At 35.0% G+C, this 208969-nt stretch overlaps 6 protein-coding genes, 1 long non-coding RNA gene and 3 other non-coding genes across 11 annotated transcripts; 5 read left to right on the forward strand and 5 right to left on the reverse strand.

Annotated features, from left to right (window-relative positions):
• Nucleotides 1-12034: 12034 nt before the first annotated feature.
• Nucleotides 12035-12106, forward strand: Trnam-cau. Its single transcript has one exon. It is a non-coding gene; the product is annotated as a tRNA-Met (tRNA).
• Nucleotides 12107-25306: 13200 nt separating this feature from the next.
• LOC124365885 (serine/threonine-protein phosphatase 6 regulatory ankyrin repeat subunit A-like) lies at nucleotides 25307-31578 on the reverse strand. Its single transcript, XM_046821992.1, has 2 exons — nucleotides 31359-31578; nucleotides 25307-27234 (listed from the first exon to the last, which is right to left on the reverse strand). Exon 2 carries the CDS (start codon nucleotides 27010-27012, stop codon nucleotides 25321-25323), a length of 1692 nt encoding a protein of 563 aa, XP_046677948.1. The 5' UTR covers nucleotides 27013-27234; nucleotides 31359-31578; the 3' UTR covers nucleotides 25307-25320.
• Nucleotides 31579-37525: 5947 nt separating this feature from the next.
• Nucleotides 37526-37627, forward strand: LOC124367036. The gene has a single exon (XR_006922856.1). It is a non-coding gene; the product is annotated as a U6atac minor spliceosomal RNA (small nuclear RNA).
• Nucleotides 37628-42176: 4549 nt separating this feature from the next.
• On the forward strand, nucleotides 42177-66427 carry LOC124365886 (estradiol 17-beta-dehydrogenase 8-like). Of its 2 annotated transcripts, XM_046821993.1 has the most exons (6): nucleotides 42177-42303; nucleotides 43621-43737; nucleotides 46117-46307; nucleotides 48887-49065; nucleotides 60547-60677; nucleotides 65644-66427. In XM_046821993.1, the coding sequence occupies exons 1-6, from the start codon at nucleotides 42258-42260 to the stop codon at nucleotides 65727-65729; spliced, it is 750 nt and encodes a 249-aa protein (XP_046677949.1). In that variant the 5' UTR covers nucleotides 42177-42257; the 3' UTR covers nucleotides 65730-66427. The 2 variants fall into 2 exon arrangements, with proteins under 2 accessions (XP_046677949.1, XP_046677950.1); XM_046821994.1 differs by lacking the exons at nucleotides 42177-42303; nucleotides 43621-43737 and adding an exon at nucleotides 43817-43889.
• On the reverse strand, nucleotides 66424-67912 carry LOC124365887. Its single transcript, XR_006922752.1, has 2 exons — nucleotides 67799-67912; nucleotides 66424-66588 (listed from the first exon to the last, which is right to left on the reverse strand). It is a non-coding gene; the product is annotated as an uncharacterized LOC124365887 (long non-coding RNA).
• A 536-nt stretch (nucleotides 67913-68448) lies between these two features.
• LOC124366730 lies at nucleotides 68449-74246 on the reverse strand. The gene is made up of 5 exons (XM_046823331.1): nucleotides 74236-74246; nucleotides 71293-71374; nucleotides 69957-70150; nucleotides 69476-69570; nucleotides 68449-68459 (listed from the first exon to the last, which is right to left on the reverse strand). Exons 1-5 carry the CDS (start codon nucleotides 74244-74246, stop codon nucleotides 68449-68451), a joined length of 393 nt encoding a protein of 130 aa, XP_046679287.1.
• A 653-nt stretch (nucleotides 74247-74899) lies between these two features.
• LOC124366731 lies at nucleotides 74900-78658 on the reverse strand. The gene is made up of 4 exons (XM_046823332.1): nucleotides 78623-78658; nucleotides 76476-76666; nucleotides 76261-76368; nucleotides 74900-75125 (listed from the first exon to the last, which is right to left on the reverse strand). Exons 1-4 carry the CDS (start codon nucleotides 78656-78658, stop codon nucleotides 74915-74917), a joined length of 546 nt encoding a protein of 181 aa, XP_046679288.1. The 3' UTR covers nucleotides 74900-74914.
• Nucleotides 78659-92712: 14054 nt separating this feature from the next.
• Nucleotides 92713-92815, forward strand: LOC124367035. The gene has a single exon (XR_006922855.1). It is a non-coding gene; the product is annotated as a U6atac minor spliceosomal RNA (small nuclear RNA).
• A 3365-nt stretch (nucleotides 92816-96180) lies between these two features.
• On the forward strand, nucleotides 96181-129433 carry LOC124365888 (V-type proton ATPase subunit G). The gene is made up of 4 exons (XM_046821995.1): nucleotides 96181-96339; nucleotides 105614-105714; nucleotides 125260-125358; nucleotides 129082-129433. Exons 1-4 carry the CDS (start codon nucleotides 96258-96260, stop codon nucleotides 129157-129159), a joined length of 360 nt encoding a protein of 119 aa, XP_046677951.1. The 5' UTR covers nucleotides 96181-96257; the 3' UTR covers nucleotides 129160-129433.
• Nucleotides 129434-148039: 18606 nt separating this feature from the next.
• LOC124365889 lies at nucleotides 148040-208437 on the reverse strand. Its single transcript, XM_046821997.1, has 17 exons — nucleotides 208244-208437; nucleotides 196136-196283; nucleotides 195720-195843; nucleotides 190546-190662; nucleotides 181773-181904; nucleotides 179815-180036; nucleotides 176439-176658; nucleotides 175512-175719; nucleotides 173754-173958; nucleotides 172468-172639; nucleotides 168498-168601; nucleotides 167753-167914; nucleotides 161633-161731; nucleotides 159696-159845; nucleotides 155367-155527; nucleotides 151168-151277; nucleotides 148040-148605 (listed from the first exon to the last, which is right to left on the reverse strand). Exons 1-17 carry the CDS (start codon nucleotides 208296-208298, stop codon nucleotides 148532-148534), a joined length of 2463 nt encoding a protein of 820 aa, XP_046677953.1. The 5' UTR covers nucleotides 208299-208437; the 3' UTR covers nucleotides 148040-148531.
• Between the last annotated feature and the right edge of the window lie 532 nt (nucleotides 208438-208969).

Below are 208969 nucleotides of genomic sequence, written 5' to 3' on the forward strand. Positions count from 1 at the left end.
TGGAGCACAAGGGTAATTCGATACCCTTGCGGGAGATGACTGTTGAAATTGGTGGGGTTCGTTCCCTAAGAGTCAAAGGTTCTTGCCAGCCTATACATAAGGGTGTACCACCCCCTGCCTGCTTTGACTGGAGAGGATGGTTCAGAGCTGGATTCTCCTTCTTCTTAGAGGACATTACTTGAGATTAGTGCCCTAAACTTTACTCATGAATCTTGACAGGATGCGGTCCGCACATCCAACCTTACCCGTCTAAAACATCCTGTCACTCCGGAAGCAACGCAAAGGTTTTATAAGATTAATTGCAATGTTCTAAGCTTGATGTCAACAAATAACAAAGAAGAGAAGAAATTTTGAAACATTGTATATAAAATCCTTAAAATACATATAGTTGTAGTATGTTTGAAATTGTTATGGTTACTGTGTCTTCGATTTACGTTAGTATGTTCACCAAATCAGCCTTGGTACATGTCACAGTGAACACTGTAGTATAAAACCATAAATATATTATCACTCCGTTGTCTTAGTAAGTTTCTGTGGTGTACGGCATAAAATGAAAAAGAGAAGTTTCAATTTTAAGATTGTTAAATTATTCACTATTGTACTTTATTCGTATTCATATGTATAAAACTTTCTAAGATTGAAGAATTGAACACATTACAGTAGTACATGTAAATCTATTTCTGTAAAAAGATTAGGTGATTCTAAACCCGACAAATGAAATCAAATAAGAGAAGCTAATGGACCAGTAGAAACAACAACAAACAGAGAAGAAGAAGAATATCGAGTGTTGTGACATGTGGCAAGACAGCTAATAGACCTGCCACTGCCATACGGATATCGTCGGACCACCCACGCTACTATATACGTACGAGCGCATGTTTTATAAATGGAAAATATTGAAGAATAATATTTTGAATACATTTACAATTTTACATGTACATCCATTGCACACAATTACACATTATTCTTAAAATATCAATATGTGGAAATACCAGGTTTGTGTGACAAATACGATAAATTAGGAAGTGGTTTATCAATGACAACATTATTTTGCTGATCTCACAATAAGGGCTACAATCAAATTTAAGATAATAAAACTTTAAATATTGTCAAAACTTACTTTTTATAAAATATTTTAATTTTGGAAAGTAAATTTATTAATTGAAAGTGAATATAACGTAGTGGACGACAATGATTCATTGAAAAGCTAGCATTATAATGTGGGGATTGAAAAGTAATTCTAATTATGTTCGAAACCTTGAAAATTTCAATTTAAACTGTTAATATACGAAAGTTAGCTATACATTCGTTATTATATTATGATGTCTTTATTATAACATGTTCAAAATAGCTGACCTCAAAAGGAGAATTTACACATAGAGAACATACGTAAACTTTTTATTACATAATTTAAGTAAGGATGTTTTGATAACTTTGGTGATATTTATGCTTATTTAGTATATAATTTCTTTTTATACGAGTTTCACACAAGCAGGAGTGCTCCAATAGTTTAGAATGGGTCAAAAGTGTAGAAATTGTTTGTTTGGAGTGCTAAGTGTAAAATATAGAACATCCTGTGCTTTTATAGTGAAAACTATGGAGAAGAGGTGAATTCCAAAACGGCCTAAATCATTTTTGTCGATTTTCTGTTTTTAAGGTTACTGGTCGTATAAAGACGGTTTGCATGTTTGACTCTCACATTTATTCCAAAAGCTCCTCAGACATATCTAAAAATCTGTATTAAAATCAATGTTTTTTCCAAAGCTGCCTAAGTCAGTTCTGTTTTTTCCAAACCCGCCTAAGTCAGTCCATCACTCATCAGCTGGGCTCTGCTACATCACCTACTCTTGATCACAAAACAGATGTTGAGTTTCTTATTTTCTCATTTGAGGTTATGTTTGTCTCATGTTTATGACATTTATGGTGATTGTCTTGATTTAGTGGAAAACCGTTTATTGCTAGAATGAATTTTAATGAACTTGATGGGTTTCCATGTTCTGTCATTGACATTAGTAGTGTGCGAAGTAGGAAAAGATGTAGAAATGAGAGTGAGTGGGTAAAAAACCGTAAAATGTTTGCCAGAAACAGTGCCGAAGCCCATGTCCCTCCTTTGGTTGAATGCAAGCACAAAGAAGGTGGTAATAACTCTTGTAAGGCTGCTGTATTGACTCCGGATGACGTACGTGAGTTTCATGATAAAATATATAGACACAAAACAGCTTCAGAACAAAATGCCTTTGTTTTCAAGTATATTCTCAATTAACAACCTAAAGAGCATAGGCCCAGAAACAAGAATAATCCTAGAAGCCGTACTGTTACCAAGTACTTTATACGACAAACAAATGGTCGTATTGTGAATGTGTATAATCAAACATTTTTGTCTGTTACATGGTTATCTCGCAAAAGAATAAACAATTTAGCAAACACTTACAGTTGACTGGGGAATGGCCAACTGAAAGGCGTGGTGGGGCTCGATTAACAAAAAAAACATACTGAGATATCAGAATCAATATTAGAATTCATAAAATCTTTGAAGTGTTATGAAAGCCACTATGGAAGGGGGAAAAGTCTTCGTGGCTATCTCAATCGTGAACTTTCAGTCAAAAAGTTGTGGCGAATGTGGAAAGAAAAACAAAATGTATCAAACAAACCAGTTGCTTCATTTTCAAAGTTTTTTTTTAATTTTGTCAAACAAAATTCAATCTTAGTTTTGGAAGTCCGAAGACAGAAGTTTGTTCTTTTTGTGATCAAACTAAAAATCAAATCAAGGCTTCATGTGACCTGTCTGAGAAAGCTCGTTTGATGACTGAGTATAGACTTTATAAGCTCAGATCCAAAAAATATTTCGAAATAATGAAGAGAGAAGATGTTAATGTAGTTAGTGTCTTTTGATATGCAACAGAACCAGCCTCTACCGAAACTAAGGGTAGGTGAAGTATTTTATGCCAGACAACTATGGGTGTACAACTTGACTTTCGTTTTGATGGAGAAAAACCAAACCACTTCCAACGTATCCGTGTATACTTGGACTGAAGTTCAGTCAGAGCGGTCGAGGCTCTAATAAATTAACACCGGCCTTAAATCATTTCTTGACAAACCTTGAGCAAAATTTTGAAAATTCCCCAGAAAAATCTCTAACACTAAGGCTATTTTCAGATGTCTGCACAGACCAAAACAAAAATACTACTGTTATGGCCTTCTTGCTCAACTATGTTCAAAAATCTAAAGCTTTTGGGAATGTAGAATACTACTTCCCAATCAGATGACATAGCAATATGTCCCCTGACCGAGTGTTCGGTCGATTTGAACAGCTATTGAGGAAAAAAGGATACCGTAACAGAACCCAAGGAATACCACACAGTATTTTCCACTGGTGCTACAGTCCATGTTTTGGGCACTGATTGGGAAATATGCGACTTTATGGGTGCTTCAAAAGAAGTGACAGTAAAAAAAATACCCTTTAAAATTCGTGATCAATGTGTTTTTTTGTACTCGTCTGAAAAGAAGACTCATATTGGCATAAAAAATACGTTTACTGGCTCTTCATCTACTGTCAAAGTGACTAAATCAGCTACATCAATGGATGAGTCATACAACAATGTCCTTTCTATGCCTGAACTCAACCATGTAAGCAAAAAGAAACGTCAAGACATTGAGAAACTTTTGAAGTTTGTAAAACTTAGTGGAAGGGCCAAGGCGTTTTACACAAAAGCACTATCAGACAACATGGAGGGAGATGAACAAAACAATGTAGTTGTATATGACCCAGAAGAGCCGTTCACATGAACTTTAACAACATTTTCCTGATTGTAGTTTTCGAATGGTTTCTCATAGTACTTTTCAGTTATAGGATATGGCTATGTTTTTTCTTGGTGTCAAATTAGCAATAGAAACTTGTGTTTATACAATTAGTATCACATATCTGTAAATAAAAAGGTGTATTAAAAATTATTAAATATAATTTCACACCTTCGAAATCCATGTATGTAGATATAGCATTTTCCAAAATTGCCTAAGTCATGGATATTCTATTTTAAATATTGAATATTAATATATTCTACTAGGTTCAAGATCTAAATATTTCATAAAAGCACATTAAACTGTTATGTGATACATACACATATGTTTCTTTCTTTATATGGAAAAACAAACACATGACATTAAAAAAAAATTGATTCCTGAAATATTAGCTTTTTTTACCAAGGCCGTTTTGGAATCCACCTCTTCGATTATTGAAACAGTAAATGATAGATACACTTATGTGTAATTCTGTATCCTGGCCATAGCTCAGTTATAGGGCCCAAAATCGGAAGCTATGGCTACGAAATGATAACCTAATCGTGGTCTCAATACGGCAACAGTTTGCTATATATTGGTTATTGGCTGAGCTTTAGCGAAGCCTATCACTCGTGGAGTTGGAAACATTTAATTTCTATCCGTACGATATCTTGAATCGAACTGAATCTGGTTTAAAAATGAGCGTGAATCTTCATTTCTACACGAAGAACACTGAGTTCGGTAATGGTGACCATTTATTTAAGCAATCATTGTCCTGTTTATATTATCTTTTGTAACTTGTTTGTATATAATGTGGCTCATTTTCAATTTTTGCTTGTTTTTTATATGTATCTATCATTTATTTGCCCCGGTAATGCTGTAATGTTACCATTTATTTTGAGATTTATTATTGTTATGATTTACCATTCTCTAGTTTGTAATTTTTGCTAATGTAATAACCTCACAATTTTAGTTATGTAAACCTTTCTATAATTTATTAACTACCAGTTGTCATTCAAAGAAATTCTAATCTTGTCTTATTCTAGCACTTAAGTTTGTTGTATGTATTCCACAATGTGTTTTTGTTATGTATATTGAATTGCCGTTGAGAGACTAAATAACTAAATGGTGGGTGTTACACTTTTGAATTTGGCTGAGCGTTTGCAAATATTTTTACATTGGTATTATGGGTAACCACGATGGCATCGAAAATATAGCAGAATAAATACATTCGAGAACAAACTAAGTACGTGATTATATGTGAACTGAGTTTGTGAATTTTTGTTCTTAAAGTCTTAACAGAGTGGAAAGTCAATGTCAAAAGTATGTTACAAAATTTGATGTCAGAGTACTCACAGAAATTTGTATTGTCTGAAAATTGCTATGAAACTTAATGAACAATAATTTGAATGTATCAATCATGTGGGAAGATATCTCGAGATGGATTTCAAACTCAAACTCAAATATCTTTATTGCCATAAAAACATATAAATGCATAGCAAACGTCTTGAACATATTTGATATACAATGGTATTGTGCAAACTTAGCAACTAAAATGTCTTATCTTTTATAAAATCGTCAACACAATAATACTCTTTGTTTATTAAAACTTCCTTTAAAATATTTTTAAACTCATCTAGGCTTGCTTCCGATTTTAGGTTTGAAGGAAGTTTATTATAGAAGATGGTGTGGTTATATATGGGATGCTTTTGGAAAAAGGCTGTTCTGTGAGAAGGAATGGCTAGGCAGCCATTGTTTCTAAGGGTTCTGAGAGTTGAAGGCCTAGAAAAGAGGTGTAGATTTCTTTTTGCAAAGACTAGTGACTCGAGTATGTAGATTGAGGGGAATGTCAAAAGTTTATTTTCCTTAAATACTCCTCTACAGCTTTGCCTTCTTGGTAAGCCGAAAACGAGTCTTATGGCCTCTTTCAGCAGGATGAAAATTCTTTTAGTTTTTTGTACTCTCTGACCCCCATATTCAGACAACGTAAGCCATGTGGGGTAAGAAGCATCCATAATAAACCAGGATTAGGATGTTTCTGCTGCCAATGAACGCGAGCCTACGAAGAAGAAAGATGCATTTGGAAAGTTTTTGGACTACTTTATCTATATGGCTTGAAAAGTTCAGGGAGCTGTCAATTTTAAGACCCAAGAAGTCAACCTCATTGCAGGAAAATATTTCCATATCACCAATAAAAATGTCATTCATAGACTTTGAATTTCGCACGAATATTCCTTTCTATATAGACAAAAATATAATATTCATTTCTACGTCCAATTTCATACGATGGCGCATGTCCATTGATGGAATTGGGCTGAGCGTAATTTTTGTGTCAATTTCTTTTCTTTATGATTGTTTCTCTATCTGCCCGTAGGACAACTCGAAAATATCATAGTTTGGCTACTCCTACCATTTTAACAATTGGCTGAGTGTTTGCGAATTTGTTAACATTGGCCTTATAGGTAAATATGATGGCAACGATAAAATAACAGGATAAATAAATTTGCAAACAAACTCGATTGACTAATAAGAGATTCAAACATGTGACATGTAGCCTAACTATCTCAACACAGACGACATAATCTCTTTCAATCTTATTCAAACATAGGTATGAAACCGGTTGGACGCTCAAAGGCGTCGAAACAGGCAACTCAAGCATTATGCACTAAATGGCATGTTTAGTTTATTTTAACCGAGATTGTAATTATGCCTTAGGTTAGTTTTTTGCCTGAAGAAGAGATCAGATTGCAGATCTCGAAACGTAGTGTTACTAATTTCCTAAAGCCTATCACTGAATATAATATGTTACATAAGTACTTTCCAGTATTTTCGAAACACAGTCAGTTGTTTATAGTAATAGACTTGCACATGGATGACCAGCCTGTGGTGTGGGACTCTCACAAAAGACGTGAACTAACCACTAAACACCTCCTCTTCTAAGAAACTATTCAACACATAAAAATAAAATAAATAAGATATTATTTGTTGAACTGAAAAATAATCATGCCTCTTGCAAAACAATTAAAATACACATAATGTTATTATTGTGTTTTCCACAAAAAAGGAAAGCGAATAATAAATAAAGACCACATCACTCTAGAATTGTAACTTTTGATACGTACAATGGTTATAAACGGATTTATTTAATTTAGAGTATGTACTTGTTTGGTTTCAGACTAGTTTCTATTCGGTTTAAAATTAAAATAATTCATTTAAGTTAACCAGTAATTTTTAACGGGCGAGCTAGAACCATGAAATATTTATGAACTGAAGGAGCAGCGTACAGTTCCTTTACCTGCGCGCGTGACCTTGAATAGCTATGTTTACACTTGTGCGATTCTGCGTGCGTTTGAGGCATGCTGCACAGCGCATGCGCTAGCGCACGTGACGCATGCGGAGAAGAGTGCTTGTTTTCCGGGAAAACAGTCTTCTTTCTGAATCGCGTGCTGCAAAGCAAGCAGTTCCATAATTTTGGATATTCGTGCGTCAAACCGTGCTGCATATATTTATTATTACAGTTGTTATTTGTTAGTTTTGTTTATATATTACAGTGATGTCTTCAGATAAACAAACTGTTTATTTTATAGAAGACTACAGACACTATAGTGTATTGTGGGACATAAAGGACAAGTGTTATACCAATAAAAACAAACGCAATGACGCTTACCGTGCACTAGGTGAGAAGTACAAAATGAGTGAAAAAGGTGTTAAATCCAAAATTAAAAACCTTCGTTCATATTTTTCAAAAGAACAACAGAAAATGTCGCAAAGAAAAAGTGGTGCCAGTGCTGATGACGTATATCAAAGTTCCTGGTTTGCCTACAAGCATTTGTTATTTCTCGGAGACTCAATCACTCCAAGAACGACGAAGGACTCCTTAGAGGATACGATCACCGAAGAAGTTGAAATTGGGGAAGACAATTGTTGAATTGTAATACTCAGCAACAGTATTTTCCGGACGTTGTATTTGGACATGTTTGCCATCCAAGGCCCCAATGCAATGTGGATAATTCCAAACTTCATTAAAATCATGGGAAACTAATTTCCATTCGACCTCGCAGGGAGCTGTAAAAGAAGATCTAAGTTAAATTTTCGAACGCTTCATAAAGGTGTAAACAAAAACTATGTATGTTTTTTTCTTTCAGGATGAAGACCAACCACCAGAAAAAGAAACATCTGAAACTCAAGATACAGCATTGTCTTCTTGTCGACAGCAAAAATTTCTCCTAACACCACAGACCTGCAGAGGAATTAAAAGAAAAATAGATGATGATGGGAAAAAAGAAGAGGCTGTCTAAGTAGCAGCTAAATCGTTATCTGAAAAGGATTACTGTTCTATATTTGGGGAGATGATAGCAACCCAGCTAAGGAAGTTGACTCCGCGTAACCAGGCAATTGCCAGAAATAGAATACAACAAAATTTGATTTTCGATTTTGAAATGCAGGAAATGAATAATTCTTTACAAAATAACACAGTAGCTCCTCAATATTACAGCCCCTCTGGCCCCTCTTCTGATTCTTCTTATGTTACCCACTACGAACCTACCATTAGTTCCCAACTACAAATTTCCACAGAGAAATCCCAGCATCCAAGTAATGTGCTTGGGGAAGTACAGCAGTTTTTGTGTTTTAACCTTGATAATACTAAGAAATAAGTGTTACAGTAGGGTAATAATGTATCTATGTAAATAAAACACTTACCTTTACAAAATCTTGAAGTGCTTCAATTATTGCCTTTAAGACCCCTGGCATCATCGACGAAATCAATGGCTTAGATACTTTGAACAGGTACATCAAAGATGCAAATGAGTCACCTGTTGCTAAATATCTCAGACATATCGCTAGTCTGATCTCAGGAGGAACAGCTTCTCTGAAGGTAGTATTTTTCTTCTCTATTTTTGCTCTGACTAATTCTAAAAGGTTATAAAAGTTTTCTCTACTCATCCTGGTAAAATTTTTGAATAGAAAACTTTCATTCAGTTCCAAATCGTTCAAAATACCATTATTCCTCCTTTTCAAATAATCACATATCCACATAGACCTAACTTTTTTTTTACGTTTACGCACTTTTGACAATAATAAACACGCTACACTAATACCAGCTAACACAGCGTCACTGTCCATTTTAACACTAAATAATTATTAAAGACACTGCGTCAAGCATAAACTAACGCTAAAATGTAAACAGCAATGAAGCATGCGTCAAAAGAATGCTTGGAAAGCCTCCTTTCTCGAAATCGTAATGATAAACCCATCGATAATGTCTGATGAGCTAACGTCGAAATTCAAGGTAGAATAATTCTCGAAATCGTGAGTAATGTTTATAAATTTATGACAGACCATCAAACGGTTAATATTCCGTTGCCGAAGGCTCGTCAAAGAACTGCTCCAGCAACTGGTGTTTCAAAGCTAGTTGTGACTCAAACAATCGGCGAGCATAAAAATTGAAGGTTAGTAATCAGTGCAAGACAAGTTTTACTACACAAAAAAGCCGATCACGAAGAACAGTTACTTATTTAGATGACGCGATAAGTGTGTAGTGAGATGACTGGTGTAGAGTATTATATACCATCGTCTTATATATCCGTACGTATCCAACCAAACTTGGTCTGATAGGTCATATAGATTGTATTATGGTATTTGATGGTAAACAGATTGCCATGTATGGTATTATTTGAAATCTTTTATCATGAAGTATCAGAATTTGATATGCATAGTTCTCTTTTTTATACGAAGATCTGTGAGCTAACTTTTAAACGCCTTTTCTTGTCTGGCCTGCATCTTGTTTTTGTTTCTGTGGGATTTTGGGCTGTAGGTAATTCATAAGAGAGTGTTTAATAAAATACAAAGCAGTTTTCTGTAGACTTTCAAAATAAATCGTAGCCATTTTCCAATATTATAATCGTCCAATTAAAAAACTCCTTATATTGCATAACCCGGCATGGTAGAGTATTATTCACGAGCACAAAAATTAAAATAATCACCTTACCAACTGCAAAAGAAATCATCAGTAACAATAAACATAAACATTACCCACGGCTAGTAATTCACAGTGCGGCAAGTCCATCACGCGCCTGCATTTAATCAACTACAACCAGCAGTGCATGGTCAAACGGCACGTCTAGTTTTCTTCCAACATGTTAAGCAAAACTTAAATATTTTCCCGAGCCGTTATTTGACTGGTACAAACATAAAAATTGGTGGTACAAAATGGTACAGAATTGGTACAAAATATGGAGTAGTTTATTTTAATTTAAGACGAAGTTTTTTTTCAAAACGTAGACCTGTGACCGACTTTTAAATGGTTAATAACTTTTTTTCAGTGATTGGTACAAAATTTGATTTTTTGTGGTACAAAAAGGTACAAAAAATGTACAAAATTATGATACAGCTTTTAAAATGACTCGTGATGGTTGGCTTACAGCTCTTTACAGCTTTAGTTTGGAACCCAACGCTACTTTCCTCTTACAAGAAAAGGTGGAGATCCAACATTAAACTTAAACAACTTAAAACTAGTCGAAAATTGTAATATTTTGCTGTTAAGCTCAGAAAAAATATAATCAAATACCATTATACACTAAATAAATATTCGAAAGTCGAATAACTCTAAAATAAATGTCAACGTTTTATAGAATAAGGTGTAGAAAATGTATTTTTCCGCATTATGGATTACTCTCATTGCAAACAGAGGTCTTTTGCCGGAAAACTCGTGTTATGCCTCAATTTGCCGTACGGCAAAGGCAGGTGGACGGGTCTTAATTGTTTCACGGCATCAGGCTAAACGAAATTCTAATTTTTAGTCATTAAAAAAAATTCAATGATATCCTTAATGAACCGTGCTGATAACCTAAAATTGGAATAAGGTCAACGTTTGCATCTTCATTAATTCCGTGTTCTAGGAAATGTCCAAGTGCCTTTAAAGTAGTTATCGATAAGGATTTTACGTTATAACACTAATCTTAAATAAGAATTTCAAACTATATCATAACTATATGATGGCTTAAGCTTATATTTGTAATTTTTATATTATAAACCTGGTAAAAATTATGTATGTTTTTAAAATGCTGAATATATTATAACAATTGTTTTGATGCTTTCTATGGTTATTTTTAAATGACTCGTGATGGTCGGCTTACAGCTCTATACAGCTTTAGCTTAGAACCCAACGCTACTTTCCTCTTACGAGAATAGGAGGAGATCCAACATTATTTATTCATTACACTTTTTGTCACTGTATACAATGGTTTTTCAAATAAGCCGGTCTAATAAGATAATGTGATGTACACGGTGTTAATTTGAACTATGTTGAATTTGAGTATCTCACAAACGGTTAAACTTGGTTTAAATGGTAGTTTCGCTTACTTTTTAAAGACAATTAAATGTGGATTTAGAACTACGGTAATGTATTTAAAAATGACACATTTTAACATGATTATGAACCTATGTTAAGTGGACTATTAGTATCATGACCAGGTTCAGTAGTTAACCCTTATGTAATTAATAATGGGTCACAGAAGTTATAGCGCTTCGTAATATTCGCTCTTCTCAACAACGTAACCAGGAAAGAATTGGAGGGGAGCAGACAACTGATATTTTCCTGTAGCGGACAAAGAGTAAGGACCCATTTTTTCCTTAAAACGTTCTTGACCCGTTTCATTGTTGAGAACGATCTTTCAGCAGCAGTACATGCCAGTAATACTGAATTATTTAAATAATAATAATCGTTTACTAAAAAAAATTGAAAATATTGGGGGGGGGTCCGGACCTCTTGGACCCCCTCGCTGGCTACGTCCTTGCCTCTCCTGTATACTTAAAATTCTGACTAGAATCATGCGTGATAAAAGAGTTGACAGAGCTGTAAGAGGGTGTTTATCAAACCTTAGAACTTACTAATGGAGCATTTCTGACAAAAAGTACTTCCTAGTTAATTAATGTTAATTCCTTTTCAAATGAAATAACAGCGGTCTTTAAAACTGTAATCTTATCATTAATAGTAGCTCGTTTTGTTAATAGTTTTAGACGAAATGTGTTAAATTTAAAGGAAGTAGTCTATTTATTACACGTATCAAACTCACTTACAATGTAAGTCTAGTCACTCAATGTGAAATTACACTCTATTTACGAATGAAAACTATTGACACTATAGGCTACTATAAAATATCCCGTCATGTAAAGAATATGCATTACGTCTACTACCATTAGCAGTTAGACAGGTGCTATTGGTGTCTTTGGCTGTCTAGCGCTCCCTCTCTACAGAAGCAGATTGGCGCAGCGGAAGCGTGCTGGGCCCATAACCCAGAGGTCCGTGGATCGAAACCACGATCTGCTATTATCTTTTTGCTCAGTTCGTGATTGATATAGTGAATGGAAGTTTTGAATTAAGATTGAAATTTTTTATATACAGTACAGTATTATTTTGGAAAATTTTATTGTGCGTAAATTTTCTGTTAACCTGCGCTGAATTAATAATGTAGGAATACATTTTTCTATTTTTTTTTCAGTTCATTATAATTCATAACCTTCAATTCGAGCTTTTTTCTACTTCTAAAAAGACATCTGAGAGGGGTTTTATACCAGTCTTTAAATTAATAGTAAAAGTTAGATAGTAACTTTGTTTATATCTAATACTAAATATTTGCTAAAATTGTACAGTTATAAGTTCATTAACAATGACATTATTTACATGTTTGTTTCTATATACTGAAAAGTATTTTTAATATTTTAATAATCTTAGAACATTAAGAGCTGGTATATTAGTTCAAAAGAACTTTCATCTAGCACTGTTCTCGTCGACTGCTTCAAAGGAGTCTTCGGAGTCAAATTATGATCATCTTATATTGTAGGACATTTCCAAAGGTAGATGATTATTTACCTAATCACAGAAATCTAAAAACAGCGTGAAAACTAATTGTTACTATTTAGAGAATTTACATACCATAAATGTATAAACATTCGAAAATAGTTGTTAAATCAATTCAATATGTGGTTGTGCTGTCACAAAACAATGTTTACACAGAACAGTTAATTACATTTGACAGGTTCTTTTAATTAGTATTTTGCAATTTTAGATACCAAAATGGGGCGTTTTGCTACTTTAAAGACAAGTGGGGCGTAGCCCAGAGATGTTTTCGAAATAGGAATAGGCCCATACTCATACCAGGGACTGTAATAAAATTCTTTGTAACATTTCAGTACAATCAATTGAATAGTTAACGCACGACAGCAAAACAAACAAACAAAGACAGTTTCGAATTTATAATATTAATATAATTAGAATGTTAATACTCTGGATACCGAGCGGCTTAGTAGGTAATGGCGAGTGACATAGAACAGTTTTGTATGTTGGTATATAATCTGAGTCTAGCTCAGAATTCGGTTCTTGTACCAAAGTAAATACATTTTGGAACAACTGATCATATTCTGAAGCTATAGACCAGAATTGTTGGGCATGATCTGGAGGTCTGGCTCAGAGGCGTTTACCATAATCTGAAATCTAGACCAGAATCGTTGAATATGAATTGAAGGTATAGATCTGAACCTTTGACCACAATCTGGAGGACTAGCTCAAAGGCGTTTACCATAATCTGAAATCTAGACCAGAATCGTTGAACATGAATTGAAGGTATAGATCTGAACCTTTGACCACAATCTGGAGGACTAGCTCAAAGGCGTTTACCATAATCTGAAATCTAGACCAGAATCGTTGAACATGAATTGAAGGTATAGATCTGAACCTTTGACCACAATCTGTAGGACTAGCTCAGAGGCGTATACCATAATCTGAAGTCTAGACCAGAATCGTTGAACATGAATTGAAGGTATAGATCTGAACCTTTGACCACAATCTGGAGGACTAGCTCAGCGGCGTTTACCATAATCTGAAGTCTAGACCAGAATCGTTGAACATGAATTGAAGGTATAGATCTGAACCTTTACCACAATCTGGAGGTCTAGCTCAGAGGCGTTTACCATAATCCGAGGTCTAGACTAGAATCGTTGAACATGAATTGAAGGTATAGATCTGAACCTTTGACCACAATCTGGAGGACTAGCTCAGCGGCGTTTACCATAATCTGAAGTCTAGACCAGAATCGTTGAACATGAATTGAAGGTATAGATCTGAACCTTTACCACAATCTGGAGGTCTAGCTCAGAGGCGTTTACCATAATCTGAAATCTAGACCAGAATCGTTGAACATGAATTGAAGGTATAGATCTGAACCTTTGACCACAATCTGGAGGACTAGCTCAAAGGCGTTTACCATAATCTGAAGTCTAGACCAGAATCGTTGAACATGAATTGAAGGTATAGATCTGAACCTTTGACCACAATCTGGAGGACTAGCTCAGCGGCGTTTACCATAATCTGAAGTCTAGACCAGAATCGTTGAACATGAATTGAAGGTATAGATCTGAACCTTTGACCACAATCTGGAGGACTAGCTCAGCGGCGTTTACCATAATCTGAAGTCTAGACCAGAATCGTTGAACATGAATTGAAGGTATAGATCTGAACCTTTGACCACAATCTGGAGGACTAGCTCAGCGGCGTTTACCATAATCTGAAGTCTAGACCAGAATCGTTGAACATGAATTGAAGGTATAGATCTGAACCTTTGACCACAATCTGGAGGACTAGCTCAGCGGCGTTTACCATAATCTGAAGTCTAGACCAGAATCGTTGAACATGAATTGAAGGTATAGATCTGAACCTTTGACCACAATCTGGAGGTCTAGCTCAGAGGCGTTTACCATAATCTGAGGTCTAGACTACAATCGTTGAACATGAATTGAAGGTATAGATCTGAACCTTTAACCACAATCTGGAGGACTAGCTCAGAGTCGTTTACCATAATCTGAGCTCTAGACCAGAACCATTGAACATGAATTTAATGTCTTTCTCAAAGTTGTCCATCATAATTTGAAGATCTAGACCAACACGTTGACTATTATATAAAGCTCGCAGATTTTTGTGAATTTGGACCCAACTTCTTAGTTGTTAGGAAAACCACTTGGTATGACGTTAAGTAGGTGGTCTAGAACTGACATTAATGATAACCGTACGTATGCTACAATAAACATGTCAGCTGACACGGGACAAAGTAACATACGTCATCCGTTTTGGAATTGAAATTAAGCGCTGTGCAATCTTAGGATTTTTTAATGAAGGGAAAACAAGAAGACGTACTGCTACTAATCCATGTTATCTTCCGATATGGCAAATTTGTTATCAATTTTAGTTATCAGTTGCATTAAACTTGACCAAATTCTTAAAAGATCAACTGGCATTGGAACTTTGGAAACCCATGGGACAAAAACTCTTGGTAGTCGGATGTATATGAATTACACAAATCATAAATCTATAGTGTAAAGAGCTTTCGATTTATATCAAATATGTGTGTAAAATAATAGTTTTACATACAGAACATTATCGTTCTTTTCATAGTATAGACAATTACGGTGTTAGTTTTATTGCCGTCGTTTTCAAATGAAGGGGTTTGAAACCCATTTTCTTGAAAACAACAATCAAACGAGAGCATCCACGTACGTTGAGCTCTATAATGTTATTTTTATTATGTTTTAAACAGTTTAAATAAAACCAGAGGTATGTTTAATTCCAAACGTGAAAAACGATCACTTATAGAAGAGCGGCCTGCACGCAAAGCGAGCCACTAGCGCCGTGAGATGTGGGCCACTGATATAGAATACCAAGTGGTGAAGGGTGGATGATGTGATTTGGTTGTTTGCTCGTGCTGGACCACCCCCAGCAAGCTCCGGTCCCCGTTAGCGCCTCACCACCCTCACCACCCCCGCCACCACCACACTGTTGACTCTCCGGATCCAGTTTCACCACACGTCATTGTACCGCCTTAATTAATACAAAACTATACTTCCTCCCTTCCTCTCACTCCCCCTCCCTTCCCTCTCTCTCTTATCCCTCTATCCACATGCTCACTTCGAGGTGGTCCCGACACGCGTAGCAAGAAAACCCACTGAGCACTACGTAAAAAATGGCAAAGAATAAAATACAAGTATTTCACATTGATAAGATTACAAACCGGTTTAATTTCAACCTTTAAGTTCAAAGTCATTAATATCCATCCTGAAGAAAAAAATATGATAAACGTTTTTTTACTTCCATGAGAATTTGTAGGTATTCAAAGACAACCAAGGCATCTTTTTTCATCGAACAACGTCTGAAAATAAGGGTTTTTTGAAGATAGTACGATCCATGATTACGTTTTACGGATTTAGTTAATGAAACATCATCTTTTAATAAGTTTTGGAGTGTATAGTTTCCGTTAGTAATATTGCAAAACTTATTTTTAAAATCATAATCCATTTTTAAATTTTATTTTCCAATTTTATAATTCGTAGGAATCCACCTAAATCTTACAAAGTGCCCAAATTGCCACATTAAATTTCTATGACACTTTGAGATATGTCTTTTACTTTTCAGTAAGTTTTTCTAACACGGATTCTGAAATAAAAAATATAACTCAACCAAAACTTAGATTACATTAGATTACAAATTAGATTACATTTGGTTTTAAACGCGATATAACTGCGCCTTCTGCATTAGAACACTATGACAATACATATATGTTATCATATTTCGTACAATACTTGAAGGAGTTTAAAAATGTTGCTTTATTCAATAATATTTTGTAAATTTTTCATAAAGACTGAAATTACAAATTACAACTCCAGTACACTGTATAACTTACACTTTGTTTATACATTTGAAGACTAAAATAATATGATTCAACTTTTATGCAGGCCTACCGGATAAATATTATTTACTGTGTTCTACTAGACAACGTTGTGATAATTATTAATATGATATTTAATTTTTAGATTATTCCTTTATTATTTAGTAAGAATACGACAAAATTGTGGGTTTTCATCCAAAGTATTCTTGACGTCTGAAACTGCGAACAGTAGTTACAGCTTTGTTGCAATATTCACCAGTAATTAACAAAATATTTCACTAAAAGATATTTTCCAATTTAGAAACCCTATAAATCAAAACCGTATCTTTATTCCGCTTATCTCCATAATGTTGCGATAAAATGACACCAAATGATTTCACAGAGGTGTTATCAATCGATAAAGGAGTGTCAACAACTTGTATTGAAACAAGGTGGGGATACATTGGCAATATCGCCAAGGCCTGGCGATATTGCCAATGTGAATGATATTGCCAACATTGTGTGTGAACCGCATCCAATGTTTTGTCAACTGTAGTACGAGACAATCAATGCAAGCACGGTGTTGCCAGCTGTAACGGAAGAATAACCAGCGATGGGACAATCGATTGAAATTCATAATGTCATAATGACCACATTGGTCTTATGTGATCGCTGAACCTTACCACTTATCTATACTTCTGATATATCTCAATGAATATTTTACCTTCACGATGTAAATATGCACACGTACTTCCATTACGACACAGAACGTGAGTCAGAAATAATACTGAAATAAAAACATACAGAATAATCGAACACGTCGAAGAACAGGATGGATGTAAACAACCGGAAAGAAGCGAGACGTCGCATCGCCTCATTCTGAGAATCAGCTGATGTGACAATGTGGCAACACCGCAAGGTGAGGGGGGAGTGGGGTGCGGTAACTTCCCATACGGTCAGGTTTGCAATGATATGTCTCGTACATTAGTATCTGCAGTCATTGTTGCGAGAGTAGCACACATACACGTTCATCAGGCCCGTTTTACCGAATAGACACGGTAGGAACGCTAAGGGCGCTAGGTAATTGGCATTTGGGGGGGGGGGGCGCAAAAAAATGGAAAAAATTGCCGTGGTTGTATAGGCATAATTTACTGTACCACTACCGAAAGCCGACATCTGACCCAAATCACAGCCGCGCCCGGCGCTTCGCGCTGTACCTGACGTGGTACCCTCTGGTTTGCATATACTACCTTATAATAATACGAGTATATTAATTATATTGATATGGTGGTTTAAAAAAAAAAATAAAGTCGTGTGTTATTGAGCATCTCAAATGTATCGTTATGAGTTCCTCAAAGCCAAGTGGTTCCGAGTTTCGTAAACGAGCGGCCGAAAAAACAGCGAAAATAGCAAAATGTTTTGAAAAAGATCCCATAAATACCCGGATTTTTCAACGTTGTGCCAAAACCACAGACAGGCCTACAAAATCCGCCTTCGTGTAATCCAGTTAACAATGACCCTCTAGGAATTCTCATTCATCCATCAACGCTGGCCGCACTAGATTCAACAACTGCATCTGTTTACATTTGTTTGCATTTTGATTGCATTTGGAAGTTGTAGAGTTTAGGACCAAAATACAAATTGATTTCTTAAAAGGTTCGGAATCGGGGTCTGGACTAGGTCATTTCTCTCCCATCTGTTTAAATCATGGTTTAAATGTGGAAAAAGATCATTATTTTGAAAAAACAAACATAGTCAAATGAAAAATGGAAAGGGAGGTCAAGGTTAGGATCCCACTAGGTCAGAAAAGCCCTCCACAACTTTCCCTCTGGTTTCATACCCCATCCTCAACGGTCTCTTTTGAAGATTAAATACATTACAGTCGCCAAATATTAACCCGTACCTCACCTTTGACTAAAATCAATCTAAGTAACCCCACTTTAAGAACTCCTTCTGAAGCAAATGTAGAAAGGCACCTCAGGACAAATGTAGCTGAATTCAGCTGCTTCGATAATGTGTTTACATGGGTATTCATGATTTTTATTATTTTATGTATAGTTCAATATCAAAAAAACCCGTATATGTAAATTTGCTAAGCCACTCAAATATATTTTACAACGTTATATGGCACAATGTTGATTTTTCCATTTTTTATTCCTCTACTAATATAACTTTTGAAATATTGAGTTTGTTCTCTATATTTTATGGATATACCGCTCTTTACTCCTTTAGCAGTTATGAATAAAATCAAGCCTATCTACAGAGATCTACAGGCTTATCCTCGACTCAACGGTGTAGCGGACTCACCTCCCCCCCCCCCCCCCCAGAGAAGTTTCTGAGTGCGCCATTGCTCCAAATCCATATCTTTTAAGTTTGTCAAGAAGTATGTGATGATCTAAAACATCAAATATTCTGCCGAGGTCACACAAAAGGTCTTAAACCGTTATTTCATATAAATTCTGTAGTAATAAAAAGAGGGGAAAGATCAGGTTAAAGCACAATTACCACCAATCACCAGAAAGCTTATTCAGGGATCATTAAAATATTCTATAGCAATAAAGTTTACATGTAACATAAACAAAATTTAATCATAACATTAACGAAATAGATAAGATTAAATCAGAAGTCAAGACAAAACCTAAACCTTAATGTGTCGACCAAAATGTATAGGTATTCGAGTTGGAAAGTTTACTACAATAAAGATACAGTAATGAGAATTATGCTAAAGTTTAGGTTGTTCATTTCTGTGTTTCTACATATAAAACTATTAATAATAACTTAGAGTTTTTCATCATAATAACAAAAATTCCGGGCTTTTGGTGCTTTACAACCAAATTAAAACTTTGACAATTCAAAACTTGTGATCCGATAAAGACGATATATATAGCCCTCCGCAACTTTCCCTCTGGTTTCATTCCCCATCTCTTTTGAAGATTGATACACATATATATCTATATGATACTTTTGAAGATACATACACACACACACACAACACACACACACACACACACACACACACACACACACACACACACACACACACACACACACACACACACACACACACACACACACACACACACACACACACACATATATATAAGTTGTATATGTATATACATAAGTTGTATAAAAATGAAGTAGTTATTAAATTACCATTTTAACTTTTATTCTTGATCGGGACAGGATGATCACAAAAATCGGGGTTGGGCACGTTATGGAACTAAGTAATTTTTTAAACTACTATTTAAAACGTTTAATTTTTAACAGATAAAATTGAGCAGGTTTTTGTTAATTTACCATGGCCGGCGATGACGGCTCGTTTTTAACGCGCAAATCGCCCAAAAAACTGCCCAAGGGCGGTGTGACAACAACGAATGACAACAAACTAACACGGAACAGAAATGCTCAGACCTCGGCAACTCAACTCACTCACTACTGTGACAACTGATCACGTCGGGACTAAGATACTCTGTACCGGGTACTCGACTGTCCCGAGAGCAGCCTACGAGTTACCACAAACCGAAAGTTCCCGGTACAGGTTAATGTTTTTGCTTTTGTTTGCTTTAGCATGTATGCATATAAACTATTTATGTAAGTTGTTTTTATCAAGTCTCTTGTATTTTCATGATACCTATATCAATGTAAAATGGTGTATACCGTATGTAAATAAATAAATAAATAAATGTTTCCGGTATTTTTACTCGTTTAACGCCGTTCCTGGTACAAAGTACCCGGACTTGTTTAGCAGTATCAGTATGTATTTATTGTATGATTCTAAATCAGTACGAGTACATTTTGCACTCAGTTACTGAAAGTACTTCCACAAGAAATAGCTAGAAGTAACCTCACTTTTGTAGTTGCTGCGTGGCGGTAAAAGTATTTAGCGTTGAATCTATGTACTTTGCTTATGATTTAATTCAAAGTTCCAAATGAAATATTATTTTTAATCGAGTATAAACTACTAAGCGATCGATCATTTTGAAATAAAATGCTCTTGTTGGGGGGAGGGGACAGGTCCCCTTTGTCCCCCCGTCGGTGCGCCCCTGCAAATGATAAACAATATTTTATATTATTTTTATTGAAATCACAAGAACTATTTAATGTTTGATTTTGTTTTGTGATGTAAATGTAACTAGCAGCTACCCGCAGCATCACAAGCAATTTTCAAAATCGAAGGCTATAGATTCTTTTAGTGAAAGTATTTATCATGTAATATGATGGAACCCTATAATTTTTTTAAACATAAGTAGACATATCATGTACGTATTATTTCAGTATCCAAGGTTGAGAGATTCAGAACATAAATACAATTTTGACTAGTTACTATATATTAGGTTTTTTAGTTGAATAAAAAATATACAAATAAGTCTCGAAAACCTAATTCAGTCGAAAGGTCTCAACCTCCGTCTGTTAGATTAATTTTCTATCTAAGATATTTCAAGTGCCTTAGTTAAGTTTGTTTTTTTTGCCCCGATCAAGAAAATATATGCCAACATAATTGAATATTCAGCTTGATCCAACAACACAGCAGGTTATTGAGCTTAACATTATTTTGGTTGCAGCCGTAATAGTGATTTGTTTCATCGGACATAGTTTTTTTATTTGACTAAACAGTTAAATTTTAGAAAACTACATTAGTGCGATGTGTCTAATAATTGAACGATTATTAGACACTACTAACCTAACCTAACCTAACCTAACCTAATCGACATAATACTCGTAGCAGTTGGTTATTTCGAGATTAATTCCATATGGACCCAGAAGAAAAAATCTCCATGTTCGGTTATTAGTACCGCCTTCATCAAGTTTTATCAATGGACACAGAGAGCGCCAGCTGCTGGGCAAACTCATTGATAAAGCGCTCCACCCCCCCCCCCCCCCCCCACCAACCCACCAAGCCCATCGAGTTTATAAACCTGTCCGCTTATCAGTGAACCAGTTAATTGTCTCTGGCCCATTGATGCTTTCGAATTGAGAAACTTTTTACTACCGTGACAAAGTGATTTATTTATTTTGTTTAACTTTCAACAGACTTCACTACTTAATTATATATGATTTTTTCCCAATATAACGATCAAATGGACTAGTAAACGGCTTCTGTTAGTGGTGAGATCGTTATTGTTACTGTTATTATTGATCTATTCTTGTCGCAAAGAAGAATTTTGAAATGCCAAAGTACTAACTGCATTTATCGGTGATAGATCACAGACCTTTCAGCTTTGGAGTGTTGCAGTTTATGCCCTTGTTTGTTTCTAAAGGAGATATTAAACTTAAATTGTAATGACTTTCACAATCGAACGATCTAGCTCCGGTAAACCGTGTCTGGTTATTGGAAGCTATAAGTATAGAGAATCACACGTATTGGCTAGTGGTGATGTCGCATATGGAGGTGTCTCGGAAGTACGTGCAAGGCGTCGGTAAAAACAAACACTGATCAACCATTCCAAGGAAAAGTAATACTATATGTAAAATTAAAAAAATACATATACTTTCAGTTTTAATGTTATTAGTAAGAGAAAAATCTGAGATGGCCGAATCAATAACTATTTTTATAATTGTTGTTGTTTTTACATAATTTATGCACTGTTAATTAACATGTTCCTGTTAGCCTCCCCAGATTTTAAGGTGTAGGTGGTTTTGAAAAAAATATAAGGAGAGAAAACCTCGATAGTGGTTTGCTAACATTTGCAGGGGAGTTTTGATCAGAAACTTGGAAGTTTGGCTTGTTGTAAAGTTTCTCCACAAGTCCCGTCCGTAACAGAAACGGTAAAAAAGTTTGTTTATTTGAGTAATACGAGATTAGATTAAACACTTTAGCATTAGGTATTTGTCATAAGCAAGTTTTATTTCGACTTTCAAATTATCAGTTTAAATGGGAAAGAACCTTTATTTTATGGTTTAATTAAAGAAATTCGACTTTTTAATGGCATATATACTTTATTACATTATACATTATTACTTTATATTTCATGAAGATAGCATTACCCTTCCTTAATACTATGGCAATATTTATAACTTCATGTCGCTTCTAAAACAAGTTTTACGACTGTAATAACTTAAAGAATATTTTCAAAGTTTCCACATTGAAGACAGTATTGTTCATATTTCAACGTATAAAAGTCTTTTAAATTGCAATGCTGTAATAAACAATATTACACATTCTTATTTTCATACTTAAGATTTAAGCTGTGACCTTTATTTTTGTACTGAATAAATTAAGTACAATATTAGTTACTACGCCATTCAATAAATTAATTTCAGGAGAATAGGGCATATCTCAAAACTTTTTTTACTGAAAAAAAAAAAACAAAACTAGAAATTCATTTGAAACGAACAGGATGAAAGTACAACATAATATCCATACTTTGTAGATAATTGAGAAAAATCTGTTGATAAATGTCTATATGGCAATTTCATTAACTAACAAAATTAACTCTTCTGTAAAGTAGCAAAAATTGAGACACGCCTTTTTTGTACTGAACGAGGCGAATTATTTACCTGCTTAATAAAAAAACTATGAACATGTATCTCCCTACTTGTTCTGTATTTAGCCGTAATTTTGTATACTTGTTAATAACTGACTAATGTCATATATAATTTTTTTAATTCGGAATTATAAACCTTCCAAAGAGGAATAATAATAAATTATAACATGAGATTTATTATGTATTTTAAAATGTTCGGCGGTTACTCAAATTTATTTTTTATATTTTACCAACTGTTTCCCGCAGCTTCGCAGGCTTTTCGTAAGCTTTGCCCGTGTATGAGCACTTCTGGTTCAGGTGAATTATATTTCCAACACCGATGTAGAGTTTACCTTTTTGCCACGATAAATAAAATCTGTCAAAAATACAGTTGGAAATATTACAAAAATTGCAAAATAGATGACATCTTATCTAAAAACATTTTATAACAAATGTAAAACAGCTGATATCTCTATCAAAAGACAAAATGTATGCTGCTTCTGGCTTGTGCAAGCGTACCTTTCATGTGGTCGTGCTCGCTTGTGCCTTGACGGATTCCGGACTAGTACCGGAATTGCAATAAAATTCTTCAAATAGTAGATATCTAGTAAATGTTTTAAAAGTATACAGTTTTTTTTATTTCACTTTAACAATTTTCAACAGACGTTACTTTGTTAATATTAAAGAAAATAACAATTATTTTTATACTTTCCTCTTATGTATTCAAACCTATGTGCCAAATTTGGTTTATTTAGCTTAACTAATTTTATAGGTAATAATTCGTTTAAATAATACAAAATGGTGGATAGCGGCAAGAATTGAGATATCAATGTACAATCTTCACCAGTCTTATTAAATTAATTTTTTGGATATTTGGAAAGTAACAAAACTTTCTCCCCATTTTCAAAGGGAGTAAAAGAGGAGTCTATAAAATTTCAAATTGCAACCCCTATATTGTGACGTATCATATTAAAGGTCTTTTCAATAAAAATCGTACAATCATGTACGCCGTTTCTAGCAACATTTATGGGCAAATGATGCAAAACAAAAACAATCTGTATGTACAATGCCAATATCTTGCGCATATCACCACAATGCGTGCGTGATATCTTTTAGTAAGACTTTGAGAGGCCCAGCTTATTTCTTTACGTAGTATCTAATGTTCCTTGTGTGCATAGTTTTGGTAAGAGGTGTCTTTTTTTCTATATGGCATTACAATTTAAGGGATTATTGGCCCATCAATTTTGCTATGATCGTCGTAGAAATGTTTTGTTCATGCAATTGTGTTTCATTGAATAGACCTTTAAAATGACATGTCACAAGATAGGGGTCGCAGTTTGAAATTTTAAAGTTATCCCCTTCTACCCTCCTTTGAATAGGGGGTTTTTGCGACCCTAGAAAAACCATAAAAGTAATTTACGTCTGGTGAAGGTTGTACATTGATATCTCAATCCGTTTGGAGTATACCCAGGCCTATCAGGACTTAATTTACACCTTTAGATGGAAGGGGTTGTTTGGCCATAACTTTTGCTAGAATCGTCTTAGAGATGTTTTTTTCAAGTCATTGTGTTTTTTTTTAATTTACCTATCAAATAACATGTCACAAGATAGGGATTGCAAAGAGAAAATTTCAAGTAACCCCCCTCTACCCTCCTTGAAAAAGCGGGGAGAATAATGTTATCCTTCAAAAAGTTAATACAAGTATTTTATAAGTATGGTGAAGGTTTTACATCGATATCGCAATCCGTTTGGAATATATCCAGGCGTATCAGGACTTTATATAGATCCCCCCTCTCTCACTCTCTCTCTCTCTCTCTCTCTCTCTCTCTCTCTCTCTCTCTCTCTCTCTCTCTCTCTCTCTCTCTCTCTCTCTCTCTCTCTCTCTCTCTCTCTCTCTCTCTCTCTCTCTCTCTCTCTCTCCCTCTCTCTCTCTCCCTCTCTCCCTCTCTCTCCCTCTCTCTCTCTCCCTCTCTCTCTCCCTCTCTCTCCTCTCTCTCTCTCCCTCTCTCTTCCTCTCCCTCTCTCTCCCTCTCTCTCTCTCCCTCTCTCCCTCTCTCTCCCTCTCTCTCTCTCCCTCTCTCTCTCCCTCTCTCTCTCTCCTTCTCTCTCCCTCTCTCTCCCTCTCTCTCTCTCCCTCTCTCTCTCTCTCTCTCTCTCTATATATATATATATATATATATATATATATATATATATATATATATATATATATATACAAAGGTTTCTTATAATAAAGACAAAAATACTGAATACTGTTTAAGTATTTGAAAGCAAAACAAACAATCCGCATTTGTAAAATTATCAGGATAACCATAAACTATAATTTATTGTTTAATTATAAGTGGTAGCACACGAGACTCACACGTTGGCTTTGATCACTAGCATTAACTGTTTATAACACGTTTTAAGCAGTTATCGTCAGTGTGTGACAATATCTTCCTTAGGATCTCATTTGGTAGGTATACATAATTTACACTCTCACTTTCATGTAACAGGACTGTCAATCTATCTACAGCAGAGTCCAATAGGTGTTTTCTCCTCTTGTCTCTTGTGAATTTTGCTTGTAACAGAGAAGCGTAGATTGGGAATTTCGATTCCAAATCAGAAGAAAATATTGCTCGCTCCAATTCCTCGTTTGACACATATGTTGGATCAGAATCTAAATAACCATTACAAAGCACATCATGAAGTGTGTGGCTGCCGAACCTAGCATTCTTTGCTTTACCCAACTCCACGCAACATTCTGATTGCCAGGAATGAAACGTTTCTGATGTGATGTCCACTTGTTTGTCAAATGGGAGATTCGCACATTTTAGTTTAACAGTGTGCTTTTTTAATTGCATTACGCACTCCGAATATTCTCTAGATAAGGACGCTCCCCAATCAGAAACATCTCTTTGAAAAACATAGCTCCAATCTAGGATCATCTGGCACATAAAAATCCTTGACTCAGTCCACAATGGTGAAAAATCACTGATGAGCATCCAAGGTGTTATGTCAAAATAACCTCTATCGTTGCTGTCAGCTCCCTTTTTTAAAAGAAGTTTCATAGCTCGAATATTATTGTCGAATAAAATTTCTTTCTCAGCACCAGTATTTATGAACAACTCTGCTATTATTTGTAAGGGTGTTCGACCACGGTTATTTATTACATTCACTTTGGCTCCTGCGGTGATAAGGTGCTCAACTAACGCATAGGAGTTACGGTGGCAAGTAACATGGAGGCAGTTCTTAGCATTGGATCGTAAGGCTCCACAGTTACTGCTGTTTCTTTCTCTTTCCTTCCGTTCGTGACCGGCTAGATTGGTAACTGCGATGTGTAAGGCGGTCTCTCCGTACACGTTCCTGACATTTACATCAGCTGCCGAGTCTATCAGGCGCTTGAGTATTACAGCACACCCACAACGGCAGGAGAGCATCAAGGGTGTGTTACCCTTGTGGTTCTGTGCGTCCAGTTCCGCTCGCTCACCCAGCAACAGTTCAGTAGCTTCGACAAAACCTGTTTTTGCTGCAATATGCAAAGGTGTCTCGTACATGTAGTCATTTCTGAGGTTCACGTCTGCCCCCGCTTCTGTGAGGTGCTGGAATGTTCCCGTGTAGTTATAAAAGCAGGAAGTGTGCAGGAGCGAGTCACCCTTCAAGTCCTGAACATTGATATCACTCTGTTTGCTCAACAACAGCGAAATTATTTCATCAAGGCGTCGTTTTCGTGCTGCACTCAGAGCTGAATTTTGTATTATTTTGATTCGTTCTGCAACAAACAAAGGGGTCTGATATAGGGCATTTCTGTAATTCACATCAGCTCCTTTCTGGATGAGGAGCTTAACCATGATATCATCACACCTTGCTACTGCAGAGCAAAGTGGAGTATTACCCCAATCATCTATGACGTTCACGCAAGCTCCTTTTTCCAACAACAAATCCACTTCTAAATACATCTTTCTCTTTACTGCCAAGTGAAGAGGGGTGCACCCATTTTGACGTTTAAATTCACGATCAGAGTCGACTTGGGGGAGTCGCTTTTCCACATTGTCCATTGATTGTTTCGCTGAAGCACCAGAAAGTTGTGTTGCCATCGCATTGATTTCGGGGAGGATTTTCTAGCAAATATAAAATGTGTTATTGTAATTCTGTATTATTTTGTTGAGTAAATATGTAAGAAGAATATTATAGCATTATGAGCAGGGCTCATTATAGTATGTCTCTAATCCAAACTGTAAAGGCACTATACAAAGCCTTTGTGTTTTGACGTTCTATGTCCCGAATGGCGCATCCAATACTGTCCTCATTGGGTAAATCTGAAACCAACAAATATAAATAAATACATTGTCATCTGTTTTTATATAAAAATGGTAAATAACGTAGCAAATGTCTGGGATACTCCTGTAAGATAAAACTTGAAATTTCGTCATAGACCCTGAAAATCAGCCACCAAACACACAAAAAATACTGTATAGTTGAAAGAGGGTTCCCATAAAACCAGTATCGTGGGAGTTGGCACCACTGGCAACAAGCTTGCACTCCAAGAGGGAGAAATTTGTAATTAAAACTTTCATTTATACCTAATTTTAATATAGTTAGAATATACTAGGATATCAAGTTAAACCTTGAAAATTTGTGTAGAAAAGATCATGACTTGTGCTTGTTAACAGTATTGTTAAAAAGAAAAAGGTGCTGTATATCAAACCAAATATAAATAATAAAATTAAATCATTTTAATACACTTGAAATTGAACAGTGAAAAAGTTATCCACCTGCAATAGTGATATAACTTTTGTTACCGAGAAAGTGGTCTAAACAAAGTTTGGTCTTTTATCCAATACTTTTTTCTTACACACCTGTTTTTTTTTTTTTTCAAAATCATCATAAACGAGAGAAACGGGACCGTCAGTAATGCTCATTTACAAACTCTTTGGAATTAGGGAATATTTTTAGGAATATTTATGTACATTACATGTTTGTGTTCTTACTTATAAGAATTGCAAGTAAAAGAGACATAAAAATTTGTGAATTGCCCTGGAGGTCGGTATATTAATGAGTTTAAAACCCCTAAGAGTCGGACACTGGCTAGTGGTGTTATATCGGGATAGCGTCTCTACCAACTCCTGAAATCTCACCCTCAATGCACGATGGAGGTATAACGCCAGGATTGGACATGTCCATGGTGAGGAACTACATCCCCGGAAGGTACAGTTCCACTGCTGTACATGTACACGACCTTAATAACGTCTTTTGGGGTAGTAGTGTCAGGGGATGCAGGTCCATTGGATTTGACGTTGTCGACCACGAGCCACTCAGGGTTGCTTAAGATGTAATTTTTGAGTCTGGGCTGAGATATTCTTTCTGAATATAGGTTTTCTTCAGACTTCCGTTCCGCTTGGAGTTGTTGGTCGTCCGGAATTTCGGACCGCGAGAGAGTTTCGGAAAATATTTTTTTCCGTCAGATAGCATCTTAACACACTCCTCTTTAATAATTGAACATTGCATTGATTTTGTATTTAATAAGAAAAATTTGTTTAAAATTACAGAACATATATCCATTAATAAAATAATAATTTTGTTAAAAATAAATAAGTTGAAGTTACATATTTATAAAAATGTAATTATTTATTTTGGTCCGAAATTGGGCGTTATCGGGTCGAAAAGGCATTTACTGCATAAAGTTCTCGAATTTATTTGAATATGAGCTTAACATTTACTTTTTTATAGTATTTTGTTATTACTATGTATTTATGTGTTATTCCTGGAATTAATATAAACGAAAAATGTTCTAGTGTGTCAAATAAAACGTTAAAGCAAATACGAACTTCAAAACACACGTTATTTTAAAGACCTGGGTGTTTCTGAACTGTGAACATTTGATTAAAATATGTTATTGTGAAAATTTGACTAAAATAAAGTGGGTTATTCCATAGCTTCCATTATATCAGAAAATCGCTACCAAAGGGTTTATAGTTCATTATTTTATCAATTATAAAACACGGTTTTATAGTACCATCTAGTTATACTCGTAGCTTTGGTATATTTTGGTTGATATAATACCGTATAAGTGTAACAGTAGCGAGTAAAATGTACTAACTTTTAAGAAAGAAGTTTTGAACTTTTCCTGTTACCACTACTACTATCGGTACCTATTCATTAATAAAACAAGTCACTAATAAATACATGCCTAGCGCCAAGAACGGCAGCGACGAGAAATATGTTTCAAATTAGCCTGTAAAAGTGATGACCGGTGACATACATGGCCTCTCACTGACATACATGGCCTCTCACTGACATACATGTCCTGTCACTGACATACATGGCCTGTCACTGACATACATGGCCTGTCACTGACATACATGGCCTGTCACTGCTCGGCGGAATAACTGAACTAAAACACCGGGTTTATTTGGTTATTTACATTATTAACCGAATAGTCGGTATTTTGATGAGTTTAGATACACGTTTTAAAATTATTTTATTACAGATTAATAGCTTTTGTTGATTGATCATACTTAGTTTCCCACTTGAATTAGTCTTTGATTTCGACCGGTCATTGTAAGACTGATTAATTTTCTATTGACTAATATGTTTTGCTGGTTCTACACACTTAGTCTCTAATTGAATTGGTTATAAATCCAATTGATTAATTATGTAATAATATTATAGTCGACTACCATAATTATATAAAAAGGAGCATTTATTGCATAAAATAGTTAACTGTAATTAAAATACTCTTATTACATAATTAAGTTTTCAAATGTAATTGGAATCTCTCAACACAGTTTATTTACTGTTAAACCAATAATTCGATTTTAAACTGTAATTATCCTAAGGTTGTGGGCGTCAACTCCATTATTATTGATCTGAATAAAGTACACCAGCCCAACTAAAGTTCACTTTAATTTCATTTTTTTTCTTTTGTTACATTTTTTGAAAGAATAATATGATTTTCCTCATTTTCCATCGTTATATGGTACAAATAAATTACACTACGTTTCGATTTAAATCTACCCTCTTCCTCAAGTGCAACATCTCAATACACATTAAAAACTAAATAAACATTTCCCTGAAACTTACGACGTGCGTCAATGGACCGCTATTAAAATCTACCACCCGACCATTGCCTTCATTTCTCATTGTTTCAGATGAAGCGCCGCGAAACCACAGAAATGCCAACATTGATTTTCTGACTCATGTTCCACTAGATTTTCTGACTCATGTTGTTTTTAGTGTATGTGTGATGTGTGGTTTGTTCTCTTGATTTCTGTGGAGTGACAATGCCTGGATTCGTTTTCTCCTGTCTGGACTGCAAGCTGATGTCAGGCATGACATATTTTTTGAGTGGCAATGAATTGCTTCACCTTATTGGTTTTAAGTACATGTTTACGTATTAAGGTTTTTACAACTGAGGAAGGGTGTAGATTCCAATTTTCGAAACGTAGCGTTATACCTTTTTTTGACATAGAATGATGGCAACTGTCCGAAATCCTTCTACCCTTTCAAACCATTCATCGTCAATAACAAACTTTAAAATTTACTATTGATGATGGATGATTTAAGAGGATTTCGAACGTTTGCCATCAGGCCATGTGTAGTGCGCCTATATACTGTAGATAGTGTACTCTTTTGTTTTTTCTTCTTTTGAGATATGAACGTTAGGCTTGATTTTTCTACATGGAACTTTTCTTAAGACTTGTTCAACGCTATGTTATTAAGCACCTTTTATATCGGAAGAAAAAGGATGGATTCCAATCCTCAAAACAAGTGTTTTGTTTTTTTAGCATACCGATGCAAATATTGGGAACGATGGAAATTTTTTTCATGCTTTATTTGAGGTATATTTCGTAATCATTGATGGCCATTTTTCAGGTTAAATGGTGTTTACTGCGATTCATGTACAATATTTCTGACGCCATTTTTTACTCGAGTTGCCAGCTAATGACAATAATACATGACAAACCTCTCTTATTAGGCCTAACCAAATCTGTATTGCCAACATTTCTGACTATAAAGAGCATATTAAATATAAAAATGTGTGTTTTGAAACAAATGAAATTAAATAGGCCCAGAATAATTTTAAAATGATAAATATGTATTATCAACTATTTTATATCATCAATACCAAAAAATTTTTATTGTATTCTTTACAACTTTATTCTTCGTTGATGTTATTTGGTCATTTATTATGCAATATTGTTTATTATGCATTGTTTATGCATATAAAACGTATTTTTACATATCTGTTTCGTGTCTTTTAATTTTTAATTTGGTGATATCAATTTTAAACGAGAAACTCGTCACATCAACATATTACTAATAAAATATATTATTTACAAAATCAAACTTAAAAATGTGATTGGAAATACAACTTTATTTTCCAAAACACAAGAGACAACCATGCTAATGACCTCAAATTATGATTGAAAGATTTACTCACCTGACAATTTCCCAAAATCCGACTATCACATCACATAACTACTTAATGATTTACTTTCTGTGTGTTGGATGTACCATATCACAGATTTTAACTGTAAAATATTAGGTTTCTTTGATAAGTCACCTGCGATTACATTAACTAGACCTCTTAAATTGTACAAATTATTGCCGGTTTTCAATATGTTGAAACGCTTTGGAGAGTAACGCCACATCAATATACTGACAAGATGTAATTTTGATTTACCAATTGGCACATCCGCTGAAAGGCTGAGACGATAAGATAACTGCCAGAATGATAAGATAGTTGTATATCAAGTGAGTCGGTGAACCCAATATTTGTTAACTCAGTTGAGAATAATACATTTATTGGGCCTAGTGAATACAAAGTAGAATCTGCTCAGTGAAATCTAGTGTCCAGACTTAGTGAGCTATAACTAAATAAACAATACTAATTCTAAGTAATAGTATCTTATCTAGTCCGGAAGAAAGGTTGAATCTTCTGGGTAATTCTAGTACTAGGGAAGAATCTAGGTGGAAGTTTAACCTTAAGGTCATACAAGTAACTTTTGCTTTTATTACGTATTGAATCTACAAATAACACAAAACGAACTAAAATTAGTTTTTGGTTTGCCATTACAATTTATTATTTATTCCCTTTGTTGGAAAACGAATTTTATGTTTATTTTACTACGCTGCATTCAATATTTCTTATACAGAGTGTTCCACGAAGAGGTGAAAAAGTTGGATTTTATATGACTTTTTCATTTATGCACTGAACATTTTTAAACTTTACACAATTCATTAAATAGTTTTTAAAAATATTCTGTGAAAATTTCAGCTCTCTAGCAATATTGTTGAAACAAAATGGTGGCATTTTGAATAACTATACATTAAAAACAGTAAAAAAAAACAGTATTTTTGATTTTGTAAAATTATTTATTGTCATATTCTAGAGAAATTAAGCTTTTCAATTAGAAAAGTAGAATATAGCATATTAATTAATAACATAAACTTACAGTCCACAATTATTTGTACTGTAATCCATCCACAGCGACACACTGATAACAGCGCTTAACAAATTAATTGTAAGCCCTTACAAAGAAAACTTATTCCTTTAATAACCCCATAGAAAGAAATCACACGCAGTTAAATCTGGGGATCGGGGTGGCCAATCTAAGAAATCACTCCCACTACCAATCCAACGGCCATGAAATGAAGGTTGTCATTTAGTAATCGCTTGAAAGGATTTGCGAAATGAGGAGGAGCACAGTCTTGCTGGAAGATTGCTTGATCCACTTCTGGAACCGTAAAATGAGGCAAGACTTGTTCATCTAAAACCTGTTCATACCTATTCCCAGTCATTGTAGTGTTTGAAATATCGTAAGATAGCACCCCATTAGAACTGACAGCTGCCCAATCAGTAATTCCTTTTGATTTGAGTAGAGTCTGTTCGGTAAACGGGCTGTAGGTCCACGTCGTAAAACTGTCGGGGTAATTTCTTACCTACTACTGAAGGGGTGGACAGTGGGTCCCAGGCCGGGACCGTGGACCTACTGTCCGACTCACGGGTTTCTTTTGACGAGGGTTTGACAGAGGATCACCGCACTCACTCTACTGCCCTTAAACGGATGTTTCGAGATCTATACTCTATATCTGTTAACTATTATTTATTAGACACTGTGTTTTTACTAGTTCTTTCTAACTAGCTGCAGTAGACAGCTACAGAAAGAATGAAACAAAAAGCTAAATGCATAAATGACAGTCGGGTTTATTTTCTTAAATATTATATTGTTAAGTAATACACCATTTATAACTTCAGAATTGCTGTAACGATTATAATGGTCTTTTAAAACAACTATTAAAGTATCGTAAAATGCACGGAAAAATCAGGTAATTAGAACAAGAATTTTATATAATACGAGTCTGTTAACTTTAGTTAACAGTTTTGATAAAATGTTATGTTTAAATGTTATTTTATGATAGCACAATCATATGTATAATTATTTTACCAATATTTTCAATTTATTTATATTTGGTGTTGAAAGCATAGAATTAGCTTGATATTAACCACTACTTATTTAACCTTTCTGCAACCACTGTTGAACACATAGTAAGAAAAATATTCAGATAAGAAAATTAAAAGTTTTGGTAATACAAATCTACTTTTAATTGTATACTTTAGCAAATATTGAGTATGCAGTGTTTGGTGAGTACTGTAAAGCTGATAACAAAGAAGCATTTACTATATAACTTTTATTATAAATTTAAAGACTGTTCTAAAACGCAAACTTGATCGAGCAAACACAGTAACAAAGCCAACTAAGGCACAAAATATATTAAGCCAGGAATAAATTACAATCGCTATAAGTATATACTTTTAGACATATTTCCTGGAAAGTAGGAACAAAGAAATCTCAACGTTGGTGTCGGAAATATAAATTATGCCAACCAGAAGTGCTCATACGACAGCCATCTAAATTGCATATGAAACCGCGGGGAACTACTAGTTTTAACATGAATTGTAATCGTGACCTTTCAAAACTTTTACATCATTTGTATTTTTTACTAACTAAGATATTCCAAAATTTTAACTGTTTGATTTATTTTAAAGAGGAATAACACTAATAGGGTTTAAGAAGCTATTAAATAGTTTGTTGTGGCCGAAGTCGCTGGTAACTTGCTAGTAACTAAAAATATTATATACAGTCTTTCCGGGATTTGAACGAACTTAAAATTATGTCATAGCGGCATATAGCCATGAATAGCAACTGTAAGTTTGAATAGAACTTAAAAATCTCTTGTGTCCGGTGCCAGTACGTTTATTTTATGCGTCAATGCTTAAGGACTTTCTTCTTTAGAAATTGATTTCTTTAAGTGGATCTAGTGTCCACATAAAAATTTCTCATGTAATATGAAAGGGGCATGTCATCTCACCTATGTGCCATCAACTAAAATATAATAGGTCAAATGCCTTTAAATACTGTCCTCGCTGTAAATGTAATGATATAATTGTTTAAATCCTAAATTTGCTAAAATATGGTGTCAGTTTTGTAAGATAATTCTTGGATTCTCATAAATGTTTGTGGTTTAGCACTTATATTATGACAGGATTAAACTTGTCATAAAAACCGTGAATACCAAATAACATAGCAATTCACTGAGCAGAACATGTTACGTAAAGAAGGTATACAGGTATTTATTTTTATCAGCTAGATTTCTAACTTTGTAAATGTACAGTTTAACTTCAAATAGAGATATAATATTTACTGTATAATATTAACATATAAACCTCTAGCGCTAAACAATAATAAAACAAACAAAGATGCAATAAACTTCATGTTCATAACATTTCTGTTCAAAAATATTATTTTATTGTTAATCGTCCCCCTTTTAAAATTGTACTATGGATATAAATACATATATGAGTAATATACGTTGTTTTAATTTCTCACCTACCCGGACTTTGGGCAATAGTCCCACTTATTAAATTTATATAAGTTATTATTTTCTTCAATAATATTATTTTCCAGAATTATATTCAATTTGTAAGTCGAAAGTTAACTTACATTTTAGGTTAATCTAGCCTTACTATTCGATTCAGCATTTATTTGTAAATTGTAATTAATCATGTATTGGTAATTCAAAAATAAGAATTGTTAATATGAGATCATAATTAGTTTTCATAACCTTTCGTAAAATTGTCCATACTGCAAGTTGTTTTTTAATAAACATAAAGTTCGTTGTTAGTACAAATAATCAACAAATTTCCCTAATTGAGTTATACCTATTTTAAAAGTTTAATTTGTAATAGTATCTTACCTCCTGATACATGTTAGTACTCGTATATACTCGCACTTTTTTACGTAAGCTAATATGTCTCTGTAGACAGTTTCATTGAATTTTTGGTTTATAGGCCAAGAGCCACTATTTAAGGTAATACAATATTTTGTCTATCACTTGAGTGTTTTCATGTGGTATATATATATACATAGATAGCATATATTTTAAATCATATTAATCGATAAATACACCCGTTAAAAATCCTCAGTAATCGTTTAATTCACCTATAGGATTACACACATCATTCATGTTATTCTACGTGATGAATTTCGTAAACTCCGTAATCCGTAAAGTCCGTTTAAAAATACGATAAAACTTTGTAATTTCTAGATTATGTTACTGAGACCATCAATATTCGTCATACTTTTTTGGTAGTACGTTCAATTTAAATAGATGAGTAATTTAATCGTTATACTTATAATAATACGAAATCTTTCTGAAAAACTTATTATTGTGTTGTTAGACACTCGATTTGCGTCTTTAATTTAGAGATCTGCGCTGCAGAGTCTTCAGGGATGTCTTCAGGTTTCGATGGAGTCGCTATCAGTGAGCGGAGCAAACCGGGCGTTGAGGCGGGCACAGGAGATGAGGTGGGTCCAGGGCTTGAGACGGGTGCAGGCGTTGAGGCGGGTACAGAAGATGAGGTGGTTCCAGGGATTGAGGCGGGTGCAGGCGTTGAGGCGGGTACATTAGTTGAGGTGGGTCCAGAGATTGAGGCGGATATAGGTTATGAGGGTGATTGGGTAGTCTCAGGACGCAGCTAGGGAAGCAGCGAGCGAGCGCGCGGTGATCGGGTGCTCGCCACTGTGCTTTGGGTTACATATTGTTACGGTCCTCAGTTTTGCATCAGTTTTGATGGATGCACCAGAAATATTTCCCTGGCAGCGCCATGATATTTCACCAGACTTTAGTAGTCTCTATTGTATGTATTTAATATTATTGTAAATAACTCATGATTGCCAGTTTTTGTTTTATCAATTGCGAACATTTTCCGCCAATAGATAAATAAGTACCGATAGATAAATATCAATAAATAAATCAATATTAATAGATAAATAAATACCAAAAAAATAAATAAATAACAAACAATAATTAAATAAATAGTGACAAAATATTAATACATCAATTAAAACGGTAACAACAATAAAATTTAGACAACCAATGATAAAAGATAAAATATGGGAATCAACAAATTAACAATATCTCTCTGCAAACATACTTGCAATCTAGCAAAATGTATTTGACCTCTTCCGATGGTCCCTAACTAATGAAATTTTATATTGAAACTACTGTCAATTTGGGCCTCCACAAACAACGAAAATGTCGCCTTGCGTCGGCATTTGAAGCGTAAGCTCGGTAATAACTCAGAGAAAGTAGAGTGGGAGGGAGAGGGAGAAAGAGGGGAAAGAGAGAGAGAGATGTTGAAAATAGATGACTTAAATAATGCCCTGAGCAAAATGGTCTTTAAATACAAATATGATACTTGACATTTTTGTGTCTACTTAAGCTATCTCTAGTTTGCTAACGGTTCATGTCCCACCATGGGGTATCCGTAGCTCTATCCTAAGGGAGGCTTGTTACAATATACAAGATTCCGAGACAGTATCTAGCAGACGATTCACTGGCAGGAAAGAGTATTGTTGTCCCTATCCTGTTAGCGTATAGAAGTTTCAGGGCCTGGTTGAGTCAGGGATATGGAAATGGAGAATTCATGAGCATAACTTTTGTCAGGTATAAGCTTATGAAATAATGTATCAAACACCATAAATGTCCTAGATATTATCTTCATCTTAAGAACATTAATATTAATTATAAAATGTATGCTACAGAAACAAAAAAGTAATGAGAATATTAGGAATTTTTATTCATTACAATACGAGAATTACTTTGTCAATGTTGTAGGGTCTTACAGCAAACTCCCTTTACAACGCTATAAACAACTACAGTTAGGCACATACATCTACCATTTCTGTAGCTCATGCAAGGAATTTAATTCAATTTATCACCAGGTTTAACTACTTGTATATTGCAATTCGTACAGATGTTGACGAAGGTTCCCGCTGGAGGCGTCACTGTACAGCTGCTGCAGGCAATCTACCTTACCGACCCATTCAAACAAAGCATATTTTTATCATGATATTGTATTATATTACAACACTAATACTCGTAAGTTTAGAATGTACCCCAATCACGAATTATTAGAATTTTCAACAGGTAAGAAACTTTAAAGAGAATTTAATGTAAAATAAAAACTAGAAGTTCTCGGTGGCGCGTTGTATTTTAACGCCCAGGCTATAATTTAAACTCGGCAGCACCTGGCGTCACCTCGTGTTGTATGAAAGAGAGACGTTTAGCACTCCCCTTGACAAGGATGGAACACATATACTGGTTAAGGCACTGCTGTAATACAGCACTTAACCACATTTTTTGGTTGTGCTAATACTAATTTAACTATATGTAGTAACTGATGAATATACTAACTCAGTTCGCTACGTTCTTTGTTTCTGAAGGAGAGAGACGACTGTAGGTAAAAAATGTTTTAGAAAATAAAATCGACCCATCTTTAATGGTGTGTAAACCATTAACCAAGTTGATTACTTTAGAAAACCAAGATTTTATTTGGACATGTTCAATTTCATGTATTACCTCTGTAGTGTTGACAGCGATGCTGTGTGTTAATAGTAACGTACTACATTCCGGGATATAGTAATTTTTAAAGATTAGTTTTATATGTTTTCTGATCTTCTTGGAACGTAATTCTTGGTGGTATGCTAACCTAATTGGCACGCGTAGTAACCTTTTTTCTGTTAAAGTTTGTAGCCGACAACACACCTATCGGGAAGGACCTCGCGTTCCTTGTCCGTTAATATAATATAAGTTGTGGTGCTGTCCTGACGAGACCACGTTGTCGTGATTATATGTTGTCTCGAGAAATAGCTAATCCTGACTTCGTTTTAGACGAGACTTTTGGAATTGGAGTTCGAGTCTATTCATGTTCTGTTATTCAGTTCTTGTTTCTTCTCTGTCCGACTTCGATTCTTTTGGGATTACAACTATTGGGCTCTGATATCTAAAGTCACTGTCGAGCCATGTCTACCGACACCGTAGTTTGTCAGTCGACGTGAACGTTTAAGGGATGTCAATTCTAGTGTTTTTCTTACTGATTAAATTTTGAACTCAATATTTTAAAGAAAATTGGAACCACTAGGCTCAACCTCAGATATTTCAATTTATTCTCATTCCATTTTGACAGCAAGGTAGGTAAGGTATATTTTTATTTAATATATATAAGTGGTGCATGTAAGTTTCCTTGCCTCAATTAAACTTTAATGTAAACTTTTCAATTTCGAGTATTTATTACTACGATTACAGACCTATCCACCCCATATGTTTCTTCAATTCGATGCAGACGTTTCAATTTGTGTCACTGGCCAATAGGTCTTGTGAGACAGAAGTTTTATCTTAAATCGTTAAGACAGAAACGTTTTATTATAACTACTGGTAGGGAATATTAAACTTTAATATTAAATTATTTCGCATAATAATTATCCTAGAAGAGCACTTAGAGTTCCAAATCCTCTACCGTATTTTTGGTAATTGCCTCTATACCTTCTTTGCTCGAAATGTAATCGTTCTTTCTTTCTTGTACTGACAAACTGGATACGTTCACCACAGATTTTAACATCATGACGGCTATCAGCTCTCTGCACTCTGCCTAACTCGCAAGGAATGTTTCCTGCAAGAGTACATGATTCCTTAATAGATGCTCTGTAAGTTGATGACATGGGTTTTGTGGAAGAGTACTCTCACACTGGAAATGTTCACCACAGATTCTAACAACATGACGGCTATCAGATCTCTGCACGCTCCTGACTCGCAAGGAATGTTTCCTGCAAGAGTACATGATTCCTTAATAGATGCTCTGTAAGTTGATGACATGGGTTTTGTGGAAGAGTACTCTCACACTGGAAATGTTCACCACAGATTCTAACATCATGACGGCTATCAGATCTCTGCACGCTGCTTGACTCGCAAGGAATGTTTCCTGTAAGAGTACATGATTCCTTAATAGATGCTCTGTAAGTTTATGACATGGGTTTTGTGGAAGAGTACTCTTACACTGGAAATGTTCACCCCAGATTCTAACATCATGACGGCTATCAGATCTCTGCACGCTGCCTGACTCGCAAGGAATGTTTCCTGCAAGAGTACATGATTCCTTAATATATGCTCTGTAAGTTGATGACATGGGTTTTGTGGAAGAGTACTCTCACACTGGAAATGTTCACCACAGATTCTAACATCATGACGGCTATCAGATCTCTGCACGCTGCCTGATTCGAGAAGAATGTTTCCTGCAAGAGTACATGATTCCTTACTAGATGCTCTGTAAGTTGATGACATGGGTTTTGTGGAAGAGTACTCTCACACTGGAAATGTTCACCCCAGATTCTAACATCATGACGGCTATCAGATCTCTGCACGCTGCCTGACTCGCAAGGAATGTTTCCTGCAAGAGTACATGATTCCTTAATAGATGATCTGTAAGTTGATGACATGGGTTTTGTGGAAGAGTACTCTCACACTGGAAATGTTCACCCCAGATTCTAACATCATGACGGCTATCAGATCTCTGCACGCTGCCTGACTCGCAAGGAATGTTTCCTGCAAGAGTACATGATTCCTTAATAGATGCTCTGTAAGTTTATGACATGGGTTTTGTGGAAGAGTACTCTTACACTGGAAATGTTCACCCCAGATTCTAACATCATGACGGCTATCAGATCTCTGCACGCTGCCTGACTCGCAAGGAATGTTTCCTGCAAGAGTACATGATTCCTTAATAGATGCTCTGTAAGTTGATGACACGGGTTTTGTGGAAGAGTACTCTCACACTGGAAATGTTCACCACAGATTCTAACATCATGACGGCTATCAGATCTCTGCACGCTGCCTGACTCGCAAGGAATGTTTCCTGCAAGAGTACATGATTCCTTAATAGATGCTCTGTAAGTTGATGACATGGGTTTTGTGAAAGAGTACTCTCACACTGGAAATGTTCACCCCAGATTCTAACATCATGACGGCTATCAGATCTCTGCACGCTGCTTGACTCGCAAGGAATGTTTCCTGCAAGAGTACATGATTCCTTAATAGATGCACTGTAAGTTGTTGACATGGGTTTTGTGGAAGAGTACTCTTACACTGGAAATGTTCACCCCAGATTCTAACATCGTGACGGCTATCAGATCTCTGCACGCTGCCTGATTCGAGAAGAATGTTTCCTGCAGGATTATATGATTCATCACAGACTAAAAAAAATTGAATGCAGGTTAATCTTTAATAGAAAAGAGAGAGTTCTACGACATTGTGAATATATTTACCCATGAGTGATGCAAATAAGTGAAGTATTTATACTGTAATAGTGTATGGATTTGTCTCGAATTATGCATTCCAAATTCTATGTTATTGAAATGAACGTTTCTGCAGAATAAAGAAAAATAGTTTTCCTACGAGCAATAGACTTTTAAATTATCTTCACACTTGATAAGATACAGAGTGTATTGGGTATAAATAAAGGGTGTAATAAAAACTGTGTTGCCAGTAAAAAGGTGATAACATTACAAACAAATAAGGCTACATTGAAATCAACAGTACTGAGCTTTGAAACTATGTTCGTACAGTTTTTCTCCAAGAAAAATAACCTAGTCAAACTTCATTCCTAAATTCGTTCGGAAACTCAGCACCATTGAATATCCCTTCCAGATTAGGGAGTGTCATTCCAAGTCATATCACCAAACTTTTGGATAAAAATTGTACCTCACTATTACTTTTGCTTCAAATTGGTATACTTATAGTGCTTGCCGAGGCTACGAAATATACTAACCGTTTTAATGTGAAACTGTAAAATACGGTTTTGTAAAGTTTCCAAAAACTAAATGAAAAAACACGAACGGACTTTTCTGAAACTGGTCTAGGAACTCCTCTTAATGACCCAGAGAGCTGGAAGGGATGTAATTTTGTAGCATTTTTATGCTTTTTCCAAAGATACATAACACAACATGGGTTATAATGAAAAAAAACTTTGTCAAAATACGTATAAAAATTTCGATTTAATGTTTTCAAAAAGCACATAATTTAAAATTTGTTTATGATTATCTAGTAAATTTGTAAATAACATTAAAATATATACATGGAATGGCAATAGGTAGGCTAAATGGCTTAAAACAATTATTTCTGACACACGGAGTAAATCACAATGTTCATAAATAAATATACTCTCTCTGACATGTTCTTGATCGTGGCAACAAGGCAAAGTCAACATTGGCGTTGGAGATTTAATTCACACGAACTAGAAGTGCTCATACACGTTGAAAGACTAATATAATAGCCACTACCAAAGTCGTTTAGCATCTGAAGCTGTGAACCCTGAACAATGACTAATACGAGTACCTAAAATATGTAAACCTCTGGTTTTAAACTACATAAAGCCCTGTCATTGATTACATCATAGATGCGACAACTGGAAAGCTAAGGACCTACTTTAAGATTCATTAACACTGGCCTATAGCAGTTCAACTATTACTGGAATCGTTGGAGCTACTCAATAAAGTGTCATGGAGTTTTGGAAAGAAATTCGAATTATTTCACGGGCATTTATGAAAACTGTTTCACTATCCGACTTCACTGTCCAAAACACTCCTGAAACATAAATCTAAATTTGAATATCTTCCAGTAACTATCCCTAATGTCTGGAGTGTTTAGAATGTCATTTAACAAGAAAATGCCCATGGTGTACCTGTTTATCAACATGAAATTGCGAGCGGAGCTGCGGGTAACTGCTAGTATGTAAATATGAAAATCTATTTATATTGAATCAAGAAAAGAACATTAAAGTATATGCCAAGTATAGTATAGCGAATATGGCGTTGAACTTCAACGAGATAACCTGTTTGGCAACATTTTTAGTTGGAAGCAACAGCAACTGAGTTGATGTGGAGGGGGAAGTAGAGCTATACAACCACTTCAGTTAGAGACACATCATTATTATTCTTCAAACATGAGTGCTTCCCGCTCTGTAGATGGAAGGCTGGCATTGGTTACAGGTATCTACAATGTGCTGTACTTCTTGCTCATACCCTGTCATTTTAATTGTCAATGCAAATCCTGTCTATATTTGATGAGTCGATGTGACCAAACAAGTTTTAAATTTATAGTAAAATAACTTTATAAGGCATAAGCCATGTGGCTTCTTTTCTATGTTTAATATGTAAACATTGTCTCAGAACGAGCTAAGTCAAAAATATACTTTGATATTTAATATGGATGCGATAAAGTGAAATGTTTTCTTTCCTGATTTAGATTTCTCACTCGTGTTCATACTTGTCTTAGGGAAATACTCGAGAAAATGAGAAGTAATTCAAAACTTGGATTTTCTGCTTCGTATGTGAACAATGGTTGTAACAGTGGTTCTGGTTCTATATGTCAAAAAACAGTTCTTGTCAGATACAACGAACACCACTGGTACAGACTGTAAAGTTTACGTAGGCAGATTTACACTCGGACGTATGTCATCAATGAAGCAGAACATCCAAATTTTGATTATTTCTCATTTTAACATTAAATGACATACACATCATGTTAGTTTTCGCACACAATTTTAAAACATAAACATAAACTTCCTTGATTTATTCGTAACGCTTAAAATAACAAGTAGTTTCTCATTTTATTCTTTTTATGAAAAACACTTTTTTTAATTTTTATACTAATTATTTCAAATATTTTTATCGTCTGAAAACATTTTGTTTAGAAAAGGTTATTTTATAATATAATTAATTAAAGACTGTCATTACTTGTAGCTGAAATGTATTATGATAATTTAACTTATATTAATTTTTGTTTGGAACTTAATTGTAGTTTTTGAAACTGCAGAATTTTTAATTAGATATACATGAAAAAGTTTAAATAACTTACGGAAATTTCATCACGAAGGTGAGTACAATATACAGATTTCTAGGAAATCCGAGGGTGATGCTGTCTGTTTTATTGAGAAATACGCTGGTGTTGTCGCATTTTAACTAGTGTAACACTACTTAGTTATTGTAAATGTTGAATTTTAGGGAATATTTTAAATATTTCAAAACTAAAACTATTTACTTAAAAAAACCTGGTATTCATGAAATGCCAAAACCTAATACTAATTCAACTGAAAGACTTTTCTAACTGTAATATACTTGTACCTTGTATAGGTCCAAAATAATCTTTTTCATATCTCACATGAGCGAACCTTGTCATATTAATACCCCTATCCATCACATAACAAGGGGTACTGAAACTTTTATTACTTAAATAATAAAGACATGTGTCTACAAGATACAAATGTGATATTAAATCTTAATTTGATGAATACTGTTGTTGTCTAGGAGCCAGCAGTGGTATAGGGAGGGAGACATGTAAAGTGCTGGCCAGGGAGGGTGCTACTGTGGTGGTCACGTGTATAGACGAGGCAGGAGCGCAGGAGACTGTCACACTGTTGGAAGGTGAGTTATAGACAGTAAGAGTTACAGTTGTCTAGGAGCCAGTAGTGGTGTATGTAGGGAGACATGTAAAGTGCTGGCCAGGGAGTGTGCCACTATGTTAGTTACTTGTATAGACGAGGCAGGAGCGCAGGAGACTGTCACACTGTTGGAAGGTGAGTTACAGACAGTAAGAGTTACAGTTGTCTAGAAGTAAGCAGTGATGTATGTAGGGAGACATGTAAAGTGCTGGCCAGGGAGTGTGCCACTATGATAGTTACTTGTATAGACGAGGCAGGAGCGCAGGAGACTGTCACACTGTTGGAGGTGAGTTACATACACTAAGAGTTACAGTTGTCTAGGAGCCAGCAGTGGTGATGTAGGGAGACATGTAAAGAAAGACCGTTACACTGTTAGAAGGTGAGTTTTAGCGTCTAAGGAGTGTAAAATGTAGGCCAGGAATTAAATACAGATTTTACAATAGACATTGTAGTACATACAGTTTCAAATATTATGCCTGTTAATAAGCGTGAAGATAAATTAATTTTAGCATCAAACGTTACTACAAGTTTTAGAAGTAGTTCATTCTCCTAGTAGAACAATTCCATTTCTTGTAGGTCAAATATTGTGGTTTTATTACAGCCTTAATCCTTCTTATGCTATAGGAAGCCGCCTAAATAACATTCAGTCGTAAATAAAAGTTATGTAAAACTAAAAAAAACACGATTGTGTCAAATGTGAGTTTATCAATCTTGATAAAGATATGTTGAGAAGATTTAAAATTGTTATATATTTGTTTTCTAAATTGTAATAAAGTCGATTATTAATTTAGCACGATTCCGCGTGTCTCGAAGAGATTTTACTTCTGCAATATTCGCGAGGTACAATTCAATGAAAATGTTGTATTAATTGTACAGTGCCGAACATTATACAGTATACTTGTAGCATTTGGAAAGTAAGACATGGTTTGAATAGTACTTTCCTCTAGGCGAAGGAAAGAAGATCCCAACACCTTAAGAAAAGTAGATCACAACACCTTATGTCCTTTTATATTGCGGATAAAAACGCAGCCTGGGTTCCAGTAGCTTACTGGACTAGCTCCTGGCAAGGGGATGAGAGGGAAAAGGGTCTGAAGCAGAAAGGAACTTGGGGAGGGAGGCGCCTTCTATAGGGACAAGGTGACGTGTTCCAGCGGTGGTAGTGATGAATACACGGTACAGTGATTTATTTAGAACGTGATTAAAATATATATATATATATATATATATATATATATATATACATATATATATATACATATATATATATATATACATATATATATATATATACATATATATATATATATACATATATATATATATATATATATATATATATATATATATATATATATATATATATCTGTTTCAGTAACTAAGTAAAATAATTCACAGCTAATTTATTGTGGTTTACTGTCTGAGCTTTTACAGGAAGCTTGTTTTTATTAGTTCTGCGAGAATTTATTCTCGACTTTAATTAATTAATTGTGGGGTCTAGAATGTACGTAAGACACGTGAGTTAGTCTAACAGTCGTTCCCACTCATTGACTTTAATCGACAACAATAGAATTAAAACAATGGAAAGGGTTGAAAAATTAGTCGTTTATTGCTTCTACATGCTAACAGCTGATAGTTCTCTCCAGTCGATGTTTAGAAAAGTAGGCACTCGATTCTACGCATTCATTCCACTTGAATTCATAGCCCTTAAAGAAAAAATTCCGTTAATACAGATCGTGTAAGTAAATAGTAAATACCACGCGAAATTATAAACAATAGGGTAGGCATTTTAGGTAATGTTGTGATCAGACTCAAATACAACAAGTTAAAGATGAGAATTTAAATTTCACTGAAAAGTGACATTTTTTGTTTATTTATGACGTGAGAAGTCAAGAAGTCAATTTCTTTATTAAACATAATTTAAGGAAATTACATGTTTTTAGTAATTTTTCTTTAAGAAATCAACTATTTTTATAAATAAAAATGGCTGTCCTTGAAGTTGTATAACACAAGTTAGTAATGCACATTTCTATTTTCAGCCATTTTTATTTGAGCCTGGTTACAAAGTGACATAAATTACTTTAATTGCCTGAAAATTCACGAAATATTTTCTGAATTCAAATAAATTATCACTGAATTATATTATGAATTATATATTATATATTAGTATTATGGATTATATATTAGTTAAAGTAAAATTTACTAAACATATATATAGTAACATAACGATATTTTATAAAACCAAAATAGACTAGACCACCTTAATGAAATATTGCTTAGGACATAAAGACTATGGCTTATTTGGGTTTTCTCTCCCATACTAAATAAATCCGTAATGTGAAGATTAATGTGACCTTTATTTCAGGGTCCAACCATACCGCTATGAGATATGACGTGACACAATTCGATTCCGGCAAGGAACTGTTGAAATCAATCATACAGAAGTATGGAAGGCCTCCAAACATCCTCGTGAACAGTGCTGGCATTGCTACGGTCATCGGCCTGTTAGACGAGACTCCAGAGACCTTCCAGCGAGTTCTAGATGTCAACCTCAAGGTCAAGATATAATATCTTGTTCTATGTACACAAAAACAACGTAGGAGTAAGCGAAACACGCCACGGCTTCGTAAATGTTTTATGCAACATTTCTAGCCCTTAGCTCATTTCATTCTCAAGTTCTCCAACGCATACGTAGATGAACAAAAATTATACAGATAGGACCTCACAGCGAGTTCTAGATGTCAATCTCAAGGTCAAGATATAATATCTTGTTCTTATGTGCAAAAAAACAACGTAGGAGTAAGCGAAACACGCCACGGCTTCGTAAATGTTTTATGCAACATTTCTAGCCCTTAGCTCATTTCATTCTCAAGTTCTCCAACGCATACGTAGATGAACAAAAATTATACAGATAGGACCTCACAGCGAGTTCTAGATGTCAATCTCAAGGTCAAGGCGTAATATCTTGTTCTATGTACACAAAAACAACGCAGGAGTAAGCGAAACACGCCACGGCTTCGTAAATGTTTTATGCAACATTACTACCCCTTAGCTCATTTCATTCTCAAGCTCCCCAACGCACATGTAGCTGAACAAACATCAAAGAGATAGGACCTTCCAGCGAGTTCTAGATGTCAATCTCAAGGTCAAGGCGTAATATCTTGTTCTATATACACAAAAACAACGCAGGAATAAGCAAAACACGCGACGGCTTCGTGAAGGTTTTATGCAACATTTCTAGCCCTTAGCTCATTTCATTCTCTAGCTCTCCAGCGCACATGTAGTTGAACAAACATTATACAGATAGGACTTTACAAACCACTCCTTCTGGCAGGGAGAAGGAAATTTGTGTCAATGAACTCAATGATGCTCAGCCAAATTTCATGGTTGGACATGGACCATCATAACTCTCATTCTTGTCTACGTATAAATGAAGATTTATGGAAAGTTTAAATTCTGCAAATGATCTTTATAGATATATCTTGCCACATAATAAATTCAAATTTGTGTTCATTCAGTTAGGTTTTATAGTGATGTAGTTTAGGTAATACAGGTACAACATAAGAATGCGTTGAAATCATATCTTATCACATACTTATAAAACTGACTTCACTGTTTATTTTTTCTTTTTAACGTATGCGTATTCTGCATATGATAATTAGGTCACGTATAAAGTCTCATACGCTCGTGCTCAGCTTTTTTTACATATTTAGTTACTCTGCTGTTTTCTCATTACCATCATGATTATCAATTACACAGTAAAATAGTAATATTAGTAAAAGTAAAAGTTACTGGACATATGTATAGTAACATTAAAAATTAAACTGATAGGATTTGGAAAGTAAGAAATGTTTTGAATCGTTACTCCAGATAAAGGAAAGTAGGTTCCAAAACGTCATTTGCTTTTTTATTGCGGTTATAAACGATGCCCGGGTAGTAACAGTTTCCTGGACTAGCTCCTGGCAGGGCGATGAGAGGGACAAGGGACTGAAGCAGAAAGGGTCTTACCTTGGGGGTGGGGGAGGAGCCATCTACAGGGACAAGATGACGTGGCCCAGCGGTGATAGTGATAAATAAACACACGGTACATTAAATTATTTAGTACGTGATTTTAAAAACAATCTTCTTTCAGTAACTACGTAACAGAATTGACAGTTAATTGCGGTAAAAATACGAGTGTATCTCAGGTGAATTCTAATTACACTCAGTTCTATCATTTGTAAAGTAGATGTTTAATATTTGTTTCAAAGTTCGAAGCCGTCTTTCACTGTTATCAATTCTAGGCACAGAGTGGGTATTAAATTGATGTGTTATACCCTTGTCAAACAGAAAATCTTTTAGTTCCACAAAATTAAAATACTGCGTTTTACAAAATTAAAAGTTCTGGAACACAATCTTGTCTACAACTTTAATAATTGACTCTTGAAAACAATGACATTAATAACGATTTATCCAAATACTTATATTCCATATTAAAATATCACATTCAAAACATATACAGGCTCTGAATTCATACTGTCATGTTTACCAGTAATGTGCCAGCGAAACTGAGAAAACTATTTTATAATAAGAAAAGAAAATAAGAATCCAGTCCTAACGCAGTATTTGCCGTCTTATATACCATCCGATACTCTTTAATAATAATAGTTAACAATTATACGTATGTATTATAAAGACAGATATCTTATATGCTAAGATTTGCTTTCTATCTAATCTTTAGATAGAAAGCAAACCTTAATCTTAGTATTAAGTTAGAATATCGTTCAAAAGTTGATGTCTTCATCAGTAAGTAACCAATTTTTGAAAAAAAAAAGTAATTTTATTTTTAGATGAGCATAATTTAACTGTAATGGTATTTTATACTTGAATCCAAATGGCATCATAGATAATATCAAAAGGACAATTTTCCCCACCAATTTTCAGGTGACTGGTGGTTATCTATTCACCTGAGGAAGAGATTAGATCGCAGATCTCGAAACTTTGTGTTACTGATTTATTGTATCACTGAACGATGGCAAATGTTCCGAAAAATCCAGATTCCTTCACAGTCCTTCCATTGTCAAAAACAAACTTTTCCTTCAATCCAATTCCAATCTGAGAACTGGTGCTTGAATGTCTTGTTCTTGTTCTTGCAGGGAACTGTGTTCACGATCCAAGCTGTGTGTAGGGAGCTGGTGGCCGCCAATATGCCAGGGTCTGTGGTGAACATCTCCAGCAGAACAGTCGGCAGACCTTTGAAGTACATCAGTGCCTATGTGGCCAGCAAGGGTGGGGTTGACGGAATCACCAAGTGTTTTGCGAAGGAAATGGGTCCGTAAGTATCCCTAACATCTGACACTTCAATAGTTCTAAATGATATCCCAGGAAGTGACATGCTTAGCAGGCGAGGAGTGAGGATAGTCAGACTGGTATTGACAGTTGTTATTGACATTAAAAACACATATTTATCTTGTTCGCAAGATGTTCAGGTGCACGCATGATATAACAAAATAAAAAACAAGATAATTTAATCGTTATGACATCCTTTTACATATTAAATCAAAAACATCTCTATTTCCATTATGATGCAAAAATTTATAAATCGTAGGAGCACAATTTTACATTTACGATATAAAATTACTTTAATAATTAAAACAAAAACATAACATTGTAAAAAAAGTGTACATACTTATTTGTAGCCTACTCTAAATGATTGTGGGAATATAAAATGTTAAACACAGTTGTTTACTTAAAAAAAAGTATAAAAAATAATAGGAAAAATTAATTAATTTAATAATTATAAATACAGATAACGCTCATAGTGGTATATAAGTAAAAACAATATAAGGTTATAAAAGATGACTCAATAAGTAAACGTACTTATCGGTGGATTCAGGTATTCAAAAGAAGAATAAAAGAACGAACTGACAGATGATATGAAATAAAACCGACAGACAAACGGAACTTCTCAGTCAGAATAATGGATAATATATGCTTTATTATTTAATTACTGGCCCTAATATCAACATAGCTGAAAACAACTATTAGTAACACGTTCTTGACCGTAATTCTATATTATATTATAAAGTATTGTTTAAAGTAATTTTTTTCATTCATACCTCACTTGCACATACAGTATTATGAAAGTATAATACAAACCAAAGACGATATGTATAATTCCATGAGGTCCCTTTTTACTTCCTCAACTTCTAGTAACACATATAGTTTCTTGATTGCACTCATTTAAGTTTACATCTTGAATTATATATGTCACTTCAGTCAGATTGTAAACGATTTTGTAAAGACCTCAGTACGTATTACACATATTTGCTTGAAACGTGTCGGCCTTTTTACTTAAAAAATGAGTTTTTAAGTATACCTACCACATTCAAACACAGAAAGGGCGTTTGCTTTTGTCCTCCTTATAAACACTTATATTATTGTTTGCTTGAGGAGATGTCTGTAACTTAACAACGGCCTTTTGAAAACGTCATCTATATCTTGCTTTGGACAGGTCACCCTGAACCAAATTGTTTATTTCCCACAAGTTTGTGATTCCAAAGATTGGCCAATTTCTCAACATAATTTTGTATGGTGAACAATGCTCAGCTTCAGAGCTCGCCTTATTTATGGCCCACTGTAACTAAATAAAATTCTGATCCCGCTTAGTTTTGTTAAGTACATTTTTAACATTTTTTTTTCAAGTTCGAAGTTGCCTTTCACTTTTATTAATTCTAGACAAAGGTTGTGACAAATTGGTGTTATACCCTTGAAAAACAGAGTTCCAAGTTCCAAAGTTCCACACTACGGAAGCACTGCGCAATGTCACTCAACAATGTTTAACAATATGAAAAGTTCTTAAACACGATGTCGTCCGCAATTGCACCTGATAGTACAGGAGCATCTGACGAGACAATGAGCATGCCAATTCACCAGGATTTAACTATATTTTCTAATCTATGTTTCTCTGATGTCGAAACGATGTAAATCTTCTCAGACGACATGGCTCCAGATTCCAGGAGTCAAGTCTGTAACATCATCAGATTCCAGACGCTGCATTAAGAGGAAGGTGGGCTGAACTAAACTTATCATTCACATACTTACTATGGGCATCTAAAACTAATAACACATTGTTGTTTCCTTTGGATGAGCTTGTTAGTGGTCCGAAGAAGTCAACGTCAAGTTTGCCTATAGGCCTGTAACACTTCTAATACCAGCTTACCATGATATGCGTGTCCTGTTTCTTCCAAGGCTCATATTGTTCTACTATCCTTCGTTTCAGCCACCGGATGGGGATTATCAAATAAATCACATACTCTTCTCAATTGTACAAAATATCCACCAATTGGATATTGGTGGATATTTGATTGCTGATTGCCCTCACGCAATCAGGCGTGAGGGCTAACATAATTTTTAATTGCTTCATCGTCTTTACTACACCCCAATACAATGTTCTGATTTCCGTTCCTTGTCGTATATTGTTATTTTGCAAGAACCCAATAGTTTTATCTGGCCTGAACTTGAAGTAGTAAAATTAATCTTGTAACAGTCCCCAAAATAGCAGACCAGGATAACGTCTCAGACATAATAAACATTACCTCACAAGATAATCCACTATCGTTATCGTAAGTCGGCATTTGCAAAAGATAATAATTTTATAATCATTTGCCGTGGCACATTCCATGTTATGTCTCTCTTGTTTGCATTAACTCACGCATGTCTTTACTTATTAACGACAGTGAACTTCCTTTGCCCCATATTTATTTATTTATTTACATACTGTATACACCATTTCACATTTGATATAGGTATTATGAAAATACAAGAGGCTTGATAAAACAACTTACATAAATAGTTTACATGCATACATGCTAAAGCAAACAAAAACAAAAAATAAGCAAAACAAGTGCCAAGTAACATCAACATCGTGAATAAAAAGAAAAATTACAACAGCAATATAGTTCATAAACAAGTGCAACATGAAGGTGGATCCGTAAAAAAACTTAATTAAAGTAGCGTATAAATTATAGAGTTACTTATATACTACTGAGACATTACATATGCATATGAGCAAATACAATACGAAAGAAAAAATAAAAGATTAGCGTAGCCTATGTTCATTAATATATAAAAAAATCTCAAGAAACCATTTCCATTTTGCAAAATATAAAAACATGCTGCAATACATGCAAATTTTGATGCCATTATAATAATATATGAACAAAAGTGTTAAGAAAAAACAGCAAGCAATATATAACATTCACAAGAAACCATTTATATTTAGCGAAATATAAAATACGCGACAATACATGCAGAGTTAGATGCCATTAAATATAAACAAAAGTGTTAAAAAAAAAACAAAAAAAAAACAAAACCAGCAAGCAAAATATAACGTTCAGTGTCAGAGTTTCACGTGTGGCCAGAGAGATATTTAGTGACCTCCCTCTGAATGATGTGTCGGACAATGCTGAACAAATCAAATATGCGCAGGAAGTCCATTTCCCAAACCTGTGAATTCTCGGTATTGTACTGTTGTACGCATAGTTCGTAGCGAGGAATTCCCTCTCGAAAAGCTGCACGATCTTGAAGATGGTCGAGGACAACGAAGACTGATCCTCTCTAAAAGTCTCGGGGAATCACAAGACGACGACAAAATCTTCTTCAAGAACATCAGGTCAGCAATTTGGCGTCTGGTGCTCAAGGGTAGGAGCCCAAAGTGGCGTTGCAGATTTTTCAACAGGAACCCCGTCGTAGGCAAATCCAAGTCTCAACCCAATCAGCCTGATGAATCTTATCTGAATTCTTTTAACGAGTTCCACCTGACCCAACAGGTAGGGAGACCATACCGGCGAACAGTATTCCAATATTGGTCGAACCAACTGGACGTACAGGGCCCGAAATGTCCATGGTGAAAAACCCATCTCGAGAAGTCCTAAATATAAGACCGAGGGCAATAGTGGCTTTCCTAGTAATTGCAGACAGATGCTGTTCAGGGCTCAGTGACGAGGACAAGATAACTCCCAAATCCTTAACTGTAACTTGAGCGATTCAGTATGGTTCCTTCCATCTCGTAGTTGAAGACTATGACCCTAGCTGAGCGATGGAATGAGACCACAGAGCACTTTGCGAAATTTATATCCATGCCATTCCGCACACACCAGGGAGACGACACTTTCCAAGTCGGATTGCAGAGAGGCGCAGTCTTGAAGTGAGGATATCTCCCTATACCTTGGCGTCATCTGCGAACATTAACAGGCTAGACGATGTGACGACATTCTGAAGGTCATTAATGAAGATAGAAAAAAGGGCAGGTCCCAGCAGAGAACCCCTGAGGCACCCCAGACACCGCCTCAAATGCAAAAGATGTCCCACCGGCATGACGCACGACGAGGAGAGACGATTCGTCAGGTAACTCTCGAACCACATCAAGAGAGATCCAGTCACTCCCCAAGTCCTAAGTTTTGCTAGGAGATGAATGTGGCTTATCCTGTCGAAAGCCTTTGGCAAATCAAGATAAACGCAATCGATCTGGTGGCCCAATCTGAAGGAGGATGTAATGTAATTCTGCAAAGTCACGAGATTGGTTTTGCCGACCTTCCCCTCATAAAACCGTGTTGAGCTGGAGAGATGATGTTCTTGGCTTCAAATGAAAGTCTACGTAAGACCAAGGACTCAAAAACTTTGGCTAGGGCAGGCTGAATTGCAACAGGTCTGTAGTTCTTGGCATTTACTGGATTACCACTTTTCAGGATAGGTGTAATAAAGCTCGACTTCAGGTTCTTAGGGAATATGCCCAGAGTTAGAAGAGCATTGAAATATTGGGTGACATGTGGAGCCAAGATACCACTACAAAACTTCAATACTATTGGAGGAATCCCATCTGGCCCCGCACCCTTCCTTTCATCCAGCCCAGCCAGTGTCTCCTCCACTTCTTCACATGAGATGTGAAAACCTGACAGATGGAATGAGGTTTCCAGCTCCAAAGGAACTGGAAGTGTTTGTGGGAGCCTGTATACAAGAAGAGAAATATGAAGCAAACAAGTCACATATGCCCTTAGGGGTGTCCGCTGTCACGTTGTCAAGGTAGAGGTTGGAAAGTGATGAAGACTTCCGTTCATATTCCTGATGTGTCCCCAGAAGACCTTCACATTGCTTGATATGGAGTTTTCAATACGAAGTATATAGTCCCTGTAACAGGAGGCGGATAGAGTCTTACACCTTGCACGAACACTACGAAATTCAAGTAGTCAGTCAAGTCTTTTAATGACTTTTTGAACTTGACGTGCAGCTTCTTTTTCAAAATGACTAGTGCCTTCAGCTCTAATTAAAACCAACAAGGGAAGTTGCGTTTTTCAAGTACTTTCGTGGGGGTCAAGTCCTTGATCACCCCACTGAGAGAGCCACAAAAATCAATGAATGTAGTCTCCACACTGTCCCCCATCACGTTTGTTTAGTACCGATACGGCCCAACCCCTGAATCACTCTAAATATCTCAAACAGATCACTCCTCCTAAAGTCGTAGATAAGGGTCCTGTTATTATCAGTGACTGGTCTGAAACATGGAACGGTAATATCGAGAGCTGGATGATGTGATTCCACCTGAATAAGGCGATCCAGAGACCTTCGGACACTGATGTCTATCCTGGAAGAGAAAACTAGATCCAGTAATATTCCACGTTGTTAACACCGTTGACCTGTGTAAAGATTGAAGATATGGGCAAGATCTTTGATTGGCTGGCTCGCAGGATCATGAAATTGAGAGCCGAGAGGATCCCAATCCGCGTTGGGGAGGTTAAAATCGCCCAACAACAACAGGATAGGTTCAAAATTTTCAGAGGTGAGGAGCAGCTCTTCGACAATTGAGGCAAAATCAAAGTATTGGCTTGAGGGCATGTTAGGTGGGAAGGTAGACTCCGCCGACCAGCATCCGATGACTAGATGATAGTTTGACAGTAGCAAAAAACACATTCTACAGATCTATTCTTTGGTATGATTTCTTGGGATAGTATGTTTTCCTTTATTGCAAGCAAAAACACCTCCCCCGCTAAACTTAGATGAGGTCAGTTTCTGAACGATCACAACGAAATATATTATAATTTTGCAAACCAAGCTCAGCACTACAAATGTCGGCAGATAAATTAGTTTCAACCAGTAATTAATATATCATAATTATGGCATGACAGATATTGATTGTTTCAATGAGGTAAACTTTTGTCCTTAAGCCGTTGACATTTTGGAAATAGAGTTCCAAAGCTGACTGGTTTACCCCAGCATTTTTCTAGTTTTTTGGCTCGAAGGTAGTTACAGGGTGATCCTTTCAAGTAACGTATAGTGATGTTACTTTCCCCATTCATCCTGCGTCTCCCCCAGTTCATCCCTCAGCTTCTTAAGATATTGCCGTTCCTCATGGTGCGATCTCTCGCTATAGAAATGTCAGAGAGGGCGGGATCAACGTCAGAAATTGCCTCCTTAGAGAAGCCGCTAACGAACTGCATCGCGTCTTCTACCGAACAAAAAACAACTTTTCAGTGGTCTATCTTTATCTTTTAATGGCTTGCCCAACCTGAAAATTTTTAGGCCGTTGACATGAAATGCCGATATTCAAGGCATCAATTACCTTTGAAATCAGCAAAGTGTCATGCTCTTTTTTAGTTTTGGTGTCCTTGCTCAAGCTCTCCTTGAGGTTAAAGATAATAACATTCCTTTTCCTAAAAAGACGCTCGTTGATTTCTTGGATTACAATCTCCTCAGATTCACCCCCACTGTAATTTCTCGTGTCTGTTTGATTTTGGCTATTTCGTCGTGGATTACTTTAATATCCGTCTCATTTGAGGTCACTCTCGGTTCCAATAAATCTACATTAGCCTTAATAGCTTGGATATACGGTCTTGATTTCCGAAATTCCTGCAATGATACCGTCAATTTTGTCAAACTTATCGAGTTTCTGCACTATTACAGCGAATTGGTCGTTCAGATGATCAATTTTTTAAAGATAGGTCGTCCGTGTTAACGTTGCAGTCTACGCGGCTCGCATTTCCATGTTTTCTGGGTGCCATCAGCTATTTTCCAGTATTCCGCCGGAGTTATTCTGACGCACTCAGGATGGAACCATCGTTTGCAGGCTCCATCGCATTCCACGCCCTTATTCACAACTTCTCTAACGCAGACACGACAATAGTTTTTGCCTGAAATGGACGATGCCATTTTCTATGGTATGACTACCAAAATGAAACAGTAAGTGATATAATATCTAAAAGGCTGTGGTTTCTTTTTAAACGTTGATGCAAGTCAAGCACGGAGACAAGTCATTACTCTATGCATTGAATTAGAAGCAGACGATGTGATTCAGCTGAAGGGGAGATCTGTGATAGACCAATAAATTAATAAAATTACGTAAGTAGAAAAAATATTAATTAGAAAAATATTAATTTTGTAACAACATGCCAATGATGTGTAAAAAAACATGCACTAAGAGAGATATGCTTCAAGTTTTTAAAAGAAATTCAAACAAAAACTAATAAATTTAATTGAAGTTTATAACAACAGTCACTCACATAGAAACAAGCCGAATCTGTTGACCCAGGTTATGTCCACATGCTAATGACAGATATTACACAATCCACGATACTTTTCGGAGCACAAAATGCAAGTAACTGTTGGCAAGGCTGTTCAACGTTATGTTTCCATATATTAACAAGTGATGGGTGTTATTATCTGTAGCAATGACTAATGGCATTCTTACCTGCTTATTTACAACCGTATTAACTGGTGAAACTTCTTTTTCACTGACGCATCTACCATTATTTGCACCGTGGGGTGATCATCAGATACTAACTTTTGTTTTGGCACTTCCATATTTACATTTTTTTGAAAACTCTCGGTTTTGGAAACGTAGTGGTTGACTACTTGGCATTCTTCCTTTTTGGTAACAATACTTCGCTATATGTCCTGTTTTATTCAAAATAGTTTTATTTCACTTTGTTGAAGTGTTGAGAGGTTATGTTGTCAACTAGTTTTGAGGTTATGTTTACCTGTGGCCTGGGGACCTTCACATTTCTAGCATACATGAGACTGAATCTCTACAGTAAGTTGGTGTTCAGCGTGGAACCTATTTCCCTCATAACCTATATTCTGTTAATGAATACACAGATTCTCCAGATCAGCAAATGTATGTGTGTTAGCACAGATTACAATTCCAGCTTTCACTCGTGGGAAAACTCTAAGTTTAATAATTTCCTTTAACTCCTCCTCGGAACAACGACATAGCAACAGACTAGCATTTTCCCTTATGCTATGAATGAAGCAAATTAACTTGTTATTGCACCTCTGTGACCTGGTTATTAAATCCTGCTTCAACTTCTCTCGGTGCCCAATAAAGGTAGTAGTCCAGAACTAACTAAAATGTTTAACTCACCTTCAGCTGTAACAACTTGTTGAATATAGGTCCATTAAACATACGCAAGGCTAATATTTAAAAACTCACCAAAACTGAATGCATTTTTTCTATAAAACTTCTAATTTTTTTAAATATTTGCAAAACATAGCTAAAAAATTCATTTTTGGGCTAAAACGACCACATGTAGGCGCCAATATATCAAAAAGTATTGACTGTTCAAAATCTTCGTATGGAAGATTTTTCTTACAATTCGTCCCTCTCTTGAATAGCGAGGTTATTTTTAATAACATAATGTCCAACCTCTAGTAGAGGTAGCATCTACCCCTAGAGTATAAAGCACACATCTGCACTATATAACTTTTGTTTCTTGGGCTACTCCCAAGCTACAGTCCAAATGTCACGCCAATCCATCCAATCTGAAAGAATTGGTAACCAAAATGCTTCATTGACTGTATTTTCATATTCAAGGCCAAATTTACCAATTTCACCAAAGCTCAATACAGTCTCGTCCATCATTTTCATCATGACTTCCGAATAGCTTAACAATTCACCTAAATTACCTTAAATCCATATGTATGCCTGAACAGTTTCAGGTACAGTTACACTGGGTTTAGTAACTTCGCGGAACTGGACATAACACTTACAGAGAGAATCATATTAACCCCCTGACTCCACAACTATTTCTTGTAATCTGGTTGACTATTTATTTTTAATCTCAACGTTGCAGGCTTCTTCCTTCACACTTGTATTTAACAAACTTTTGCTCAAGCGCAACTTTTTCTTCATCACCTACTTCGAGTCCTTGAATTTTTCCTTTCATTATCCATCCTTATTTGCATATTTAAATTAATATAGCAGAAGATCCCTCCCATTTGTACCTCTCCACCAATACCTTTACTCGCAAGGTTAGATGTTCATATTTACAATCTACTCTCAAAAAGTCTACAGCTGATTTGAATTCAATAAGTGCATCTAACTTACCTTTGATTGACACACATTCATATCACTACCAATGTCCTTGAATTCTTGTGTAGGCTTTACTTAAAACTCGTTTAAATTATGCACATGAGGCCTTAAACTGAGTAATGACCTGAGATTCTTTCTCCAGTCTACAACTAAATTGCTACCATCGGTAGTTCTACCTCTTTTTCTAATTTCAAAAACTTCTTCTTTCTCTAAGAGTAAGTCAACGTAAATTAATTTTTCTTCAGTAAATTATGGATATTAAAAGTTACAAAACTATTTACGGCGTTTAAAATAAACTTATTCAAACCTGTTCACACAAAATCACTAACCATAGAAGTGCCCAACACACAACGTGCACTATACATATTCCATTCCAACTCTTCAACATTACAATCAGATTCGCAAATTTATGTACCCTATTCCTAATTAATTACGATACAGTTTGAATTTAATTTAAGTGTAATTTTAAAGATGAAATTGGATTGAAAATTAAAGTCTCTTGAAAATACGTGGGTTTTATTCTATGTCTATACCTTTAGAAAATCAAAGATAGTTCAAACAGTTTTACAATTCGTTATGCTTTAAAAATAAGATTCATTCACACACAAGATAATAAACAAATAGTCTGGCTATCTTCAAAAATTAAAAATTCTTCAAAAATACTTCTCAAGGTTCTTCACCAATTAAAAACTGTAATTAATATTTTACTTTACTTTAGAACAATGTTTATTTAAATAGGTAAAAATTGAAATAAAATACTTATAAAAATTGAAAAAATATCAAAAACCTCGTAAGTACAAAAAATGTAAACATTTATTTCTCAAAAATTCAAAATTCAGTAAACAAATACTCTGAATTTTCCTGGCACCAAATAGTTACGTTACACATTTACTAACATTAAACAGTAAACCTCTGACATTAACATAAGAAAATGTCCAGACTTAAATTACCAGAGCATGTTTATAATTTTTATATTACAATTGAAAATGTTTTAAATACAATTATTTAACGGATCAGACAGCAACTTGCAACTGAAGACAATTGGAGTTGCAGCCGAACGAGTCATGTACTTTTTTAAATATGTACTGAAACCTTTACTGGTCTAATGTACACTTAGACAGTTCATCAGATCGGACCTGGAACGTGGAGGGGGCTGTTCTGAACGGTAGGTGAGATGATCAGATCCCACTGATGAGCAGGATCTGAATACAAAAAACAAGCTGGTTTCGTTCACTAGGATAGTCGTGGTTTCGACCCAGCAAACGGTCCGCCGACAGACACAATCCGTTGCCCGACTCCAAAAAATGGGTCTATTCGTGGGCCTATAGCCGTTGGAAGTTTACTTACTCTTAGATACAGATTGATCAAATTGAGAGCCAAAGTCAATGGATCTATAGACATGCATAACAGTACACAGGTATACTAGACTAAATCCTCAAATTAGTTAATCCTCAAATATTCCAGCAGCAACCCTTTCGTTATGAATACCTAATAAAAAATAAATAAGAAATAAATTTGGATCAATGCACCCGATAAATTATCGTATTCATATATCATATATATATATGAAAATATATATATACACACACACAGGATGTAAATTAAGTCCTGATATATCGATATACATCTTAACCACACCTTTTAAAATATTTTTTTGGACTTTATGGAGGATAAAAATACCCCCCTACTTTTTCAAAGGAGGTATAGGGGGCGGTCACTTTCAATTTTCAAATTATAACCCCTATTTTTTCAAATGTCATTTGAAAGTTAAATTCAAAAGAAACACAATGGCATGAACAAAATATCTCTACGACGATCCTAGCAAATGTTATGGTCAAACAATTGCTTAAATCTAAGGGTGTAAATTAAATCCTAATACGCCTGGATATATTCCAAACGGATTGAGATATCAATGTTCAACCTTCACCATAGTTATTAAATTACTATTTTGGAGTTTTTGTATGATTACAAATTTCACCAACCTTTTCAAATAGGGAAACTTTTACTTTTCAAGGTGGGGGAAACTTCAAAATTTCAAATCGCAACCATTATTTTGTAACACGTCATTTTAAAGCTATATTCAATATAAACACAATGCCACTAAGAAAACACCTCTACGCCACAAAAGTTATGGATTAATAACGCAAAACAATAATCTGAAGGAACAATGCAATTTTCAACAAAATGCATGCGTGATATCTTTTATTAAGACTTTGAGGTGCCGAGCTTATCCCTTTGTGTAGTATTTAATGTTTCTTGTCTGCATAGTTTTTGTAAAAATGTGTCTTTTTCTAGGTGGCATCATAATGTAAGGGGTTAATGGGAAATGATATGAACGAAACATCTCTACGACGATCTTTTCAAAAGTTAAAGGCAAATACGTATATTATTCATATATTTATCTACTTACTAACTTCTAACTATATATTTAACTACTAAAAACTTCTTTTACAGACATGGAATACGAATAAATAGTGTACAACCTGGAATGATAAAAACACCCATGCTTGGCGAAGATAATTCCTCAGACATGGTAAACGATTGGGTGGCCGACACCTCCACAAAGCGTTTAGGACAGCCTCAAGGTAACATATAAATAGTTAAATGTCTTTATTAAAGATATCATCTGTTTCAGTTCTGAATTTACTTCAACTATTCATATCCTAAAGTTTTATATAACATTAATTGCAAGATTTATGTCATATTCTTACTGGCTAAGTGGTTGGCTCTACAGAAGAGTAATTTCCATGCAATTTACACTAGTATCATATTACTTCATCGCCTGGAAATCGTTGTTTAGACTTTTTCGACAGTTGGAGAAACATGAATTTTTATACCTGGTACGTTTTAACTTTTATTCATCCTTAACCTCCAGCGTTAAGGAAGGATCTTACAATTTGGCAAATCCAATCTTGAGGGCAAAACAGCAGGTCGTTGAAATCATTTTAAGATATCATAAACATTCTTGTCAGTGAAACAGATGATTCAAAAGTAAATTTTTTGCAGTAAAAGAAATCAAAACCCTATTAATGTTATAATTGCGAAAGTAAATTTGTTACGCGTTCACGCGTAAACCATTCAACCGATAGTACTGAAATTTTACATGGATATCAGGGTCCCAGTTTTAACATAGGCTGATTCTTATTTCTTATTTCGAAAATCCCTCCGGGCTACGCCTTACTGGTATCTTAAGTTGCATTACAGCCATCAAATGTTAGTAAAAAAAGCCTGTTAAATTTAATCAACTGTTTTATGTTAACATTGTTTTATGACAGAACAACCATATGTTTAATTAATTTAACTACCATTTTCAATTTGTGTAGATGTATAGTATGGAAGCATAGAGTAAGCTTTCATGATAAAAAACAAAACTTCTTATTTCAACCTTTTCTGCTAACGTTGTTGAAACAGAGTAAGAAAATATTGACATAGGAAAATTAAAAGTTTTAGTAAAGATATACTTTTAACTACGGTATACTTTTGAGCGAATATTAAGTATTCAATGCTCGGTTGGTACTGTAATGCAGATACAAAAGACAAAGTTACTATCTAACTTTTACTATACATTTAAAGACTGTTGTAAACCCTATATTAGTTGTATTTTAACAGAGAAAGGCTTTTGATCTTGGAAACAAGACAAAGTGAACTATGGCACAAAAACTAAGACCTGAGTAAATTACGTTGGCCATCAACATACAATTCTTGACAGATTTTCGAGATCATGGCAGCAAGGCAAACTCCAAATTAGCGTCGGAAGTATAATTAACTCGAACCAGAAGGGCTCATAAAGGTGCAAACCTACAAAATTGTTTGCGAAGTCTCGGGTAACTGCTATTACTTGAAGAATACTTGTTAGACGCTGTCCACTATGTGCTTTGGTATTCCCAATCTACTACTTGTTATTACGCGATACAAGGTAGGTTTAGATTACGTTATCATAAATATGTTTCTTCTATTTGTACCAAAGTAAGGGCGCATATGCATTAGAAGCGACCTTGAGTAAGTAAACTGGCTGGTGGCGCACTCTTGTGCAAGTTTGCCTAATCATTGTTGTGGTTACACTAGAAGCAAGCAAGTCCTAATGATCGCTGCCAATAGTCAGTCGAAATAGAACTGTCAGACGATGGGAACAATGTGCTTGACAATGGCGTGTTAAAGTTTTTCGCGTTAGATGTGGAAAAAGTTAGAAAAGAGTGTTGAATGAATACTTTGTGAGCCGAAAAGATCACGGGTAGTTTGTTCGTACATTTACAGACCTATATCAGCAACCAAAGAAGTTTTATAGGTATTTCAGAATGATGAAAGACAAACTCTGTAACATCCTGGAAAAAATTACTTAAAAATACTAAGGCATTATGTAATAATTTCGTATAAATTAAATACATGAAATTATATGGATTTCATAAATAATAAATATATGAATTTTCAAAGTACCTAAAGGACTGCCAATTAGTGTGATAAAACGCAGGGAATTTTTTCAGAAAAGAAACTTGGTACAAATAACAGAAAGTACATGGTGTATCAGATTGGTCTTGGAATAGATAAACTGATTAGATGCCGTCATTCATGGGTAAAATTGATTTTAAAAGATATTGAACTAAATTAAATTCTTTTATCCTGTTGGTCTTAAAATAATACATCACCTTGTACATATGCATAAAAAAATTGAATACGTGAGACTACGTAGCCTACATGAAGTACAACCCTGCAGTGATATTCGGAGAGCGCCGCTCTGTGAGAAAGGATTGCGTATATTTTTCAACTGTTGACTTATCGTACTAGTTAATTAAATTCAAAGGTCCACATGTTTTGTACAAAGAGTATTTTCTTCAGGACAAGTTGTAGAATACTTAAACGTTTCCCCACAAGTACTCACGTTGGACACAAAATATCGAATAACTAGCAATAACGATAAAGATCTCCCAACAAGTGAATATGTGTTGACTGGCTAAAAGTTCCGTTTTCTCTCTTAATCCCATTTACAATACTTAAAAAATCTTGACATGAGCTTTTTGTTAATTGAAGCTTAAGATTTGCATTTTATTTACATGTCTTTCAATCCTACAAGGTTTAAAGAAGATCAGTTTCAGCTGTCTTACATTGTATTAAGTAATCAAATAGAACTGAATGGAATGACTTTATTTTGTTTCTAAGAATATACACGTGGTCTTCAGTGAAATGAGGCGAATTTAGTTCGCATGCGAACTAAAAAGGAAACCTAAACAAACTAACAGAATAGATATTTATAATAAATCAATGGGAAGTCACGGTAAGAGAAGTTGAGAAGTGTATTCACAGTGAACTAATTGAAAAGTTCAATCACTGTTCCATGACTTGTAGCAGCCACCTTGTTCATACTGTGATGATAAGCCAATCAAATCAAATCAGTCTTTATTACCTTGAACAACATACAATATTGTATAGAAACAGTCAATAGGCTCATTCACACACAATCATACATACGAAAAGTTCCTCTTCCAGACAAACATGCAATTCCTATCTCAGATCCTGTTAAACGTGCTTCGATTTTAATTTCCCAGGCGGCTTTCCATGACCTCACCCACCGTGGAAAAAAATCACCCCACACCAATAGGCGTTTAAGACGAGAATTAAATTGTTTGGGATCTGCCAAAGTTTGAATATCCTCAGGGAGCTTATTGATCAACCTAACACCGGCCTGCGATGGCAAATGATAAGACGCCACCATTCGGTGAAGTCGACTGCGATAGTTGTCCCTGCCTCTTGTCTCATACTGGTGAATGTTCCTTCCCTGAGCCAATGTGCCCTTTGATTTACGGAACTCAGCCACCTCGAATATGTAGAGGCAGGGCAAAGTCAGTAAACCAAGCTCCCTGAATACATCTCTGCACTCTGCTCTTTAATTCTGAAATGATTGGCACAGCTTTCTTTTGAAGGCTAAACACTCTTTCCAGTTTGATTGTTTGCACAGCTGCTCCAGATCCAGAGTCTTACTTTACCTTGGTGTGGATAAACAAGGCTAAAATAAGCCATTCTCAGGATGTCGTGAGAACAGTGTTTTATCAGACTTCGCAAAGCATGCAAACTTTAATTTACTCTGGAACAAACACTTCAATAATTGCATCACAATAATTACTGACCAGTCGTCAGTTGTCAGTGGTTGGTCGTGGCTTGCAGACCTGTTGTGATCTGTATTCTTCAAAGTCGGTTTGTAATTATTAGTGTTTTATTAATTATATTATAATGTGCGTAAAGTTGAAAAAATGTATTTGTCAAGACTACTACTTGACACATATTCAAACACTTTGTTACGATTTCTTTTTCCCCCCTTGGGGCGGCCTACTGCCATGGACTTAAGCCTCACCAATGCCCTCCATCTGTCGCCTCCTGGTAAAGGCAACCACAGCAGCCTTGGTGGGGTTGACAGTGAGGCCTCATCACACCAATTTCCCACCATGTTCAGAGCAGCATTGGTCAGTTCCGTGATTGTTGTGTTGAATTTGCCACTCACAAGAATCACAATATCATCTGCGTACCCCTGTGCAAAGACACCGCTACTATTCAAAGAAATTTAGCAGGTCGTCCACAACCAGGTTCTACAGAAGAGGAGAAAGGACGCCACCCTGCGGACAGCCCCTCATAGTCTTCGCACTAACACTTGCTCCCATGAGGGTTGTGACAACCACAGTTGTGTACGTGAGCAAGGCACACACCTTATCCAGTCACCTTATCCAGCCACACACCTAACCATCAACAACACGTCTTGAGACCGCATTGATAATCGCCTGAGTGGCTGTGTTGTCAAAGGTTCCTTCGATGTCTATGAAGACCCCTATGGCTACCTCTTTTGCTGCCATTGTTACGATTTGTTTATGTTAACCCAAATAATAATAATTTACTCGTATATATAAACGAGTAAATGAGTAAGAATTAATCTGTTATTATTACCTATATACTCCCATTTTACTCGTATATAAATTCAAATTAAATTTATGTACACCAAAGAATATTTAAAGGTTTTGGGCGTAAGCCATATAACTAGAATAATACAATACGTTAAATACTAATAATTCGTCTGAATGAAAGACCAAGGTTCAGATCTCGAAACTTAGCGTTTAATAGAATAGTTATATAGAATAGTTAATATAGTTAATAGTTAATAGAAATAGTTAATAATAATAGAATAATAATAAAAGAATAGTTAATAGAATAATAGAAGTATTCCAAGAAGCGTTTGTGCAATGACTTGGACATGTGCGTTAAGATAAGTAAGCAAAAACTAGTACATATGTTTATCTTACATCGGGTGCTCGCTAAGAAACGGGTTTTGGCGAGTCACAGCAAAACCGAGGAAAATCCGTGGAAAGTGCGATATTTAAATCCCATTTTGTATCACATTCGGAACTGTTAAAATATTATAATTACCATTGAGGTTTTAGGTGAGCCCAATGGATCCACATGATCCTTTGTCCTTGTCATGTATTTCCTAATAATTTTAGAATATATGTGTACTAAGTAAGTTTAGCGTTAAAAGTCGACGATGTCACCGAATTTATTGCTGATTTGTTTCAGAGGTGGCCGAAGTGATCACATTTCTAGCATCTGACCGTGCCTCGTACATAAATGGCGCTCACATCACCATATCCGATACTTACTAAATGAGGTTTCATTCTCATAGCGTATTCTGACTTCAGCAGTACAATCTCTGATATTGATATTGAATACAAACATTTTTGAAACTTAATTCGTGCAGCAGGTTGGAATGAATACAAGGGTATTCATTCCATATATTCCTATCCTATAAGGATAGGATCTCGGGCATTTGCCATTGTTATATATTACAAAAATAAACACTACGTTTCGAGGATTGTATCTACCCTCTTCATCAGGTGCCAAAATGTTAAGGCGTAAGGTTTGTCTTGCTCAAAGAATTTAAAAATCACTAGGTCGTGGATAATATCTGAAAAAGTTACAACAAGTTACAAAACTAGTGTTCTGGTTTTGCAACATATATCAAAGACAAATTTCCTATTATCCTTTAAAATTGTCCATCGTCGATAACGAAATTTAAGCAAAGAATAGCTACATTGATTTAAATTATCATTAACATGCGTGTTTCTTCAACTCTGCAACAGTGAAACAATGAAGACTCACTTTGAATTTGTTTTTCTCTAATAACTAAACTGAGTTTTATGAATGGTTTAAAGAATGGTCAATGTAACATTTCAACCATCTACAGTAACAGAATTAGATTGATAGCATTGTCAATTACCACACGCAATTCGAACATCACCAAACATACAATATGTTATTATTGGAAACACGCATGGAAAAGAAATAAAGCACATTATATTGAGTTGTGGTTTTTCTTTCCCTATTGTTCACATATAGTAAGAGACGTGGTCAAGAACAGTTTGGCCGTGAGGACACTGAGAGTAGCGCGAGAAACAGTCCTCCCCCTCCTGTCCAGCTCTCCAGGCAGCACTGTAGTCACTGTCCTCCTTTGGGTCGTATGGCCTGGGTAAACAGTAATATATGTTTAATTACGTCACGTACAAATCAACATGGTTGAACAGCAGAAATTAGTCACTTGTAAAGGACATTTTATTTCACGAACCGACTCCCTGTTTTAATTGTTAAGGGTCTTATTGACAGAGCTAGATAATTTGCTATTTTATTAATCCTCTACAGTGTACAAATTCATAGTGCTTGATATGCTAATATTCAATCCAGAAGATAAGGTACGTATGGATTGTATTGGAAGATAGACAACATGGATTGGCTAACACAAACGTAATAGGATCGTATGCATAATTTTGAGAAAACACTAATAGGTAAACCAAATCTTTAAAGGCACTCACCCTTTACGGTCTGCAGAAATTCTACTTGGTTTTAAGATCAAGATGAACAATTACACTGTAAAATGGTACAATTAATCTATTGGTCAGAATTCTATTCCCTTGCTTCTTGACTTCAGTTTGTTATTTGGACGTAACGTGTTTAAAATATCTTTAGATAAAAAAGATTGTTGATCGGGAGTGGTGTGGCTTTGCATTCTTTTTAATTAAAGCATAATAAAAATGTAATATACCTCAAGTAAGATATGGATTTAGAGACTACCTTTAATCTATACAGGGCTGAATTTTTCATTCTGATATATTTAAGGAGGTTTAAATTATTGCATTCAACTAACAAAATAGAGTATATGCAATAATCTAATCAGTTGCTAGTGTCAAAAATGTCACATAACAATACAGTGTCACAAAATACAACATTTTTTCATAGGATTTTATAAACTAATGAGAACAAATATAGTAATACAAACTATAAACAGTTATAGTCTGTTAGTAAGTCCATACTGAGTAAATTTACTTACTCAATTTAAACTCCTTAAATATACCAGAATGGAAAATTCAGCCCTATATTGATTAAACGTAGTCCGTAAATTCATATCTTGCATTGACCTCTGTTACATTTTTCTTATGGGTTAATTAAAATAGTGTTGAAAAGCAAACCACTCCCGATCAACAATTTTGTTCTCAAAAGATAATTTACACACGGAGATACAAGTAACAAACTGCAGTCAAGAAGCAAGGGAACAAATTGCTGACCAATAATATGGATAATTGTAACATTGTACATTGTAAATTATTAAAATTCCTCTACAAAACCAAGTACAATGTCGATTTATCTTACCTTGGTCAAGTTAAACCAACACTTAACTTACGTGAGGATTGTCTGGAACAGTTCCCCTATGAGGCCACTGTGCACAAACGGCGCAGCGCTGCTTTCACAGACCGAGCGCAGTAAACAGGTCCGATCTAATCCACTCCTGTAACATAAGCAGACTAAAGAATCTCTAAATACAACACTGACTCCAGAACAGTTCCTCTATGAAGCCACTGTGCACAAACGGCGCAGCGCTGCTTTCACAGACCGAGCGCAGTAAACAGGTCCGATCTAATCCACTCCTGTAACATAAGCAGACTAAAGAATCTCTAAATACAACACTGACTCCAGAACAGTTCCTCTATGAAGCCACTGTGCACAAACGGCGCAGCGCTGCTTTCACAGACCGAGCGCAGTAAACAGGTCCGATCTAATCCACTCCTGTAACATAAGCAGACTAAAGAATCTCTAAATACAACACTGACTCCAGAACAGTTCCCCTATGAAGCCACTGTGCACAAACGGCGCAGCGCTGCTTTCACAGACCGAGCGCAGTAAACAGGTCCGATCTAATCCACTCCTGTAACATAAGCAGACTAAAGAATCTCTAAATACAACACTGACTCCAGAACAGTTCCTCTATGAAGCCACTGTGCACAAACGGCGCAGCGCTGCTTTCACAGACCGAGCGCAGTAAACAGGTCCGATCTAATCCACTCCTGTAACATAAGCAGACTAATAAATCTCTAAATACAACACTGACTCCAGAACAGTTCCTCTATGAGGCCACTGTGCACAAACGGCGCAGCGCTGCTTTCACAGACCGAGCGCAGTAAACAGGTCCGATCTAATCCACTCCTGTAACATAAGCAGACTAAAGAATCTCTAAATACAACACTGACTCCAGAACAGTTCCTCTATGAAGCCACTGTGCACAAACGGCGCAGCGCTGCTTTCACAGACCGAGCGCAGTAAACAGGTCCGATCTAATCCACTCCTGTAACATAAGCAGACTAAAGAATCTCTAAATACAACACTGACTCCAGAACAGTTCCTCTATGAAGCCACTGTGCACAAACGGCGCAGCGCTGCTTTCACAGACCGAGCGCAGTAAACAGGTCCGATCTAATCCACTCCTGTAACATAAGCAGACTAAAGAATCTCTAAATACAACACTGACTACGGAACAGTTCCTCTATGAAGCCACTGTGCACAAACGGCGCAGCGCTGCTTTCACAGACCGAGCGCAGTAAACAGGTCCGATCTAATCCACTCCTGTAACCAAGCAGACTAAAGAATCTCTAAATACAACACTGACTCCAGAACAGTTCCTCTATGAAGCCACTGTGCACAAACGGCGCAGCGCTGCTTTCACAGACCGAGCGCAGTAAACAGGTCCGATCTAATCCACTCCTGTAACATAAGCAGACTAAAGAATCTCTAAATACAACACTGACTCCAGAACAGTTCCTCTATGAAGCCACTGTGCACAAACGGCGCAGCGCTGCTTTCACAGACCGAGCGCAGTAAACAGGTCCGATCTAATCCACTCCTGTAACATAAGCAGACTAAAGAATCTCTAAATACAACACTGACTCCAGAACAGTTCCTCTATGAAGCCACTGTGCACAAACGGCGCAGCGCTGCTTTCACAGACCGAGCGCAGTAAACAGGTCCGATCTAATCCACTCCTGTAACATAAGCAGACTAAAGAATCTCTAAATACAACACTGACTCCAGAACAGTTCCTCTATGAAGCCACTGTGCACAAACGGCGCAGCGCTGCTTTCACAGACCGAGCGCAGTAAACAGGTCCGATCTAATCCACTCCTGTAACATAAGCAGACTAAAGAATCTCTAAATACAACACTGACTCCAGAACAGTTCCTCTATGAAGCCACTGTGCATACTGTGCTTGGTTCGGACTTGATGAACATGAGTTCAGAGTTATGATTCAATAAAAATTTTTTTTTGTCACTGAACTATTAATTAATGCCTTAATTCCACGGATTTGATTATTATATTTCGTATTTTATAAGTCAATAAGTAACCGAAAAAAAACAGAGATCCAATAACTAAAAATTTCGGTGTTTATGCCCATATACTCTCTGTAACACACTATATGTCTATACATATTCCAATATTCCACACGAAGAATTTTTAGACTAATGTAGTAAAAGTAATGCAAAACCTAATGAAAGGAAAGGATCACGAACTCGTCAAGCAGATGCTCTATGACGCTGTAGAGCTGTTTGCGGGTGAAGGAGCGCCGCTGACGCCTCGCCCCCTGCTGCACGTATGACACTTGGGAGGAGTTGTCTATCAGAGGATACTGGAACTGGAAGTTGTGGACATAGTTGATACCCATCGGCGCCGGAACATCCACTGGAATAGAGTAGCCCCAAATCAGCTGAAACATACATAAGTGTTCTGGGTAAAAACATCCTGAATCTGAAGATCCACCGTTTACTTTACCACACTAAGGTGAGTCATTTGAATATCTACTAAGGACTTATATTGGAGCTTATAAGAGTAGATAAAAGCTTCTCAACAAGGCTTGTTATCTACATTTTACATACATTTTATCGGCTCAAAGACGGCTCAAAGGCCGTCAACAAAAGATATTTGTCAAAACTTCCGAAGAGCTGATTTTTAATCGGTTGATATGTGTATGATAAGATGAGTGATTTCCCAAAAGTCCCCGGTTCTCACCCTTATGCTTTCTTCCACTCTTCTTTGAACATAAATTTGCAGACTATTAAGGAATCCACTGATACTAGAAAAAAGGTATAAGCTCTTTCGTAGTTTTTTTTTTCTGTATAAAATAGGAATACTAAAAATGCGATTATTACACTTCTTGAAACTCCCATAGTTCGTGGTATTTATGGCCAATTTCAGCCTTCGTTGGCTGGGTTTAATTTGTACCAATCCACAACTGAAGCTACGGTAAATTATATTGGAGTTTACAATTGTTTCCTTTAATATTTTCTCAGCGTGTATTGACTGAATTTATTTAAGTTAACTTCATTAAGGATATCTGTAAATCTGTGACTGTGGTCTAAGTCGTTTTATCCAACGCAAATTAGGGATTGTTTATAAAATAAGCGACAAATACAATATGAGATAGTGAGAGAGATAGATTCGTGTGAAATATTACCGTTCCAAAATTGCTCCACTGCTCTCTAAATACAAGAACAGACTCGGATATGGAAAAGATGATGCTGAAAACTCTCAGTACTGTACAAGCACAGTACATTTTACAGGATTGAGAGTGGAAGTAAACACAGAATTACTGTACAGGTTTTGGGAGCTATAACTTCTTAAAGGGTAGGATTGATTATTACCAAAAATCTTTTATTTCTCAAGCAATTTGATAAATTATTCATGTCTTAATATATCATTAAATAATAATATAACCCTTACTATGAGAGTGACTTTTCAAAAAGAATGCAAAGAGGCAGTAAGAAAATTAAGGTTGTAGTAACCAATAGCTAAGATTATTGATAGTGTAAAAAGTATGCATTTATTTCTATACAAAAATTAGAAACTCACCTTAAAAGTTCCCCCACTGGTGAACACAATGCAAAATCCCACATGTAACGCTGCAGCTAGTACCACGGCCAGTATGAGCCACCTGTAATAGAGACAAGCTCCATTGTAACTGAACTATTACATAATTTAGTCACTGGAAACGATATCGTAAACCAAGAACGTAGCCAGGAAAAAATTGGGGGAAGGTCCAGACAACTGATATTTTCCCGTAGTGGACAGAGAGTAAGGCCTCATTTTGATCCTTAAAAAGTTCGTGACCCGTTTCTTTATTGGGAAAGATCTTTCAGCAATGAACATTTGGGGGGAGTCCGGAACCCTCGCTTTTTCGAAATTTGGACCCCTTGCTGGTTACGTCCTTGCCGTAAACTTGATCCAATTAGAAAATGCTTTAAATGATAATTGAATATATCTAGTTTATTGTGATGTTTTATAGTCCGTAGATTTAAGTTAGTCTAAATGTCTTAACACAAATCAGTATGGGTACTGTTGAAATCCCCTCAAGCTGAAGCTTTTTTTTGGGATTTTTTGTTGGATTGTCTCTTCGCTATACAATCATATTGACGCTTTATTAAATATCTTCTTTGAACACCAGCTTGCATTATACAAAGCACACAACAGTTCTCGAAACTCGGTAGAGGAATCTCACCTAGGCAAAATATTGATTCGATCAGTCACGCTAGTTTTGGTTGAGGTCGAAGTAGAAGGGTATCAAAAGGGTTTAAAATATAAACAATATTTTTTTTTATAGACAACACATTCAAAACTAACTGTAAGACATGTAAAGAATCAATGTCAGCAGCTAATATGCCTGAAAGCGGTAACTTTATCTAGTTTTATGATTGTGGTGTAACTGTTATTTATATGTCTAAGCTAAGAAAAATATGATCTGAGAAAAACTTAACGTTTCATATTTTTAGCCCTTTCGATACCACCCTATTTTGACCTCCACGAAACTAACCCGGTTGGAGATCTATTTCTTTTTTATTAAAAAACCTTCTATGGATTTATAGAAAAATATGCGTTTTTGCTTTTATAATGCAAATCGGGTCCAGGGCCTAGTTACTAGGCCCTGAATCGGGTCTCTACTCCAAGACTTTGACTATAAGCTTATATGATGTTAATGTAGCCATTAGGTTTTGCCAGTTACATGTTCATTCAAGATCTTCAACGGCCACTTGGTAATTTATTTCAACCAATCTGAAATGTTAAATAAAGGTTGAACATGTATACCATAGACTGGCTGACATGAAGCATCACAAATATTCTTTATAGGCTTTATATGCATACTTAGGAAGGATTCTGGAAAATTCAGCCCGTACTTTTAATAATTATCGTACTTATGATAATTATTAAAAACTAAATTGATGTTGTGCATGTTGCCTACCTCAGTTTGACGAAAGGGCTGAGCCTCACAATAACTCTACAGTGATGGATTACTTTTAAATTTAGCATGCCTCATGAATTTTGGATCTTTAGCAAATACTAAAGCATTTTGATAAATATTAACCACTCATGATACTTTTAATATGGTCGCAACCCCCTAGGAAAACTATATTTTTGTTTTCAATTTCTCGATGAACATTCAAACCAATACACGTGGTTTATTCTTTTAACAAAGTTTAGATTTTTCATCAAGACCGAAAAGCCATAGGAGCTGAAATAGGTTTTAAATCCCTAGAAGAGCTATATTTTGTTTTTCAACTTATAGCTGTTCTAATTAGGTAAAGTTTGACACACATTTATAATTATGCTCTCAAACGACAACCGGATCCGGAAATACAGTAGACCAAAACTAGATTATAGTGGCGTAGACGCTTTCTAACCAAAAAAAAACTTTTCAAATCTATGTATGTATATATTTTCTTGGTTTAAGTAACAATTGAAATGCTATTTAAGCACCGGGAATAATTTAGACCGGGAAAAGATTACAAGGGTATACAGTAGTTTTTGACCAAAGTAGGCTTATATGTAGTCTATAACCAAATATGTATTTTTCATGGTTGCAACAAGGCAAGCTCTAATATAGTGTTTGTGAAATATAATTGATTCGAATCCGAAATGCTTCTTCACGCACAAAACCTGAAATAAAAGCCAGTAGCGATGTTTTGTAACGTTTGAACCTGTTTCAAAATTATCATAGGACACTGTATTGCATCATAATTCCTTTCACTACGATTACTAGCCAACCTAGTATAGTGAATAGTTCATGTGTTACTGAATTGGTTGAATAATTCATCCAAACAGGATGGAACGTTGCAGATAGATTTGTGTAGCCTATTTCATTGCTACGTATGAATTCTATTTCACTCTCCAACTTCCAAGGCCCATAAACTTTACTGATATGCCTATTATCTGTTTATCCAACATATCTTAATCTTTATCTTTATCCAATAATTTTCTTAACAGATTTTTTAATATAAAATTCAACTTTAACATATACACCGTAGGTACTTGCTGGCTATTGATAATATATTTATCGAATATTTTTCTGAGTACCTATATTTAACAGACGTGGATAATACACGATTCAGTATTAACATATATATAACGTGGGTACCTGCTAGTCATTGATAGTCTTTTTCGAATAGTGTTCTTAATATATTTAATGTATGTGTTTAATATAAAAATTTAGGCTAATATATATATATATATATATATATATATATATAGTATATAAGCGGGTATCCACGTTATATATATATATATATATATATATATATATATATATAAAACGTGGATACCCGCTAGTCATTGATAAAGTCTTTTTCGAATAATGTTCTTAATAAATGTAATTTAACATTAACATATATAACTGACTTTCTGAACAATTTTTTGTAGTATTACCAAAACATAAGGGTTAACTATGAAATTTTCTATGTAGCTATGTGGTTGGTATGAAAACCAAACATCTATGTAGTATTTAAGTAATTCGTGTAATCTTACCTTACAGTCATTCTGAAGCAGAACTCTGTGACAAACACATAAGCAATGACTGGACAGCACAGCTACTTTGACACCTACGTGCAACCAGTTAGAAGAGCAATGACCTGTTGTTACCATGCCCTAGTCAATTAGTTCTAAGAAGGGGAAGAGTTTGTATGAACTTTATTACAAATATTTATAATAATCGATCAAGACTCTTCTACCTAAAATAAATACATAGCAATATCAGTTACCCTAAAAGTTTGAAAACATTAACACAGAACATTAACATTGACTACAGAACATAATTGATTACATTTTCCTCAGCTAAGTGAATTCTGTTGCAAATATTACATTTCCCTTCATTTGAAAAGGTTCATTTAAAATTTTTTATTATACATCATTTATAAATATTGTTTACCATTATGTTATTTGTACTAATTCTGTGAATTGCAGATTTTTATGAGCTTTCAAACCAACATACGTAAAATAAACTATAATAAATTAAAATCGAAGCTATGCACATTTATACCCATTCCACTTCCAGTTCAGTCTTTTATGTTCACAAGAATATTAAATCTAATTGCACCTTCCAATGGCCGTTTGGCTTTAGAAAGAAAAAGAATCACATCCCCAAATACACCCGGTCGCTACATACGCCATGTGAGAAAAACAATAAACAGTCTTGACAGACAAACATTTATTTCAAGAACAGAGAACGGACAGAGTCAGAAACCAGTGTGGTCACAAGGTCCAGCAGGCCGGTCTCACAGTCCGGATACAGGCTGGTACAGTCTGAGCCAGACGTAGAGCTAGAGTTGAGGTTATGTTGTAGTTCCCTCCCCTGTCTCTCAGCTGTGTAGTACTCTCTGGCTGTAGCGTCTATTGGCTCATCCTGAGTAGACGTCGGGCTGTAAACATTACACAAGATTTAAAAAAAGAAGTTACTATCAAAAGTGTATACAAAACTAGTAAATTCCATTTCCTTGATTTAGTTCAAAATACTTTGAAATTGAGACGTTTATGATTTTAACCGTTATTTATATTGTATTATTCGCATTGAGTCGATACATTGATCTTACAATTATTGATCCTCTCTTGTATTCCTATTATGGCTAATGTTTTAGAAAAAATTATAAAGATACAGTTATGTACTTATTTTGAAGAATTTAATTTGTTTAATGATAATCAATTTGGCTACAGAGAGGGCCGTTCCACAATAATGGCAGTGGATAATCTTGTGACACAATTGTACTTAGCTGTGGAGGAGAAGCGCATCGCTCAGGTCACATTGTGTGATCTGAACAAGGCATTTGACTGTGTTGCACATGATATTCTTATTAAGAAATTGCATTATTATGGTCTAAAAGATTGTGAACTTACATTTTTGTGTCATATCTTAGTAATAGAAACACAGTTGGTTGAGGTAAATGGTAAGAGATCTATGATATTAGATGTTAACTAAGGTGTTCCACAAGGCTCAATTTTGGGACCAGTGCTCTTCTTAATTTTAATTAATGATGTTTCTTGTAATGTTGATTGTTTTTCCACTGTGTATACAGATGATATCTCTTTTGGTCTCTTCTCACAATAAACATTCATTCTCTTGAACATATCTCTCTGAGGTAGTTTTTACAAAGCTGGCTTACTGTCAATAGTCTGTTTTTAAATGCTGAAAAAAAACTAAAAAGATTATCATTCAATAATGCATATCCTTGTTAATATTCTTGTGAATTTACATTGTTATGACTTTCAAAATTGTATATATTGTCTTATTGGTTATTGTTATTTGAATTTGTTTGTTATTTTATATTGTAGTTTAACATTTTAGAATATTACTTGAACAATGAGGATCTACCAGGGGCCAATACAATGTCATTTTTGTTGTCTCCTTTTGTTTGGATTTTATGAACTGAGTACCACTTCTGTTTGTAGGATTAGTATTTCTATAATTGATGACGAGACCTATTGTAATTTTGGTCATTTCTTAATGGTCAATAAATATCTTATCTTATGATCCGGCACATTGTTACCAAGAATACTGACGTGAGCAAGACGTGAAGTAGTTCTCCCAAGATGCCGTTGTGTTCAAGGGGAGTCTCCGCCGCCTCGCATACGGATCGCAACAAACAACTGCGTCCTCCAAGACCCAATCTGAGCAAACAGATCATCTGTGACTTATATCAGATTATGACATACATTATTTTGAATTTTAAATTATTATTTTACATTATTTGTTGTATCAAATATACATGCTATACCTGGACAGAAGAGACTCGGCAACCTTGTACAGATGCCACCTAGAAGCGCCGACCCCGCGACGTGCAAAGGCCACGTACGGATCGACGAAGTGGGTGGCGTTGTTGGGCAAAATGTAGTTGGTCTTCAAAATGAGACCGTAAGTAAGACTTGTCCGGGGGGCATCTATGGGGACGCCAAATCCACAGATAATCTAAATAAAAGATACTGAAGTCAGTGAACTGATATTAATAAACATTGAAACGTGAGTACATAGAGCAGCCCGTAACAAAACAGTCTGATGGCATTTGTGGCAGTGTTGCCATATTGCTGCTGACCATATGTTGAGGCGGATCAGTAATTTTTCATACACATAAAACTGGCATCACTGATAAGCGCGGATTTTAGAAAGGGATTACAACAGCTATCATCGGTGCGGGTTCCTTTACTATGATACTTGAAAATAATTTCTGTGTTTTTTGAAAAACGTATGCATATAGAAACGCGCAGTAATTTCACATAAGTTTTAGTTTTAATACTTTTACTTTAAGTACTTCATCAACAACTTAAACAACTTAAGTACTTCAAGGGTTTGGGTCATCTAAATATTGTAATAACTTTCCAAAAGAAATGTTTACATGATATTTAAGTTGTCACATAGTTCTTTTTGCAAAAAGTTGTTCTGTAATATCAATAACCTATTGTTTTGTTTGTTGGCACCTATTGAGGTGCCAAAACAAGGATAACATTAAATTCTCTATCCGTCTGTATACGGAAGTAGGTTGGTAATTATTTGTACCCTTTTACTTCTCAATGACACTCAAAAATTAGTTTTTTGAATGCAGTAGTAGCTAGATACTTGTTCATAAAACCGGCCAAGGGTTATACTTATACTATACTTCATGATCTTCAAAATACCTATAGTCTATGCCAAGTTACCACTAGTCAGAAAGGCTTCTGATTCATTGACATTTGATTTTATATTCTTCCACTGCTATAACGAAATGTATAGAATATAACACTATATAACATTTAATTTCATTAACATAATTGTTTATCAGTACACAGTATTTACTGTGGTTTCTACTTCTTAACATCTGTCATTGTGCTGGATTACCTACTGTACCATCGAAAATTTTATAATTGTATGTGATATATTAATTAGTGAAAAAATATGAAAAAGTCCTTGCTTGAGATTGGTATATCAAACACAACTTTCATATACTTGTAATTTGGATAGTGTCAATGACAGTAATGTTCAGGAAAGAAAAAAATTCTGACAAATTCATTATATAAGAACACCGCAAAAGTTACATATAACCTTGCACCATCTACTCTCCAAAAACTAGATCAGGGAACTTAACAAATAGGATAGTAGAAGAAGTCGGTACAGTTTGAGAATGCTACTACCATAATGAACATGAACATTCCAAATAGTTTTTGACCTAAAATGGTAAAATTCTGGATGATTCCCATGTACAAAGCATGACCAGAAGGGTGCGAAGAGAGTTCACTTCTGGCTGGTTTATACCTGATGGAACTTTCTACACTGGGTACAACAAAAACGGATGCGTCACTTCGTCTGAGCAAAAGGTATCACGGAGCTGCACCTCACCAACCGCAAATATGGAGTATTGGGGTAAAATGGACGATCGATTGGTGTATTAAATGGTGAATGAAGGATGCCTGTTAGAGAGAGTTTAAAGGTTTTGCAAGCTTAACGTGAGAGAGTACCGCTGGAAGAACCGCTGGAAGACTCTTTCACTGGAAGAGAGTGGAAAAGAGCTAAGATTCTTACAAGGTGACATGACTGAGGTTAGAGAAGGTTTAAAGGTTTTGCAAGCCTAACGTGAAAGAGTACCGCTGGAAGACTCTTTGACTGCGAGAGAGTGTAAAAGAGCTAAGATTCTTCCAAGGTGACATGACTGAGGTTAGAGAAGGTTTTGAAGGTTTTGCAAGCCTAACGTGAAAGAGTACCGCTGGAAGACTCTTTGACTGGGAGAGAGTGTAAAAGAGCTAAAATTCTTCCAAGGTGACATGACTGAGGTAGAGAGGGTTTAAAGGTTTTGCAAGCCTAACGTGAGAGAGTACCGCTGGAAGACTCTTTGACTGGAAGAGACTGGAGCAGAGTTAAAGATTCTTCCAAGGTGACATGACTGAGGTAGTATACCTCTTGACGGTGGATGTAACATGGGATCTCAAACATACTTACACCCAAAGATAATCCTTTCAATCCAAAACCAGCGTAAATGTCATTTTAGTACCATAGTCCGGTAAAATAAGGATGCAACCTCGGAATGAAAGATAATAAGCTAAAAATTTGCATACGTCTTCATTTTGAAGGTATAAAACTTACCTCAAAAGTCTCATATAATCACGTGTACGCGTCTTTAGATATTTAAGGTCAAAGTTCATGAAAATCAGTTTTTTGCAAATATCTCGTTTACCTTACGCTAAATGACTTTGAAGGTGGTTAGAGAAATTGTAGAACGGGGAATTCTCTTCAACTTTTTTCTGAAGTAATTTTATGTACGTTCAACCCTTTTTGAGATACAGCGCAAAGAGTAGGGGACCGCTTACCTTCATATACGATAATGCGAGGTCAGCCAGTAGAATACAATAAATAAATTAGTTATATTGTTAATTATTCACTTAATGTTATTATTATTACTTAATACTATTATTATTGTTAGCATTATTATCATTATAATTAAATTTTTATTATTATTTATTATTTAATATACCATATTTATAGATATTAATTATAAATTATATATTCTTTAAATAATAATAATTTTATTTTTACCAAACATACAATATTAAAAGAAATATTTCAAATGAAGTTTAATTATATATTTATTTAATGATCCAATAATCAATGTATTAAAATTACAAATATAAAATATTTGTTTTCATTATTAGTGATTAATATTTTTGTTTTAATTTTCTTCTTGTTCATCGTCTTCTTCTTCTCCTCCTCCTCCTCTCCTTCTTCTTCTTCTTCTTCCTCTGGCTGTTCAATATCGGATTCATTATTAAATCATTCTAGTTTACTAAATTATCAGAATAGAAAGATTCAAGAATATCAGGTGCATATTCACTTTCTTCATTGAAACCATCTGAAGTTGATGAAGCGTTGAGGCATGATTGTCCATTACACTGCCCACAAATTAAAGTGCATCGCAATCCTGATTTCCTGCATCCGCAATTAGAAGCACAACCTTTCTTGCAATTGCAAAATATTGTTCAGCAGTTCTTCTGGTGCTGGTGGTAATAATGTTGTTATTGGTCCCAGGAGTTCATTTTGCAGTACCCAGCCGAATTCCTGAGGTTCTAAATCATTTCCCAACCTAATTTGGGTCTAATAATAGACTTGATAACTGCACTGGTTTGTTGAGCTGATTTGATGAACTGGGTGTATCGAAAAGAGTCTATATCGTCTTCTGATTTCGGGGCATTATACGTTGCTAAGAAAATACGTACTCCATTTTCAAATAATTCTTGTACAGAGCAGTTTTTTTTGTTTAAATAGTTCAGCTGATTGATTTAAATCGTGATGTTTTTGTAAACATTTTAATAAACGATATTTTACCTTTTTTATAAAGCCCAGAAGTCGTATCAAATCCACTAAATGCGTGTAAAAATAATATGTGTTTCTTAGAATGAGGGTATTAATCAACACTTTTCGATGAATACAGTTTTGTCTCCACATTACCCTTACCCATTTTTTTTGAAAAAGATTTCTTGTTGATGTGATTGAGCACGTCCTATCAAGATAACTAGTAAATCAATATCTTTGCCTACAAAGACAGAAGGTTTTTTTTAAGTTCAGACTCTGCAATAGCAGTTTCTACAGTGAGAACATCAGCATCATCTCTGGCTTGTTTTGTAGTGATATTAACAGTTTTTAATTTGTTGATAAGCATGTCTATAAATATTTTTTTATTAGATGAATTCGATAAAAATTTTCTTGGCTGATTGGCACCTCCATTGTTTCATCAGAGCGAGTTCGTAAGATTGTGACACACCAGCAGTTCTTCTTAATTGTTCCATTGCTTTAATGTTCTTAATGTCTGAGTAACCATCAAATACAACAACGATACTTGACCCATAATGTGTTTGTAAATATTTGACATATTTATTCAAAATATCAGAGATAGTATCATTTTTATTCCATACAACGCGATGCAAGAGAAAACCACCATTGATGATATATGTTGTAGTGGTTTCGTCTCGGTATATTAAATAATAAATAATAATAAATATTTAATAATAATGATAATAATAATAACAATAATAATAGTATTAAGTAATAATAATAATAGTAAATGAATAATTAACAATATAACTAATTTATTTATTGTATTCTACTGGCTGACCTCGCATTATCGTATATACAGGTAAGCGGTCCCCTATTCTTTGCGCTTTATCTCAAAAAGGGTCGAACGTACATAAAATTACTTCAGACAAAAGTTGAAGAGAATTCACCGTTCTACAATTTCTCTAACCACCTTCAAAGTCATTTAGCGTAAGGGAAGCGAGATATTTGCAAAAAACAGATTTTCATGAACTTTGACCTTAAATATCTAAAGACGCGTACACGTGATTACATGAGACTTTTGAGGTAAGTTTTATACCATCAAAATAAAGACGTATGCAAATTTTTAACTTATTATCTTTCATTCCAAGGTTGCATACTTATTTTGCCTTATTTTACTGAGTTACTAAATGCAAAGACGTTCCTTAAGGTTCTTGTCTGTTAAAATGAGTCAGACGGGATGTACATTGAAATAAATACATGTCTTCCTCTTACACAATTATCCATTCAACCCGTTTGCACGATTTTTGCTGACCTGCAACTTGTTACCAAGGCCGGGTGCCCAGACCAGGTAGCGGGGGTGGCGACGGACATGGATCCTGCTCCTGGAGGACGCAGCCACAGCCATCATCAGCAAAAACACAAGCAACAACCGCCCCGTGGCCATCTATCCTGTTAGCATTGGCAGGAGCAATCAAGGTAAGTATTAGTGAGATGAGAATATAATGCATTGAAGAATCTTGGAGTATTGGAAAGAAGTTTGAATTATTATCACTAGTAAATGAATACATTTTCCAATATCACTTTTTTATTGCGCAAGGCCTTTCGGAATCAATGGTTCCATCATCATCATTTTTTGAAGTGCCTGATGATGGAATAATTGATTCCGAAAGGCCTTGCGCAATAAAAAGTAATATTGCGTAACGTTGTATTCATTCAGTGATAATAATTCATAGTATGTAATACTAAACTGCTGAAATAAAAAGAAAACCAAAGAAAACAAATAATGTTATTGGTTATTGTTTGAACATGATTATAAAGTATGTAGATCTATAGTTACCAAACGGTCTGAAATTAATAACTCCTACTATCAGTGCAAGTTGCGTAGCATCTTCAATGCACTAGCGAATATAAAATTAAAAATGCCTTTATTAAAGAAGCGGGGTTAGGGCTGTCAAGCCTTATATCGTATACAGTAAATTAACAATATATGTAAACTTTTAACATACTTACCTTTATAATATAATGTAAACAAAATTGCTTAATTGGCATAAAATAATTCATGAACTTAATAATATAATTTTTAATTAGAGATAAATAAAAAAATATAACAACGTAAAATATAAAATAACAATAACACATTCTACCGTTCCAACACACTGCCTGACCTCACACACACACTGCACGTATAATACCACCGCCCGCAACCCCACGGCTGCCCCAGTAGCACGTCCCTGACCCTCACCCCCAAATATGTCCCTACCATGAAAGAAAATAAGATTCTGAAGGGCCTGCTCTCAGAGTGTACAAGATGACAAATATAAACTTAAGGGTTAATTTTGAGGGTGGAATAATAGCAACATCACATTCCTTCACTATGTATTTACATAACAATTTAATTAATTTTACGCTATTTGAAATAAGCCCTCCCACTAGTTTTAATAATAGGATCAAAACTCTACAGAGGATTCTCGGGATTTCTACTTCAATTCTTAGGTCAAAAGCTAAACATGTGCTAGTCACATGCTAGCATCTCACATTTCTCTTAGGCTTTCTTACTTACGTTCCTGAATTTCTAAATTATTAACAAACAATGAGTGTGAGCTAAATGGTGTTTTTCAGTAACCATTTAAAGTAAAAGTTTTTTTTTTACTTGGCTACCAATAGATAGATATGAACAGAACTTATATGCAGTATGATTAAATATAACAAGAGCTCATCAAGATTTGAAGAGGTGGTGAAATAATTAATTACTATTGTATCTGGTCTACTTTGTATTGATGTCTGAAGGAATCTTTAGCACATAGAAATCAATAAATACGGGCTCTGTAAGATTTGAAGAGAAGGTGGTGAAAAACTTTGTTTTTTTATCTGGACTTCTTGAAACATTAGCTTAAATTCTGTAGTAACCTTTAGTGCGCATATAAATAAATACTGGCTGAAACTACATGTAAGATTTGAAAAAAAGGTGGTGAAAAAATATATTTTGTATCTGGTCTTCTTCAAATATTGGCTTCAATTCTATAGAAATTCCTTTAGTTCACATAGAAATAAATACAGGCTGAAACGGCACCTCACAATGCTATCCGACAGCCTGACCATCTTTAAGGCTAACACAAAGCGCACTCTGTAGGGTAGTCCTAGTTAATAGTGTGAGGGCGATGTTTGGATTCCTTGTCTCACCGCAGTTTCATAAACGCCAAAATGAATTATGCTGTCACAAGCTACCTACATATAAATAATATAGAACTTTCACCCTTAAACCTTCGTTATTACTACAGTTAAAAGCGTGTAAATTGGCGTTGGCTAAAGTGCGCATCATTTTACAGAAACTATTCATACTCGAAATGGATTTACATATAACAAGGTTTATAAATAATAAAACATTAAGTTTATTTTGTTTTCTATAGTTATTTTGTTGTATGGAATGCGTTTCGTCATCATTTTTGGGCTGAAACTCATAGTTTAATTCATAATAGTTACATAATCGTTGGAATAAAGGAATTCGATATTAGTCCAAGTATTATTTAAAACAACAACAGCCACAAAAAAATATCATGGTGGATACTTATTGTAATGAACACAGCTATAGAACTTCGTCAAACTTTGGATTTTTAGATAACATACAGCAAGAACATAGCCAGGAAACAAATTTGGGGGGTCCAGACAACTTATATTTTCCCGTAGTGGACAGAGAAAAAAGCCTCATTTTGTTCTTTAAAAAGTTCTTAGCCCGTTTCTTTGTTGAGAACAATCTTTCAGCAGCACATGTCAGTAATACTGAATTATTTAAATAATAATAATCGTTTAATATAAAGTTATTGAAAAAATGTTTGAGTGTCCGGACCCCTTGGACCCCCTGGCTACGTTCTCGACACACAGAAATGTTAGAAATACATTCTGTGATTTAAAAAAAAAAACAAAAATTATCAAAACAATATTATTGTATACTTTTTGTGTCCACACAGTGAATTTATTTGATTATTTACTACTTACCAGAACAGAAACAAATACAAAAAAGATAGTAATATTATTGAGTAATTACCTGACTAAACTTATTGGAAATTCGCTACTTTTGTGCATTGAATTATTAAACTATATAAGTTATATGTACTGTCGTTACCTAGCTAGGGTTTGTCGACGAGCTGCCGAACACAATGTGGACTGTTGCACAGTAGCCCAGAGTACAGCAAAGTGTTAATGTAACGATAATGACAAGTCGTTGGCTTCTCGTTCTTCCTCAAGCTCACTACGGCAGGAAACTGTCTGCGGTTTAATCGGTGACTTTGATGTTAATCGAGCCAATTAGTCTAACAACAGCTTTCTGCGCGTTATAAAGACTGAGCTAAATTTTAGATTTTTGATTTGTCATTTACTTGCTATATTTTTATGTTTTGGAGATTTTAAAATAACAGCCATTTCTCAGCCATTCCCATTTGCCAATACTAGATATGGAACAACCCAGAAGCGTAGGCTAATTACCTGAAGGAGAGGGAATAATGGAGTTGTAAAAATAAATAACAGTAATCTAATTGTTTAGTTTTTTGAAATACATCAGCTAAATATTGGATTTTGGATTAGGCCTATCTGGTTTATTAAAATTTAAATTTATTCCACACCACCTGGTGGGTGGGCTTTCAATCAGATTTAATCCCTCCCCCCCAAGCCAGGTGGTAGTTACGCCACTGGAACAATCTCCCCAGATGATACTTCACACAATTGATAATTTTAATAAAAATTAGTTAAATGTACTATAGGAGTAATTCAAAACAGTATATGTACTGTTCATATACCGGTCCAGTCCTTAGAAAAATTAAAATGGAGCAAATCTGGAAAAGCTCTCTGTCAAAAATTAATAATTCATCAAAATCGGTTCAACATTTTGGGAAATATCGGTAGACATACATACAAAAATACATAGAAACAGGTCGAATTGTGTAACATCCTCTTTCTTTAATTGCTTAATAAAAAAGCATCTTAAGTATAGTTTTAAAATGTTGACTGCATTCCTTGATAATTATAATTATAACTTTTTCCATAAATCCAAAATCGAATTTTAACATTGTACGTGAAATGTAAGATTTGAAAACATACATAATAAATAATGCAGCAGCATTAATCTCGTTTTAATAATATTATTATTATCAAGTTATATGATAATTAACTAATTAGCTTATTATTTTATGTTAGTACTTACAGCAAACATGAGGAATGAGCACTCGAGATAGTTGTGGCAATTGTGAAGTGATTTAGGAAAGTTGGAAACATACAAAGCGATTAAATTAAATTATATATATATATATATATATATATATATATATAATATATATAATTTAATTTAATCGCTTTGTATGTTTCCAACTTTTCAATACGGGTTTACCGATTTTGTTGAAACTTGGCATAAATATTATAAAAACATGAACATAAGTTGAATCTTATGTGTATTTTCAAAATGGCGGCCATTTAAAATATTAAAACTTAAATAACTTGAGAAGCCTCACAGAACACTGGTTGGGCGATGGGGAGTCGGTGGTAATCCCACAGTATTCATGTGTAACATCTTTCTGTCGGAAAAATTCCGCTGGCGGTGGGGTGGCCATCTTTAGACACAAGAGTCAATATTTGATTTCTCTGTAACACGGCTAGCCGAGCTGGAAATTGAATTTTCAAATGAAGATTGCTTTGAATGCGCAATTGTAAAATTAGAGTTTAAAGTTGGTGATCAGTCTTTCTTAGACACTTCAGTAGGGGCCTAATTAATTTGGTTTGTGTCTATCGTCCACCCTGTAAAAACAAAAACGATTTTTTGCTTAAAATGGAGCAGCTGTTGACTGGCCTATTAAGGCGAAATCAACGAACTATAATATGTGGGGACTTTAACTTGAACTTTTTAGCAAGTAACGATTCTCATGTTACATTATTACGACAAGTATTTTTCTCCTTTAACATGAGGGAAATTTTAAATCAACCAACAAGATTAACTGCAACCGGTGCATCTCTTCTGGATAATGTTTTTACAGATGTTCAAAGTAACATCCGATGTGAGGTGACATTTAATGGGTTGTCCGATCATCATTCTCAAATTATTTATCTCACCAAGTGTCTGAGGGTAGAAAGGGTCTCTATTTTAAAACGAGTGTTCTCCAAAAACCAGATTCAAAATTTCAAGTCCATACTGGCTTCAACGGATTGGTCCATTTTATCAACATTAAAGGATGTGAATTCAAAGTTTGAAGCATTCATAAATTTAATTAATAAAGCTTTTTCAGTCTCCTTCCCGTTTAAAGAGTCGAGGCCTAAACAAAAATACAATGCAACTTTTGAGTTTGATTACAAAATTAAGGAGATGGCGTCCAAAAACAGAGATCTATCAATTTTGGTTAGGGATTTTGGTGATCCGGATTTGAAACGCCTGCTCAATCGGCGTCGTACTATTCTGAGGAATCTTGTAAACTGCCGTAAACGTTTACTAACATCTAGAGCAATTTTCAATAGCGACAACAAACAAAAGACAGTTTGGGAAATTATCAAACGTGAAACTAGAGACACGAAACCGCATGAAAATATTGCTTTGTTTAATGGAGGAGTTGTGGTTGATTCACCTGGGGAAGTTGCTAGCATGTTTAATTCAGTCTTCTGTGGTGTGCAACCATTGATGGCTTGCGTTTGGATAGTGGAGCATGTTCACGTGGAAGAGTAATCCCTCAATCTTTCTTTATTACGCCAATCACACCGGATGAGATAGAAAAAAGCATCATATCAATGAAAACCAAAAAGTCTTCGGGGGTTGATGAAATGTCCGCTTGGTTGTTGAAGCAATGTTACGGTTGTTTTCTAAATCAAATGTGTATTCTGTTCAATGAATCAATTGCAGATGGTGTTTTCCCAAATTGTTTCAAAATAGCTAAAGTTGTGCCAGTTTTTAAGAAAGGTGATCGGGAATGTGCGGACAACTACAGACCGGTGTCTCTCTTGCCTACTTTATCTAAGGTGCTGGAGAGACTCGTTTGTTCTCGTTTGACTGCCTTTTTACAGCGCCACAATGTACTGGTCCCAAATCAGTTTGGATTTAGACAGAATCATTCAACAGCTGACGCAGTGATTTCTCTTGTTGACCAGATTATTGACCACCTAGAAAAACGCCAGGCAGCCTTAGGAATCTTTTGCGACCTTTCAAAGGCGTTCGATCGTGTAGACCATAGCATATTGTGTTCTAAGCTGGAAGGTTATGGAGTTAGAGGCGTAGCTCTTTCATGGCTACAATCGTATTTGACTCACAGGCAGCAGTTCGTTCAAGTTGGGTTTTCGAAATCAGGTTTGATTGAGAACAAGTATGGGGTGCCGCAGGGTTCCATTCTAGGCCCATTACTTTTTATCCTCTACATTAACGATATTCATGTGTGCAGGGGGGACGCAAATTTGGTACTCTACGCGGATGATGCTACGGTTCTTCTCGGTGGCTCGGATAGTGATGTGGACCTACGAACATCTTCTTCCCTCGTAAATATTGACAGTTGGCTCTCGAAAAATAACCTAATGTTGAATGCTAAGAAAACCACATTTATTCAGTTTCTAACAAAAAATAAGCAACAATGATTTATTGATTAACATAAATGAAACTTCATTAGAACCATCTAAATCTACGTGTTTCCTGGGTGTAACCATCGATAGTAGATTGCAGTGGTCTACTCATGTATCTGGGTTGTGTGGCAAACTGAGTCAAGTGTGTTTTGCATTACGTACTCTGAATACTTTTATGGACAGAGATGGGTTGGTGACTGCTTACCACGGGTGTTTCGCTTCGTTGTTGGCGTATGGGATTGAGGTCTGGGGTGGAGCCTCTCCTGCAGAACATGCATTTTTGGTCCAAAAGAGAGCTGTACGGATCATATGCAGGGTCCCAAATCTTCATTCATGCCGTGGTTTATTTAGGAATCTCAACATTCTAACAATGACATCCCTTTACATTTTTAGAGTTGTCATGTATGTGAGGAAGCATCTGTGTCAGATTCCGTCAGTGGGAAGCACTCATGCCTACCCGACGAGGCACGGCATTTTGCTTCGTACTTCCTCACATCGATTGTCCCTGCACGAGACTAGAGGGTGTAATTTTTTATAATGCTCTCTCTCAAAATTTGAAGGAGGTTTGTGAACTGACAATTTTTAAAAGAAACCTGAGGAGATACTTAATAGTAAAGGAATTTTAAAGTGTAAATGAATTCCTCTCTGACAGTGGCTTTAAACTTTTAATTTAAATAATTGTTTTTGTGTGCTTATTTCTTTCTTTTGACTACTATTTAATGTGATTTTGTTGATAACACTTTTATATTTAAGTTTAGATTTATACTATATTGACGATTGCGATGTACTTCTGTGTACCTTATGCAATAAAAAGATTTGAATTTGAATTTGAATTTGAACCAACCGTTTTATCCAAAATGTTTAGAATACTAAGTTTTTGCGAATTGTGTAACAAATCCAAAGTTACCATTTGTATGAAAATTGGTTCATAAATGGGCTGGTTTTCGATGTTTATTCCGTCTGGACATCATCCTTTCTAGCAACATACTCATTTTTTGTATGTGCCTGAATTCAAATCGAAAGGGGGGGACACCCTGTATATATATTTGTGCTACTTGAATTATATTTTTAAAACTACAAGGAAGGTTATGATATTTGATTATATTCGATAAATATATTTGAGCAGCTACACATAAACTGTGGTAATATTGTAATAACTTAAAATTATGGTGATAAGGACTGCTAGAGCTTCAAATGTACGGAGTTTTTTCCTTCACGCGGACGTTTGCAATAAAATTGCCCGCTGAAATGGAAGTTTACGCTTGTGATCCTCTCGGGGACATTCATACGGTTTTATTGTGACAGTTATAAATAATGTATTTATTACATCTTGTGGCAACAGATTTATCTACTGTTGTTCGGCATTGGTATTCACAAAAAGGTTATTGTAGAAATGAAATTGTACAATTATATATTCCAAGGGTTTAAAATATTTTGTTCACAAGGTATACAAGTAGTTAAGATACAGGTAGTCAAAATTATTCTCTAAAATCAAGACATATTTTGAAGTTTTCGTTTATTTTTTTCAGAGAATATTAACGATCTGCTTTGTTCAGTGGTAGGGATGATATACAGACCAAAAACATACGAGAGTAACGCCACATCAGTCATGTGCCAGTATGATCTGCTATAGTTTATTAATAATCATAGACAAAATCGGTGATCATACTCTTGATATGGAGACGCTTCTAGCTACTAATCTGCAATTTTAATCACTAAATAGCTATACATTCCTGTTTTTAAGATGCAAGCAGTTTCGTTTCGATTCTGAGAGTTTTAAGCAAGGCATTTGAAAAGCTTTGTTGAATGCTCAGTGAACTCCTTACTATGTTTGCCATTTTCTCTTTGTAGCTATTCTCTCGGGTTGTACTAGTTCGGATTTGGCAAAAACGTGTCAACGATTCATATGACTTTCGGTTCCACGTTCGGGAGTTGTATCCATTAAACACCTGTGATACAATACGCAGTTACAACAAAGTTCCGAAGGGTCCGTCAGAAGAGAGGAAGGACAGGCCTTCGATCTTTGGACTCCAAAATAAATTCAATTCTCCCTAGGACTAAAAGGGACCAATGTACAGTGTTACAACTTTCTACCGCGAGTTAACGTACGGATAGACAGACAGACACGGATACATGCGGTGGACGAGCTGTCCTTTGATTTTTTGCCGCCTAATCAGTAGGGTTTCCTCGGGAATAGAATATTCCTCTCACATCAGTTTCACTTAAATATTTAATTGTTTTGTTACAGTTTTGTGTTTCATTCTGTCATGTGTAGAGACTTCTGTGTATATTGTGTATACAGGGTGTTCGGAAAATGAATGATTTCAAATTATAAATACCATAAAAATATAGGTCAAGAAGTGTGTCGTTTAGCCGCTAGCTGTAATTTTTTATTTTTTTATATCATCTTCAGACCAGTATAGCTAAAAAAACCAAACGTTGTACACAGGTGCACAAATCAGAGGAAAACTAAAAAAACAATATTTGGGATTTGCTTTGACATAATGGCGCCAATTTAAAATATTTAAACTCAAATATACCAACAACCAAGATACCAACTATTTTGCATTTTGTATTAATTCCTACGGTATGATTTTTACTTAAATCCATTTACGCAAAAGTGAGCACGGCCACTTTAAAGTAATACAAGCCGGGAGCAACCAACAGTATTGTCATCTGAGAAGCATCAGCTGTTTTATCATGTTTGTTGCTCTCGGCTAGTGCAAGCGTATATTTAAAGAAGTCGTGCTCGCTTATGCAATAACGGATTTTTATCGAAAAATTACCGTTGGAATTGTAATGAAAATTTCGAAAAATTTTGTATCGTGTACTTTTTTGTATCTTATGTGATGTGTGTGTTCTGAATCAGCACAGGGTCATAGATTTAACGTATAACTACGAGGTACACTTAGTCAGTAAACCATTCAATTGTGTTGCCTAATTATTAATACTGAATAATGATGTCATAAATATAATTCTGTTACTTATTTTTGTACGAGGTTATTACTATCACGGTTGTTCATCATTATTCAACTTTTCCGTGTTTAAGTTAAACCGTATTTGACTTTGACAATTTTACAATTTTAACTTCTGTAGATGGTAATTTAACGTGCAGGACACAATTACATTTCAGATCTGTACTCCTGATACTACGATAAATACTGAACTGCAGGAAGAACAGCTGGAAACAAACAGGGCACTCAATGACGCCGGCAGCTGGGAAACCGGTTTCTCCACAAGATCATGGCCACTTACACACTTAATCAAGATCGCAAACATAAATAGACACATTGGTAAATATGGAAGGAAATTGACGTGCCAAAGGCTACAAGAACGCCAAGATTGAGAGAGATACTCCCACACATGTATGTGTGTATGTATGTAACTAGCGCTCTGCAGCAGCTGAGGGCCGTGGTCACTTTGACGAGATGGGATTGTCTGATGTTCCTGACCAGGAAAACTGGTGAGTTTATAACGTCTGATTATAATTTCTCTTAGTCTGGCCTTGAACTTTGCCCATGTATGTCCATTCATACAGAGCTGGATTATTTGTATACAGTAAATTTACAATAATTTGATACAATTTCGGTAAATTATTGAATTATAATTTAAATATAAAAAATGACATTTCTATACCTATACAAAATTTTATGAGCTAGTAAAAATATTTACATATTAAAATTAATTCATAACTTAAAATACAAAAGAAAAGTTTGTATATAGTTTCAATAAACATTGAATCACAGAAGTACTTGTTCCTTCGCGACTCGAACCCGTATCTCTCACTTGCCGGGTGAATGTGTTACCATTATACCTTGTGGTCCTTACTCTTTACGATTCAATTATTTTGTATTTGGCCGTATCTGTCACATATGCGTTTAAATAACTAAACTAACATTATGATCGAAAGACCAAGTACCTGGCAAACGACTTTTATTTACATTAATTAAATTTGTATAGATGGCAACAGCCGAATTTAATATATACATCATATATATATATATATATATATATATATATATATATATATATATATATATAATTTCAATAAACATTGAATCGCAAAAAGTACTTGCTCCGCCGGGAGTCGAACCCGGATCTCTCACTTGCCGGGTGAATGTGCTACCATTACACCACAGAGCGCTTACTTTTTCCGATTCAATTATTTTGTATTTGGCCGTATCTGTCACATATGTGTTTAAATAAGCAAACTAACATATGATCGGAAGACCAAATACCTGTCAAATGACTTTTATTTACGTTAAACTGTATAAATGGCAATAGCCTTATTTAATTTCAATAAACATTGAATCGCAAAAAGTACTTGCTCCGCCGGGAGTCGAACCCGGATCTCTCACTTGCCGGGTGAATGTGCTACCATTACCGGTATATATTATTATATATATTACGTATATATATATATACGGTTGTATTAATGCAAAAATGCTCAATTATAAACATTAATAAAACTTCTCGTTACAAATGTCCTTTAATATTTTGGCTTTTGTCGTTCCCAAAAAGAATTCACAAATATAATAAAATACATCAAAAAACAAAATTAACTTTAAAATAAATTTTATGTCAATTTTGTTAGATGTATTATTTTATTATTTTTTGTTAATCCTTTTTGAGAACAGCAAATGCCGAAATACTGAAAGATATTTGTAACGAGATGTCTATATATCCTATATATATATATATATATATATATATATATATATATATATATATATATATATATATAGATTAAAGTATATATATATATATATATATACTTTAAAATTTTTTGTTGGAAACGTAGAAATTCAATCATAATGGAGAAGGCGTACATTACGCCTTACCATGTCTCGGTATAGCACCTCATCGAACGTTGACAAGGATTCCCGCTGGAGGCGCCACTGTACGGTGCAGCAGCGATCTACCTTGCCGACGCATTCAAACAAAACTAATTTTCATTATGATAATGTATTATAATACAACACTAATAAGTTTAGAATGTATCTCAACCACGAAATATTAGAATTTTCAAGAGGTACAAAGCTTTAAAGTGAATTTAATGTAACATCAAAGTTAGAAGTTCTCAGTGGCGCGTTATATTGTAACGCCTAGGTTATATACTCGGCAACACCTGACGTCACCTTGTGTTGTATGAAAGGAGAAACGTTTAGCACTCCCCTTGACAAGGATGGAACACATATACTGGTTAAGGCACTGCTGTAATACAGCACTTAACCACATTTTTTTTTGTTCCGCTAGGATAGTTTTATCCAGCACATCGAGGCTTGAATTATATTTATTTATACATTTAACTGTTGTTTTTTTCTAAATGATTCTAATTAATACTGTACCGTAATTTACCACCATTACTTAAAGGTGATTTCTTCTTTGTACAGAAATGAAGTTTAGGGAAAATTTTAAGTTTACAGGTCAGGTCTATCTCTAAATATCTTGCGTATACGCTACTTATGTCGCTGTGTCACTTATGATTTTACTACGTTACAATGTGGGATGATTTTACTTTGTATAAAATGTATTTATTATGCGATTTTCACGTTGCTACCATTACAAATAACACTAATGTACCAATGTTTGCTAACACTCAGCCAAATTCCATGGAGTAGCCTAACATGCACCATCGCCAAAATCGATGTTGTCTATAGGCCTACAGACAGGCGAAATTTCAAGACTAGGTTCTCGAAATATCGAGCCGATTAATAGACAGACAGACGTAATTACATTTTTGCAGCCCCTCGAGTGATAACGTTCAGTCAATTTACCGAAATTTTTTGTTTAGAAACATCGCAAGATGCGTTTTCATAATTTCAATTTGGATGAAAGAAAGTCCAAATTGTACCTTTTCAAAAAATGTAATTCTTTGTTAAATTCTTTTACGCAATTAAATCCAGTAAAATGAATTATTTAAAATTAACTTGGTGGAACGTACACCATTTCTTTGTCAAGCTAGCGTACAGCCACTATTGGATTAAAGCATAGGAAATAATAAAGAGAAGTCGAGACAGAACATTGTTGTCGAGTGGAAAGTGCTAACATAATGTTTCTACCACAACGCAATTATGGAATTTGAAGATATGATAGGCATTATGCTGTGTTCCCACGGGGCAAAAATACGAAATCGTGCCACTCTTTCGTACTCACTGCCGTGGCTCACGACTGGAGTAGGGATAGGCAGCGAACCAGCTGAGAGTCGTGGGCAGTTGACATTCACGATTCAGTTTTCCTTGCGAAGCCGATGAACGAGCTTAAAGTTGTGCAGTTTAGTGTTCAACCTTCAGTGTTATTTTAGGTGAAAGATTAGGGTTACATGGACAGGTAAGAAAACGGAAGAAAAGGCGTTATTGGGCAAGGAAGTGGATACTGAAAAGAAGTTTGGAGGTTCAAAATTTGGTTGACTATGAGCTAAGGAGTAATCACCATGAAAATTTTAAAACACTTGTTACGAATGTCTGAAGAACATTTCGATTATCTCCTGGAACGAGTAACTAAACATATTTTAAAATCAGACACCAACATGAGGCAAGCTCTGAGTCCTAAAATAAAACTGCAAGTTACGCTACGCTACTTAGCTACTGGGGACTCTTTCAAAAGTTTGGAATATTTGTTTCGTGTTCCAAAAAATACAATAAGCAAATTTATACTAGAAACATGCAAGGCTATCATCAAAGAACTCGAAGAATTCATAAAATTAAGTTTAATTGATGTTAATAATTACAATTGTTATACTAACCTACATACTCAAGTTAATATTATTTAGTTAGCAACTCAACTACAACCATGTTCTTATTAATAATTACAAACATTCGTATGTGAAATCATCAGAATAGTCACTTGCGCCACCAAGGGATGTGTTGTCATTCGATAGTTGGTTGGACGAGGGTGGTCGGCTCCAGGTATTTGGTGGTGGGCACGTTGCTTGTGTTATTAGACGAGTTATTTGGTCTTACAGTCTCATTTCAGTTGGTGGTTCTAGGTTCCGCAGCATAGATGCTATATATTTTCCAAAATAGTCATAGCAGTCTTCTTTTGGAATTTGAGCAGCACGAGTTGAAATTTCATCCCAATTTTTGTATGGCACTACACATGTCATTAATTTGGGGATCTTGAGCTATTTTCTTCCTCTGTGATGGCTAAGGTTCAGGTGGGGTTTTTAATTTACCATATGGTGTCGCTGGAGCCTCCTCCATTTTTTCACTTTGCACTGTAGTATTTATAGCATCTTGAGTGACAGTGCTCTTGGAATGGCTTGCTTTATTTGGTGTATGTTCGCTGCAGATGTCGATAGAGTGTTCCTGCTGATCATCACCAACTGAGTGTGGACTAGTTCGATTCGCTGGCATCATCTGAAATAGAAAATTACAAGATATATATTTTTCAGCTACCATATACTGAAGATGAGTATAAGAACGTTTAATATAACTTCAGAGAGCACTGGAATTTCCCTGGTTGTGCAGGAAGTCTCGATGGAAAGCATGTGATTATACGAGCCCCTTCACACAGTGGATCGGATTTTTACAACTACAAGAACAGTTTCAGCATTGTACTACTGGCGGTAGCAGACGCTAATTACAATTTTCTATATCTTGACGTGGGTGCAAAAGGAAGAGGTTCTGATGGTGGCATTTTTCAAAATAGCTCATTACACGTAGCTTTGGAGACGAATTGCTTAAATATGCCCAGAGACTTTGTCATTGTAGGTGATGCATTTCCTTTAAAAACATATTTGATGAAACCCTATAGTCGGCGTAATATGACCCAAGAGGAGAGAATCTACAACTACCGGCTGTCAAGGGCTCGAAGAATGATAGAAAACACTTTCGGTATTCTTGTTAGTAAATTCAGAATTTTAAAAAACCAATATTTGAGGTAGATGATGTAGTCCTCGCCTGTTGTTCATTACACAATTTGTTACGGAAAACGAACCCGCGAGAGGAAGCCGTAAAGGTCACTGATTTTCGCAGTCTGTTTTCATACTCCGCCGGGACAGTTTTAACACAGCGAGACTGACTTTTTCATGCAGGTTAGTAGTCCGCGGCCAAGTCTACGGTTAAAAAACACAGCGAGACTGACTTTTTCATGCAGGTTAGTATCATTAGCATGTCGGTGACGCGAACCGAGGATTTTACCCTCTACCAAAACGCTCAACGCGCCTAAAGAAGTTTTCACTTCAAAAAGATTCCATGAATTATAAGCACAATCCAGGGGTATAGGAAATCATGAACTGTAAAAATAATTAAACCGTTCATTTTAATCAAGCTCTTAGGCTATAGTCAAAATGCGTAAGGATTATTACCGACAATTCTTAGTCAATCCCCCCAACAATGCCTAAATTATAAAACTTGATTAATATTGTCAACAATCTTTAAGTGGCACAAGTAACCAACATTATTTGTAACTTTAGCATACAACATATCTAACGTCTTTTATATGCACTAAATTTAGTTGTCCTTTTCTTGTTTATAAATCTACCTCTTTAAGGAGGTAAGATTTATAAACGTTAACGTCTTTAACAGTGACACTATCATATATGTTTAGAGAAAAGGGATCGACTATATCTAGAATGCTGTACGATGTGGCAGTCATATGACTGTAGTCATATGATAACTTGCTTTTCTTCTGCGCTCTGTGCAGTTGCCAGTTTGTGTTGAACAAGTTTTATACTAAATCAAGAATGGCAAGCCAAACTCAAGGAATTCAACAACTTTTAGCTGCTGAGAAAAGGGCTGCAGAGAAAGTTGCTGAAGCGAAGAAGAGTAAGTAACAATTGTTTATGAAATAGATGTGTGTAATTTTACAGAAGGATGTTGAGTCTGATGGGCGAGGCTTCGCCCTTCTCCTTCACTAGTTTCCAAATCACTGCCCAAAACTGCTGTAATTTAATATTTTGTTAATGATTCACTGTATTTTATTGTAGACAGAATAGTTTTTTTCTCAGAATACTTCATAACAAATCTTTTGCCAGAGCCAGATACTCATGGGTTGGGCCTACTAGATTCCTTATCCTGAATATTTACTTTACCCAATTCAATTAAGTTATTATTATTATTTCAAATGGTAAGTACCTAGAAAGTCAATATAAAACAATTTTTTTGCAACAGCAACTTAATTTCTGCCCCACCCTCATGGCAACAAACTAAAAACCTTCCCTCAATACATCCTAGTACCTAAATAACAGGTTCAACATTCTGGGTTGTCTAAGTACAAAAGCCTGTGGGAGTCTTTACACAGGCTTACACTTGTTATTCGATTGCTATTATCGAACAAATCAATATATTATCCAACTTCGATGTATGAAAAAATCGTACACAATAAGAGTTATAATAAATTACCGTAGCAAGAAGAATCTCGTACATTACAATTCTAAGTACACAAATTTTACACAAAACCAAGATAACAAAACCAACTATGGCCTAGACTTTGATGTCAGAAACCGGGTAGACTGTAATAAGGGGCATACATTTGTTTTTCGGTTGTTTTTAACATGGGTAGGGTACGATAAGCGGACCCGGTTTGATATATCGAAATTGGCAAACGGTATTACTAAATCATAACCATCGATATAACCAATCGATACTGATTAATTATTTTGAACTATTAATCTAAATAATCTATATCAACAGCTGTAAATACTTTCAAATAATACTCGTAATGTAATAATTCAATTTTATATAAGTAACATTTGATTATTAAAATGGCAGTCAATTTTAAAAAATTACACGACATTGCTTTAACCCTTTGCGATCGGTCGTCGACTATAGGTCGACCGCGGCAGTTTCGCTGAACGCTCGCATGTCGACAATAGGTCGACCGGATAATGTCACTGCTTGTTTGGCCATTTCTAACCTATTGCTGTTCGGTATTTGAGTTATTCAGTACTTTGGACTTCTATTTTGGTTACGTGAATGCTACGTCGATCTTTATTCACGATATGGGAGGCATTGGAAGTGAAAATAGAAGACTAATACAACTGACGTCTGCACTTGCGTCGTGTTTACAAATATGGCTGGTCCAAGTACAAGTTTTACTGACGATGACAAAATATTAGATGAATTAGATGATTGTGATAGTATTTTCAGTGAAATTAGTATCCAAAATGAAAAACAGATTATTGAAGAAGACCGTGATAGTGATTGTGAGTTGAATCGGGTAGGGTCCAATAAGCGGACCCGGTTTTTTATATCGAAGAATATAATCATTGATACCTAATATTCGCATATCGAATCATAGACTATCAATCGATATAAAAGTAATAACAATCATATGTTTTAAATTAAAATGTGAATTTAATGATGTAACAAATAATAAATGAACATAACCAAAATCAGGGAAACTCATAACTTTAACTAAATGAAACAGAACGAAAACGTTTTTACTAAAGTTGTGTCCACCATTACCTTCTTTTTTGCATCTGAAGACAACCATGTTAGCTCCTCTGACAGTTACATTTGTTACCTTTCCACAAATATCACATAATGGATTCTTAGGTCCTAACCCAACATTCTGAAGCCATAAAAACATGTTTTATCGTCTTTTAAAGCAATTTCGTGAAGCTTCCTAAGATTGACAGCCATTTTTAATACACAATGTTACTTATGTGAAATTTAAAATATTACCTTAATTGTATTATTTGAAAGTGTTTACAGCTGTTCATATAGATTATTTGAGTTAATTGTTAAAAATAATTAATCAGTATCGATGGTTACATGATTAAGTAATATCATTTGCCAATTTCGATATAAAAAACCGGGTCCGCTTATTGGACCCTACCCGTTGAATCATAGTGAAAATTCTTCTGAAAACATTGTGGTAAATGACGGTAACCTAGACGCCGGTAACCTAGACGACGAAAGTGATGTGTTTGGATTGGAAACTTTAGGTAATGATGGGGAAGAATTTGATCAATTCGTGGATAATGTGATAGAAGTAGGACAAGGAGATGCAAATAATAGAGGTAGGCCTAGGCTACAAACTAGTAGACTAAGAGGAAGAGCTAGACATGTTACCCAAAGTAGGCCTAGGGCTGGAACAAGGCAAAATTATAATATATAATATAATATAATGAATAACATGTATCTGATGAGATCCTAGTGCCTTTTCACCTGTATTCATGTAATTTTGGTTTATTACATATATGTATAAAAAAATAAAAAATTATGTTTTTATATTTTTTACTTCTTTTTTATATTTTTTAAATGTTACTTAAAGTTATAAAAAAAATAATGTAAATATTCTTTTTAAGTTATTTACATTGATATATAAAGAGAAAAAAATAAAAAAATTGCAGAAAAAGTGATTTAAAAATTGCATTTGAGTATTGTCAAAGAACTGTAATTTTTATTGAGACCTCAAAGGGTTAATAGATGATAAGACATGTTTTTTGTGACTTCAACATGTTGGACTCGTACCGAAAAACCCGTATGTGAAATTTGTGGGAAAGAAACAACTGTAACTGTGAAAGGAGCAAATATGGTCAGCTTCAGTTTTCCTAATTTTGGTTATAATAATTTGTTTGATCACTGTAAATATTAAATTCATATTTTAATTTAAAACATATGAAAAACATATGATTGTTATTGAGGACTATAGATACTTTTATATCGATTAATAGTCTAGGATTTGAGATGCGAATATTAGGTATCGATGATTACATTCTTCGATATAAAAAACCCGGTCCGCTTATCGTACCCTACCCGAATTGTTCGATCCGAAGGCATAATTCGATAATTTATTTAACTTAGCATATGATTTCAACTTATTACTTACACCTCGAGCAGGGATCACTTCTGGCCGGTTTATACCTACCAGTTGAACCCACCACTGGGCATAGCAAAAAACCGATGTGCCACTTCAATCTGGGCAACCTTATGGATGTCCAGTAGCGGCACATCACTAACCGCAAATGTTGTGATTCTGGGGTTCATGGGCAATTCGATAGGTCTAGTCTACTGTGGAAGATGACTGTTGGAGTTGGTGGGGTTTGTTCCCTTACCTCATAGGTTCTTGTTAACCTCAACAAGGGTGTGCCACCCCCTGCCTACTTTGACTGGAGAGGCTGGTTCAGAGCTGGCCTCCCCTTCTTCCGGGACGACTTTGAGATGTAGTGCCCTAATTCTTCCTCATGGATCTCAATAGGAGGCGGCCCCTACTCCCTAACCTTACTCATCCTGAATATCCTATCACTCCGGAAGCAGCGCAAAGGTTCTTACAGGACTAAGTGCAATTTATAAGCTTCTTGTACTAAGAGAACAAAAAAAAAACTTATTACTTATAGCAGTTTTATTGTAAATAAAAAACAGCAAGAAGTAACTAATATTTTGAGACTGAAAATGGCGATGAATATGAGGAAAATACGTGAGATATTTCTCACAAGTGACGAGATTAGTTTAAGTGGCTTCAATATGTACGTTTAGCTCCTGGTAACCCATGGGGAGAATTCTTTCCTCCATTTCACAAAAGCTGTTACTCATTGCTATCAACCTGGGCAAGTTATAAATATTGTATGGTTTCTTTGATATGTAAGTCTAGGCCTTAGTAGGTTTTGTTGTTTTGTAATAATGTTAGTGTGTTCAATTTATGTTTTTAAAATTGCAATAAACAAGATTTTTCTTGTTACGTTAATTTATAATAACTCTTATTGTGTACAATTTTTTCAGATCAAAGTTGGATAATATATCAAACAATTCGACAAAAACAACTGAATAATGAGTATTGGCCGCTTATTAAAGTCTCCCCAAGAAACCTTACAATATTTATAACTTGCTCAGCTTGATATCAATAAGTAACCGATTTTGTGAAATGGAGGAAAGAATTCTCCCTATAGATGTGTTACCAGGAACCAAATCCACATGTTGAATCTTCTTAAACAAATCTCGTCACTTGTGAGAAATATCTTAACATATTTTCTCATATTCATCGCCATTTTTGAAGTCTCAGCATATTAGCTACTTCTTGTTGTTTATTGTTTACATTAAAATTACTATAACTGAGAAGTTGAAATCATATGATAAGTTAAATAAATTGTAATATCAAATTATCATTCAGATAAAAACAATTGAGCCATTCGATAATAACGATTGTAGGCCACTTATTAAAGTCTACCCAAAGCCTACTTGAGAGAGAGCTATAAAATATAAACTTGCCTATTGTTTGTAATGCTAACCTCGGTGTCTATAATGACTGGTAGGCTAATACTCTCAAATAATTACGTTATCTATTTTTTTGCCAAAAATTCAATATGGAAATGAAAGGATTAATATATAATTAGCCGTGTTACCTAAAACAATCTAAAACCATGTTTAGCAATTTCTTAAAATAGTACAGGTTATTAACAGTTTATTTTAATATTAGGCTACAGGCCTACTTTCATTTCCAGAAAGTTTTTGGATAATAAATACTTCTGTACTGGGTAGACATTAATAAGCGGCCTACAATCGTTATACGGTTGTTTTATTGAATGTTTTTATTATTTTTATCCAATAAATAATTCGATATTATAATTTATTTAACATAACATATTATGATTTCAACTCATTGTTAACAATAATATTTCATGTAAAAAATAAACGACAAGAACTATTTAATTTTTGGAAAATTTGAAAATGGATATGAATATGTAAGCCGATATATTTTAAAAGTAACAAGGTTTTTTTTAAGTGCCTTTAAGATGTGGATTTGCGTCCTAATAAAACCCTTTGGGGAGAATCATGGATAGAGTACGATAAGCGGACCCGGTTTTCTTATATTGATTAGTACAATCATCAATAGTTAATATTCATTTATCGAATACACTTTTATAAATCATATCAACATATTTATAGCCATAATCCCAATCATATTTTAAATTAAAATAACTAATACAACGCACATAGTGATAATCTTACAAGTAATAAATGAGCTCAAACGATCAAACAAACTATTAGAAATGGAAATAGGAAAAACTAATAAGTAATAATGAAATTATAACAATATAACAAACATTTATAACAGGAAATACGAAATATCATAATATGTGTAATTATTTATGTTTTTTCCTGTATAGCAATGATTAACCGTTTTCGAGAAGTAGTTGGAAGCATCTCCTCTAGAGAACCGTACTTCTCTTCTGCACAGATACTCACAGAGATGATCGGCAAGTAGGTCGACTAATATGCCACTTTTTAATCTTCATTTCACGGTCCTCCACGAGCTTTTGACTGTCTGTTATTATCTATAAAAGAATATATGTTTATTATATGAAAAAAATGTTTATATTTGATACAAGTTGGTTATTGTTCAAAATCAGTATCGGTTAGTTATATTGAAAGTTCTAATTGAGTAATGTTGTTTGTCAATATTGGTAAAAAAAAAACCGAGTCCGCTTATCGTACCCTACACAGAATAATTATTTTTATTTAATTAAAGTCACTCACTGCCATCTGGGCAAGCTGTAAATATTTTAAAGATTTTCTGATATTTAGGTTTAGTACAAAGTTGGATTTGTTATTATTTTAGTGGTTGTTATTTTTAAATCTACTTAAATAAAAAAAAATCCACAGTCAAACAACGAGAGCCACATTAACTTATATAAAATCACCCCTTTAATACAAAGCAAAGGTTGGTTTTTTAGTGGTTACTTAAAGCACCTTAAAACCATTTTTAACAATTTCTTAAAATAGTTTACTTTTATTTGTAAAGAATTTTTAGGGACTGAATAACCATATATTGCTCAAAAACTATTAATACATTTTAATTATATCTCCATCAGTCTAGTGGCCTTGGGGGAATCAGGGTTGTATGGGTGGAGGAGGATGACTAAGGAAGGGTAGGTGGAGGAGTTAGCAGGACTATCAACATTCACACAATAAGATGGCAGGGAATTGGAGCAAGAAGTATATGTCTACAAACTGTGTTTAAGGGTAAATTAAATGCCTTTCTTTATTTTCACCTGTTTATTATGTTGGCGAGTTTTTATGGCTGCAGTATAATAAGTGGCCACCACAACAATTGAATCAACGATATTTATAAGTATTGAACTCTCTGTATAACTACTGAAAAATACATTATATGAGTTTAAATAACAATATAGTTCAGCTGTTTCTATATCTTAAAAAGTAATTTAATTTAACGATGATAAAACTATCTAGGCTATGTATATTTTTAAATGTAACAAACAAAAACAGTGTAATATTTAGTTACGTTTTTACTATTTTGAAGGATAAATTCAAACAAAGTTAATAATGTGTCTGCAATATATGGTTTATCAGCCTCTAAAAATGCTTTCTGGAAATAAAAGTATACTATTTTTTACACATCTTAAAATGTTTTAACATGTGCTTCATTGGTAGCTCTACAAACGGAACACATGATAATCGATTTCTAATGATTCATGTGTAGTGATAATTGTGGCTAGAACAGCAGTGATGCTTTGTCTTACATGTTGCCGACCGATTTTTTTGCTTTAGAAAATGTTTGTCACGTATTCTTGTAAGAAAGAGAATAGAGGTGTCATTTCAGGGCTTATATTGTCACTATTGTATAGTAAGTTATTTACATTAAATTATAGTTATTTACTACAACAAGTTTCAATATTTGTGTTATCATAACAAGTATCATTGTCTCCTTTATTTAACCTTGGTAAAATGAGCTGTACACATGGTTTGTGCTATCTTATCAACATTTCTATAAACAGGCACTCTAGAACAATTCTGTATTTATATAATATAGCTTATAAATAGGTCTATTATAGTGTAAAAAGCTGTAAATTAAATTTGGAAAAACTGTTAAACTAAATTTTGTATTCAAGAAATAATTTTCATAATGAGAAATTAAAACAGAAAAGTAGCCATGTCTAGCTTATAAAATATAATAAATACAAATTTCCATGTATAGTATGTCAAACATTTGGTTATTTCAGTCGTTATAAAATACCTTTGTAATTAAATGTTTAAAGCTGTATCATAACAGTAGGTTTCACACATGTCAAAAATTAAAGCTAGACTATAAACATGGTTTTAAACATGACGGATTTAACTCTAGAAATGGCAACCATCAGATTTCCAAGATCTTATTTTACTTTAATTCATGAATTAATGTTTAAGAATAAGTTACACCCTAACATATATATATCAATGAAAAGACAAGATTCTGAATTTTAATTTATATAAAACTTAACTGACCGTTCTTTATTTGGCTATGAACAGTAATAAAATAACTTACAATAATTTCTAAAAGTCAAGATATATGGCAGATTTAACCAGCTGCATCAACGAAACTCAACAACTTTTAAAACTCCATAGTGGTTATTGTTTTTTGTAGAAACTTCAGAGTAATATCACTCGCACCAATTCCGGAGGAAGTATGGTGAATTAGTGCTTTTATGCAGGAGTAATTTTTAATGTAACGTGTTTTTGACATTATATCTTTATTTAGATAAAGACATATAAAGTGCTTAATATATATTAACACTTTTATTTCATTCGATGTAAACTATAGTTAGTTTTTTTCAGTTAAGTTCATATTTTTTTCATAATTCATTAATTATTTTATATTCTGCCATGATTCCAGCATATTTAAGAATATGTAAATCAATTATGACTTTGTTGACATTTCCAAAAAGTTGATAAAATAGGTACTTTTTCAGATTATAAGTATTGAGGTTGAAAAATATATTAAATGTTTTTTTTTCTAGCAGAAAATTATATGTTAATTTTAAAAATTCTTTTTTTAGCTAAAAAACAAATCACGTTAGAGTCCCAATTAGTTGTAATTTTTAAAATTAGTAATAATTCAAACAATCATATTAACATGTTATCCTTCGTAGTTTCTACATGAAAATAAGTTTTAAAGGTGACATTTTTTTATAATTTTAAAGATATTTTTATTAAAATCGACATGGTAAATAGCGGTTATGTCCATTAAAAAAAACATGTTCTATTTTATATAATTTTGAAATGTTTTTACTATTTTGTATAGTCATATAATTAGCCGTTTGAAAAATAGGATTTGTTTCCTGGAATTAAACTTTGACTATTAAATATTAAATTACTGAATTAAATATTATAAGTTAAATAATTTTTTGTTCCAAACTCATAGTATGTTTGTGGAATGTACAGATTGCAAAAATATAATGTAAATCTAGGGTTTCAGTATATTACATACAATTTATAAACAATTTAGTGAACCTCTGCACAAAGGCCAAAAATCTACCTGACAATCAGAGAAATTCTGACAGCCACTGCGAGGGCTAAACACCACATCGGATTTAAAGGTAAAATCCAAAATGGTTTTTACATTAAAAATCACCTTGCTCATGTGGGTTTTGAGAGGGTTTGATAGGGAGTGGGGAACAGAGGAAAGCTTGGCTGCGTACATTCGGCGAGTAGAAGGAATGCTATACAGCAACCACAGTGTAATATCACCTAAACTAATATAATTGTTCAAATCCATCCTTGAAATTTGAAATTCCATTTATTCTCCAGTCAGTTTTATGTGTAACTAAAAATGTTGCCAAATAATGATAGAAATTTGTTTGTAAAGTAGCCTACTGTAAAATCAATTTAGCTTTTTTCTAATTACAGCTCTCTAAATATATCATTTACTATTTAAATCCCTTATTAACATAATAACTAATGTTAATTTTCTAAGTGATTAAAATAGGATACATTTTACTATTTACTTAAATATTTTGAATTTGTAAAGAACATGATTGAGAAGGATGTATTCCACTTGGTTTCAACTGTCCGTGTTATGTGTTGTAGATATTTATTTATCAGCTGTCAGTGTTGACACTTGAGGCTTTAAGATTATGCTAACTTAGCTGTAGCCATAAACCAAATATGCTAACAGACAGCCAAGCCTCTACACACACGTCCTGGACTGTCTGGAATATAAGCATAAACAGAACGCAGCTGACAAACACAAACAAATTGGTAAATGAAAATATCCCGTGTATGAATTAAACTATTCACAATTTACCTGTCTGTCCTCCTGTGTTCTTCATTTTAAACGTTTCAGTAATAACATTAGACATAAAAATGTTGTAATTTTCAGGGAAAGCCCGTAGGCTGAAGCAGGCAAAAGAAGAGGCTCAGGAAGAAATTGAGAAGTACAGGCAGGAACGAGAGAAACAATTTAAAGAATTTGAAGCAAAAGTGAGTTTGTTACTTTATTTTAATTTGAAGCAAAAGTGAGTTTGTTACTTTATTTTATATGTTTTGTTCACTTAAGCTTTTTTATCAGCAATTATATCAATCTTATCACAATGAATTAATTCAAATAAAACACATGCCTGCATTAGTTGATTCACATGCATTGCTATTGTAAGTACATACATATGTTTTTAATTCTTGCAGACAAAATTTTTCAGATAAATCCTTTGAAACCCGTTAATAGGGAAATGTTTTGTAGAATTCGTCTATTAAACTATAGTAATCTTAAATATTAAAAGGAGAAATGTCTTAAACTAGATTCTCCTGCGACTTAAATTTGTTTCTAAGCAAGAACTCATGATCAATATGCTATCTTGCACTTTTAATAAACTCATAAAAACAAAACTTTGCATATGAGTGTGTGGGGGTTCACAGCACCTAATCTAATAGCACCTAATCTCACAGCACCTAAAATTTAACCGTCTAATAGCACCGATTCTCATAGCACCTAATATTATAGTACCTAATCTCACAGCACCTAAGGAAATGCCCGAGAGTCGCACGGCACCTAAAGATCGTGCTGGAGTTTTATAGCACCTAATATCACACCACCTAAAAGGGAGTGGTGGGGATCGTCGGAGGGGTAGGCCGCCACCACTGTCCGTGGCCAGTGGGCGACCGTCCGTTGAGTCGCGTGGTTAGGGGAGAGCTCTGAGTTGGTTATTGACACGTGCTGTGCGGGTTGCATTAACGCGCTCGCAGGAAGAATTGAAGGCGGTGGACGTTTCGTTTAGGAATTTATATTATGACATATTATGTTATTTTTACCGGATCCCGGCGACCCCTCTCACACACACTAAACATCTCAAACGTCTACCACATTAAAATATACCCCTTTATTACATCTGAAAAAGTTTGACAGCTTAGGTAGTATTAATCTATATATTAAAGCGAAAGTGAGATATTTTAGATATGTTTATTGATTGTGATAATCAAAAATATGAAGAAAAACACAGTTTTCTTTTAAATTTAAGCTTTCTCCAATATAACCCCCCCTAATTCAAAAATAATTACAGTTAAAAATATAATATATAATTTGTTGTATGTCTCTTAAAGAACGACATACTGATAATTCAGAGTTCTAAGTTAATAATTAAAGGCGTAACAAGTTTTTTGGGAAACTCATTAGACTTGTATTTATTTATAAATCACGCAATGCTTATTACTAATAGTCTTTACTTATGAGTGAGGGTGCAGAACAAGCGAGGTACACAGTAACTGTACCGGAACCTTACTACATTATGGCTTAATGAAACACACATACCAACTTGCCCCGTGTGCCAAAATCACAAGATAAAATATTGACAGTTTTATTTTCACACAAACCACAACAGGAAAATGTTTAAATTAGGCTTGTATGATTCTGGTAAATGTATTAATTTAAGGAAAGGCAATTAAACTATCCATTTACCCAAAACAAACATTTAATTAAAGTTATATTTGTAAATTCACTAACAGATAATTTGAGGGATATTAATATTCCTCAAAGCGAAGCGGCCGAATACCTTCCATAATCCTATCACCATCGTCTTTGTTATCGGTGTTATATTTTCACTGTTTACCTCATGTTCACTGACAGTCTTCCGACGAATTTCTGTCCCTCAGTCAAAATATTAGTAGTCTCTCTACAGCCTCCCCCAGCAATCATTCATTGGTTCAAGCGTTATTAATAACTATTTTTGTATTCTCTACAACTTTCATCCAACAATCAAGCGTAGTCTTTTTCCAAAGCTTCTTTACAAATTTTGTGATAGAATTAATAGTGAACGACTTATTATTTTTGCGATATGTAAATTAATTTAAGCCCATATTAGTTCAATCGCGTGGAGCTTGAAAAAGTCCGTAGAAGATGCGAACTCACAATGTCGCAAAAATATAAAATAGCAGTAACCAATATAAGGCCTGGGGAGAGGTTTTTAACGCCAATATAAGGCGTTTTCGGTGCAGATAAACGAAAATACAAACATTTAGAATCTCAATCGACATTATCAATAAATATCACTCCAGGTAACTTAAACCATTTGTTTTATCAATTCGGTTAACACCAAATAAAGGGTAGTATCAAAAAGCCTCATGTTAATAGAATGAACTTAATAAGAAATTACCATATTTTGAAAGAAAAACATTTATCTTTGTAGAAGTCTCAATTGATGAGGTCATTAAAGCTGTCAAAAGAGTTAAAAACACAGAAAGCAAAGACATTTATAACAAATCTAACAATATATTTTAACGAATTTACCATACGTTTTTGAACACATTAACTATATGTATATCTGCCCGATTCTTAAGAAAGGGTCTAGGAGTTTCCCTGAGAGCTATTGCCCAGTATAAATTTTACCTGTCCTGTAATAATAGAAACTGTTTTACATGATGAACCTTTTGCGTATGTGGAAAATAACATCAATCTAAATTTATTACAATAGAAGAGGTAAATACACCATTGATGCAGTTTATTCACTAATTAAGGAGGTCCTAAACACTTTTGAGATTAAAGCCTTTGCTCAGGTAACATATTTTGGCTTGAGCAGGGCCTTAAAACTTAACTATTACGGTATTAATGGGAATCCGGCTTTAAAGAGTTCTTTAAAGACTATTTATCTAACCGCAGGCGAAAAGTTTGTTTCTATTAATGGAAATCGGTCCAACAATTTGGTGATCGGGATTGTTGTACCTAAGGGTCAGTCCTGGGCCCTATTATGTTTTTATTATATATAAATTAATTTCCTACCGTTGTTAGGTTAAAATCTCTTTTATATGCTAACTCTTTAGAATATCCATACAAACTTTGACAAACTACAAGTTCTTGTCATTGAATCAGTTGAGAAAGCCTCAGTGTGGTTTAGATCAAATGGATCTTTACTAAATGAAGTCAAAACTCAAAACATTTTGTTTACTTTACGACAAACCCCTACAATTGACACACCAAATTATTTCTTTTCTTGTGCTAAATTTCTAGGAATATTTTGGTAGAGTAATTTTTTTACTTAGACGTATTATTAATTGTGTTACTGAAAAATATTTTAAATCTGCATACTATGCCTATTTTTAATCAATAACAAGGTATGGCCTAATATTATTGGGTAATAGCGCTAAAATTAATGAAATCATTATCCTGAAAAACAAAGCTATCAGAATAATAACAAAATCACAACCACTAGAACACTGTGAACCACTTTTTATTAAGCTTTGGTGGAAACTTTTATAAATTTATATATTTTTTACTCAGTATTGTATATTACAAAAAACATGTCATCATTAATTTTGACTAGCAACTTGCATAATTATAATAGCAGAAATGAATATATAATGAGCATAGCAGATTAAACAAAAAACAAAATAGGCATGTTATAATTACTCAGAATACAAATTGCAATATTTGTTGTATTTTTCACGAGGCACTCCTGCTGCGTGCCTCGTAACTGTGCAGTGTGCCTGATTCAAAGGTCTACACATGTGGTCTTTCTTTGTGCCTTGTGCCAGTGCACTGAGTGCTGAGACACACTGCCTGGTTACCAGGTTAATCTCCAATGCCCGTTATGTAGGCAAGTGAGCCAGGCAATAATTAGAGTTTATTTCTGATAATTATAAATTTTATATACAATAAAAAACCGAGATTGAAAGCCTATTTTTGTTCTATATTATAAAATTTTATTTCTTTCCTATGTAATACATCCTGTATAAATAGATTACAATGAAATAGATATGTTATTAATAGTATCATATGGAACATTTTAAGAGGTATTGAGATTGCGTCCTAAACAATTAATAACTTTGATCCTCAAAAATCAGGAAGATTAATTTTAACAACAAACAATCAGTCTACAAGTAGACTGCGGCAAACTTCTTACGACGCAGTGGGAGGACTGAGAGTAGTCGATCTCACTCAGTATATACCATCAACAAAAGTGTTAATATACGTTTTGATGTTGTCGTCTTGCACTGTATGTCATGTTATATGAGTCTTCTGAAGCCTTACTGTATACTTGTTCTCAGTTTTTTCAAGTAATGTTCTAATAGTCCTCATCCTCTTTTTAAGATTCACGACTTGTTTAACATGGTCTCATACATTCATTTTTAATGTATGAATGTTCAGCTTTGACGATGTAATTTAAACATTAATTTAAATTTGTTATGCAATCATTACTAAGAGAGATATTCGCGCCAATACACCAAAATTCAGAGATAGCAGGCTGATTAATAATTTTTGTAAAGACTCATAACAAGTTTTTATTTTCTTAGAACAGCCAAAACAAGACACGCTCTTATAAGTGCGTTACTGGCGCAATCTGTAATAAGATATATATCCCACTAATATTATAAATGCGAAAGTTTGAATGTTTGGATATTTGGATGTTTGGATGTTTGTATGTTTAGATGTTTGTCCTCGAATCACGCTGAAACTGCTATACGGATTGTGCTGAAATTTGGAACCGGTATAGCTTTTGGTCTGAATTAACACGTAGAGTAGCTGTTAACACTTTCAGCTGAAGTTTATCAAAGAGGCAGAAACATGTGTTTACATTTAGATTTGAGTAAATATTGAATTATTGTAAAGTGCTTAATCAGTAGTGTAATGTAGATTGCAAATACGAAGTTATTTAATTTTAAATTTAGACTGCGCCAATGATCAATAATCCATCTAATACAATAGAAATGCTATTTATACGCTGTTATAACAACTACCTTATTGTATAAAGCTGTGAATGTTTGCACATAACGTAATCTAATCTGGTTAGTTCCTTTAACATTGTGTATGGCCTTTTTACTGTAGTCATTGAAAAGCAAATGGAGATAATATTGCCCTAATACTTGAAGCATATACCCCTAATACATATTTAGCCATCGGTAAAAATATCAAAATCACTTAATCATCAAAATTTAACCTAAGTTAGATTCCGAAACCAACATATGAGACCATTGTTTTGGTTAGCGCAACAGCATAAATCAATTGTGGAACTATAAATAGATTAGACCGGGGGTGAATTTAAACGACCAGAACAGACCCATATTGACCGCAGCAATTTTTGAGTTGTACGATACACTTTCGTCATTGGGATAAAAAGGCTAACTTTTATTGTTACTGAAGCCATCGAAGAAAGTCAATAAATTAACATGGAATGTGGGAGGGAAATACTAATCTTATAAAAACTGTTTCACTTTACGACTTCAGGATCCCAAATCTCTGTTCTTTAAACTTAAATCTAAATTGGATCAGGAGATTGGAATAGCTTTGAGTGACTATCGATTATCTCTAGACTGTTTATTATGTTATAGAAAAAGAATACATAGATATATTGTCCAGTTTTTCAACAGAAAATTGCGTGCGAAGCCGCGGGTAACTGCTAGTATATATATATATATATATATATATACATATATATATTTATATATATATATATAAGTATATATATATATTTAAGTATATATATACAAAAATTTTGCTGTCTACGTATCTACTGATCAAGCACCGTTCTGAAATTTAATTTGTATTAAAATGTTTCTGCCTGTTTTACGAACATGAACTGAGTGTCAACAACTTTTAAATACTCAGTTAAAATTCGATTATGAAACAATATTAGAATAGTTTTCAAATTGTAAAATATTCCAGGCAACTATTTTGATCCACCTCTTCTTATAAAATTTCTGAACATTTCAACGGATTACTAAAAATTTGTCGAAATAAGAATATGTTGTGATTCATTTTTATGTGTAATATGTAGGTATTATTTGTAATCGTACTATGGATATTATTTCATATAAGCCCATAAGCCAGATTGAAAGAATTTAGACATCTTCACCTTTTTAAAATGTATACTCATGCTATTGATAGACAACAATATGCACTTTTTAATAGAATATTAAAATAATATTCTTAAATCAATTTTTCAAGTTCAAGTTAAAGTTCAATCTTCTTTATTATCTAAAAATACATAATATAAATAAAATTTACCTCCCAGTGCACCTCAAGCCGCGCGTGCGGGAGTTCAGTTGAATCATAATTACAATTATCTTAGTGTTCATTGTCCAATTCATATTTCCATAACATTGTCTTCACTTAAACTAAATTCATAAACTATAGTCGAATTGATTACAAAATAGGACTGGGACCGGTGGGAGGGGCGCGGTCGACGGCTGAGAGCAGCCAATCAGCTTCGAGTAAACCGCACAGCGTTGCCGTTTTCACATCCGCACGTCACGTCTCAGTCTCTGCCCAGCAACCGATTCGTGTGTTTCACTTTGTAGTCTCGTGTTTCCGTGTAACTGTAGTGGTGTTACCGTTGTTAAACAGTCCTTTTCAGGACTTAGTTGTGACTTAGGCCTAGTGTAACAAACTATTTGTGTACTTTCATAACCTTCGTACTGGTAGTTAATGATTATATTTACATCATGAATGCAGAAAATCAAACTGTGAAACGTCGTGGGCGTCCGCGCTGCATTCATCATAAGCGTTTTACATTATCAGAACGTAGGACGTGGTGTACCTCTGCGCACTCAAGCCAGAAAAACTTGTTTGCACTTGCAAAGAATATTTCCAACAGGAAAAAACAAACAATGGCCCACTCTTACCCGTTGCCAAAGTTGTACAACGAACTGCAGCGGCCCTGGGCATAAATAAAAATACTGTTGTAAAAATTTGTTCAGAGAAGAAGAAAAACATCGTTGAGGGAGGAAGTGGACAACTACATACCCCAAACAAAAAGAAATTTCCACGTCAGAAACGAGTTACAAACCTGGATAATTTCCAAAAAGATGCAATCCGTCGTCATGTGTATGCATACTATAGACGAAAGGAATATCCAACTTTAAAAAAACTAATTCAATCATTGAAGGATGCCGATTTATTTAACGGTTGCAAATCTTCACTTTCACTTGTTTTAAAACAACTTGGCTTCAAGTACAAGTCAGTTGGGAAACGGAAAGTACTTCTTGAAAGACCAGATGTAGTTGCATGGCGCTGTAGGTTTCTTCGTCAAATGAAGAACTTAAATTTAGATGAAGTAGTCTGGATTGACGAGACATGGGTTAACACAAATCACTCCCAAACAAACGCTTGGACAGATGACTCTGTTCAAGGTACAATGTCCGTAACCTCTGGGTAAAGGGGGAAGAATGATATTGCTTCACGCCGGTAATTCTAAAGGGTTTATTCCAAACAGCCTTCTACTTTTTTCTTCGAAAAAAAACGAGTGATTACCATGAAGAAATGGACCACGAAAAGTTTTTAGGCTGGATTTGTAAGCAATCTTCTTCCAAATTTGGAAGAATCCTCAACCATAGTATTTTATAATGGTACCACTCAAAAGGCCCCAACAATGGCTTCAAAAAAAATGTTTGATGGTGGAATGGCTACAGAAATTCAAACATCCCATTTGAAGCAGGACATGAAGAAAGCAGAACTTTTGGAAGTGATAAATACACAAGCCTCGCTTTCCAAAATATGTTATTGATGAGTTAGCCAAGGAACGTGGCCATACTGTAAATTCGTTTACCCCTCCGTATCACTGCCACTTCAATGCTATAGAGTTTGATTTGGGCCCAAATCAAAGGACACGTTGCAAAAAAACAATAAAACGTTCACATTGACGGAAGTAACAAGATTAACCAAGGAAGGGATAGACTTAGTAACAGGAGATGAGTGGAAAAAAGTTGTACCACATACAAGGAAAACCATAGAGGAAGCGTGGGAGGGAAAATGAGGGTGTTCTGGAAACTGCGATTGAAGAGCTCATCATCACGTTAAACAGCGACGACGACTCCAGCGACGACAGCAGTGCTTTTTCGGATGACCAAAATTTGGGAGAAGATCGCTTTGACCACCTGCTATCAGATGAATCTCAACATGACAGTGAAGATGAAAGTGACAGTGACTTAAGTGGAGTGCAACAATTATTGCCCAGAAGGTAGAGTACTACAATTTGATGAATTTTAATAAGTGTACGTAATAAACAATTTCAGAGTACAGCTACTAAACTAGACCTAATTAAACGTTATTGTTTTGAATGACAGTAATATGTATGTAAATAAAAATATTTAACATTTAATGCTTGTTGATTGTTTTCTTATCCTGCTTAATTTTGATAGATTTACTATTTTATACATATATATATATATATATCGTTCAATTTTTCGAAAAAAAATAAAACGAATATATTTTTAATTCTATTTCCCGCATGCAAATACGACAAAACTATACACTTAAAAAAAACCATATTTTAAATAATTTTTATGAATAGGTACTGGTTTTAAAATTACATCATAATATTATTATCTAGCCAATTGTAATGATATTTTAAAATTAAAATGTGCAACCAAATATTTATGTAATTATTTAAATCAATATTTACGTGAGTTTGTTTCATTTTATTAACACCAAAACGAAAAGTATGAGCAAACAGGTTCATACAAGGTCATGAGTGAACTTGATAATAATTTTGTGTAAATGACCAAAAGTCACTCAAAATTATTAACCGTAATGAATAAAATTGATAGCATAATAATAATATAATCAATTGAAGACTCAATAAAACGGTCAGTGAAACGCGCGTGGCTAGCAGATCTGCTATACCCTGTAAACACCAAGTGACGTCAACGTGGCAACGCCGCTCCCCCTCCTATGCCGAGCGCCAGTCCTATTTTGTAATCAATTCAACTATAATACATGTATTTATAATTTCATAAAACTTACAAAAGGAATTATTTCCATCACTATCCAAGTATACATCATTCCAATTGACTGTCTGTAACTTATTCTTAACAAGATTAAAATCTATAGCTACTTTCAATAAATCAGAAATTTGTACAGAATTTACAGATGGGTTTACAGCTTGTGTAGGCGCAATTTTAAAATTTACAGCTAATAAGCAATGATTAGTTATACCCTGATCAAAAACGGAAGCCTGAAAATTATTTATATACTTATTCCTTACAAAAAATGGTCTATTTTTGTTTTCTATTTCTATTTTTGGTATTGTTATTGAAATCCAAAATCGTCAAAACTTAAATCTGTAGAGAGCTTTTCTTCGGTATTTACCGACCGAGTGATTTTTTTCTCGGTAACTATACAGGTAGTCGAGTACAGTTTAATGATAACAAAAAATCGTCGTCCTACCTCAATAACTGAAGTCCGAAGTAGTTGAAGTTCTAATCATTAGAGTTTTTCTGGTGTATTTTATTTCCGACCGAAAGCGATTTTTTTTCCGATAATTATATTCTCGTCTACAGTGGAATTATACAAAAAATCGTCATTATAACTCATTCATAAATACCTCTATCAATGAAATCCAAAGTAGCCGAACTTCTAATCAGTAGAGTTTTTCCGGTGTATTTCCGACCGTTAGTTTGATCTGTACCCGAGCAACGCTCGAAAATTGCCCTACTTTTCTAAAGGGTTTCCGGCTGTCAGTGGCCCAATGTCCTCGAAAGGGTATTTCATTTTCTCCACAGAATATAGTTGTGTCAATTATACGCTTGAGTGAAGCTCTGTTTTGTTCTTTTTCTTTCTTATCCAGTGAATTCAACATCACTTTGGTGCCTTCTACTCGGCCAGAATCGAACTTCGAAAAGTTTCTGAAGATATACAAGAATATTTGTGGTACTAGAGTTGCTGTGAGAGTTGAATTTACCTATTACATCTTTACACTTTCTGTAAGGCGTAGTAAAGCTCCATATTTTTGGTATTTACCTTTTACCAGTGAACTCATTGGCAAATAACACACAAAACGTCCCGTAGATCCCCTGGTTTCGGACCCCCCCGAACGTAATTTCTGGCTACGCTACTGGGGCTTAAGTAATCTAACATGACAAATTCCATAACCAAGGAAAGTATGCGGAAGCAGGGAATATCGCAGACGATGCTATATTCGTACATTTACATCAATAATAATATGAGTAAACTGATCGAGCAGTTAGAAAACAAATAATTGTAAAACACTACTAGATTAGAGAAGCATTTTGTTATTTTACTTATGATATATAATGTTGTATGTTATTACGCTTTATATTTCCCTTTTAATCTCTCCTAAAAGAGTTTTCACTAACGTCAACTTTTATTAGTTCAAATCAGATGTTTATATAACAATTTGTTTACATGTCGGTAAAGTAATCATTCTATTTTAAATCACGTGGAAAACATAAACATGCATGATGAATAATATAAAAGTTTACCCCACTTGCGAAGAATACATCATAGGCGACCAAAAGAAGTAGTCAATTCAACAAGGAGCGATAGTAATCTCTCACTAGCACGCCATAGAGCGAACAAGCGTGACGTTCCGTTTTCGTTTCCACCATGGAAAACATACATCCATAGCCCGCCAAAAGAGGTAATCACTTCAAAAATTAATTGTAGTCACTTCAAATATTGATTGAACTCTAGCAAAAATGTATACAATACAATAGGCAATTAATAAAATTATCTCATTCTTATCAGTTTTCATTCTCCATTCACTCAGCTTACATGCAGTTACCCCAGTGTGACCACAAGAACCACCAACCGTCACTTCAGCTGATCTACAGCAATAAGGGCATAACCTCAGCCCCAAAGCGATCGCTTGTTAATGATTCTGATATTATATGGGAGGTCGTTCCACAATTGACAAGTGGATACAGTGAAAGATTCGTTATATAAGGCTGTCCGATGAATTGGAGTTGATAATAAAGATGGATCCCTACGAGTTCTACGAGCACCGATATCAGACATAAAAACAAAATTTTGGGCCAAATAACCTGGATAACCATTATGGATTATTGCGTGCGACAGACTAAGTAAATGAAGATCTCTAAGTTATTTGGTTTTAATAGGGATTATTGCTCAAAATAAGGAGATACATGATCACCATGTCTTAAGTTGAAAATGAATCGAATACAATAATAGTTCTGTGCACGCTAAATTTTACTAGAATCACTGAACAATGGCAAATGTCCGGAAAATCCTGTTTCCTTCACAAATTTAATAATTTATGGTAGACTATTTATAGAAAATATATTCCAGGTTTTGAATGTAAAATTGCGAGATTAAAACTATATGTAGGTTTTATGTACAGCAAAAATATGTAGGTAACCATTTTGCTAAAAATCGAAACCTACCCTTAGCTACAGTTGAGGCTGTTCAACTATCCTATCAGTAAGAACAACACATTCCCTGCCTAAATAAATTAACAGACTTTAAATATGACGACTTTTCAAGTAAGAAATTAATTTAGTATATTTTTGTTTTTTAATCTGTGGTACTGGAAATATTATAATATTGCGTACACTTTTTTCAAAATAATAACAAACACTCATAAGTTTTATGAAGTAAACTGTACATCTTGGTTGATTAAAACACTTTAACGGTGGCTACATTAACTTACAGTACAAGTACTGAAAAAGGCGTCTTGATATAACAACAAAATTATGATCTTCTTAGCTGACACACATAACGGCAGATGACTGTAATGAATATAATTATATGTTATCTGTAGGGCACATTCAAATTTTGTGTGCAATATCTGTATGTTGACTTCTTCTAGTCACAACTTGGTACCTTTGGCCATCTGCCACTCATCTTTTAACTTGTAATGCGGGGTTTTTTCTGCTAAATGTACACACTTGGCATTATTCAACATGTTCGTTCATACAATATCCAGTTTTAAACAGTATTATAGTCTCATTCAATACATATTAACAATTTTATTCTTATCATAAATGGAAATTACAAAATAAAATGTTCAAAAAAAGATCTTTCATGATAAACACTTAATTCAATAGTTACTAAATTGAAAACTATTAATTACCATCTTAATTATAAACTAATAAAAGATGCAACATCAAGTGTAAGATGTAATATTTATACAAATTTGTATTGTTTTAGAAATGTTAACTATTTTCAGTGTCAAAACAACTCCAAAATGTTATCTGGCCTCTAGTGACTAAATATATTTGTTCATTCATCATCAAACATTTGCAATTGAAATTATTGTATATAAGTAAATAAAAAAGAACTATGACTGCACATTTTAAAATTTTATTTTCATATTAACCCTCCGCCACCCCCTAAAGTACATGTCATACTTTAAGACAACCAAACTGCAGTGTAATTTAAAATTGGTTTTCAATTAATAAAAACAAAGTTCAAGAAATTTATAGAGAGAGGAAATTTGGGGTAGTTCCAGGTTCAAAAGTAGCAATTTTAACTCACAATTACAAGACCTTCTGGTTTCCTTTCAGGCTGATCACAACAAGCTCATGTAGAGCAGTTACAAGTAGTAACATCTCCATTTCAAACTTTGAGCCTTTTGTAGTTGCCAACCAGATTGATGCCAAGGATTTGGAGTCATCACAAGCAGAGCAATCCGTCTTCACTGACGATTTAAAGCCTGGAATCACCAACCAGGTTCATGACTAGGATTTGGAGTCATCATAAGCAGAGCAATCCGTCTTCACTGACGATTTAAAGCCTGGAATCACCAACCAGGTTCATGACTAGGATTTGGAGTCATCACAAGCAGAGCAATCCGTCTTCACTGACGATTTAAAGCCTGGAATCACCGACCAGGCTCATGACTAGGATTTGGAGTCATCACAAGCAGAGCAATCCGTCTTCACTGACGATTTAAAGCCTGGAATCACCAACCAGATCCATGACTAGGATTTGGAGTCATCATAAGCAGAGCAATCCGTTTACACTTAGGATTTAATGTCTGGAATCACCGACCAGGCTCATGACTAGGATTTGGAGTCATCACAAGCAGATCAATCCGTCTTCACTGAAGATTTAAAGCTTGGTATCACCGACCAAGCTCATGACTAGGATTTGGAGTCATCACAAGCAGAGCAATCCGTCTTCACTGACGATTTAAAGCCTGGAATCACCAACCAGGTTCATGACTAGGATTTGGAGTCATCATAAGCAGAGCAATCCGTCTTCACTGACGATTTAAAGCCTGGAATCACCAACCAGGTTCATGACTAGGATTTGGAGTCATCACAAGCAGAGCAATCCGTCTTCACTGACGATTTAAAGCCTGGAATCACCGACCAGGCTCATGACTAGGATTTGGAGTCATCACAAGCAGAGCAATCCGTCTTCACTGACGATTTAAAGCCTGGAATTACCAACCAGATCCATGACTAGGATTTGGAGTCATCATAAGCAGAGCAATCCGTTTACACTTAGGATTTAATGTCTGGAATCACCGACCAGGCTCATGACTAGGATTTGGAGTCATCACAAGCAGAGCAATCCGTCTTCACTGACGATTTAAAGCCTGGAATCACCAACCAGGTTCATGACTAGGATTTGGAGTCATCACAAGCAGAGCAATCCGTCTTCACTGACGATTTAAAGCCTGGAATCACCGACCAGGCTCATGACTAGGATTTGGAGTCATCACAAGCAGAGCAATCCGTCTTCACTGACGATTTAAAGCCTGGAATCACCAACCAGGTTCATGACTAGGATTTGGAGTCATCACAAGCAGAGCAATCCATCTTCACTGACGATTTAAAGCCTGGAATCACCGACCAGGCTCATGACTAGTATTTGGAGTCATCACAAACAGAGCAATCCGTCTTCACTGACGATTTAAAGCCTGGAATCACCAACCAGGTTCATGACTAGGATTTGGAGTCATCATAAGCAGAGCAATCCGTCTTCACTGACGATTTAAAGCCTGGAATCACCAGATACTCTATCTTCAATTTATAATTTTTACTGATAACTAATAAACCCTCTCTCTTCTAATTTAGAATTTTGAATAAGATTATGTTAAAATTTGTATTACTATAGTTACTGTCATCAACAATTAACAATATACAGATTTTTAAAAGCCTGTTATAAAACTTTAATTACTAATAATTTAAAATTGAACTGGAGTCCAAGGATGAAAATAAAATATGTAAAAAAAAAACAATAATTACCGGTACTGTTATATACAATAATTGTGCAGCGCATTATTGGAATCCTTTATTCTCATGAAATATATCAAACGAAACAAGAATAAAATAAAGTAAGGAAAAAACTTAATAAGCATACACAATATATAAATGAGATGGCCAAAACAACAAATGGCCTGTTATACAGTGATAATACACAAAAAGAAAAAAAAATCTCTGCGGATGCTGACACAGTTTCACAGCGTTATAGCCTACTTGAAAGATTAGGTGTCCTAAAGTTTATTCTATAATCGGGTCTCTATTTTGCTGTAGGCTTTAATTTTGTCTGTACTGAAGGATGTTTAAAATTGGCTTTAAATATGTAAGCAAATTAAGACAGTTACATATTTACATCTTAATAATAAAGTTGGATTTGTTATTTTAGTTTAACTCTTCAAAATTTAATCAGAAAGTCGGCATATCCTGTCTTAGTGTAGAGTATCAATTGCCTGACGAGTTTAGAGGTGTTCTTAGGGTTCTCTTGTTCTGTAACATCTCCCTTGTATCGATGGTCATGTTATACAGATACAGAACTTATTTTTGAAGTCATTGCAATTTTAAATCCTTTCATGAATTATCTGACCCTCTTTAGGTAATAGTGGTGACAGACTTGCAGTTGATATAATTAATCGTCATTATATAGGAATTGTATTGGATAATTGGAAAATATTTAGTTTCTTTAACTTGTTTGTTTTTAAAAATAGCTAAAGTTTATATGAAGCTGAGTGTTATATCTTATTTTTGTTAACATGTAAAGTATCAGATGTCATCATCAGTTAGTGCAGACCAAAGATATGCACCTCTTGCAGCTTGAATTTTCTTGATAATAGACGTTAATAGATCTTGGGTTAAATATGTGTGACTGGTGGGCTTAGAGGCAGGGAGGGGGCGCAACAGCACAAAAGTACTTAACTTTAAAGACAAATGATTAAATTATAAATAGGTTTTATGAAAAGAAGTGCTACTTTAACAGTCATAATTATAGTAGTTGGGAAGCGGGCAGCAAGTTCGGTGCCAATTTGAGGGTCCTGCAGTAAAAGTTTGTACTGGGCCCAGCTCAAGATAGGGCCGGCCCTGATTGGGCCATCTGCTATGTAAGTTTTTCTTAATGTTATTTTGCATAGTGGTCTTCTCAATTTACCCACGCTAAGTGAATATTAGACATATTATGGATAGTAGGAAGTAATTTAATTTGTAAATTCATATTTTTATTTTGTCTTCTCCACTTCTTATGTAAACAGAAAAACTTGGAACATTTGGAATAATGTGAATCAACATTTTTAATAAATTGAAAATGTTAACATTTTGCTTCCTATAACAATTCATTTATTAACTTACCTGATTTGATTACTGTGTTGCAGTTTTAAAGAACAGCTGTTTGATAACGCTCATTGTTGAAAACAACTGTTTGATTATACGCTTAGCTTCAATAATGATAAGGAATTAAAACAATCAATAAAATTGAAGGGGAACTTTTCCGGATACAGCAGATTAAGCGCTGTTATCAGTATATGATAAATATATGAAACCTTATGTATAAATATATGAAATATATATGAGTACAAAGGCTACCGTATCATATCATATTGTGCTACTATGCTGTGGATATGTTTACAAAACTACAACACCTATAAAAGTCATACTTAAAAAACCCGTTGTGTGTTTGTTGTTTTAGGTCCATCTAAACAATCATATCATAACATTAAACAACTAGTAGGATGTTGCATTACAAACATGACGAAAACAACGGTATCTTTTTTTTTAGAAATGAATTACTATAGGCTAATGTTAATAATTACAATACTCTGGAAGGCACCAACAGTCATTCTACATTTTATTCATCTCATAAAATTATAATTAAACAATATCTTCTCATATAAATTTGAAAAAGACACTGCCATAGAGACAAAATGAACCGTACAGCACAGAGCATATGCAAGCACAGAGCACAGTGTAACTAAGTTACGTTCTGGATGGAGTGACACATAGCTGTCGTCATTGCTATTTATATTGCCGTTTGTTTTCCGCTATAGCAGATTTTTCCACAAATCTGCTATTGATTGTTTCAAATAGGTGCATAATTGGCAAACAAGTCATTTAAACATATTCTGGCATATAAACAATGTTAAACTAATTAGTGTTTTTGAATTCGTTACCGCGTAACTTAAATAACTAAATGGTTGTTAAGTATAAACAATAATGCGTTTTAGCGGACACTCATGGAACTGCCCTCTCACTAATACTGCAGAAAACTTGTAAAAAATACGTTGTGTTTCAAATTTTATACACACTGAAGGGATCTTGTAAAATATAAGAGATACAATAAAGATTAAAAAGACAAACTTCTATGTAATAACAAGACCAACAAATCATTGGGGTCAAGTTGATCCAGGTTGCGTCGTTCACTTGCTGAACTCAAAAAACTGTTTTTTTTGTCAAAATTTTCAAACTGTCACAGCACTCCTATTAGTAACTATATAGAAACGTTTTTATATGAAATCTGAGTGAAATTTCTTTTAGTATTTAAATATTATAAGGAAAAGTTTTTCAAGACAAGCATACGGGAGGTGTAGGGTTTGACCATTAGTTAGGTTTACAAACTATCTGAATAGTTGAAAAACAATTACCTTCACACTACTATATAAAACCGGAGTTTTTTTTAAATATATGTTAAAAACCACAAGGAAAGTATAACATTATTAAATCAATTATTTTTAAAGTTATTTTTTAAATCATTAAAACCTTAAATTTCATTTCATTAGGTAAACGATGGATCTTTGCATTTAAACATATTTACTCAAACCCCCTGCTCTTTCTGTTTGCTTATTAAAAAAAGTCATTAAAATATTCAAAACTAGAAGAAATTTCATGTAAAAAATCGCTTCAATATAAGTGTTGTGACGGTTTGAAAATTTTGACCAAAAACAGTTTTTAGAGCGCAGCGAATAAATTGACGCAACCATAAAGTGAAAAAAAAAACTATTAGTGAAACACGCGTGGCTAGCAGATCTGCTGTACCCTGTAACACCAAGCGACGCGACGTCAACGTGGCAACGCCGCGCCGCTCCCTCTCCTATGCCGAGCGCCAGTCCTATTTTGTAATCAATTTAACTATAGCCAAAAGCAGTGTAAATCTAATAAATGGTATACCACGAGATTATTATAATATTACTTAGAATAAAGCAGCATTAACAATATGTACAAAAAAATGTAATTATAAGCATTACAAATTTATAAGCAATAATAAATAGAAAAAAAATTGTATGGGCTCCTTAAATTCACCCATTTGTTTCTTAAAAGTAATATCATATTTTTCAAATTGAGCCTTAACGGTATCCTCCATTTTGACAAAACTTCTTCTTGCAATTTGGCCAAAATGTCCTTAGTAATTGTTTATTTTTGCTATTTACTCTTACCTGAGCAGCAGTTCTTACACTTCCATGATTCACGGCGTACTTGTCCCATGCGATTCCATGTGCTTTCTAAAATATCAGCACACACGAAGTGTAGATTTGTTTTACATTGAGAACAAACAGCATGTTCACTCACATGAGGCAGAGGATCGTCGTAAACGGCACAATCACTCATCTTGATAACACGGAGAACAGCATTAAGTTAAATATTAAAAACTAATATAATCCATTTTTGTACAGTTTGATTTGTTTACTATAAAAAGCTCAGGTTAGTTTCGTTATTTTATGGAATGAATTATAGAAATTTCAGTTTGACTTATAAGTTTATATAGTAATTATAAAATAAATATATTTTTTAATGCAATGTAAAGAACCGCCTATTTATTAACGCTTTATGAAGAATCGAAAGGCTTTATTGAAATGGTTTGTTGTGCGTCCGTCTGTGCGATAACTCTTATTATATAGGCCCTAGTGACTTCAAACTTGGTACATATGCTCTTATTGGTCTAAATAAGAACTCTATTGTTTTTAAGATAAAGAAGAATCGTCTGTGCGCTACCACTTATGTTACACTCTGTCGAGTCTTTCAATGCTTCTAACATCGTTCGGGTTATTTTAAGTAATCTCGTATTTGGTTCACAAAAACATCATATATGTATAGTACTTGTATTCATTATAACACTTATCTAGCAGTTTGGCATGAAATAGCTAGATTTTTCGGCTGAAAGTATAAAACTCGTGAGTCAAATTTCACTGTTATAGAACATTGGGAGGTTAAAAAGCTAAACTATAGTTCTTCTAATGGTTGAAATTCCCTATGGATGTTACATTTTAATCCAAATAAATTTGCTTTTTATGTAAGTCATGATACTTACGTGTATAAAATATTTACTTTGTCTGACGTAGGGAAATTGCAGAATAAGTGATGAATGATTTAAGGCTTTGCCTATTTTTATATAGATTTGAATGCAAATTATTACCGGTTTTCAGTGCACGGAATATACGATTTGAACACATTTAATTCCAATGACGATAAAAACTTATATAAAAATGTAAAACACAATGAAATTAGATGAACAAATAATTTACACTATTGGATTATGTGCAAGATTTGCGGTTTGGCCTAAACATTCATTCAAATTCAAGGTAAATAATTTTTGGTGCCATTATTAGTTGTAATCAACAACCGCCGCACGCCATGCGCACGGACCCTTCTCTTGTGCGAGGAGACAATTGTCTATTTCGTGTCGCCTCGCCTTGTGCTGTCGACTGCTCGCCCTGCTGTAGAGGACAGTAATGGCGGGTCGTCGGGAGCGGGGTGAGGGGCAAGGTTGGATTCTCCTCCATCCCCTCTGTCCCCACCAAGGCCCCTTTGGAACAAAGCGAGAGGTGCTGTGACACTGAAACTTGAAACAGTCTCACGGCACCTAAACGAACCTGGATCGTTGCACAGTACCTAACCTTATAGCGCCTAATATCACAGCACCTAAATGACGACTTTTTTTCTGTAGGTGGTATGAGATTAGGTGCTAAAAGATTAGGTACTATGAAGCCGCACCTATGAGTGAACGTCAGTCTCAAGACATTACCTTTTTATGCCATTTTTGACTCGTTATGTTCTCAGACGGCTGGCCCATGAGGAGATGGTAGAAATTCATTTTTGTGTATTTTATCATTTTATTTTTGAACATGAAAAGTGCCCTTAAAACTTTACAAAAATTTCTAATTTCATTGTGTGTAAAATACATTTATTTATTTACTCAAAATTTGTATTAATAAAAAAAAAAATATATATATATATATATATATATATATATATATATATATATATATATATATATATATATATATATATTTAAATGCTTTGCACAATAAATAAATTACAGTTTATTAGTACAAACTTTTTTTAATTTATGAAAGTGGGATGAATACTTCCAATGTTAATTTGCTAAAAGACTGTTTGACTTGGAATGTGTACCTGTTACTTTTAAATTTGAAAGGAAGTTGGGACCCAAACTGACATCTACTACCATGGGGTGGCCTACAATTTATTACATCAGAATATAATTTCTTAAACTCTACTGTGTGTATATCTGAAGTGTGTACATTGCAATGTATGTTGTGTGTTGGTCTAATCTATTAACTTACAAACTATTTTTAGCACATGGGCTCCCGGGAAGATGTCGCTGCACGAATTGAAGCTGACACTAAAGTGAAAATCGAAGAAATGAACAGGGCTGTGACTCTTCACAAAGAAGCTGTAAGTTTTTAACCTTAGAGAATTAGAATATTACACATTTTAAGCTAGCCGTAATATCTAAAATCCAAATAACTTGAAACTGCCTGACAAAGTCTAGAAAAATCAACCTATGCTCAGAAATTTGGAACTAGTGGCGAAATAAGAGTCAGTTAATTACCATTTTGTGTTAGAAAAAAAGTATCAACTTCGAGGGATACATTAAGTGCTTAAGGTATATAAAATATACAAACTATTGAATATATATTTTTGAATAGGAAAAATACAAGTTAATATGTTTTAGAGAAGAATAATGCAGAAAAGGTGTAAAAACAATAATCATGTGCTGTTGGCCGAAATTAGCAACTAGTGTAGACTGTGACACTGAACATTATTTCGAAATAAATTATTTTCAGACACTCTTGGTTACAATGTGTTGACACTAAAATAAATAGAATCAACTGTTTGGTAACTATTCAGAACTTTCGAAATAACACTTCCAGTTTTGTCAGAGAAAAGATGTATTTTCTTATAAACAAACTTAAGTATTGATTGAATAAACTGTTCAGCTATTTTGGGAACATATCACATGTGCGATAGTAGCACTTCGAAAGTTAAAGGTTATTTGGAAGTTCTCAGTATAAAAAATTTCTCTATTATTGAAATATAAGTGAAATAGTATTAGTCCTAGTGTAAAAAGTCTTTAAGAAAACAACCACATTTTTGTATGCTTATGTTTATTGATTACTTCTTTAATATGCTAATTAAACTACTACTTATTTAATTTTTACTCTAGTTAAGCCAAAGCTGAAAGTTAAGTGTGCTTTTTATTTATTGACAAGCTAAGTTAAGCAACCAAGGGTCCAGTAATATTTACAAAAAATTTGATATTTTAAAATTACGGTGTCATTAAAAATAAAAATCACCATTTAAAGAGGAACTGTTTTCTTTAATTTATTTTTAAATTTATCACACAATATTAAGATGTACTATGAGAGTAATATACTGATGTAAGGAAGGTGATGCTTAGGATAGTAAAATTAGAACAATAAAGCTTTCTGTCTGTGATTGTAAAAAATAATTACAATCTAAAACCTTTGTACAATATTATAGGTTTTAAATTTAGGATATATCTTTAAGCTAAATTCGATATATCTTTGGAGAAAGGTAAAGCCATCTTAAGAACTATCTTCAACAGAGTCTATTTTTAAGGACAGCTAATTAGGTACACTTACCTCTGTTAAATCCAGAAACAACCGATGAAGTTTTATTACAAGTTACATGTTGTTGATATACCATTCCACCATCAGCGTAGACCACAGCATAAAATTGTATACACCAGATGGCTTTGTTTTGTAGTTAAATCACACCACATAAAACAGTTACGTTACCCGGTACACATCACACGTATTAAAACTTTGTTGACCTACAATTACATAACATACCAGCAAACCACAAATACAACAACTAACAGGCTTGATAAATAGTTTGATGTTTTATGTGACAGGTGAACTGGAAATTAATTGTGATGAGTATTTAATATTATCATATATTAAAACGTTAATTGATAATACACTTGATTCTTTTATTATTTCCTATATTACAAGGGTCTGCCAAATATGAACAGGACAGGTTATCATAAAATTCCAAATGAGTCATTGACGTACAATCAGTTGATGCACAGGTAGGCTACTATTAGGGAGAGGAGGAAACAAACTGCAACTCTGTCGAATCCGTTTACTATCGTGAAATACGTGTATCTGTGAAGTAGTGAATTATAAACAAGGTTTTGGTCAAGAAAGGGGTGAGCTTAACTGAAATTTTGCAAAGATTACTGGCACAATATCATCATCTATTACAAGTACCCGTGTATTTGCTTGGCAGAAAATCTTTGTATGGGCGTGAAAAGATTGTTAGAACGTGAGCCACGATTATCGCCTAGGACAAGTGTATCTGAGGTCAGGATTGAGGCAGTCTATAAAAGCACATAACTCTCTTTGAAATCATTGAAGTACTCAATACCTGTTATGGGAGTGTGGAACGGATCATGATAGGGGACTTGGGATATCACAAACTGTCCGCTTGGTAGATTCAACATCTGAAGATCACAAGCGACATGATTGGAGGTTTCACAGCGGCCCTTCGATCAATTCCAACAAGTAGGTGTGTCCTTTTTGAATCACACTTTTGCCTGTGATGACATTTTGGGTGCACCATTATATACTATAGTCAAAAAAGTAAGTACGGAGTGAAGGAAGAGTGGCAAGATGGCACTTAAGCAAAGATGGTTATCTGCTGGAAAGTTAATGCAACAATCTTTATTTATTGACAAGGTGCTTTTCATGTAGATTTTTTACTCCAAGATCATGCATTATTAACCCTTTGCACACCAATAATAAATCCATTTACTTTCCTATAACGCCAAGACAAGTAAAAAAATTTTGTTTCTAAAAGTTCAAAGCTAATTTTTGTTATAACTAAAGTATAACAGGTAAAAGCAAGATAAATATTTGAAACTAATCACAACACTACCACGTGATGAACAATAATAACGAAATACATAGTAAACTCGCACGCACCTGTGACAACCGAGAGAAAGCATTAATACATGCCTCGGTTATGTTTGGTTATGGCTCTGTAGGAGACACAAAACGGATGAGCAGGCAGTCGGAGGTTAGACAAAGAGCGCTTCCGTCCCCCTGTCGCTGAGTGAATGTTGTTTATAAATACTTCCTTGGCAACCGCAATAAGCACGAAGGGTGCACTGGGCATTTCGAAAGCCTTTTGTGGACTAAAAAACTCTCCAAAAGACATAATCTATAATACCAGATATATCTGTTTTTGGCGATTTGGTCAAAGTCTGCTATAATGATATATCTGTCTACGGTGTGAGAAGGGTTAATGAATGATATATCTGTCTACGGTGTGAGAAGGGTTAATGAATGATATATCTGTCTACGGTGTGAGAAGGGATGCACAATATTATGAAATACAGAATGCTACAAAAGTTATCATTTCAAAGGAAAAGAAAAGAAAAATAAACCATAAGTGTCATTCTTCTTTGGCTTGACAACAGGCCATATGCAGGTGAAAATTGGTTGCATTAGAATGGAAAACACGAAGATCCCCTCTCTATATCTCAGACTTATCATCTTGGGACTTTCATCTTTTTGGACACCTCAAAGAAGTGCTTGGAGGCCAGTGTTTCAAGGACAACGAAACAATGGAGGCGTATGTCTTCCAATAGCTAAGATGGGAAAAAATTTATTTAGAGGATGGGAGAATAGGTATAAAAAATATATATTCGTAAATTTAGTCTCAGAAGTTCTATTTTTTATCAATCAAAAAGGGCATGATAATTTATGATCCTGTGATAACTTGGAGCTTAAAATAACACATACACAAAGCATAAAAATAAATAGGGATAAAAAAAAAACAAAGAAAAAACATAAAGATGGTAGGCCTTCATGTTTCTATATTTTTAGTGTTAATTGAACCTCAAATAGCTGAGCACTCGCTATCAATTAGGCAATACAAATATACCAATACCTTAATGGTTCCGAGTTCCCATTATAATAGAGGTCCCGTAGTTTCCTTGGCTACTAGAATATTAATGTAATTAATACTTTTGACTGAGGATCAGCTGATATCGGTAAAAAAAAAAAACATTTACATTCATTACCACACTAAGCTCTTGTCACATTGAGAAAACTAATCGACTAATGAAAACTAATATGATGTGTTTAGGTGATTCAGCAGATTCTGGAAATGGTGTACGACATCAAGCCGGAACTTCATCAGAACTTCCGGGCGATCGCTAAGTGAACATTCCTCACAGAGAAACAGTATTCTTGTACAAGTGTTCCAGCGCAACAAAACATCGTCATGTGTCATTGAAAATTTAGAATAGTGAAGAAACTAAAATTGTTGGTAGCTTAGTGTATTCCGTTCCGTACTGATCCCATCTATTGTGACGTTACCATTTACTCTTCCTTTTGGATTGCATTCCTCATTGTTGTTGCAAAATTTATATTTTATTTAATATGTGTATTAATGGTGCAGGTTAAGTTGTGACTGTTGAATAAAACAATCTTGTTTATACTGGCCTTTATTTCCCTACAAGTTGATAATGACATAAAATAAAATTGTTTTGTTTTAGTGTAAATATTATTCTGATGGCAATGTTGAATAAATAATAATCATAGAAATAAATGTCACTTATTAAACTGCACTAACGTTGTCCCGTTACTTTCACCAAATAACTATTCTACGAAGAACTCCAATAATGACTAAAATTAAGTTTTTTCAGTCTCCCTCTCACTCTCCTGTCCTTTACCCTCTTTTTCACCACCCTCAAAATATTTTTATTGGGTAGTTTGACAAAGTGTTGCCTCAATAGCTTATGTCATAATTTAGAAATCATTCCATTGGGTTTTCCAGCGTTTCTGTCATTGTTTTCCAATAGTATATAAATATAGCCACAGGTGGTTTTTTAGAATAAAACAACAAACAATTCTAAAAGTGTCTATACGATTAAAAAGATTAATCAAGAACAGTGGGGAAGAAGTTTCTTACTATACATAAAGGGCCCCATACACCTGCAAGTCTGGCTCGCGAGCCTGGCTCAACTCGCCTAGAAATGGACCAAATCCGTCAGTGTATGGACAATAAAGAGCCGAGTCGAGTCAAATTCAGACGAGCCGAGCCGGATCCGCCACTGCTTGCCATGCGGCTCGGCTCGAGTATCAGTTCGCCAGTGTATGGCGCATTACGGATCGGACTCGTGCCCCCACCACCGAAAAATCTGTTCATTCCGTTTTCACTACTGTAGGCCAAACGTTACGCACCACTCGTTCCGCCAAGGGTAAGGTGTTTTGTTTGTTTTGAGTTAACATGGCTGACTCCACAAGTTATTTATGAGCCCTGATTTTTTAACAACATTTATTGAAGAGTATCGAAATTTGCCGATAGCATTTATTATGTAGACCGTCCGGTAGCCAAAAAATGGAGAGTAGCAGTGAGGCGTTCCTCTGGTGATATAGCGTTTCGCAGTATAGTGTCTTTTTTGTTATAAGCGGTTTAACCTTGTCCAATAAAATGTTAAAACTTTCAGCTAACATCCTTAAATAGTTCTGATAGTCTTGGCGACTATCATTCCTAACAAAATTCATGTGACTAATTCTCTTTCTATTTAGTAACCAATTCTTTGCCCACATTACCTTTTTCTTCCGTTTCTTCTTAAATACACCTAGCTCATCTAACACTATGACCGCAGCTGCAACCTTCTTCGAAAAACTCATGATTGCAACTGGGCGAGCAAGATACGTAGGTGTATGGTGAATAATCAGCGGGTCCGGCTCGCGAGCTAGGCTCGGCGAGCCAGACTCGCAGGTGTATGGGGCCCTTTAGACTAGCTCTTCCAGTAGCTGAGGCAAGTAATTTTACAACAGAGTAACAAAGGGACTGACAAAACATAGTCTTACTCAATAATTGAACAAAGTAAACTCATTACTTGTGTTTCTACATCACATGCTAAAATTTCAAATTAATGTATTCAGTTTGCTTGCAAATTTATTTATTGTATTCAGTTTGCTTGCAAATTTATTTATTGTATGATTTTCTCGTTGCCGTCATGGTTATACATAAGACCAATGAAAAAGTGTTGGCTAACGCTCCATTCCAGCCAAATTCCATGGAGGGAGATGCACCACCATCAAATTTAATTTTGCCTGCATAGAAGCTTGTCTATGGATCAGTTTCTTTGTGACATATCATGCAGGCAGACAAACAGAAATGAAATGTTCCAAGCCCTTCAAATGATGATAGGCTTCGCTGGCACTAAGTCAATTAGGAAGAAAACAATATTCGTTATTTTAAATATATTTTTTTGTTTTATTTACAAACATCACTCATATTCAGTTAATGGCCAACCTAAACCAATTTATTGCACTTTCCATTTCTTCATATGTGCTACTTCAATGGGTCATTCACTATTGGTTGAAATAGCACTACAAAAATTGGTGCAATTGAATTATTAAATTCTGTTTAAAGTACAATTAGAATTAAGACTTGTATGAAAGACTGTTATAGCACATAAGAGTGGCGATGTCTAACAATTTAACTATCATTTTTAGAATCATCTAACTTTATAATAATAAATTCAAAGTGTTCATGGTATATGGATAGTGTGGATAGTGGAAGGCCCAATACAATGGTCTGACAATGAATATTTGTTACCTGAATATTTGATTTTATAGACAACTATGTACAGAGCCTGTTTCAAGCTTACAATTTAATTGATACTTGCGTTAATGAGCTTGCAACAGTTTTATTGCTTGACAATGAAGGTTACAAAGGAAATTACTTTCATCATAGGATTTAGTGTCCACAATGCATTCAGATTCCGCTGTAATCTAATCTAAACAACCTATTATACAATGCAATAAGAGTAACCAAACTGTTATCTCTGTAAACAAACTTATCAACAGCTATTTCATAGATTACTTTTGGAGACATACATTCATGTTCTATGTTCACAGTATTTATTTACACCAACAAGAATTGGTGTAAATAACAAGAACTTGTTAACTGCATATAGAACACACCACAGTTATATTAATCATTTATTTGATGAACCAGCCTTGTAGATATCATTATGTAAAGACACAATATGTATAATTTTAGGTGACATGGCCTTAGATATATTGGTTAAGGATGTTATCACTGGTAGATACTTAATAGAATATATTTATTTCCATCTTTTTCATTTATATTACATAATAAGATGACAACTTTGAAAAATCAAATAACCACCATTTGCCAGTATTCGGTGGTTATTTTGGTAATTTAATTATAACATAATAACAACTTAAATTAGTAGTCTTCCGTAATAAATTAACATTTTATTTTTTCTGCGTCTGTAGCGCATACCAACTAATAATAATAAAAATAAGTATGTAAGAGAACGAAAAAAAATCATATTTAATAATTGCACCTATTTTACAGTTTTATCACCATTAAGAGAAAACAATTGAAGAGCATCACATTAAAGAAATACAACATTTATAACAATATAGATTAATACTAGATTAGAAAAATAAGTATGTAAGAGAACGAAAAAAAATCATATTTAATAATTGCACCTATTATACAGTTTTATCACCGTTAAGAGAAAACAATTGAAGAGCATCACATTAAAGAAATACAACATTTATAACAATATAGATTAATACTAGATTAGATCGTAAGCTAGAAGTCAAAGTTAAGAAACAATAGACAGTAAAATGCCTAAATCGTCAATATTATTGAGCCAAATTTTAACCTTTTTGGAAAACAATTTAAAACTAGTAATTTGTTTTATATTATCAGGTAAAAGATTGAAACATTTTGGGCCTAAGTATACAAATGTTTTTACAACGAATGATCTGTTTACCTTTGGTCTTACAAAAAAAACAACGGACTGTGCTTTGAGTAGAATAAAACAAATTTTCAGTTCCACTGTTACTGCTCTTTTTGAAAAATGCTTGAAGAACTTTACAAAAAGGTTTTTATAGGTAAAATGTGCAGATGTTTGAAAAGATAGTCAGTGTTTTCACACTGTTTTTTAAAAACCATAATTCTAACAAAGTGTTTTTGGGTCACAAAAAGTTTATTAATTAAGTTATTATAAGCGCCACCCCCAAACTGCAGCCCATATTGAAGGCGGGAGTTTATCAACGCGTAATACAGTGATCTTAAGCAAGTTATGTCACAGATATTTCTTAAAAAATAGAATGTTCGAATTGATTTCCTGATTTCAGCGTGTAATTTATTTATATGACTTTTCCACGTTATTTTGTTGTCAATTAAAATTCCAAGATATTTAATTTCGGGTGTTTGTTGAATAACTTCGCAGTTACAATTTTGTACACTTAAACAATTATTGTGGTACTTAAACTCATAGTCAAATTCAAAACCAGTCAAATCAAAGTTTAAATATTTTGTTTTTGATGCATTTATTACCATTGCATTCCTGTTACACCAATTGTTCAGTACAGCTAAGTCATGAATTAGCGACTCTTTAATTGTAGCCCAATTTTCAGACGAATGCAATATCATCGGCAAATGCTATGATTTCTCCACAAAACTTTTCTAATAAGAGATCATTAATAAAGAAGGAAAAGAGATCTGCCGATAGAACTGAGCCTTGAGAAACGCCGATATTTACTAAATTTATGTCACTCAAAACGTTGCGTATCCGAACTTGTTGTTCTCTACTTTGAAGAAAAGTTCAAAACCAATTTAGTGTAGGGCCTCTAATGCCGGCTACTTCTAGTTTTGTTAAAAGATAATCATGACGGACTAAGTCGAACGCTTTTCTGAAATCAATAAATAAGCCTGTTACTTTTTTGCCAGAATTTAAATTTGTATAAACCATATGCATAAGTTTTTCAATCGCGTCCTCTGTACTTTTACCTTTTTTAAAACCGAATTGATTGTTGAAAAAAAATTTTTTGAATAAAGAAAACTTAAAAATCTTATTCTTATAAGTTTTTCCAGCAGTTTCGAGAAAATTGAGAGCAGTGTGATTAGCCTATACTGCTCTAACAATTCTGGATTTCCGCCCTTGAAAATTGGCACAACTATTGATTTCTTTAAAACCGTAGGGAACACTCCGGTAGCAAAGCTTATATTATTAACTAGTTTGGCTAAGGGGTCAGAAATGACATGATTTATTTTCTTTAAAAGAATTACATTAATGCTATCAAAGCCGGAAGACTTTTTGTTCTGAATACTTCGAATTGTACTTTCCACTTCATCTTTGTCTACAGGAAAAAGAAACATTGATTGATTTTTTCTTTGTAAATTAGTAAACGTTTCGTTACTTTGGCCTAGATTCTGATAAACAAATTTGGTGCTCGAAAAATAGTTGTTAAATTCATTTGCTATTAACAAACCTATGGGGGACATGTACAATGTATGGACATCCTAATTAGAATACCTAATTATAATGCAACATCTCTCATTCATATATTTAATTTTCAATAAACATTGAATCACAAAAAACACTTGCTCCGCCAGGATATTTTCTAAGTTCCGGAAGCAACTTCCTCCTGTAGTTGCTACCAGACCTGTTGATTTTTTTTTCAGGCTTCTTGAGCCCCGCATGATCATGTCAGTATATTTCCGTTTGAGAGAAGCCCATCCCCCAAGGCCCTGCCTACTTTCCTTCTACTCAATATGATTTTCAGCAGTCGATACTGAACTATCAATAATCATTAATTCTATTCTGGAAGTTGACGTTCCAATAACTCCAAATCCAAGAAGCTAGAAATTTAGATCAAGATCTAGCTGTGATATTGTCTACTAGTTCCATTCAGTACAATCAAATAGACATATTTACTATTACCTTGACATAATGCATCTGACAACAAACAATGTTTCTATTGTTTCTGTCTGATCAACCAGCTACAAACTCTGAGCTCTCCTTCAGCACTCAGATAAAATATTAATGGAAACTAGAAGTACAAGACATGTTTTTTTAAGTAAGTACAATTTTGAAATTCTGCTGCTGCAGTTCTGCTGTCTATGTCCCATGATTGAGCACTTCTTTCAGCTGTTTGCAAGCTACAGACACAATTACAATCAAAATCGATCATTTTTACAAATTTAATACATATTTAAAATGCATTTGTCAATTGAGAATCCCGCCAATTGTGAAGTATGTGCTGTTTTTTCTTGGCACTAAAGAAGAGTTAAAATTCACTGTCAGAGTTATGAAGTGTATGGACAACAAATTATGAGTGAAGGAATAGCATTCAAATGAGTAAGATCTTTAACCCTCCAACTGTTGTTTATCAAAATTTTGATAAACATAACCCTTAGCGGATTGTTGTTCGTCAAAATTTTGATAAACAAACATTCCCTTGCATAATCACTCATAACAGTATATTCCGGCAACGTATCGATTCGATTCATGCACCATTGGATTCGGGGAAAAAAAGCATAAGGAATACTATAGTTTTATTCCTTTTTGTATTGTAGTTGCAACGTACCAAGTTCGTAGTTTGGAACGTAAAAGATGTGACCGCCATGTTGTCGATGCCGTCTGAGTTGTTGATGTGACGAGTCGTGTTTATTAGTAAGTTTTAGTAGGTTTATTTGTGTTTTAGTGTTGTGTTTAGTGTGTGGTGAATTGTTAAATATTGCAGTAGTGCAAATAAATTTATTTTAGAATAAATAAATTTCTCGAAAATTTTTCGCAAAAGTTTTGAGTAATGACAAAATGAAACTTTTTTCGACTCTTCAAAAAAAGGTTATGGAATTTATTTTACTACTGCTGTATAGTTTACTTCATTCTGAGTAATAAAATATGCAATATAACATGTATTGAAGTAAAACTGTATTAGTAAAACTTTTATTAGCAAACTCTTACATATACACCCTATTTTCACAATTTATGCGCATCGCTGCTTTTTGTTATATAGTGTTATTATAGTTTCATAAATTTGTATAATGCTTATGTGTTTCTGAAACTAGAATAAATTTGACACACAATGGTACTCTCACTTTTATAGTTTTCTTACTATAACTTGGTTTGCTAGGTATGGTCCCCCCAAATAAAAAAAAAAAAATGTAAATTTTGAATTTCATGGACCCAAATTTAAATACTAATATTATTATATGTTTAATTCTGAACACAAAAATATATACTTCTATATACATTACTTTTAATTTATATTTTTAATAAATTTTTTAAAAAAACCCTTGCACGAGGCTCGAAAACATGCCGCCACTACAGGAAAAAATGACTGCCAGTTGGAGGGTTAAAAGATTGCTAGAGGAAAGCTCATGATGAGAAGCGAAGTGGACGACCCGCAATGATCATAAACTATTTGGTGTAGAAAGTGAAAATTAACTGACATTTCAATATTTCTTAGTTATTAGGAGAGTTTTCTCAAGTTACAATTGTTGTCTAAGACATTTTTATTGAGAAACATGTTTTGCTGAATGACAATGTCAGTCAACAGTGGTAAAACAAACTCAAGATCTCATCGCAACATTTTGCTAGGAACAATAGAATAATCTTCCAAACAGCCCAGTTTAGCGCCTAGTGACTATTAATTGTTTTTCTTCAGAAACTTCTTTAAGGTCAGTGCTGCAATGATAACAATAGCATCAAAATGATTAAGTTGCAGTCACTGTTAAATCAGGCAGCAATCTTCTATGATGACAGTATACAAAAGGTTGTTTTTAGATATGATGAGTGCCTTGACATTGATGGCAATAATTGCCATCAATTATTGTGTATAAAGGTAAATTAAAATGTGAGCTTTCATATAGACAAAAGATTGTTACAAAAAGTTTACTTATATTTTTGTATAAAAATGCTTCATTTAAGAGGAAGGTGAACTGAAGCTAAACTCAACGATCAAGTTGAACGTAGCTCAGTGGCAGCGTCGTGGACTGAAGTTCCGCCGGGCCGCTGATCGATTCACACTCCCGGCGTTATCTTTTTGTGTCCTAGAATATTATTTTATTTCATTATAATAACAGTAGTTTCATTCATTTCTCACAGATAGTGCTGCTATTGCTAATCGTGATATTCAAGACTGGTCTTTCAATCTTGCCTGTATTTTAATTCTGCAATTCTTTTTCTATGTGACTTTTTTTAACTGTTTTATGTGACTTTTAAACTAGTTTTAGCATTTTAACTTATTCCATTTTATCCTTAGTTTTAATTATTTATTTATTTATTCATTTATTCACCAGTGCAAATTAATTATTAAGAGAATTTAACCAAACATTATTATTGTTGTAAAACAAAATGACTCTATCGATTGAACAGACGAAGAATGGCAAACCTCTACTCCTCTACAACAATCATAAATATAAAGAGAGTCATGTTTTGAAGAACGGGGACAGAGCTTGGCGATGTTTGGGGGGGAAGTGTGGAGCTAAGGTGAGGACCAACGCTAATGCTACGCAAGTGGTGACGTCCAGCGGCAAGCACCTAGGGTCCCACCCTGTCACCATGAGAACGCTCTCCTTCTCGCCTACTCCTACCCGGCCTGCCGCATCTCCCGCGACACTTGCTTGCGCATCGACCCCTGCTGCTTCGTTGGCACAGTCTGCCGTGACGCCCGCGTCGTTGAGCAAAACCGAACCTTCCACGCGTGCAGCCTGCGTGCCGACTCGGGTTGTCGCGATGACGCCTCCTGCCATGTCACCCGCGACGTCCGTAGGCACCTCGACTCCACTCGGATCACTTGACGCTGCACAGTCCGTGCCAGCAACGGAGGCTGCCGACCTGGTTGCTGAAAACCAAATGCTTAAAGACCATCTACTGCAGCTCAATGATAAATATAAACGTTTATTGGACCACTCTATCGAGTCGGATACACGTCTAATGCAATACACAGATCAGGTTTTCGTGGCAAATACGTCGAGAGTGGATTCATACGTGCGCGCTTCCGTGGCGGACTGCGGCGTGCAGTGTGACCCACCTCATCGCGCTTCCGCGGCTGACTGCGGCGTGCAGTGTGACCTGCCGGCCAACTGCAGGGACCAGCACCGAAACCAAGGACCTCGTGGCTAGCCTCAGGATCACAATTAAGGTTCTTGAGGCGGAAATTCGATGTTTGAGGGGGAAGAAGATGGAGAAATGCGGGTGTGACAGAGGGCAGCCGCCCGAGTGGACAGTGGTAAACCACAGCCGAAAACACCTTCCAGTCAAAACGGAGAATAGGTATCAGGCTTTGGCTGGCTCACAACAGTCGAAACGTCAACTAAAACCCTCTGTCATACCCAACACTCCCAGTGGCGAGCAGAAGAAGGGAAAAAACGACCAGAAGAAGAAAACCTAGAACTCCACTGCCTTTTTCTTCAATTCTCATCGAGGGCGACAGCCATACCCGTGACTTAGCTGATCTTGTGAGGCGAAAAATCACTCGGGTGACCAAAGTAAAGGGCGTCTGTAAGTCAGGGGGTAAACTGCTGGAGGCGGTAGCCGACGACTCGCCTGCGCCCGGGAGCTGCTGCGTCATCATAGCAGGGACAAACGACGTCGCCTCTGGCCAGCAATACAACATCTACAAGCATCTCGAGCAGCGTATCACGAGAAAGCTGAGAACCGCCAGCGTTGTCGTCTCCACCCTGCCCCATAGACACGATCTGCCAGCCACTCACCTAATCCATCAAGAGACCGCTCTCATCAACAACTATATTGAAGAGCTGTACGAGAGGCACCATGGGGCAGTGGTGATGGACTTCAATCGCATCGGCAGAGGTGCTTTCACACAACACGGCATGCACCTGCGGTCTGATAGTAAGCACCTGCTGGCGGAGCTGGTGGTGAATGGTCTGCGGAGGATGAACCCCTCTGTCCTCAGAGCGCCATCATACCAACCGCCCGCAGCCAGCGCTACTGAGACGCCGTCAACCGGACCTCAGAAGACTGCATCTGCGCCACCACTCTCCACCCACCCTGCCACCTTGACAGCCGCAGCCCAGCCCCACGTCTTGCCCTTCGACTCATTCGCGGAGGCGGTTAAAAGCGGCCTGCCAAACTCGTCTCCGGTGAAAAGTCCACAAAAAAACTGTCCATCCTCAAGTCTTGTGCAAATAACATAAATTATTTATCAGAACTAGGGAATTACAAATCAATCAATCACAAAAATCAAATTCACAAAATTAAAAATTCAACCCTTGTTTTTTCAGTGGTGCACCAGAATGCGCAGTCTGCCACAAATAAAATAGACGAGCTGACACTCATGGCAGAAGAGCTGCACCCCGACATATTGGTTGTTTCTGAACATGGCTTCACGGCTGACACTGTCGCTATGTTCAGAATCAACAATTACGAATTGGCTAACTCTTTTCACCGAACAAATTTCAAAGGGGGTGGTGTGGCAATATTTGTCAATCCTCAATTGAATTTCCAGCCCTTCAGGGTGGATTATAGCTGTGATCTTAACTTTGAAGTGGCTGGAATAAAAATTGATCAAAATTCCGTTGGAAAAATTGTAGTAATTGGCTTATACAGATCCCCAAATGGGTGCAGCACAACCTTTTTTGAAAACCTTGAAATCCTCCTAAATTTGTTCAGTTCAAAATCATTGAAGTTCATTATCGTTGGTGACTTCAATATCGACGCGATGGATCGCACCAACCCCCTGACCCAGCGGTTTCGCGATATTCTTGCTTCTTTCGGTTTAAACTGGTCCGTGAACTCACCAACAAGAGTGACCGCCACATCGAGCACAGCCATCGACAACGTCATCACAAATGTTCCTGATGTTTCGGTCTCTGTAATGGACGCGGCCATCTCTGACCACTTCGCACAGGAAGCCATTTTCACAAAATCCAAACAAAAATCTGAACCTCCCGCCATGAAAACAAAACGAGATTTAAAAGCTGCAAATGTAAATCTTTTCAAAAAATATCTCGAGAAAGAATCATGGTCTTTCTTGGATTCTTTTGACCGAGTAGAGGACGCCTTCAACGCGTTTCTTGGCAAAGTAATTTTCATTTTAAACATCACTTGCCCGTTCAAAAATTTCAAAGAGCGTATCAAAGAGGGCAAGAATACCTGGATTACCCAGGATATTCTTGAACTAAGAGAAAGGCTCATGTTTTACCATTCGATATATGTCAAGACTGAAAATGAAGAGTTCAAAAACTTTTTTCGCAATTACAAACAAAATTATCGAAAAGAAATAAAGAAAGCCAAGGCACGAGACGTCGAAGACCAATTACAACAATCAGAAAACTTTTCAAAAAGCGCGTGGAACATCATTAATAGCAGCAAAAATCAACCACAATTTTCCAAATTCTCGGTTCCGACACTAAAAACAATAAATGACACAATTGACGATCCCTTTAAAGTGGCAAGTGAATTTAACACATTTTTCTCGACCGTAGCTGAACCAGATAACTCGTTTATCTTGGACAGCTCTCGCGAAGAGCCATTGACGGGACCGGTCTCATCTATGGTTCTTTTTCCTGTAGGTGAGGCTGAGGTGGCCCGTATCGTGCAAGATCTGAGACCAAAAAAGTCTTGCGACATCAACGGAATGTCTGTATGGTTAATCAAAAGGTGCTTCAAGCACTTTTTGACACCAATCACAAAATTGATTAATCTCTCTTTTGCACAAGGCGTTTTCCCCTCTGCATTGAAAACAGCCAAAGTCATTCCAATTTTCAAGAAAGACGATCCATGCATCTCAAGCAATTATCGTCCGATTTCCATCCTCCCTGTTTTCAGCAAAATTTTTGAAAAAGCATTTCTCAAACAATTCGAAAAATTTTTGAACCGTTACAAAATTCTTTGTCCCGAACAATTCGGGTTCAGGAAAAACAAATCGACAATAGATGCTGTAACGGATCTTATTCACAATGTTGTCGATGGCCTGGAAAGGAGAGAACATGTGCTAAGCATATTCCTCGACCTTTCCAAAGCTTTTGACTGTGTGCATCATGCAAAACTGATGCACCAGTTGTGGACAAGTGGTATTCGGGGTCTGCCGCACGACTGGTTCTCGTCTTATCTTCAGGATAGAGAGCAGTGCGTACAGATCGCGAATGCCATGTCAAGCAAAGTGAAAATGCCCTATGGTGTCCCTCAGGGATCAATATTAGGGCCAGTCCTTTTCATAATTTACGTCAATAGGTTGACGTCATCAATCCAGAATGGAAAGGTGACTCAATACGCTGACGACATGACTCTCTGCATCAGATCAAAATCAAAACACGATCTCGAAGTGAAGGCATTTATTGAGTTGAATTCATGCATCGAGCATTTCTCAAAACTCAATCTGAAAACAAACAGCTCGAAATCAAACGTCATGAATTTTTGCCTCCGGCAGCAACAAGACCAAGAACTACGGCCTGCAGTGATGGTGGACGATGTTCTTCTTGATGAAGCTGAATCCATTAAGTTCCTTGGAATGCACCTTGACCGAGGACTGACATGGGACGATCACATTGAAAAGGTTTGCTCCAAGGTTGCCTCGGGCATTTTTGTCCTGCGCAATCTTGCAAAATTTTGTTCTTTGGATGTATTGAAAACGGCATATTTTGGCCTGATACATCCACATTTGACTTACGGCTTGAGACTGTGGGGCAGCTGTTCTAAGTACAAATTCGAAAGAGTATTTAGAACTCAAAAGAAAGCTGTCAGAATTCTTTCAAAATTGAACCCCAGAGAGTCGTGTAAAGATTCCTTTAGGGAGCTTGGATTGCTGACTTTACCCTGCCTCTATATTCTCGATGTCGCCCTGTACTGTAGACTCAAATGTGAGTTGCTGCAGGGTAGGGATGTCCATCAGTACGAGACTAGAGGCAGGGACAACTTTAGAATCGACCAACACAGAACAATTGCTTTTGAACACTTGCCGTCACAAGTTGGTGTCAGAATAATCAATAGGCTCCCTGAAGTTATCAAACAACTCGATGATCCAAAAAAATTCAAAGCTCGTCTAAAACACCTCCTGGTATCAAAGGCATTTTATTCTGTTGATGAGTTCATGATGGGCCGCTGGGATGAAAATTTTGAAAATTAAGAGCAACGAGAAAAATCCCTGGTTCTGATTATTGCCTTTCATTAAATAATAATTTTAGTTGACAAATCATCAAATAACTGATGTATTTTTTGTACCATTACTGACGCTTGCAATGCAATTGTTGTAAATTGTTTTTATGCAATAAAGGAATATTATTATTATTATTATAACATTCATATTAAATCAACCCTCTCCACCATGGCTACGTTGCATGTACAAAAACTCGGTTGCTCTACTGTGATTATAGAGATCATTTCAATAACACTAGTTCACTCAATTGTGCACCTGATGAGACAATGAGAAAGCCAATTCACCTGGATTAAGGTATATTTTTTAATGTAGGTATCTCATATGTCGAAATGGTGTAAATTGTGAGTTTTGAGCTTATTTGTCGTCGACTTTTTCCGATCTCCTCAGGCGAACATGGCTCCAGATTCCAGAAGTCAAGTCTGTAACAGTATCAGAAGGCTCACCCGTTGAGCTGAAGCCTGAGGTCAAGTACCTGGGCGTGATCCTAGATAGGGTTCTAAACTGGGGACCTCATCTAGAAAGGGTCATTGCCAGGGGTAAGTGGTCTCTAATGCAATGCAGACGTGTGATAGGTGGGCCCTGGGGACTGAAGCCGAGGCTCTTGTACTGGCTTTATGTTTCCGTGGTCAGACCTGCACTAATGTACGGAGCTGTCGTATGGTGGCCAAAAACGGAAGCCAAGACGGTGGTAGCACGTCTGGCAGGTATCCAAAGGATGGCCTGCCTCGCTATCACAGGGGCTTTTCCTAGTGCGCCAGGCGCGGCTCTGGACTGTTGTCTTAATCTCGCCCCCCTGGACATTGTCATTCGAGCTATGGCCAGGAAGAGTGCCTACTGTCTTCAGCAGACGGGACTCTGGTCGGGCTGCAGCGGTGGGCACTGCAGAATTGGCACTCTGATACAGGAGGATGTTTTGCACATGATCTCTGATCAGATGCCACAAAAGTTTTCCTTTGACAAACCCTTTAGGATTATTTTACCTCAAGGGATGATTGGTCAGAGGGGAAGCAACCTCTTCCACCAGCGGAGCTCGAATGGTACACAGACGGCTCCAAAACAAAAAGCGGCACAGGCGCTGGAATTCTGGGAGTGAGACCATGTAGGGAGCTGGTGGTTCCTATGGGTCCATATCCGACAGTCTTTCAAGCGGAGGTCGCAGCCATTATGGAATGTGCTTGTGAGAATCTTCGTCTGCGATATAGGGGCAAGACGATTGTTGAACTGCTGAAGTTGTAGACTGGTAGGCCTCATGGTGTTTCCGGGGTGCGCAAAAGGCCCTTGAGGCTTAAGTGCATGGCAGTAGGCCGCCCCAAGGGAAAAAAAAAAAACACAGTATCAGATCCAGACGCTGCATTGACGAAGGTTTAATAGAGCTAAACTCAAAATTCATATTAAACCAACCCTTCCCTCCATGGCTACGTTGTGAACATTGGAAAGTTGCCCAATGACACACACAATTAAAAAAATAAAGAAAACTATTGAATGTAGCCTACCATGAATTGTCAGCCGTAAGTTAATGGTTACAAACAAACTACTCCAATTAGACAAATTTTTTCATGAAGTAACTGAAAACATTCAAAACAACTTTTTAATACTGTACTTCAAAATTGTGTTTTTAAAAGGTTTTTTACACAAAACCTTTAATTCAACTGACACATCATAATCTAATTGATTCATATTGCTGTAATTTAACTCCTACATTACTTATGAATTTCAAAGTAAAAGGTATGGTTTATACTGTACAGTGTATACATGTGTGAACTTACAACCAAAACCAATGTGTCTCTTACATCTGGACAGCCTAATGAATCACTAACAGTATATGTCAATAAATTGGGGTAAAAGGGTGGATGTATATTGATAGGTCTAGTCTACTGTGGAGAAGGAAACAGGATTTTTCCGGACATTTGCCATCGTTCAGTGAAACAAGAAATCAGTAACACAACGTTTCGAGATCTGCAATCTGATCTCTTCTTCAGGTAAAGAACTAACCTAATACATAATTACAAACTAGGTTAAAATAAACAAATCTTACCAAAGCGTTGTGGCACGCCTAAGTCAGGAATCACAACCACCATGTTGTTTGTCAACTTCACTAACTCTAAAAACATGCACTTAATAAAAAAAAAACTATACAAAACACTAATCATTAAAACTGAGCTGCGGAATACAGGTCACAATATGTCTTCACTCGTCTACTGACCACCTACGACTGACCTAGTGTTACTGATTTCTTGTTTCACTAAACGATGGCAAATGTCCGGAAAAATCCTGTTTCCTTCACAATCCTTCCATCGTCAAAAATAACCTTGAAACAAACTACTGTGGAGGATGACTGGAGTGAAAGGATAACAGGAGTTCAGACATTTGCCATAGTTACACGTTATAACACCTTGAAGTGGATTGGAATTCCTTTATGTTAAAGGTTTTTGCAACCCTAAACGTGAGGAGTACTGTCCCCGTCCTATTGGACTGGAAGTGTCTGAAATAGAGATATCCACCCCTTGTTCCAAGTTGACATAACTTTGAGATAGTGCTCACTATCATCCTCATATAACATCAGATTGCGGTAGGAGACGGCCTCTATCTCCATTCTTAATTTCCCAAATATCCTTTCACTCTGGAAGTAAGGCAAAGGTTCTTCTAAGGTTAAGTGCAATGAGATATTTCCATAGTTTCCTATCCTTGTCCTAAGTGTGCAAAGAAAGTATACGAAACATAAAAATCCCAAATTAAATAAAACATAACAATTATAGATTCAAAGATTTAGTTTCTGTATAGAGAGTTTGTAAATAGCCTGTACATTCTTTAAGTGTCAATGACAACAGATTGTAACATTTTTTTTTTATCTAAAGAAAAAAATGAGATGAGTGTCGATAGGGATGAATTGTTATCTGATCTAGTAACAATCATATTCCCTGGATGAGTGATCTTAATAAAAAAAAGTAATTAAATCATTACTTCTCTACAAGGAAAATCATTAATTATCATTTTCCTTAACAGATACATTACGGAAGTACTTGAGTGTTCCATTTTTAATTCATAAGTGCATAAAAACTACAAAGTGCCTGGCAGTGACATCATCATTTAGAACGAAAGTGACATCAATATCTTGCTATACGGCATCCACTGGAATCCCAAGCTCTTCCCTGATCCCAACAAGTTCGATCCAGAATGCTTTGGACCCAACCCACCTCACGAGATCAAGCCCACCATACTCATACCTACCGTTTGGAGAATGTCCTCGCTTTTGTATTGGTAAGTAACTTTTCTGAACCTAACACACTGAGACTGAAATGAATAATCCAAGATTTTATATCTAAAGGATCCAAATGTCTGTTAACAATTTAGGTACAAGGTTTGCCAAGTTACAGTTAATTGCTGAACCGACAGACAATTAAACCCACTGCAGAACATGGTATCTGGCTCTGATTTAAAAGGACACAACATTATTGATTTTGTTTATAATCTGCACAGTTATGTGTTGCATCTTACTACTTTTTTAAAATAAATAAAATTCAGTATAATACCATCGCTTTGTAAAACACAACACTGATAGCATAGTATGGAACTGTTATTACAAGTACTTCCCATTTGATATTGATACTTTTTTAACAATAAACATTAAATAAAAAACTTGAGGTGTTCATTAGACTTCCTGGAATTTAATCTTGAGTATTATTTTATTTTTTCCCTTTTACCCAAATAAAAAAGAAGTTCCAGGCAAATCTCAATGTTCAAATGGCAATCCTTGCCATGTGCTCTGCCACACCAACCGATTGGGTCAGTGCAGTTTTTATGGTTAGAGCGTCACTGACCCTAGTGAGTTGGCAATAACATTATTGATGTTTTTGCCTTATAGCATCTTCAGAGCGCATTCTAATAGTGTTCGGCCATAATATTTGGACATTCCACATGTTAGGACTATACATACAAGAATAATTACTGAGTATAGAGTTATCTCTATATGTAGCCATTGAAAAGTGCCAATTTTGTGAACCTATCAGGTCGGTGTTTTGTTTTTTTTTCAGTTGAGATCTAATTTTGAGCAATACAAAAACTTATTTTGAATTATTAATATAATGACATTTAATATAGCTGTATTATACATAATCATTTATAGGTATACTGGTAACACATTATGGTATATTTCGTATTAATATAACGAAATTAGGAATTTTAAATAAGTAGATAATAAAAACAAAATTGAAAAATAAAAAAGTCAGTGTATTACAATGCAGTAACAGTGTATTACAATACTGTTTACTGAACGTATAAGTGTAAAAAATAAGATAAATAAATGTAAGATAAAATTAAATGTTATTTGCATAAATAAAGTAACTCTTTACACAAATAAGGTTTTCCAGGGGACTGATCACAAAAAGTTAACATTTTCTAAAACTTTTTAACTTTCTGACGACCCTCATCGGTTACTAATTTTTGGTAGCACATTTTAAGTTTTTTCTTACCCTACACAGACCTCTGATGCAGCTAAATAGTGGTGGCTTAACACTAAGCAGGCTCTAGGGTGTTATCTTGGATGTTTAGTAAAACATAATCAAGTTTTTCTAGGAATGATGTGGTCCGATCAGGTCGTCACCTTTATTTTCTAGAAATTTAGGACAGAAAAAGAATACACAGATCCAACCAGTCCAAAACTACTCCATATTCTCACCAATTACTAATTTGAAAAATACTGTAAACTAACCAAAATATCAATATAAAATCAAAATCAGCAACAAAAAATTCAGTAGTAAAGTCGGAAATAGTTAACAAACATCTTGGGAACGCATATGATGGCAATTAAAGTGTTCAATTAAACAACAACAAAAAAAAATCAAGTAATGTTTATAAAATGGCTTTTATATTTTTCCTATGGAAACGATCAATGTTTTAAGTTTATTCAGATTTTAACCATTAGCACGCCGTAGACGGAATAATCCGCGATGTTGTTTGGTCTTATAACGCCAAAGACGAAATAATCCGCCGATCGATAAAAATACATTTTATTACTGTTTTTGACGTTTATAAGTTCAATACATAGGCCACAATACAAAGTAATGTACTGGCTTGACCAAATAATCCAGTTGCAGCTGTCAGCTGGCCGCAGTAGGTAAACAGTAAATTGTTTTCTTGCCGGCAGCTGTTCTCCCACTCCCGTCTGTACGCCGATGACGATACTATCCGCCATTACCGACTGTCAGTGGAGCACGCATTGTGCCTTTGGGAAGTGTTCTTGCGTTGTCATTCCTTATACAAACAGTTGTAAAAAGTTATTGTTACCATGTTTTAGGTGTTATAATAAAGTATTTATTGTTTCTTTTCTGTTGAGTAATTATGGCTGCAAGTCATGTCCCGAGACCCCATGGCTTCATCCCGATTTTTGTTTTGAAGTTTACCGTACAACTGCCTAAATCTAATATTATCAGAACTTATAAAACTAATCAAGATCAGCATATTACACTTTATTTGTTTTCTTATCCTTGTACATAGTTTTCATATTTTTCATCACATACATTTGATTACTCTGTAACCTAAATTTGATTTTGATTGTAATATTCCATTATTATGAAAAAATGTGATTATTTTAATACAAGTATTACATTATTGTAAAATTTAATTTTTTTTGTGTGACTATTAGTCATTAGGAATGAATACAAAAATTAGCTTTAAGGAATTTTCATTTTTATTTTTTCACCTTAAATGAGCGTAATCTAAAAAATGACTAAATTTATATCGGCGTTCAAAGGGTTAAAATAAATAGCCTTCTTCAAAATCACACCTAATTAGGAAGGCCACATTTTTGTTGCCTTCTGTAATTGTATGACAAAAACAGAACACATTTTTTAGTTATTATGACTACCATTTATTATCACTTTATATCATCTAGCTGGTGCGTAGAGAATAAAATACAAATGGCAGACCTCTTTTTTAACACAAATTGGTAAAGGAAATATTGTCTTGGCTGTAACAATCTAGAACTGAATGCAACTAGGAATTAAAAATCAAATTATTATTAATTTATTCACACATCCATCACCATTCACAGATGGATTGGTGTAATCAACCCCAATCCAACAACAAAGAATCTCTTTCACCAATTTTTTAGATATACAATAACTAATACTTGGGAATCCTTAGTTGTAGAATTATAATATAATTCTCACAAAACTAAATGGATGGAATACATGAATGGAAGTAAAAAATAAAATAGAATGCAGCTGCAAAAGTGATTATATTTCATTTTAACAGTGCACACTTTTATTCATGAAAAAAATTTTACATATTTACAAAAGTACCATTACAAAATTTACCACACTAATTCTCTAAGAATATTTATCTTACAACATATTGGAAATAGCTAACAAAAGCTTGCTCATTTGTTATATACAGTATTTTACATTTAAAGCACATGATTGATATATCGTTTTGTATCGAATAAATCCTATTTATAGACATAAGTAATAAATTATTTTAATGTACTGTAAAAATTACCTATCATTTATCACAAAAAGATTGAAATGTTTAGAAGTGGTCTCAGGCTGAAAAGTCTTTCGTCATCAGTAAGACAGACCTGAGAGTTGACTACTGAGTTAGAACCACTCTGCCAGAGGGCGCCTTGACTGCTATGTGGCTCGTCGAATGTGTCTCTCTTCCAGGTAAGGACGTTCTCCAGAGTCGACTGTCTCCACATTGGAATCTGTAACAATTAATCAAATTAACCCCTTGACTGCCACTTCCGTGTTAACATGTTCCAAACTGCTGCTTCACTACACGACATATGACATGATAGCTGTAAGATGGTACAAAATGACCTCTAAACACATTTCTTATTGTAATAAGGTACATAAAAATTTAATTAAACAAACAGAGAGATTTGGATAAACAATGTTTTCATTGCTTTCCACTTTTAAAAATAACCAATTTTTAAAAAACACTGAATGGTCTTGTGCCATTTTTTCTTTATCTCCTAGCACCGATTCACACTTTTTATCTGAAAACCACTATAGCCAGCTTGTAAACACTAACCTATTAACTGATAATCCCGTCAATGCTACGGGAGCGGCCAAAGTGCTTTGATTGTTATTCCCATACCTCTAACAGGACGAGCTTGTCACTGCTCTGTTAATCCCGTAACCTCTGCGGGAGTGATTATTTTATTGTTATTCCACTCTGCACTCTATTGGCAACTTTTGAAACCTACCTTGAAAGTTCTACGGCTTTCCGCTAGGTGTCAGGAGCTTATTGAACAGACACTTGCACTGCGTATTGATGTTACGGACTGACGAGTGGAGCGTTGGACAGGCTTAGTGGCACTGAGCTTCCACGTGGCCACCGGTTTTGTTTAGGTTATGTTACTGTTACTGTTGAGCATTGTGTTGTAATATGGCATCGTAAAGTCGTTCATGTCTTTCTTTAGACAAAATAGAAGAGTGTATTTTAGATTCTGATAGTGATGACAAAAGTATTCCCGATAACGAAGTCGGTTTACCTTTGGTGAATGTAAGTGATGATTGTCCAGTGACAGACACAGTGACTTGGATTCAGGTGACCCTGTTGCTTCGCCACAGCTTCCTTTAAGACCAGTAATACCTAGATCTATTCCTACACCACAAAATGAGGTAGAAAGTGTTGAATGAACCTATTTTTATAGGCCCTCAGAATATCTTTGGGTGGCGCGATGTCAATCGCTTTCGAGGCTTTAGGCCAACCCTCTTTGAATTTGATGCAACTAACTCTAGTATAAACAATGAGTTTTTAGAACTTTTTTATATTGCAAATGTTATTGATTAGACTATCAGAATATCCACTGTAATCTTAGGCCTAGTTAGTATAATAATTTAAAAATAAAATTAATAATTTTTTTTATAAAAATGTTTTATTTAACTTTATTATCGAAGTATGTTTAAAAATCCATTTTTCTATTATAGGTGCAAAGCTAAACCTTAATATACAATAAATGGAAAAATAAAGAACTAAAAAAAAATGTGACACAGTAGAGAAATGAGTCAACAGTCAAAAGGTTAACACCCAAGAAGAGCCCCTATATTACACAAAAATATGTACCTGAAAAGCAACAAAACAAAAACAAGTTAAATAATTTTCATATAAGGCAAATAATTTTTCACATAAATCTATTGCCCAAAATAAACACCAAGTCAATCAGACCGAAGGTAATCATTCTATCTGACAGCAACGGCGGTACCATTGAACATCTTCTGGAACAAAAAACAATATCCCCTCCCCCCCCCCCTTTGAGCCTAATTTTGCCCATCCTTATGGACCACTGGCCTGTGCATGGATCTTATCAAACAGAATAAAGAAGAGAGTCAATAAAGTACAAGATCGATGGTACTGATAAAAATTGCAACGGTCACAGACAGAACTTGAAACCGAGATATCTCTAACTCAGACCCAAAGTCCAATGTCTTGGACCACTTGGCCATTGGCACTCCCAAATGTCTGGTCTTTTTTTAGACCAGGGGCTGTGTTCAATCAAGTAACAGATGATGTGCATGAGCTATGCAGTCACTTAGGAGGTGACGACTACATTTTGGTCTTAGCAGAAACCAATAGCATTGAAAATACTGAAGAAAAAAGTTTGGTGAGGACATGCTCAGTCTTTTAAATAAAACTCAGCATACCAACTTGATATCAGGCACTATTCGTGCCTCATAAGGCACGTCGTTTATCACCTGGATACAAAGATCTCCACAATAAACACAGAGTTAGAAAGGAATGCTAAGGCAAAAGCTAGACTAAAACTACTTCCTCAACATCTGCTGCTTAGACATCTGTTTACTACCCATGGTATTTATCTAAATAGACGAGGAAAAGCTGAAGTGGTCAAGAGCATCTCAATTATGTTGTCTAAATAGTAGCTCAGCTCCCTTGGAAGGAACAAAATGCTCTTCCCATACAAGTCATTCAATCACCTGAGAGACTGGACATTGATAAGTACCACCTTCAAGAATCATCTCCTGTTCTCCAACTGCAGCCCATTTCATCATCTTAAGGGAAACAGACTTTGGTTGGACAGATTCATGAATTTGCATGTAAAATGGACCTTAGACTGAAATATTAATCAAAATACAATTATGTATTCAAAACCAAAAAAATATGGTACTTCACTGGTCCCCCCCCCCCCCCCCCCCCGATGAATGTGAGTCATAAATTACATGAAGGCTGCCAAATTCTGCCCAGCAATGACTTATCATAAACTACATACGGTTCTACTATTTACTTCTATGAACAGACATACTTGAGTTAACATCAAGATGGTCGGCACGATTCAACAACTGTTGCCGTATCTCCCTCAACAACCGTTGGTCTTGTCTCATGTCATTCCTCTCCACGATAATCTGCTGAAAACTGAAAAATACAAAGCATTTTTGTTATTGTGGTTAAATAGTTAATTTATTTACTTAAACATAATATTTTATTAGAATTTAGCTGGCCGAATAAATTTATCTAGGTTAGCACGGGGCCGTTCAAGTATTACGTAAGCACTATGGGGGGGGCGGGGGGGGTCTTTGCTTTGCTTATTTTGGATGACATGGGGGGTAGGGAGTCTAGATGATGATTACGTCATCGGTAGTTATTTTCTTTTTTACACGAATGGCAACCCACACATTGTCTTTGCTTGAAAAACGAAACAACATTTTCGGAGATTCCCGCAAGTAATACATACGTTTAGTGAACAGTGCGCGGTAATTCCCCCTACTCGCGTTAGAACCGAGTAAGGGAATTACCGCGCGCTGTTCACTTGTCTAATTGTTTCGTTTGGATGCTATAGCGAGTAGACGTATTGTAAGCATAGTAAAAGCAAGTTAACATTTGTGTTAATATTCATTCCATTAGCCAAAGTTTAATGTTTAAATAAGTTGTCGTTTCAAATAGACAAATCCAAGTTATACCAAAAAATTGTTTTGAAAGTTTTCAAAAATCTCATACAAGTACAAAAGTACAAAAAAATGTACAAAAGTTAGTTAACGAAGTGTGGCGAAATTACAAATTACAAGCAAAATCCGACAAGGAACTAGATATTATTGTATCTAAGAGAATCGAAGAAGAATTGCAAGCGGCGACTAAGAATAAATCCAATCTACTACATTTTTTTCTAAGGTGAGTGACAAAATCATTTTAGCTACCTATGAATACCTACTAGAAATATTAGAAATCGCCAAAAAGTTTCTCTTTGCTAATTAGAAAATATTATGTAGAAAATATTATGGCCTATCTTAAAGTATAGAGGTAATATTCATTATATAGATTTATTTCTTATAATTGATTCCGTCAATTGGTCACAAAATACAGGATGTTAGTTTTATACACATATATACAATATAATATATATATATATATATATATATAAATATTATATATACCTACAGAAAACTATACTCTATTCAAATAGGTATTTAACAGAATGTGAACAATCTTTATATGTCTTTTTATTGAAATATGTGGTTTAAAATTGTAAACTGTGTAAAATCTGTTGTAATTCATTTAAAAAACTCAACAAATATTAAAAAATTGCTTTTTCTGTAAGTAACATAAAGGTGCATACAGACAATCTCGCGAGGCGTGCGCCGCGAATGGTTCGCACGTATACATGTGCCGTAGCATGCCTCAGGTATGCGAGACGAACCATTCGCGGCGCAAGCCTCGTGATGTCCTGTACGCACCTTACAAATATCTGATTTTATAATTGCATATTTCAATAAAAAGACATATCAAGATTGTTTACATTCTTTTAAATACCTACTTGAATAGAGTATAACACCCTGTATTTTGTGACCTGGAACGAATTGCTCGTTTAAAGATATTAGATTTAAAGCCATAGGGTTTTGTAATTTACCATATATATTGCCATACGTTGTATTTATGTAGCTTAATAAGAGAAATCTTTTGCAAAACCATAGAAAAGTTTTTATTTTTAGGCAACCTGTAACCTGCAGAAAAAACACAAATTACACAGCCAGCTTCAAATGTTAAAAAACAGGGAAGAAGATAAAATAAAAACCGGTAATGAATCACAACAGCAATGCGAAATTAATAAAAATACAGATAAACAGAGACCAAAAACCTTCTCAGGAAGCTATGAAAAAATAAGATTGCTCTACTCGAAAAAAAATCTGAATGCTTTGTATTCTGCAGAGATACTATGCCAAGCCGTGCTGAAGTTGATAAACAGATCATTAAGTTGCGCAAGGAAATAAAAAACAGCAAAACAGTCTTTAAACAGGAAGGTTCAAAACGCAGTTGCCCAGAAGAAACACAGGGATGGTATGAAAAGAAAGTTAGAAGATATTTGTCCATGAAAATCCAGAAATGAAAAAAAGACTATCTCTGAAGGATTCAGTGGGACGTCCTAATCTTGAAAGCAATCAACCTTTACTATTGAAAACAATCGCGGATATAGCTTTATTTGGGAGTGCAGCAGATGATAGAAGACGAACGGAATCAATTCGCAGGTAAAAACTCTTGATGAACTCACACAAGAATTACGTAAAATGGGATTTGACATTAGTCGCAGTGTGGGACATATCTTCGTTTGATTCCCAGAAAATCTAATTCTGCAGAGGGACGAAGACATGTATCGACAGTCCCTGGTTAAGCTCATTCGGGCTCAAACTGATCACCACAAGAGCCACTTAGATAGCAAGTTCGCTGAAACATCAATCCATTATTTAGAGAACATAGCATCCATACTAGGACCAGATCAAGTATTTTTCATATCTCAAGATGATAAAGCTCGAGTCCCTATTGGCGTAACTGCGGCAAATTAAGCAAGCACCTCTTCTAATGCACATGGAATATAGAATCAAATTGCCTGATCACGATTGGGTAATCGCTGAGCGTCATAAATTAATACATCTGTTTATGCTGGTATCAAAATCACTTCCAATATGCTAGGACAACCGCAAACTGTTGGATATTCTGGACCAACATACATCGCTATTCGAAGTGGAAAGCATAGTTCATCTACTGCTAATACTCATGCTCAGGATTTCGAGACGCTTCTCGAACTTGAAGAGTTCCGACCATTAGTTTAAAACTGACCATGGACTAGTAAAACAGTGGTAATCATGACGGTTGATGGAGGGCCAGATGAAAATCCGCGTTATCAAAAAGTCATAGGGTTTTCTATACAACACTTTTAAGCGACATGATCTCGATGCATTGTTTTTAGCTACCAATGCCCCCGGAAGAAGTGCGAAATAAACAGAGTAGAGCGCAGAAATGGCTCCTCTTAGTCGGGAACTGGCTGGTTTAATATTGCCATCATGACCATTTTGGGTCTCATTTGGATGAACGTGGCGTTACAATTGATGAACATTTAGAAAGATCTAATTTCGATTCAAATTTGCAGGAAATGTATTAGCTGAAGTATGGAGTTCAATGGAAATTGATGGCTATAATGTTAATGCAAAATATGTTGGGGCAGGTGAACAAGATCTTCCTGATTTTCCAGACATTAAATGGTATTCAGAACATGGTGCGTGAAAGCCAATACTTGCTCCAAATTGTAAAATGTAGAATACAGAATGCTGTCGTCCAAGGAAGTGGCCTATTTAGATTACTAGACAACAGGTTTCTTCCACCACCTGTAAAAGTTAAAACAAACAGTTGATGACTTGGTTTTTAGATGAAGGAGGGCAATTTCTTAATCTTCCAGTCAATTTAGCTCTACGCTTAAGTGCTTCACTCAAAGATTTCCTGCAAATGCCATACGATTATTTTTGTCCGACGGTACAATTGAGGCTCTTAAGTCGAACATGCAAAACGTGTGGTCTTTATCATGCTTCCGTCAAGTCACTAAATCGTCACATCGAAAAGATCCATAAGAAAGTAAACACGCACACTGATAGGAAAGTTTACACCTGTAAGAGTCGCTGCTCGTCGTGCTAATGAACTGATGTGCATTATTCAAAATTTAGAGCACCATGAATGTTGAATGGCTCGATGAGAATGACGTAGACATTCCAAAATCGGATGAAAGCGAGCAGAACTCACAACACTGAGCAGCAAATCGAAGCAATCCAAATGTCATCGAAAACTTAGAATCATGGATTCGGGTTTCATGGACTGAAGACTGTTAATTTGAATTTAATATATGTACCAAACATTTAAAATAAAGTTTGTTATGTTAGTAAGATATAATATTTTTTGTCCTTTACTCTATGTTGAATACCGTTTCAGTAAAATATAATCTCTATCCTAAATCTTTTCTTATTTTTCAATTATAATTATAACGTTATAAAATTTAAAAAAAAAATAATACATTAATTTGACAAATGTTTACGTAAGCATGGGGGGGGGGAGGGGGTAAGAGCTTTGCTTACTTTGCTGACAAGGGGGGATTAGAGGGGGGGTAAATAATTGCAATAAATCTGCTTACGTAATACTTGAACGGCCCCATACGCTATTGGATCTTGCAGGTGATTTTCAACTTACGCCAGCTGTTCCAGTGACTTCTTCTCGTTATGAAGCCGAGCTTCCAACTCTTGCTGGCGCAGACAGTTCAATCTGTGAATCTCCTGCTCCGCCTTCTGACAGTGCTCCTTAAAGAACTTCTTTGATTCTTGTTCCAAAGCCAGCTTATCTTTCAGTACTTTCTGCAAACAATAACAATTCTTTCACTGAAAATGGTGAGAACTGTCCAGGAGAGTGATTTTTCAGCATTTAACACTAAGATGTAGAATTGATTTCTTAAAAAAAGGCTAAAATTTAAAATAACCCCCACATTAGATTTATTAATACTGTAATTTTAGATATTGAATCATACCAAATGCAACTCAGAATAAAATACTTTATTTATTGGTAGCTAGCTATATTGTCATGATACATTGTTAAATTTAAATCGCAATTGTTAAAATAACTATGAAATTATCAAATCCATTTGAAACTTCTTGTAGTGGTTGGATCAAGTTTTTGAGATAGTTAAATAAGATATTTCGACTTTCAGATCCATTGTTCTATGAACACCAGATATTAAAATTATGTAACTAAATTAGTGGTTTCTAGTAATAAAAATAGGTTAACACAATACCAAAGAAAATTTATTTGTGGTTTACTCTTGATTCGGCACTAATTTTGAATTAGATATATATTTTTAATCCCAAACTAAATAAACAAAGAAAAACAATGTAATCTAGTTTTAGAGATTGCTGTAAGTAATAACTAGGTTATAGAGAGAGAAAGTGAGAGGCCAGATGTACTTTTTATGAAGATAACAACCAACAATACTAGATTGAATACAGATTTATGTCATTTAATGTGGTTTAATTGTACTTGTAGAGCTTTTTTAATTGTAATTGTAGAGAGAGCTGCAGAAACATTTACAAAGACTGGAAACTACTTACAGTAGCTTCGATTTACATACTGGGAACCATCCTGTACTCCATAACTAAAGGCCCTCCGAAACAAAGCCACCTACACAACCATTACACCAGGCAAGCAGAAGATTATTCACTACCAGTCCACAGAACAGTCTTATTTGAAAAAATAACCATCATATGCCGGATTGAAACTGTTTATGTTAAAGTTTTGTTATTTTAGCATTCAAAAAGGTTAGGTAAGATTTTATAAGTAATGATACTCTCTCAATTTGTCATAACTACATGTAAAGGAAATAATATAAATATCCTGAGTCATAAATTATAAATAAAGAAAATTAAAGTATACATCAATAATAATAATAAACAATAATAAAAACCAATACTTAACCTTATTTGCTGATGACTCAAATTTAAAATTTTCTGCAAAAACTCTTCAAGAACTAGAGCGGAATATAGCACAAAAATTGGCATTAGTTAACCAATTCCTAAAAACAAATAATCTGACTTTAAATATTGAAAAGACTAAATTTGTTGCCTTTACTACAAAACAGAATGGAAATACTGACAAACCAAGGGTACTATATAATACGGATTTAGTTGAAGAAGTAAATACAACAAATTTTCTAGGGCTGAAAATTGATAAGTTCCTTAGTTGGGACGACCATGTAAAACATGTAATAAGTAAAGTTAACTCAGGAATTTATGCACTTAGACAAATGAGATATCTATGTAATCACCAAATGTTAAAATCAGTCTATCATGCACATGTTCAGTCTCACATATACTTTGGAATAAGTCTATATGGTTCAACATCAAAAAAAACTTGGATAAACTACTTAAGCTACAGAAAAAAGGGATTCGTATTATGTTAAGTCTGAAAAATAATGATTCTGTGAAGGAATATTTTACAAAATTAGAACTTTTGACTGTATATGGAATGTACATATATGAAACAATCTTAATTGTAAAAACTGATTCAAGTGTAATTAATGACATACACCCTCACAACACCAGATGGAAAAAAATACTATAATAACAGAGCACCATCGACTTGAGTTATATAAAAAGAAACCAAATTACATTGGAAAAGTATTTTTAAGGCGTTTGCATGAAAATATTCTAAAGGAAAATAATATTAATATTTTTAAAGCCAAATTAAAAAAGTATATTATAAGCCTTAGTTTATACTCGTTGGAGGAATTCATGTCATTAAAAAGACCAAACTAGCAAATATTTTTAGTAATAAGATTGGCCATATGTATGATGGCATTTTGACACTATTCTTGTACACTTGATGTATTCAAATGAATAAAGAAAATTAAAGTATACATCAACCTTTTATAGGCTAGGATTATTGAATAAAAAGAAGGAGAGTAGGCAAAAAATATAAAATTATAATTGCATTTAGAATACAAAGTACCCTTAGGCTAAGTCTCATAAACATAAAACCAAACATTGGCACTCGGAACAAACAAATGTGTTTACAGTATAATCAACATGTTACAAGAGCTATTCAGAAAAAAAGGAACGTTTTGGAATTTAAAAAACCAAGTACAAGAAAAAAGTGTATTATATACATGTGAAAGAGTGAATAAAATACTACTTTTAGTCATAATCACCATACAAATTTTATAGCGGTGGACAAGCTTTGAAATTCCTATATCATATAATTCTTCATCTGTGATATCAGCCACTCAGTGACACTTACCTGGAGCCCCTCATTGTTGTCAAAATGCTGTGTTGCTAACCAGGTCTTCATTTTTAGTAACCAGTGAAAATCACTTGGAGCAAGATCAGGACTGTAGGAAGATGAGGAAAAACTTCCCACTTGAATGAGTTTCAAGAGTTGTTGTGTATGGTTTGCCCTGTGAGGTCGGGCATTGTCAATCAAAAGCAAAATTTTGCATGACAATTTTCCTTGGCATTTGTTTTGGACAGCTCCCCTAAGGTTTTGCAATGTTTGGCAGTACCGTTCAGAGTTGAAGTTAACAGATATTTCCTTGGTTTTCAAGCAGAACTTGTGTATCCACACTCCATGGTAATTTTGTCTAACAATTTGCATGATTCACCCAGGTTTCGTCTCCTCATACAATTCGATCCAGGAGTGCATCACCATAACTGTGGTAGGCCTCCCAAATTTCAAAGCTGCCCCCATTCGTTGTTCTTTATGACGATCTGTAAGCATTTTTGGCACCCATCTAGTACAAAATTTGTGGTAGCCTAACTTCTGTGAAACAATTTCAAACAATATAAAGTACGTGAAACTTGTGGAAAACATAGAGAATGCTCAGTTATTATGAAATGGGTTTTCAAAGAATCTCTTCGTCAACTTTGGCAACCAGATCGTCATTCACAATGCTCGGACGTCCACTCTTCCCTTGATCATGAACATTTGTTCTGCCATTTTTAATCTGATGCACCACTTCCTGGTATATCTATCAGTCATTACATTGTTCCTGTACACCACTCAGTTACCAATGAATTCTATTGGTTGTAAGTTTTTTGCCAACAAAAAACGAATCACAGACTGCACTTTACAACTAGTGGGATTTTTTACTGCAGTACACATTTCAAATTTGATTATAAAAAAAAAACAAGCAATGCGGAGATGTTCTCATTGTCACAGCTGGATATGACTAAGGTGCAAAGCATGGGCAAACCAATATATGCTGCATTTGGCACATGCCAGGCAGCATCAGATGGAAAAGTTTCTTACTTTCTGAATAACCCTCATATAACATGTTTGTTGATATGGAATACATGGGTGGGCAAAAAGACTTCTTACTGATTGTAAAAGTTAAAATGATTGAATACAAAATTGGTTACTTCCAAGTCTTATAAATAAAATTAAAAAAGGTACAACATTTGCTGCTAGGTTTTACTTCAAAATATAATTATTAAATCTTTATACTAATCAATAAACAATGATCATATATGAATATTTTCTTTTAAGTACAAAGAATTCTTTCAAAATGTAACATTAGCTAATTAATATAATTACTAGATAATTGAACGAAATAAAATTAATTAATATAATTACTAGATATTTGAACAAAATAAAATCTGGAAACATGATTATTGCAGTACTTTAAGGTAAAATAACAGGCGTTATACAGAAAAAAAACCGAAATATGCAGTACAACCTGTGTATAGGCTCAAGTTGCCTCTAATGAATTTAGTGTAGATCCAAGAATCTTTAGTGTAAGAACCAATACCTTTGGTTCTGATACATTATTTAGAGCAAGATAAGACAAGGTAATAACAATGAAAATAAGTGACAAAAACCATTGAATAAATCACATTTACTAAAAATAAAACTTAAACCTAGATTATACTAAAAGTTTAGGTTTGCATACCAAAAAAAAAAAAAACAAACTACCAAATGCCTTAGTATTTAATAATATTAATCAGTATTATCATATTAGGAGGAACACATAAAACTGACCAGTTCATGGTTCAAACCGTCGACTGCTCTCTTGTCCGAGTCAGCTAAAGCTTCCACCTTCCTCAACCGCTGTCTCATCTCCGAGTTCTCAATCCTCAGTTTCTCCACCTCCTCCTCCAGGGCCACCTTATCTGACGCGATCAGGGCCAACTGCAACACACCAGATAGATTATGGATCAATCCTTACACTTGTCCATCTATTATGGAATCAAAGCAGTAAGAAGTTGAACACTTGGTTGTTACAATTAAAACTTTTTGTTCACTAGCTATAAACTTGAATAAATGAAAGAACTGGAGCAATTGTTAAGTCTTGCATGAGCCAAGTTCACCATAATTTCAAGTCAAGTAGCAAGGGAAAATATTGACTTGATTTTACCTGCAAGTAATAATTTTTCAAATAACAAGTTTGACATTTTAGAGCTGCTTGAGGTTAAAAAAAGGATGATCATCGATATGATACTGATGAAGAATAGAAACATATACCATTCATTCATCTTTTATGAATAGATTTTCCCAATTTTATAGCCAAACAACTGAATGCCAAATTATTGCTGTTCTTTACTCAAGATAATAAATCAAAATCTTTACTACAACATCATTATCGAACCAGAATTAAAATAAGATTTGATTTTGTCAGTACAAGACCGATTCATAAAACAGACTTATTAAACTCATTTCATGCTGCTTATTATGTAAGATTTGGTTAGATTGTCCTTCCATCTTAGAAACTTGGAAAAGATAGTCTACCTGGGAGTATACTTCCTCAGCCCCAAGGATATCAGAGAACAGGAACCCTCAAATCTGATTGGTTTTTGCAAAAGCCTCGGACTTTTGAGGACACAAAATTAAAGTAAGGGAGGCGCAAAGGTCCTTTTAGGACTAAGCGCGGGGACAAACTGTCCTTTTCCCTCAGGAAGGAAAAAAAAATGTAAGATTTGATTTTGTCAGTACGAGACCGATTCATAAAACAGACTTCTTAAACTCATTTCATATTGCTTATTATGTAGGCTGTATTGTAAACTTCCTTAAGTCATTCTAGGAGCAGAGGATGGTAGTTTCATTATATTGTGGATGAGTGACTGGAGTGACAAGGTCCAAAAGCTGTCCAAGACTCATCCAGTCCCTTTGATTAACACAGTGAATACACCAATCTTGTTACAAATGTATTCATTGTGATAATATAGAATGTTTCATTTGATTAATCAATATCACTCAAATTGTGTAATTCTATCAATTTCACTGTTTTTTTCTTTAAAAACAATTACTCATTATTATTCCATATCAGTTAATTTTCATGGTGTATTCAGTACACCTGGGGTATCCTGGTGTTCACTTGGAAGTAAACGATATTCATCACTAATAAAATTTCATATCTATTAACAATCACCTGCTGAAGCAAGCACTGACCGGACCTCAATACTACTGTGTTAACTAACATTCGTAGCAATATACTTGTCCACAGTATATTACGTATTTTGACATGGCTTCTTGATTACCTTAAATCAAGCTACATTTTTACCCATTTATGACATTATGACTCATTGTTAACTGCTTCCGACCTCATTAATAAAACTTTTACTATTATTCAATGCGAATAGAGTTTAGCACTCAAACGATGCAGACTCTGTTATGAACATCTTCATCACTGACTTTTCTTGGATCACTTTAGATGTACTTGGACTCCAGATTCCAGAAGTCAAGCCTGTGATAATGTCAGATTTCACATGCTGCACTCAGCTGTAAAGGAGCTAAACTCAATATTCATATTGAAATTTGATATGATGTTAGGATGAAGAAACAGAATTAAAATTTACTGAATTAACTCAAATATTTGTTGCAACACAATTTTACTTTATAGTATTGTGTTTTACCTAAAATGTACAAGTAGTTGTATAATTATTCTACTAGTGACTAAACAGATTCTACTATCCTTTTACCTTATGGTTAAACTCATCTTGCATCCTGCGAGACAAGTCCTTGAACTCTTGCAATTTGCTTCGATGAACTCTTTCCAACTCCTCTTTGTACACTTTTAGCTGAAAGAAGCAAGTTTCGCACTTAGCAAGTTTAGTTAATTATAAAACACAACTATTTATCTAAAATAACAAACACGCTATAATATAAAGATAGGTATAAATTAGTACATAAAGAAAAAAAGCAATATTTATGTTAGGTACAAAATATATTAATTTGAAAATTCAAACAGTAGTTATTATTCTTTGTTTGAAGGTTAGATATTATTGTTGCATATATTTTATGGCTATGTCCACCCTCTGTAGCAATTGTATGTAATTTTTACTAACAATCCTGGAATCACTGTATTCTTAGTGTAATCAAGAATGCTTTCTTGGCTCTTTCAGAAAATAATACTGATGATTTAAAAAAAATTTAAATACATAATGATGCATTGGTTCTCAGATGTACCAAGATCTTTCAATCAGAATACAGCAATATATTTTACCAGGTCAGGGTTGTTCAGGAGAACTCAGTAGCACGATTGAATACCTATACTATATGGGATAAATTGTATTAATAAAGCAATATTTGAGTTAACTGCAGAATGTCTCATGCAATTTTAGAACATTTCACTTAGATCAGATACCAATTAACCAATAAACAATACAAGTTTACTTGTAGCATGGACAGCAGAAAAAATCGTGTTGGTGAATGGGTTGCCAAAAACAGGGCATTGCACGGTGGTGTGCTCCTAAAGGTGCGTTTCCATTAACACAAGTTGCTGAAAACATGTTGCGCAACTTGTTGGCACATACAATTTGACCGGCTAAATTCCCTGAAACATCTGCAACACTTTGTAAGCGTAGAGTTCAACAGTACAGCGTTGAGAATTAAAGATACAGTATAGTGTTTTCTAAGTTCTTAACTACTAATTTCGTGAGTGAATATGAGCAATGCTTCTACCTCAGCTTTCGGGTTATGGCAGGCGCTTACTTCCAACTTATAAAAAGAAAGCGTAAACGTCCAAGATGGTGGATTCGAAGCTTTTTAGCAAATAGAAGAAACGGAAGGAGCATATAACTCTTTGATGAGAGACTTACGTATGCAAAGCGGTTTTTTATAATTTTTTTGAGAATGAAAGCTTCTGATTTTGAAACTTTACTTAATCTTGTTGCACCGAAAATCATGAAAAGTTTTAAATATCGAAAACCTATTACTCCTGGAGAAATGTTAGCGACAACCTTCCGTTTTTTTAGCTACAGGTGATAGCTACAGTTCCCTGATGTACCTTACACAGGATTTCCAAATCAGCCATTTCAAGATTTATACCTGAAGTTTGTAAAGCCATTGTTTCGGCTTTAAGGGATTTGCATCAAGGTAAGAATAATTGTTAGAAAAAAATTACCCATTTAACACGTAACATTTTAGCTATACTAGTAATGTACATTCGTAAATAAAGAAATAATATGTAATTAAAAAATGAGTGTAATAATATTATAATATTGCACATAGAGAAAACATTAGTAAATAAAGATCGTTTGAGAGAACTTTTACTAAAAAAACTGTATCAGTACCACAGCACATGTTACTTCCTCTGATAATGACTAATTGGAATCGGAATACGGTAAAAAAATGCATTGCCAGAAACTTAAAACATTATTAGTCTATATATACATGAAATTATATTTATGTGTAAACAAAATTTAAGTATGTGTAATATTACATAAGCAAGTATTCTTTAGTACATTTTAAGACACTTTTAACGTTAACTTGTTTAATATAAATCGAGTACTGTAAAGTCATGTTCTTAATCTAGCGAGGTTGATTGGTTGGGATTTTGTTTGAGGAGAAGTGTATGATCCCTGGGGACTGCACTGTTGAGAGCTGAATGACGAATTTCTGGCATAAGGGGGGTTATACATATGAGGGGGAGGATATTGGATGGGGTGCACGTGGTTGCTGAATCCATAATTAATTATTGGAGGAAAAGGACCTGCTAATCCTTCACATTCAGCTTGGTATAAAATGTTCGAAATGCTGTGACGAACCCAAGCCTTTACTTTCTTGTCCTCAATTTTTTTCATAGACTCGCCTACATAATCACCAAAACAGGTGTCACTGTCTCTATTTTTATTTATAGATGATGTAAATACATCATATGCGAGATTGAACTTTTGTTCCCAGTTTTGAATATTTGGAAGCTTTCACAGGACGTGCGCTTTCGCGTTTCCTACTGCTTGGTTCTGGTTTCTGAGATACATTTGAAGATTTTTCTGGTAGTCCTGCTGAAGATTCCAACACTATAATAGTCGCTGATTTTTCTGCTTCCCTATCATTAATGGTGTCTTCTGCAGGTGGTTCGTCAAAGGACATCCTCGTCCTGGCAAATTTGGGGCGAGTCGTGCAAAGCCTGAAAAAAGACAAATGTGATCAGAACAAAATAATTTAAATACAAATAAAACCGCATTTGTATATCTTTTTATGTTTGCGCATGTGTCTGTAGTTGTGGTAAACTATAAAAATAGTTGAACTGACAAGTTTAAAAGAACTTTAATTTTGTTTAGACATTTTATCTAGATCTCTTAAATGAGGTGCTACTTAACTGCGCCATCGAATTAAAATGTTGCTCATATGTTACAATTCGTTGTAAAATTTAAAAAAAAATATGTATTTACAAAGTAATATAACATATCCATTAACAACTGTCAATTGTTTTTAGGTACCGAATGATGAAAAAGGATGGGATAATGTAGCAAAAGGATTTTATTCTAAGTGGAACTACCCGAATTGCATCGGTGCACTTGATGGCAAACATGTTGTTCTTCAAGCTCCAGCACACGGTGGTAGTTTGTATTATAATTATAACGAACATTTAGTATTGTGCTCATGGCTTTATGTGACGCAGATTACAACTTTTTGTATGTTGACGCAGGAGTACAAGGACGTGAATGTGATGCTGGGGTGTTTTTGAATACAGATTTGTATGACGCTATTGAGCAAAATATACTACAAATACCAGCGAAACGGCCTTTACCAGGACGTGATGTGGACATGCCTTTTGTAGTAGTTGCTGACGATGCATTTGCTATGTCCGAGCGTATTATGAAACCATTTGTGGGCAGAACATACTCAAGGATCCATTGAAAGAGCTTTCAATTATAGACATTCTAGAGCTAGGAGGGTCATCGAAAATGTTTTCGGTATAAATGAGCAGTGTATTCAGAGTTCTCAGGAAACCAAATGTTACTGCAACCTGAATCAGCAAAGTGGGTAAACGTTAAGCTGTGCTTTATTTGCATAACTTCTTGAGACAGAACTCGTCTGCTGAGACATACTCTTCTGCTCAAGTATTTGACTCAGAGGATGACAGTGGAAATGTTATTCCCGGAACATGGAGAAATGAAGGCGTGGAGCTTTGTGGACTTCAATGTTGTAAGCAGAGAGGAGAAAATCCCGGAATATTCGTCCGCCAAGAACTAGCTCACTTCTTTCACAGCCACTTTTGTGGCAAAATCGATATGCATAAATGCATGAAGTTACATCTCAGGACCGACATGTTGTTATGTTAATTCTAGTTAAGGAAATTATGTATCTTGGAATAAAAAATGTTACATATAATGTAAGTAGTAAGTAATTTTGTAGAGTTATATGTACATATGAAATTAAACTTGTGAATTTATTACATATGAAATAACCCCTAGTAATGTTTTAAACATTTCACAATTTTGTTTGCTTTAATTTACTGTAAGACAATAAAGTGCTGTTTGAATTTAAAAAATGTTATTCATACATGGAAACCTGTAATTTTTTTTTCACAACCTGATACAGTCAACAATGACTATAGTATATATGGTTTTTTTTTATAAAGTAGATTTCCTGTTGTTATTTACTTACACAGCTTTAAAATAAGGTCTGAAAAATTCTCACAACATTGTAAATAATGGATCCGGCCAGCTACATTGGTTTCCTGTTGTAATATTTTCTATATTTTACTTTCTAAATACCAACTTTCCAAGGCTTGTGGTAATTAATTAATGTATTAATGTACTTTTTCAGAAACTACTATGATACAGTGCTGAACAATCTATCACATGCTGTAAGCCTTAAAAGACACAGTTTCAGAACTGTTCTTAAACGCAGGCTGATAAGTGCCGTATTTTAATTTTAAAAATGACATAGCTGACGTTGAGAGATATATTTCATATAGCATAGGCTTTATAACAACCATCCTACAGTACTTTTGCATAAAGTGTACAAAAAATAGCAAACCTTAGTTTTAAGTGCAGAATAAAAATACATACCGTGGTAACATTAACATGGGGTGTGATACTGGACTCTCAAAATAATATTGTTCAGTTATTAATAAATCTTCTAATATAGTTATATGTATTCCGATTTTGTACAAACTTATTAACGAGTCTAAGTAAAATGTTATAAAAGATACTACCTTGTCTTAATATACTTACCAGGTTCCAGTGAGCTCGAGTGTGCAACTATTTCTGTAGTTGATGATAAAAAACTCAGTAAACTAAAATACTGCCATTTAGGCACGTAAATATCGTTTAACGCTAGCTCCGCTTTTCTTACTTTTCTCCAAATTTTTGTTTTTTCTCTCATATACTGAGATCTTATACAATGAAGCTTCTTCTCGACTTCTTCAATAGGTTTCTCCATAACATCTGCAATTCTCTTAAGTGCATCAATTCTGGTGTTGGAATTTTTTGTTATTTGAATTTCTTATGTTCCAAAGAACTGTCTCTTGCTCATACAATTCAATTAACTTTGCCACTTTGCACTTTTGGCCACTCCATCGCAATAAATATTATAAATAATTATTTTATTTATAATTACAATATAATAGATTCTACCGTAACTAAAAAAAATGTAAAGGTCTACGACTTGAACAAGGAGCACGTGTCGGTTAACGTTGAGGTTAGGTTGACAGCGAGTAAACAGTACTGCGCATGCGCAAGTCCCGGCACATTGTTGCAGCCTGTTTTCCAATAGTTCGTGATACAAGTTGCGCAACATGTTTTGTTTCACAGTGGCCTGAAACAATTTTTGTCCCCGGCACATGTTGCGCAACATGTTGCAGACTGTTTCCATTTAAACAAGTTTCGGAGGCACATGTTGCGATACAAATTTGTTTAAATGAAACGGGGCTTTATGAAACGCAGTGCAGTGCAACATTAAAATTAATTAACTATAGCCTCATCACAAATTCAACAAGGCGCCAACTATCACAACTCAACAAGGTGTTGTGTGGAGATAAATAGTTTTGATGTGATAAAAGTTACTCTTTAATGCAACACTTTGATATGTCCATGCACAGTTAATAGTTAAAAATTGGAACTAAAAACCAAAACAAAAGTTTTGGAAATGTAATAAAAAGGTTTCGGTAAAAACATTGTTTGTTCAAATATTTTACGATATATTTATGTTGGAAATACATTTTGATATTTAAAATAAATATTTTACAAAGTATTTGGTAGCAATGTTTTTAGTATTCAATACACAATCACATGTCTAATACTACATAGGCAATTAACAATACTTACATTACATACATTCTTTATGTCAACCCTTAAAAGTATTTTAACAGCTTGAATATATAATTTAATTTTTAGCACGTTACAATGCCACTACTTGAAAGAATAATAAATATTATAAACATTTGGATACCATTATGCGTATTTTTGTTTTTCTTTTGTAGTCACAAATCGTCTATCAATCACCAATAAGCAAAGATAGCTACTTAGTTTTATTCCTTTCATCCACCCCACTACCACCATTCCATTTCTACTTTTTGTGACACTGTAATTTTTAGGTAATTGAAAATGTACACCATTTTTTTTTTGGACCATCAGTAAAAATTATAAACAAAAGAAATAATTTATTACAAATCCTAATATTAAAATTCTCTAATTATTGAAAAAAATTTAGATGTTTCTAATAAACAATTATACAATACTACATAGTACCATACAGATCTTCTTGCATTTCACAAATGTGTGAGTAACACCTCATTTCTCTAGAAGGACGAACCCCAATACTATCCTACATCTTTATATCCTCCACAAAGGTAGCCTCCTCACACCTACCTTCTGCTGGTTCTCAATCAACTCCACCTGCTGCTGTCTCAGCTGATCTCTCATGTTCTGGAGAGCCCCCACCAGTTGCCTACCTTCTGTCACTTGACCTCCCACTTCCGCTTCCCATCTTGATTGCAACATTGCCAGCCGGGCTGCCTCCTCCTCCTTCAGCTGCAATCATATCAGTACTCAGTACTCCTTGTAACTCTGGTAAGTTTTAGTAAGATTTCACAGGTGCCCGTACATGACGGCTAGAGTTTCCCTCAACATCATCATATTGGCCTCAATCAAATCGCCAACAAACAATGCTTACATATACAGTTTTTAAATGACATTTCTCAGCAACTCTAATGCAATTCTCTTAGCAATTCTATAAATCTATTTTAGGAACTGTATGATGTCATCTAAAGGTTTTCAGGTACCTGTATATTTAGGATATTTTTTGGTACATTTTACTTCTCAAATGTAAAATTTGCATCAGTCAAACTCAGCTAAACAAGCCTGTGTTAAAAAATTCAAGAATATATATATTGAAAGAAAAATAAGACCATTAAGCATTGCCACATTTCATTAAAAATCATTCAAATAAATAAAACTGCATTATATGTCCAGGTGTTTCAATTTAGGTTTACTTTAACATGCGCAGGATATTTCTAAAGTTAAGGTTGACAATTTGAACATCCTAACTAAACTTCCATACACTACTTATTACAATCAATTTTAAAATTAAAGGGACAACAACCCCCATACTAACCCCTTCCATCACCATGATTCTCTGTTTCTCTGCCCAGTCTTCTAACTCTTCAACAAAACTGAGAATCTTCAACTCTCGAGCACGTGGTGACAAAACTTCTGTTGCTGCAACACGTAACATTTAATCATTTGTTAGAAATCTAATTTGTATAAAATCTGACACTTAATGCTAATTTAACTGTTCAAATCCTGTACAATTATGTCTTGCAAGGAATTTTTTTAAAGGATGCTTTTAAAAACACAGGAAAAACATTCCCATTATTTATCAGTAACTTGTGAGGGACGTTCGGAGAGTAAGTTGCAGAGGCATCTGATTACCTGTTGGTGGGAGTAGTGATGAGATCTGAGTGGCGCTGTGTAGCTACATTCTAGGTGCATCTAGTAGTGTCATTCAACGTAGTGTTAATCTCAGAAGAAACACAATTCGAAAACATTTTTTGAAGGATCACATTTGAAAAACCAAATGTCGAACCATTTGGAGAAACTCACTGAAGAGTTCATTCAAGAAATACTTCCCCAAACACTTTTGATGAGAATATTTATAGGTTGGCAACTGACCCATTCAATGTCAACATAAACTATCTGCTAGAAGAATATTTGGAAAGAAAAATACTATCCCTCTCGCAAATATGACTCTGACAAAATGGACAAATCATCATTTTGGCAAAAAAATACTTTAAAGTGAGATTGCAAAGTTTAGGTTTTTTTGTCATTTTATATCTAAAATGTTAAACACATTTAAATGAGTTTGACCACAATTTTCTTCTGACTGGATCACCCTCAGTACTGGATCGGGGTTTTTTTTTTTTTTTTTTACGATAGGAAAATGCATTATGCACCGTCAGGGACAGGTGTTCACCCTGGTGTGTGGGACTCTCACCCACTAAAAACCTACCGGTCCAGGCATTGGAAACCCTCTCGGGAACGCATCTCTGCAACTACTTCCAGAGGGTGCCATCGTTCGCCCAATGGGCATTACTTCATTCTAAAATCCACCAGCATGAGCTATTCTGGTGCTTTATAGCTGCTCTCTTCTTTTTTGCCTTAGCACTCTCTTGCAGAACGCAGCCACAGCGTTCCACGATTCGGGACTGGACAACATCTCTTCTATAAGAGTCTCCGGCGAAACATGCCCGATAGCTGCCTCCAGCTCCCTTCTCTCCGTTTCCCACCTTCTACATTTGAAGAAGGTGTGCAAGGCATCGTCCGCATCCGAATCCCCATACTGGCATTCCGGACTCGGGATCTTCCCATTCTGTTAAGGTAGAAGCCGAAACAACCGTGCCCAGTGAGAAGCTGGGTAAGGTAGAAGTCTACCTCTCCATGCTCTCTTTCGGTCCATCCCCTCAGATCACCTATGAGCCTAAAAGACCAACGTCCTCGACTCTCCGTCTCCCATCGAGTTTGCCACTCATCCATTGTGTGCGAACGGGCAGTAGCACGGCTGACAGTGCCATTCCCATCGTATACACGCTTCCGCTCAAGAGCAAGAAGATCGATGGGAATTACCCCCGCAATCATAAGGACGGCCGGCTCCGAAACGGTACGATAGGCAGATGAAATCCGGAGAGCTCCTCTCCTCTACACCGCCACGACCTTCTTCCTGTAACGCTTCTGCCGCAAGGCATCCGCCCATATCTCGCAACCGTAGAGTATAACCGAGTTCGTCACGGACATGAGGACTCGGCGCTTAGTCTCTGCGGGTCCACCGACGTTGGTCATGAGCCTACTCAGATTGGCCACAATCTTTTCAACTTTCTCGGCCGTACAGGCGATGTGGTCCCAGAATGTCATACGGGAATCCATTCTCACTCCTAGATACTTTGACGCAGCGTTTGGTATCGATGAGCTCCGTGTTGACGTTTAGCTGCACGACGGGATCTATCCTCCTCCTGGTGAGAAGAACGATCTCTGTCTTCTCGGTGGCCAAAGACAGTCCATGCTCACCCATCCAACAAAGTATTCGCCTCAGAGCTAGACTTAGCAATCTCTGGGCCTCATCCAACTCTCTCGCGGTTATGACTACGGCAATGTCATCTGCATAACCAACGAGGAAGGTGTTGTGCGGCATCTCCATACGAAGAACCCCGTCATACATGATGTTCCACAGGTCTGGGCCAAGAATCGAGCCTTGGGCAGCACCTGCCGTCACTTCCCTATTACGAGGTCTGTCCAACGTTCCAAAGACCAGTTTCCAATCCCTAAGGTAGTTATTTAGCAGCCTCAAGAGATACGGTGGAATCAAAAACGTGGACTGTAGGGCACCGAGCATGTCAGCCCAACTGGCCGAGTTAAAGGCGTTCCTTACGTCCAGTGTTACCAGCATTACCAGTTTGCGGTACCTATGGTCTCCCTGCTGTACTGACTCGAACGCTCTGACAACTTCGCCGACAGCACCAATCGTAGAACGACCCCACGCGGAAACCATCAAACGCTCGAGGAGTTTCCCCGCTGTGTCCAGCATGCAGAGGGGTCTGTACCCCTCTGTCTGTACTGGATCAGGTTCAGTTACCATTGTTTTCAGTATAACTAAATCTTTACAATGATGTACATAGGCTGTCATTAATGAGTTTATTCTTATTCCTGATGGTCCATAAAGGTGACATCTGATCACCTACTAAATAAAAATAGTAAGTTACTCACCAGTAATAGCGTACGAAAATTTGTTACTTTTTCTCTCATTGTTTAAAAGCTAACAAGCTGTTGTAGACTTCATTGTCACTCAGTCACCCAGTATTATTAATGTATCACTAAACTTCTGGTGGAAAAGGTTAATTTCATTCTTATGTTATCTTAAAATACCAATAGTAACATAATCAACTAATACGACAAACCTTAAAAACTGGTGGTCCTGGCTCCATACTGTCACAAATATTTTAAACATTTGAATGATTTTTGTAAAAGAACTTCATTTATTAATGTTTAATGTAACCAATACGCGCTCAGATGTATTAAATTTTCATTATTTTGTTTAACTGTGTGTGTTTGTTTCAATAACTGAAGAAACCAAATTATGTTGTATGTTATCTTATTAAACCAATGACATCTCTATGTGCCTTTGAAATAGTACGGTCACTATTACCTATCTTGAATTATCACACAGCAAAAAGGTAAAATAAACATTACTCCAATATTAAACTCCAACAAAAATATTAAAACATTGTTCTCACTATTAGCTATTATTTATGACCAGAATCTATTAATGTTGCACTCTTTCAATGTGCAATGACTAAAAAGTTTCCCTCAGTTATCATCTTATCATCAAGTTATCATCAGTTAAGTCTTTGTTATTCCAACATCCTGAGTAAGAAGTTGTAACCTTAATTCAATAATTTTGAATTGAAATTTAGAATTGTGGAATAAATTCAAAATGAAGAAATCGTAAGCAATATTTGTAATAAATACTATTTTTATTTTTTTATCTGCAGTTTGAATTGGTTTTGGATTTAATTTAGTTAGTCGGATTTGAATTCATCAGCCAAATAGGTCTTCTTTCCCAACTATCTTTAATATCACAAACCTTATTGGAATTGATCTCGGATACTGTAGTTCAGTATAAGGTTATGTTGTACTTACCACTTTTGAATAGGCTACATGGTGAGATCAAGGTGTCCATCAAAGTTGAAGCTGACTACTGTAGTTCAGTATAAGGTTATGTTGTACTTACCACTTTTGAATAGGCTACATGGTGAGATCAAGGTGTCCATCAAAGTTGAAGCTGACTACTGTTGTTCAGTGTAAGGTTATTATATTGTTGGGTTGTACTACTGTTTGGGAAATTTTTAATAAGATTTTGGGAATATCTCACGTTTGTGTGAAATTCATTCCGAAATTGCTCATGACCGAGCAGAAAAACCTTAGCTGTGAAATCACTCTGGATAACCTACTTTGGATAGGCTGCGTGGTGAGATTGAGGTATCTATCAAAGTTGAACTGATTACTGTAGTTTTATAAGTTTGGGTTGTACTCACCACTTTTAGGTTGGCTTGGTTGTGAGATCGAGGTGTCTGTCAAAGTAGAAGCTGACTGGCTCTTCGGAGGGGTGGTGGGAACAACATCAACTAGTGCCCAGACCACCCCTACCTCCCCCACTCTCAGGCCCCTCCCAACCTCCTCTAGCACAGCTGAACGCTCACTGTCCTTCTGTAACAAAACAGTACCAAATTTTAAGCAACTAAGAATGTTTTTTAAATAGTTACATAAATTTAAACAAGTTTATGAATTTTTAAATCCAAAAACCATGTTATATACAACAAAACAGTAAGAATCTGAAAATTCAGAAAAAAATTAAAATAGGAAACAAAAGCCTTCTAGTTGATACGTTATTACTTTGTTTGTTTCTTTTTTTAGTGGGTTTGCTAAAACAGACGGCTACAATTTTGTTTGAATGTACACTTTTTTTACAACAAATTTAAAATGACTAATAATTCACATTATCAAGCTAGATAAATACGAGGTCTGTCCAAAAAGTATCCGACCTGCATTTATATATTCGCGCCCAAGCATCCTCAATGGTGTATGAGTGTAATTAGTAGTTCCTTACGAAACATCTGAATGCAGTAGTTTTTTGCTGAACACCTTGGTCGTGTACAGTGTGTGTTTATTTCTCACTTGTTTTTCTGTTTGTCGCATTTGTGTTATATTGAAAATGACAGAAAAAACTGATCAATGAATTTGCATCCAAGTTTTGATTGTAAATGTAAGTCCATGACATCCCCAGTAATAATTTTCTTAAGGACATTTTCATCATCATTTTCAAAACAGTAGTTTTTGGTATTCCAAGATCATTTTCGTTCATGAATAGTCAATCAACGATTAATTTCAATTACAAGTCATACGCTCGATATTTTCTGTTGCTGTTGTCAGTGAAGGTCAGCCAGAATGAGAATCACTGTCAACAGATGAGTGGCCATTTTTAAACCGCCTTTACCATTCTTTTATCTGTGTTGTGCTCAAACTTTTATCCCCTAAAGTTCTTCTGTATCATTTCAATCATCTCCGTAGATCTCTTGCCAAGATTAAAGCAAAACTTCATGCAAGTTCTTTAATCAGTTTTCCACTATCCCACCAACTCCAACAGTTATTCCCAAATTAGACTAGACCTATCAAATTACCTTAGTGATGCGCCACTCCCGGACATCCATAAGGTTGCCCAGATTTAAGTGACACATCAGATTTTGCTGTGCCCAGTTTCAGTTCAACTGGAAGGTATAAACCAGCCAGACGTGACTCCTGCTGGGTTCTAAATAGTACTTACAATGAGCTTTTCCGGAGGAGTGAGCAAAGCAGTGGCGATCAGCTGAGTACCAGTGCCCAGCTGTAGCATAGGTGGCTGTGAGGCTAATGTCGACTCTAGCAGACGACGGGGCAGAGTCAAAGTCAGCTGCCACTGTAGAGGTGACCAGCTGCTAGGTAGTTTCACCTGTTGGGGTAGCGATACTGTGGCACTCGCACAACACAACCTGCATCAGTGCATGTTACACAATAATCATACTCACAGTGATCAAGGAATAGGACCAGAGAAAATAAAAAATAATTAAAAATTAAGACAAGAACTTAAAAGGAAAAATAAAACGTGAAGATTACCATTTTTGGAAAAAAACTGAAATAGATAAGAAACTATATATATTATATATTCAATTCAAGTTAGCTAAGACTTTCCTTAAATATTGTCATATAATAGTGATGTAAAAGAATTAAGGCTGTACCAATTCTACAAAGAAAGAATTAACTAGGAAACCTAAAAAGATTTTAAGAATCAAACAAACCTAACCTAACACACCACAACATTGAGGCCAAGGACCAAAACACAAGGCGAGAGGTGGCTGTCTTCCTGTTCTCTTTGTTTCTCATGATGCTTCGTGATACCACAGTAAGTGCCAACTTGATTTCCTCATCAGTGTTCCACCTTTGCTAGTTATGGTATGACGTGTTATTTGTGCTCTTGCATTACTTGTGTTCATTCTCTCCTGCATGGACTTCATGCCGTTCGAGTACCAGTTATAAGTTTTTTTTAATGTATTAGGATTTTTTACATTAATTTAAAGAAAAGGGTAGATTTCAATTCTAAAAATGTATTATTAAACTTTTTATAACATATGTAACAATGGAAAATGTGTGAAATCCCACTAAAATTCCTAATGTGAATTAATACTCTTTTAATTGCACAATAAAATTTAAACCACAGTACTTGCCTAAGCATTATTGTAAAATCAACAGGTTACAGCAATATAACGACTTTTACTTTATAGAACAGAGTATCAAAATTTAAGGGTAGAAACATTTTCATTATTATTCACAATAATTAGAAAATAAACATTTGATTTCTTTATTGTGCAGCCGATAAAAATTAGAATTTGTCCTTTTTAATTGACTCTACATTTATAATTGGGTAGATCACATTAGATCCATTAATGAAAATAACTTTAAAATATTTATTTGTAATTGTATTTTAGTTGTATATATTTATGTACACCTTTAAAATCGTAATCTACCACTAGAATTTGATCCACATAAGGGATAGTGAATGTGGAAAAATAAGTCAATTTAAAGACTTTTCAAAGTTATGTGCAGGTAAAAATTAGGATCACAGGATAGTAATGCCTCAACTGGGAGTGAAAACTTAAAAATTCTGTGTCCTACATAAAACATATCTGGCCTTCCTCAAAGGCACAAACGACTAGGGACACCTTGATAAATTTAAAACACTTAAGATTAAATTGTACAGTGTGAATATAAATCAAGAGACATTTTACATCTGAACATTTCTCCTCTTTTAGTTTAAAATCACTAATATAAGATTCCAGAGCAAAAGCAGGTATGAATTGCCCATCTGGTCTTCTTTAATACTCTATTTAAATTATTATACATGATTAATCATTTTTTAATTTTAATTTTGTAAATAAACGCTGAAACATTTTTAATGAAGAATTTTTGTAGGATTCTCTATAGCTGGGATTTAAGAGATCAACAAATTGACAAATAAAATGATGCCAGTACATAGGTGGCTGCTCACCTCAACCAACACTCACAGGACAGAGGCTCATCCATCTGTAGACTCATCACTGAGACAGAGACTGTATGTGTTGAGACAGGCTTATCTGTGCGATATGTCTCACTGCCACTGTCTACCGTCCGCACAGGCGCCAGGCGAGGGGTAAGAGATAGTGACACAGTCCGCGGCGTCTGCAGAGGCAGAATACTCTGGCCATTATCTGCATCACCTACCAAACAAGGAAAACAATTACTATTATTTGTTTACTCTACACTCATTAATTGATTATTCCTACCTGCCTGTTTCAATAATAAACTACAAATGAGTGCAACGCTCATTCGGGGCCAATAACAAAAAACTTACAACAGTGGTCGGCAATGGAAGCGTGCTGCTATCAATGTAGACTTCTTTAATGAATCAGACGGCTATTTTAAAAAGGAGCTACCACTGATTCTGTTGCTAAATCTTCATAGTTACATTTTGCAACCAATGTTATTTTACTATCTTGTTATTGTTTTTCTACTTTTTTTTGTTATTATTATTCTTAAATTGCTTATGTTAGTATTATTGCTGTTAAGTTTATCACATATTGTAAGAGTATCTATTATCATATATTATACTATCACTATTAAAAAATTTATAATTACAATATTTTACTGTTACTTTACAAATATTTTTGTTATTGTACTGTTCTTATGCTATTTATTATTTTATTTAGCTTTCAATAATTTTTCATTATTGTTTTGTTTTTTTAACATTAAAAGATAGTTTTCCACAAGCCTGTTGTAACTACCAGACTATCTAAATTGTTATTGTTCTTATAATTTATTTATTCTTATTTGAAGTAACTGTAGGTGATCCTACCATCTTGAGATTGTTTCTTTCTTTCTAATGACAACTTATGGTGAATAGATAGGATCTGTTAGAAATAAATAAATAACAACCTACCTCCGGCACCGATAGTACCAAGTGGTGGAACGATAGTCTCCGACTTCTTCTTGGCCACAGGAACATCGCATGACAGGCAGACGTTAAAATCAACACAAGGCCTCACATCAGACGGTGTCTCTGCCAGGTTGTGGGTGGGGGAGACAATACAACGGCATGAAACACTCCTCGTCTGCTGCCGCTCTCGCTTGGCATTGAACTCTTCGGAGAGCAACAAACTCTACAAAATATTTCTGTTGTTTTTTATATGTCACATTGCGTAATATATTGGGTTTCACACTAACTACAATAGAAGTCAGAATAAGATTACCAATTAGCCGCAATTGGAATGCTGAAAATGACTTTCAACAAATACGCATAAATACCTATATAAACATTGTGTTCTTTTTCACAGTTTGAACCTAGAAATGGCAGTTAAAAGTTACGGTATTGACAAGCAGGTTGTACTACAAATTTTTGTTACATTTTTTCTAATTATAATAACTAAAATAATAAAATAAACTCCCATTGTCGTTTATGGGTTTATTTATATATCGGGGTGATATGTGTTCTTAACCATGGTGATGGGCCAATGATTAAATCCACACATGCCAAAAAAGTTTTTAAACATCCAAAAGTTCTATTGTATTACATTGCATTATATATCATTTTAATCTGTATATTCCAAGGAATTAGGAAGTAATGTATAAGTGAATTTACCCTAATCTGAAACCCATTGTATTCTGTTCAATGTTAAAATTTACTTTTGCAAAAATATATTTCAAAAATTCTCACAAATACTTCTACATTACTAATATCTTCTACATCATTTATTTCATCATCTAAAACGTCTCTGATTTATTCTGAACCTAAATTTTTTTCCATCACAACCAAATATATCACAACTCAAAACAATAACAAAGCAGACACAATGGAAAAAAATTATATGAAAAACATCAATATATTTCAACTACTAAAATATATGATTAAATTCCATAGAGGATTTTTAAAATCTATATAATTTTTTAATTACGGTACTAACTAAACATTAGATTTGGACAATACAACACTTTATAAAACATTAATTTGGACAAGAATTGGTGAAGGAAATAGTATTGCGAAAGTGCTTACATAATTGTTACACTCACAATGATTTCACCTGTGCAGAGGAAATAATCATTGTGGCCAATACTGTTGCAGCGAGGGGTAATTTCCATGCACATACCGTGCTATGTGTATCATTTGTTACAGCAGAGTACCCATATTTTGGTTGTGGTTTTCCTAACTTTGTTACATCTCAGGTAAATATCTAAGTTTTAAACATAACTAAGATGTTGTCAAGTATGACTTTTGTCACGTTCACCATCATACTTTGTTGATTTCTCAATTTTTATAAATGCTTTTGGAACATTACCTTAGGTTTTGTCACCTGGAGAACAGAACATATTTCGGTTCTCGGAGTGATCATACTTCAGTTTTTGTAACACATAATGCTAGAAAATTTCCAACATTCTGTTTCCTTTCAAAACAAGTATTGTTAATGATAAGGTCTAAACAAATTATACGGGTTATAGGCCTAATAGTTCAAAAACCTAGGAAATGTATTAAGGAAAAGGGTGTCACAAACTTCTGTGGCTGATAGTACTCGTCATTTAAACCAAAAGTGTCCTTGACACATAGGCAGAGAAACGTGACGTTTAGCCGCTAGCTGCTATTTTGTATTTTTACAAAAAAATATTATCTCAAGAGCTAGTAAAGCTACATTGGTTTTACTATTCACATTGGTTGAGATATAAAAGAGAAAGGCTTAAAAAATAATTGTGTGGTTTTTTTTAATATTAACAAAATGATGCCTGTTAAAAATCTTTAAAGTCAAACAACCACGTGAAAAACCAGTATTGTTATAAAAGATTACAAGATACCAACTATTTTACAATTTCTATTACAATTCCCATGGTACTTTTCACAACACAATCCATCAACACCTAATTAACCATGACCAATTTTTTAAAGGTATGCTTGCAGAAACTAGGACATAGGTTTTGACAATCAGCTTTGTGCAACAATGGAAAATATAGTTGAAACATGTAATGTTTCAGTTCAATATTCAAATAGTGAACTTGCAAACATGCATTTATGTACAGGAGAGCTATGGGGAAAGGTAAGGAAGCTAAACGATTTTATCAAGAAATAAACCCTAATCGTCCACAAACCAGCTTCAAAATATTTTGAAAGATTGATGCTCGTTTAAGTAAAAGTGGAAGTTTGAAACCAGGCTCAATTCACTGTGGTAGACCTAAGAAGGTTGCTACACCACTGTTTAAGAAAAACGTTCCCAACTTGATTGAAGAAAATCCCACGTCATCATGCAGAAGAATAGAGATGCAAGTAGGAGTAAGTTCTCACACTATTGTTAGGCTATTGATTACTATTATATTAGACTATTGTATACATTCCCAATTACCTCTACCATTTACCTTGGATACAGGCTCTACTTCCAGAGAACTGAACAGTGCATTTGGTTCGAGAATAGATTACCCAGAAATCCAGGTTTCCCTTCCAATGTTTTGTTCACCGATGAAGCTTCATTTACAAGGAATGGGATCAATAATTTCTATAATAACCATGTTTGTGCGAATGAAAACCCTCAGGCTGCAATTGAAAGTCGACACCACAACCAATTTTCAATCAATGTTTGGGCGGAAATCTTTGCAGATAGACTTATTGGATATGTTTTGTTGGATTAAATTAAACTAATTAGTTGGAAGAAATTCCACTAAATGAGAAAACACAGATGTGGTTTATACACAGTGGGATGCCTTCACATGTTGAGGTAAATGTACAAACCAAATTAGAAAAGCTTTTTGAAGAAAAATGGATTTGCCTGCTCATTGCTCCAGTCTAAATCCACCAGATTATTATTTCTGGGGACATTTAAAAAGTAAAGTGTATAGTGTTCCATTTGAGAATGTTTACCAGCTAAGGGAAAGGATTTTTAGTTGTTGCCAAGAAATCAAGGAACAATCTGGGATATTTCAGTGTGCGTTCATTCTTTGAACACCTGTTATGAGCATAATCAGTACAAGGCGTTTTAAGTTATGAAAATAAATTAATTTATGTAACCAATAAGTTAAAATAAATTAACTTAGTTATCAGATTGAATTAAGCGGTTTTAACCTAAGATTTCTCTTGTTTATCACAACCTATGTGCAAATATTTGATATCTGTAGCATTACTAGTTCTTCAGATAATAACTTTTTTATTTAAAAAATCCAAAAAGGTGACTATTGGTTAAACAGCACATTTTCGTTTGAAATGATTAGTACTCTCAGATACAGAAGTTTGTGACACCCTTTGTGAACACCCTGTATAGCCCAAGGATTCCTAAGAAACTCACTTCCATGTTAATGCTGGTTTGTCCCACCAGAAGAGAGCCCATGTGCAATGAGACGGCTACCATTGGTTGGCGAACAAAATAGGTCTTAAGGCAGGCCAGGCTGGTGGTCATTTCCAGGCAGACACTATGATTGGTCGAGACATCGGAAACTATCTCAACCCCGAACAGGCTGTAGTTGTAGGTCAGTAACTCTGGCTCCACATCAGACTGTGACGGCAACATCTGCAGGACAGAAAAATAGAATTCTCTGCAACTAAATTCATTGTAACAACTAATAGACAGGCCTTTAATTAACAAATTAACGTAATAATTAATATCATTTCACTATAAAATAAACTTTGCTATTAACTCACATTTTTTAGATAAAATTCGGGTTAAAAACAGCTATAATTTTATGAATACTAGGAGGAGCTTAAAAAAATTAAACTTGTTTCTATAAAAACTTAAAAGCGACAAAATCCAAGTAGAGTATTTTTTAAATTGAAGAAATTCTATTTGTGAATCAAAATTTTCTGAAATATAAAAATAATGGACTAAAAAGGTAAAAGTTTGCATCATACTCAGGAAATATCAGAATTTCTAAATTACATTTAATGGGACATTTAATCAGAGTGCATTTCACTTGTAATGTAATACAATATTTGAACAAATTACTCCTTCCTCCATACATTACTTGTAAATTCCCCTCCTGTTTGTGCAAAAGGTGTAAAAAGATCAAGTTAAAAAAAAATAATAATGAAAAGTTTGGTAAGCATAAAACCTGAGGAATCTCCAAAGTTAAAATATTATCTTGTGGGCAAGGCGAGTTGAATCCTGAGATTGAAGCTTGGAGCAAACATATTTTTGTTTAGCTGCTATAAACAAAATTTAGAGAGCAAAAACCATTGGTATATCCACCATTACGAAATGACCTTATTCCGTACCATAATGCAGAGTTTAAAAGTTTTACAGAGGCATTGTTCAAACTTATATAGGAAGGTAATGCAAAACTGAGAGCATATTTCTTAGAGACAATAGCAAATTTAACAAAAGCAGTAATTAAAATAAATCTATCATCTACTATAGTATACTATAAAAATCATTTAAACAGTGTCTAAAAAAAGAAACATTGACATCAGTACTGACCATATAACATCCTATTCTATACACTTGGAAAGGTGTTGAGACATAAACTCTGATGCAAACAACAACAATCTTATTGGCTAATAAAGAAAGATCTACCAAGGAAACATTGACATCAGTACTGATCATATAACATCCTATTCTATACACTTGGAAAGGTGTTGAGACATAAACTCTGATGCAAACAACAATCTTATTGGCTAATAAAGAAAGATCTACCAAGGAAACATTGACATCAGTACTGACCATATAACATCCTATTCTATACACTTGGAAAGGTGTTGAGACATAAACTCTGATGCAAACAACAATCTTATTGGCTAATAAAGAAAGATCTACCAAGGAAACATTGACATCAGTACTGACCATATAACATCCTATTCTATACACTTGGAAAGGTGTTGAGACATAAACTCTGATGCAAACAACAATCTTATTGGCTAATAAAGAAAGATCTACCAAGGAAACATTGACATCAGTACTGACCATATAACATCCTATTCTATACACTTGGAAAGGTGTTGAGACATAAACTCTGATGCAAACAACAACAATCTTATTGGCTAATAAAGAAAGATCTACCAAGGAAACATTGACATCAGTACTGATCATATAACATCCTATTCTATACACTTGGAAAGGTGTTGAGACATAAACTCTGATGCAAACAACAATCTTATTGGCTAATAAAGAAAGATCTACCAAGGAAACATTGACATCAGTACTGATCATATAACATCCTATTCTATACACTTGGAAAGGTGTTGAGACATCTTGTAGATTCAATAATATAAGTTTTAAAATTGAACTTACACAAAAGTTATGATAAAACTTACCTCTTTTAAGTTGGTAAAAGCAACAGCTCTGATAGTGAGCTTGAAGTGTTCCCTGCCGGAGCCCAGCGTGAGCTTGAGAGGACTGCTGGACATCTGTGCCCGTCCTCCCTCAACTGGTGGTATGAAGTTAGGCTGGAACACAAACACAGTAACATATCAGTTTGCATCTATAATTAAAATGTACATTTACACAAAAATATGAAAAATTGTATACAAATAATCATATAGAACCAATTAAGGTCTAACTGTAATGAAACAAACTTAATTTTTACGCTATTAGAACAAAACAAAGAGATCTACACTAGACAAGCAGGGGATTACACTATACCAGTCCATAGAACAGGATTGTTGGAGAAAAAAAACCATCATATGCTGGAATGAAACTCCTCAACAAGCTACCAGATCATCTGAAAGACAACCCAGGATCCATAAAGAGAACCCTACTGTGTTGGCAGCAAGACCACGCATACTACATACTCGATGAGTTCTTCTCATGGAATAATGAATCTTAATTAGACCTCTCATTTAATAATAGAATTCACTTGTAAAAACTGTTTGACTCTGTAACATGTCTTGATGATATTGTTAATAAAGCATCTTGTCTATTATTGTCTATTGTCAATTTAAAACTTCAAACACTTTAACGTCCTTAATTTCAGTTGAAAAATTATAGATGTCTCATTTTAAATATATAATAAATATGTATCCAAACACTTTTTTTTAATTTTTGTATCATTTATATTTTTTGAAAATTTAAACAATGATATACACAAAAGGTTGAGGTTTTTCCTAATAAACATTAAGAAAATTGAAAAATGTAAGAAGCGTTTCAATGCATACTATCATAACTGAAGCAAATAACGAAGAGGACGATGTGACCATCAGTTTTTACATCCTACAGGAGCATCAACATTGTTTTATTGGCCTAAGCGAGAAAACATTTGCCCGACCTACACCTCATATGCTCACACCATTGATCCTCTAACACATCGACTCAAGGATCTACAAGTTTTTACGATGTATATTTAACAGAAAATGTTTATACAGTATTCAATTTTTTTTTTAATTAACTACTTGGCTTGTTAAAATTGTAAATGTTAAATATAATCAAGATTCCAGACTTTATTGTGTTTTTTTATCGTTTTTAAACTAAAATATAATTTTTGAACAAGCCACGTTAAAATAGAGTATTTACAGTAGAGTCCCGATAGTTCGAGTCTCGATAGTCCGAGGTTCCGTTAAATCCGAGCCAACACATGTAAAAAAATAAAATGTGATATTGACATATTTGTACAACACACTCGAGCGCATGTCTGTAAACTGAGTGCTAGGCTACTTGGAGAAGCCGGCAGCCTGACTCATCAGTGCCACTTCATTTGCACTGCCCCACCCCCACCCTATTGTCAAGGCCACAGAACATCGTGCCCCGTATTGTCTAAAAAATAAATCAGTCCGTTGCTCATCACGTTCGACTGAGGTACGGTTGTTCTAGATTACGATCGCAGTGCGCTTACCCGTCTGTTATTTACAACGTACAGTACTTGTTTAAATATTAAGTTTTAGTAAAAAAGTATTTTCTGAAGTGTTTATGTGTTCATTGTACAGTGAACTATGAGTTCAAAAAGTAAAAGAAAGTTTGTACCGATAAAAAACAAAACTAGGAGCTCTTAAAAGACTTGATAAAGGTGAAACGTTAAAAAAATTAGCTGCCGAGTACGGAGTTGGTGAAGTGACAGTTGGTGACTGGCGAAGGAATCGCGATAAAATTGAAAAGTTTTGCATCAGAAAAGTGCTTGGAAAAGTGTACTAATGAGCGGAAGTCTATGAAGAAAGCAGAGTATGAAAAAACTAGCGAGGCCCTATTTTTATGGTTTTGTCAACAAAGAAACAAAGGTTGTCCTATTTCTGGACCTATTTTACAGGAAAAGGCATTTGTATTTTTCGCAATGAAATCAATGTAGGTGAGGAAGATTTTACGGCAAGTGTAGGATGGCTTGACCGTTGGAAAAAACGTTATGGCGTGAGGCAGTTAGAAATTTGTGGGGAGAAACTTTCGGCGGATTCCGAGGCAGTTGTTCAGTTCTGTGAGAAGTTAAAAAATCTTATTAAAAGTGAAAAATTAACACCTGATCAGATTTACAACTGTGATGAAACTGGTTTGAATTTTAAAACTTTGCCATCAAAAACTCTAGCTTCACGGGAGGAAAAAGCTGCTCCGGGTCACAAAAAAAGCAAAGAGAGAACTGACTGTGCTAGCCGCTTCAAACGCGTCGGGAAGACATAAATTAAAACTAACTGTCATTGGCAAGTCTGCTAAGCCTCGTGCGTTTAAAAACATGTCTATTTTCAACGCTTCCCAGCATCTTATACAAACCAAAAAAATGCATGGATGGGACAAACTAATGTTTTAAAAACTGGTTTTTTAGTGAATTTGTTCCTGAAAACAAAAAAGTTTTTGAAGAAAAGCAACCTACCCTCTAAAGCCATCTTAACACTTTGATAACGCAGGATCCCCCAGATGAAGGGGAACTGCAATGCGATGGCATACACACAATGTTTTTGCCACCGAACGTGACCAGCCTCATTCAGCCTATGGACCAAGGCGTACTTGAAACTTTGAAAAAAAGTACAGACGCCGATTGTTGCAATCAATGTTTCAAACAATTGAAGGAGAGGCAACCATAAAAGATTTCCTGAAAAAAGTCACAATCAAGGATGTGATTTATTGGATCGCTGAAGCTTGGAGCGAAATTAAACCAGAAACAATCCAGAAATCATGGAAGAAAATCAAAGTGTGTAAAATTGAAAATGATGATGAAGATGACGATCTAACCGTTAATAAATTTAATAAACAGACTTCCTGGTTGCAATGGGACAAATCAAACTGATATTGGAGAGTGGATGAATAGGGACGAACAGTTAGAGACAACAGACGACACAATAGTTGAGATGGTCACAGACATGACAGCTGAACGGGAGTGAGGAAGAAGAAAGTGTGCAGGAGACAGACCAGGCAATGACTCACAGCAACGGCTACGCGGCACAGACACGTTATTGCTTTCGGCGGTGGAGAGACATGGCTGCCCGCAAACGCTGCATGTGTGGTGAAACAAAAAACTCTAGACAGTTTTTTTTTTTAAGTAAACATTGTATCTTTGGACCTCTGTAAAGTAATTCTTAATGCTGGTATTTGTAATAAAAGCATATATTTCTTTGTTTGCCTTCAGTTCTAATTATAACCCAATTTTTCTCAAAGTGTTCCGTATAATTCGAGTTCTTCACAATTCGAGGTACATTCTGGTCCCATTCACCTCGGATTACCGGGACTCTATTGTAAATAACACTTCTCTGAGACCGAGAAATTTTGGCTCTACAAAATTGGCATACCTGAATGTTTGACTGCTTCCTCCCCTCATTAGCTGTCATGTAGCTCCTGGCCAAAGTTATTTCTATCCTTCAGTTTGCCTTGAGCTTTAATTCAGCATACAGCAGTAATTTACTTTTTTGGTCATGGTCAACTGCACCAGATGGTAAGTTTGGTGAGTCTTGGCCTCCAATACTGGATGATATGTATTACGTTTGAAGTTCTGTTGGTGTATCAATGTAATATTATTCTACATAGTTTTTGTTTTTCAGTTCCTTATCTATTTTGTTTTAACATAACTCATTCACAGGATCTAAGGGTGAATGACACAGACTTAAATTATTGTGTTTTGCATTTCCTTTATAACAACGAAAAGGAAGAAAGTGACAAAGACGTGGACAGTTCGGATCAAGATCCGAATTATTTGCTTCTGATGCTGACCGTGAAACTAACGATGAGAGTACTTAGGTGACAAACACTACGGATACATCAAAGATATAACTTTTGGACTAAGGAAAGTGTTGGTGAACTGATACAAATTTTTAGTTTCACTGATTTAAAATTTGTTCTATCACTAATATTGATATTTAATAGTATTTCTTTTGAAAATAAATAAATAAATAACTGATGTGGTGTTTATGTTGAAAACATTTGTTTATTTTCCATTTGTATATACATACACAAAAAATTTTACCAAATGGTAAACATTTAAATTTTCAAAGCACTGTAATACCAAATTTTAATTTGTACATACAGGCGTTATATCCTAAATTGAAGTACATCTTGAGATTCAAGTAAAAATATAACGGAAATGGAGAAAAGATTTTTTGTGGTCTGGGATAACAGATGATTCTGTTAGTAAATTAAATAGCATGATACAGTTTAGTGTTAATTGAATAAAAGAACTAGTACTGACAATCTTAGTTACAATATAAATTAAGAATATATCAGTTCCTATATAACATAATTAATTATCTTGAAAAATCAACTAGGAAGCATTTAGAAAAAAATACATTTATTATAAGATATTTATAAGATATATACATTTATCCTGGCATTTGCAGATGATGTAGCCATTCTAGCTGAGAGAAAGAGGGACTTCAACAGACTAGTAGAAGCCTTTTTAGTTGAGGCGGCAAAAGTAGGATTACAAGTAAACGAAGACAAGACGCACTACATAAAAATAAGCAGAAGAATGGAACAGGAAGGAGAAAAGCTAGAAGTACTCAACCATGATTTCAAGGCTACAAAGGAATTTAAGTATTTAGGAGTGACGATAACACATGACAATAGAGAAGAAGTTGAAGTCCAATGTAGATTAGCAGCAGCAGATAGAACATACTGGAGCCTTGCAAAACTTCTCAAAAGCAAACTATTAATGAGGAAAGTTAAATTAAGAATTTACAAAACCATGATCTTGCCAGTTTTGATACGGGTCAGAAGTATGGGCACTCACAAAGAAATCCCAAAAAAGTTAATAACCTTTGAAAACAAAATACTAAGAAGAATTTTTGGACCAGTTCAAGAAGGAGACATATGGCGGATCAGGAAGAACAGAGAATTAAGAGAAATATATACCAAGATCCCGATGTGATTGCACTGATCAGGAGTAAAAGAATGAGATGGATGGGCCATGTTGCCCGTAGGGGAGAAGATAAAATGATAAAGAAGGTGTGGCGAGGGGAACCAGAGGGAGTGAGGCCATTGGGCAGACCTAGGATGCGATGGAGAGATCAGGTGGAGAAGGATTTAAGAACGATTGGCGCTACACTGGAAGTGGCTCAAGATAGAGGAAGTTGGAGAGACATTGTTGGCGAGGTCAAAAACCATCTGGGTTTCGAATGGCCACAGGAGTAAGAGTAAGTATTATAAGATACCCAAAAAAGTATCCCAGCCCCATACATTTTTGCTCTGCATTCAATAGCCCATTTTGTGAGCAATATTAAAAAAAGCATTTAGTAATAACTAATTACATGCCCTTTTTATTTAATTTAATTTAAAACTATACTTTGAATACAGTAAACTACAAAGACGAACACAAAATATTTCTTCCTTAGTAATGTTTACATATAAGATTGAAGTTTTTTTCTAAACCCCTAATTCTTTATAGAAAATGTATGTATAGTTTTATCAGTAATTTATGGTTATTTGATGGTTAGTAATTTTTCACAATGTATGCAATTAAGTATCTGATTGTTAAAAATTTTAACTTTGAAAACATATAAAATGGAAATGAACGGAGATAGAATGTTGAAATTTGATATAGTTTCTTATGTTTGTCTGTATAACAGGGTAAGTTTCATTGTAATCTGAGGTGGGGATGGTAACACAATTGTTTAAAATGTTTTACAGTAGAACCCCTCATATCCGGCCACCACGGGACCGAGCAACTGGCCGGGTAACGATTCGGCCGGATAAACCAACCTACACTACACAACACTTGACGAAACAAAACAATTGTACTGTACTGTACTAACCGCACTGGAAATAATCAACGAACTGTTTACAGGTTAAACCTATTAGCTCAACTGAGGTCAACACAGGAAAATGTAAACAAATAGATACACCAAAATAACGCAAGAGTCGTGGGAGACTAGTGCGTGCAACTGCGCGTCTGCAAGCCGTGGTAAATAAATTTCGATATTGGCTTCCGGGAAGTGGCCGGATAAACCGAGGTGCGGTAAAACCGAGGCCGGATATGAGGGGTTCTACTGTACTTGGTAATAAATGAACCATTTGATTATTTATGTGGTTTAAATTTTATATATATTTCAATAATTACGAAATATGTCATGTACCAATAATTTAAAGTGGTCTTTTTCAATGCACTGCTAAGTTTTATCACTCCAAAAGTTTGATCTAGCACAGGAAGGCACTTTTGGACCAGTTATGAACAATACTTTGCATTGTAATGTAATCTAACAAACATAACAGGAAAGTTAATAAAAATTGTATTTCTTTATTTCAATAATAGCTTGATTTCTTATCAGTGTGATTGTGGCAACTTTATAAAATAAAATAACGAGTGTTGATGATACTCATAACTTTCAAAATGTAAAGAAATATTCATTCAGAATAAAATATTAAATAAGTGACTTCACTGACAATACTCAAGAGTTTTATAATTTGGTTTTGGTAGATTTGAACAAAAAATACGAGGGTTATCCAGAAAGTAGATTTCGTTTCACTCTGTAGCCACTAGGGACTATCACAGACATTTTAATGTCAGAATCTTCTTTGTTCAATGGCTATCAAGCTGTGCTAGTGAAATGTTACTGTCACTTCTTGTTGTTTAAAATAGCAGTTTAAAATTTCTTATGCAATTCAAAATCCCATGAGTTGTGAAATGTGATCGGTAATACGGTTTTTGTTGGCTAAACATAATAAGCCAATTGAGATTTATCACCAACTCTGTAAAGTTTATGAGAATGATGTGATTACTGAAGGTGGAGTGTTTGGATTGGTGCATTAGATTTTAAAATGGCCGAAATAATGTGCATGATGACAAACGAAGTGGACGGCCAACCATTGTCACAGATTAAATTGTCTCTAAGAGACGATTAAAGAAGACCGCCAATTCACAATACCAATTTTTTTCCCTCAAATTACAAGGAGTTTGTTACACAAAATCATTACGCAGAAGTAAGGTTACCATCAATATTGTGCAAGATGGGTACTGACCACACATGGAAAATCAGACTCGAGAATTCCTGAATGCTTTTAAGCGGAAGGTGTTTCCACATCCACCTTGCACCCGGCAACTATCACCTGTTTCCAGCAATGTACCTTGTTTGCAATGTATCGCTTTGAAGATGACGTGAAACTGTGGGAGAGTATGACTGCCTGTTCGAAGTCTCAGGTGGCAGAATTTTATAACGCTGGAATTTAAAAACTAGTTCAGAGCTGTAATAAGTGCCTAAATTTGTATGGTGACTATGTTGAAAAATAGTATTTTTGTGTCACTTTCAAATATACGAGGGCTATTCGGGAAGTTGATTACGTTTTGCGCTGTGGCCGCTAGGGGCGGGACTAGCGGGTCCTGACTATCTTGGTGTCAGGACGTCCCACCGCTCAGTGGCTATCCAGCCGTGCTAGCGGGAAGTTCGTGTTGTAATGCATCTAGTCACAGTGCCTGTTTGAAATGTCTGCCGCAATTGAAAATACCGCCAACTGTGAGGTGCGCGCAGTAATTAGGTTTTTGACTGCCAAAAACTGTAAGCCTATGGAAATCTATCGGCAGTTGTGTGAAGTTTATGGGAACAACATTATCACTGAAGGTGGAGTGCAACAATGGGTCATTAAGTTTAAAAATGGCCGAACAAATGTTCATGACGAAGAGTGAAGTGGAAGACCCAGCATAGTGACTGACGAACTTGTTGAGAAAGTTGACGCAAAGGTCCGAGAAAATCGACGGTTAACCATAACGGAACTCTCGCTTAGTTTCCCTCAAATTTCACGAACTATGTTATACGAAATCGTCACTGACAAGCTTGGCTTCCACAAGTTTTGTGCAAGATGGGTACCGAAAATCCTGACCGACGTTCACAAAAACCAGCGCATGGCTGTAGCGTTAACAATTTTGGATGCTTACGACAAAGAGGGTGAATCACTACTCGATCGCACCGTAACTGGCGATGAAACATGGGTGAAACATGTTAACTGCGAGACCAAATTGCAGTCAATGGAGTGGGGACACACAAGTTCCCCTCACAAACCAAGAAAATTTTTGCAAACGATGTCGGCAAGAAAGGTTATTGGCGACCGTTTTTTGGGACAAGAAAGGTGTAACTATTGTTGATTTCCTGGAACGAGGCACTACAATCAACTCAGAAAGGTATTGCCAAACGTTAAACAACCTCAGAAGAGCGATCCAAAGCGTAGCGGAAAGTTGAGCTCGAAAATTCTGTTGATTCACGATAACGCTCGACCTCACACGGCAAATCGCGCATGTGAAGTTCTCGAATCATTCCAGTGGGAGTTGTTTCCTCATCCACCATACAGCCCGGATCTTGCACCAAGTGACTACCACTTGTTCCCAACAATGAAGAAGTGGAACGCAGCGCTTTGACGACGACGCAGAGCTGCAGCAAGAAGTGACAAACTGGTTGAAGACACAGGCGGCAGAATTTTATGAGGAAGGCATTGTCAAGCTCATCCATCGACATGATAAGTGCCTACATTTGAATGGCGACTATGTTGAAAAGTAGTATTTAAGTGTGGCTTTCAAATGTATATAATAAAAATTTTTTCCTATACTTTGTTAATTTTTAATTCCAAAACGTAATCTACTTTCCGAATAGCCCTCGTATATGATACAATTTTTTTCTTGTACTTTTTTTTTTGTTTATATCACTTTCTGGATAGCCGTAATAAATTAATAACATACAAAACATTCTACTTAGAGCTTACAATGAGGGGAGGACTCTGGATCGGCACATCTGTGATGTAGAACGAGAGACTCAGTTCAGGTTTCAACAGCGACACACCTTTAGACAGGCCAAGAAGACGAATTTGTTTCTCTGAAATCTGAAAAAAATTGAATCTATTGAAGATAAAATCTGTATGTTTAAAGCACAATAAAATCACTGTTTAAGGTATCTCAACAAAAGATAATTTTAATACATGTATACACTAGAATTTTACTTGCAGTGCTACTGTACTGAGTTTGCAGTTGCCCATTAGTATTTGTGAGAAGCAAATAGAAGCAGCCCTATCTGTGCACCTTTTAGTTCATTGATAAAGACGTAAACATTACATTATTTGTAACTGTACATCTCTTTATAGTCAAGACATTTCCAACTCAATGAAATTTTTTATTACTGGATGTAATGTTTAAAAATAAAAAGCTGCGGACTTTAGACTTTTTATACATCATTCAGATACAAACATAAAACAAATGAATTAAAAGGCACAATAGCGATAACAAATCATAATTTGAGCAAAATTTAAAAAAATATTCTGAATAATTTCCTTAAAATTATTGTCAAAATGACTATTGAAGCCACATAGTGGTTTTTAATATCAATAACCAAATTTGACTACCATAGTAAAAAAATAATTATCATTTCTAAGAAGTATTTTTATTACATAAAACATGTACCCCAACATAACGTTTACAAGGCGATATTCTTATGTCAGTAACATCAATTGTCTAAATTGAGTAAGTCAAACAAAGACTCATATGTACGTGTCTAGTCATGGCTGTAAATTTACACTTCAATCATTAATTTTACTCTGATCAATATAACTAATTTTTATATAACACTAGCGGACCCGGCGCGCTTTCGCTGCGCATTTCAATAATTTTTTGCAAAAGTTGCCCGCGGCTTCGCACGCAATTTCCCGTTGAAAACAGTACACTATATTCACTTATTCTTTTTCTATCACATTCTAAACATTGCTGAGATAATTGATAGTCGTTCCATCGTGAGCCTTCTTGGGCGTATTATGAAGGTATGTACCACATTCCTGATACTTCTGTCGCACGCAAAAAAAACCAAGTCCTTATATTGATTTTATAACATTCTTTATATTTTTTTACTATAATAAGATAGTAATTATGATATCTCTGCCACGATTGAGCTCTTCTCGATCAAGAATATGCATGGTTTAGAACCATACTTCTGTCAAAAAAAACAACTAAGGTGAATTTTTACGTCAAATTCTTTATATTTGTATTATCTGGATAGTAAGTTATGATATCTGCATTAACTCTTCTGATTGCATGAGCATGGTTTATATTAAAAAATTTGCAGTTAAAGGTGAATTTTTACTCTTAATTGTATTATCTTAGTAAACTATGTTTAACAGTGATTGCAAAAAATTATATAACAAATATATTTTTTTGTCGCATTATATATGTTTACAAAGAACAGCTGATTAAAAATTTGAAAAGACTCTTTCACTTAATAACATATGTTTGCTGCAATGCATTTCTTATGGGTATTTCTGTAACCAGTGGGGCGGAATCCTGAATCGGGAAAGGGATAAAAAGTATCCTATAAACCTTCTACAGATCAAGACGAACAAATACAAAAAAAAATTCATCATGAATCCGTCCAGATAGTTCACGATTCCATAAAGGACACGAACAGTTTCATTTTTATATATATAGATTTTGTGAAGCATGCTCTTAAATGTGCCATAATATACAATTTACATTTATGTTTTGTTTTTGTATACAAAATTAATGCCACTGAATTATGCTTGTAACATTATGTGGCACATGCTCGTAACATATGCTGGAGATTTTTACACAGTCAGCTACAATGAATTGAAAATACAACACAATTAAAATGTGTTTGAATGTCCTTATTTATAAAACTATAAGAAGAGAATTGAGTAAATAACTTGCCGATAGTGAACAAGATAGAATATAAAATAACTTTGGTGTTAGAAAAGTTCAGTAAAATTCTCACCACAGATAACTTTGTTATCTGTACAAATTTCTGTAGTATTCCACTTCAGTAATTTAGCCAACAAAAGTGTTAACAAATTACTTCATTTATGTTTTCAAATTAATTAATCTGTAGAATGTTTTTAACTCATGGACCTTGCTTTTTCAAACTTCTCAATAACCACGTAACCCTCTAAAAGTTATTTAAATTCTATTATATTACCAATGGCTGTTTAATTTACTATTATATACATAATGCCAGTTGGGTGTACCATTTATTTCTGTTTACTTCCTATGTATTTTGATCAACTTTCTCCTGGTCACAACAAATTCTAAGTGCTCATAGAACTACTGGACATATTGGTTTGCTGTAATGAGTCAAGCCGACGATACAAGGTGCATTCTTCAATTATATTAATACACGCTACTTTTATTGTTCATACACACCTACATTATTTCAACATGTAAAATATAGTGCATGTATAATAAATGTGAAAAATATATATATTTATATATATATTAGAAAAAAAAAAATATATATATATATAAAAGTATCTAACTTGTTCACTTATGAGACCAGAGAGGAGACATACAAGTTATACAGTGGCGCAAGGTTGTTTGATGCACAGTATTGCTGGACCACTGTTACCTCATTCATTGGAAACCTCACTTTTACTGTATTTTCATAGAGTTATATTGAAAAAATAACCACGAATTGTTACATCATTTTTTTATTTCCAACAGATGTACATCCAAGTTTTACAAAACTGATAGCTGACTCACAGCAATAAACAAGTAATAAATTAAAGTTAAATAACAACCAAATAATAATAAGTTGATTAATTTAATTTTTAAAATGTACTAGATAAGTCTCAATACCAGGCATTATTACATAAACTTTTTTTTTTTTTTTTTTTTTTTTTTTTTTTTTTTTTTTTTTGAGGGAGAGGCAGGAAAAATGCAATTACGCACACAGGTGGCCAGCCTGTAGTGTGGGACTCCCATTCTAAAAACGGGTTTACCCACTAAAAAACCTCCTCTACTCTTTAGGATTCTAACCTGGGATTGTTTATCACATTACTTCAGGCTAGGCCTAAATTTGGCTTAAGCCGTGGGGCTCGCTCCTTATCCAGCCGCTCGGTCAAGGGATCTGGGCCACTTCGCGGTCCAGATCGGGTCTCTTTTCCAGGAGGATGCCCCGGACGAACTGTGACAAACAATCCCAGTTCCCTCATCCTCCATTATCGTTTCGCAGACCGTATCCACCGAAAAAACCCCGAGTTTTTCTTGTGGCCTCCAGGCGGGGCCTTTCCCAACGCGGACAGCGGAAGAAGGTGTGTTCCGCGTCGTCGGGAACGCCCGGGCAGTAGATGCAATCCGGTGAATCGTCTTGCCCATCCGGTTCAGGTACGACTTGAAATAGCCGTGACCTGTCAGGAAACTGCGTGAGGTAGTAATCCACCTCGCCATGCCGCCTTTCGACCCATGGTTGAACCTGCTCGATGAGTCGCGCAGTCCATCGTCCTCGGGTTTCGTGCTCCCAGCTGTGTTGCCACTGCTGGAAGGTTCGGGCACGCTCTTCGGATCTTGCTGCGTCCTTGCCGATCTCGCCTTGTCTCTGATAAATTGCCTTCCTCTCCCCTGCCAAGAGCTTGACAGGGATGACTCCGGCAACCACCAGGACGGCAGGCTCGGATACTGTCCGATAGGCGGAAACACACCCGGAGCGCAGCTTGACGCTGAACCCGGGCGAGTCGCAACCTATAACATTCCTTGGTAAGAGCGTCTGCCCACACCTCTGCCCCATAAAGGAGTACGGACTGGACTGCGGAACATCAATAACCGTCTTTTGCTGGACCGAGGACCCCCAACATTGGCCATCAGCTTACTAAGATAAGAGACCACCTTAGCAGCCTTGTCCGCCGAACGGAAGATCTGGTCTCTCCAGCTAAACTTATTGTCCACCATGACTCCGAGGTACTTGGCGGCACGCGTTGACTGGACCACTTCCCTTCCCACTCGCAGCGGGACGACGGTGTCAATTCTTTTCTTTGTGAGAATCACGATCTCCGTCTTGCTCAGAGCAAGCGAAAAGACCGTGATCGGACATCCAGGCGTTGACCACTCGCATGACCTGGTTCAACTTTAGCTGGGCCAGCTCAACGTTGCGTGCGGCGATGAGAGCCGCAACGTCATCGGGCGTACCCAACCAAGACGGTTTTCCTCTGGCATCTCGGATCTCAGGAGGCTGTCATAAGCGATATTCCAGAGATCCGGGCCGAGTATTGAACCCTGCGCGGCACCAGAGGTGACTTCCCACCGTCCAGCGCTCCGTCTCGAGTGTCATATATCAGACGCCTAGAACGGAGGTAGTCCTCGATGAGCCGCAACAGATACGTTGGAATTCGGAAGGTGTCACGAAGTGCATCCAACATATCGACCCATCTCGCCGAGTTTGAAGGCATTCTTGACATCAAGCGTAACAAGAAGCACTACTCGGCGGGAGAAATGGTTGTGGCTCTCGGCTCTTTCAACTGCTTTATGTACTTCCGTAATCGCGTCGATTGTTGATCGTCCCTTTCTGAAACCGTACTGACGAGGGCATAGGTCCCCGACAGCTACCACGGCAGAAATCAGGCGGGAACGGATTAATTTTTCAAAAAGTTTTCCAGCCGTGTCCAGCAATGCAGAGAGGTCTGTAGTACGACGGCAGCTCTGGATCACCTTTTCCCTTGCTAATAAGCACCAGCCTGGCGGGTTTTCCAGGGAGATGGAAACACTTCCTTCAGCCAAGCAAGCATATTACATAAACTATTAGATTAGTACACTATAACATTAATTATATGTCACACTCACTGTTGAAATACTGTATCCTGCCATGTTTATAGTCTCACTGATGACTATATAAATTTTAAATAACAATTAAAGGCAGAAGAATATTCTCCTCATAACTGACCATCTGTAGTAGTTCAAGATATTACCACTAGAGACCAGCACACATCAACTCCAGTTGTTAATGCAGATCAAGTATATCTAATTCATTTCACCCATGATCGATTTCAATCTTATGTGCAGGAGAATATTACTAGTAAAGTTTTTACAACTGAAAATTGAAAATAACAACTTACATCAAAACAACAATGTAATAATGTAGGTCAGAACCTTGTTAATAAATTTGAGTTCTTACCTTAGATTCATCCTGGACTATCTGGGCATCTTTCACGTTGATTATTATATATCCGATCCGATTACGATTGAAATTGTTCACTGACAAACATTCCACTTTTATTGGAACCTTGTCTGACCAAATGCTGTAATCAGAATGAGCACAGATAAACAGAAGATCAATCACCTAAATCTATAGGATAGAACAATGTTAGTGTCTGACGTAAATGATACCATTGAAAGTATTGCTCAAATGTTAAGGTAAGTTCAATATAGTGCAAAGGAAACAGACAGTACCATTCAATTCTGAAATTTATTACAAATAGTTGAAAATTCAAATAACAAACAGAATCAGTTAAACACCTATAGTAATAAAACAAACAAGTTTCTGTCCAGAAACTTCAATGACAACATACAAATTTTAATATTATTAATTACCTTTTCATTTTGGTTTTATCCATAACCCACACAAACTCATTTTCAAATTTTGGCTGAGGAGAAGGCTCTGTAACAAAGCTCTCATGGATGTTACCTGCTAAGTTTGCTGTAATTATGAGAGGGGATGTAGCAAACCCAAAACCATGACCTGAAACATATATAGGCTACATATGAATAAGTACAGTATTACATACTAGTACAACCTACTGTGGTCTAACGCCAGCAGCCAGTATGGTACAACTGCATACAAAACAACATAAACATATACACAGTATACACAAATTTTTAAATGTAGATGTGTCAGACTTGTTTGTTTTAAGCATTCTTGTTGTGTATTGTGTTGCTTTATTTATTTTAGTACTTGTTATCTACCACCTATTTAATCTCTCTTACAAATTAAGTTATGAAAGCGTTGGTTTTAACAACTATGTTTTAATGTAGCCCTCTTCTTTAGTTTTAACCTTCATGTTATTTTATCCTGTATGTATCTTATTATTTATTTTAATGTTATATTATGGTCAGATTAAAACTCCCAACATGGCTGCCAAGTTAAAATATCAGGAGCTAGTGAGTTAAGTGAAAAGTGAGTTTTTAGCTAGGAAAAAAGATTATTAGAAATAACAAAATGCTCACCTCAAGTTAACATGGAGGACCGTGAGTTTCAATAGCAATAAGACTTTATAATATACTCACTCAATCTTTAAAGAACTCAAATTAAAAAAATTAAGCACTGTCACTCACTAAGCTGGCATTTCCAAACTGCCATATTAAACATATTTTACTCTTAAAAAAAAACACTTCATTTTTGAGTTACTTGCAACTTAATAAATGAAGTATGACAACATTAAAGATAAAATAATAAAAGCACTTTGCAAGTAATCATACACACGTATGCCACTGCCATACTGTAGAAATAGCTGACACTTCGGCCAGTAAGGTCATTGGCATGACACCTCTGTAGCTGAGCTGTTCGTCCGTAGTCGTCACTCAGTGAAACAACACAACGTAGTCATTGCCCCTGCATTTTCACATATGCAATACTGATACAGCTGTGCAAGTATTAAACAGTAGCACATTCTCTAAGGCAGTATTGTATACAGGCGTAGAAAAAAACTGTGACAATTTGATCTTTCTTTGCACTTTGTATTGTCTATTGTTATCTGCCTTCGCATTTCTGACAAGAAACTATGTATGCACTAAAAGATACAGTCTTTGTCAAATTAAGAGGTCATCAGCCTGGCCTGCCTTTATAGACAAAATAGAAAAACTAAAAACTCGATTGAGATTTCACATAGTTTTCTATGGCACTCATCAAACAGCTGTCTGTAGTGAAAAAGAAATTTATCCATTTTATGACTTTCTTAAAAATGAAATTCCAAACATTCAAATTTTAAAACTGACCTCCAAAAGGCACTAGACGAAGCAAATAGGGCATTGCTAACAGACCAAAAATCTGGTTCATCCTCCAAACATTCTAAAGTAATTTATGAATGCAGTGAACAAGAACTCGAGGAAAAAATTCTAAACCTAACCTCAAATGAAACCCAGGATCTGGAAACATCCCTTACTCTTGCTGCAGAAGCAGGAAATTTATTGCTTTTTGAGATAATAAAATTGAAACAACAGATTTTTGACCTTAGCCATAAGAATTCAGGTTTAGAAGATAAACTAAAAGCTGCAGAAAGACCAAGTAGAAACCCTTACTCAGCTACTTTGTAGTGAAAAAAATGACCATAGTATAGAAAAAGCCTAATCTTCTTAGGAAAAATTAATGATAAAGAACAAATGCTAAAGATGTTGAGGAACAATCAGAAAAAGACCAAAACATGCATTGAAAGGAAGATAAAAGACCTTCAAGATGCCATTAACAAAAGTAAGTTGACCATTCCTCTTTTAAGAAAAACTGAAGAGGATTATCATAAGGCAACAAAAACCAATGAAATAATGATAAAAATGCAAACAGACATTACTGAAAAATTAAAGAAAGAAATAGACACCCTAAGAGATACAGTAAAATCGTTTAAGGGAAGAAAAGGAGTCTAATATCAACCAATTTCAGCTTGTAAAAGATAACCTGGAAACTTGTAATACTGAACTGGAGGCAAGAATTCAATTTCTTGAGCTCACTCTATCCTTACACACCAAGCCAAACAAGAATGAAGCTAGCAATAATGAAAACCACATTAACATACTTAATGGTGTACCTTCCACCTTACCACTCATGTTGCTTTCCTCCAGATGAAGATGTTTCATGTACAAGCCAAGGACTTTTAAAAGGAAATACCTGGTGAGAAGTTTGATGAAACTCTACAAAAACCTGATAACCAACCTAAAACCTTATCTCCACTTTTAGCTGACAATGAGGACATCAACAGTGTGTTATTGAAGGAAATTGAAGACCGAATTAACTCTCAGACCTCTGTCTCCGAGAAGATTATTATAGTTGAGCCCATGATACACCGCTACTTTGATGGATCTACCCAGTGCTCAGGGACAAGAAAAGGGGGAAACTTCTTAGAAGATAACCACAAAAGCAATAACGCGGACATATACGAAATTGAGGAAATCGGGTGAAGAAGTAATGGAACTCCGTAAAATAAAAAACCTACCATCCAAAAACCATAAATGCAGAAACAAAATCTTAAACCCATAGAGAAGGACAAAAAAGGCAGAAATCAAGAATCTTTTTAAACTCTGCATACCACAAACGTAATAAGCAAACACTACAGGAATTGGACCAGCATTGCACACCCAAGGCAGAGAAATATTTTATTGAACCAACACTAAAAAGTGCATTCAACTCCTTCGGTACATCTCAGCTCCAGCCCCCTTGCACAGCCTACAAATTGGACAAAGATGAAACAAAAGGGAAAAGGAAACTTTCATCGACTTCTTTAATAATAACATAAAAGACTACTTAAAAAACTTAAGTAAGGCTTCTTTTTCCAACAGTTATTATGGAAATGATATAGGGAGAGTCAGCCAAACTCCCTTTAACAAAAACTGAACCACGATATTTTACCTCAAGATGGACAAATACCTAACCAAGACATAGGGAGAGTCAGCCAAACTCCCTTTAGCAAAAAACTGAAACTACAACATTTTATTTACAAAATGGACAAATACACGACCAAGACATAGGGAGAGTCAGCCAAACTCCCTTTAACAAAAAACTGAACCATGATATTTTAACTCAAGATGGACAAATACCCAACCCAAGACATAGGGAGAGTCAGCCAAACTCCTTTAGCAAAAAACTGAACTACAACATTTTATTACAAAATGGACAAATTCCCGACCAAGACTTAGGGAGAGGTCAGCCAAACTCCCTTTACCAAAAAACTGAACCACAACTCTCTATCCTACGCAACAGAAAATGAGCTACAAGAGCCATTAACATTATACATGGTAATGGTGCAAATCAAAGTTTTTTAGACCTCTGCCAAAAGATAAAAGTAAAACTAAAAACAAAATAGTCTCTGTGCACAGAAACACAGGGGAGAAATTTAATGACACAAGTAAACTGACTATATTACATCAGACATCAACTCCATGTCAAATAAAGTGAACAGACTAAACCACTTGTTAGACGAATTCCTCCCTAGTATTGTTGTGCTAACGGAGCACGGACTAAAACATGAGGCTCTTGAAAATACCAAAATTCCTAACTATGAACTGGTAGGAAGTTTCTCTAGGATGCATCATCAAAAAGGAGGTGTAGCCCATATATAAACACTTAAATCTGGGAAATAAAGTGGACAGGATTGATACAAATTCCAGCACTAGAGATGATATGTGAGACCCCAACTTATCAAAATCAAAGAAGGTCAAAAGAGCATCTATGTGTTGGGTGTTTATAGACCACCATCTGGGAACTTGGATGAGGCAATCGATCACTTAACAGAGATCTTGAACACAATCCCCTTTCAACAAAGCATTATAATTGGCGACATAAACGTGGACAACCTAGTTCAAGACAGTCCCTGTTTGAAACTTAATGACGCTCTTGCACAATATGGTGTTTAGGAGATTATCACTGCCACCTACCAGAGTAACCAGCACTACATCAAACATCAATTGACTGTGTCTGCTCCAACATCCCTTTACCAGAAGTCACAGTAGATGTCTTGACCACAGGGCTTTCGGATCACAACGCACAGCTGTGTTCAACGAATCTGAAGAAATCACCTGTTCCCACAACTTATTCAATTAGAAGACATCTTAATAAAAATAACCTTGACAGCCTGAGTGACTACTTAAAGGGACTTAACTGGGGATTAGTGCTTAATGCACCAGCTGTGGACACTGCTTTTAAAAATTTTTAGCCAAATACTTACTATGCAATGAACCTAACATGTCCTTATAAAAAAAACCAAGCAAAGCGTAATGCAAAGAGCTTTGTCACTTTAATGATCCAGAAGCTCAAAGACTGAAGACCGAGTTTTTAGAAGCCTTAAATAGAGAAGAAACCACAGGTTGCGTAGCTGCTAAAACCCAAACAGCAGAAAAGAAAAAGCCTATGATATGAGACTGAAATATCTAAAAAAGGCAAGCAAATTAGTAGACCGCATAAGCAACTCAGAAAACAGGTCAAAAGCAGTCTGGGACACAATTAATAATGAAACGCCATAAGAAGAAAACAGGACACTCCACTTGAATTGACAGTCAATGGCAACAAATTAAACAATCCATTCGAAATAGCTGAGCACCTAAATACTTATTTTTACAACTATAGCTGAGATAACACTAAAAGAAGCAGGTCAAACTTCAGATATCTCAAGGAAAGCCTCAATGCACCACCAATGCACCTGAATTTGTTATTCATAGCACTACACAGGCAGAAGTTAAGAAAACCATCATGGCAATGAAATCAAAGCCATCAGAGGCATAGATGATGTCTCATCTATCTTACTTAAGCACTGTGTTGATGAAATTACACTGCCTCTGACTGATATTATGAAACAAGTCCTTAGCTCAGGGTATTTTCCAGCTGACCTCAAGATTGCCAAAATAATCCCTATTAAGAAAACAACCACAAAGCACAGAAGCTGGCCACTTTAGACCAATATTCTAGTATCAACCATCTCCAAGATATTTGAAAAAAATCGTTTTAACAAGATTAATAACCCACCTCATGGACAATAATTTGCTCAGTAAACACCAGCACGGATTTTTATCCTCTAAATCTACAACCACAGCTATCACTGACTTCTTTGAGAATGTAATTGACCAAATTGAAACTGGAAAAATAGTATCTGCTATTTTCTTGGATCTAACGTAAAGCTTTCGACACACTGGGACATAATTTACTTCTTACTAAGCTAATGACTTTAGGAATCCAAGGTAATGCAATAAACTGGTTCAATAGTTATTTGAAGAACAGGACTCAACTAGTAGAGCTGAAATATACAGTTAATAACACAGTTTTACCATGCTAGGTCAAAACCCCTCAATATAACAAGAGGGGTCCCTCAAGGCTCAGTACTGGGTCCAGTATTGTATGTATTGGTAACAAATGACCTCCCAGATTACCTAAAGGAGCAAGCCCACACCACAATGTACGCTGATGACACAGCTCTTATACTTGCTGAAAAAGGCCTAATGATTTAGATTGTCAGGCCTTCATTGCTTTCAATATGGCAAAACAATATTGTCAAGAGAAACGATCTTGCACTAAAATGACAGCAAAACTAAACAAATCCTGTTTACAAGAGCTGCAAACTTAACCGAGGGGTTGCAATGGTGGAAGTAGAGGACGAGACCAAATACCTGGGAGTGATCATTGACCAACATCTGTCCTGGACCCCTCATGTGGACATGGTGTGCAGGAAACTGAGTACTGCCCTGTATGTTGTAAAAAGAAATAAGGTCTGTTGCAGATCTGTCAACGGCCAGGGTCGCTTATTTTGCCCTATTTGAGTCTGTTGTGAGGTATGGTTTGATAATATGGGGAGGGTCAAGTATAGGAAATATGACTAAAGTTCTAAAACTTCAAAAGAAAGCGGTAAGAATATTGGCAGGTCTAAATCATCTTGACTCGTGCAGAAGTGCTTTCAAAGACCTTGGAATTCAGTACAGTGGTGGCTCTTTACATTCAACAAACCATTCTACATGTATTTAACACTGATTACAATAGACTGGGCGAAATTCATTCATATGGAACCCGCAATGTGACAGACTTCGTCTTACAACCTCATCGACTCACCATGACTACCAAGAAGCCATCTTATGCACAAATTTTACAATCTCCTACCAAGACACCTCAAAAGTATAACAAGAGAGTCAGCGTTGAAGAGGAATCTCAGTGCATGGCTTGCTGACAGGACTTTTTACTCCATCGAGGAATTTTTTAAAAACTGGGACATGACATTTTTATCTTGATCTATGTTTTAAACTAGATAAAATTTTTACATACATATTGACACATATTCTGTAACTCGATGTATATGAATAAAGTTCTCTTTGATTGATTGATTGATTGAGATTGTTATGTCGTTTTTATGTTTATTATAAGTTATTGCATTTTTATTGCTTGGATGTTTTTACCTGTTTAAGGCCTTAGTCATTATAAATTGCTATTGTTGGTAAGGGTATTCCATATGGGTTGTTGATTAATAAGGACAAAACTAAACGAATGTTATTTAATCTTAGGCACAATTCAAATTCATTGGATGATGGTTTCTCAAATGTAGTAAAGTTCATGGGTATTAATATAGACAAAAATTTGACATGGGGAGCACACATTGATTACTTAAATAAAACACTATCACGACTTATTTATCTCTTGAGTAGACTGAAAGATATAATACCAGTAAATTACAGTGGAGCTGCCTATCTTCCTCTGCCTTTGCCTTCTTCCAATCTGTTTTTAGATATCGACTAGTACTGTATGGTAACTGCTCTAGGATTGAAGAAATATTATTACTACTATTAGCGCTCTTAAAAAATGTGAGCTTAGAGAGTATTGTAAACCAAACTTCAAGAACTTCAGATTCCAAACTGATATTTATATATATATATATATAAGGAAAACTAAAAAACATCGGTATTTATTGTGTTTTATTTATTGTGTTATAAATTTATGACATAATTTGCTAATTGAAAAAAGTTAGTGAAAACACATTGGTTAGTAGAGTGAAACGCTGCCTACCGCATCAGAATACGACGATCCAGTCAGAAATGGCAGCGCATAATGTACTTCACAATGTGTACCTAAAACAACCCACCATTTCTGATTGGATAAACCTTTTGAGATGCGGTTTGCGGCATTCAACTCTACTAAGTGAGCTCCTTCAAATGAGGTATCACTCGATCCATGCTTCAATTTAAGATTTCCATGTTTTCCTCTGTGGGCCGTCCCCCCATGGTTGGCATGTCATGGTAATAGCAAGGAAAAATAGTTTACATAGCCATATGACACTGTGCAAAGTTTATAGATGTTATCTCCTATGGTTTTTAAAATATTAAGCCGTACCCATACTTTTCAAACACCCTGTATATATGATTTAGTTATCTATGTACATAAAAATCCAAATTTACTTAAATCTAAACATGAATAACAAATTAGCTCATATCCCTTTGACAGATTTATAAATAGTTTATATTCCTGGCTGTTGGAGAATCCATTTTAGAGCTTAGATGAATTGTTCAAAATGAAAAATATGGATTTTAATGTTTATTGTGTTTTTGTACTCTGTTACAATCACTGTTGTGCTGTATAAGCTTAATTATTGTTAGTTTTAATATTTTGACATGGCTGTAATAATGAACTGTATGTATGACTTTGTCAATGATGTTGTACATTTTTGTGGCAAATAAAAATGATGAAATCATATTAAATGAAATATGGTTTTATTAAGATATTCTTTAATTTTACATTGTAATTAATTATGACATAACACCTCATTCAGTGTATTATTCATTTATATATAACAAATTTTTGACGACATATATTGCATGTATAATGCTAATGATGAATAAAGATGATGATGATGATGATGATGATATTCTCTCATTTGGGGGTGTACGTAAGGCACTGGATCCTGGAAACTGGATCCTTTGAGTGTAGCATTGAATATTCACATTTGAAGACCCAAAAACAAAGGGATCTGGCACTAAAATGACTCAAAGAACCATTTTCTCTGTGACTACAATTTGAAAGTATTTTAGTTCTAAGGTACTTAGACTAATGAATTCTCAGAACTTTCCAATTAAATGGAGGCCATCCATTCAGGGCACTCTGGAGCTACTATGGTTAGGCAACATTACTGTAAATATTATATTTTCTTCACTTTAAAACCGTTATCACAACTGGGAAAGTTTTGTCTGAATAGTGGCATACACCAAGTCGATCAATGTAATTGACTTGTACTACGGCAGCACGTACGCTACCTGTTCTTGTGGCTCTAGTACTCTAAGAATCATTAGAATATTTTTAGCTCTCTTAAGCATTCATGGGAAATTTCATTTTTTGAAAAAAATGTTTATTCAATCTTCTACATTAATATTGTCACCTTCAAATAGTCTACAATAGATATGAATTTGTGCCAGCACATCTTCCAATCCTCTAAACACTTCCCAAAACTCGATCTTGGGGATAGCCTTTAGCTCTTTCAGTGATGCACTTTTAATGTCATCTGTGCTGACATCTGTGTCTTGTTCATGCCAAAAAAATTCATGAACACGCGATGAAGTGTGACCAAGTGCATTGTCATAGTGTAATAGCCATGAATTGTTTTGCTTCAAATCCGTGCGTTTTCTTTTTTTTATTACTTCAATGCAAACGGCAATGAACTTGCAGGTAGTAATCCCTATTGACTGTTAGACCCTGTGGCAAGAATTCATGATACACTATGCCATTAAAATCAAAGAACACAGTAAACATAACCTTCACGTTCGACTGCACTTGTCAAGCCTTTTTCAGTCTTGCAATCCAAATGGCTCCACAGGGATGATTAAGGCCTTAACGATGTCATATTCATAAACCCCATGTTTTGTTACCTGTAACATCTTTTAGTAATTCTACATTGTACTTGACTTTATTTAGTGACTGAGGAGCAACTTCCATTCCCAGCTGTATTTGTTCAAAATTTAAAAAATTTGGAACAAATTTTGCTGCTGCACGTTTCATACCCAAAACATTTGAAAAAATCTTATGTCATGAGCCAATTGATATGCCAACATCATCACTGACTTCTCTGATAGTAATACAGCAATCGTTCAGACTCATTTCTTTCACTTTTTTTCACGTCTTTATCGGTTGTTGATGTTCTGAAGCATCCGAAGTGTTCATCTTCAATGTCCTCATGGCTAACTTTGAAACATTTATGCCATTGTAAACCCTTGTTTTACTCGTAGCAGATACACCATAGACATTTCCCACACATTACACTTTATTCATTTTTCACACATAATTTGATATAAATTCTTAGATCCATTTTTTCTAACAAACAAAAATCACTGAATTCATAAAACACGTCGTCTAACCATAGCAGCTGCTACTGAAATAATAAACTATGAATACAGTTTGAAATTTTATTATTCTTCAGGAGTAAGTACCAACATAATAAAAAAAATCTTGACAATCACTCTCTAAACTTGCCAAACTTAAAAATTCCAGTTTACTTTTTGAACACACCTCGTGCTAGTGACTTTGTTCTTGTTCAGATAGTTTTTATTAAAATAATGGTGTTTACTTAATGATTTATATGGAGTATTTGTTAAAGTTTTGAAGAATAAGAAACATCTTTGCCATCAGCCAAGAACAGCGCAGTCCGCGCTGATGGTCGGAGGCATTACTGTCAACCTATTCAACTACTAGTTCCTTTTATGAGATTAAAAATTTGGCCTTTTTGTAATTTAATTTTTTCTTAAATTTACTTTTTAAGCAATTACCTCTTGGAAAACATGAAATATTGTGAAATGGCTAGAGTAAATGGCTGCAGCAGTATAGTATAGTAAGTGGCCACCACCACAATCGTATCAAGGTACCAAATTATCAATTACACATTATAAATTATCCAACACAAAAACATTCTCATTATGGTTATTGAAAAAAATTTATTTCCAGTTTTTTTTTAAATATATTAAATAACAATATTGTTCCAAATTAATTCAAACAAAGTTAAATCATTTGTACATTATATGAGTGGTGATGTACGTATGTTATTGGTGTCACAAGCTATCAAACACAACCCCTTCAAAAAATTAAAAAAATTACTAAATGACTGATTTATTATTGTTACATTTTATAAATAAACATAGCATAGGCAGTATTTTATTTAACATTAAATTGTTACTGTTTTAGATTAAAAAAACAGCTGAACATTAGAGTATATAATTTGAAATACCTATTACATAATTCGGTTAAATGATTTGGATCCAGTAGTTTAGTTAATTATGAATATCGATGATTCAATTATGGTGGTGGGCGCTTATTATACTCCACCCAAGTAAATATTTACCATTGGGTATCTTGATTTGTTCAATAAAAAACTTTTGAATGAACTACGAAACTCAAAAGTTTGATTTTTACACAATTTTGTAACAAAACAAGATTTTTTAATATGTTTTATGTAAAACAATAATAAAAAAATCACATACCCTCATTCTATATTTTATGCTGAAAAAGTCCATATACAACAAGTATATTTTTAAACAACATGCCTGAGAGCAGTTTATAAAAATCTTTGCAAATTAGGCCAGATTTAGAGTTAACCCATTTGCACTGTAATATAGAAAAATGAGTATCTTCGTAATCCAATAGCGGAGTTAGAAATCTGAAATATGAGTTGATTCCTATTTCACTAAGGTTTTAAACATGTATTATTTCAATAAGGTTTTTTTTTCCTAAACAAATTAAATGTATTTAAAAGATATATTACAATATTTTTATTTCATATTAATGCAAAAAAAATTATATTAGTAACTGACATATTGCTTTTATTAACTGTTTTCTCAGCCAACATCATGATGGCTGTTGGCACCGGCTGTCTCTAGTTTGTGATAGTGACTACGCAGTTTATACACGAGCTGGGCTATTGTTGTTTGTGTAATCTGAGTTTGTGTTATTATATTGTAATGTTTCATTTTCGTGGTTGCGATGAGGAAGGATTGGATTGCTCATTACTATTGGATGTAAGAGAAGACGAGTGCAATGAGTGTTTGCAGGCAGTTATTTCCACATCAATCTTAAAATTCTAATTAGGCTACATGTTAGTAAAATAGTCCAAATATATAATAATTTTAATGAAATGTGGGTATCAATTTACAAAATCGTGACCATGGAAAGGTATGTTAATTTTTTTTCCTGAAAACTACAATTTTTCTTGAAAACAATAGTGAAGAAAAAATTCGTCGGCAACGAAAATCAAAGGAGTTACGATTTTTTGAAATCCTCTGAAAACTCTGTTTTTGACAGTACCTCTGGCAATTTTACTGAAATGATGACGTTAATCCTGTCAACGATGCCTGCCCGCTGCGCAGTGCTGCGCACTGCTTGCTCTTTTAGAAAAAAAATTAACTCGAGCTTGCAAAAGTCGAATCCCAGATCACGTGATGCCCCTGATCCTTAACCCTCCAAGTGTTGTTCGACAAAATTTTGTCGGTTATTTTCCATCCTTAATGCAATAATGGCCGAAAGGCATCAATATAATACAATGATATACTTTCCCCCCAGTTTATATGCACCTGTGATAATAATACTTGGCTATAAATGCCCAACCCATGAAAAAAAGTCCATTTTTCATGGTCACGGTATTGTAAATAAATACCGAAATGTGTTCTGGTTATTAAAAAATTAATTAAATTTGAATAAATATTTATCATTCACATCTTACTAGAAATAGCATAATCTGCAGTGTAAAAACTTCTAAAACTAAAAAATTAGTGATTTTCAAATTAATACATGAATTCTATTCTTATTTAAGTTTATTAACGTTAAGCACATACACTGCATATAATATATGCATAACTTATGAACTTTAAATTTAAGTTTCATTATGTGAAGTTATTTAAGAGTAAATAAAGGGTAATAATACAATACTTAAACATTAAACAGAACTATTTACTAAGCCTATTTAATAAGTAAAAGATCTAAATAAAATTTACCTCCTTTAATTTGAAGAACAAGGTAAATCTCTTCTTTAAGATCCCTCAAACTCATATTTAAAATTTAAAACTAGACATAGACCATATCTTGACAGTTGCAAGTGAGGTTATGATGATTGTTATTCAGTTCGTAAGTTCCGTTGACATCTTGACGGTTGTAATGTCCAATATTATAACCTAACACTATGAACAAAACAGCAACAACTGATTTTTTTTTTATTTTGTCGCCAATCCTATGGAGTTGAACAAGAAAAACAAATTCAACAAAAGAGAATGAACTATCATTGGAACTTATGTATATGTGTGTGAGAAAAAAAAGCAATAATGAAATTTCATCCAAACCAAATGCCAATGATGACTCTGTTTCACTTTAAATAAATGTTTTGATTTACACTACCTAGTAACAAACAAAGTAAACCGCTATTTGGATATATTACAGAAATACTTAAAATGTTAAATTTAAATAATACAAATTAGGTAATTACAATCACATTGAAACGGGCTAAAACTCTGAACAAAAGATTCTTAAGCAGCTCTATCTATGCCATATTCATTATTCAAGAAGCACGTAAGATTTTCAACATATCAGTACTATGTTGAGACTGTTGATTTTAGCTCCAACTCACATTTCACTTAATGAGTAAAGAAATTACTCCCTCATATAAACATCAATATACTTTCAGACATACAGTTCATTCATTCTGTCATACACAATCGCATTTGCTT

This window comes from Homalodisca vitripennis, chromosome 7, assembly GCF_021130785.1.
Source record: "Homalodisca vitripennis isolate AUS2020 chromosome 7, UT_GWSS_2.1, whole genome shotgun sequence".
Lineage (NCBI taxonomy): Eukaryota > Metazoa > Arthropoda > Insecta > Hemiptera > Cicadellidae > Homalodisca > Homalodisca vitripennis.

Bases quoted from the DNA above. Each gene is read 5' to 3' on its own strand.
- LOC124365885 (XM_046821992.1), bottom strand. From the start codon at position 27,012: ATGGCAACACAACTTTCTGGTGCTTCAGCGAAACAATCAATGGACAAT.
- LOC124365886 (XM_046821993.1), top strand. From the start codon at position 42,258: ATGAGTGCTTCCCGCTCTGTAGATGGAAGGCTGGCATTGGTTACAG. The intron at 49,066-60,546 runs GTAAGTATCCCT...CTTCTTTTACAG, and splicing joins TTTGCGAAGGAAATGGGTCC to ACATGGAATACGAATAAATA. The intron at 60,678-65,643 runs GTAACATATAAA...GATTTGTTTCAG, and splicing joins GCGTTTAGGACAGCCTCAAG to AGGTGGCCGAAGTGATCACA.
- LOC124366730 (XM_046823331.1), bottom strand. The intron at 70,151-71,292 runs GTGAGTTTCTAA...TGTATGTTTCAG, and splicing joins CCAGTGGGGGAACTTTTAAG to CTGATTTGGGGCTACTCTAT. The intron at 69,571-69,956 runs GTTCGTGATCCT...CTTATGTTACAG, and splicing joins ATAGAGCATCTGCTTGACGA to GAGTGGATTAGATCGGACCT.
- LOC124366731 (XM_046823332.1), bottom strand. From the start codon at position 78,658: ATGTTTGAGATCCCATGTTACATCCACCGTCAAGAG. The intron at 76,369-76,475 runs GTATAGCATGTA...CTGTTTGCTCAG, and splicing joins GCCGAGTCTCTTCTGTCCAG to ATTGGGTCTTGGAGGACGCA. The intron at 75,126-76,260 runs GTCAGTATTCTT...TAATGTTTACAG, and splicing joins CTACTTCACGTCTTGCTCAC to CCCGACGTCTACTCAGGATG.
- LOC124365888 (XM_046821995.1), top strand. From the start codon at position 96,258: ATGGCAAGCCAAACTCAAGGAATTCAACAACTTTTAGCTGCTGAGAAA. The intron at 105,715-125,259 runs GTGAGTTTGTTA...AACTATTTTTAG, and splicing joins TTAAAGAATTTGAAGCAAAA to CACATGGGCTCCCGGGAAGA. The intron at 125,359-129,081 runs GTAAGTTTTTAA...TGATGTGTTTAG, and splicing joins TGACTCTTCACAAAGAAGCT to GTGATTCAGCAGATTCTGGA.
- LOC124365889 (XM_046821997.1), bottom strand. From the start codon at position 208,298: ATGAGTTTGAGGGATCTTAAAGAAGAGATTTACCTTGTTCTTCAAATT. The intron at 173,959-175,511 runs GTGAGCAGCCAC...GCACTGATGCAG, and splicing joins TCCTGTGAGTGTTGGTTGAG to GTTGTGTTGTGCGAGTGCCA. The intron at 167,915-168,497 runs GTTAGTATGGGG...ATATGATTGCAG, and splicing joins GAATCATGGTGATGGAAGGG to CTGAAGGAGGAGGAGGCAGC.